Genomic DNA, 262,393 nt, shown 5'->3' with positions numbered 1-262,393 from the left:
AAACTTTTCAATCACAAATTATACTCTTTTTTTTATGGTCAAAGCGTACCTTACAAGATGCGGGGGCTTTAAAGCGGAAACCGGAAATACTACACGTATATATAAGGAGTGACGTCATTATTTACGATTTTAAAATGAATACTATTTTAAACATTTTTTATTTATTTTTGCGTGCGTTTTTGAGATATTTCATCCTACTCCAAAATTTTTAAATATTCACGTGTACATGAAAACATTTTTAAAATTTAATTCTTGGTTGGGCTGGTATTCCTCATTGCTTATTTTTATATTTTTTTTGCAACACAACAGGCCAGGAGGCCCAATTACAGTGGTGAATTACATCACAGAACACCCAGGCTTGAGATTTTTTTTTGTTCTCAGCGGAAATCGAACCCGGAACCTTCCGTGTGTGAATCAAGCGTCTTGACCACTACACCACGGAAGCCGATTTAAGATTAAGAATATTTTGAGTTTGTCCAAAGTAGACAAGAGCTGGATTTAACCCCCCCCCAGAAGTTATCAATATTAATATATCACGACAAAGATGAAGAACATTTTATAGAAGGCAATATGGAAGTCTAGCGTTTACATAATTTACGATCTGTCCTTAGATAGTGTTAAGTACTGAATTTAATAATGAATAAAACCGTAAATATTCCGTTCCTACCCAAGTCCTTTCTATTTCATATTCTTGTTCTTCTACCGTCCTGTGAGCAAGTCACATGTGAAAAGTTGTCTCTCTGAAAATTCTTTATCATATTCTGCGTCAGCATATTTTGTACAAAGTGAAGTTTAGTGTTTTATTTATTTTTATTTATAAATCATATAACACAAAGTATTTTACAAGTATAATACGTTGAATTACATTCCCAGGAGTTACAACAACTCAATTCGGGATATAAATAATATTAACATTTAAAAAAAATAACACATATTGAGAACAACAAAGAAACAAAGCAAGTTTAGCACCTTTATAACTAAATTAGCACAACAATATATACGCCAAAAACTTTTTCTTACAGAAGCAGAATAAATATATAAAAATAGCGCGTTTAAGAATTAAAAAAGTTGTGAATCTACCAAGGGAGATAAGGTCATTAACATCACATGCCATGCAGATGATGCAGCCATAGTGATGATGAGAACATATCCATCTCAAATAGGTGCGAAGGTTTTCACGGTCACAGTTATCAATATGTTTATTTTTTTGGGTGATACCGTGTGTGTTGGTTTTTTATCGACGTTTCGGCTACCATTGCAGGAGCCATCTTCAGGGTAAACTGAGTGACTCAGTTTACCATCTCAGTTAGTAAACATCTGGATGCCTAAGAAATGTCGTATAGTACAATGAACACATGATTATTGTTAACATAATTCGGATACACAAAACGTGTGTCAGTATTTAATATGTTCATGTAATTTTAATTTTAATTTTAATTTTAATTTTAATTTTAATTTTAATTTTAATTTTAATTTTAATTTTAATTTTAATTTTAATTTTAATTTTAATTTTAATTTTAATTTTAATTTTAATTTTAATTTTAATTTTAATTTTAATTTTAATTTTAATTTTAATTTTAATTTTAATTTTAATTTTAATTTTAATTTTAATTTTAATTTTAATTTTAATTTTAATTTTAATTTTAATTTTAATTTTAATTTTAATTTTAATTTTAATTTTAATTTTAATTTTAATTTTAATTTTAATTTTAATTTTAATTTTAATTTTAATTTTAATTTTAATTTTAATTTTAAATTAGGTTTTTTAACCTAAATTATAAAGTTAAAAATCATCTACACGATCCCGGTATTTGTGCTACAGCAATAGTGAAGTGCTCCATATAAGAAACAATCTGAAGAATTTTAAAAGTGAGTAACAATTTCCACACAGTCCACTTAATTCTAATTCCCTCTGTTATCAGTGTACAATACCTGAAAGGCTGACCATTCAGTTGGTTTGTGATCACTTTACACATTCTGGACGCAGGGGCATAAAAACCAAAATTGCTCTGAGGGGTAAAAATGTAGGGTCTTTTTTCTTTCAACTTGAAGCGCGTCAGCGACGCGCGGAACACTGCTTTTTATTTTTGTCGCAACAAAAAATATAATCCAGTAAACGATGAATGACTGGGGAACTTTCATTTTATTAAGATAAATGAGTAACACGATGAATTATTTTACTCTATTGTCTTTTGTGGGTTGAGGTAAGGTAGGTACGTGAAACGACCTCTAAATTAGAGACCTCGTTCTAAAAACATGAAATGTCTAAAATTTCGCAAAATGGTGTTATTGGATGTTATTATTCTCTGTCTATGTCCATACAACCGTTCTTTCCATTTCATAAAAATTCAACTTTTCCGTCCATCCAATTGTTTCAGGAAGCTAGACTTTTGAAGCTATGAGAAATCTGTTGCCAGCAATGTTTAAAATATGTATTTATGCCCGAACATTTATAACCTAAAAATTTTAATAGATGTAGTCAAAGATTGAATAGTTTACTTGCATGCATTTCATAAGGGCACTTTGAAAGAGATTAATTATTTGAATTTGTTTTGATTAAAATTTTTGTTGAAATTATGGTTAGAAAAATCTGATTTAAATATTTTATTTTTTAATGAATGGCATATACCTTTTAACAAAACAAATGTGTTTTAGCACTTATTTTTTATATCTATCGTATTCTTCTAAGGCCTCGATTACAATGGGAAGTTAACAGAGTTATCTTCGACGGTCCATAAAGAAAAACAGATTTGTACAAAAATGAGTATATTTGAATGAACATTTAAAGCATCTTCGTCGGTTATCTATAATTGGACATTTTCAAAAGAAAAAAATGTACGCATATTCTGTTTTTCATACAGAAAACTTAATTTTACTTTGTAGATAAAATTGATGCCCATTGTAAAATGCAAAAGAAAAAAAAATGGTAAATAAAAAAATGCATATTTTTAAAAATCGTAGGTAACTCAAATTCGCTGTTGAAATATTGTGTTTTATGAGAACAGCTTTGAGGAAGTTAAGTAGTTTTTTTTAATCGGTTAATAGACTATTAAACTAAGCCAATTATTTTTTGAAGACCTTTATACAGGGTGTTTTTTAAACCCTGTCACATCTGAACTGCAGAAGTAAGCAACCATTTGCTTTTTTTGATATTTTATTTTTTAAAATTTTATTCGTTCTAAAAATTTATTTTAATGTGCCAATATGTCTTCTTGCTCATACTTATCATATTGGTTTCGGATGTGACAGGGTTTAATGAACACCCTGTATATTGTACTATCAGCCCTATGATTTTTTTAATTTTCTGTTTATGAAATTACTTCGCGTGCGACGTTTCAAGTTCTCTTTCCCTTCTTCTCGGTCAGTTCTGCTGATTGGTCAGTTGAATTAACGTAAAACGGAAGTCTATCACAACTCTCTAAACATCGGTTGATTTATAAAAACTTGTGGCGTAGTTCAAAGCAGTTTTTTTTAAACCATTTTTCATACGTTTTCAAAAATCTTTGCCGTACAATTTATGCCCCGATTTTAACCTCGCGAGAGGAAACATTTTTTATATCCAATTTCCCGTAGATATGAATATCCCTATTGTTCACATCAACTTGTACGAATGAACAAAAAATATCCGTTAATTAGTATTTCTACCGTAGGGTGGCGCCACTATCTCTCTCATTGTTTGACAGATTAATTTTAAAGTTTAAAGCTGTCTTGGAAAATCTTTTACGTAGGTTATAGAAGTGTTTATTGAAAATATTTACGAACCTAAATACGAAGAGTTTAACTACTATGTAAGTTTTTGAAAAACCACTAATTTTTTTCAACTGTTCATACCAATTTTTGTTCAGTTTTGTTTTATTTGCACTTAAAACCACACAATTGTCTAAGAACATCAAATGTCACACTAACATATTTTTCCTCTTTAAATATTTACGAAACACTTTCCTGAAAAAATGTTGGTTTGTGACGTTCGAGGCTTATAAAACAAGCTCTTCAATATAGATGTATCATTATGAGAATCGCGCTGTGAAGCTGATATTAAACTTAATTTCTTCCTCAACAATGTTTTCAGTTTATTTATTTATTTATTTATTAATGAAATCATACAGTTTATTTATATAAAACAAGGAACAAATTAACAATTTTAAAAAGTAAGACCAATTACAGATTTCACACTAATGAATGCAGAAGGAGAGGGGGAAAATAATTTTATTCTAAAAAAGTAAAAATAAAAATATTACATAAAAAGTTCATAAAAAGGAGAATACATTGTAAAGCTACTTTACTTTCCTCCCTCTCTCTCTGCTTCCATGAACATTTCAATTTAATTGTAAAAAAAAATCACAACTAACAATAAATTATTCGATGCAGGTAGTAGATGTAGGTAAGTATAAATTAAGAGTTGAAATCAAATGATTAAAATTAAAAGTAAAACCCACGGACTGGATTTTAACTCCTGATTAAGCGTAATGTTACAAAAATTTACAACATTTTTGTGAAATAATTTAGCTAGATAAATCTCATTCAGGTCAATAAAGTTATTTTGAGATGCTATGCTTGAAGGAGCATTTTGATGAATAGGCATTTAAACTTAGAGTTATAACCTAACAGAGTTGCCCATACGGAGAAAAACCATTTTATGATTATTGACCACGAAGTAAGCTACAGATTACAGCAATACAACGGTCTGTAGGTACTTTGGTTGGGAATTGCAAGCGCAAACCGAAACCGTCCATTACACATTTATTGTTAAACTAGAAACCAAATGGAAAATTTGGATCGCTTTTGTTCTATGCAATAGAAGACTTCTCCAGAGAATTATTACTTTTAGCATTTGAACCATAGAATTATGAATGGGCCAGAAACCGCATACGCGCATTAAACTAAGGCGACTAAACTACTCGTAAATGAGTAGTTTTACAAAATACAACAGGGATGGAGAATACCTCAAATAAGGGAATATAAAAGTCTAGGTATTTATCCATATTTCTTCAATTCTTCCATTTGTTGATTTTAGTTAAGTTAAAGAGCTGAAACCATTATTGTTGTGAAGAGATTCATCTGACTGAATTATTTCACATACTAGTCAACGCCTGAAAACAATTTTCCTATTTTTAAACTTCTTCTTGGACCAGTTGGTTTCATTACAATATTTGAGTTTGTCCAAATGTTTGTAAAAAAAAAAAACAAAAATTCATCCGGCTGAACCAAATCACCTACTAGGCAACGCCTGAAAACAATTTCACAATTTTTATACTTCTTCTTGTACCAGGTAGTAATTCAACAATGTTTGATTATGTCCAAATCCTTGCAGCCTGGCTGGATTTCCTCCCTAGGGAGTTGTTCATATTTAAATTTATTTCAACAGAGAGGGAAAACATTTTTGAGAAGGGAATATGGAAGTCTAGGCATTCACAGGGCTTATGACCTGTCATTGGCTGGTTTAAGTGGCCACTTTACACACTGTGTAACATTCACCATTCTGCCCATGTTTGAACATCCACATTTCCTCAACTCTTCCATCTGTTGACTTTTGTGAAGTAAAAGAGCTGAAACCTTTATCACGTGGGTGAGATTCATGACAGGTCATAAGCCCTGTAAATGCCTAGACTTCCATATTCCCTTCTCAAAAATGTTTTCCCTCTCTGTTGAAATAAATTTAAATATGAACAACATCGGACTGTGTTTAAAAAATCCTCCACTTTTGCTGCGCGCATACGTGATGTCGCCACGTAATGTTGCCAGATCGCGAAAAATATAGTCATAACACAAATGTAAAATAATTGTTTTTAAAAAAAAGCAATTGGTAATTTCTCTAGAATTTTATAGTACACGCGGAAACATTAATTAACGCAACATAATAGATAAGTAAAGAGATAAAGGAGATTTTAGAGAATAAAATATATAATATTATTGTTTTCAAAAACATTTTTCATTTTGTGGTATTTATTTATTTGTTTATAAATTTGTATAAACCACTTAATTTTTTTTAAAATTACACTTCGACCGGTTTCGTGGTTACTACCTCATCGTCAGGAATTTAGCTAACTTATAATTACACGCGTTGCTATTTATATAATAAAATATTGTATGAAAGAGACATAATAAATAATCAATTAAATTTAACTTCGAGTCCTCTTTTGAAACAATTCTCTTTATGATTTATTTTATCTTCTTTCTCTCTCTTTCTTTCAATTTTCTGTCTCTTTCATACAATATTTTAATATATAAATAGCAACGCGTGTAATTATAAGTTGGTTAAATTCCTGACGATGAGGTAGTAACCTCGAAACCGGTCGAAGTGTAATAAAAAAAAATTAAAGGGGTTTATACAAATATAAACAAATAAGTGTAGAATATATAAGCCTACCGGGCTATCATCGACTGGTTTAAGCCTTCCTATATTTGAACGTCTATATTCCTCTAATTCTTCCATCTGTTGATGTTTGTAATGTTTTAAAGATGTTTTTACAATGGCAATACAATAATGCCAATTATATGAATGGACAACAATCCAATATCTGTAATAGTACTAATATTCTATCCGAGTACAGCCGAACGTTATCCGACACATCCCGACTGCAGGTTTCGGCTGAGCCCAAGTTTCGGCCAATTTTTGCCCGAAAACGAAAGTTCGGTCTGTCAATAAAACTTTGTCAACAATATTATCATCATCATCATCGTTCCCTTCCCGCACCTAATGGTGCATAGGGCACTGCATTGGAACACCAATCGCAGCGTATTTGGATAGTTTTTGTTACATGAAGATAATATGATCAATCTTACGCTTTAGGTACCAGTCCAGGGACTATGAAATATTCTAGTGTGAAGTCATCCTTTTAAATAAATATTTCACATCAACCATGTCGGGAATCGAACCCCAGACCTCTTGCATGGCAGGCTAACGCGCTGACCATTACACCACGTTACAATATTATATATATGTTTAAATCTTTGTAGACAAATTTTGGATTTTTCCCTGACGGGATTGACGTTTGATATTTTTTTAACTTAAACAAGCCAAAAATGATGGCTTCCATCTCGATTGAAAAAATATATGAAACTGTCAGAAAAATCTCAGTGAAAAATATTTTTTCTTTTATGAGATTTTAAAATGAATTTTTCTACTCGGTTTTCTGCCAACAACAGGCCATAAACCATGTAAATGCCTAGACTTATATTTTTTTCTAAATTGTTCTCCATCGTGTTACGTAATGTCAGACAGACTATGTTTAATGTTTAATGTTTAGTATGAAACTTACGCTTATCAGTTCATGGTTTACCTCTTCGTTCTCATTCTCAAAGCACTCTCTTAATACCCATACACAATTCCTCTTTCTTCTCTAACTCATATAGTGTCCATGCGGCTCGACTGTGGAATCATCTCCCATCCACCATCAAAATTGTTACTGCATTATCTCTGTTTAAATCACGTCTGAAGAAACATCTCCTTTCTCTTCCTTAATCTCTCCTCCTTTCCTTTTTCCTCTTTCCTCTTTCCTCTTTTTTTCCTTTTTCCCATTGAGTAATAGTTTTGATTTAAGGTAATTTATAAACAAATAAGTTTATTTCTATTTTTATACATTTTTAACTTTTTATTATTTTTTTTTTCTATTGAATATGTTCTGTAACTTGAATTATAGAGATAAAAGTTTTATTTTATTGGTTGGTTGGAAGAAATTGCCATTTGGCAATAAGCCCGCCAATGTACAAATAACATTATGTACAAAAAGTTAAATAAATAAAATAAAAAAAATAAAACTTAGAGATGAGGAACTGGATCTTGTTGATACTTCTGTATTCTTAGGTTTAGGCATAACATTAGATTCTATGCTTTAATGGGGTCCACATACAGCTGGTTCATCAAACAGACTTAGTTCGGCTGCATACGCTGTTAAGAAGATTAGGCATCGTACTGATGAAGCTACAGCTAGGCTAGTTTATTTCAGAGTTAGTGCGCAGATATTAATTCTGTTTTTGTGCTGAAGAAGAGGGTTTTTCGAGCAACATATTCGTACAATAAGAACCCTGGAAAGACACTTGGAGATAAGATCAAAGGTATTAACATATTGACGGTCACGTGTCAATATATTTACGAAAATCTAATGTGCATTCACAACGATAATGATGATTAAGTGGAACAGAGATTCCCATAAGTTCAACACAAGAAATAAAGATGAACTAGCTGTGCGTATTACGTAAAACTAATTTTGGAACTAACACCCACTACGACGAAGGAAAGGTAATGTTCTCAGGAGGCTGCTGAACAATTTATTTGTGTAATCAGCTCTCAGCTCGGTGGTCCCACCTGGATCGAAGCTTGTACTGCGTGTATCAGTGTCCAATGAGACGTGGTGTGATGTGTCGCTGACCCGAGGTCGACGCTCCCCAATTTATAAATACTTTTTATTTCTAAAGGTTAAATTTTTAATTATTTTTTCCCGACAAAGAATTGTGGCTACCTGTGTTGCACCTTGGCACAGTTAAATCAAAGGAAAACCTATTTTTCTTGAATTTGGTAAAAGAGCGACTTTTTTATCTTTAAAATCTTGTATTTTAGATTTATTTTTTAAAATTTCCTCTACTGTATTTAAACAAAATTCTTTAAATACTAAATTAAATAAGTACATTGTTGGCATTTTAGTTATAACTTTAATACGATTTTTTTTTGTAAAATTAACAAAGTATATAAATTTGATTTATAGCATCCTCTCCCTCCTACAATTCCCTAGAGTAAAATCGATTGTATTATGGCAAAATATTTTCAGGATAAAATATATCTAAATATCTAAAATGTCTAAGCCTAATAAATATGCAAATAAGTGTTCTAATATTTTTTACCATTGCAGCAACTTGTGATTTCCTTTTCATGTTTTCGTCTATTACAATACTAATCATTTTATCTGTTTATATCGTTTAATTAGTATAAGTATACGAGTATGGTTAGTTTTAAATGACAGAATAATTAGTTTTATTATGTTTTATTATATTAAAATTAGAAAGATAGCATTAACTATTCATTGAAAATGGCAAATAAATACCAGATAGCAATTTCAAAATTAAATGGTGACTATTCAAAGAGCTTTATTTTCCAAATTCTGCAGTACTTTAACAACGTCAAAATGCTTTTTTTCTTCTGCTATACCAAGAGCCGTTTTTCCCCATAATACTGATTTCTCATTGATTATTTTGGTAATGGTATAATGGTTTATTTTCGAGTATTCTAAAATGACATTTGCAATTTCGCTTAAATTTTTCAATGCGCAAATGTGTAAAATTGTACAACCATCGAGTGAAAATGCGTCTATGTCTGCTCCCAGTGAAAGCAACTTTTTAACCATTGCTGTGTGTCCGATTTCTAATGCGATATGTAAAATAGTTTTATCATTTTCATCTGTAGCATTTACATCAAATCCATTTTCAATCATCTTCACTGTTTTATCCAAATCTCCATTTCTTACTGAATAAATTAATTCAGAATTTTTATCAAAAACGTTTTGATCTTTTTCCGATTTCGGCCTTTTCGATTTTAAATGCGCGTAGTATAAGTGGTTTTGTTCAACGGTTTCTTCAAAAATGTCATCGAGAACAGAAAATCTGGCTAAAACGACTTGATTCCACTCTATCGCTTTTATTTCTTTAATGTGTTTTCGAGTTGTATTGGTTTCTTCGTGTTTTGTTCCTTGGGTATAGAGCTGTACTGCAAAAACTTTTTGTTAAAGTTTTATAGCCAGATCCAGATGATTATAAGATTTTAAAACTTTTGCTAAATTTGTTAAAGTCCTTAATATATGGGGATTCAAAATTCCTTTCAAATCTTTTGTGTTTGCATACATTTGCAATATATTGTCAGTTTTGCCTTCCCGTAAAAGTACGTTTTCTTTCAAAAGTTGTTTTGTTTGTGTAATTTCATTATTAGTATTCGGCATAATTTCTAGTACATTAAGGGCCTCTTTATATTGTTTTGCAGCAATAAAAGCTTGTACTAATAGAAATTCTGTCTCTATTTTGTCAGTGTCTGTTGCGTCGAGACTTTTATTTTGATCTTCGTACAATTTTTCTAAAATTTCAATTGCTTCTTGATTCATGTTTTTCATGAGCATCACTTTGACAATTAAAGTTCTAGTTTCAAAAGTAAACTTAGAGTGTTTTCCAAATGATTTATTTTGCACTCTTAAAACCCAATTTAAAACTTTTGATGCTACATCATGCATCGATTGAGCAATTTTTAACTTGACATTTAACATGAGGATATCTAGAGATCCTGGGTTATCTTCTCCTAAAATATTACACCGTTCAAAGAATACTTTTTCTAATTCACAAGTAGCCTTTTCAAAATCTTTATTTTCAATTAGACTAAGCAATTTTTCTAACCCGTTCTCTTGTAACATTTGCTTAAGAGCATCTGTCTTACTGAAATTGTTTTCCATGGCAACAATAACAATTGATTTCCCATCTTTATTGTGTGTATTCATAATGGCTTTTACCGTGTTTTTATCGGGCATATTTTTGATATCTTCAACTACCGTAGAATCTCTAGATTGGACTTTTGCAAAACAAATGTCTATCAGTTGCAGCAGCTCTATAATTTCTTTATTTGTAGCTAAGTTAAGAGGTGTTTTTAATTCTGAATTTTCTGCATTGTATATGGCACCATTCATTAAAAGGGTTTTTGAAATATTTAAATGTGAAAAATATGACGTTAAATGTAGAGGTGAATTTTTCAAAATGTCTTCAGGACTATGGTTTACTTTATGTTTTAGTAAAATATTACAAACTCTTTCATTATTATTGCGCCCAGCATAGTGTAAAAGTGACATCTGATTATCATCTATAGCATTGACTGCTGCACCTCCTTCAATTAATGAAATGATAGTAAACACTTCAGTGCTATTTTTGACAGCTTCAAACAATTCCTCAGTTAACTTTAATTGATTTATTATATCCGCATTACTGGTGCATTCCTCTGGCTTTTTGTTGAGTTTATCTTTCGGGTTATATATACATCCAGAGTTTAGAAGTTCCCTCACAATATCAGCCAACCCACCATTGGCAGCATAATGTATTGGTAACTGTCCATTTTGATCCACACAGTTGATATTCAAACCATTTTCTAGTAAATACTCAATTTTGTTTCCTCTCTGAGCCGCATAATGAAGAAGAGTTCTGCTACCTGCATCCGTTATTGTTTTATCAATCCCTTTATTTATAAAGTAATCTACAATATTAGAATACCCGCAAAGGGCTGCAACGTGAATGGGAATACCACCAGCTTCATTCGGAATGTTAGTTTCTGCTCCTGATTCTACTAAAAATTTTGTGGCTTCAATGTTTCCTACAAGGACAGATAAATTAAGAAGATTGTTTTTGTTTATTTCTGGGAAAGCTTCTATTAACATTTCCAGAATTTTCTGTTTCGAAAGCGTGATTGCCATTTCTGCAGGTGACTTTGCATCAGGATAATTGGCATGTTTTACTCCATTGTCTATTAATGTCTTGACCACTTGGCAATTACTGCCAGACACAGCTAATTGCAATACATCTCCATGATCATTTTCAATATTTGCATTGATATTTGCTCCACTTGTTATAAGGAGATCTACAAAATCACTATTACCCCTCATGGATGCCAGATGGAGAGGTGTCATTTTCTGATGATTTACCGCTTCAATGTTTACACCTTTCTTTATCAACGCTTTTCCAGCATTCCAGTTACCTCCGACTACAGCTATGTGGAGATAACTGTTTCCCTCATTGTCGGTTGCTAACAAATCTGTATTTTTATTACCGAGTAAAATCTTTGTGCAACTCTTCTGACCGGCAAAAATAGAGACTCTCAAAATTTCCCCATTGTTAGCATTTACATCAGCACCTTTCCGTATTAAAGCCATTGCTATTTCTTTATAATTGAATCTGACAGCTGTAAGAAGTGCAGAAGATCCATTTGTTTTAACTTTGTTGACATCTGCCTTATTGTCAAGTAGTATGTATATGGTTTTGATGTGATTTTCCATGGATGCCAAGTGTAAACATGTTTCTCCAGTTAGTGATTGCGCATCAACATCAGCTCCACGTTTGATTAAATACTCCACTACATCGTAATGACCCTTTCGTGCCGCATTTTGTAGAGGTGTGTAATTGGTATGACCCCTCGAATCTATCACGGCACCTCTCTCAATCAATTCTTTGACTACTTCAAGGTGTCCATTCCTTGCAGCTAAAGTCAATGGTTTATTTGTGAGTTGATCACATTTTTCGATAAGAGCTCCTTTATCTAATAAAGCTCGAACTATTTCAATTTTACCATTTTCACAAGCCAAGTGTAAAGGAGTGTACGGAGCATCACTCAATGCTTCCGCATTCAGAGTATTCATAATAACTTTAAATTGATTAAGGAAATGGAAAATGTCTCCCTGTGAAGAATGGTCATTCTTAGTTGTTGCACCACAATTTGTGTTAAAATCTTCATAAATGTCAACAAAAGCGCCCTTTTCCAAAAGAAATTTGACTGTTTCAACGTGGTTAAAGAAAGAAGCAAAGTGAAGTGGCATTAGTTTATTCTTACTCGGGGAGTTAATTTTTGCCTTGGCACTGAGTAAAATATTGCATATAGACATGTTCCCTTCACGCGCACTTAGATGCAATGGTGTCAAGAAATCGGTGTCTTTTGCATTCGGGTCACTTCCAGCAGCCAGAAGAGTAATTATAACAGATTCCTTACTGTAAATAGCTGCCAAGTGAAGTGGTGTACGCCGTAGTGTATCCATTGATTCAAGTTCTACTGTCTTACTGCTAAGCAGGCATTTCACGACATCATTATGCCCAAACATAGCGCTAGTATGTAGTGCTGTGAGGTTATTCTCATCTTTACAGTTTAATCCGATATCTTCATGAGTAAGAAGTTTAGCGATTTCGATATGATCATTTCTAGCAGCACTGATTAAAGGAGTCGCTCCATTTTCATTTGTCACCATAATATCTGCTCCATTTTGAATCAAAATTTTTACAATGTTAGTTTCACCAGCAGCAGCAGCTTTGTGAAGAGCAGTGTATCCTTTTATATCTGTGTCTCTGACAGAAGAGCCATTCTGCAGAAGAATTTCAACAATTCCAACATGTCCATGAGATGCTGCAATATGCAAAGCTGTTGAATTTGAAGCAGTTTTTAAATTTACACGTGCTCCATATCTTAAAAGAACTTTGACTGTTTCTTCAGATCCACTTTGTGCTGCCATGTGGAGAGGTCTCTGTTTCAAACAGTTTTTTGCATTGACGTAGGCTTTTCTCGATAATAGACTTTCTACATGTTCCGAATCACCATTTTTAGCAGCTAAATGCAAGGGTGTCTCACCGTAAATGTCTGTAACGTCCATATTAATATTTCGTTTTAGGATGTCAATAATACTTTTGCTATTATTCCTTACAGCGTAATGCAATGAAGTACTGCCTCTGTTGTCCTGTACATTGTAGTTTGCTCCTAAGTTTATCAACATTTTTACAGTGCTAGTGTGATTATTCAAAACAGCAAGATGTAAAGGAGTTCTACTAAACGCATCCAAATCTTCGATACCTAATCCTCGTTCTATCAAGTATTTTACGTGCATAGTATTTCCATATAATGCGGCAACATGTAGAGCTGTCTGACCATTTGCATCCCTTTCATTAGGTACTAAGCTTTCTTTAAATACTTCAATTAGGACTTCAACATTGTTTACTTGTGCTGCATGGTGTAGAAGTGTCATACTATTTGCACGACTCCGGTATTCAAAGTTGGTTTTAAGGATACTTAAAACTTCCATGTTTTCATTTTTCAATTCTTCGATTAACTGTTTTTGTGCTTGGATTATATGTAAACCAGCGTTAGGTTTATTGATTGCCTTTTCAGATGTATCGTGAATGTTTAGTTCCTTCTCTACTTTATTTTCAACAATAAACATAGCATTAGAAAGAGTACACACGAAAGAATCCTGTAGTAACAGGTCTACCAATGGACTTCCGTGTGCTATGTAATTGCGCAGATTCCGTGCAACTATAAGTGGAATTTTATCATCCATAAAAAGGACATTTCCAGCTAAGCATTTAGATTCCTCCATATCAGTCATAATATCTAGGACTAACATCTCAATCTGCATTCTACTCTTATCACATTGGATAAGTTCACTCAATGGCTGTTTTAAAACATCGCGCAGCTCGAGTATTTTTTTTTCTGTATCGCGTTCATCAACTAGTGGTTTTTTATTCTTTTTTTGTTTTTTTGGCATTTCTCCATGTAGCTGGTCTCCAAATTCATCAATCCACATGATCGCCGTTTTATCAAAATGCGACATCTGTTTTATTTTTAAAATATTGCGTAAAAACTCTATATTCATTTCTGGAGTAATTTTTGGCACAACGGATTTGTACAAACTATTAAGTAAATCTACCAGCTTTTCAATTTCATTAACTTCCGTTGGATCTAATTTTGGGGACAGCTTATTCAAAATCGCCTCAGATACAACTTTAGGTTTGGTAATAATTTGAAGAAATTCTTCTTTTGGCAGCTGAAAGAGGGTATTGATCATCTCACACCCCATCCACAACCCCTCGTTAATATTACTGAGAACTTTTTCGGACTTCTTAATCATATCCGTGATGTTTGCAATCAAATTATTTTGATGTTCTGATTTGTCTTTGATATTGTTCTTTATAACGTCTAACACTTCCATAATCTCGTCTTGTTCTTCTGTTTGTAGATCCATGTTTCTCATTGGGGTTACTTCGTGTAAACTTACATGTTGAAAAAAATCTAATAATTCACTCGTATCGTGGGTTTTATCATTTAATTTTATAAGAAAGCTTCTTATAAAGCTGAGTTTATCGTACAAGAGTATCTCTGATATCATCTGAGCAATTTTCTTTATATCATTTTGAATATTACTGTACATTAATTGATTTTTGTCAGATAAAAAGTTCATGTGCGACATCGAATCCCGCACCTCTGTTAAAATTCGTTTCGTTTCCGGATGTGCCGGGTTGATCAGTCGCTCCATTGTAGCTTCTGATAGATTTGGAGATTCCAAAGTATATTTCATTTGTTCTCCGATTATTTGAAGAGCTCTCTTGATGACGAGTTGTCCTTTTCTTTCTTCGCTATTTACTAAAAGTGCAATATCAATGGATTGTTTCATTTTGTTCAATGCATAAACATCTCTTATCATCCTAAAATCAGTAAAGAAATCGTGAAGTGATGGATAACATTTGATTATTGCTGCAACTGCATCATTCCGTGAAGGCTTAGTAGATTTTTCACGCTCATAAATAAAATCACCAACACCGTTACGACGAATGTCTCTTAATAAATCTTCTAAACATATTTCAAAGTGTTGCAAAAATCCTATAATTTTTCTCTGACTTAAAATAGAGAGGTAATACAAGTTAACATCGCAGCGGGTGCATTGGCTGGAAATAAAAGAAACCAAGCAAAACTCCATTTCTTCCCAAGGAATCCGTCCGATCGTCAGTTTTAATTGTCTCTTCAACAAGTTGATATCTTTAGCTACAAATTGAGCTAAGTGAAGAAAACTATCGCCCAATGGCTCAGAATATGTTTTATTAATGTTTTCTAGCAAAATCTCGATCCTCTGTACAATGTTGTGTGAAGAAATATCAGATGGTAAAATTTCAGTATAGAAGCGTCGCTCAACAAGTATTTTTTGGATCGAAAAATGCATTTCTTTCGGAAGTGGGATGTTGTTAAGGCGTACATTTTCATATGCATCTTCCAGGCAGGAATGTAGAGGGCAAAACTTGACAACCAGGTTTAGTATATTTACATTACAGCTAGTAATAGCTAGTTGCGAAAGAACTTTCTAGCCTACGTCATCAAGTACAAATACCGACTACTTTATCCTTGGTGCTCCGTCGCCAATAGTGTTGCCACTTGCCACTCTTACTCCCAAGCCCCTGGTGACCCTTGTGTCAAACGCCCTTCGGTAGTGCTTTCCCGACATAGAAACTAATACTAATAGTTCCTGATGACTTCCATTTTCAGTTTTCAGAGACACCAGGTGGAGGCCCGATGCAAAAGCCTGGGTGAAGGTCTACGCAACATCCCACCGGTGATAGGTAATAAAGAACTCACACGAGAGGTTACTAATTCATACATGGTCAAAATAGTGAAGGCAATTCGTAAAATAAACCAAAGTAGTAGTTTTTTTATTTGTTAATTGACTACTAAAGTAAGCCAGAACTATTTTTTTAAACTTTTATGTATGGAAAATATTTTGAGTTTGTCCAAATTTTTGTAGACAAGGACTCAATTCAACTCCCGGGGCAGCTGTTAATATTAACATATTACAACAGAGTTAAAGAACATTTAATTGAAGGTAATATAGAAGTCTAGGCATCTACAGGGCTTATGACCTGTCATTGGCTGGTTTGAGTGGCCATTTTACACACTGTGTAACATTCACCATTCTGTCCATATTTGAACATCTATATCGTTTCCAGGAAGTTGATTCCAGTCCTTGTCTACAAAAATTTGGACAAACTCAAAATATTTTTGATAAATCCACCTGGTCCATGAAAAGTAAAGAAATTGAAAAAAAATCAATTTCAGGCGTTGCCTAGTATGTAGGTGAAATAATTTAATTAGATGAATCTCACCCGCATAAATAAAGGCTTCAGCTCTAACTTCACAGAAATCAACAGATAAACGAATTGAAGGAATATAGATGCTCGAATATGGGCAGAATGGTGAATGTTACACAGTGTGTAAAGTGGCCACTTGAACCAGCCAATGACAGGTCATAAGCCCTGTAGATGCCTAGACTTCTATATTACCTTCTCTTAAATGTTCTTTAACTCTGTTGTAATTTGTTGATTTTATGTAATGTTTTATCTCAAGCTTCCGCTTCTTCTCGGTCAGGTCTGCTGATTGGTGCATTGCGGTAAGTAAACCAGAAATCTTTCACAGCTCTCTATATTAGTTTTATATCACCCATCGATGGGAGGAGTGCTCTCCCGAAACTGTAGTAGTGTTCTTGAAAAATATTAAAATTGTGTAACACTAATAACAAAGTTTTATTTTCATAATTTCATTTAACGTAGTTTGTTTTTATTAATTTTTAAATTTTTTTTGTACATTTTCAAGAAACTTTTTTGTACAATTTAATGCTTTTATTTTTACCACGCATAAGAAAATATTTTTTGTTTTTCAATTTCTCATAGGGCTGAAGTTCCTCATTGGATACGAAAAAAAAAATTAGCAGGTAATTCGGTATGTACCTATGTTTATGTTTTTTTTTATCAACATGTAATCTGGTTTTATTGCTCCTTTTTATAAAATTTCAGATGTTCACAAATTGAAATTTTTTTCAAAGGTATTTTCTATACTGATTGTAAGAACTTGTTCTATATAATCTCTGTTGTGAAGTACAAAACAACACAATACATACATTTATAATAGACATAAAAGACGAGTGATACTTTAATCGACAAATTTGGAATATGTCACTGGATATTCCAAATTTGTGGATTAAAGTATCACTCGCATTGATTTAGTGTATTAATAAATCAATGATCACTCGTCTTTCATTTCTATAATAAATGACAATGAACTTCCATTAAGAATTTTCACTTATAAACATAAATGTTTTCAATAAACACATTATTTTAGAATTATGTAAATGGATCAAAAAATATTTAAAGAGGTATCTGGATTTCTGTCTCTGTTTTAATATTTTATCCAAACTAATGCTAACATATGCTATTTAAATATAAATATTTAAACTAGTTTAAAAAATGTAAATAGTTACAATAACAGTTAAATGACATACCTTTAATTATGTTTAGAACACACTACAAAGAAGTTCTTTGTATGCATGACAAATTGTCAACATCATTGATTGTTTATATATGTATGATGAATCATTTTCTGCAACTCTTAAGAGGAGAGTCTTAATAATAAAATCATAACCACTAAACAAACACAAAACAAGATGTTGATGTATTTAAATTTAATATTATAAAGTATCATCATTAGAGAGGTTGCAACGTTATATAAAAAAAATATTATGTCATTTTTCTAAGTTCCTCACCCTTGACAGAATTTTCTTCCAGAACCCTTCGCGTCACTTTCATTATCAGTGCATTAATTCACTTCTCGTTTTTGTGCTGGATGATGAAGCGGATAGGCGTGTAGGTATTGGTTCGTGTGAGTTGGTTTTCTGTATACCATGTACCCATGACTGCCATTTGATTTTCTTTACTTCGTTTACTTTCTTTACTTTACATCCAACAATGGAAGTGAGTAATTATTATGTAATTCCACTGTGAACTAAATTAAGGCAATAAATGAATTGTCGGCCCCGTAGTGTAATGATCACCATGTTTGTCTACCATGTAAGAGGTCTCGGGTTCGATTCCCGATACGTAATATTTATTTTGAAGGGTGTTTTACATTAGAATATTTCAAAGTCCCTGGACTGGTACCTGAAACGTAAGACTGATCATCTTCTTACCTTCATGTAACTAAAATAATCAAGGAACGCTGGTCTACCGATACAGTGTCTTATGCACCATTTGGTGATGATGAATGAATTTATATGATCTAAAAAATATTCAATTCTTTCATCAAATGTGGCCGGACTGCTAATATGTCGTCTACATGGTCTCAGCCACACTTTGGGTATCAAAGTTGCCGTGTTTAGTACTGTTTCTTCAAATTTCTCAATTTCTCAATGCTATTATTGAAAAAAGTGGAGAACCCATGGCGACACCATCTATGTATTCAAGTTTCTCTTTGAAATGTTCACATACTACCTACTAGAACATTAAAACATATTTTTTTCTATGCAACACATAGTTTACCTTGAATGTGGCTTCCGCAACAGGAGCCAAAACGTAGGATTGAATCCAGCCTACACCGTATCACTAGAAAAAGCTTTTTTTGATTAGTGTACTATTGATAGTTCATGCAAAATTTCGATATAAAATATCAATTTGCCATTCTTGAATATGCCTGTTAATGTGAAATCGGTTGACGGTCAATAAATAAAAGTGAACAAATAATGATAAACTAACCACAAAATAACACAAGGTCACATCAAAGACGATGACATCTCGCTGACTAAAGTGACTGACATACAAAATCACAACACTACCACATACAAAGAGTCAAAACTAGAACAGACCAATATCCCGACTTATGAAAAATTGATATATCGTGGATAGAATGGATTCCCTCACAATATCAAAATAATGACTACACAGAAATTAAAAAAAGAACTAAAAAACCTGTTAACAACCAACAAACTTACCTGATGATTTACAATAATTATAAACCGTAAGGTTTCTTGTGATTTTTTTATTTTTAAATAGCCGTTCCCATGGTATAATGGCTAAAACGCTTGCTTCACACACAAATGATTCCGGGCTCTATTACCATATCACAATAAATGAATTGCGACTTTTCTCAAGCCTGGATGTTTTATGCTGGAATTCACCACTGTAATTGAGCCTCCTGACTAGTTGTGATACAAAACAATTTGGTTTATCAAGTTTATTTAAAAAAAGTCATACTTATTAAAACAGTACGATAGTTTTTATCTTAAAAAAAAAATACAGTTTCATATTTTATAATTACCTTATTTTTAAGAGTAGGAATTCATTTTTGAGAGGTTTTAAAAACCCTATACCGATACCCGAGTGATTCGCTCTTCAAAGAATTTCAAGTGCTGGATATTCGTCAACAGTATATATTGAGATCAATAGAGGTCACACATCTCAACAGGGAAAAATACGCAAGGGTTTGTCATGTTCATAATACTAGACACTCCAATAAGGATCTGATTCTACAGAGAGGAGTTAATACTTTTTTGGCTCAAAGGCAGCAATATTATATAGGCCCGAGGGTATCTTTTATCAGATTCATGGAAATGTGGTGGGATTGCCAGGCTGAGGAAGGTGTTGACTGCATTTTAAATCCATATTGGTCAGTGGAAGTCAGAGAAATTGTTGTCAGATGTAGAAGGACGTAAGCTGGTTTCTTGTTTTACTAGTAATGACTTAGGACTTACGATATAGAGATTTTGGTATTATTTATGTTTTCTCTGGATATTTATTGTTTACTTTTAAGACTAAAAAAGTATACATAGTGATAAAACTGTAATTACTTTTTAATATTATTATAAAAAACATAATTTACTGCCTTAGAGCGGGGAATCTATCCCTAGTTAGGCAGTTTGGATGAACCAACATCAAAAAGAAAAAATATATATGTTTACTTTTACTACTTAATTAATTTGTTGTATAAATAATTACTTGTAAATTGTTGTAATAAATATGTAAAAAAATTTTTTTTTTAATAATTAGAAAATACTTAAAATGAGAGTTTTCATTAATTTTGTATTAATTAATGCCGATTTTTGGATGTGCGTATTTGAATTGAATGATTCATAATAGACTCCTATCTTAAAATTATAACTTATAGATAAGATAGGATAACACACCTTTATTTCGAAGTTCTTATCTATACTCGTATTAATTTGAATTGCTTGCTATTTAAATATGTTTTCACTTAAAAGGCTAAATATAATTCCTTTATATAAAAACTATGGAGAATGGAACATAAAAAATACCTTTAAAATAACTTATCTCTAGCATCTATTTTTGTGTTTTCTTTTTACATACCCACCACACCTACATGGGTATGATTTTTATTATATTTTTATGTAGGTTTAAAAAAATTTAGCAAAACTCAAAATATTGTTAAAATATTTCAGTTTTATTGCACACAACAGTATTAGAGTTAAATAAAAATAAAATTATCTGCGTTTATTTATGTTTTAAATGCCCTAAATGGCCGATTACATTTTGAAAATATTGAAGTAAACAATACAAAATAAAGAAATCATCATCATCATCCCCTTTCTGCACCTAATGGTGCATAGGGCACTGGATTGGCACACCAATCGCACCGTATCTTGGTCGTTTTTTTGTTACATGAAGGTAAGATGATCAGTCTTCCGCTTCAGGTACCAGTCCAGGGACTATGAAATATTTTTAGTGTAAAAACACCCTTTTCAATAAATATTTCAAATCAACCATGTAGGGAATCGAACCCGAGACCTTTTGCATGGTAGGCAAACGCGCTGACCATAACACCACAAGGCCGACAAATAAACAAATACAAAAGGAAAAAACATATATTCATAAAACCAAAAAAGCAGTAATGTGCTTGAATACATAATGATTAAATTACTTGAAAAATTATTCAACCAGATTAATGGTTTTATTTTATTATAATGGAAGATTGTAAAGTTAGGTTCTGTGTCAAAATTCTATAAACAATCTAACATGTTTATTTAATACATATCCTATAAATATTCAAAATGAATTATAAATGTATTCAATAAATACAGTTTAAATTAATTTAAAAAATAAACAATAATCTCTTGATATAAATAATGAATTTTTTAAAATAAATACTAACTCACCAATTCATCAATACTAAATTAAATTCTCACACTTAAAAAAGTATACAATTTCTTTATCGTTGATTGCTGCTTCCTTTCTTGCAGAATCATAGCATGAACTACAAATATTTGAATATTCTTTTTGTTTAAATAATATTAAATAAAAAATATAAGATGTAAAGAGTAGTGTTCTAATATATATACAACAATCATATGTCCACACATAAATTACTGTTCTTATAGAAGAAGAATAGTCTTTTTTTATGTAATGAAGGATAAATTTAAAAAATACCAATTCTTCAAAATAAGGCAATGAGGATTATACTGAAAAGAAATATCTATTCTAATGTTGAAAGAATTCACAAAGAAATTGGCTTGCTCCACAGTAAAGCAGCAAATCAAATGTAATGTAGCAATTTTTATGCATAAAATAATTAAGGGGATGAATAAAATAAAAACAATAATAAAATTTAACCAACAATGTCATACATATGAAACAAGGGATAAAAAAAGATAATATTACCAATAAGGAGAAAAACAGAATCTCAAAACTCATTGTACAAGGGGTTGAAGCTGTACAATGAGTTACCTGAAGAAATAAAGGAGATTGAAAAGATCGAAATATTTAAAATTAATTTGAAAATATATGTTATTGAGAATAAAGGAAGACCGAGAAAGACATGGCATGACCAAATCCAACAAATACTTAAAGATGGACATGTCAAAAGTTGGAATAATCGGCGCGCGTGCATGAGAAGATGTATGAATGTAGAGGAAGCGAGATCTGTATGCAAAGATAAAGTGTTGTGACGTTTTATCCTCTCTGCCTACCCTTACGGAGAAACGGCGTGATGGTTTGTTTGTTTGTTATTGAGAAATTTTGATAAAAAAATTTTGATGTTATTAAAAGTTTATATTAGTTCTTAAGATATTATGAACTAACTTAATAAAGCATAAATAAATAAATACCTTTTTTTTTTCTTTAAAATAAAATAAAAACTAACTAGGAAATAATTGCACACACACAATAGGCTGCTCGTGTTCACGGTATTATAATAAAACAACATGCAAAAGTGTGTCTGCTATTAGAATCGCGGCGCCTACTGTCGTCTGGTATCGGCCAAACTGGGAATCCCACGCCGGCACCAACCGGCGTGATTGTAAATCGGCGTAAATCGAACCAGTACAAAACGACGTTTACCTGTATTAGATTGGATAAAATTGATTAAAATAATTTTAATAAGAGTTCCGGGCATTTCTGAAACCACTAGCTTTGTATTATTTTGTTTAGGGTGGTGGCGGGGATGGGGAGTGACCAATAATATAAAACAACTGCTTAAACATCACATTTATTGAGTTTCAACATTTATAATTACAAAGTTTACCAACAACAATATCAATAAGATAAAACATTTTATATTTAGTCATACAAACAAACATAACAAATATTATCCAAAGGTTATTATTTTTAAATTGTTCAGAATTAATTATTTTAACGAGAAAAATACTCTTTTTTTGATCATTATTAATAAAGGACACAAGAACAGAATTAGTTATGGAAGACATTGGAAGATGCTTTTGACAAAAATATTTTTTTTAAGTCTACATAAACATATTTTGGATGTTTGTAACTACTTTATGGATCATTCCTTATATGAGTATACAGGTTGTTCTTCAAACCCTGTCACATCCGTCACCAAAATGATCAGTATGGGCAAGAAGACATATTAGCATATTAAAAAAATATTTAGGATAAAGAAAGTTTTTAAAAAGAAAATATTAAAAAAAACAAATGGTTGCTTACTTCTGCAGGGGAGAAGTGAGGGGTGCGCGGCGCAGTATCAGACTCCCTCCTCCCCCTCCTCGTTTCTGCCTCTAAGCAACTATTTGCCTTTTTTGATATTTTATTTTTTTAAAGTTTATTCGTTCTAAAAAATGATTTTATTGTGCCAATATGTCTTCTTGCTCATACTGATCATCATGGTTTCGGATGTGACGGGTTTAATGAATATTTTTTAGAACTGAAAAACATTGTTTTATGAGCCATTTTATTAGTCTCCCTCTCCGGGGTTATTTAACAACTAAATATGTTTACGTACTACCTACGTAGTATACAAAAGAAACAGTGAACAGATTAGTGGATATCGATAAGAATAGGAGAGGGGGTAATTGTGCTTGTGGTGGGGGAGGGGGTATTTGTGTTTAAGATAGGTAAGAAATATTACATTTAAATAATAAAACTAATTAACTAAGTAATTTCGAAATTTTACAAACAAAAAAAGCCATTAAATAAAATTTATATACATATAATCAATTAAGCTGAAAAATATTTTGAGTTTGTCCAAATGTTTGTAGACAAGGACTGGATTCAACTCCCTGGGGAGCTGTTAATATCAACATATTACAACATAGACGAAGAACATTTTAAAGAAGGAAGAATGTTAATAAATCCACCTGGTCCATGAAGAAGTATAGAAATTGAAAACATTTTTTTTTCAGGCGTGTATGTAGGTGAAATAATTCAATTAGATAAATCTCACCCGCATAAATAAAGGTTTCAGCTCTTTGACTTCACAAACATCAACAGATGAAAGAATTGAAGGAATATAGATGCTCAAATATGGGCAGAATGGTGAATGCTACACAGTGTGTAAAGTGGCTGCTTAAACCAGCCATGACAGGTCATAAGCCCTGTGGATGCCTAGACTTCTATATTCCCTTCTCTGAAAATTCTCCGTCTCTGTTGTAGTGTTTGAATAGGCAAGAAATATTACATTTAAATAATAAAACTAATAAACTAAAACTAAAAAAAGCTGTCAAACTAAATTTAAATATAATCAATTAAACTAAAGTCAAAGAGTTATTTTCAATATTTTTCTTATAAAGTCTGACCCTACCTTAAACACAATTACCCTGTGTTTAGTTGTTAAATAACCCTGAAGACCCTAACAAATAACAAATAAAATGGTTCATAAAACAAAGTTACTTTATTTCTCAAAAATATTATGCACATTTCTTCTACGTCGGTCCCTCAATGCTGAGGATCGTGACCATCATGAACATTTCTGAATAGTCTGTTCCACTCCAGTCTGTCCTCAGTATGTACATAGGTTAAGAAACTGCCAATATGGTTCAGAAAATAGTACAAGATGTTACTTGCTGTTTTACGCCAGGCTGTTTCTGGGATTGAAATTGTAGCATGCACAATACATAGATGTTTTCAGCGTCATGTTTCAGGTTTCAGGTTTCTCAAATAACATGGATAGTCAACCTTATTGAAAATCAGAATTTTCAGAAAAGAAAGGCGAGCGTGAAGTGAAACAAATAAAGCCGAGGATAAATAAAGTAACACAAGTAACAACATATTAATACGTGTTGGCGGTAAATAATAATTACTTGGTTCAAATATTTGTTAAAAGGTTTGCTAATATTTCTGAATTTGACCACAGATATTTGTTTATTACACTTTGAGACCCAATTTGTGTATTACACAGCACACTTCATTAGATCAAATCTTTTCTGACATATTTTTATGGTCTTCGTTTTTCGAGTGAGAATGAAATAAACATTTACAATCAAATTGAGTATTGAAACATTTCGATGGCTCGGTTCCATACAGAGATAACTAGAAATGGCTTGTTTTAAGTAATGTCTGACCAAAGTTTTGACAGACCTAAATTGATTTGTAACAAATAATTATTTACATCACATTAATATATTGATGTAAAATATATACACAATGGTTTCTAGTTTTAGGATTAAGAGTGTTATACAAATTATCACAACGTTTTAATTAGTTATGGAGCTGACAGATTGTTAAGATCATTTATTTTCATATGAAAGCATTTGTCATTTATGAGAAAATCAATAGATTTTAAGAGTTACACCTTTGTAGAATCGAAAAATGATGTTTTTTTTATTTAAAAAAAAAAAAATTGAATAGTATAACTTAAAACATATATTTTTTAGTCATCCCTCAATGGAACCGAGCTATCGATTTGTTCTAGCAACAACAGAGATTCTGAGGTGATATAACATAAAAATGTATGTATCTAAACACGGGCAGTTGTACAAAGTATTAAACTGTGAAGTTATAGTGTTGTAACACTATAACTATATATATTTAAATAGTGTTGTAATATGCTGTAGCATTAAATTATTTTATGTAAAACATATAAACATATCTTGTCCACATCTTGTTTCTTAGATTACTAAAAGTTGCAAATATTAAAGTCTTGTTTGATTATTATATTATTCATTGCCGCGTTCTGTCTTATTTATTTTTATTAATAAATACATCAGCAGCTATTAAGCCGGTGCGTGTATATCAAGTGCACATGGTTATTAAGCATTATAAATTGATGTGTGCATCTAGGCGGTTTTGAACCCATTGACTGAACTAGCACCAACCAGTTTCTCAGGGAGGCCATTCCATTTCTCCACAACTCGGTATGTCAGGAAGTTCTTCCTGGGGTTGGATGAGAAGGAGGCAGTGTTTAGTTTCAATGAATGACCTCTGAGATGGTGGTTTTCATTCATAGTGAACATTAATTTCAACTTGGGTACATTATATTGCCCAGTTAAGATTTTGAATGTTATTATTGTAAACATTATTAAAATATTTTAATTAACTTAACACAAAACATCTAACAATAAAATAGGATATTTGCTGTTAAAATATTAGCTGTCTTTTATAAGTTTTAACATTAAAAATACAATTTTAAAATATTTTTATATTTATGTACATCATAATTATGTATCTACCAATATTTTTACAGAAAATATACATTTATTTCTAAAATACAGTAAAAATTCAACTATCTGGATTAATGAGTAACAGATTGTCCTGCTTTTGAAATAATACAGCGAATTGGAATTACATTGAAAACTTACTTAAACATGTCCAAGTAAACTTAATTGCACAATTGAATTCAAATTAAAAACTTCTCTCTTATTTTTCATTTCCTGATAACGATCTGAATACTTGTCAATCTGGATGACTGAAGTTCGGATAAACGTTCGGATAGAGTTCTACTGTAATATTCCGACAACTGTAAAAGTGAACGGCAAGATTGAGAATATGTAATGTTATTGTATTTAAACATTTTATATAATATTTATGCACTAATATTAATGTTTGCGTTTACAATGTAAAATTAGCCTACCTATTTTAAAAGATTATATAAACAAGAAATAGCTTGATTATTAACTCTCGTGTGGCTGTGGTGTACATGAGTCTACAAAATAATTAAGAGTGGATACATCCCTCTTATTTTTTATTTATTTTGCTATGACAGGGCCTATATTATATTATATTTTTATAAATTATGAAAAAGGAATTGTTTAACAGTCTCTATGTTATTTTTTCAAATGTCTGAACTTCAGAATATTTCATCTTTTGCTTGAGGTAACACAATGTTACAGAACCGCGCACAAATGATTTTTATAGCACAGCCTTTATAGAGTTAACAAATTGTTAATAATATATTATGCCTTATCAATAGAGTATAGTTACATAATATTATCTAAAAAAGTAATATCATTATAATATTGTCTTATCATACCTTTATGTTCTATCAGGTTTTCTCCGAGTTTAATAAATATTGATTTAAAGCTTTGAATGTGCAAGATTCTTCTTTTTTCCTTACCCTTATTTGAATTGAATGGTGCTTAGTCCACCAATTATGAGGGTTGATTGAAATGCTCCTCCACCCCTGACCTATTTCGAAGTGACTTCGATCATTTCTACAGCTTCCTGGCAGAACTCATCTTCATCTACACACCACCGCCCATGCTTCAGCGCACGAGGCGTTAGTATCCAATGGCTGCTATTCACTAAGCTGGGTTTGAATTGGTTGAACACCCCCCATATTCGCCTGATCTAGTCCCCAGTGACTACCGGCCAGCGTTGCCAATCCTACCGATTTTTCAGTAGATCTACAGATTTTGGGTGAAATCTACCGATCTACTGAATTTTAAACATTTCCATGGAATTTTGTTTTTTAGTATTTATTTGTCCTCAATACTGCCCATATTCCACCCATAAATGAATAAACCAAATACTCACTTTTTTCTGTTTGCTGAGAAAGCTACTTTTTTGCCATCTGTTTATTATTATGAATACTACTTATTCTTCGGTAATACATAATACATACGTTGATTAGCCAATCAACGTATGTATTATGTATTACCGAAAATAACCGGGAATCACTATTTACCTATTGGTTAGCCAACCAATAGGTAAATAGTGATTCCCGGTTATTTTCAATGGTAATGATGAAAGAGTTTCATTTCTCTTCATAATTTCTATTTTATTAAATGGAATGTCAGCAGATCATCTAGTATTATAATGAAAAGTTTTTGTCACCTGCAACTATTTTCTGCTCATATTTAGTAACCTATTTCAGCAATTAGTAGTTATTATTTTACGGTTAAGTTTAAAATTACGATAAACATAAATTATTGTGATTTCACTGGAAATCGAATCCGGAACTCTCCATTAGTCCAAGGAGGCCGCCATTTGGTTAGATTTTAAAAAAATACACTTGCATGTTTAGTGAATATTTTAATGAAAAAAGGTAGGGAAATTTAATACATTCCCTTCCCCCCACCACCCCACCACGCCCCTGGACCATGAATCTGAGGTATCTCTACATGAGGGAGTATGGTAGTTATCCGTGGCTCTATCCCACTGGGTTCCTCTTGGGTATGCTTGGGACCAATAGTTTGCAACTTAAGGGATGGGTCTACACTGACCCATTTTTTCAGACTGTTAAGGGGTTTCATCGATAACTCGGTCATTTTAGAGAGTATCAATTTTTATGTTCCTGATGGCTATCTCCGACAGCGTCAGCACAGACTGTTTTACCTCCCGGTTTCCAGAACTAACCTGCCTCTGGTCATGCCGATTGGAAGAGCAGTCAAGCAGCTGAACATGATCACTTTGGAGATCGACACCTTTCACATTAGTGAAACTATGTTTAAGAGGCAAATACTCTTGCTATTAGAGAGTATTATACCTTAATAATGTCGAACCATTGCTCAAGGATTCTTGGTTTGATACAAAGTTCCAATTTAACGTCTTAAATCCTTTTTTATTTGTTATGTTACTTTGTTAATAAATAATTTGAATTTGAATCTACCGAAACCCACCGATTTATTTTTTTGTATCTACCGATTTTCTCATAATGGAGGTTGACAACTCTGCTACCGGCTATTCCCAAAACTCGAGGAACTTTTACGGGGGAATAAATCTTTGGATGACAATGAGGTCATGTGCTGTGGTAGATGAGAGAAATGACAAAGGGAGGCCTGCGTCAAAAAATATGGTACAATATTTTTTTCTCATCCAATTCAAAATAGGTCAGGGATGGAGCATTTTAATCAACACCTGTACAGTGCAATCTACCCTAGGAGACAAATAATGGTTTTAGGAGTATAGAATTAAATAAATTAATAAGAAATACACTAAAAAAAATTAAGGACGAGAGGTAGGATTCAAAGTGCAAGAAAGGATTGATGATAAAGCATAAAAATATCAGAACTGTAAATTACTAAAATTATTCATTTTTTTAATATATTTCCAAATTGATGGTTTAAAATAAGTTCACAAAGAAAGAATTATGAAAGTATAGTAAGGATTCAGTTCAGTCACTTAAGCTTATATTAACATGGGTCAGAACATGGTGCAAGATCTTGCTCAAGATCCTGTGCAGTTTCTTGGAAAATAGAGCCAAATTTTGGGCCATTTTATTTGCTGTTTCATATTTGAAGCAGGCACTTTCTGGGATTGAAAATTGCTTGTACATATACGCATACGCAGTACATAGATGAGTTTGGCGCCATGACAGATAATGGGCAGTTTCACAGTTGACTAAATAAGCTATCTTATGGACAATGCACGACGTGACTACTGCCAACTAACAGTATATTATCATGGGATCAACAATCAACACCAGGTTTCTAAGATAACGTGGATCGTGAACCTTATCGAAAATCAGCATGTTCGGAAATGGAAGGCAAATTGAAAGTGAAACAAATAAGACTGCAAATACACGTTGTCAGTTAACAGTTCACAGGCGTGCACGGGATGCACGCGCAGATCTTGGTTCAAATATTTGTTGAAAAATAGGACAATTCTACCTCAATTCCAAGAAAAACTTATTTTCCAGCTGGGGAGTTTTAGACAGGAATAAATTGCCAAGCCTAGTTGTCCATTATATTTCGGTCAAATAGTTAAAAAATCATTTGGATGCTTTTTTGAAGGAAAAGGAACGCAGACAATAAGCAGTACACGAGATATAGACACATTAGCAAAGACCGCCTGCCTATAACAAATAATAATAATAAAAAAGAATTCTGAATTGGACCACAGATTTCACCCAATTTGTGTATTACAGACAATATTCATTAGGTCAAATCTTGAATAAGATCTTGTACCATTTTCTGACTCATGTTGTCGATATTATTTATGCTATAACGGAGTTAAATACACAAATCTGAGAGTATTTCTCTTAAAATTACACATTGCAATGAAAGCAACTAAATATCTAGTTATAATACTTATATATAATAATTATTATGATTCTTCTCAAAAATCATCGATCAAGGTATTTTTTCCTTTAAGGACTTACATTACATACTTAAAAGCTTAAAATAAAATTTGGTTGAGATATAATACCATTTTCTATAGTAAATAATTGTCATGGGGTTGTCATATTGAATCCAAGACTCCCCCTGTGAGCTTGGTTGCATATTCTCCTAGAACCTGAAACAATATTAAAACATTCAAATGAAGGAACGTGGTGGAAATTTACTGTAATGTTATACAAATTAGTATGATAAAATGGCAGGTTTATACTTTAATCCACTGTCTTAAGAGGATTTGCAGTACCAGACAATTTTTATGAATAGGTATTTTAACATTGCTTTTCTATCACTTCCTCGCGAATGCCTCACCGATAATGAGCGAAAAAGACAACTGCACGTCGGACTGACTATGCCTAACTAAAATCAACATATCATTGTCCCATTTTCCGCACCTCAAAACTGAAATGATTTTGTTTTTTATGAAATTAAAATTTTCTGTGTCGGTACCTTTTAGTTTTTCGAAAATAGTAAACATTTTTGAAGAGCAAAAAATTCAAAATGTGATTTTTTACATAAATATACAGTTTGATAAATGAATAAAAACTTAATTTCAACCTTTCAATATTTGTTTAAATGTATGAAGTTTAGGACATATTTTACAAAGGAAAAGACGCGTTTTTAATAAATAGTGTGGTTTTTTCTTATAGATCAAGATGCGAACAATACATAACATTTGTTTTTTTTTTTTGCACATATGGATAAATCAATTCTTTAATGTTTGCTCCTCATTTGTACGTTCGAAGATGGCAGATAAAACTGGGCACTTTTAAGGGTTTACGTATGGCCGTAGCTCCCATAAGAAATGATTAATAAAAAAAAAAGTATAATTTGAAAAAAAATCCGGTATAAGGACAGATGCAATCATTGAATTCTAGAGTTTTAATATTATAAATTATTTCATGAACATTGCCATTTATTTTATTAAAAAAAGTAATACAACTAAGTACATTGAAGCTAATGAAATCTGAAAAGTCTTCGTCTTTCTTATAATTTAACCTTATAATTTTTTTCTTCAGGCCTAATAGCTACGATTGACTGGTTGGCCACCACCGTGGCTTTGATAAATAAGGAAAATCAGGGATTTAAAAAAAATGTTTATTTATAGACTATCAAACTTAATATATATATATTTTAATGTATTGTAATTATCATCACTATGATTTTCTTAAAATTTTTCATAAAGTGAAGTCACGAGTACAAGTCAGTGAGATTTCCCAATTATTTCACAATTAAATGCTCTTATTTCTACTGGGCAATTTTTTTTAAATTTCATATCCAATTTCCCATAGCACTGAACTTCCTCACTGAGCTCTATTCCTACCCAGACATAAAATAATAATAAGCAGAATTACATATTTTAAATACGTACCTTATAAATAAATATATATTGATCTTTAGTTTGGACGCTGTTAGCTCGATCCCTTCTGATTCTATACACAGTCTTTGGTACATCGACGGTTCTGACCATCTCAAAATCTCTAATCCCGATATCGCAAGCGATCACAGCTCCCGTTCTCCCAGTTCCCGGACTGCAGTGAACTACAAGCGGTCCCCCGCGCTTCTGACTATCGTAGGTCAGAGTTCCATTCAATACGTTGCCATTTTTAGACTTTTCACCTCTTTGGACATTGTAAATATTCACTTCGCTGTCCTCGTTGGAATTGCTTTCCTCGGGTTCGTGATTGGGAGCCATAGATCCGTTGTGGGTAACGAGTGAATCCTGACCGTCTTCATCATATTCTTTCGCATTTTGCGACGCTTTCAGATAGCTCCGAGCTTCTATTAAGAACGCTATGATGGAATGACTTTCGTCTGGAACTCCTTTAGCCGGCCAGAAATACCACATGTGGGTGACCTCTCTCCATGTCCTTGTTACGAGACATTTGAGCTGCAGCTGTGAAATGATGTATTTATCACGTATTTCTCGTTTCTTAACTGTAATTTTAAAGTCTCCAAAAACTCTCCGGCTGTCTGACACTTCCGATGGTGGGATGTATTCAAAGCACTTTTCCTGTAATAAAAATTCACAATACTTATCTTACATAAATGGAAATAAAAATATATCCCTATATAAGGCAAACCCTTATACATGATTATTTTTCCAATAAAATTGTCCCTACGTTACAATATTTTTGCTTACATTAAAACATTATTATTAACCGATTAAAAAAAGAGTGGAGTTCAAACTGTCAGTGAGTCACATCTTGCTGGAGGATGTGATTCTTTAAAATACTGCGAACGCCTAGTTGCATTCTACCGGCAACACTACTGACTAGTTCTACTCGTTAGCGTCCACGTCGCAAACCCTGGGCAATGAGATCACACTCGTAACAGTGTGATCATAGCAGATAACGAGAGGATGAAAGGCGAGTTTTTGGCGCCTCAAAACCTAAATCAACCAGCTAAGAGAAGGTAGCCCCGACCGAAAATCCACCAGAGAAGGCAACGGGAAACCACTCTGGTCATCTTTTCCCAGGAATCACTACAGCGAGTACATCAATAAGCAGTCGTCCTGGCTGCAAAATGTAAAATTAGCGCAGGACAGATACATATGCTTTTGCTGTAGTGATCGCCAACGTCGGGGCGACCCGGCAAGGCACCAGAAGAAGAAAAAAGAAGTATTTGTTGTTCTTATTATTTATTCAATTAGGCAAGGCACTAGAAGAAGAAAAAATAAGTATTTGTCATTCTTATTATTTATTCAATTATTTCCATTTTGGGGCTTGCCTAAACGGGATCCTACTTTCGTGGGCCTCCATTTATATTTCATGCGCCCCTAATTTGTTTTTTCACTGACAAGAACCTCTTGCAGGTTTTTTATATGGGAGTTGTTTTATTGCTTGCTTATAATAAACAAGGTTAATATTTCAAAAGTGGATTTTTCTGCAATTAAATTTCTTTAAATTTATCTAAACTGTTGGGATCAGGAGGAATACTAATGTGGGCCAATCAGAAACTTCTCAGCATTTGCTCATGTGGAGAGGAAACCACTTAAAACTCCTCAGGAGAAGCCGGCCTGTTGGCAGTAGTCAACAGGCCTTCGGTTCCACTAGAGGAGTGTTCGGTATTTTGTTCCCTACTTTAGTTTATTTTACCAATTGCTTGCACTATATTGACCATGTATGATTTAAAGAACTCATATGAGAGGTAGTATCATACACCTCTTGCAGGTTAGTGTTGACCCCTGGGAGTCGATATAGACCACTTTGGGAATTACTGATTTAGAAGAATGATTTTTAGTGTTTAGCGTATAGGATAAACTGAAATTATTGAATACCTCAAAAAGTGTTTCATATTTGGCATATAGGCATTAGATTATACAGAACGAAGGGGAATTTCACAGAGAATCATATTCTGTAAAAAAAGCATTACAAAATTGGCTTTTAGGATAGTTCAGAATTGAATAGACAATGTGTAGTAATGTATGTATATTTAAAAGCGGTGAGAGAATAATGTGCCACAGAAAATTCCCTGAGTCAAGTGGCACTTCTAACAGGCATTTCCATCGGCAGATTAATATGGTACATCAGTGTGGAAAACTTTACAGGAAAGATAAGGAAAGATCTACACTGTATAATTCTTATGACACTGCCCTGGAGTGATAAATTCACAAGAGTGAGTGGTTGATGCAAATGAAAAAAAGAAAATTAAAATATAATTTCACTTACCACACCATTTTCCATAAACTCTGTCAGCATCAAGATAACTCTGGAATTTTGTTCCCAAATCATTCTCCAGAAATCGTTGACAGTAGAGCCCATCGGAGCCTGACAGGCGATGTAATAATTCTTTATACTCTTCGGACCCTAAACACAAAGATGTTAATAAAAAATCATTAAAAAAACCAAAATCAGGATAACTCTTATCTCTATGTAGCTCAAAACGGTTATTTCATATATTATTACTATTAATTTTTATGGAATTTACATTTTTTGTTTTTTATAGTTTCCCTCTCTAAACACCAGGGTTTTGCTCCTTTAGTGAATAAAATAAACATAATTTTTCAGAGCCATACCACAAACGTGAATATTTTTATAATTTACTTTTAAAATATTTTAATGAAGTATTTGGAAAATCGCATTATTTAATGGAAAACAAATTACACTTATTTGACCAACGAAGCGATACGCACCAAACGCGGATCAAGGAAGCGGCTAGGTAAGCCAAGGGGTAGGGGTTTGAGAAAGGGAAGCAAGTCCGAGACATTAAGGATTGACTCCAATTTAAAATGAAAATAAATACTGGTTTTCATAAAAAGAGCTTTTTTTTTTAAAAAAAGGAATAATCCTCTGTAGCAGTCTGGCCCTGATCTAAAACATTTTAAAATAAAAATAATTAAATGAAGTATTTTAGTTTACACTAATTTAAGAAAAATAATGGACCATGGTTAAAAGAAATATGAAAGACCAATGGAAAATCAGTATAAATTATTGAAAGTTCATACAGTAGACACTATTTATTAAATTAATTATATTATACAAAATTACAAAGAAGAAAAAATAAACTAATTTGAGATGAATAAATCACCAGATACCATAATAATATCGAAATTCCTCCACACAGGTCATGGTCAAAACAATTTTGTTTTCAAAGGAATAAAAAATTACAAAAATCTCTCCAATGAACTAAAAACAATTAAAATTAATATATCACTAAATAAATTCAGAGTAAAACAGCATTCTATTTTAATCAGTATGACTGTATTATTATTTTCTGTTTTTCTTTTTATTTCACATATTATTTAATTTTTTTCTCATGTATATTCGAAATTAAGGACATATTTATGCATAGAAAATTATTATAAAAAAAGTAGAAAGACTCAATGGTATATAGTAGACTTTGTGGGAGTGGAAGCGGGAGAGAGGTGTTTATAATTGAATTTGATTCAGTGATCATTTGAAAGAAGACAACGTGTTGTCCTTTTCCCCTTCTCTATGATTACCGAATGGAGCTTCTCGCTACTACCCGTGGCCCTGTTATAGGTCCTGTCGGATATACAGATCTGGTGGCTTCTAAAAAGAATTTCAAGGCTTTTAAAAAGTTTTGTAATCATTTCGGCGAATTGATCATGTCCAATCAATTTAATCCCAGTCAGTGAAAAATTCACTTCCCTCTCTTCTTAATCCAATGAAGTACATATTATGAACTTCTGGATCACTTTCTTTCAGCACAAAGATGCTAAGGCTACCAGATTTCAGAGAGTTCCTTCGGGCAGCTTTTCTCGTTTGACAACGAGAAAATTTTCCGTGTATGTGAGCACCGCCAAGGAGACTTATGTCCTCAGATGCGGTGTGCGGTATGTGGTGGGAAAGCTGTTATCAAAGAAGTCAAGACTGGTATGTTTGTTGGCAGACCTAAGAATTCTGGGCATAGGGGAATGAAAACCATAGTTAGTTCTATGGTTATCGGTATGAAAGAGTAAGTTTTTTCTGAGGTTTCTAGTTGGGAAATTTTTTATTTTACTGAGCTCAGTAGTTTAGTCATTTATATGTCAAGCATTGTATTAAAAAAAATAATTAACATGTCAGATACTAAAGATTTTTCATGTGTCAATACAAATCACTCCTTAGACGTTACTAAAAAGTAATGTTGTCACTTTTACTGACAACTGTCATTCTAATAAAGCTATATTTTAAGGAATATTGGTAACTTCAAAATTTGAAGTCTCGAACTGAAGACTTGTGACTTTAGTGGTTAACTAACCACTAAAAACACATCTTTGTATCCTCCTCCATGAGCATTCATAAGCATGTATTAATACAAATAGTCGCTTTGAGCGGTTAACTCGATGATTCTAATTTTCCTAGTAGCGGTTGCAGTAATTACCCAGCGAGAATATACTAACCCGAACGTAATTCGCATTGATATAGTCAGAAGTTTCATCTCCCGGCAAGTGTTTCAGGGAAACTCTGGTTTCCGGAAGCGGAATCACATTGGAGAAGCGGTTCTTGGATTCGCAGCCGGAGGGAATCTCATCAGCTCGAACTGTGATGACCGGGATCTCATTGAACTCGCTGACGATGGACTCTTGGTCGAGAGAGAAGTTGGCCAGCGCTGCAAACTGCATTGGATGGGATGTCGCACCCTGAGGGAAGAAAATACCCACTAAAAAAATATGCAATATAAAGAAAATAATTAATCATGGCAAAGACAACGTAACATAAATGATTGTGGGTGGTTTTTAGGTAAACAAATTCCCTTGGGAGAAAATCCAGCCAGTCTGCAATCTGCAAACTCCCCTAGAAGAAAATCCAGCCAGTCTGCAATCATTTGGACATTGAAAACATTGTTGAAATAAATTTACATAAGTTATGATTCCAACACTAAGAAACACGATTTCATTTAGAGTTTACAAGCTTATTTTCTCCTTTATGTGCTGAATTTTCATAAACATCTACAGTGCGTTTGAAAGTTTAATAAGCATATGTTATTATAATAATGTTTGAGTATGTCCAAATGCTTGCAGACTGGCCGAATCCTCCCTAGAGAGTTATTCATAAGTAAATCAATTGTAACAGAGAGGAAAAACATAATTGAAAAGGGAATATACAGGGCTAAATTAGCAGTTCATAATGGAGTTCTGGTACCAACCCTAATGTATGGAAGCGAAGCATGGAGTTGGAAAAAAAGGGACGAAAGTAGACTGAATGCTGTTGAAATGCGATCCCTCAGGCGAATGTGCGGAAAAACAATGTATGATAGGTGCCCTAATGTCGAAATTAGAGCAGAATGCAAGGCTGAGTTAAGCATTATCGACAAAATTAAGAAAGGTCTTTTGCGATGGTTCGGTCATGTGGAGCGAATGAACGATGAAAGAACGGCTAAAAAGATTTATGATGCGAATGTGTCTGGTTGTAGAAGTCGAGGAAGGCCGAGAAAAACATGGCATGATCAAGTACAACAAATTCTTGAAAGTGGTCATGTGAAAAGTCGGAATAATCGACGTGCGTGCATGAGAAGATGTATGAATGTGAAGGAAGCAAAGGAAGTGTGCCAGGACAGAGTGGTGTGGCGTTCTATCCTCTCTGCCTACCCCTCTGGGGAAATGGCGTGATGGTTAGTTAGTTAGTTAGTTATATACAGGGCTTATGTAGGCAATTACATTGGAATATCTAGGCATTTACAAGACTTATGACCTGACATTGGCTGATTTAAGTGGCCACTTTACAAAGTAGACAGGTCGTAAGCCCTGTAAATGCCTAGACTTCGATATTCCCTTCTCAATAATGCTTTCCCTCTCTGTTGCAATGGATTTAAATATGTTATTATGTTTGTACCTACCTATTGGTGAAACAAGCAACTTTTGATGGTGTTAGTAGGCACACTAGAATGATTCATGTTACGCACACATAAATGAGGTGTTATTAAAAATCTGAAAGAAATATGACAGGCGCCGTGGTGCAGTTGGTAAGATGGCTAACTGTGAAACTGATATCGCAGGTTCGATTCCCGTCAGTTGCAAGAAAAAAATCCAAGAAATGTTTTTTTCTCAACCGATCTGGGTATTGTGGTGTATTTTTCATTACCTCATTCCATATCCCCTCTATCCCACCTGCTGACAAGCCTCTAAATAGAGGCTTAGCGGGTCATTCCTTAAAAAAAAGGACTGTGTGTAATTTTAATTTTTTAAAAAGTATTTTAGGACATACACCGCAAGACAAATAAATTTACGAGTTCTCAAAAAAAACTAAAATTGACATATAATGAATCATTCTTGATATTTAATTAGTTTTTTTTATATTGTTTGACATATGTGATGACTACTCGTTATTTCAAGGTTAAAATAAAAAATCTTACTCATGAATTGTACTTAGAAATTGCCATTAAATATCAGGTATCAGATTACCCGAACCTTAGAGACCCATAACGGTTCATTTATGGTCGAGTGTTTGTGATGGAATAATAAAAGACATGTTATTTTTTAATTCATATTTAAGAAGTAGGTTCTTATCGCTTTATTTTAAATTAAAGTATTTTACATTTAAACATATTTATAACATTTAAAAATATTTAGTACTTAGTGAATTCACCTTTATTTTTTATAACATGTAAAATTCTATTATTTAGAGAAGCGTAAAGCGAATCTAAAATTTCTGATGTTATTTCTTCTTCCCAAACTTGAATTAAGTTTTTTTTTAATTCCTCAATGTTTTTTGATTTTTTTTTCCCGACTTTTCTTTTCATAATCGCCCATAAATTTTCTATCGGGTTCAAATCAGGGCTATTCCCGGGCCACGTCAACGATTTTAAGCCAATTTTCTCCTTGAATTCATTGATCTATAAAAAAACAATAAATTATTTATCATGTGGTCACAAAATGCATTTAAAAATATATATATTTGTACTCACAGTGCGGGCTCTATGGCACGGCGCAGAATCGTCCTGAAAAATTGGGTCCGCGGTATACTGCGTAATGTCCTCGATTGTTGGAATAATATGTTTTTTTAACACTTTTTTGTACTGAATGGCATTCATCGTACCCTGTACAAAATTTAGAGGTCCTAAACCGTATGCTGTCATGCACCCCCAAATCATCACGTAGGGTGAATGTTTAACGGTTCGAGTGACGCACGACGGATGATATCTTTCCCCACGTTTTCGTCGAACTATCTTTCTGCCGTCTGGACCAAAAAGGTTGAATTTTGATTCATCAGAGAAAACAACATTTTGCCAATCCTCCAAGGTCCAATTCTGGTGCTCTTTCGCCCAATCCAGTCTAGCCTTCTTCATTTTGTCCGTGAGTAATGGTTTCTTTGCGGGACTCCGTGCTTGGAAACCATGCTCCAACAGCCGCCTGGACACTGTTTTTACTGAAAATGTTGATGTGCTGGTAGACTGCACCTCTGCGTGTATTTCAGGTGCCGTTAAAAATCGATCGCGCATAACAATTTTTTTTATTAAGCGATCATCTCGGGCAGATGTCACGCGCCCCCGTCCGCTTCCTTTTTTCCGTTCTATGGATCCAGTTTCTTGGATTTTTTTAAATAAAAACCTCACTGCACCTTCTGAATACCCAACTCGACGAGATATTTCACAATTAGATATGTTTTCTTGCGACAATGTGATTATTTTGGATTTTATCGCAATCGACATTTGCTTTGCACTTTCCATGATTGTTGTGTTATGTTCACTCAAACGCGGGTAAGACAAGACTGTTGAGACATTTTAAAATGTAAATATTGTAGAAAGGTGACACATAGTGTCCTTAATTTATTAAACAAAAGAAAGAGGTATCGATAAAGGATTTCTTAGAAAAAGGGTTCAGTAAAGTCAAGGGGCGCGGTAGCAGGTAAACTCGTAATTTTTTTTGTCTTGCGGTGTACATACAGTATTTACTGATTTAGATTACATGACACATTTTAAAAGAATCTGTTGCCAAAATATTTTCTAATCTTCTAATAACTATAACAAAAACAAAATCGAGGAAAGAACCCCACACCACTTTCTCATTGCATGCAGGTCTCGCTTCACCTACATTCATACATCTGTTCATGTACGAATGCCGATTATTCAGACTTTTGATTTTGCATCAGGTCTCAGTGAATGTACTTTAGATTTAATAACATTTAGTAAACACTTTGTCAGCCTAGTGGTGTAGCGGTCCGCGCGTTAGCCTACCATACAAGAGGGCTCGGGTTCGATTCCCAAAATGGTTGACATGAAATATTGATTTAAAAAGGTGTATATACACTAGAATATTTCATAATCCCTGGACTACACTCCGTAACAAGTAACTGAATCGCCCTCCGGTAGTCCATAAAAGCAGCGTCGAATGTATTTGTTTATTTGATTAACTTTTGATGATAACAAGATGTCTTCAACTACACTCGCTTGGTTTACTGTACTTTTAATTAATAATATTCATGTTTACATTGATAAATTGTCATAGTCACGACGTACTAAGTAAGGAATCTAATTTCAATGTGTCCTCCTGAAACCAATGTATTGGGTTATACAGTGTATCTTTACATTAAATGGAAGAGATATTAATAACTTCAGCTGATAAAGGTAACATTTCGATAAATTGCAAGATATATCTAAACAGTATCTAACTGTATTGTATCATTCGAATGCAACCTTCTTAGATCTTAAAGATATGATCCTTTAACCAAGAGACACCTGCTTTTTTAGATATAAAATATAAATTTGAACAATATTACGTAAACGCATTAAGACAACAAATTGTTCGGGTGTAAAAGTAGATGACCACCGAAAAAGATGTAATAAATAACTCTTGTGTAAAAGAAATAGGAATGCAATACACATTGGTAAAAATGTGTTTGGTCAAGATACAAAAGATGGCAATCGTATTTATTTATTGACGGACTTATGCAGTCCATTCTAACATTGGTAAATACGATTTCTTATAATAAATACAGGTACTCCATTTCTCCGTAAGTTTAGTCTCCCCTCTCGAGGCCAATCATCCATGCTACTTTTCTTAGCAAGCGATGTTGCACCAATTTGATATGATTTATCCGGCCTGCATAGAAGGGAGACCAGATCACGGAGGCATATTCTAAAAGAAGACGAACGGCCGTTTTCACACATGCCACGCAAATCCACCCGGCCCAGTAACTTTACCGCGTTTATCCTGCAAACGCATACAAAATGTGTTACCTTTTCAAGTAAGCAATATAGTGTTTTAACTGTAACATATTAGTGAAGTCACTAAATGTCCTGCTTACAAAAATAACATTGAATATAATCAGGAATTGCGATAGTTTTCAATAGAACAAAAGGCAAAAAGGGTTTGGAACGAGGTTGGCACACAACAAGCGTATGACTGATCATCTTACCTTCATGTAACAAAAATGATCAAGATACACCGCGATTGGTGTACCAATGCAGTGCTCTATGCACTATTAGGTGCGGACAATGATTTTGACGATTCGCCCCTGCTATCATATTTAGTTTTTACAAAAGAATGCGAATTTCACCTCAAATTATACATTCTTGTAAACAGTCTTTCTCGGTTTATCTTTATTTTCTGCATCCATCAACATTTAAATGGTAAATCATTTACTCCGTCTTTTCACTGCCCCCCTTTCTTGATTTTGCTGAGTGATAATGATTGTCTCATCTTTGCATTAATGCTTTCAAAATTGCAGATTGAATTCTCACCGATTCGTCGTACGCCGGGTTCCCGTAGGAGCGTTTGGAAGGGCGGCGAGCTTTGCGTCGAGTGGAGCCGGTCACAGACACATTGTCCAGACTGTACGAGTCCAGGGAGACGGGAGTGCATCGTTGGCCATACCCCCCACCGCTGCGCCTTCCTCGCGCCACAACCTGGAAAAGACAGAATTGTTATGTACTCACATAGTACGTAATTGAAATTACGTTCTCCACAGGATGTAATATACAATATACCCAGAGTTCTGATGCATTTGACACTTAACCATCTAGTAAATCCCCCTGGGACCAATATTAACATCTTACGCAATACAGAAATCATGTATTTTTAATTAAAAGGGTCGTTTATAGTATGCACCTGAAAACCATATGCTTCCAGTGCGTGAGAAATATAATTTTGCGTGAATCTCAAGATATTGCATGGGGAGAATATATGTACCTATTTTTTGTATCAAACCTACCCCTCCATAGGACTAAAACTTGCACTATATAAATCCATACGCAGTCCTTTAAGAAAGAATTATAAATGTAATCTCTTATGGTTACTACGTCGATCCGATGTGATACTTAGTTTTAATTAAGTTTTAAAAAGTAACAGTATAATGGCTTTTTGTAATGTCTTTTAAATAATAAAATTAATATGGAACATCTTTGTGTCTTGTCGAATGATCTGTTGGACTTCGAATAATCATTATCTGTGCGCTACTTCATCGGCACATAACATAATAACAAATTTATTTTGCAAAAATTAAAAAAATAAGTTATTAGCACATAACAATTTTAACCTGAGAGTAAAAAGTGACGGGTGATTAAAGTCAAAACCTCTCGTCCAAGTGGTTTAATTCCACACACAGAACTGTATTCTTCATCCGCCTGGACACAAAATTACCGGATAGTGAAATTAGAGAAAAAAACATGTGTCCCGGCAGATGAAAATTACAAATCTTTGATTTCTGGCAGGGTGGATGTAAAATATTTATATTAAAGGTTGTTTAAGATGCAATATGTAATTATTCCTGGAATGGTACCTACCTGAAGCGTAGGACATCGACCTAAAATATTCCTTTATCCTCCTATTAATATAAATTATAAACATCGAGAATGGATCACTTCATAAGGGTTTGCTGGAGTAATTTCTGAATAAGAACCAGCTCTCAATAAATCAAAATAATTTATTATTCAAATATTGGGATTTGTGATGTAAACAAATGAATACCTATACGAGTATACTCCAACTTAGTTATAACAAGCCAAAATTAATAGAACAATGTTTTGAGTATGTCAAAATGTTTGCAGACAGACTAAATTTCCTTCCTAGGGAGTTATTTAGATCTAAAATTGATGCAACAGTAAGTGTCCTCGGCACGGGTAACCCCAGTGAGGTCACATTATTTTTATTATTAATTATAAGAGAAAAATATGAATAAATAAAAATAAAAAATATTTTCGAGAAGAGAATATGGAAGTCAAGGCATTTACAGGGCTTATGACCTGTCATTGGAAAATCAAATAAATAAATTTTAAAAATAAAAAATAATAAGTATCGGAATAGAAGCTGAAATTCGGATTCGGTTTCGGCTGAAAATCTTTTTTTGGTTAGTCGCTAGTTGATGTACTAATGAAGCGCCCTATGCACCATTAGGTGAGAAAAATGATTGATACAACAACAACAAACCATTACGCTATTTCCCAGTAAAGGGAGGCAGAGAGGATAGAACGCCACATCAATCTATCTTTGCAAACAGATCTCGCTTCCTTTACATTCATACATCTTCTCATGCACGCGCGCCGATTATTCCGACTTTTGACATGTGCATCTTCAAGTATTTTTTGGATTTGGTCATGCCATGTCTCTCTCGGTCTCCCTCTATTTCCGCATCCATCAACATTCGCATCGTAAATATTCTCAGCCGTTCTTTCGCTGTCCATTTGCTTTACACGTCCAAACCAGCGCAGGGCTCCTTTCTTGATTTTGTCGATAACGCTTATCTCAGTCTTAAGCTAGGGTTTCCTAGGACAGCGGTGCCCGTATCTTAACGGCCGTAGTGAACGGTGATGCGGTGGACAGCCGTCGTAACAGTGACTAGAAAATGATTTTCTAGGAAAACGGTGTTAAATGGTGTTGATAACACCGATTTCCTAGGAAACCACTCTCTAGTCCCCGTTACAACTGCTGTATACCGCATCACCGTTCACTACGGCCGTTAAGATACGGGCACCGCTGTCCTAGGAAACCCTAGCTTTACATAATGTACAGATCTCGACATTTGCGCATCTATCGTACATAGTTTCACCACACATTCGCCTGAGAGATCGCATTTCGACAGCATTCAGCCTACTTTCATTCCTGTTTTTCCAAGTCCATACTTTGCTCCTATACATCAGGGTCGGGACCAGGACTCCATTGGGAACCGCTAATATTGAAAAATATAAAAGGATTTTGTAAATAAATGCAATTATGTTCCGATTAACCAAACTTTAGTTTAGAACTGATTTTGACCTGTAAAAACAAAGGCAAAATATCAGAGAGTAATATTTTTAAAACCATTTTATTTTCTTGAGTCCAATAACCACATTTTCCTGTACTTTTTATTTGCTGTGTTTGCATTTTGAACAAAACATGCGTTTCATAATTTAAAATGGAACAAGTCAAACATTGATCCTTTTCTCTTGCTAATCATATCCAATTCTGTAATACGAAGCTCAAAAATATGCAATACATAAAGAATAATTATCTAAATGTCTTTGGCCACACAGACACAGGGCCGCAGTCCGCATCAGAATAACTGCCATTGTTTGGCCTAATGGAACCTAACCTTTTGGAGCTGGTGGACACAAAATAAAAAATAATTTACTTTATTAATAATGAGGAACTTCAGCCCTACGGGAAATTGTATACAAAAAATGTTTTCTTACGCGGGGTAAAAATTAGAGCATTAAATTGTACCACAAAATTTCTTGAAAATGCACAGAAAAAATAATAAAAAATACTTTGATAAAAACGCACTACTTTAAATGACGTCACTGGTTCATGTGAATCAACCTATGATCTGAGAGCTATGGAAGATTTCTGGTCTGCTTGTCGCTTCTGGACCAATAGAAAGAGCTGAATGAGAATAAGCGGAAATGAACCTCTGACGTTACACGCGGAGTTATTTCAGAAATACAAAACTTTGAAAAATCGTAGCGCCGATAATACGATATATAAAAAAAAAAAAAAAAAATTTTTTACTTAGTTTAACAGTCTATTAACAAATAAAAAATTTAAAAAAAAACACTGAACTTCCTCATTACAATATTAAAGTTTGTCCAAATGTTCATAGACAAAATACTGGATTTCACCCCCTCGGGGGTCATTAAGATTAACAAATTACAACAGGGATGGAGAATACCTTAAATAAGGGAATATGGAAGTCAAGGCATTTACAGGGCTTATGACCTGTCATTGGCTGGTTTAAGTGGCCACTTTACACACTGTGTAACATTCACCATTTTGCCTATGTTTGAACATCCATATTTCTTCAATTCTTCCATCTGTTGATTTTGAACCTGACGCCTGAAAACAATTTTTGGTTTCATTACAATGTGAAATCCAGTATTTTGTCTATGAACATTTGGACAAACTCAAATATTGTAATGAAACCATCTGGTCCAAGAAGAAGTTTAAAAATTGAAAAATTGTTTTCAGGCGTTGCCTAGTATGTGAAATAATTCAGTCAGATGAATCTCTTCACAACAATAAAGGTTTCAGCTCTTTAACTTCACTAAAAACAACAGATGGAAGAATTGAAGAAATATGGATGTTCAAACATAGGCAAAATGGTGAATGTTACACAGTGTGTAAAGTGGCCACTTAAACCAGCCATTTTTTATTTAGAAATTAAGATCTAAATACAGGTAAACGTCGTTTTGCGCCGGTTCGATTTACGCCGATTTACAATTGAACGTAGTTATGCAGAAAGCAGCCAGCCATAGAAAAGTGAAACTGAGATAATAGCACATTTGTGAATATAGTGAATAATCAAGTCTTTAACAGTTGGAATGTTTTTGACTTTGACAAATGATAAACAATGTGTATATAGATTTTTTTAAATATAATACACAAGAATCTAAATACGTATTTAATAGTTTTAATATTTTTTAAGTACCGTAAGATTTTTCTAGTGCTGCGGATGTTTTCTTCAAATTGAAAAATGTCGTTTTTGTGATCTGCACCATGTTCAAAAGACGATTACAGTTTTTGTATGAAAGCGGCCTGGCTGTTCTTAGCAGAATTTAGAATTGACCTCACTGCACCCGACAACACAAATATCTCATTTTTTCTAATTCAATTGAACGTAGTTATACAGAAAGCAGCCATAAAACAGTGAAACTGAGATAATAGCCATTTTGTGAAAATAGTGAAATATTAAATCTACACAATAGTTGGAACGTTTTTACTTTAACAAACGATAAACAATGAATACGTAAGTTTTTTTTATATATTATAAACAAAAATCTTATTATGTATTGGACCAGTTTAAAGATTTTTAAAGCACCATAAGATTTTTCTAGTTTTGTGGGTGTTTTCTGCAAATTATTAATTGCCGTTTTTGTGATCGACACCTTTTTCCGAAGGTGATTAATACAGTTTTTTTGTATGAACGCGGTCTGGCTGTCTTTAGCAAAACATAGAATCGACCTTACTGCACCCGATAACACCAATATCTCATTTTTCCAAAATTGTGGACTGGCTGCTTTCTGCATAACTACGTTCAATTACGTCAGTTGGTGCCGGCGTGGGATTCCCCGGTTCTGCCCACACCAGGGCCCCGATTACAATGGGATTTTAATAAATATTATATTATCTTCAATTTTATGTACAATTTAAAATTAAGTTTTATGAATGAAAAGCGGAATATGCATACAATTTTGTCTTCTTATCGTGTTCAATTATAGGTTACCGACGAAGATACTTTAAATGTTCATGCAAATATACTCATTTTCGTACACAAATGTCGGTTTTTCTTCAAGACAATCGAAAATAACTCTGTTAACTTCCCACTGTAATCGGGGCCCAGACGACAGTAGGCGCCGCGATTCTAATAGAATACACACTTTTACACGTTGTTTTATTCTATTACCGTGTACGCAAGCAGCCTACTATGAGTGTGCAATTGTTTCCGAGTTAGTTTTCGTTTTGTTTTTAAGAAAAATAAAAAGGTATGATTTTATTTTTAATTTATAAAATTAAAAGAATATTAAAATATTTGTAGTTTATGCTATGATTCTGCAAAAAAGTAAGCAACAATCAAGGCAAATGAAATTGGATGCAACAATGTTTGATTATGTCCAAATGCTTGCAGACTGGCTGGATTTCCTCCCAGGGAGTTGTTCTTATTAAAATTTATTTCAACAGAGAGGGAAAATGTTTTTGAGAAGGGAATATGGAAGTTTTACTTCACAAAAGTCAGCAGATGTAAGAGTTGAGGAAATGTGGATGCTTAAACATGGGCAGAATGGTGAATGTTACACAGTGTGTAAAGTGGCTGCTTAAACCAGCCATGACAGGTCATAAGCCCTGTGGATGCCTAGACTTCCATATTCCCTTCTCAAAAACATTTTCCCTCTCTGTTGAAAGAAATTGGATGCTTTTAAAAAAAAGTGTGAGAATTCAATTAAGTGCCATCAAATTAGTGAGTTAGTATTTATTATAAAAAAAAACATTATTTATATCAGGAGTTTATTAGTTATTTTGTAAACGAATTTAAACTGTATATATTAAATACATTTAAAATTTATTTTGAATATATAAGGGATATGTGTTAAATAAACATGTTAGATTGTTCTTAGAATTTCGACACGGAATCTAACCGTATATCTTGCATTATATTGGTGTTCATTTTACGCCGATTTTCTTTACGCCGGTGTCTCTCAGAACAGAACCCCGGCGTAAAACAACGTTTACCACCAAACGTGACAATTTTGCCCAGTTTTACCAAACTTTTACAACATCATAGAATTTTTGTATGGGACTACTCCTATCCATTTTGTTGAATGGTGATAGTAATTATTCTGAGGTGGGGTGTAGAATTATTTATGCACTTTTCGAAGGCAAAACAACATCAATGATCCTATTATTTAAACATAAACAGCATTTTTCGCCCAAAAAGTAGTAATAAACCGTATGATAAAGATGATAAAACCTAAAATAACAGTTAATAACCAAGTGGGCAAAATTGTCAACAAGTCCAGACTTATGATGAATGTCTCAAAATCTGTTGATTCATCAACCAAGTAGGCATCAGATTCTGTTGTGCCCGTATCGCTATGACAAGTTTTTCAATGTTCTCCTTTGCTTACACCTTAGTGTAGGTATCTTTTGATCCTGATGGCAAAGAAAAATCGGATGGATTGTAATCCAATTGCTGTGTGGTATAAACATTTTTGATGAAAACACTAGCTAAGAAATCTTAGACAATTTTGCCCACTTAAATATCTATTGTGTTTATTCATACTACTTTGTTCATAATACTTTCTATGGCGTTGTTATTATTTATGCAATGAAATATGTAAAACTTACTTGCCTCGTTTCAACACAAACTCCGCAAAAACAAAAGTTTTGACACTATTTATAAATATACAAAAACAGACCTTCAAGTTTAACTTCAAATTTCAAAAATTTATTTACTTCATTTACTGAAACTGGCGATACATTAAATATTTAGTTTTGCCATGGAACTATCTAAATGTACTTACTCAATGTAATTCTAATGATACGCGTAATTTTTCCTACTGTAATACATGAGGATTTCGGCAGTGGGCAAAATTATCATGTTTGACGGTACCTATACTCCCTAGGAAGGAAATCCAGCCTGTCAAAAACATTTGGACCTACTCAAAACACTGTTGATTTGCCTCTGGTGTAATGGTCAGTACGTTTGCGTACCATGCGAGAGGCCTCGGGTTCGATTCCCGACATGGTTGACTTGAAATATTTATTTAGAAAGACGTTTTAACACTAGAATATTTCATAGTCCCTGGGCTGACGTAAGTAAGCGTAAGACTGATTGTCTTACTTTATTTAACAAAAACGATCGAGATACGCTGCGATTTGTGTACCGGTTCAGTGCCCTATGCACCGTTTGGTGCAGAAAGAGAATGACAATGATGTTATATCGCGGGGCAGTTACCGTATTTTTTGGACCTGAATTCGGATTTAATCTAAAATTTAACCAAAAATTGAGGTGCAAATTATCTTCTATATGTATGAAATTTTACGTCTTTAACCTAGTCGCGTTTTTTCAGTACTAAATCAAGCATTACAAATATTATTTTTGAAGATTCTCTATTTGGAAACTAATATTTCTATTGTGTGTTTTATAATATAAATAATATAGGTATCCATAAATGAAATATAAACATAATTGAGGGTACTATTTGCAAACCCGGCAACATCCATCTTTCTTTATTTTGAGGAAATCGCAATAAACTGATACAATACTTGACTTCAAATTTTTTTTAAACTTCAATTTTTTATCATAATCAGTAAATATTTTACACGTAAGCAGTGATGATATAAGCATTATTGTGTCAAGAAACAGTAGTGAAATAATACATTTAAATTATACATTCCAACTTTACAATACTCAAGTAGAGGTTGCCATGTTTGCAACAAATCCGACAATTTAAAAGTCAAGTTCTTAATAGTATATATAGTTATAGTATTTTGTTTATTATTTATTTATTCATATTTTTCGCCTACAAACTATAATTACTAATAAAAATAATGTGACCTCACTGGGGTTTCCCGTGCCGAGGACACTTAACAATATACTTTTTTGAAATTATATTTGAGAATAAACAAAGAGGACTAACTTGAAAAACAAAGATAATTAACAAATATTCAGACAGTTTTAAAAACAAGGTATTTATGTACATCTATATTATTTATATTACAAAACACACAATAAAAATATCAAAAACCTAACATAAGCTATACACTTGTGGAGCAGTTGATTCAATATTGGTATGGGCGAATGAGACAATCTATTTTACTTCTACCTAGCTTCACTTTCCATTTTTTTATAACCTTTTTAAGCGTTTTCTCGTTACTAATTTTGTTTTAATAGGTAGTGGAAGTAGGTTATAGATTTTAATTGAATAATACTCAAAATCCTTTTGTCCGAAAGTGGTATTAGTTTGTATTTGTTTAAGTTGTCTATGTGTTGAGGATCTAGTGATTAAATTATTTGTATGTGATGTATTGTAGGGGTTATGTCTTTCATTTGAGTAAGAGTAGTTTTTGAATCTATAAGTGAGTATTGTTTTAGCGTATAATTGTTTTGGTGTCATAAGTTGTGAATTATGGAATATTTCAGTAGATGTCTGTATCGGGACTCGGAGTATTATATTAATTATGGATTTATGTGCAACAAATACACTATTTAGAACTGTGTCACTCGCACCACCCCAACCGATTATACCGTACTCCAAAATTGATTGGCACAATGCAAAATAAATCTTTAAAAGTTCCTGTACATTAATTATATTTCGAATTGTTTTGAATATATACGTTAGTCTCTTAAGTTTCTTAGTAATATTTTCAATATGCTGTTTCCACTTTAAATTTATATCAATAATATCTCCTAAGTATTTGACATTGTCTGTCCTATCCAATATTGGGCAATTACAATGAGCACTTTGAAGACAATTATTATTATGTAGTTTGATGTTAAAATATCTATACATCTTTGCAATATCTCGCAGCAGTCTCTTGCAATGGTCTCTTCCCTTAGACAAAATCCAGACTTGTACACTCATTCTAAAAATGTCTTTCGTTTTGGAAAACTTAATATGTTACTCACACTCACAACAAGATAAATTCCTCTGAGCAAATGTCGTTCGTGTTTTTGTAATTAAATAATTCAAATTACAAGAAAACCTCGTACGAGCATTCTGCTGGGATCTACTCTTGTAGCCGCATGGCCAGAAACGTGTCACACCTTCATGAATTGGAACAATGTCTCAGATGGGAAAGTGGGGGGACATCGCATCATCACTCTTAGTATTAATTTTTGTACGTTTATTAGGGGTTCATGATAGACGCCGTGCAACCTCCCCAGCCCACTACACCGTTGGTTGCCACTGACTGGAAAAGAGCGAAATACACATAGAAATGGGGCATAAGTTTTCTTTCGAGCCGATAATCTTAGAACGACCGAAGAGTCACCAAACTCGATTGGTAAAATAAGCGATAGAGATTTACAAACATTCTGACAATATAAACAGAGATGATGGGATGCGATGAACATCATCCTAGTAGCCAGTTATAAAGGAATCACATATGAGCAAACAGCATGTGTTTGCCACATGTGCCACTATGACTACCCAAAATCTACGAAAGCTACCCTTCGGATATTTTTATCTGTTTTGCTATCCATAGTGTTGAAACGGTGCTTTATCAGTTTAGTTTTTTTTATTGTTTACTTTTTAGCATGAACACTTTCGCTGTCCATTCGCTCTACATGTCCAAACCAACGCAGCACCCCTTTCTTAATTCTGTCAATAATGCATGTCTCAGCCTTACACACTTCACGGATCTCGACATTTGTGCACCTATCATACATCGTTTTACCACACATTCGCCTGAGGGATCGCATTTCGACAGCATTCAACCTACTTTCATCATTATTTTTCCAATTCCATACTTCGCTCCCATACATTAGAGTTGGAACTAGAACTCCGTTGTGAACTGCTAGTTTAGCCTCCTGCGATAAACATTTGTTTGCCAAAGTAGATTTTAGTGCACCGTTCACCCTGTTCCCGGCACTCACCCTCCTTTCAATATCTTTATCGGCCTTTCCGTCCCTAGTAAACATACTTCCCAGGTACACAAATTCTTCTACCTGATTCAGAATATCTCCGTTCACGCTGATCTCACATTTAGTTATATTTTCATCCCTTTCAAAAACCATCACTTTCGATTTATCAACATTCATAAGCAAATCGCTTTTCTTGCATACCTCGTAGACTTTTGTTACTAAGAATTGAAGGTCTTCTTTGCTGCTAGCAAGAAGCACGGCATCATCCGCATACAGAAGACAGTTAACAGTTATACCATTCATTTTTACAACTATCAAATATCTAAAATTAGTAAATGGGGTGTAGAATTCCAACCGCCCATATGCTCAGTAGCTGCAATACTTGTTGCAATCTAACTTGTATTTTTATAAATTTGTTTTTTATTTAATTTTTTGAAATATCACTAAAACTCTAAAGTTCATTGTCAAATAAAAAATGTAAATAGGGGCTAGATTTCTTACTGTCCATGCGCTATGTAGCTGCAAGACGTGCTGTTATATATCATAATCACCTTTTATTATGAACACTTTAAACATTTAGTATTATGCTCAATGTTTGTTTTGTAAATTTATTGATAATTTTAAGTTGCTAGAATTTCGCGAGCATTGGACGATTCCATGCACTTTGTAGCTGCAAGACGATTATTAATCTAGCTTTAATAGGTAAATGTTATCAACTATCAAATACCTGAATTTAGTAAATGGGGTCTAGAATTCCAACCGTCCATGCGCTCAGTAGCTGCATGACTTGTTGTTATCTAACTTCTATTTATATAGATTTGTTTATTATTTCATTTTTAAAAATATCACTCAAACTCTTAACTTCATTGTCAAATAAAAAAAAAAGTGAATAAAAGTTAGATTTCTTATTGTCCGTACGCTCTGTAGCTGCAAGACGTGCTGGGATATTTATTTATTGTACAGCGCCCTCGGGGTGATTTTCACAAAAATGGCGCTATATAAAAAAACTTATTGTGCTTATAAATTCCTTAAAGTGCTTAAATTGCTTATAAAGTCCACCAGGAATGTTTACTAACTACAACAATTAAGTTTTCGGCTCCCTGACTTCACTAAAATCAACAAACGAAAGAATTGAAGAAATATGGATGTTTAAACATAGGGAAAATCTTGTAAATTGTTAATAGGAATGTTTTAAAAGTAAATCTCTTGTATTCATAATACAAATATTATCAATACGTATATTAATTTAATTTAAAATGCATCATGAAAAGGTTAAAAATCTTCGTTATTTTTTTATTATATAATACATGCACATAGGCTTTGAAATTCCACCATCAAAGGTACAATTGTTATGATTCAGAAAGATCAGTTTTTGTGTTTTTATTTCTATTAAGGAGTGGATTGCCACCGTACTTTCTATTTATTTACATGCATGGATTTGAAAAGATCACGATATTTATAAAAAGTTATACCAGATATATACCAAAAAGTCATAAAATTTAACTAATTTTCATTAAATTTAACTCTATTTCTTTTACTGTCTCGCTGTGTGGTTGGACATTTATATAAATGGTTCCCATATTCCTGTCTCAAGAATGTTTTCCCTATGTTGCAATAATAAATGCAATGACGAAGTTCTGTGGTTAAACAAAAGTTTATTTGTTAATAGACTATTAAACTAAGCCAAATATTTTTTTTCAATTTTTATATATCGTATTATCAGCGCTACGGTTTTTCAGAGTTTTGTATTTCTGAAATAAATCCGCGTGTGACGTCAGAGGTTCTCATCCGCTTATTCTCGATCAGTTCTGCCCATTGCTCCATTCACTGCAAGCAAACCGGAAATCTTCCATAATTCTCTCGGTTGGTTCATATGAACCAGTTACGTCGTTCAAAGTAGGCTTTTTATAATTTTTTCGTACATTTTCAGGAAACTTTTCAGTACAATTTAATGCTCCAATTTTTACCGCGCGCAAGAAAACATTTATTGTATCCTATTCCCCGTAGGGCTGAAGTTCCTCATTGAATGAATATTCAATCCATAAACTTGTAAAACATAGTATTATATTGATTATAATAATTGACAGTTTTTACCCTTTGTTTTTCCGTATAAGAAAGTGAAATTAATAATATTAGAGTTAGTCACCCCAATAAAATATTTTCTCACATCACATACAACAGACCAGTACACACCTAACCAATTAAAGATAACTTAATTGCGTTAATAAAAACAATGCCAAGATTGCGGACCATTAGTAAAGGAGTATTGTTTTGTTGACAGATTTTGGGACAAAATGCTTGACACGTGTAGAGGGATGTTCAGTCAAATGCTTTTTTAAAAATGAATATTTTATTTTAATTTTATTGGCATATACGGCAAATTGCCTTTTACAAAACTATAAAAGGATGAAGATATTTGGGGAATATAAACATATTGCAGCAGAGACGAAGAACATTTAAGAGAAGATAGTATTTAACGAAATTGAGTTAAGTATACATGAGTTCTGAGAAAGCCTTTATTTATAACTTCTAATGAAAAAATGTATTTTTAAAATTGTTTAACGGGTTCTTTAAACGATTTTTTTCTACCATTTTTGTCATTATTTATGCCTATTTAGTAAAAAAAACTTTAAAGCCTTATAATTATTTCGAGCCATTTATTTCTTTTCACTGGATTTTGGGAAATGTAAATTGTAATATTAACTCACGTTTGTTACATTTTTGAAAAGTATTCATATCGGTGCATCCCTGTAACTAAACACAGCTTCTCAATTGCACCGCTAGGCATAGTTTGACGTTTACAAAAGTGTGTTTAAATAATTTTATTTATTTATTTATGCTTTATTAAGTTAATGTAAACCTTAAAAACTGCAAGATTGAGTCATTTTCTGTGAGTAAATTAAAAATGGTAATACAAAAACCAATTTCATTTTTTACCATTTAAAAACAATTTAAACCATTTTTAAAAATGTAAGAATATCCGACCACATTTTAGAAAGTTTTACTTAATTAAATTTTCCAGATTTTTGTGAAATTATGAAGACTTATTTTTTTATTTTCAACGTTTTTTGTATAAATATTTTTAACAGTCTAAATCAGGTAATAAAATATAGAAAATATTATGAATTCTGTACATAAAATACAATTTCAAAGTATTGGTAATCTAGCAAATAATTGCACTGCTGTACAAAAAAAGAACTGTTTTTTTATACATATGAAACAAGGGATAAAAAAAGATAGGATTACCAATGAGGAGAAAAACAGAATCTCAAAACTCATTGTACAAGGGGTTGAAGCTGTACAATGAGTTACCTGAAGAAATAAAGGAGAATGAAAAGATTGAAATATTTTTAAGAAATAAGAAATATCTCAAACACGGATGCAGCAAAATTGTCATGGCTGGGCAAAATTGTCATGTTTGACGGTACTCAAAATATTGTAAAAATTAAACAACTCATTTCTTCAACTTCTCTCTAATTAATTTATGAAAAGATGAGCGACAAATTAAAAATGGCAGGTTGAATGTATTCCTCACTTACGTTTTAATCTGATATTGTCACAGGATACAAAGAGCCTCTATACTCAGTAAGTATAAAATGCAGTACAATCCCCTCCTCATTACAGTTACGTTGCGTGGTTTTAAGAGAATACTCATTGCATTAAATCAGCGAATTTCAAATTAACTAAATAATAAATTCTAAATTTAATAACTAAACATTTAAATAATTACAAATAGTTGAGTGATCACAGATAGAAACAATAATAAATAAATAAATGACAAATACAATAATGTAAATTTTTAATGATTTTAAAAGTAATCCTAAATCCTAAATTACCCTTACAAATTTTTAAGAGTTTTTTGTTCTTAAAGAAGATTTTTTGTTTTATTAATAATTATGTAAGTGATTTGAATATTTTTATTTTTTAATAAAATTGTTGCTAGGTAGTTGTATATGAGTACTATGTTTTATTTTAACGGTATAATTTAATAATTTAACAATAATTAAATTTAAATCAATTTTTCAAGATTATGTCACTCTGATTATTATTTTAATTTTTTTCCTCCTTATTTTAAAATGTTATTTTATTAAAATTAAAAAAAAAATATTCAGGAAACATACAGCACGATTATAAAGTTTTATAATATACAAAGTTAGTCTTAACTCTGATGGACCAGTGAAGTTCCCATATGGTATTATCATTGTATCTAAGGTTATCAATTAACTATTTGATTTTTTTCAAGTACAAAAAAGAAAGGAAAAAAACAAATAAAAGCATGTAGTTTAAAAATTAAAATCAAATAAGTTATTTTAAATTTTGTAGTTAGTATTTACATAAATGGAAATAATATTTAAAAAGAAGAAAAAGAAACAGAAAAAAAGTTGAATTTATATTATTTAGAATCGGGTTGTGGTCCTGTGGCTAGCGTCTCGGATTCATGGACCAAAGGTCCGTGGTTCGAATCTCTATTTACCACAACACGATTCTATTTTCTAATAGTGAGTTATTTACAACTCGTTGAAAATGGCCCTCAAAATAAAATATTTGGGTAAATCATAAAAACGCAAATATTTCTTTTTAAACAAATGACTTTTTTGCACATTTTATTTTTAATTTAAAATATATGTTTATGAATTATAATTGTTTTTTGATTAATAATCATTTAATTTTATTCACATCAGAAACAATAAAATAATATTTTTAATTCATTTATACTTTGGTACATATACTTGTTCACTAATGTGGTTATTTATTGAAATTGTTTTTTTTTTTTTAATGTAGTTTTTTAAATTTTTAATAAAAAAATATGAAAAGTATTTTAATGTATTCGATCCACATTATATATATATTTTTAAAATTAATTTGATAAAAAAGAAAGAAACGTAATTACGTTATTAAATTTTAATGTCATTGTAACACCGAAGCCAATTGCGGGAATCCCATTAAGGATAATACTATATTTTTATTGTTGGCAGTCCTTGTGATTCCTGGCGAGTATTCCCCTATACCGGGACTGTCCGGATTCCAGATCAGATATGATCCCGGGCCAATCCAATGGAGAAATAAATTCCACAAAATGACCCAACAGAAGCAACAAGTGAGTTTTTCCTTCTAACTGTCGTTATTGTATTTTAATAAGTTGCAAAGCTAAGAAATACTATTTTCAAATGTGGTTGCAGAGTTTTATTGTGTTAAAAGTATTAAAAAGAATCGCAAGGACTTGTGCTGAATATGAAAAGTCGGTGTTTTTAGATAAAGTAAATCAAGAAATTCCATTAGAAGCAGTGAGGATCAAACGAAATTTAGCAGTGACACGAATCATTCCTCTGGAGCTTCGACGCAATGTATTCAGCTCGGAACACCAGCTCTGGACACCGGCTCGGAACATCGGCTCGGAACACTGAGCTGAAGAATACGAAGGTAAGAAAATTCTATTTGGAAAATTAATTCATTCTTAATTATGATTTGAAACATAGCGTATTTACAAATTTGATTAATTTACACTCGAATATTATAACTGATGTCTGTGCGCGTTTATTTTTTTGGGTATTGCAAGGTATTCTAAAGATAGAAACAAATTTATTACATACCCGATTTAATTGAGACTTTTAAAACATTTCCATTCGATTACAAAAATCATTACTATTTTGAAAGGTAAAAAGATGCTGTGATAATAATCGACTCTAATTTTGTTCATTTATTAATTCACAAATAACAGATTTTTTTTTTTATTGAGTCGCAAGACCTAACTATAAAAATAAAGTCCCGTTTTGTGTTGAGGCGAATAATATAACTTGAATATATCAAAACATTTAAGTTTGTAAGTGAAAATTCTTGATGGAAGTTCATTGTAATTTATTATATAAATAAACTTACATATAACTTTGAATTATGTATCCTTACCTCTGTTCTGTATAAATACATTTAACTTTTTAATAAAGATACCAGTCTCGAAGATGTCGCGAAAGCGATGAAACCGGTCACTGGATATTCCAAATTTGTGGATTAAAGTATCACTCGTGTTTTATTTATATAATAAATTGAATATATCATTTCAATATTTGTATGAAATTTTTGATTGGATTCAGTTATCTAGAACTTTGCTGGCTAAATTTCATAAAATAACTTTTTTATCGAGTAGTAAGTAAATTTGAGTTTACTACATCAACAACATGTCGGCCTCAAGGTGTAATGGTCAGCGCGTTTGTCTGCCATGCAAGAGGTCTCGGGTCCGATTCCCGACATGATTGATATGAAATATTTATTTAAAAGGATGTTATCACGTTAGAATATTTCATAGTCCCTGGACTGGTACCTGAAGCGTGAGACTGATTTACCTTTATGTAACTAAATTGATTGTGATATGCTGCGATTGGTGTAACAATCCAGTGCCCTATGCACCATTAGGTGCGGAAAGGCAATGACGATGATCGACAAGCATTGTCGAATCATCATTCTGCTATCGATGGCCAGGGCCGCTATTATGAACAGCTATCTTCGGTATATACTGAGACGGTAAAAACTAATATCGATATTTATGTATGAAAGTGTGTAAATTTGTATGAAAATTCTAATTATCTTCGTCGGTAACCGGTAATTGAACATGTGTAGAAATTTTTTTTTACTCATGTTTATACAGAAAACTTAATTTTACTCAATTGAAGATAAATGTTATCTTCCTATTGTAACCGGGGCCCTGGTGACGAATTAAAAAATGTATTTTTAATTATAAATAATATTTATAACAATTTATAGTGGCTGTGATGCGAAACCCACTATGGAGCATGTCATTTTGTGGAAAATTATCTACTAATTGTACTTATGATTTCAGAAGTTTGATGTACTCCCGATTTCTTTTTGCAAAATACCGACAATTAACCTAGATATATATTTGAAGTTAAACATAAAATATTATGCTAGGTTAATTGTAGTATTATGCAACAAACAATCCAGATGAAAGCGGCGGAGACCTCCACCGACCAGAGAGAAAAGAAGAAAAATGCACGTGAAGTTTTCGGTGTAATGGGCATAATATTGTATATTTGTATAAACATTATGCTCCTTACATTGAAGATTTTGCGATGCATATCATCACTGAAAACCTGAGGAATTGAGAAGAATTCACAAGACTCCAGAAGAATTCACAAGAAGAGTTATTTAAAACTCGTTGAAAATGGCCCTCAAAATTAAATATTTGGGTAAATCGTAAGAATGCAAATATTTCTTTAAAAAAAAAAAATCTAAAACATTGTTTTCAATTTCTTGAATATCAAAAAAATCATATTGCAAACCTAAACCTTCTCCTTATGAATAAGGAATATTTAAAAAAAATCTTCACAATATAGATACAGGTGGTCAGGTTCTACCTAAATGAATTCTTTCGTTTATTCCTTTAATCATTAATAAATTAAATAACCCTTCTTCTGAAAGTATAATAAAATATTATTTAATTCAATCTATTTCTTTTGCAGTCAGTATTTTTTGACATAGTTGAATCTTACTGATTAATAATGTTTATAGTATTTCAATGATTCAGTTATCGAAGGTCAATACACCTAATGTGATTTGTTATTTCCTCTGGGAATTCTGCACCCTGCCATATGGGTTTACTTTCATTTGAATCACTAAATAGTACTTTATATTATAACAATTGACGAAATTAAAGTTATTTACAGAATCACAAAGTTAATGCTTTAAATAATTTAAGTGTTGTTTAGCACATAGATTTTAAATATTGACTGAGTATATGTACATTTTATAGCAGCATAGTAAAGTTATTGTTCTAAATTAATAAATAAATAAAGACACATACCAGAAGTACGATGAGCAGCAGGAGAGCGACGACCCCGATAACACTGATGGTGATGGCTGCCACGGTTCCGGTGCTGTCATCACTGTCGAACTTCCCCATCCCTTCACTGTATGCGGTGGTGGTCTCCGTCGGAGGAGGTTCCATCGGATCCCGAACTACTTCAGAATGGCTCGGTATTATCACTTCTATATTAGTCGGTTCTGTTGCAATCTCGGCTTGACTATCGTTTCTACCCAAATTTGGAATTTCGTTATCCGAACCATTAAATTCCGAATCAACTTCTGCGCTTTCATTATCCGGTTTATTGACTTTGCTATTATCGGAAATATCTCTCATGTCGATATTGGCATCAGATGTGTCTTGCCAATCGTCTGAATTATCCGGGGAACTCGCAGAATTTTTGGTTTTATTATCTTCTTCTGGAGTAGCTATGTTGTGTTTGGGTTCTCTGTTTTCCGAAGGAGTTGTCACGGAGATCGTAGAACTTTCTGTATTTGAAACGCTATTTGCGGCGAAATTTGTGGTTTGAGAGAATGTTGTTGTTGAAATATCGCCTATATTGGCGTTAGTCGAACCAAAGTATATCGTGGAGGCAGCTTCAATGTCTTGAGAAGTGTTCTTAATATCCGCAGTTGTAACGTCGAGGGAATGTGAATTTTCTGTTTGCACTTTAGGTGTTGTATCCACAGTGACAATAGTACTAAAACTAAAATCATCCAAGTCATCGTTGGTTGTTGTCTTAAAAATATTTTGGTCAGTCATAAAACTAGGCAAGCCATAGCCTAGGGTGCTTGTAGCAACTTCATTTAAAGACTCAATTGTTGTGGATTGGTGAACTTCGTCTACTTCTTTGTTGAGATGCTTCTTCGGTATCCTATCAGTACTACTATCCTTTGATGTGCCAACAGTCATCAGCGATCCAGTATTATCCTCATCGTCCGATGTCGAAATCTCCATCGTCGATGTCATAATGTCATCCATCGAATCTTTATTGGATGTGGTGCTTTTAGATATATCGGTTGTGCTGAAGATAGTGGAGTCATCCGATTCTTCCGAAGAGAATTTTAATAATTCCGGCAAAGGTACATTGCGCATTGTTGTAATTTGGGAATTGATTTCATTTTTGGGAGAGTCGGTATGGAGATCACCGGAGTCTGTAGTAAAGTTTTCGGTGCTATCGTCGCTTGACTCCTCACCACCTGTGGGCCCATAATAATCCAGAGGCATGAAGTTGATGGAAGTGGAATCGGGTAAAATATCGTAAATGGGAGTTGTTATATCACTTGGTAATTTAGTTATTGATTCGTGCGATGAATACCCGTGATCGCTATCGGGAATAATTTCTTTCACTTTATTGGTATTATTTTTTACGCTGGTGTTCCCCTCTTTAGCAGTATTTAATTTACCGGAGTTGACTGACTGTGTTGCCATTTCATTATTTGATTCTGATGATTTAGGTGCTGAGGGGCGTGGATATTTTTCATACACAGGCTGTGAGTTGGATGGCAGGGAGTGAACTTCTGAAAATGAAATGAAGAGATTTTGTATTACAAACATCAGCTCTGATCTCTTTAGGCGACTCTTAAAAAAGGTAACCTCAAAAAACTTTTACTAGTTAATACGTATCGGTGGTGGAAAGCCAAAAGTTTCTAAGTGACCTGTACAGAAGAGCCAATTAATTAGATTTTTTTAAATGAAAAAATTACATTTTTCATTAAATTATGTAGGAATCATGCTAAAGTCAGTTCATTATTACGAGAATTTCCAAATAAACAAACCAGCCACGAGATACCCGACAAAGAATAGCCTATTTCACACATATCATCTTAATCTAAATGGGACGGTAAAATTATAGTGGATAGACATTTATTAGATTCGCTAGTACCTATTTAAATTTGATAATATTTATATTTTTAATTTTTTTTATAAAACTTCTTACTTAATGACTTTAATAAAAACGCCTCGATAAATATATTATTAAAAAAAAAAGAAATATTACCGTTCTTATATTTCAATTTTGGTGACCATTTTCAACGAGTTGTAAATAACTCATTGTTAAAAAATGGAAATCAAGTTGGGGTAGACATGGGTTCGAAACTCGGACCTCTGATCCGTGAGTCCGCAACAAATCCACAGGACCGCCACCCGATTCAAATAATAAAGTAAAATTTTGCAAAAGAGATTTCAATGATAATTTTATTAAAATTTATTTTAACATATTTCAATTTAACGAGTACTCTCAGGTAAAAATCCTGCAAAAGGAAATCGACTGGTGATTAGTTGGTCTCATGGTGTACTAGTTATTGCGTTTGCCAAGCATTAAAGAAATAAATAATTGTAAAACAATAAATATTGATCCACCGTATTGAATTTTACTCGTATCATGATATATGTAGATTTTTGCCGTGGTGTGAAATGAGCCAAACATGCGATATTACGCAGTGGGCTCGTGGTTTGCACGTGCACAGCGGTCGAGTCTCCGAGAATGTACGGTAAAATAATAGGTATAATATACAGGGGGCCGAAGAAGTGACATTCAAAAGTAACGTTAATGGAAGCTATAAAAATTTTGACCTAAAATGCAGAATTTAAGTTCGAGCGAATCAGACTTCAACTTAAAATTTAAAATCTGAAAAGGCAATTCCTTAGTTTTTGAGTGGCTTTAAAAACTGCGCTAGACTCTAAGCTTTTGTAATAATACAAAAAAAAATTACTTGACTATTATTTGCTGGAATCAGTCATCAAAGATACTGAGGTAGAAAATTTCTTAATCATTCTCACCTTGTGTTTACTGCTACTCGTGTCGCCATTTTATCTCTGACAGTTTCTATCATAATTATCCTCAGGAATTTTCCACCTCAATATCTTTGAAGACTGATTTCAGCGAATAATATCGAATAGAATATCTAATGGGAATGAACAAGTAGAAATGCTCACCTGAACTTTTATCTATTTTTTGCAAACCGTCTCCTGTTTTGATAAAATTATCAGTTTGAGGAGATGCTTGAGACTCCATGAAAGATGAATTCTTTCCTTTCAAAGTTGGCGTATCTCTCAGTGTAATAAGCGCCCAGGCAGTTGGGGGTATGGTGTACTGAGGATCGTTCTCCTTAACACTCGAGTTCGTAGTGTTCAAGTCACCAGGAAATGATCCCCTCTTTCGGAGGGTTGGAATAGAATTATCCCTCACCGACTTAGTGTAGTCTATAACTCTGGATGAACTATTGGCTTCTTGCAATATGGGATCAATATTGGATGCTACAGTGGTAAGGGTCGTGCGCCTTCTTGTGAACGGAAACATTTTCACAACTTCCGGAGCCTTAGTTGTTGTTATATCTCCGATCTTAGACGTTGGAACTGTTGTATTTCGTAAATTTCTATTGGTTTTTAAAGATATTCGTACTCTCGGTTTAGGTGTAGTTTGAGCTCTCATCCTTACCGTTGTAAGAAATTCTTTTCGCGTCCCATTTGTTTTAAAATGATCGATACGTCTTGAAATAATTTCGCTACCCACAATTTTGGATACTTTATTACTCGCTGTAGCATTGAGTTTATCCATTTTATTTGAAACCGAAGGTGGTGCTGTTATAATCTCATCTTGAGATGCATTTTGCGGTGTAGGATATACTATTTTTGTGAGTGGAGATGTTATTTCGTAAGATTCAGTAGATACCATTGACATTTCATAGAATACATTGGTACCATTAAAGTCCGCATAATCCATGTGAGAGTTTGACGGATCTTTTGTATCCGACATGATGATCTGTTGCGTATTTTTATACATAACTTTCGTATTATTGTCTGGCGCTTGTGCCAGGAGGTCCTCAAAATTAACATTGTCAACTTCCATACTCGACGTGTTTGCATCGAGATCCGGCGCGTCCTGTATAGTTTTAGCATTTTTAGCGTACTCTGCATCGGCGTCGGCTAAGTTCTGTTTGATGCTATCCGATACCTCTTTGAATTTTCTGTCGAAATAGTCGAATGAGGGCGTAGTAAGGGACATGGATGACTTGGAGGGGCGATAGTCGTAATCTGGGGATGTCATATAAGGGTCAGATCCCACGCTAACAAAATAGTCTGAAACGTTTTCCGGAACAATAAAATGTTCAATTTCTGGAGACACCGAATGAGAATATACATTGTTGATGTCATGGAACTCGTCCGATGTGTATTTGTCAATGTTGAAACTGAAGTCCATGGATTTACTGCTTTCAGCCCTATTTCCACTTTTTGGTTTTGTAGTAGTTTCTATACTATTCTGCCTCTCTCTCACTCCTGGTTTTACTGTCGAGAACCTTTCCCGCAGTGTTATTGGAACTTCCGTTAATACATTAGATTTGTCTGAAGCGTCTTCTCTCAACCTAGAGATATTCCTCCTTGTGTACCGTGTAGATTCTAGACTGTTCAATTTGATCTTCTTTACGTCATTCGGTTTTTGAGTTGTGGTAACTTTTTCCTTAAATTTATGTATGATGGGTGACACCGTTGTGACATTAACGCTAGATTTGTTTGAAGCCTCTTCCTTAAGCCTGGTGCTATTTCTCCTCGCGTACTTGGTCGGTTCGACATATTTGTGCTTTTCTTTTATCGATTCGATAACTTTACTCGTCGTAGCTCTCGTAGGCGCATCTGTTGTCACATTGACGTCGGTGATATCTGAGCTATCCGAGATTATTTTAGTAATATTTCTTCTCATTAGAGGTATTTTTGGTTTAAAAGGAGTTCTAGTTGTAAAATATTTAACTGATCCCCTGAAACTAATTTTGCTTCCACTCGGCGTTGTTGACACAAGTTCGGGGTCATTATTTCTAATAGTGCTAGTATTATTAACTAAAATAGAAGTGGGTGTAAAAGATTCTGCTATATTTGTAATGTTTTTTCTTTGGAAAATGATTGTATTGTTTCTTGGGATGAAACGAAATGTGTTATTAGTTTTATCCTGGAATTGGACATTTGAAGTGATGGTGGCGTTTTGTTCATTTCTCTCGACCAACTCGTTGGATTTCAGATTTGGAAAGCCGTAACAGACTTGCAAGCAGCAGAAGACTGCCAACACCACTGCGGCCCCTGCAATAAAAAAACTAAATATTAAAACATAATAATAACACACCTGTGTAGCCAATGTTTTGTTCGCTGCATATTTATATTCAGGTTGATTTGATGTCACGAGATGTTGCCATATTTTTACGTTTATTTACATTTTGTGTTTATCTTGAATAAAGGTTTTTTTTTAAAAACACCTTTGGTGCCTTGAGCTATAGGGCTAAAAAGAGGATAGCTTAAACCCACAGAGCAAAATGTAACTTTTTTGTACATAAATAATAACACAAAATAACCGGGTTGTGGTCCCGTGATAGTAATGTGGACTCACAGGCCGAAGGTCCGAGGTTCAAATCCCATTTTTCCAGCACAAGCTATTTACGACTTTAAGGAAATGGTCTGTAAATTTAAATATTAAAGTAAATAATAAGAACTCTGGTATTTCTCCTTAAAAACTACAAAATGGTTGAATTGTATATAAAGAATGTTGAATACAATACATCAATTAACTTGGCAATGAAAATTTGCTTTATTATTGCGTTTTCCAACAAAACTGCAAAGAATCATATCTATGCAAGTATTGAGCATATGGATAAGATGTTAAAACTACTTATATCACAGCAATCAAACTGCCTGCAATCCTTATTTATTTCACTTAATCTGTTGTGTTTTGATTTTCAGATTTCGACACCTTCTGTGATGGTTAGGATCTGTCTCCTCAACTTCTGCCAAGAAATCTTTGGTTTCTCCGACACTTCGAACAAACAACTAGATGTTATGCAAAGTGTAAATAAACTTCAAGTATCCAGATTTACTAGACTTTCTAACACAACTTTTACGCTCGTAGCACACCTCCGCTGCGAAATACGAGTAGAGAAACCGCCGGATGAATTCCGCTGTCGAACGTCACTTGAGTCAGTTGAGTCGAAGCAATCAGAGCGAAATGTCGTCGTTATTAGAGTCATGAGCCCGGAGAGTTTTAAAGATTTACATAACCTTTTGAAGCCACATATTATAAAACAAAATAGAAGGTTAAGCCTTTAATAGGTCTATTTCTGACCTCTTTAGTTAATTTTTCTGTAAAATCGACGTCCATTTTGAGAAAAAGCTGTAGTTTTGCTTTTTGTTTTTGTTGACTTTCTCAAACAAGTGCGAAAACAAAGCGGCTCTGCAACAAAATGGCGGCCGGAGCGCGGAAGTGTGAATGGCGTCGGAGTAGATCGACGAAACCGCGCTGGGAAAGAGATAGAATTATAGTCAAATCTATGCGTTAGAACAGGCAGTTGTTCCGCTTCTCCTACATACGGACAAAACAAGGCGAAATTACTGCGGTTCCGTTGTTATGGTTTAGCAGCGGAGGTTTGCTATGGACGTCAGGCAACTTGGTTCTGCTGCAAAAAGTAATTTGCGGTGCATTCAAATGTTTAATTACCACGTGTCAATGTGTAAGTACCTGTCGGTGAACCGAGTAAACATACAAATTTCATTTGTGTTTGTAAGCACACTAGAATATTTCATTTTAAAATGTTCCGTCACTACTACATTAACAAAGGGTTATAATTTGAATACAATGCAACAGAGGGCCTCCTAAGTCAACTGCGTAAGGATTGACAAAATGTAGATTAATTCATTTTACTCTTATTTTTGTCACTGATGGTAAGTATTTCAAAGTGCAGTTTAAATAATTCAATATCCAGATTCAGTTTTTTTTTTGCTTGTAAAATATGTTATTGATATTTCCAAAACATACAGAATTCAAGACAGAAATGCTAAATTAATTACATAATCTCCAATTCTCTACCTATTTTAGGGAGATTATTATTAATTATATAGTAAATAGGTGAAGCTTTTGAATATTCACTTATTGAACTATTTGCAACTGTATCAATATATTTGTTTTTAGTTTAGTTGCATTATTGTAATGTATATTATGTACTATTTTTTATCAGTATCAGTCAGGTTAGGCTTGGCTTATATACCTGTAACCGTGTACAACCTTAAATTGAAATAAAAGAAAAGGAAGTATTTGTTGGAAAGAATTTGTTTTTATTGTCTTCGAATGAATGAAAATAAACATTTATTATTTGAAAACGATATCTGACAAAAAATATCCTCCTTGACAAGCAGTTCCAAATTGTCTGTGGGTCCAATTTTTAGACACTTTTTCCACCATATTTGGCTTCCGAAATGGTGTGTATATTAAGGCTCGTGTCATTTGTTCGTTAGAATAGATCGAATCAATCTAAGATCGGTTCCAAAAGTTGGAGTCAATTGGTTCTTTCACTTAGTACTGTACGAGGTGCGTTCAGAAAATAATGGGAATTTTTAAATTTCGTGGGTTCGGAGAGTCCGATTGTCAATTTTCTTTTTTATTATGTTGGTTTACGTGCCCCTGAAGTATGCTAAAATTTTCAGCTGTACTCATTTGTCGGCTTCGTGGCGTAATGGTCAGGACGTTTGCCTACATGGTTGATAGGAAATATTTATTCAAAAGGGTGTTTTCACACCAGAATATTTCATAGTCCGTGGACTGGTACCTCAGGCGTAAGACTGGTCATCTTACCTTCATGTAACAAAAATGATCAAGATACGCTGTGATTGGTGTACCAATGCAGTGCCCTATGCACCATTAGGTGCGGAAAGGGAATTATGATTACGATATAATATTCATTGTTTACTTTGTCTGTGGCAGCCGCTAAGGTTAGAGCTTGGCGATTTTCATTTGTAAAAAATGGATGGTGAGTCTGCTATGCAGAGTAAAACAAAAGTTTACGAGTGGTATAAGCGTTTCCAAGATGGCCCGGACGCCTCAGCATATCAACAACCGATGAAAACGTGGAAAAAGTTAGTGAAATTGTTATGAACGATCGCTGGGTCACAATCAGAGAAATCGCTGATGATGTTGGCATATCGACTGGCTCATGCTATGAATTTTTTTCAAATGTTTTGGATATGAAACGCCCGGATTTGTGGAAAAACAATTCATGGCTTTTGCACCACGATAATGCATCTGCTCACACTTCATTGCTAGTTCCTAAATTTTTGGCCAAAAACAATATTGTAACGATGCCCCAGCCTCCATATTTGCCAGACATGGTTCCCTGTGACTTTTCCTGTTTCCAAAAATAAAGAGAAGGGCCGTCGTTTTCCAAGCATAGATGACATTAATTAAAAGCGCATCGCTGAAAGCTACAGGCCATCCCAAAAATCGAGTTTAAGAAGTGTTTTGAGAATTGGATAAAGCGCTGGCACAAGTGCATACTATCTAATAGGGACTATTTTGAAGGCAACAATATTAATGTAGACTAATAAATGTATTTTTTTTTTAAATTAAAATTTCCGTTGTTTTCTAAAAGCATTCGTATATGCAAAGATTGAATCGCTGACGGCGCAGGCGTTATGCTAAAAGGCTGGACCGATTTTATTCTTACTTAGATCCGATCATGAGCAACGACAGAAAAGTGATTCCCGATCATTGGCTCTTAGTAGCGAAGAAGCTTATTTGCTATACATGCATAACATATTATTTCTATGAAGTTAGACCCTTTTTACAGCTGGCCGTTCTAAATACTCATATTATACTTTTTGTCTCGCTTCAATGAATTTGTTTTCTTATCGCTGTCTCGCTTTTCGAGTTTCACTTGATCTCGATAGTCATTCATTTTGAGAATCCAATCTTTTCATATGAATGACTCGATCATACAATATTTGTAAATGATAGAATCACAAAGATTCGATCGTTCACGAAATCACAAGCCTAGTGTGTTATATTGACATCCGATGCTTTACAAGTTGTCGCTTTGTTTTTATAGACAATCAACTTAACATAGCCCCATAGGAAGTAATCTGATGGTGTCAAACTGTAGGATCATGGAGGTTTATTTGCCGGACCATTTCTTGAAATAATGATGCCAAACTTTTCATGCAGTTTCATGGTTTCATAAACGTAGGGTTAACTGAAAACTGATTTCAAAAGTAAATTTCTACATCCTGCAAAGTCGCTCGAATGTTAGGTGTTTCAACATTGAAGGGGTATGGTAGTTATCCGTGGCTCTATCCCACTGGGTTCCTCTTGGGTATGCTTGGGACCAATAGTTTACAACTTAGAAGGGATGGGTCTACAATGACCCATTTTTTCAGACTGTTAAGGGGTTTCATCGATAACTCAGCCATTTTAGAGAGTATTAATTTTTATGTTCCTGATGGCTATCTCCGACAGCGTCAGCACAGACTGTTTTACCTCCCGGTTTCCAGAACCAACCTGTCTCTGGTCATGCCGATTGGAAGAGCAGTCAAGCAGCTGAACATTATCACTTTGGAGATCGACATCTTTCACATTAGTGAAACTATGTTTAAGAGGCAAATACTCTTGCTATTAGAGAGTATTATACCTTAATAATGTCGAACCATTGCTCAAGGGTTCTTGGTTTGATATAAAGTTCCAATTTAACGTCTTAAATCCTTTGTTATTTGTTATGTTACTTTGTGAATAAATACATTTGAATTTGAAAATATTGTTACAGAGCACAAATTTTATTTTATGAGTAAAAATGCATCGTGTGGCACTGAATTGTATTGAAAATAATGTATTAAGTATTCGAAATAATAAATAGATTTACCTTTTTTAATTCTTACGGGTGACTCCATCATAAAATCATCTCGAGCTCAATATCCCAGTCACTGGAACTATCTGGAAATAAACAAATCCAATCTTCAGTATTGTCATTAAGTTTATTAAAATCGAATTAAAATAATGGAATGTAACAGTCTACGAGTACTATAATAAATAAGCACTGAGTTAGCATGCTCTACATACACAACTCGTTTTAAACATGACTAGGTTCTTAGTTCAATTCCTGACTGGGTCAACACAAAGAGAAAATCACCAAATCTGATGGTACATAGGTAGGGTTAGAGTTGCCCTATTTGGCTTGGGTCTCATCGGGAGGTCCCGGGTTCGGGAGATGTAGAAACAAAAAAGCAATTTTGAAATAAATTATTAAAAATAGAACGTAACTATTTTGTGATTCTATGCAAAGATTTTACTTTTTTGAACAGTTTTTTTTGTCCATTGTTGTATCTGTAGAACTCTTAAAAGATTTTTTTATCGGTCCACTATAGTAGGACCAATTTAATAGGTCACATTTGACATTTGTCGGCTTTAGCTTCATAGTGAGGTGACCTGCCTTAAAACACCGATTAAAGTAAATGAATCGATTCGGACTTCAAACATAATATATGTGAATTGAATTCAGTTACTATGAAAAAGTGCATATAGGAACTGTAATTTTATTTTAAAAATCAGAAGTCGAATCCCTGTCCCATTATTATTGTCTATTGTAAATTTAAGGAGCAAAATAACATAAGTACATAATTTAACAAAATTATCAACATTCGATTTTTCTGGGTAACATCCACTGGCGGCTCCTGACCGAAAACATTGGCAGTGCATTTCTTTACATTTTGTCAATCATCAAATCAAACTTCAAATCTGCGCATGCGTTGGCAATGCCCGGAATATGTATATTATCTTCTCCCTCTAACGCACAATTCATCGGTATGAAGCATTGTCTGTATCGCTCAAATGACGATTTTAGGAGATATGATATATTTCCTACATATTCGGGGTAAAATATTGTGCAAAACAGAATATGCACTGGGATTGCGCATACGTAGACAAGATGAGAAAATCGACCGCTAGAGTCGATTTCTCTAGATCTTTTGGCGCTAGTATTAAATATTATGGAGTTCACGTGTGTAATATTGCAACGAATCTCTGTTTCTTTCTACCTACTTATAACATATTTTTACTATCAATAAAATGACTAATTTATTTACACAAATTTTTACTTGGCAGTGCACTGCACTTATGCACATACTAAGGAACCGCCTCTGGTAACATCTCTAGTGTTTAAAAAGAAAAAGGGTTCACTGATGCAACATTGTAACGACGTTTAGAACAAGAAAAAGTTTATTATGTTTAGAATGGTTTATTAGCGAAAGTAAATCGTAAAATTACCTTCTTTTGTCATTACAGTAAATATGTAATCGTAATTGAAAAAAGTTAAGCAATTGTGCAGTTCTAAATTCGAAAAAATAAATAATATTTTATTACCGCCCTTACAAGGTTATTTTGTTAAATTTTGATGAAGTGTCAAATGTGACCTATTAAATTGGCCTTACTGTAGGCTGGCATCACTGATAATTCTAAATAAAATATGCTAATGAAATCAAGGAATCCCAAAAATACAAAATTAAAAAAAAAAAAAAATGACAAATTCTCTTCTTTTCCTCATCCGCTCCTAAGTGGAGCATGTGGGCAGGAATTGCAAATAAATAAATTGTGACTTGGCAACACTTAAACCGAGGAAGGGGGATGATGATAGCCAATCAGGGTGATGGATATCCACCGTGTTGCCTGGACTGGAGTCCAGGAAAACGACCGTTGGCGTCCTTCACTTCCTTCCCGGATCGACACGATCGCGGATCGTTATTTTATATCACCGCCTTTAAGAACTGTTAATAAAACTTCTAACATAACCTCAGTCTTTGATTGCAACCACACGATGACTTTTACAAAATACTTGCATGATTTCAACAATTGACAAAAATAAATCTACTTTTTTTCCACGGAATCTCTCGACTTCTACTCTAGCGAGGCAAGTTCAGCCTCTATGAAGTTCTTTATGTACGCAAATTGCTGAAGGCATTTGCCACCCAATCTGCCTGTTTGTAGTCTGTACGGGCGTGGAAGATTTTTGTTAGTCAACAGCGTTGCTTCAATGTGCAAGTTTAAGTTGGGACATTACAAGAGGGCTCGATAACATCGGGGCGGATGGCAAACCTTAAGAAAGGGGACAATAGATTTACACAGATCGCAGTAACATGAGGAGCTTATATACTACTGGGCCCTATTTTTCAGGAAAAGCATGACTGGTGAAGCAATAGACACAAAATTTTCATTTTTCATTATTCCACATTGGCCGAGCCCGGTGGTGCTTTGATGCTTAGAGCACTGCATTGGCACTCCAGTCAAAGACAGGATTTCACCCCCTTAATAAGGTTGAAATATTACAACAGAAATTGAGAACAATCAAGTGAGGAAAACAAGGAATTATAGGCATCAACAGAACTTGTGGCTTGTCGTTGGCTGGTTTAAGTGGCCACTTTACACACTGTAAAATTTACCAATCTGCCTATGTTTGAACACCTGTATTTCTTCGATTCTTTCGAAATATTGCAGTGAAAATTCTGATAAATTCTTCACATTGAGTTCTACGGGAATAAAACCCAGGACCCCAAGTCAACTTCTCTTTTTGTTCTACCATCCCAGGTGATCTTGCTTTCAAGGTACATAAAATTTTTCGCGTTTTTCAGAGTTGCTCCTAACATTACTACATTTATTTTCTGCTCATTATGGGTCACATTAGCGGGTTATTCTTTTAAAAACAGCGTACTGAAACGACTCAAATAATTTGTCCGGGCGAGAGAATAAAACAACTTTGTGTGGGTAATTAAACCGGAATCCTTGATGAGTGTTTTCGACTCTAATTATTATTCATAATAAGTTAAAAAAGTAACTATTATAGATTAAGAAAAAAAAAAATAAAGGCCAATAGTTATTACAGCATAAATTGTTATTCCTAAAAATCAAAAAGATTATTTTTTCCTCTTTCTTCTAAAAATCCTGTCAAAGAATATCGAGTGGAGGTAAGTCCGCATTGCAGTCTAGTGGTAGGCGCGTTCGTCTACCTTGCTTGAGGTCCCGGGTTTGAATCCTGGCAAGGTAGCATTAAATATAGATCTGTATGTGAAAGGTAAACTTCAGTATATTAAAAAACACAAAGTTTAAGGAGAGACAAATTGGTGATTTTTCATACTTAAAACATCTTGTATTTTTCAATTAGAGGCTTTAAAGTAAAATTATTTTCTAAAATATATTGATACATTATAAAAATACATATTTTTAAAATCTTTGGGAGTACTGCATGTTTTCATATTGTCGTTAACCTCGAATTTGTGTGGAGTTCCAATAAAAATATAGAAAATATCTTTGTTATTACAGAAACTAGGAGTTAATGCTATTTATCATGTAATAGAGGAGGAAAAATTTGGTTTCAATGATGAATGAATTGAAGAAATATAGATGTTCAAATATGGGCAGAATGGTGAATGTTACACAGTGTGTAAAGTGGCCACTTAAATCAGCCAATGACGGGTCATAAGCCCTGTAGATGCCTAGACTTTTATATTACCTTCTCTAAAATGTTCTTCATCTCTGTTGTAATACGTTGATGTAATAACTTATATTTACATCACTGGCGTCTCCTGACCGAAAACATTGGCAGTGCATTTCTTTACATTTTATCAAATTGTATGTTAAGTTTTATAATATAATAATATGATAGGTCTGATGGGATAAATGAGCAATAGTATGACAGCCCGCGCATCGGAACCAGAAACGCTAAATGCGCCCAACATAATGCGCACGTTATTTGTAACTAAATTCTCACTAATATCATGTCATTACGCATGTTCAAAGTGACATTACAAACGAACTTCAAATCTGCGCATGCGTTGGCAGTGCCCGGAATGTGTGTATTATCTTCTCCCTCTAACGTACAATTCATCGGTATGAAGCATTGTCTGTCTCGCTCAAATGACGATTTTAGGAGATATGGTATATTTCATACAAATTCAGGGTAAAGGATTGTGCAAAACAGAATATGCACTGGGATGATTGCGCATGCGTAGAGAAGATGAAAAAATCGACAGCTAGAGTCGATTTCGCAAGATCTTTTGGCGCTAGTATTGAATATTATGATGTTTGATTTTTTATTCTATTTATTTCTAAAATTTCGAATCTATCTAACTTTGGACTTTTATGTCCTACATGTTTCAATAATTTGTCTGGCTCTGTTTCATTGAAATATTGCATATTGTATCTCTTTCAACTTATTTTTAAATGTACCTACACTTAAGATAATTTCTAGTTTTATATAAATTATCCTTACACTGTATAATGTTTACCAGTCTGAAGATGCCCATTAGAGGGTGAAAGCGCTTATTGGTCAAACAAATAAGTGGAAGTGTACCAAGTATTTTTGATTAATAACTTATATGTAAATAAATAATTAATCAAGAATTGTCAATAAATAATTTAGCAATATTTTCGGTTTGTCCAAATTTTTATAGACAAGGACTGGATTCAACTCCCCGGGGAGCTGTTAATATTAACATATTACAACAAAGGAATATAGATGTTCAAATATGGGCAGAAAGGTGAATGTTACACAGTGTGTAAAGTGGCCACTTAAACCAGCCAATGACAGGTCATAAGCCCTGTAGATGCCTAGACTTATATATTACCTTCTCCAAAATGTTCTTCATCTTTAAGCGGCCACTTTGCAGTGTGTAACATTCACCATTCTGCCCATGTTTAAATGTCCACATTTCCTCAACGCTTCCATCGGTTGAATTTTGTGAAGTAAAATAGCTGAAACCTTTATTATGTGGGTGAGATTCATCAGGCTGAACCATTCCACTTACTAGATAACGCCTGAAAACAATTTTCCAAATTTTTCACTTCTTATACCTGTTAGTTAAATCAATAATGTTTTGAGTATGTCAAAATTTTTGTAGACAGGCTGAATTTGTTGCAACAGAGAGGGAAAACATTTCTGAGAAGGGAATATGGAAGTCTAGGCGCCTTACTGGCCTTATGACCTGTCATTGGCTAGTTTGTTTTTCCTCTCTGCTGTAACATATTTCAAACTAAATAACTCCCTAGGAGGAAATCCATCCTGTCTACAAACATTTGAACATATTCAAAACATTGTTGAGGCGGACTTAATTGGCTTCTAAATGCGGCGTATTTAAATGTCTACAATAATTTGTAGATAATATCTCCCGCCTACATTAGGTAAGTACTAGAGAGAATCCATTAAGAGTAAGCGTCATGGAGTGCAGTTATCTCTGTCACGCTTGTTGAACAGCCTACCGAGATCTGGAGACGGATTATAGAGCGTTGTCCTGCTTCTAACAGGTCAGCGGTTCTCTGCTTAGACCTGTATCATACGGATCAGAAACTGATCAGATTTTGACTAAAAAACAATATGTTGTGCAACACACAAATTGGTTTAAATTTTGTATGCGGATACGTCATTTTAGATCGCGTTTTTTTTATTAGCCTACACCGTAGGACTTGTTTGTGTTTTTGACCTTGGCGCCGCCATCTTGAAAACATCTGGCAAAATCGCGTCTAAAACAGCGAGTCCAAACAAATTGAGTTAAAATGAGATAAACTTTTTTTGTGCTTTGTATCCCGGAGCCGTGTAAATACGTGATTATATAACCACGCGTTGTGTCCCGGGCCGTGTTTTCACGTGGTTCACCGGCAGTCTATAAAAGTGCATTTTATTGACATCTAGTGGCTATTATTAGTACTTTTTCGCTGCTGGTAAACCACGTGAAAACACGGGACCGGGACATAACGCCCGGTTATTATAATCACACGGCTCCGGGATGAAAAGCACAAAAAAAGAGTGAGGCCCTGTATATGTGCGAACATTACAATGTGGCTCTCCATAAAGGCCAATGTTGGCAAACTATCATACAATGGCTTATTAAATTGTTTTAAATAAATATGAGAAGTTTCAATTGATTCAACCCAATGTTTTCATAATTATGGCACTTTAAAAAACCCTTCACAAAGCATGAAATTGCACAAAAATGGGCCGGGCCCAGGGTAAATTTTATGTGTATTCGGCCGGTACCAAAGTGTCAAGATGAAACGCGGTCGGACTTTTCTTCATAGAGACGTATTCCCGAATTTTCTCCCTGGATTTTGGCGCTAGACCATTGGCGTGTGTGTCTCCATCGTTTTGTTTTTTTTTTTTTAAATATATTCTTATGGGAGCTAGGATCGTTTAAAAACCCATAAAAGCGCCCAGTTTTATACGCCGTCTTCGGACGTGCGCTACATAAGTATGGTGAATAATTTTGGAAAACGAAAAAAGTAACGACACAGAAAATTTTATTATGATACTCTTTCTCAAAAAATAAAATTAAATCGTTTCAGTTTTGGGGTGCGGAAAATATGACAACAAAATGTCGATTTTAGTTCTATTATAGGCATAATCAGCCAACGTGCAGTTGTCTGTTTTGCACAGTATCGGGGAGGCGTTTGCGAGAGAGTGACGGAAAAATAATGTTCAAATATCTTAAGATCTATCCTCTAAAGATGATGGAATTCAACAAGAATACGTCTATCCAACCGTATTCTGTTTCAATATTTCATACGGAATGTGTGGGAAACCAATGTATGACAGGGTTACGGATGATGAAATCAGGCGAGAGTGTAAATCAAAAGAGAGTCAAGTATAATTGATAAGATTAAGAACGGGTCTCTGAGATGGTTTGGCCATGTAGAACGAATGGACGACGAAAGAATGGTAAAACAAGTATACGAGTATACGGCGAAAATGAACGGTAACATGAGACGAGGACGACCAAGGAAGACGTGGCATGATCAGATAAACCAAAATCTTACGTCTGGTCTTGTCAAAAGTTGACAGAACCGAAGGGCATGTATGACAAGATGTTTGAATGTGGAAGAAGCTAGGAATGTATGGAATGTGGTTGCGTACAGAGAATGAAAAAGTCGCTGTTTTTGAAGATCAGCGGTTTACAAAAAAATACATTTGTTTATAGACTATCAAACTAAGCCGAATATTTTAATTTTTACAAATGGTTTTTCAATTTTTTGTAATTTTAAAAACTACACCACCCGTGACGTCATGAGTTCAAGTCGGTGAGTTTTCCTGACATTTGAAAATAAACTTTAAAATACGCTATTTTTGTATTGCTTCTATTTTAAAATTAGCTGCAAGATATCTTGCACAGAGTTCTATTTAGATTAGAATTCTGACTAATTTCTTGTTTAGTTCTGGGTATTATAAAAAAAAATTCAATAAAACACACATACGTTCGATGTTTTGAGTTAATCAATGTTTTTTTCTGTTCCGTGTAATCGACCTTTTAATTTTGGTACCAGCCGCCAGCTACCAGCCAAAAGTACAGTTATTGCAAATTTGAATTGCGGAGGAGTGTGGTAGATTTGCGGTTACATCATCATTTCTCCATCCGCACCCAGCAGCGCATAGGGCACTCGGCGAATGAAGAGTATTTACAGACTATCTACATGCCTAAAATCTGTTTATTATTACAAGAATTTCCAAATAAACAAACCAGCCGCGTCCGACGGAGAATAGCCTATTTCACACATATCATCTTAATCTAAACAGCACGGTAAAATCAAAGTGGATTGACCTTTATTTGATTCGTTTGTACCTATTTAAAAATGATAATATTTATGTTTTTCCATAGTCAATGATTTTGATAAAAATATCTAGAAAAAGGCCACGGTTATTATATAAAATTAAAAAAAAAAAATATTAGTGTTCTAAAAATTTAACAATGTTTTGAGTATGTCCAAATGCTTGCAGACTGGCTGGATTTTCTCCCTAGGGCGTTGTTCATATTTAAATTTGTTGCAACAGAGAGGGAAAACAGGCAGAATGGTGAATGATACACTGTGTTTAAAGTTGCCACTTAAACCAGTCAATAACAGGTCATAAGCCCTGTAGATGCCTAGACTTCTATATTACCTTCTCCAAAATGTTTTTCATCTCTGTTGTAATGTATTGATGTTAACAGCTCCCCAGGCAGTTGAATCCAGTCCTTGTCTGCAAAAGTTTGGACAAACTCAAAATATTGTTGACAAATTCACCGGTCCATGAAGAAGTTATCAATTATAATGAGTTATCAATTATAATGCCTAAATATTTTATGCTAATTTTTTCAGCGATTTGAAGGCAATTATCATTATGAAACTGATATCCTTCATTGTATTTTGTAATGTAGATACAAATATTTATAGGAAGTATAACTTGTTCTTTCAATGTTAAAGTGATGTCATATATTTTTTCAGTATTTAGAGACAAAATATTGACATCGAATCATCATTTTAATTTATTAATATCCATATTTAATTTTAAATTTACTTCGTCCCATGAAGATCCTCTTGTTATGAGTAAGGTAAAAATATTATTAACACATATTATAAATAAAATAGGTCCAATTACTGTTCCTTGAGGTACCCCAAAAGCTGAAGAGATTATTTTATTACTAAAAGTGTCATCAAGTTTCACTATCTGTTGACGTTCTCTTAATTAACTTTAAAACCAAGATAAAACATTTCCGCAAATACCAATTTGAATTAATTTACTAATTAGTTTGTCATGAGATATACTATCAAAAGCTTTTCAAGTCAATAAAAATACCTATCACCATTGTCGAGACTTTTACAAATGAGCGAAGTTAATTTTATTTGTTAATAGGCTATTAAACTAAGCTAAAATATTTTTTATTTTATTTTCATGTATTGTATTATCAAGGCTACGATTTTTTTAAAGTTTTGTGTTTCTGAAATTACTCCGCGATGCAGCAAACTTCCGTAATCATCACCAAAGTACTTTTGAAACGATCCAAATTTTTACCGGACACGGAGCTATGAGAAGTTATCTATATAGGTTTAAATTAAGGAATGATGACTATTGTCCATGCGATGATATTTCTTCACAGAGTATCGAACATCTGTTATTTCAGTGCCCATTTTTCAGTTTACAACGCCATAATCTTGAAGCAGAATGCAGGAAAGATGGAATATCCTTAACAGATATCCACACTGTAGTTAAAAGTAGTTATCACGCGCCATTGTTCTTGAACTTTGCAACAATGGTGATTGGACTCATAAAGGTAACAAACCAAAATCAGTGATCGAACATCCCATTTCCAAGACAAACAAAAACGATTTTTTTCCGAGTACCTTAGCCTTGTACATGACACTAAATATAGGGGTCCAATATATATATATATATATATATATATATAAAATTTTAAAAATACTCCGCGTGTGACGTCTCAAGTTCTCTTCTCTAGAAGAATCTCAATAGTTCTGTGGATTGGTCTGTTGACATACCGTTAACCGGAAATATTGTACAACTCTTTTATCATTGGTTGATTCATATGAACTAGTGACGTCGTTCACAATAGTTCGTTTTTATCATAATATTTTTTTCTTACATTTTTAAGAATCTTTTTGCCGAACAATTTAATGCTCTAATTTTTACCGCGCTTAAGAACACATTTTTCATATCCAATTTCCCGTAGGGCCAAACTTCCTTATTTGTGTAAGATAATTTACATTAATTTAAATCACCTACATTTTAAAATAAATAATTACTACTAAGTGTTTCGACTGACCAAATAAATTAGAATATTATTCATATTTTTTTACGTTCTCTTTTAATTTATTTGTTGTTTTCTCCCAGAATCAGAACAATTATCAATACATAATTAAAATAATTAAAACTAAAGCCTACTTAATTATAAATATAATTAAATTAATTGGAAACATTACGCAGCGAAAAGAAAAATAAATCATTACTTCGAATGCATTTAGCCCTTGCAGGGCCGCGATTACAATGAGAATTTAAGGACGTCATATCTTCACCATGACGGTATAGTTGAAGACAAATTCTACCGAGCGATTACGAAGATACACTACCGACCCTCTACCTTCAAGTTTGGCCACTTAAACCAGCCAATGACAGATCATACGCCCTTGACTTCTTAATTCCTTTCTCTAGAATTTTCTCCGTCCCTGTTGAGATATATTAAAGTCACTATATGAAATGCTTTGAAATAAATAAGAAATGTAACGCATATGCAGTTTGTCAACTTTTTTCTTACAGCATATAAACATTACTCTTTTAAAGTTATTTCATGTAAACACTTATGTTAACTGTACTTCATAGTCCTTACGCTCTTATACATTCACGGTTTTTCAGGGCCAGACCGTGAAACTTTAGAGAAACATTCCACTTGGCAAGCTTTAAAAAAAAATCCTAATATTTTTTTTTCAAAGTCATTAAAAAAAAAATTGTTATCTCAAAATTTAGTAAATCCTTAATTTCTCAGACAAGCAGTCCCTCAACAAACCCCTACTCCTCTTCTACCCAGCCGCTTCCCTTGTCCGCGTCTGGTGCGCATCGCTTCGTTCGTCAACTACGTTTTTGTTGCATTTGGAAGGGGTTTGCGGAAGGGAGCCAGTCCGAGAAATGAAAGATTTACTCCATTTTGAGATCTTTAAAAAAAAAAAAGACTTTTTGGAAAAAAATTGTTAAGATTTTTTTTAAAGCTTACCACGAGGAATGTTCCTCTGAAGTTTCGCGGTCTGACCCTGAAAAACCGTGTATACCTCCGTAAAAATTTCATCGCTAATCAGTTCACGGTTTACCTCTTCGTTCTAATTCTCAAAGCACCCTTTTAATACATGCGACTCGCTTGTAGAATCATCTCCTATCAAAGATGTCTCCACATAATTTTTATTTAAATCACGTTAAAAAAAAAAATCTCTTCTCTCTTCCTTAACCTATCTTTCCTTTTTATTCCTTTTCCCATTGAGTACTAGTATTGATTTAAGGAAATTTATATACAAATATTGTTACTTATATTTTTGTGTATCTAAATTATTTTCTACTGAAAACGCATTATTTATTTTATTTTATTTGGGAAACCAACAGCTCTACATACATATTTATAGTAAACAAACAGATATAGTGTATAAACTCAGAACCAATAACAGATTTGAGCAAAGTTAGTAAAGAAAATAACAATACTTAATATTATAAAAATACATATAAGTTTATACATATGAAAATGTTATTTTCATGTATATATTTTTAAACTTATAATATTAGAAATCAAACACTGATTTGAGTCTACTGAACACTTTATTTTATTTTTACAAATACACAAAATATAAAAACTAAAATTTCGTGACAATTGTTTCGCCTTGTTAGGGCATTTTCAAACGAAAGAATAAAAAAAAACATTCGTTTGAAAATGCCCTAACAAGGCGAAACAATTGTCACGAAATTTTTGTTTTTATATTTTGTGTATTTTTAAAAATAAAATAAAGTGTTCAGTAGACTCAAATCAGTGTTTGATTTCTAATATTATAAGTTTAAATATGGAGTTCTACAAAATAAACACCAAATCAATAAATATATATATATTTAGTTAAGAACAGTTAGTTATTGTAAATTGGGCGGAATCAGGACAAGGATGCTTGAAGAGAGGATAAGGAGGGGAAGGGAGATGTACATATTTATTATTATAATGTCTACTAAGTTACATTCATCATCATTTTTAGTGTAAATTTTCAATCTAACAGAGTGATGTTTGAGTAGTCTATGTTTTTTAATTTTGTCTTGCACACTGAAAAAGTTCTACGAAAAAAAACATTTTGAACATACGATGTTTTACTTATTGGTAGATGAAACAGATGGTACCGTCTACAAATCCTGGCTGGAACATGTATTGTTATTAAGCTAAGTAATTCTGCACAATCAACTATTCCTGTCATAATTTTGAGAAGCAGTAGTTGGTCCGCACACACTCTGATTGTAGAGAAGTGATTCCATGGTAGGCGGAGGCAGCGAGAGTTAATACATAAGAAACACCGGTTTTGCATTTTAGGTAAGTACTTTATAATGTTGTTCTGAATATTTTCTATTCGTGTTGTGTATATGGAATGCTGAAACTTAAATTTTATGAATAACACTTGTATTTTATTGTTTGATTGGAAAAAAATTGGCAGTAAGTATAGTACAACTAAAATACGTACAAACAATTAAATAAATTTAAAAAAATGCTTTTTGTATACAACTTAACTACCAGTTCAATAAATAATAACTTTTAGGTATAACATTTATAATATAATTATATTTTTTGTCTATTTCAATGTGAAAACTTAAAAAAACAATGCCTTTAGTTTCCTCTCGATTTCTTTACCGGAAGTTTCAGTTGCAATAACTACCGGATATCCCCCCTCCCCCTTTGGGAGGTAGGTACCTACCTATAATTACGATGCAACACGGAAGATGCATTCTAAATACCAAATGAAATTATTTCTCGAATGCACTTATCTGATGCACGCTCATACAAAGTATTTTGTGAAACTAGTGACTTTTATGTGAGTGTAAGAAAAGTAAAGAAAATCTCTTTCCCACAATATTTGTTTATTTATTTTAAAGAAACAAACAGTCGACAATGATATAATAACATTTAAAAAATACGGTTTAAAGACAGACCAGCGAAGTTTCTAAATAAGAATAATACACATTAAATTGTGGTACAACAAAAGGATGTGTATTTGTATGAGAGTAAGTGTAGGTGTGTGTTTATGTGTATAAGTGTGGGAGTAAGTGTTCAGGAGTGTGAATCATTAAATAGAAAGTGGGATCGTATCGCAGCCAGAAATAATAAGTCGTAATTTATTTTAAAATAAATTAAGGGGTATGTAAAATATATCAATAGATGAAAAAAAAACATTATAGTTAGAGCAAGAACGAAAGAGGAAAGAGTGTTGCGCATAGGTAGTGCTACAGACTGGCAGATGGAATAAATACTTATTTCTTGTTACGCGAAAGGGGACATTAAGATTAATTTTAGAGAGTAGGTTAAAAGAGTCTACTTTATTATTTAATAATTTATGTAAGTAGCATATTTGAGATACAGTGCGTCATTTTCAAGGGTAAAAAATCCATTTTGTTTGGCAGATTGGCTGTAAGTACAAAGCGTTTTATTGTTTTTATAATCTAGGTATTTTAACAATATGGATATTTATATATTTATTTTACCGTTCTTTCGTCATCCATTCGATCTACATCGTTTCATGGCCAAATCATCATTTCTGAATCTCATCAATGATGAAGCTCAGTGTTTTAAAAATATTATTATTCTTTACTAGGCTTTCAAACACAGCCAAAAATAAAATTTAAAAAATATGTATCGTATTAACATCGCTATGATTTTTACTACTCGTTATTGGTATGCTAAAACGTTTTAAAATCTGTCAGAAATGAGCCAAGAGCTTTCCCCGTGACGTCACGAATTATCGTCGGTGAGTTGTGCTGACATTTAAAAGTATAGCCCCGTAGCTGTTAAAATACACAAAACGTTAAAAAATGGCTACCCGGAAACTGAAAATTTATCACAATAAGCTATTCATAAAGTTGTTAATTTTTTTAAACTCATTTTCGATTTGATTGACTACCAAACTAAGCAAAATGAAAAAAAAATTACGGAGCGTACAAAAATCGCTATGATTATTTACAGTTATGTAATTTTGAAATAACACAGCTTGTGAGGTCACGATTTGAAGTCGGCGAGTTGTTCTGACATTTAAAAGCAAAACCCCGTAGCTGTCAAAACACACTATATGTTGAAAAACATGGCTACCCGGAAACCGTAAGTCTATCACTGCACATAATACCGCTATAATTGATCGGTTATTGTTCAGAAGAATCTGTGACGTCACACTTCCCATCTTTACAAGAACAACGTGACGTAAAGACTTGACTGAATAACTTCATAATATATTCGATGTAATATAGGATAGAATTCATTAGTTAATTATACCTTGATAAAGAAGCTTGTGTAACTTCGAATCCGGTCCGAGTTAATAAGCTAGTGGCATGATAAATAATAAATAAATAAAAAAATATATCAGTTTTGGATTTTCCATATTTACACCGGTGAAATTAAAATATGTGATTACGCAGCAGGATTAGTATTTAATATTAGGTGATCACGGATGTTCCATTGTGATCGCGACTACGGTAAACAACCACGGGGAGAAATTGTTATCACGTCGCTTATTAGCACGTCAATAGTTATTTGTGATTGAGCTGCGCTGACAAGCCGGTTTCGCGGTTTAGTGGGCTTCATTATTTTTCCTGTTAATTTATATGCTTTTTTTGAAAAATGTATGCAAATCAAAACACGTAGTACTTTATATAATTGGTACACATATTATTTATATTTTTATTTATTTAATTGCTTTATATTGTTTTTTATTATACATTATACTATTTTTTTTTCTTTTATTCAGGAAACATACAGTACAGTTACAAATATTAATATTTTACACAAATAGACTTAATTCTAATGGACCAGTGAAGTTTCCATATTATAAAGCAATTATATGTAAGGTTAATTATGAAAGAAAAAAAAAGAGAAGGAAAAAGAAAAACATAAATGAAAGTTGTTTAAAAATTAAAATTTAAGTGAAAAAAAGATATTTAGATATTTTTATAGACTATTTTATTTTTGTTTAAGTAACATGTATTCTTGGCAAATATATATACTTTATATTTGTATAATAACGATTTTTAATTTCTTAGATTTGATTAGCTAGGCATTTATAATTAAGTAGTTTTAGTTTTTATTTTTATAGGACTACTTGTTTCATTTTTTTTCATTTAATTTATTTTTGCACCACTACAGGCCAGTAGGCCCAATTACAGTGGTGAATTACATCACAGAACACCCAGGCTTGAGAAGAATTCATTTTGATTTTTGTGTTCTCACCGGGAATCGAACCTGGAACCTTCCGAGCGTGAGTCAAGCGTCTTGAACACTACACCACGGAGGCCGCCATGCTCTAAAGATAAAAAATTTCCATCTTAGAACAGGCTGGGCCATGTTAGATGGAGACTATCATAATCAGAAAACACTCCGTTTTCATTTTACATTAATTAGTTTTATATAGATTTATGGATCATACACATCGTGGTTTGACATTCATAAAGGAGTGAAGCAGGGATGTGTTATGTCACCATGGCTGTTCAACGTGTATATCGATAACAGCATGAAAGAACTGAAAGGCTTAAGAATGGGAGCAAAAATGGGTGATTTAAAAGTCAATTGTCTTTTGTATGCTGACGATGCTGTACTCCTTGCTAATAACAAAGAGGAACTGCAATTCTTGGTAACAAAGGTCTACGATGTATGCAAGAGAAGCGATTTGCTGATGAATGTCAATAAATCGAATGTGATGGTTTTTGAAAGAAATGAAAGTATGACTAAATGTAAAATCACTGTGAATGGAGTTATACTAAAACAAGTAGAAGAATTTGTGTATCTGGGAAGTATGTTCACTAGGGATGGAATGACTGAGAAAGATATTGAAAGAAGGGTGAGTGCCGGGAACAGAGTAAACGGTGCACTTAAAACGACCTTGGCAAATAAATGCTTGTCACAAGAGGCAAAATTGGCAGTTCACAACGGAGTCCTGGTCCCATCCCTGATGTATGGGAGCGAAGTATGGACTTGGAAAAACAGGGATGAAAGTAGGCTGAATGCTGTTGAAATGCGATCTCTCAGGCGAATGTGTGGTAAAACTATGTACGATAGATGCACAAATGTTGAGATCCGTACATTATGTAAGACTGAGACAAGCATTATCGACATAATCAAGAAAGGAGCTCTGCGCTGGTTTGGACATGTAGAACGAATGGACAGCGAGAGAACGGCTAAGAATATTTACAATGCGAATGTTGATGGATGCAGAAATAGAGGAAGACCGAGAAAGACATGGCATGACCAAATCCAACAAATACTTAAAGATGGACATATCAAAAGTCGGAATAATCGGCGCGCGTGCATGAGAAGATGTATGAATGTAGAGGAAGCGAGATCTGTATGCAAAGATAGAGTGTTGGGGCGTTCTATCCTCTCTGCCTACCCTTACGGGGAAACGGCGTGATGGTTTGTTTGTTTGTTTGTTTTGTTTGTATATAGATTCCCTGTCATTAAGTATGTATACTAATTTTTTGCAATAAATTTATAAAAAAAAAAAATAATAAATACATTCTTAAATAATAAAAAAAATTAAAAACGCATGAATTTTCCTTATTGATTACAATGATAAGTTCAGTTTTGTGGTGTGCAATTGATATTGTACCGGTCATGTCGGCTGATTATATATGAAATATTTAACACAATACCTGCATTCAAACATGATTCAAACTATTCTTCTCGTGCTGCGCGTGAAAGAATGTGCTTAGATTATATTATTATAATAATATATGCACGATGGGGTTCCTTATACATTGATCATTTATTATTTATAAACCGGTCGTAGAAACTATTTATGTGTTAAAAATACAGAAAAAACTAGCCTCTCGCGTCTGAATGCGGAAGTTCACTTGTTATTTTTTGATTATTATTTGTTAATAGACCATCAAACTAAGCCAAAAATTGAAAAATTATATTTAATGTATCATATTATCAGCGATAAGATTTTTTAAAGATTCGTGAATTTGAAATCACTCCGCCTGTGACGTCACAAGTTCTCTTTTGTGAGTAGTCCTGATTTGTCAGTTGGAAGCCAACTGACTAATCATCAGTAACCGGAAATACATCACAACACTGTATCATTGTTTGATTTCGGAGAACTAGTGACGTCGTTCAAAGTAGTTGATTTCTATTATTTTTATAATGCATTTTCAAAAACTTCGTAGTAGATACTAATTAAAATTAAGTAATTAAATGATCTTATTTGTACCGCGCGTAAGAAAACATTTTTAAATTTAAATTAATTCAGTCAGATAAATCTCACTCATATTAATAAAGGTTTTAGCTCTTTTACTTCAGAAAACTCAACAGACGAGTTTAAGAATTGTGGATGTAGTCTATTAAAGATATATTTTTTATCTAAATTGGTTGTAACAGAGAGGAAAAAAAAATGAGAAGGGAATATGGAAGTCTAGGCATTTATAGGGCTTACGACCTGTCATTGGCTGGTTTAAGTGGCCACTTCACACACTGTGTAACATCACCATTTCGCCTATTTTGAATTAATTAACTGATAAAAGAAGAAGTAAAAAAATTGGACTTGAAAAATCGTTTTCAGGCGTTGCCTAGTAGATTAATTAATCTTTCCGGACGAATTTCACCCGCACGATAAAGGTTTCAGCTCTTTTACTTCACAAAGGTCGACAGATGGAAGAGTTGAGGAAATGTGGAGGCTTAAACATACGCAGAATGGTGAATGTTACACAATGTGCAAAGTGGCCACTTCAACCAGCCAATGACAGGTCATGAGCCCTGTAAATACCTAGACTTCCATATTCCCTTCACATTTTTTTTCCTTTTCATCGCAATAAATTTTAATGTAATGCCATATTTTACGCGCTTGTAAGTATTTCTGTTGTAAACTCTTAAAAGGCTATAGGCGTGTCGAGTTACATCAAACAAAAGATGGAATATTCTAAAGTTCATAATTTTAAAAAAAAGCAGAGATACTGTTTAATAATTCCTTTTACATAATATATATAAATGATAATATAATTTAGGCCTGTTAAAGAAAAATAAATTGAAAATCAAAATATGCCAGCGTGCACTCCCACTCACTACCAATAACAGACTGATTGAACGATTGAGAAAAACATACACGACTGATGTTTTCCTTGTCTTGTGCATGGTACAAATATAAATCTATCGTGCTGTCTAGATGCTGTTGTATCTTTCACACAAACACCAGCTACAGAACAGCGTCCCTGTCTTCCTTGTTATACGTTATATTCTCGCATTTTTCTCATACAGTTTAACAGATTTTTCGTCGTATTGGCGTCACTTTTACTTATATAATTATTTTTCGCATAGCAAAGATAAATATTTTTTGTATTATAATCCTGCATATTTGTACAAATTTTATATTTCAAGTCCGGTGCGAAAATGTCCATTTGAAAATTACAAAAAAAACAACTTCATCAAAAAAAAAGATGTGGTTTTAGGAGCAAACTTGGAAATCTTCACCAAAAATGGAAAATGAATTATTAATGCAAAAATAAACATTAAATAAAAACCTACCTACTCAAATAATAGCGTAATTCAAAACCGTATCTAAATCTTGCAAAAAGAGATTTTAATTATGCTACTTGACACCGCAAACTTAGCATTCTCCATTGAGTTGGTGATGCATAATTAGAAATCTCACAATTTTTTTTTCAAAGTTTTTCGCAAATATTTATTTATTTATTTTAAAGAAACAAACAGTCGACAATGATATAATAACATATAAAACAATACGGTTTAAAGACAGACCAGCGAAGTTTCTAAATAAGAATAATACATATTAAATTGTGGTACAACAAAAGGGTGTGTTTATGTGTATTATGAGGTGTGTATTATGAGATGTGTATTATGTATGAGAGTAAGTGTAGAGGTGTGTTTATATTGTAATTGTGTGGGAGTAAGTGTTCAGGTGTGTGTAGTATGAGCATCATTAAATAGCAAGTGGGAACGTATCGCAGCCAGAAAGAAGGAGTCTTAATTTATTTTTAAATAAATTAAGGGGCATATAAAATGTATCAATAGACGAAAAAAAGCATTATAATTAGAGCAAGAACGATAGAGGAAAGAGTGTTGTGCATAGTTAGTGCTACAGACTGGCAGATGGAATAAATACTTGTTTCTTGTCACGCAAAGGGGACATTAAGATTAATTTTGGAGAGTAGATTAAAAGAGTCTACTTTATTATTCAATAATTTATGTAAATATTCAGACATAGTGCGTCTATTTTCAAGGGTAAAAAAATCCATGTTGTTTGACAGATTGGCTGTAAGTACAAAGCGTTTTATTGTTTTTATAATCTAAGTATTTAAAAAATTTCGTTGAACAATTTTAATATTTTCTAAGTTTATTTTATTTTCTTAATTCAAAATTATATTATTTTAAATATTAATGAACTCATTAAGGCTTTTTAGGCTATGCCCGTGTCAAGCCATAATAAATAACAATAAAAATACATAGTAAAATTGATTATATTAAATTATAATGACATGTGATGCAATATAATAATAATCTAGAAACAAAAGGTATAAGTAATAAATAATAAAATTCCAAAGAATACAATCCAAAAAAGATAATTATAAATACTTTTTAAAATGTATATTATACAAATTAAGATTCACACATAATCAAATATACAAAATAATGGTATTATTAATATCAGAAAAATAAAAGTAAAATATAGTAGTATTAAAAAAAATTAAATAAGAGTATCATTGAAATCAACAGAAAAAGAATGTATAAAAAAAACATGATTGAAATGATAATTGAGATATTTGTTGTGTATGCAGATAATTGGTAGAATTCCATATTTAATTTTGTAATGTATCCAAAATAAAACAAGTTTATTGGATTGTAATTCTAATTTATTTTTTATAAAATATACAAGGGTATATTGTGACGCGTTTCGTCTTGCTATGACATTTTCAACCAAAATATTCCTCTAATATACTCAGTATACCCTAATTGAATTTTAATTACTCTACTTATTTTGGCTTGTATAGAAATCCACAAACATAAAATAGCAATTATTTTTAGTATATAAGGAAACTTTGTAAATATTTAAGTTAGTTTGTTTGAAAATGTCCTAACAAGACGAAACGCGTCACAATATACCCTTTGTATCTTCTTCTTCTTCTTCTTATGGTTCCTCTCCCCGATGGAGGTTGGAAATCATCATTGCGGTTCTTACTTTATTGGCAGCTGCCCTGAACAAGGACTGAGTGCTGCAATGGAACCAGTCGCGCAAGTTTTTAAGCCAAGAGATGCGCCTTCTACCTGCACTGCGTCTCCCTTCAATCTTTCCCTGTAGAATGACTTGTAAAATTTTATATTTTTCGCCTCTCATCACATGCCCAAAGTACTCAAGTTTTCTTTTCTTTATAGTCTTCAGTACCTCTTTATCTTTTTCCATCCGCAGGAGAACATCATCGTTTCGGACTCTATCCACCCAGGAGATTTTTAATATCCTCCTGTAGCACCACATTTCAATTTTATAAAAAATAAAGTAGAATTGCAATCCAATAAACTTGTTTTATTTTGGATACATTACCAAATTGAGATATGTTTTCTAGAAACTCACTCAATACAATAGAAAGAAATGTAAGAAATAGGAGTAATAAATAATATGCCAAATAATAGTACGTACTAAATTAAATAATACAAAAATACATAATGAAAAAAAATAAAAATATCAAGGTATATAAAAAGCAAATTAAAGTAAAAAAAGGTTTGTTACGTATTATATCTCAGTAACTAAGAAATTTCTAAGCTTGCGTCTATTACCCTCATATATCAAGTCTTGTATCGTATGTAGACTCGTCTTACATCACAGTCACACAATAGTTAACAGCATTCAGAAACATTACTGTTTTTTAAACATACCAATGTAGAATTCTAATCACATGGTTGCATCTCTTTTTGCAACCACGATTTATCGAGGCTTCGCAATGTTAGTCAATTCGTATTCCTTGCCAATCCAACGCAATGGATTTACATTTTTTACATTCTACATAGTTTGACATTGCGCATACTGTTTAATTGTTACGTAGCTGATTAATGAATCAATTCCAATCACTAACCCACGACGCGCCGCATCGTATTTCGCGTAGAACAATCTTGTCCTTCAAATCTTCGAAGAATACAGATTACCTATAATGACAGTTTTAGTGACATCGACATATTACATTTTTAATACCATATTTTTATCAGATCTGTTGGGGACATTTTAAATTTATCTCCTGCTTGACTTTTAACTTTTAATTTGATTTTTAATTTTATCTTTCAATTTTTAAAATTCAACTCTTAATTTATACTTATTCATATATATCTACTACCTGCATATAATAAATTATTGTTGGTTGTGAATTTTTACAAAGAAATTGAAATGTTCACGGAAGCAGAGAGAGAGGGAGGAAAGTAGAGTTGGAGCTATACAATGTCTTCTCACTTTTATGTACTTTTTATTTAATATTCATATTTTTACTTTTTTAGAATTCAATTATATATTTTTCCCCTCTCCTCCTGCATTCATAATAAATTAGTGTGAAATCTGTAATTGGTCTTACTTTTTAAAATTGTTCTTTTGTACCTTGTTTTTTATATAAATACTGTATGATTTCCTTAATAAATAAATAATAAATACATAAATAAATGTAGCTTGATTAAAGTGACAGCTGTCAAACTAATGTCACTAGTGATGGGAAATTACTGATCATTGATCAAATCGATTTTATCAGTTTCCTCATGCAACGTGAAACTCTGTTTCCGAAAATCCATATAAAAACAAGCCTATTATAGTGTGTTTGAGACAATTATTCACCAAAGAATAAGACATTTATACTTTTTTCATGAACAACATCTCATGAATTATTTTTTTATTCGATCAATTTGTCCTATCTTTAACATTTTTGCAAAATGATGTAACCTTGTGAGAACGTCGTTAATAATTAGGTTTATTTGAGTTTTTTTGTTGTTTTAAAGCTGATTTTATACATTTATAGTGATTAATATGTCAAGAATTGTATTAAAAAAATTAATTAACATGCCAGATACGAATGATTTTTCGTGTGTCAATATAAATCACTCCTTAGACGTTACTACAACACGTTACGTTATGTCATCACTTTTGCTGACAACTGTCATTCTAATCAAGCTATCTTTTAAGGACAATAGGTGGACTAAACTCATACTTTTTTTTCAGAATTGCTTGGAAAGATGCACAGGAGCTGGCAGCCGACAGAGATGCCTGGAGGATCTTCTTTATAATTTTTTTTTTAAATATATTTTTTTTGTTTTTTTTTACAATTTACATAAAAGGTAAAACAGAGTATTAAAAAAATAAAGGATAATTACATAGCAATGAAATACATATTGACAGTAAAAATCGTAAACAAAAAATCCCACAAAGGCATGGCCTGTTCGTGGGTATACAAAATGTGTGGCAATCTCTTAATACCCATACACAATTCCTCTTTCTTCTCTAACTCATATAGTGTCCATGCGGCTCGACTGTAGAATCATCTCCCATCCACCATCAAATATGTTACTACATTATCTCTGTTTAAATCACGTCTGAAGAAACATCTCCTTTCTCTTCCTTAATCTCTCCTCCTTTCCTTTTTCCTCTTTCCGCTTTTTTCCTTTTCCCCATTGAGTAATAGTTTTGATTTAAGGTAATTTATAAACAAATACGTTTATTTCTATTTTTATATATTTTTCACTTTTTAATCTTTTTTTTCTTTTCTATTGAATATGTTCTGTAACTTGAATTATAAAAATAAAACTTTTATTTTATTGGTTGGTTGGAAGAAATTGCCATTTGGCAATAAGCCCGCCAATGTACAAATAACATTATGTACAAAAAGTTAAATAAATAAATAAAAATGTTTATGAATTTTTGCTCCTATAATAAACAGACAGTTAAAATATTTTTGTGTTATATAAGAAAGAGAAAAGAAAATATTCTGTAAAAGATTATAAGGTACTTTTTTTATAGTAATTAAAAAAGGAAAAAAAAAATAGGACTTATTATTAAAGGGCAACAAAATATATCATAGAAAAAAAGAGTTAATATCTTTAGTTTGAATTTCTTTGACACCATATGCTCCAACTAGGGAACGGACGTGGAATGATGATGATGAGATAAGCATTATCGAAAAAATCAAAGCGCCCTTGGGGTATTTTATTACGAAAATGGCACTTATTATGGCAGTTATTCTAAATAATAATATTGATGATAACATTCTGGATTGAGTCATCTCTGTGAATTTCATATTTTAGGTTACCTCACGCTGTACATGATTGGCCGAGTCATTTCTAATATCATTTGTTCTGAAGATGGAAACCAAACAGTGTTGCCTAACCAAACTATTTGCATTTTGCATAACGGAGATTCTATCAAGTTTAAATTAATGATTGCGAAACCCTACGTTTGGGTCTGATAAACATGGTAACACAAATCGAAAAATATGTATTAATATTGAAAGCATTGATATGCGGTGGCTGAGAATTACGATGAATAGGTATTTAAACATTTTAGTCACTCTCTCGCAAATGCCCCCGTGATACTGTGCAAACACTGCACGCCGGACTGACGAAAAAACCGACGTATCGTAATCCCGCTTTCCGAACCCTAAATCTGAACCGATTCGAGACAAAATCCAAACTTGTACAAATCAAATGGCTTTTGTTTTTGAGAACTTAATATGTTCATCCAGGATATGGAACACTCTTGGGGCCACAAAATCGGGTTGCGGTCTCGTGGCTAGTGTTGCGGACTCACGGATCAGAGGTCTGAGGTTCGAACCCCACTCTACCCCAACTTGATTTCCATTTTCCAATAGTGAGTTATTTACAACTCGTTGAAAATGGCCACCAAAATTGAAATATTTGGGTAATTTAAAAAAAAGCAAATATTTCTTTTACCATTATAAAAATTTCCATGAGCAAAAAAATGTGTATATAACAGGAAAATATCACGTTTTTTTAAAAATTATCAAATAATAAAAAAAAAACATTTTGAATTCTGCGAAAACGGTCATTGCATTGGCCACGCCCCTGATACGTCACGATTCATGTTAATTTAGAACTTTGTTTGATCCAATGTTTGAGAATGTCCAAATGCTTGCAGACTGGCTGGATTTTCTTCCTAGGGAGTTGTTCATATTTAAATTTATTTCAACAGAGAGGGAAAACGTTTTTGAGAGGGGAATATGGAAGTCTAGGCATTTACAGGGCTTATGACCTGTCATTGGCTGGTTTAAGTGGCCACTTTACACACTGTGTAACATTCACCATTCTGCCCATGTTTGAACATCCACATTTCCTCAACTCTACCATCTGTTGACTTTTGTGAAGTAAATGCCTAGACTTCCATATTCCCCTCTCAAAAACGTTTTCCCTCTCTGTTTAAATAAATTTAAATTTGTTTAAACCGTTTAAATTTTTGTAGAACATCGTAACGAATCTTTACGTAACAATGCCAAACATGTCGCGTTTTTCTAAGGATTTTTTTTTTTGTAATTTCATTTTTAAAAGTTATATATGAAAACATTTCTCCACAATATCCATATTTCTCACCCACACGATAAAGATTTCAGCATTTTTCTAAAAAATGTTTTCCTTCTCTGTTGCTACAAATTTTGTTCTAATATTAGCACTAATCATTTATTTTTTATATCTATCGTATTCTTCCAGTAGCCTTTATTTAAATTGAAAATAAAATGTAAACTTACACTCAGGTTTCAGCTCTATTACTTCACAAAAGTCAACAGATGGAAGAGTTAAGGAAATGTGGATGTTTAAACATGAGCAGAATAGTGAATGTTACACAGTGTGTAAAGTGGCCACTCAAACCAGCCAATGACAGGTCATAAGCCCTGTAAATGCCTAGACTTCCATATTCCCTTCTCAAAAATGTTTTCCCTCTCTGTTGAAATTAATTTAAATGTGAACAACTCCCTAGGGAGGAAATCCAGCCAGTCTGCAAGCATTTGGACATTCTCAAACATTGTTGAATATATAGTTCTTTAAAAATAAAATTTGAACGGTAAGTTCTAGGTTTTTTTTAATAAAATTTTAGCTATGGTTTTTTGGGCAGTTAAAAGTGGTTCAATTATAGGCGGAATGGTGAATGTTACACAGCAGAAGATACCACTTATGAGAAATATCAGCCTACGAAAGTTGTGGTGATGTGGAAATCACAAACATTAGGCAAAATGGTAAGTATATAATAAATGCCAATCTTGATGACCTTGAAATCCAGCCTTGTCTTCAAACATTTGGACATACTGAAACATATTGTTGATCTTACTCGACGACCTAGCTCAACAATCTGTTATCTGTTGAATATAACAGAGACGAGTCTCGCGTCATAACAATTAAGTTCCTCACAATGGAATTAATTACTTCCCAAGGTTTGAACCAGTGACCTGCGTGTCGACACGACCACGCCCACCGTTTATCATTTTCCCACAATATCTGTCAGAATGCAGAACGTCACATAACTCTTGAAGACTCGAGGGAAAAACAATCAAGCCACGTTTTTATCTATACCTAATATTATCAATCTATTCAACCTAAGTCCTGTCATTATACACAATGGTGACACTTATTCAAGCGTCAATTTTTTCCATGAATTCTTCCAGTATTAGCTTTCATTTGTAATGTCAGCGATTCTTAATTTCTCTGTAATTTGACCCCGGTTAGTTCAGAGCAAGTAATACAAATTAACGAAGACGAAAAGTTCGAAAGTCGTGTAGTAAAGTTCGAAAGATCTGTTGACTTTTTTTAATGATCAGCCATTTTATGCAAGTGTCCGGTCTAAAATGAAATGAAAAAATACTGTCTCTCCCGAGCTTTCCGATTTATAATGACAAAGAAGTTCATTGTTCAAACTATGCTAATTTAAAAAATAATTTTCAAGTATCGTATTATCATCGCTACGAATTTTTAAAGCAATGTAATTTTTTAATTACTCCACCCATGACGCCACGAGTTGTCTTTGATGAGGTGTGCTGCCATTTAAAAGTAGAACCCCGTAGTTGTCAAAATACATTAAACGTAGAAAAAACTGCTATCCGGAAACTAAAAATCTATCACTACACATAACAACGCTATAATTGATTGCATATTGTTCACAAGAACTTATGACGTTTCAAAGTATCTATTTTTTAATAAAACTAATTAAATGAATTTTTTCATAAATTTCGTGGAATTTCTCAATACAATTCAATTATGTAATTTTTACTGCATGTAAGAAAATATTTTCATATCTTATTTCCCGTAAAACTGAACTTCCTTTACTGAAATTTATTTTGGTGATTTTTACACAAACCTTCAAGGTAGTCATATTATTTAACATGGAAAATCATGAAGTTAGTGCTTCAAATATTAATTTTATAAATACATTTTTTTACTCTGATTTTATAGAAAGAAACTTATATTGATGTCTAATAAACTGCTTATAAGTAAAAAGTGTCGGCCTCGCGGTGTAGTGGTCAGCGCGTTTGCCTACCATGGAAGAGGTCTCGAGAGACTGGTCATCTTACCTTCATGTAACAAAAATTATCAAGATAAGCAGCGATCGGTGCATCTGTGGGGTTCATAGTCCATGATCGATGACACACACGTGTTAAACATTTTTACCTGAAATTATAGCGCAACGACCGATGAAGCAAGTCATCGTTTTCTATAGAATCCAATACAACAATTTATGCAACTCTAACAGTATTGCACAGAAAGACGAGAGTATAATCCTGCAGTACATTAACATCGTCCCTATCATGGAGAAATTAACAACAAAGGAACTCGGCTAATAAAGATATCACAAGGTGCAGTCAACGCCCAGTTTAATTCAGCATCAGGCAGTTAAGCCAGTCCGAAGACTCAGCTCAACGCAATCACTCAGTTCTAGCATAAAGTTCAAATGCAGTTACTTCAACTCCTGTCTCCTGTCCATCTCTAACTGGGGTAGGAGCTACACCAACCTCAGCCACTATAATCCTTTTCCACACCCAGTGGTGCATAGGGCACTGCATTGGTATGATGAAGTAAATGAATAAATGTATGTTTTGTTCGCTTTTCTCATGTATCCACATACAAATATAAAATATTTGATTCGTAAGAAGTTTGTTTACATACTTTGTCTCACGCTCGATTTCATATTATGTATACACGACTATTGTTGTGACAAACCGGAGTGTTCTGGTTTCCTTCAGTATAATTAGTTAGATAATAATTGTATAATAAAAACAAAAGTTGTGTGCCATATGGAAGTCTTAAAGCCGTATTCCCACACTACCTTTGTTAAAAAAGAAACTATTAAATATTGTGAACGGAGATATTCTGAATCGGGTAGAAAACGACTGAAGTTTTAATTTCGGCCAGATATTTTCCGAAGCTTCGGCTCAGCAGAAACCTGCGGTAAAGACGTATCGGATTACATCATTAGCATTCGCACGCGTCCGACCGAATTTCGAATTCAAATTTTCCCACCACCAATTTTTGATATTTTTTTACCAGCAGGCTTTTGAAAGATGTTTTTTTAAATATTTTTTTACGGAAGTATTCTAAACATACTTAGTTATTAATATTAAAAATGTAGCACAATAAGGAACTTCAGCTCTACGGGAAATTGGATACAATCTTTTTTTCTGTTTTCTGTTGAGCCAATCAAAGTTTTTGCTTTTTTTACAATTGCTTTTCACATTAATGTTATTAATATCATTAAATGCGTTTTTAAAAGTGGTATCTATCAAATCATGGAGTTTCGTACTAATTATCACCAAGAAAATACATTGATGACTAGTGTACAGTAAAATAATGAAGGAGAATACATTATTAACTAATTTGAAGTAAAATAACGAAAGTAAATCATTACTAACAGAAGTCAAATTAAATGCAAATTATTGCAAGAGCCTGGAGCCTATGGGAACGCCTAAAAAAATCTAATAACGAAATTCTCCAAGCCACTGCAGAGTGGATCCAATCACCGTTGTTCAAGCGATGGCGCGATATGTTAAGACCACCATAAGTGCTGCAATATAAAATTTTATTTTATGTTTATATTTATGTTTATTGTTATATTTATGTTTATTGTTATATTTATGTTTATTGTTATATTTATGTTTATTGTTATATTTATGTTTATTGTTATATTTTTGTTTATATTTATATTTATGTTCATGTTTATATGTTCATATGGTAGAATTGGCTCTGCACTTTATAGCCATTTTACTGGAATAAAAATTTAAATAAATAAATAAATAATAATAATTGTAGTAAAATAATGAATAAGAATACATTATTGAACAATTTGTAATGCATTACTGACATAGTCAAATTATATACAAATTATTGTAGTAAAATGATAAATGAGAATACATTATTGAACAATTTGTAGTAAAATAATGAAAAATCATACATTATTAACTTATATTTAGTAAAATTATGAAGAAGAATTCATTACTGTCTATTTTGTGTAAAATTATGAATGAAAATACAGTATTGACTAATTTGTAGTAAAATAATAAAAAGGAATACATTATTGACTAATATTTAGTAAAATAATGAAGGAGAATACATTATTGACTAGTTTTTAGTAAAATAATGTAGGAGAATACATTATTGACTAATTTGTAGTAAAATGATGAAGAATATATACTTGACTAATGTATGGTGAAATAATAAAGAAGAATACACAATTGACTAATTTTTAGTATTGGAGAATACATTATTTACTGTTTTTTCTAATTGTTTTATGTGGTTCCTCTTATTCTCTTCATTTGGTAAAAAAAACTGACACAACTTACATCGGATGTGTCTGTAAAAGCCAATGAATAGTGAATCTTTGTGTATTTTTAAAATTCTTTTTCTCGCGGTATCAAATTAGTATTCACGAAACACGATGTGCCTTGTACATTCAGCAATCGAGACTGTCTCCTCACGTAGATCATAGTCATTGGAAAATAGCATTCAAAGTATGGCCATTGTGTATTTTCGTGCTGTAAGACACGCTGTGAATGTATATGAGACACGTCACACGTCCGGCATCATAAGAATCACACTCTACGAAAATATTCACAAAACCACCCACAGAAATTCTCATGGTGGATTCAAATAAAAAGTTTGGTTAGGAGGAAAGGCGGTCTGACTTTTCTTCATGAAAACGTATTTTCTCCGTGGATTATAGCGCTAGAGCAGTGATTTTTTTACGCACTTTAAATATTTATCAGTGGCCACTTAAACCAGCCAATTACAGGCCATAAAGCTCGGGTTTCCTAGGACAGCGGTGCCCGTATTTTAACGGCCAACATTAATGCGGTTGACAGCCGTCGTAACGGTGACTAGAGAGTGGTTTCCTATAAAAATGGTGTTGATAACACCGTTAAAAAATAAAACCACTCTCTAGTCACCACTACGACGGCTGTCCACCGCATCACCGTTCACTACGGCCGTTAAGATACGGGCACCGCTGTCCTAGGAAACCCTAGCTTTAGCCCTGTAAACCATGAATAAGCCATAAGCCATGAATACAAATGTCACACAAATACAATTACTAAACTTCTTTTCTTTTATATTATGTGTCATTATATTTAAAGTTAATTTTTTTAATTGGCTTTAGTATTGTTAAGATTTTTCTAATTATTTTGTTTATGTAATAGCTGTAAAAATCCCAAATAAAATAAAATAAAATAAAATAAACGCCTAGACTCCCATATTTCTTTCTCCAAAATGGTTTCCCTCTCTGTTGTAACAAATTTAAATACGCTTGTATTTATTTATTTATTTATTGTGGATAACTTATATAGCGCCATTTTCGTAATAAAATACCTCAAGGGCGCTTTACATGGTGACTCTATTGTTAAGTTAATTTAATTGAAGCTTTTAAATTTGTAATTTAATTAAAATAATTTATTTTGTTGTCACGTGCTACGGATTTATTCAAATGATTTAGAGAACAATGGGTTTTAAGTTTTTTCCGAAACATCACTTCACTTTCACAGCCTCGCACCTCTGCTGGGAGAGCATTCCATGCCATAGGGCCTGCGACCGCAAATGCGCGTTCACCAAATTTAGTGCGCTGTTTGCGTAGAGGTATAATAACTTTTCCTCTCGCCGTAGACGCAGCTGATCTAAGCGTGAGACGCCTGTCAGCTAGTTCATCTGGCATGCACAGTTCCCTTAGATATTCCGGAGCCGAGTTGTGCAGTGACTTATACATAAGCCAACGTAATGTTTCATATAGGAATATTTTCTAATATCCTACATAGTGATAACTCGAAAGCACTGATTTTAGAGTTGTGTCACTTTAGAAATATATTTGCGATATGTTTATTTTAAAACGAAAAGTAAAATTCGTTGAGATATACATATTTCAAGATGAGATATTATCAAATAATGAAAAATTTTAACAAACCAGTTTATTGAGTATTAACATTGAAATCGAAAACTAGAAACTGGTTTTAATATTTGTCTAAAAAACGTCTTCTAAACAAGTTTTATATGAACATGAATATTCCATGTATTATACCAGCGGTTCCTAAAAGGTGTTCCGCGGAACCCTGGGGTTCCGTGGAAGGGACACAGGGGTTCTGATTGTGAAGGTGTATTGTCGTAGAAAACAGGCAGTCGACGGCGAAAAAAATGTATTCTTTACATTTTTTTATTTGATCTTTTTGATTTTTTTCATTTATTATTATATTTTACTTTTTTTTTATAATATACACAAGAGGTAAAACAAAGTATTAAAAATAAAGAATAATTACATAGCAATGAAATACATATTAACAAAAAATCCCACATAGGCATGGCCTGTTCGTGGGTATACAAGAAATGTTTATGAATTTTTTGATTCTATAATAAATAGACAGGTACCTATAATATTTTTTTTAAATAAATATTTTTTTATTTTATTGTAATTAAAAAGGGAAATATTTTTTTTAAAAACATAAAAATATTCCTTATCATCAAGTCGAAGAGATAAGGAACATTCCTCTACATACCCGAAACCGTTGTAAAGACCGTGAGTCTTCCTATCGGTTTCTCTCATACAAAAAACTTTTTTTTCTGTCAATAAACGAGTTACTCTTTAAAAAAAAAATATTTCAGATATCCCGATTTTTATTGAATTTAACTCTACTCCATTCACTGAGAGTTTGGCTAATAATATAGAGGGCCTTTGTCTGATATTGTCATTCATTCTCAAGACCACATTGCATACATGAATGGTAGAAAAATATGTATTTACTTGTATCACAATAGCCTATGTCCACTATTGTAATTTAATAACGTCAGATTAGACTATGATTATCATTATTTAAATTTTTCTTCCATATAAGTCACTAAAATATAAATCATATAATCACGCAAGAGGCACCGCTTATTTTAAGGTTATTAACTTCATTAATTTAATAAATATATTAAATTAATTGATATATTTTGTTGCCCTTTAATAATAAGGAATATTTTTATGTTTTTTTATATTTCCTTTTTAATTACTATAAAAAAATTACATTACTTTTACAGAATATTTTATTTTCTCTTTCATAAGAAAGTAAAGTTACACACAAATATTATAACAGTCTTTTTATTATAGGAGCAAAAATTCATTAACATTTTCTTGTATATCTTGGATTTTTCGTTTACTATTTTAACTATTAATTTCATTGCTATGTAATTATCCTTTATTTTTTTAATACTCTGTTTTACCTCTTATGTATATCGTAAAAAAACAAAAAAAAATAATTTAAAAAAATATTGAAAAAAATCAAGACACATTGAAAGGATTGTTAGTAGGTGGTTACTACGTTTGATAATTTTAACACCGGGGGGGTATCAACACTACTCCTCTTTGGTGGGAAAAGACAGCACAAAATATTAGAACAATAAGATGCCATGTGTCTTAAAAACATCACTTTTGTCAATTTCCTTTTTTATTATCGAGATGGATTTCAACCAAAAAAGTAAATCAATTAGTTTTCCAAAGCCGAAAAATTGGCAACCGCTGTATTAGACTACAGTATTTATGACATGTAAATTAACGTAGTGACGAAAAAAATCCCAGAATAAAGACTCAAATTTTCCCGTATTGGAGTTGCGTCCATTTTCACACTTTGCATCCCGGAGCCGTGTTAACACGTGATTATATAACCATGCGTTGTGTCCCGGTCCCGTGTGGTTTTACACTATGACAGTTTTGTGGTGTGGTCAACCTTACTCACTGAGGCATCAGGACCCGGTCCAACGTTCGCGCGGTAGATGTCATACGCATTAACTCTCGATGTAGATGATACTTAATTACAAAAAAAAAGTTAAACTGTCACGATGAATTACCCTGCCCGCAAGTTCCGGGAAGATAACGTCATCCCGCGCGAGTCAAGTCCCTCCTATAACGTTCCCCCCGATAACGTGGTACCTATCTCAACGTTATAGAGGGGATTACTGTACATTCCTTTTAAGCTACAAAACTTGACCAGTAGACCATAGAACCGAACGATAGTGAAAATCTATTTTCTAGGTCAGTTTAAATTTATGAATAGAGTCTATTGTATTCGTGCTGTTAATTTCTTCACAGAGGACAATGGTTTAACACAGGCAACATTGATTAACGAAATGTAATTTTAAATAATTTTATACAAGTTACAGAAATAGGAAACACTTGATTAATTTGATTCGTGTTATTTATTGTAATTTTTAATAGAATTCCATCGTAATAGGGAAATATCACATACTACGAATACCGATTAAAATATGTGAAATGGATTTAGATTAATTAATTGTATTTCCGAAATCAATATGGATATTGTCGAGAAATGTTTTCATACATAAATGTAAAACAGAAATTTGTGGAGACCAGAGACCAGAGAGTGAGAGATGAGGATGTGTTGTTGTCTATGGCCGCAGTGCCCAATGGACCTATAAAAGGGCGTGTAACACGTCACTCGCCCTTCTCTGTCTTCACCAGTATTCAAATGCACTTATATATAAGTATTATTTGTTTAATCTCTGTATTTTCGTGAGTAATAAACCAAAAATTGTAAGTGACTTAAATTATTTTATTTATTTATTCCTTGAGGTTAAATCCATTGAATCATATGTTTTACATGAACTAACAAGTAGATATAATAATATACCTCTACAAATTCAATAAAAATACGTTCGTAGAAATACGCGACGTGTTTAGCCTTGGTTGTTGTGACGTCAGGAACAAATAAATATGAATCGTGACGTATTAGGGGCGTGACCGAAGTAATAACCGTTTTTGCGGGAATTCAAAATTACAAATTTAAAAAGTTTATTAAATCTCTTATGCTACAAATAATTACCAAAAATTTTTTTTTTACTGGACTATACTAGTATTCCATAGACCTTTATTACTTTAAAAATGTTTTAAAAAAAGTGATATTTCCGTATTCTAAAATAATTGCTTTTTTTTATATTTTTTACTTAATAAATTACAAGTGTACATTTATTACACTTTAATTATATCATAACATTTATAATTCTATAAATATTTTTATGCTGTTTCTCTCAATAAAAATACAAGCTCTTGTGCTTGGACATTAACTGACTCAATTAGTAGATATAAGAAGTATTTTGTAAAATAAAAATATATTTATTAAACATAATATTTGTATATATATGATTCTTCTGTAGGAGTGATATCACTGAACTCCTCCTAAGCGGCTTAACCGATTTACGTGCAGTTTTCAGGAAAATATAGACCTTTGCGCTGTGCGTGTTCGTAGATATTAAAATCTTTAATCTAATATGTAAAAAATAATTAAGGAGCATAAATGTCTTATTCATCGATCTACCAGGGTTTCATTCGAGGAGAATGCATTTACAAAAAAATGGAAAGTTGTTGTTTTTTTTTGTGTGTAAAAAAATTTTGTTTCCAAATAGCATTTGTTTTTTAAGACCTCAATCAGATTCTTTCCTTAAAATCCTTATAATTTCTACCCATTTATTTCTTTTTCCTGGATTTTTGGTAATAATAAAATAATATTAAATTCAATACATTGAAAAAAATCGTATTCCTACATAAGTACACCCCTCTGTTGGTGAGAAGACCGGAGTTTGACGTTTGCAAAAAAATGCCATATGTGAAAACATATTTATTTTATGTTTTGGAATTCAACCATAAACAAGTACCTAGGTACTAGGTACCTACCTTAATTCAGTATTTGAATAAAAAAAAAATAGTTTTTGAATTTAATCACAAACAAGTACCTAGGTACCTACTTATCAATGAAAAGTATTTTTCCTAGGTAATAGCAGGCAAGCCAACGTTCGGGCAGAACAACGTCTGTCGGGTCCGCTAGTTACATATATATCACATCTTCGTCTGCAATATATTTATTTTACAAATGAAAAAAAATATTCATACATAGTATAAAGTTTAGTTTAAGCTGCTATGTGATTAACAATCTATTTAAAAAAGCAATGTTCGTATGTGTGCCCTCGATAGACCAAAAAACTACGGGACCGATTTACGCGTGGTTTTTTGCACATTGCTGAGCTTTGTTTTGAGTATTTTTATAGCTCCTTAAATCTTTAATTTGATTTTTTTTTAAATAAATTTTTTAATATTTATTATTTACTAATAAAAATAAATTTTCAGTCCATTTCCTAAAAGTCGTAAAAAACTTGTGCTGGAAAATGGGAATCGAATTGTGTTAGGGTGGGATTTGAACCTCGGACCTTTGATCCGGGACCACACGTGGGTTCAAAAAATATTTATTACTTTATTAAGTGCTTAAATGTCTACTCAGATAAAAATCGAAAAAGGTTCTGTAATGGTCACTCAATTATGTTCATGATATAATCATATCAACATTTTGAATCGGTCAACTATATTTTGAAAATCCCTCTCCTCCTTTCTATTTTCTCATCCCTTATTGCCCTTTTCTTCTCTTGTCTTATGTAAAAAAAAATATATCTTTACTGTGTAACATGTTCTCTCATTATATTTTACTATACTATCACAACACTTTACTATTTTTTATATTTTACATTTTTATATAACAACTGTTTTTTTGTTCTAAATGTAAAAATAGAACAAACGACTGTAGCAAAAAAAAGAAGCGTATTTTTATTTTGTGATAATAAAATTTGGCATAAACAGTTACAAAATGATTGCCGGTTTAATAAAATTTTAATAATATTCTATAATGATTAACAATCGATAAATTAGTGTTTAAAAAATATGTATTACCTTATCTGTTATTTTAATCGTCAGCCTCGCTGGAAAATCTTGTAGACAGCAGTTTAAATCTGTAACGAGAAATTAGAACATAAACTCAATTGAACTATATTAACCTTATAAAATAACATCATACACTGTTTTGTCTGACCTCCATGGTAATAATGTAAAGTTTATACATAACATTTGTAATGAGTGGCATTAGTAAATAGAACGATGCCCCCTTCCGTAAAAAAATACGCCACCATTATTTTAGCTTTTTCTATGACATTAGACCCTTCTACTTATTTTAACGTCAAATTACTAAGCGCTTAATTCCTAACGAACTTTAAAATTAATTATAATCTTTATATATATAATTCCTCTGTATGTGTGATGGCACCGAACTTCTTCTAAACGACTTAACCGATTTACGTGCGGTTTTCAGCGAAACGTAGACCTTTGCGCTGTGCATGTTCGTAGATATTAAAAAAAGTTAGAAGCATAAATCGTTTTTTAATCAACCTACCAGGGGTGCATTCGACGAGAATGCATAATTTACAAAAAAAAAATGGAAGGATTTTGTTTTTTTGTCCATAAAAAAGTTTGTTTTTGAATGTTATTAAACAACATTCGCTTTTTATGGATCTTAATCAGATTCTTTCCTTACATATCTCATAATTTATTCCCATTTATTTTTTGAAAAAAAAATACATTTTGAAAAATTACATTCATGAATAAAGTGCTCCCCTGTTGGTGAGAACAGCTGAGTTTGACATTTGCAAAAAGAATGTTCAACCATAAACCTACCTAAATTCAATATTTGAATATATATTATTATTTTTTGGGTTTGGAATCAATCATCAACAAATACCTAGGTACCTTCTTATCAATGAAAAGTCTTTTTCCTAGGTAATAGCAGGCAAGCCAACTTTCGGGCAGGACAACGTCTGTCGGGTCCGCTAGTTTTTAATATATTTTCTTTTTCGTATTTAAAAAAAAAGGTTATTTTTTATCGATATTACTGATCTTTCCGGCTGTTAAATTCATTGTTTTTATAAATGTGGGTAATATTACATAAGTTAGTATTAATATAAATCTCCACCAACAAGCCACAGAAAGTGGCTTGGTGGGATTTTAGTTACTTGTAAAAATAAATATTTTAAAAAAAGGAAATATTTGCGTTCTTATTATTTACCCAAATATTTCGATTTTTAGGGCCATTTTTAACGAGTTGTAAATAACTTACTATTAGAAAATGTGAATCAAGTTGGGGTAGAGTGGGGTTCGAACCTCGGACCTCTGATCCGTGAATCTGCAACACTAGCTACGGGACCACAACCCGATTCAATTAAATTAAATTTAAATGTTAAAAGCGTAAAGATGTATATTCATGTAAAAAAAGAAGATAATTTTGGTTGTAAATATTCCATTTCTAACAATACCTTATTTATATGCTTTTTATCTTTGTACCGGTAGATACTATCAGAAAAAGCAATACAATATTTTGTAAATAAAATATTGGTTAAGACTTTCACGGCATTACTTATAAACCTGGTATAAAGTTACGCTCAGGCATAGTGGTAAAATGAGGATAGAAAAACCATTCTTATTCTACCACTATAATATATAATATACTATAATATATAATCCGTATTCTACCACTGTGCCCTGGCGTAACTTTGTACCAAGTTTATGAGTAATGAAAACAATTGTTGAAATTCCATTTGTCGATGCGTTTTGAAGCTGCAAGACTTTTTGTGGTGTTATCTATCATATTATGTAAATGTTATCAACTATCAAATATCTAAATTTAGTAAATGGGGTCTAGAATTTCAACCGTCCATGCGCTCAGTAGCTGCAAGACTTGTTGTTATCTAACTTCTAATTTTATAAATTTGCTTTTTATTTCGTTTTTAAAATATCACTTAAACTCTAAACTTCATTGTCAAATAAAAATGTAAATAGGGGAAAGATTTCTTATTGTCCATGCGCTCTGTAGCTGCAAGACGTTCTGTTATCTAGCTCATATATATCATAATTGTAATATATCATAATTGGAGACGAGAAACTAGAATCCCAACCGTCCATGCGCTCTGTAGCTGCAAGACGTGTTGGGATATTTATTTATTGTACTGCGCTCTTGAGGTGATTTTCACGAAAATGGCGCTATATAAATTATCCAAACATTATTATTATTAATGCCCTTTCAGTTTTTCAATACGAGGAAAGATCATGAAATATTCCATATTCGGTAAATCTCCGATGCGTTTTTAATGACGAACATTATTTAAGGTGCGTACAAATATTTTAAATTCCATCTTCAACTATTTTTTGTGTCGTTTTATAAGGACGCAGAATATGCTTATAGAAAATTTCCAATCTATTTTGGTATAAAAATTTATTAAAGACAATACTTTATTGTACAATATACCAATACACTCGCAGTAAAAAATTAGTAGCGTTTTTTTATTGTCCTTGGTTGACAGAGGATAATTATAATCATTAGAATCCAAAATGGCGTTAGTATTAATTTACATATTAAATGTTATATTTACACATCCATTATATGACGAGATCAGAATATTGATTAATATATTGCATACATCCTTAAACTTTTGTTAAACAAAACGTGGTAAGGCTGTAGTCTGATAAAAAAGTAAGGAAGTCGTACGATTTCGCCATTTTAAAACGCTTTTCTGTCAAAACCGTGGCATTAAAAATAAAAAAAAACATTAGTTAAATACAATCGTTTTCCATGGTATTTCTGAGTATCTGTGTGAAATTCATCGGAAATAATTCAGCCAGATTATTCTCACTACATCAAAAAAGGTTTCAACTGGTTTACTTCTCAAATGTCAGTAAATGGAGTCGAGGAAATGTGGATGTTTAAACATACGCTGAATGGTGAATGGTACAGTGTGTTAACCAGCCAATGACAGTTCATAAGCCCAGTAAGTGCCTAGACTTCTACATTTCCTTCTCAAAAATGTTTTCTTTTTCTGTTAGAATAAATTTTATGGCTAAACTATAGTGAAGTTCAGTGTTTTAAAAAATATATATATTTGATAATAGACTATCAAATTAAGCCAAAAAAAAATAATTTTTTTAATTTAGTGATTTTGAAAGTACTCCGCCTGTGACGTCACAAGTTCTCTTCGTTTCCCGGAAACCGGAAATCTACCACACCACTCATTGGTTGATTTCGGAGAACTAGTGGCGTCATTCATTACGTACAATTAAATACTCTAATTTTTAAAAGCACAAATCTGAGGCTGGTATAATTGATCAAGAAAGGGTCACTGAGATGGATTAGTAATGTAGAACGAATGGATGACGAAAGAATGGTAAAACAGATATATATGGCGAGAATGCAATGCTTCCGGCATGCTAAACTATATTTTTGAAAATAAACAAGCCCCGGTATGGTTAAAAAGACAAGTCTATGAATCATACTGCCGGTGACGACATACGGACTAGAAACCATATCTTGATACAGAAAAGTAGTCAGGAAATAAAATGCTCGCAACGATACATGAAACGACAGATGCTTGGTGTATGTCCAAGAAACAGAATAAAAAATGAAGAAATTAGGCGCTGAACCGGCGTCGTAGATATTAACAAAATTAAAACGGCAGTGGGTTGGCGAGGCAAAATGATGGCAGGTGTATACCCAGAATAATAATGTGGAGACCATGGGCAAACAAAAAAAGTGTCGGAAGGCCACAAAAAGATGGGTAGATGACATTGCCTCGATAGCCGGTAAAACATGGATGATAAAAGCGGTTGATAGGAGGGAATGGAGACGTTTGGAAGCGGATTTTTTCCAGCAGTCGAGAGAACAAGGCTGAAGAAGAAGATAGCGAGAATTAATAGTAACATAAGACGAAGACGACCAAGAGAGACGTGGTATGATCAGATTAACTAAAATCTAAGGTCTGGTTATGTCACAACAAGCACACTACGTGAATGTGGGAGAAGCTAAAAAATGTATGTCAGGATAGACGTGTGTGGCGATCCATCCTCTTCGCTAACCCTACGGGGAAATGGTGTGATGGTAGTTGTGGTAAGAAAACGTTTTTTTATATCCAATTTTTCGTGACACTGAACTTCCATATTGCGTAAATTATCCGTCACAGGCAGGCTGATCCAATAAAGGATAGGAATCTTTGTTGCTGACATTATTCCAAATTGAATAATTGGAATACTAACTTGAGACGAACACGGGCACATTACAATCATCAGATGACTACACTTCCTCTGCACATAGCTTAGGTAACAGTGTTGGCATAGCTGCGTTGCCAACCTCTATCAAGTTGTCAAGTGAAAATTGGTAGATCCATTATCAACCCAAGTGTCTTGGACGGGGGAGGTGGTCAATGTTACCAGCCTCAATATTCTAGATTTGTTGTTCACTCAAAAGCTATGAACGGGGGTAGGAATAATTTTATGGGGGTAGCAGCTAATTTTGTTTTAAAAATTAACAATTGTTCAAAATTTCATGGATAAAACTATTTCTATATTGCAATTTTATTTCATTGGGTACATTATGTAAGGCCGAGATAAGCATTATCGACAAAATCAAGAACGGAGCTCTGCGCTGGTTTGGACACGTAGAGCGAATGAACAGCGAAAGAACGGCTAAAAATATTTGCAATGCGAATGTTGATGGATGCAGAAATAGAGGAAGAACGAGAAAGATATGGCATGACGGCATGACCAAATCCAACAAATACTTTGTTTGTTTGAGGAAATATAACATCGGTAGAATTAGGAAGTTCTGTGTTTTTTTATTATTTGTTAATAGACAATTCAACTAAGCCAAAAATACATTAATAAAAAATTACGTGTCGTATTGGAAATTTGGAAATTACTTCGCGTGTGACATCAGGGGTTCTCTTCTCCTTCTCGATGAGTTGTGCTGATTCAACAGTTGACTTACCGTAAACCGGAAATACATCAAAACTCTCTTATGATTCGGAAGAACTAGTGACGTCATGCAAAGTAGTTAATTTTTTTTAAATCATTTTTTTTTTAATAATTTTTTTCATACATTTTCAAGAAACTTCGCCGTTCCATTTAATGCTCTAATTTTTACAGAGCGTAAGAATACATTTTTTATATCAAATTTTCTGTAGGGCTGAACTTCCCTATTCCAGTCAAATTCAGTAGATCGGTAGTTTCCTTCAAAATCGATAAATCTACCGAAAAATCGGTAGGGTTGACAACGCTGCAACAAAGGTAGTTAGATTGGCATCGTGAATCAATAAATAATTTATTTTAAAATGTTTTTTAGGCGCGGTATACAAATCAACGGACCAATCGGCAGAACTGACCGAGAAGAAGCGGAAGAGAACTTGATACGTCACACGCTGAGTAATTTCAGAAATACAAAACGGTAAAATATATCCATTCTCGTAGACCCCCATTTACATCTCATGGACCTCTAATTTTTAATATCACCGCAATAGACCCCCTGCAGGTCGTAATAGGCCCCGGGGGTCGATATAGACCATTTCGGGAATGACTGCTGTAGATGGATTAAAAAGTTCTGTAATAGTGATCCAGAACAGGCAGACGAAGTGTCGGCGCGCCTCAGGCAAGGCGGTCTGATGACATGACGGGTTGCAGAAGTGGTTGAATGCGGGTCGCTCAGGATATGGATATGTGGGGATTTAAGGGGGAGGCCTATGTTTGCCATTGGACACAAGAGGACTGAAACAAATGTACTATTTAAAATAATAAGGATAACATAGATTAATTCTTGTCTTTTGCACAGACTCATATTACATAACAGGAGTTGAAATAATAATAATTAAAAAAACAACCTTTATGCGATCGATAAAAAAAATACAGTTAAACGAAAATTCTAAATTATAATTAAGCATACGGATTAGCATTTTACATGCTTTGATAATTAATTTTGCATGCTTAATAAACTACGTGAAAATATAAATAATTTTAATCAGTACTAGGTGTGTAAGATTGCATAATACATGTCTCTTAGCGATCGCTTTTAATTAAGTTATCTCCGCTTTATCTGATTTGTTATGACGTTTTGTCTTCTCAAAATTAGATGCTTTATAAAAATCTAATACAGGAAATTATGAAATATCGATTGCTTAAATTATTATGAATCGAATCGCGAATCGAGACTGGAAATATTGCGATGAACAAAACCTTAATCAATTTGTGTTATTTGATAGGATTTATTGATACCATTTTTCTCTAATACGCGGAAACGAAATATTGCGGCTGTTAAGACCAGAGATATTGAATTATTCAGTTGTATATCTGAGTTCTACGCTTTAATTGTGATCTAAGAGTTTACTAATTCAAAACAATTAGCAGTTACAAAAATACCGTTTCATCGTAATGGATTTTTATTACTATACGCAGGTGTTAATTGATTAGGCTAAATTACAAAGAGATTGTTTCATTTTAACTTACTGAAAATATTTAGACATTGTTAGAAGGAAACATCTGAGAACATCAGAAATTAAAACATTGCGACCTATCGTAGGAGGTTGGATACCTAACGAAGACAATATATAGGGCATTGTGAGATGGAGCAGGTATAGAAGACGATTCTGGAGAGACCGTGTAGAGACGATGGATGTAGCGAGAAGCGAGGATTCCCAAGATCGCGATGCAAGAGACTCCGGAGAGTCGTCTACCACCAGGATGACCACCAAAGAGATGGAAAAAAGTTGGATGTCTGCATCACAGAACCAAGATTGATATCCTGTCTGAACAGAACGCAAGATCCATAGAAAGGAGAAGAAATTAAACTTTTTTTAAACGTGTTTGTTCGATTGAATATTTAAGAAATTTTATGGACATGCTCTTAAGAGGATACGCGGAGGATAGTTTGATTATTTTTTTTTTGACACAAAATCGAAGTTTTGTTTTTCTAATTGTTTTTTTCAGAAAGAGTATCAGAATACATTTTTTTTCCGTTCCCTCTTTTTTCGCGTTTTAAAAAATATATATACCATAAGACAGCAGATAAAACTTGGCGCTCGTAAGGGTTTTCGAAACAATTTTAAAATATCCCTGTTCTGTGCTATAATCCAGGGTGAAAATATGGAAATACGTGTTTTTTTGTAAAGAAAAGCAAGACAGCGCTTCCTCTGTTATTATTATTATTATGGATAACTCTATACTATCTTAAGGGCAATTTACAAAGAGACTTTATAAAATTTGGAAAAAAAAAAACTTAAAATGTATAATTTAAGTAAAACTTTTTTTAAAACAATTTATTTTGTCATCACATGCTACGTTTTTATTCAAATGATGGGTTGAAAGGTGGGTTTTAACTTTTAAGAACATTACTTAACTCTCACAGTTTCACTCCTCTGCCGTTTTGAAAATGCGCACATATTTTTTAATTTACCTGAATTTATAAAAAAAAAAACAATAAGTTGTTCGTAGTAGAATTGCAAAATGTTTTGACCTTACAAAATAGTTTCACTAGATTACACCATTGCGCAAATCTGTCCAATTCAATTCACATCTTGTGATGAGGTAGATTGAAAAACAGGTTGTTAAGTAACTAGGCAGACAGTAAAGAACTAAAAAATCTTTAAAAACAAGTGATTAATAATAATAATAATAATAATAATTTTCCTTCCCATCCCCTCTCCTCTCTTCATAGTAAAGTGTTATTTTTTTTTATATATATATATATTTTTGTTAATCTTTGCTTTTAATTTTTGTATAAAATTGTAAGATTCAATATGTCAATGTATTTATATTTTTCTCAAACTGAACGGTTTGGGTAGGTAGGAAGAAATTGCCTTAAGGCAATATGCCCGCCCTTATATGTATATTTATTGTATATGTATATAAAGTGTCAAATAAATAAATAAATGTTTGGATAATTTATATAGTGCCATTTTTGTGAAAATCACCTCAAGGGCGCTGTACAACAAATAAATATCCCAACACGTCTTGCAGCTACAGAGCGCATAAACGGTTGAGATTCTAGTTCCTCGTCTCCAATTATGATATATATGAGCTAGATAACAGCACGTCTTGCAGCTACAGAGCGCATGGACAATAAGAAATCTAGCCCCTATTTACATTTTTATTTGACAATGAAGTTAAGAGTTTAAGTGATATTTTAAAAACAAAATAAAAAGCAAATTTATAAAATTAGAAGTTAGATAACAACAAGTCTCGCAGCTACTGAGCGCATGGACGGTTGAAATTCTAGACCCCATTTACTAAATTTAGATATTTGACAACATTTACATAATATGATAGATAACATCACAAAAAGTCTTGCAGCTTCAAAACGCATCGACAAATGGAATTTCAACAACTGTGTAACATTCACGATTCTGCCCATGTTTAAACATTCACATTGCCTCAACTCTTCCATCTGTTGACTTTTGTGAAGCAAAAGAGCTGAAACCTCTATCACTCAAACCAGCCAATGGCAGGTCATAAGTTTATAATATTAGAAATCAAACACACATTTGAGTCAACAGAACACTTTATTTTATTTTTATTTATTCTTTATTAAATTTTTGTTTTTATATTTTTTATGTGTTCAGTAGACTCAAATCAGTATTTGATTTCTAATCTTTAGAAACCACTCATGAAAACTTCTCTCACTTAAAGTGTAAAATAACAAATAAAATAACAATAAAATTCCTCGGTTAACTTTTATTATTTTGTTCGACTGATACATGTTTCAAAAATAAAAAGGTTTTTTTAAATTATTGTTTTTGGGAGTCAAAAATTAAGTTACTTTTTTTTATTTTAGGGACAGATAATATAAGATAGTTACAACTATTACATTAATTCTAGCCACCTTCAAGAATCGCCTGAAACATTATAATATCAGAATCTTGAACTCCCTAAATTTTTCTGTTTTTATTTAAATATATATTTTTATCTCTTTTTTTTCATGGTTCCTCTTTCTCTCTCCTTCCAAACTCATTATCTGATTCAACATTACTCATCATTTTACATGTATAACAAAATGTACGTTAAGAAAAAAGTTAATATGTACAAGCCTTATCTCCCAATTTAAAAAAAGCTGTTAGTTTTAATTAATCAGGTTATTTTTATTTTATGTATGTATTTTTTGGTATATATGAATGTTTTTTTAGTACAAAATTTCGACCAACTCTTCTTTTGACCAGTCTGTTTTTTGGTTGGCTGGAATATATTGCTTTTAGCAATAAGTCCGCAAAGTACTTATTCTTTGTACTTAAAGTTTTAAATAAATAAATTTTAGTTTGCAAAACAGTTCATTTTTATGTTAGGAATGCTTGTTATTGGACAGCGCCCTAGAGGGGATTTTCCACTAAAATGGCGCTTTAAAAATTATCCGCAATAAATAAAATTAGGATTAAACAATATTTATTAGCTAAGGTGAGGAAATTTACTAGCCAACCTTTCCCCTTCTCTATGATTACCGAATGAAGCTTCTCGCTACTATCCGTGGCCCTGTTATAGGTCCTGTCGGATATACAGATCTGGTGGCTTCCAAAAATAATTTCAAGGCTTTTAAAAAGTTTTGTAATCATTTCGGCGAATTGATCATGTCCGATCAATTTAATCCCAGTCAGTGAAGAATTCGCTTCCCTCTTTTCTCAATCCAATGAAGTACATATTATGTACTTCTGGATTACTTTCTTTCAGCACAAATATGCTAAGGCTACTAGATTTCAGAGAGCTCCTTCGGGCAGCTTTTCTCGTTTGACAATGAGCAAATTTTCCGTGTATGTGGGCACCGCCAGTAGCTCAATCACAAATAACTATCGACGTGCTTAAAAACATGCTAAGCATTTGAGCGATCACAATGAACAATAATGAACACGCTTAAGTTATCGCAGTCATAAGTCAACGCGTGTGTAATCTCTAGATCAACGCTCGGGTCGTTCGTTTTTTGTTTTCCTCGTAAATAAATACAGTTTATTGGCGAAAAATCGGTGTTTACTATAAAAAATAATATAATATATTGCATTTGCAAAATAGTAAGGAGTATCTAATACAAAAAACTGAAAAATAAATTACAATTATTATGGAGTCTGCTTTTCTTGACATTTGGCTTGCCAGCCGCCGGCTGAATGCAATGAATAGCATGATAAATAATAAATAAATAAAAATAGCAGTTTTGGAATATTTTCCATATTTACACCGGTGAAATTCAAATATATGATTGCGCAGCAGGATTATACGTTGCGAAACTGAAATATTTTGACATTTAATGTAAGGTGTTCGCGGATGTTACATTGTGATCGCGAATACGATAAACAACCATGGTGAGAAATTGTTATCGCGTCGCTTTTTAGCATGTCGATAGTTATTTGTGATTGAGCTACAGGGAGACTTATGTCCTCAAATGCGGTGTGCGGTATGTGGCGGGCAACCTAAGGTGAGGAAAGAACACAATATAGACAGTGTTTTACCACCTGTAGGTCGCGACCCCCTGGGGAGACTTTTATTTTATTTAAATAAGTTTCGGTTTCATTCAAAATTAGAACAGAAGCTGAAATTCGGTTACGTATTCGGCTGAAAATATTGTTTCGGTCGGTCACTATAAGACAGTAAAAAATAGGTTTTATGACATGGGAAATAAATATTTGATTATTTATTTACGGTTCCATAAACATTTTACATAATTACAATAAAACCGGTGAAAAAAAATACAACAAAAAATACCATAATATTAAAAAAAGAACAAAAACATCGAGAAAAGTATACAATGGTAAACAGTATGAAGAAATTTTATTTTTATTTTTAAAAAGACAATTATTTAAACAATTTATAAATTAAATATGTATATACAAAACTATTATTAGACATACACACACATAAGACCTTTTGGTCCTTAATATTTTTATTTATTTTTTAACATGTTTTAGTAATTACCTAATGGTATATTTTCCTCGGTATATATCAATTTCAATTTATTTATTTTATAAACGTTTATGTACATTACAAAATATTTCAATGCACACATACACGAAAAAATTAATACTAAAATTTAAATATACAAAAATGGTAAAATAAAAATACCCAGCAATTATAAAGAAAGAATGCTATCCTCTCTGAACTTTTTTTCAGTAATATGAAAGATGTCAATATCCGAAGAGATACGGTTGAATAAAGTTTAATATATGTAGAGCCGGGTTGTGGTCCTGTGGCTAGCGTTTCGGACTCGCGGATCAAAGATCCGTGGTTCGAATCCCACTCTACCCCAACTTGATTTCCATTTTCTAATAGTGAGTTATTTTAACTCGTTGAAAATGGCCCTTGAAATTAAATATTTAGGTAATATTCATAAGAATGCAAATATTCCTTTTAGAAAAAAAAAATATTTATACAAATAAATGCGTTTATGGGTTTCAAGATTAAAATAAAATAAATAAATAAATATATAAAAAATAATAATAAAATATTTTTTATTTTTTTTAATACATAAATACCAGTACAAGAAAAGAATAATTAAAAAGTATGTAGGTATCTAATAGTTGTACATTAATTTGTTCACTTAATAATTATGATCAGAAATCAAAGTAAGTAATAGAATGTACATATTAAAATATTATGTCCCTGTTAATACTTTACGAATTATTTATTTATCTCTCTCTGAATCAATTATACGATACGCCATAACTTCCTGGGGGTTATCAAGTGAAACTAATATTAATTTTATTCAAACCTTGCAAAATTCTACGATCAAATTGCTACTACATAAAGATGTATACCGCCAGAGACACAATATTTCAATATCATTTATGTATAAATCTGTAAATAAATTATCTGTTAGGGCTCTACTTTGGTACAAATTAATTTGTCAGCATGCGTCGCACTCCGAGTATAAACTCAAGTTGGTACATGATTACAACACCAGGTTTACTAGTATGGAAGGGCTAGCTGTTTTGATGGTTTTTAATTTTTCAAAATGTAATCTGTAATTGTTTTTCAAGTAAAATTATTGTTAATGTAGGTTAAGTGTAAATAATCAATGTAATTTATAAGAACCTGCTGACGAGTTGTATGTATGCAACTCAGCAGGACTTTAATTTAAGAATATTTTGTAAATATTTTTGAAAAATAAATAAAAAAAATAAAAAAAATAAACTGAATAGGTATAGTATTTTCCATATATTTTCCGACATTAATAGCTTAATTTAAAACTATCTTTTACGGTATTTTCCATCGGGAAATATTTTCCCTAACTGCAATATTTATTGCGTGTGTATAATTTGAATAGGTACAGCATTAAGAATGATTTTAGATTGTGTAATGTGAACTTTAAGTCAATTTCATGGTAAATTTTAAATAAAAAATCAACTTGACTGACTAAAAACTAATATCTTTAATCTAAGCAACAAAAGTTTTATAATATTCCGGGTTTTAATAACAAATTGAAGCTGTCCGTTACCTCTGTACAACTCCTATTGAATATTTTCACAGTTAAAGTTTAAACCCACACACGGGGAATGAAAAAACACAGTTTAATTATGACTGGCGAATTACTAGATACACTTTTACAGCGCTATAAACCGACTGTGTCCGTTTGAGTGAGGATTTTCTGACACAAAAAATGCTACGCTGCAAGCGATTGTGATCCGTCGGTACAAGGCACAACCTTTGGTTTTGTTATTATTTTGTTTTGCGCTGCCTCACTTTCACTTCTTATTCTGCTGAAGAGTGAACTACTACTCAGAACTCATTATACTTCATTTGTTTAAAAGGTACACTCAAATAATTTTATTTAAATATAGTAAACTGGGGTTTCCTCTTTCGACATTCCATTAATACGGGCTTGCCCAATGAGAGATAAATGTAAATAGTTGAGAATTAAAATTTAATTGTTCAAAAAGATTAGATTAAGATTTCAGACATCAAATATAACTTTTAATATTGCAACAAAGGCATTTTTTTGTCTTAGAGAAAAAAAAATATTTCGTAAATCTGTAGATTTTTTTATCTTCTTTCTTGTGTCGATTGTTTGGTTGCCAAATAGCTCGAATTATTTAAAAATTCACGAGGCCCCATAATCTAACAAGGTTAAAGTAGGTTATGGGTTTATGGTATAATAATTAATTTTCAAAATTATTTTATTTATTAATTGGCAGGTAAAAGCATGAACCAGTGCACTATGAAGCCGACTAATCTCCACTCGATTTCTTTTAGCAAAGTTTTCACCCGCGAGTAGAAACTAAAAAAATAAAACAAAATAATAATGCAATAAATAAGTATCCATCCACTCAAATTTTACCGCACCGGGTGGATTACGATGAAACATATGAAATGATCCTTTTAGTGTCAAAGCGTTGCTTTTTAAACTATATTGAAACATTCAGTTACTTTTTCGGGTGTCCCACAAGGCTGTACCCTGGGTCCATTGTTGTTCTGTATTTTCATTAATAATCTAAAAAATGTAATTTTAAACTCGGGTTTTTTGCTATTTGTGGATGATTTAAATCTTTTCTTAAAAGTGACAACTTTCGACGATTTTCATCTTCCGCAATATTTTTTTAAATATCAAAAACATCTTCGTTAGTTTGTGGTATGACATTTTAGGCATATTTATTTATAAATTTGTTTGAACCACTGTAACTTTTGAGTTTTACGTCAACCGGTTTTAAGGTAACTTCCTCATAATCGGTTCAAGTCTTAGTGATGAGGAAGTAGCCTGGAAACTTGACAGGCGCCGTGGCGCAGTTGGCAAGACAGCTAACTGTAAAATAGGCGTCGCGGGTTCGATTCCCGCCAGTTGCAAAAAAAAATCCAAGAAAGATTTTTTCTCAGTTGGTCTGGGTGTTGTGGTATATTTTTCATAACTTCCTTCCATATCTTATTTCCGACCTGCTGAAAAGTCGCTAAAGAAGATGCTTAGCGGGTTATTTCTTTAAAAAAAAAAATGGTCCACGTATAACTCAAATCATTTTTTTGTTAGTAAAAATATTAATCACATTACAAATTCGAACACGTTTTAAAACTACCGAAATGCAAAAGGTTTACACTCCGCGGAACTGATTCCGTTGAGCGCCTGGCTAATATTATTATTATAATTATTTTATTGACTATATATATATATATATATATCTGTCTTTTACAAATATTTATAATATTAACATATAACATTTATTTTTTTTCAAAAACATGAATATTAAAAACAAGATTTTAAAAAAAAAATCACACCAAAAATTATACAAGACTTATATTTAAAAAAATAACCTAATAATCATACAGCATATTCAGGAGAAAGTTTAAATAATAAAACATTCTACAGTAAAACAAGAAGAAAAACATAAGTACTGTTTCACACAGCTAGGCAAAGTGAACAAAAAATTGTATATGAAACGCATGAATAAATAAATATAATTACCATTCACCATCTTTGAAAAAGTTCAAAAGGTTTGTTCTATAGGAACAATACCCTACACTAAATATATCAGATACGTGGGAATAACTATTGCCGAGTTCATGAAATCTATTTAATACTGCATTACAAGTATACACTGTCCGTGAATTATTGCTACAAAACGGTGGCACCTGTCTAGTCATTCTTCCAGGCACCCTGAAGTTGATGAGAGATAACAGTTCAGGGCAATCCCATATTGAATTTACAATGTTGAATAAATTTAAAAGACGAAAACAATGACTCATTAAAACAATGCTACCAATTTATTACAAAACAAAGAGCAACTTACGCCCTTAGATGCTTATTGCATATTATAAAATTTAATTGGATTGATTTTCTTACTTAAATACGAAATGACAGCCGGTTTAGCGCAAAAAATTGTCTTTTTCGAAAACTTCAAGCTCTGGTTGAGTAATCCAAAAGGGAAATTTTTAGACCCCTTTCATTTCGAAATTCGGAAAAAAATATATCGGCTCACCCTACTGCACATGTTTCGCGGATGTAGTACAGTACATATTGCTCAGACCTCAGACCTGATTGCTCTAGCGCTCCAGCCTCCAGCCTCTAGCCTCTAACGGTAAAAGTACACGAAACGCGGATATTGTCTGTTGCCTTATTTTTCGGATTCGCCATCTTCTATTTATAGTAAACTACGTAAAATTAGATGGAAAATCAGATTCGTTTGCGTGTAAAGGCGAGACGCGGAGCAGCTAGCCATTAAAATTATTTTTTTTCATAAAGAAAAACACAGAAATTTCATTAAACATTACAAAAATCAACATTGAAAGCATCCACCACATACCCGAATCCGTTTTAAAGACTAAATGTATAGAATTAAGAAAAGTCCAGAAACCGCATACGCACATCAAACAGAAGGCGACTCAACTACTCATAAATGAGTAGGTTTACGTTTTGCTTCATTAGTTTCTTTGTAGACGTCGCTCAGTACGCAGCTCCTGATTTGAATTCAACTATGCCGAGTTGTGTCCTTTTAAAGTTTAGAAATACTGCTAGGATCTTAAAGGAACCGGGTGCAATCACATTCCATGTGTAATTAACAAACGAATGTTTAAGTAGCAAATGAATTACTTAAAAATTGAATTATTTTTCCAGATTTTCCAGATTCCTGTCAGATTGTCGAAGAAATAAAATAGAAATTTCGTTAGTGTTGCCAGGGTAGAATTTTTTTTACCCGAATTTGCTTATTTAATACAAAAACTAGTGAAAATTAGACCTCGGATTAAACAACGCCGTGGGGGACATTTGAACGACATTATCTTTAAAACATGAAATATTATTTAGCATGATATAGAAATACCCGTTTTGGGTCAAATAAATTCGTTTTATATTTTAAGTTTAAAGTTCATAAATTCAATTACTCTTATTAAATGACCCTTTATTTATCTAATCTGCTGTGTCAATCAATGTTTTCGCGTGCACAATAAAATTTTAGAGAAATTAACAGATAGCTTTTTTTTACCTTACATTTGTGTTATGATAAATTTTTTTCCCATCAAGCAACATTACCCGGCGACTTAACGTATGCGCGCGGCGTAAGCGTGTCTAAGTAGGGGAATTATTGGACACTGTCCGATGTATTCAAATATGATTCTACGACTATTCTTAATTCTATGACTAAATGTATTTCTTCGGATTCACTCATACAAGCAATAATTTATTTATTTTCATTGCGAATGATTATATTTCATTCTTTGCTAACCAAATTCAGTAAGAAAAAGCGTGAACAAATATTTACATTTACAACTTTCAATGTACCTTTCACTGTCGCTCTAAAACCCCCCCTCATCGTCTACAAGGGGATGTATAAATAAAATAAATAAATAAATCCTTCACCCATTTCAAACCACTTTATGCCGACAGTAATAGGAAACGTTAGTTACTAGTCTCTGGATCACCAGATCGCCCCCAAAAACTTAACAAAAATCAACAGTTGGAATAATTTAGCAAATATGGATGTTCAAACAGAGGCAAAATGCCGACTGGTAGACCACTAAAACCCGCCAGTGACATGAGCCCTTTAACTTTCATATTCCCTATTCTTAAATGGTCACCATCTTTATTGTAATATGAAAATATCAATAACTTTAGGTATCATCATTATTCCCTTTCCGCACGTAATGGTGCATAGGGCACTGCATTGGTACACCAATCGTAGCATATCTTGATCATTTTTGTTACATGAAGGTAAAAATGATCAGTCTCACGCTTCAGGTACCATTCAAGGGACTATGAAATATTTTAAGTGTAAAAACACCCTTTTAAATTAATACTTCATATCAATCATGTCGGGAATCGAACCCGAGACTTCTTGAATGGTAGGCAAACGCGGTGACCATTACACCACGAGACCGACAACTCTAGGTATAGGGAGCTTAATCTATTTATTTTTTTGTGCATATTGAAAATGGTTTATTGGCGGGTTTATTGCCAAATGGCAATTTCTTCCAACCAACCAATAAAATAAAATTTTTATTTACATAATCAAAGCAACGAAACATATTCAACAGGTTTTTTTTTCGAAAAAGCTATGAATATACAAAAATAGAAATAACTGTATTTGTATATAAATTACTTTAAATCAATACTACTACTCGATGGGAAAAATTAATACAGAGGAAAGAGGAAAGGAGGAGAGAATCTAGTCCTTGTCTACAAAAATTTAGACAAACTTAAGATATTGTTAATCAAACAAGCTGGTTCAATATAAAGTAATTGAAAATTATTTTTAGGCATTGCCAAGTATATGGGTGAAATAATTCAGTCAGATAAACGTCTCGCATCATAAAGGTTTCAGCTCTGCAACGTCACAAAATACAACAGGTGGAAGAATTCCAAATGTTACACAGTGTGTAAAGTGGCCACTCAAACCAGCCAATGACAAGTCCTAAGCCCTGTCAATCCCCAGACTTCCAATTTATCATTCTCTAAAATGTTTTCTATCTATGTTGTAAGTTGTAATATGTTAATTTTATAAATAAGTTTTAAATTGAAGTTCCACCTTTTTTGATTTTAACATTTATTTATATATCCGTTATTACAGGTTTAGCTAACGGGCCTTGCAGTTTTAGCTTATGGGGATTCATTTACTGGGACAGCAATTCGCTAAATTTTTACATACGAAAATCACACTGATTTAGCGTTGAATACTATGATAATAAGGCTCAAATTCCTGTGCGGTATAAGGACGGACGCAATCATTCAATTCTAGAGTATTTATATCATATATATACATAATATATTAATTTAATTTTGATAATTTACATTGCTAGTTTTATTTAAATGTGTATTTTTTTAGTATTTACATGATACTAGACGTGTTTTACTAATGAATTTATTTTTATAATAATTCAATTTTGATCACATACACTGTTAGTTTTATTACAATATTTGAGTGTGTTCAAATGTTTGTAGACAAAAGACAGGATTTCGCCACCTCGGGAACCATTAAGATTGATAAGATTATTCGTTAGTCATTATTCAATCAGATGAATCTCTTCACAACAATAAAGGTTTTAGTTCTTTAACTTCACTTAAATCAACAGATGGAAGAATTGAAGAAAAATGGATGTTCAAACATAGGTAAAATGGTGAATATTATACCGTGTGTAAAGTGGCCACTTAATGGTTTAAGGTTGGCTGGTGCCAATGACGGGTCATAAGCCCTGTAAATGCATAGACTTTCATTTTATCTTATTAAGGTATTCTCCATCCCTGTTGTAATTTGTTATTGCTAGTTTTGTGTATTTTATTCGTGTTTATTTTAATTTTTTTAAATTGCACTACAACAAGCCAGGAGGCCCAATAACAGTGGTGAATTACATCACAGAACACTCAGGCTTGAGAAAAATCACATTTTATTTTTTGTATTCTCACCGGGAATCGAACCCGGAACCTTTCGTGTGTGAGTCAAGCGTCTTGACCACTACACCACGGAGGCCGTTTACATGTGTACACAAGAAGTGTTTTGTTTACATTCATTTAATTTCAATATTAATCATTTACATTGTTAACAAATTACCACAGGGATGGAGAATACCTTAAAGAATTTGAATACCGATAAAAGCAATATGTGAAATAGATTTAGAAAAATTAATTGTATTTTAAGGTATTCTCCATCCCTGATGTAATTTGTTAATCCTAACGGGGGGGTAAAATCCAGTCTTTTGTCTACAAACATTTGGACAAACTCAAATATTGTAATTTACATTGTTAATGTAATTTAAATGTGTATTTTACAAGTGTTCACGTGCAATTGATGAAAAAAAGTAACTGTCTTTTTTTATTTTTGGAATATTTCTCTGTTTTATTTATGTGTAAACCAAATAAATAAATAAATAATGGTAAAGCCTATTAAATGAAGATTGCAACTGCTAAAATCTGATTATCTGACGCAACATACAATATTTTATTCGAATAAGACTGTTGCTTACGTATACTTTTTTAATATAAATTACGTTTTAAAGTGTTACGTGATTAGATCTGTCTGATTGTAGGCGTTGAAATAATGTTTTTTTTTATTTATCAAACATTCCACAGTATTGAACCAGAACCGCCCACATTGACATACAACATCGTGCCGATAATACGATAGTTGAAAATTAATAATAATACAATATCATGCTAAAACTACTGACTATAGAATGACTCATTACAAATCATGGGTAGCCAAAAGTGGTTTAAACTATTTATCAAGAAAAAAATCAATACTTCTGCAGAATTGCCAAACTGTTTCAATAGGAAGATATCACATAATATGAATAAAGATAAAAATAATATGTGAAATAGATTGAGAAATTTTTTTTGTATTTTCAAAATTAATATGGATATACAGGGTGCTTTTTAAACCCTGTCACATCCGAAACCACGATGATCAGTATGAGCAAGAAGGCATATTGGCACATTAAAATAAATTTTTAGAACGAATAGAATTAACAAATATATCTATATATTTTTTTATTTTTTTTATTTATGAAACATACAGTACAGTTACATAGTTTTATATTTTACACAGTTAGACTGAATTCTAAAGCTAGGGTTTCCTAGGACAGCGGTGCCCGTATCTTTACGGCCGTAGTGAACGGTGATACGGTGGACAGCCCTCGTAGAGGTGGCTAGAGAGTGGTTTTATTTTTTAACGGTGTTATCAACACCGTTTTCCTAGGAAACAACTCTCTAGTCACCGTTACGACGGCTGTCCACCGCATCACCGTTCACTACGGCCGTAAAGATACGGGCACCGCTGTCCTGGAAACCCTAGCTTAATGGACCAGTGAATCCATATTATAAAGTAATTATATGTAAAGTTATTAATTAAAGTACAAAAAAGAGAAGGAAAATAAACATACATAGAAATTGTTTAAAAATTAAAATTGAAGTGAAAAAATGAAGAAATTTTTGAAAAGGTAATTAAAAGTTAAGAATTAAAATAAAGAATGAAAAACATGCTAAGATGTAAAAATAATAATAATATATAAAAAAACAAATGGTTGCTTACTTCTGCAGGGTTGAAACGAGGAGGGTGGAGGGGGGGTCTGATACACCGCCAAACGTGCGTTTTCGCCCTCTTCACTTCTCCCCTGCAGAAGTAAGCAATTATTAGTTTTTTATGTTTTATTTTTTTAAATTTCATTCATTCTAAACATTTATTTTAATGTGCCAATATGTCTTCTTGCTCATACTGATCATCGTGGTTTCGTATGTGAAAGGGTTTTAAGAACACCCTGTAAACTGTGAAGAAAAGTTTTCATGCATATTTTTTTTTGTGAAATCGTTAAAAAATATGTCTCAACAAAAACTCGACATGTTTGGCCTTAACAAATGTGATGTCAATATTCGTGACGATGTTATATTTAAATTTAAACGGTCACAAACAAAGTTCGAAATTTGTGACGTATTAGGGGCGTGAGATGCCATGAACCGTTTTCGTGGGGATTCAAAATTAAAAATTTAAACATATTTTTTATGACACATTCGGACAAACTCAAAATATTGTAATATTTTGAGAATATGTTTAAAAAGTCAAGGGAATTTTGTAACGAAAAACTCCCTTAGAGACAGGAAAAATATCCATGTCCAAATATTGTTCAACATAGAGGTAGCCCTTCCAACAGGCATAACCATTGGCGGGTTGGTCCTGTATATTGGAATGTGGAACAGAAATCTCGAAAATCCAGAGATAAGCCAAGCACAATCCCGGATTTTTTGGGGCTTGAAAACGGCCCGGATCCCGGGACTGTAGTCTCTAATTGTAGCGTATATGGATTGTTTTTATAAAATGCATTTTTTCAGCAAATCAATATTTCATGTCCACTCTGACATGGATCAAACCCAAAACCTCGAGCGTGGTACGCAAGTGCGCTAATTACTACGCTACCATGATGACTTATCTCCACTCGATTACCTTCTGCAGGATTTTTACCTGAGGTTGTCCATCGTGTCGAAAACACTCGTTCATTTAACATATTACAACAGAGATAAAGAACATTTAAGAGACGTTAATATAGAAGTCTAGGCATCTACAGAGCTTATGACCTGTCAATGACTGGTTTAAGTGGCCACTTTACACACTGCGTAACATTCACCATTCAGCCCATATTTGAACATCTATATTCCTTCAATTCTTTCATCCGTTGATGTTTGTGAAGTTAAAGGGCTGAAACCTTTATTTATGCGGGTGAGATTCATCTATAGCTCTCGGCTTCTCGACAGCCTGAAAAACTGAGCAGAAATTGTCTAATTTAAATGTTCTGCCTGTTAATTCTTTATCAACTTCAATAGGAACCAATGCCGCTCTCACTTTGCCGTCGAGCAGGCTACCACCCGTAAAGATTCTCATTTCATTGGGAGCATAAGGAGGTATATCTTTGTCAAGTAAAAGAACACTTTCGGGAATTCTTTCACACGGGTAAGGTAAATCAAAATAGTTTACTAAAAAGGTGGTACTAATTAGTGGTAGTGCTCTATGCACCATCGTGAGCTGATAAGGACGATAATGTTAATGTTTATGTTTCTTCATGTAACTGTTGTAATTGGCTTAGGCCGTATGTATTTAATAAATAAATAAATAAATAATGATAATTACAGTTTCAAAACTTTTTACTTTTATTATGATCGTGTTTTTTGCATCGCTTACATCTGCGTATCAATTAGCCATGGATAATGTTATTGTTATCGTGCAGTACGGTGTATAATAGATTCAGAATGTAATCATTGAATGTGCTTCCGGCTATGTAAGATGTACGGGGGCCTTGCCGGGCGATCCGTGGCAAATTGGCCGTTGGATAATTCAACCAGTTGGATGTCCAACACAGTCGCAACGCCGGCGCAGCAGGTGGAAATTGATAGATAAAAGAGACAGAAACCTTTTTTAAAAAGCAATTCAAGAAGTCTAGGCATGGCTTCGATGAGGAAAATCCATCTCAGCTGCTCACACAGAACAAGATCTTCAAAACGAAAACAATGTTGTGTTCACTTTTAATTTCTTTGTGACGCGGGGGACATCTTTAGAACATGGCCCGGCAGCGGTCCCCGTTATAGTTTTTATAAAATGTTTATACATATGTAAAGGAAATGTATTCCCTTTCATTTTGAATGTTACAGCGTTTCGCGTTGTCGATAAAGCAGTGTTTCACAGTTATACGGTAAAACAGATAAAACCAAGATGGCGATGTTACGTCAGATTTTTACATGGCCGAAGTGAATAAAGAATAAAGATTGTTTGAATAAATCGTAAAAGCAAATGGGAAAGAGGTACTTAATAAACTTAAATGTCGTTTCTTTGTTTTCACAGGTAAGATGGTTGATAAAAATATGTTAACTAAGTTCGTTTTGTGATATAAAACTGATAAAATAAATCTTTGTTTTCACAGAGCAACATAAGTATTTTATTAGTTAATCAATTGAAAGGAATCAATATTATACATGTAATTCAAATACATCAAATTATTGATTTTACATCTGTTTTTATTATATATATTCAAATATAACTTAAATTCTAATTTGAACTATTTTATCATATAATTAGGATAGTCGAGAAGGAGCGTAGAATCATATTTGAATACATCGATTGTGTCCAATAATTCCCACACTATGCCTTACTTTCGCCGCGAGCATTCGTGAAGTCGCCGGGTAATGTTGCTTGATGGGAAAAAAAATAATCATGACACAAATGTAAGGTAAAAAAAAAAGCAATCTGTTAATTTCTCTAAAATTTTATTGTGCACGCGGAAATATTGTTTGACACAACATAATAAATGAGTAAAGGGTCATTTAATAAGAGTAATTGAATTAATGAACTTTAAACATTAAATATAAAACAAATTTTATTTGACATAAAACGAATATTTTTTTATGATGTTAAATAATATTTTATGTTTTAAAGATAATGTCGTTCAAATGTCCCCCACGGCGTTGTTTAATCCGAGGTCTAATTTTCATCAGTTCTTTCATTAGATAAGCAAAGAAGGGTAAAAAAAATTACTACCCTGGCAAAACTAACGAAATTTCCATTTTGTTTCTTCGACAATCTGACAGATGGAAAAATAATTCAATTTTTAAGTAATGCATTTGCTACTTAAACATTCGTTTGTTAATTACACATAAAATGTTATGCCATTCTGTTTCTTTCAAGATCCTAGCAGTATTCTACACTCCTAGCAGTATCCTACACTTTAAAAGGACACGCGGGACACTTTAAAAGGAACGACGTCTACAAAAAAACTAATGGCTCAAAACGTAAACCTACTCATTTATGAGTAGTTTAGTCGCCGTCTGTGTGATGTGCGTATGCGGTTTCTGGACTATTCTTAATTCTATGGGTTTAATTAATATTTAAAGCATTAACTTTGTGGTCGAACATTTTACTAAATGTTGTTAAATATTTGTACATAACCACATGACGTCTTTTCCATGTCTACCGGATTTGAGTGCATGTTGGTTTAATTGGTGTCCTGGCGTAACCGTTAGACATCGAAAAGTCGGTAAGTGATTATATACGAAAATTATATAACATTTAGCAAACTCTTTTATTCCCATAATTATATGAAATCATGATCCACGACCCCCGCTTGGACTTATATATAACATAAACATTCATTCTCCCACTAGTTTGACAATGTCGGTCATGACAAAACCCGGCACTGGTAAAAATTATAAATATAAGTGGAATAACACTATATACGTATTTTTATTACTATAATTATTAATTCTCATTTTAAAAATTCTGGTATTTTTTTTTTTTATAAACGAGTATACAGTCCCGTTTAACCGAATTTCCGGATCAACCGAACACCAAAATACTATTTGTATCCCCTTATTCTACATATTTATTTGTTTCACAGTTTTCAACTGTACAGAGGTTCATTGTAAATTCGAACAAAAAAAATTCAGGTTTCTGGGACCCAAAATAATCAATATGTTACCCGAACATTACAAAACCATGACTCAAATTCAATTAAATAAATTTGTAATAAAATGGTTACTGGATTTAGGTAGAGATAAATCGGAAGATTTATCAAAAAACATTCTAAAACAATAAATGGTATATTTATTGTATAACTTTATAATAAATTGACTGGTAGGTAGTCATGTTATTGTTTATTTTTGCATAAAAATGTCTGCCTTAAAACAGGTTGTACATAGTTAGGCAGACTAGACATAATCCAGAGAAATCTATTACCTAAGTATGTATGCAGCAGATAAAGAAATTGTAATTTTTGTTTATAAACCATGATTTATTCCATTATTATTATTATTATTGTAGTGTAATGGTCAGTGCGTTTACCAACCATGCAAGAGGTCTCGATTTCGATTCCTGAATGGTTGATATCAAATATTATTTAAACGAGCTTTTTTACAGTAAAATGTTTCATAGTCCCTGCACTGGTACCTGAGCCGTGAGACTGATCATCGTACCTTCATGTAATATATGGTGCATAAGGTACTGCATTGGGACACCAATCGCGGCGTATCTTCATAGTTTTTGTTACATGAAGGTAAGATAATCAGTCTTACGCTTCAGGTGCCAGTCCAGGGACTATGAAATATCGTATCGTAAAACACATTTTTAAATAAATATTTCATGTCGACCATTTTGGGAATCGAACCCGAGACCTCTTGCATGGTAGGCATACGCACTGACCACTAAACCACGACGCGGACAATACCAAATGATAAAAATAAAATTATGAAATCTGATACATTGTAATTTATTCACTGCTGTGATTATTTTTGTATTACAATTTTTGCAAAAGGTCGTTGACGAGAAAAAATAATTATTTATTTATTGCTACAAATATTACAAAAAAATAATAATAACGTATCCTTTACTCTATGAGGCCAAGAGCCTAGTGTTGAGTTAGGATAATGAAACATAATGAAAAGTGGAAGCATATATACATTATTAAATAATAGCAAAATTTAAAATTATTACATAAACATGTATTTTAATAAGCATCTGGACAACACGCATAATAGTATATAAATCTACGCTGTATTTAGCAGCAGCCTCCTGCAATGGTATCTTCTTTTAGACAAAATCCAAACTTGTACACTCTTTTTATCGGGTCATGGTAAATTTAATTTAAAAAAAATGTTTTTAATATCGTTGACTTCCCTTCGTGCTGCTGCGGATATCCTAACCAATCTTCTGAACACATCCTGTGGTCTTGTCCCTTTCCCCTTCTCTACGATTACCGAATGGACCTTCTCGCTACTATCCGTGGCCCCGTTATAGGTCCTGTCGGATATACAGATCAGGTGGCTTCCAAAAAGAATTTCGAGGCTTTTAAAAAGTTTTGTAATCATTTCGGCGAATCGAGCATGTCCAATCAATTTAATCCCAGTCGGTGAAGAATTCGCTTCCCTCTTTTCTCAATCCAATGAAGTACATATTAGATGGATATCATGACAATTGATCAAATAATCAAATTCAATGTTGCTAATGAAATAAACAAAATTATTAAAGGAATAGTTCCGAGATATTTTCAAAATAAACTAAAAAATAATGAGTTCTTTCATAGAAACTATGCTACAAGAGGATCTAAAAATGTAAGACTAGAAAAGAAATCAAAAGCAATGTCCCAGAACTGCCTTATGTACAAGGGAATACAATTATTCGAGAAAATGCCAGAAAGCATAAAAAATGAAATAAATGTAAATATATTTAAAATCAAATATAAAAAGTATATATGTGAAAAATATTAGGTAATATATAGTGTAAATAGTGAATATAATTAATGAAAATGTACATATGAAACAGTGAATATTATAAATTAGGATATTAATTGTATAATAGTGATAAATAATGTTAGAATAAGTATAGATGGAAATATTGTGTTGTAAATATATATTAGACTATGTTAATCATAGAACTAAATAAAATAAATAATAAAATAAATAATAATAATGACAATAATATTATGTACTTCTGGATTACTTTCTTTCAGCACAAAGATGCTAAGGCTACCAGATTTCAGAGAGCTCTTTCCGGCAGCTTTTCTCGTTTGACAACTAGCAAATTTTCCGTGTATGTAGGCACCACCAAGGAGACTTATGTCCTCAGATGCGGTGTGCGGTATGTGGTGGGCAAGCTGTACACTCTTTTTGAAAATGGCTTTCGTTTTAGAGAACTTCATATGTTCATCCAGGACATTGAACACTCGTGGGGCCACAAATGAGGAATTCCTCTGAGCAAAAGTCGTACGGGTTTTTGGTATGAAATGATTCAAAAAACCTTGTACGAGCATTCTGCTGGTATCTACTCTTGTAACCGCATGGCCAGTAATGTGTCAGACTCTTTTTTAAAATAATTTCAATACCAGTCTTTGAATCGTTGATGAATAAATAAATAAATATATCTCGTGATTCCTTTCTTTAGACTTTAGAGTATCTACAATTTGCTCACTCGTGATTAAGTTACTATTCCATAGCCTTGACTTTTTGGCAATCAATGTCTGCGTACATAATTGGAGTATTGGAGATTAACTTTTATTTAGTACACTTCTTCGTTGTTTCTTATATTATAACTATCAGTTGTGGGTTAGCTAATGTTAGACAAATGGACTTATGCGGTATTATTGGTTTATTATTTCTTCAAGGCGAGATAAAAAACAGTTCCGCTTGTTATTGTACATATGTATTCAAAACGATAGTAACCGGTAATCCTTCGGGTTGAAGTTCTGTGTACTATAATAATATTAGTGATGGATAATTAATAAGCGTTCGCATCTTGTATTTCTTTTCAAAAACAAAAAAAAAAATTGCCGCAGCCACATTCATGTTGAATTTATTATCTTTAAATTATTGTAACAAATTTTAGTTCAATACTTGATCTTTATTGAGATCCCAGATACCTAAGTTAAGCCTAAATTTGAAATGGCGTAATCTGCCGGTCTAAAAGTATTTATATTTTAGTTACATAAAACTTTTAAGTATTTACATATTTTTCAATAGAAAAACCTTTTAAAAAAATATTGTTTTTAGCTAATTTTTGTTTTTTTTAAAAATTATTTTGCGATCAAAAAAACCGTTCGTTTTAAAATAGTAAAATCGTATGATTTCCTAATTTTGTGCGCGTTTTACCAGACTAAAGCCTTAAAGCTTTTAGGCTGTGTCTGTGTTAAGCCACAATAATTGACAATAAAAAATACATATTAAAATTCAAACAAACAAAATATCACGCCGTTTCCCCGTAGGGGTAAGCAGAGAGGATAGAATGCCATATCACACTATCTTTGTATACATACCTCGCTTCCTCTACATTCATACATCTTCTCATGCACGCACGCTGATTATTCCTACTTTTGACATGTCCCTCTTCCAGTATTTGATGAACTTGATTGTGCCATGTCTTTCTGGTCTTCCTCGTTTTCTGCATCCATCAACATTCGCATCGTAGATCCCTTTAGCCGTTCTTTCGCTGTCCATTCGCTCTACATGTCCAAACCAACGCAGCACCCCTTTCTTGATTCTGTCGATAATGCATATCTCAGACTTACACAGTTCACGGATCTCGAAATTTGTGAACCTATCAAACATCAATTCAATTAATTCAATTATAATACCACGTTATGCAATAGAATAACAATGGAGGAAAACAAAGTATAAATAATAAATAAATAAATTCCAAAGAAGATAACATAAAAAAACAATTAGATAAAAATATAAATTAAACAAATTTAATTACATGCATAATTATATACTAAAATAATAGTATCATTGATATCAATAGAAAATAATACAAAAACATAATCAAAATTATAATTGGGATATGGTTTCTATAAACTCACTCTATACTATAGTAAGAAATAAGACTAATAAGTAATATGCCTAATAACAACAGTGAGTACTTAATTAAAAAATACAAAAACAAATAATGAAAAAATATGAAAATACTAAGAAATTTAATAAGCAAATAAAAGTATGAAATGAAAGCAGATTGGTCAATGTTCGCTAATCTCGAACATTAAAAACATTGCAATATAAAACGTTGTTTTTTTTTTCCAATACGATATATGGTATTTACAAAAATAAATGAAAAAACCACATTATAATCAAACCACAAAAAATATTTGAAAAATAAAAAAACTTTTATGCTATCATAATAATAATATTGAGATTTTGTAGAGAAGTAGCTATTTCACACAACCAAACGGGTAACCACAGAGAACGCTTTTATAGCGCGTATTTAGGTAATAAATACGCGCCGTGAAAGCGTTTTCCACTGCCGCGAGAGGATTCAGAATAGCAGCCAAGGAGTAATTTTTTAGAACTAATTGCTTCAAAATAGCTAAACTACTCAAAAATGTTCAAATAATGATTTCCTTTTCCTCAAACACGGTCGACATAAATAAATTAATTTAGTGGCTTTGATTACATAAAATGTTCGCAGCAATGAATATTAGGAATCCACCGAAGCTACAATTCGGTATCCGGCTGGATATTTAAGGTCTATCCTGTATCCGGCCGAATATTAAGCTAGTATCTGATATCCGGCCCAATAATAAAATGAGCCCAGATAGGCCGGATACGAAGTAGTTACCGGATATTCTTTTCATCTCTTACTATAAGCTTCTTAGCCACTACATCACAACCTGCGTGGTGTAGTGGTTAAGACGTTGACTCGCACAGAAGGTTCCGGGATCGATTATCGGTGAGAACACAAAAAAAAATATATGTTTCTCAAGCCTGGGTGTCCTCTTCACCACTGAGCTCCTGGCCTGTTGTGTGTAATTTTTAATTTTTTTATTATATTTATTTATTCAATGCCAGGCAAACGCAATAACCAGCATACCCTGAGGTCGACAAGTCTCTATTCGGTTTTTTTGAGGATTTTTAACTGAGAGTTTCTGAATCAATTTTAAATAAATATAATACTTGTCAATCCAACCTAATTTTACCGTGCCGAGTGGATTCGGACGATCCATCTGAAATGGGCGATAGTAAATGTTTCTATTTTTAAACACATCTACATGCATGAAAAATGCATGTTTGGTTAAGTAACCAACTTAATACTCAGTACCGTACCACAGTTAACCTAAGCATTTAGTTATTTCACAAATTTTGTTTCTTCGCTGTGGTGTTAAGCCAACTAGAGCAAAAACAATAATGGCGAATAGAAAGACGTGTGTTATATAACATTCAACAAATAGGTTATATTCTATTGAACAAAAGGCCTTTATTTTTGTCGTGTCAGTCATTTTGACAAAACGTAATATGTATATCTACGTACATTATGCATGGGTACTTTTGTTTTTAGTAAAAGGTAGGTATTTGGTGTCTATGTGCGGAAGTATTATGAAACTGATAAAATGACATAAACATATCTGTAACTTAAACCTGAAAGGCTAGAAGTCACATTCTTTAATGTAATATTTTTATTTTTATTTTATCAATTTTTCACGCCCATATGGCTTTTACATACATGGAAGTCATATAAAACATGAGTATATAAACAACATAAAATTTTAAAAATACAATATAAAGCAATAAAATATAGAACAGTGTTTAGAAGTTAAGTTGGTATAAAAAAAAGAACATGAGTATATAAACAACATAAATTTTAAAAAATACGATCAAAATCAAAGATAGAATCAGTGTTAAAAAGTATAGTATAGTAAAATAAAAAGATGAGTGCATTAACAACATAAATTTAAAAAAATACAATATAAAGATATAAAATAAAGAACTGTGTTTAGAAGTTTAGTTGGTTTAAAAAAAAAAAAATGATAACAATAAAAATATTTAAAAATCAAAAATAAGCTAAAGAAATGCAGTTAAAGGCTTAAAGCAGCTAGGTACATAATGTTATAAAATACAATATAAACAGAATATTAGGTGATGTAATAACTTATATTTACTTATAAGTTATTTATTTTTAAAATACTTGGTACACTTCCACTTATTAATTTTGAACAATTAAATAAGTGGAAGAGTACCAAGTATTTTTAAAATTAATAACTTATATGTAAATAACAACAGTATATATTGAGGTCAGTAGCGGTCACACATCTCAACAGGAAAAAATACGCAAGGGTTTGTCATGTTCATAATACTAGACACTCCAATAAGGATCTGATTCTACGGAGAGGAGTCAATACTTTTTTGGCTCAAAGGCAGCAATATTATATAGGCCCGAGGGTATATAACCTTATCCCAGTTTCGTGGAAATGTGGTGGGATTGCCAGGCTGAGGAAGGTGTTGACTGCATTCTTAGTCCATATTGGTCGGAGGGAGTCAGAGAATTTGTTGTCCGATGTAGAAGGACGTAAGCTGCTTGTTTTACTAGTAATGACTTAGGACTTAGGATATAGAGATTTTGGTATAGCATTATGATAAAACTGTAAATACTTTTAAATATCATTATAAAATACATAATTTACTGCCTTAGAACGTGGAAGCTATCCCTAGTTAGGCAGTTTAGATGAACCAACAGCAAAAATAAAAAATATGTATGTTTACTTTTACTACTGAATTTATTTGTTGTATAAATAATTACTTGTATATTGCTGTAATAAATATGTAAAAAAAAATATATATATATAAGTTATTACATCATTACAATGGAATTCCATCAAGAATTGTCAATAAATAATTTAAATTAAAAAAGAATATTAGATTCTATTTAATATGGAACATTTACATTGATATTTAAAATTTACAAGACTGAATGTCAATTTGTTGATTTGTTCATATATTCAGATTATGAATGTCATTTTGTTCATAATGTCATTTTGTTCACATATTTAGATTATATTAATGCTAAAACCATCGGAGTCTTCCGGTATACCACTACTGAAATAGCTTGTTCTGTTCAACAACACCAGTAGTGCAGTAATAATACTCTGCTGGTATTAAAGCAGTGGATATTCTACAATTTTTATACTAAACTACCTCTGCCGCAGCGAGGGATTTTGTACAAGATTTAGTCTAATTGTCACAATCAACCATACTTAACCATTGTGTCATTTCTTTTGCCATTAATTTCACTATTTTACTTTGCTTTTTTTCACGTACTGTTTACTTTCAATAACTGTTTTATAGCTATTAATATTACGTCATTCAATTTATATTTACCTGTTATTTTCATAAATAATAAATGTTATAATTAATGACACGTAATTTAATGGTTTCGCCTAAAGAAAGTTTTGTAAATACATTGTTTTGAATTCAATATTCTACAGGACTTGTTATACTAAAGTCCGAGGAGGAATTAGGGCGCGGGCCGGGCGGTTATAAAAAAAACATTTAAGTTTATTTGATAGTCCATACTTAAAATGTTTTTTTCTTAAATATTCTTATCAAAAACTTATCAATAAAAAAAAACAGCAATAAATAGTGTTTTTACTTCGAGAGATACATTTGAAATAGTTTTACAACTTCAAACCGCTCTTCTGAACAATTTACCAAATGTGAGTACCAGCATTTCAGCTTCAAGGTACAGATATGTCCAGAATGTGTAGATCAGTAAATTCATCACACGACTTAGAATTTTTTGGGATAAATCTTCCGGCTTTTCGTAGATCTCTTCGCGACTAAACAGTGTGGGATGAAGTTGGATCGGCATGGTTTAGCTCAAAGTTTTTGGTCTTTCGTTTTTTTTAATATATTGTATACTGTTATTGTTTTGCCCTTGTTTGTCTTTGCTAAATAGTTTTATGTTCTTTTTGTCCAGTTTCTTGCATTTATGTTTCTTCATGTAACTGTTGTAATTGGCTTAGGTCGTATATATATAATAAATAAATAAATAAATATATCCATTCGTACGACCCTTACTAATATTATTATAAATTGCGAAAGTGTGTTTGTTTGTTTGTGTTTCCTTCACGTCTCAATGGAGCGACTTATTGACAGTAGAGAATTTCGGCTTAGTGTAATAGTCTATTTACAAATAAAAAACAAATATAAAAAACACTACAGTTCCTCCATTGCGAGCGCAAACCGAAAGCGCCCGTTACGCGTTTGTTGTTAAATAAAAAACTTATTTATAGATGGTGCTTTTATATTTTTTTTATTGAAACATGGCATTTGTACGTTTATTTTCAATGTAAATTTTACAAAGCTTGGTTTGCGGAAACTTAACACTAAATTGATCGTAACAAATACAATATAATTAAGATCCTTTTCATAAAATGGTGTACAAAATAAAAAATAAGATTAGTTATTTTTTGTTTGTATCAGACCTCATTTCCTCTTAACAAAATATAATATACTAGCGGTCCGACAGACGTTGTCCTGCCCGAACGTTGGCAAAATACTTTTCATTGATAAGTAGGTACCTAGATACTTGTTTCTGATTAAATTCCAAAATAAAAACTGTTAATATTCAAATATTGAATTCAAGTAGGTACCCTTTTTTTTTTTTCTTTATTAGGGCCTACTACCAAAACTTGATAACATCGGCCAAAAACAAGTTACATTTATAAACATAAGAAAAACATAAACAGACAGGAATAACAATATACATACAAACAAAAGACAAGAAAAATATAAGTACAAGTATTTGTTTATGGTTGAATTCCAAAACATAAAATACATATTTTTTTCAAATATGGCATTCTTTTTGCAAACGTCAAACTCCGGTCTTCTCACGAACAGAGGGGTGTACTTAAGTAGGAATACGATTGTTAAACATGTATTGAATTTAATATTATTTTAGTATTACCAAAAATCCAGGAAAAAGAAATAAATGGGTCGAAATTATAGGAAATTTAAGAAAAGAATCTGATTGAGATTCACAAAAAACGAATGCTGTTTGTAAACATTCAAAAACAAACTTTTTTTATACCCAAAAAACCAACATCTTTCCATTTTTTTGTAAATTCATTCTTCTCGAATGCAACCCTGGTAGATCGATGAATAAAACATTTATGATTCTTACATCTCTTTTGCATATTCGATTGAAGATTTTAATATCTACGAACACGCACAGCGCAAAGATCTATGTTTCTCTGAAAACCGCACGTAAATCGGTTAAGCCGTTTAGAAGGAGTTCAGTGACATCACATGTACAGAGGAATTATACACCACGGACGCCGCCAATGTTCATTATCTTAGATAAGTTATTATTATTATTGTAGTTGGATAATTTATGTACAGCTTTTTTTGGTGAAAATCACCTCAAGGGCGCTGTACAGCAAATAAATTATCCAGCACGTCTTGCAGCCACAGAGCGCATGGACGGTAAGTAATCTAGACCCCTTTTACATAATGTTTTATTTTGACGATGAAGTTTAGTGTTTAAATGATATTAAAATAAATTTAAAAAACTCATTTTTAAAACTAAGATTTATATTAAAACAAGTCTTGCAGCTACTGAGCGCATGGACCGTTAAATTCTAGGCCCCATTAAAAAAAGTATTTTATGGTTGGTAACATTTTCAATTCTAGCAACATAAAATTATATCATTAAATTTACGAAAAATAAACATTGGGCAGAGTAGATAATTTGTCAAGTGTTTATGCTAAAAAGTAAACAATACATGAATAAAGCACAGTTTTAACATTATGACAAAATAATGAAAGATATCCGAAGGGTAGCTTTTATAGGTTGTGGGTATCATGGTTACTGCCGGACATGTAGCTAACTGATTCCTGGAAGATGGTAGATGCAAATATGTGCAATTACCGAGGGATGGTGTGTATTGTTCCAATGACTTGTAACAGTGTCCATTTTGTTTTGAATTGTTTCGTTTTATGATGGGTACACAACATTTGCGCTCAATTTATGTAAAAGGCATGTAAAATAAATAAATTACTCACCTATTATGATGATAAAATAAGATGTCACCAGTTATCACAATTAGTTATTTTTGAACATGTTTAACATTCGAGAAAAAACAAATGACGACTGATGCGATCGAAACTGAAATCAAAACTGACCAAAAATAGCAGATTTCTACAGCTCAATAAACCAAATAATTACTCATATTAACACCTGTTATTAAACTAGAAGACATGTGGCCAGCGTTACTAAATGCACTAAAAATATAAACCATTTTAAATTGAATGTAGAATTTCTCGCTGTATTAAGAATAATCGAAAAGATCTACCGAGTTGTGTAGAAAGCAAACAGTTTTACTTTTCATTGCAAGTAGGTTGTATTTTAATCAATTTTAAAATAGTAATTTTGTCGAAACATTTCTCTAAAGAAGTCGAGTAAAAGTGTTAACGGCTCATAAAGTGATAGTCATTGGGTTATTATAATAAATCACATAGTAGAAATTGTTCAGCATATCAAATAGAATATCGTCTACGTATGCGACATACGAAAAAAAAAACAAATTATATGTAAATGAAAAAAACTGTTTTTCTAAAGCTCAAATTTTGCAATCATTTATTTATTATGTTTCTTATGTAGGTATTATATAAATTACTAGTGGACCCGACAGACGCTGTCTTGCCCGAACGTTGGCTTGCCTGCTATTGCATTGGAAAAATACTTTTTGTTGATAAGTAGGTACTTGTTTATGATTGAATTGCAAATCTAAAAATTATTAATATTTGCATATTGAATTTAAGTAGGTACCAAGGTACTAGGGAGGCCATTTAAACAAGATAGTATAAAATAGTTAAAAAGCAATAATAAAATAACCATTACATATTATAAACATATATATATTATGGTTTTAAGACAACAATAGTAGGTGCTCATAAATGCAACTAAAACAAGATACAAAAATAAAATTAAATAAATCAAAACATAAAAAATAAAGCAATTAAAATATTCAAATTAAGATTAAAAAACATATAAATAAAAAGGAGAAGGAAAAAGAAAAAAAGAATTTAATTTAACAAACATTAAAAAAACAATAAAGTTATACATATTTAATAAATCAGTATGGAAAACGGAGTTAAAAGGATTTGTTAATTAAAAAATTCTGTCAGAAACAGTTTTTCTTCCAACCGCTTTCGTAATAAAAACAATTTTATTTCTACTACGTACCCCTATTTATTTATTTTTAAAAGAGAAATACCCGAGTTCTTATTATTTACTCAAATATTTAAATTTCCTAAAAGTCGTAAATAATTTGTGCTGGAAAATGGAAATCGAGTTGTTGGGGTAGAGTGGAGCTGAACCAGGGACCTTTGGTCGGCGAGTCCACAATACTACCACGGGACCACAACCCTTAGTCCTTAAATTAATCGGAAGACCGATTAGATGTATTAAAAGTAGATGTTGTACATGTGTAAGTATACCATATGCATTAACAACACACATAATTTTCATTTATTTACATAATTAGCAGTCTCTTGGCGCCATAAAACTCCGCTAATTATAATAGATCAAAGATCAGATACTGAAAGCAGAAAATAACAGACCCAATTAAAATTAGGAACTAGGTTATCCTATTAAAACAGCAAAATCATATAAGTATTTGTTAAACATTTACATAATATTAAAATTGACTATTATTAAACTGATTCTGCCTTTAGTTAAAAATGTAATAGCAAAATTAATTATACGGACAGAATGATCAGCAACAGACTCGTGTACACTGCAGCCAATAAAATCCCATGTGTAGCTCAATCACAAATAGCTATCGATGTGCTTAAAAACATGCCAATCATTTGAGCAATCACAGTAAACAATAATGAACATTGTTTGATTATGTCCAAATGCTTGCAGACTGCCCGGATTTCCTCCTTAGGGAGATGTTCATATTTAAATTTATTTCAACAGAGAGGGAAAACATATTTGAGAAGGGAATATGGAAGTCTAGGCATTTACAGGGCTTATGACCTGTCATTGGCTGCTTTAAGTGGCCACTTTACACACTGTGTAACATACCTGGTAAAAGAGTAGTATAAAAATTGGAAAATTGTTTTCAGGCGTTGCCTAGTAGGTGATTTGGTTCAGCCGGATGAATCTCACCCACGTGATAAAGGTTTCAGCTCTTTTACTTCACAAAAGTCAACAGATGGAAGCGTTGAGGAAATGTGGATATTTAAACATGGGCAGAATGGTGAATGTTACACAGTGTGTAAAGTGGCCACAATACCAAGAGATCTTAATAACACTCAAGGGAGGAGATTTAGCCTGTCTACAAGCATTTAGGCACACTCAAAACATTGTTGATAAAACATACCGTCTTTTAATATATTTAAAATTGAAATGATCATCAAATTTAAATTTAACAACAATATTTTGAGTTTGTACAAATTTTTGTAGACAAGGACTGGATTCAACTCCCTGGGAAGCTGTTAACATTAACATATTACAACAGAGATGAACATTTTAGAGAAGGTAATATAGAATTCTAGGGATCTATACAGGGCTTATGATCTATTATTGGCTGGTTTAATCTAAGTGTAATTTACATTTCATTCAGATAAATTTAATTAGCATGTTTTGAAAATTATCCTTGTAATATTTTATAGTATTTATACATAAAATATATATTTAAATTTATTAAATGAAAAAAATATTAATGCAAGTAAACAATTATTAATGGCATCATGCAACTGATTTTTAAAATGACTAATACGAATAACGGATTAGTATTTGTGACTGCAAAATGTGGAATGTTTAAAAAAACAATGGAATTAACTATGTATAGTTATGCTAGGTCGTAAATATTTTTTCAAGTAACCTTTTTCTTAAACCGGGTATAGTTATTTTTGGTATGACAAAATCTAATAAGTAAGGCCCCTTATAAATAAGCCACCGATATCTGTCATAATCATAATATGTAGAAATCAATTACGTAGAAAAAACATAATTATAAGAAATGTTTTGAAATAGAAAAACAATATTATAAAAGATTATAAACTTTTTTCTTGCAGCAATAATATTTTTTGCTATTCATACAAGTTGTTTGTTATTTACATTTACGTATCTGATATTTCAAGTGTTGTCCTGATATTTTTGTATTTTTATTATAATTAATAAAATATATAATACATAAACAAGATACTATACACCCGGAAGTTACATTAAATAAACTCATTTGGGACGGTACATTAAAAAAAAACATTTTACTGACAATATAAAATATCACTAAGATAGATCGGATCTTGTCTTGAGGTAGTAATTTTTATTTTTTTTGTCCTAGCTTTAATTTTATTTAGTTGTATTTTATTTTATTAGTGCCTGTATTTATTATAAGAAATTGTATTTACCATTGTTAGAATGGACTGCATAAGTCCGTCAAATAAATAAATAAATAATCAGTAAATTCATCTGCTTCTGAGTGCTTATAACCTTTGGCGTTGGCATTGATCAGTAAAATGTTTATAGACCGATAATATCAGAGATAATGACAACACTAAGTGCGTAAAAGATAAACTATTCTGAAGTCCGCATATGCAGCTCATGATATTAGCATAATTATTTATACATGTACTAACACACTAATCTAATTATTCATACATAGCTACACATTTCAACACGGGGACACCTACATATATTATTAGAATCCAACAAATGTAATAAATAATTAAGATACGCTGCAATCTGCAATTGGTATACCAATGCAGTGCCCTTTACACAATTACGTGTAAATAAGAGGAGAATGGTGACGAAACTTTGTTTATTCATACAAATACATATACACGGTTTTTCAGGGCCAGACCGCGAAATTTTAGAAGAACATTCCTCATGGTAAGCTTTAAAAAAAATCCAAATTTTTTTTTTACAAAAAGGCATTAAAAAAAATAAAAAAATTGTAATCATAAAATATAGTAAATCCTTAAACTCTCGGACTAGCAGTCCCTCCACAAAGCCCTACCCAGCCGCTTCCCTTGTCCGCGTCTGGTGCGTATCGCTTTGTAGGTCAAATACGTTTTTATCGCATTTTTTTTGTCGGAGAGGGGTAAGAGTTGCGGAAGGGATGCTAGTCCGAGAAATTAAAGATTTACTAATTTTTTAAATACTTTATGGAATTTTTTTGCTAGGATTTTTTTAAAGCTTACCATGAAGAATGTTCTCTGAAGTTTCGCGGTCTGGCCCTGAAAAATCGTGTATATGTATTTATATCAATAAATAAATATGAAAATGTAAAAATAAAAAAAATTGAAACGTCACAAGTTCTTGAGAATTAGCAGATCAAATACAGTGTTGTTGTGTTGAGATAAATTTCCGGTTTCCGGGTAGGCATTTTTTAAAAACATTTATTGTATTTTGACGCTGAGGGCTCTACTTTTAAACGTCAAACGTAAACAATTCACCGGCGACAAATCGTGACGTCACGGGCGGAGTAAATTCAAAATTATACAACTTAAAATCATAGCGATGATAATACAATACATTTTTTTTTAAATGGCCTTGTCTATTAACATTTTTTTTTGTCAATTGTCAATAAATAATATAAATTTATTCTCTGTCCAGACTAGAGATGAAAGGCGATAAATTACCGCGGTATTTTACGGGAATTTTACAAAATTTTGGTAAAATACGGTATTTTACGATAATTTTCGGTAAAAAACGAATATGACGTACCAATTTCATTTTTTCGAAGATATAACAAATACGAGTAGCTTTGTTTTAGAACACGTTACATGACAGTGAAAACCAGGTTTAGATCCATCGGGTGGTTGGTCGCCACTTTCAATCCCGACAAAATTTACTAATTATTCAAGGAAAGTTCTTATTGATAAACGAAAACTCTTATTGATAAACAACACAAATAATTAATAACTCGAATAATTTCTCCCTAATACCAAGCAAACGTAGCCGCGGGTAAAAGTAAGTCAATTCATAAATATACAAATATCAGTAGAAACGCTTCGTACTAACAGTAAATCAAAATGACCCAAAAGCGCTAATTCAAGAAATTAATCTAATTTTTAAATTGATTAATATAATATTTTTACAGAGTAATTCAATGTATTTATTCGTGAAAGTTATTTATATGCCTGTATTTGTTTTAATCGACCGGCCTTATAAACAATAAGTGGGTCTCGAAACACACATTCATACATATTGAATGTTTTCTATTGAGATAAATATGCAAGATGATGCTACATATTTTGGACATAGATGGATTATAAAAATCATGTTGTGCTTTATAATTGTTTACAAATTAATTAAATAAATCTTTGATTACAAGGCATCGTAATGAGGCTAAACGTTCTAGACAGAATGAGGAGCATGATTGCAATGGCCATGGTTGGAATAAAAAAAAATGTTTTAAAAGTGTGTATTTGTGATATCTTTATAGATATAATTCTTCTGTACGTGTAATGTCACTGAACTCCTTCTAAACGGCTTAACCGATTTACGTGCGGTTTTCAGACAAATATAGACCTTTGCGCTGTGCGTGTTTGTAAATATTAAAATCTCCAATCTAATGTGTAAAAAAGAAGTAAAGAGCATAAATGTTTTATTCATCGATCTACCAGGGTTGCATTCGAGGAGAATGCATTGACAAAAAATGGACATATTTTGTTTTTTTTTTTGTAAAAAGACTTTTTTTTTTAATGTTTACAAACAGCATTTGTTTTTTGTGGATCTAAATCAGATTCTTTCCTTAAATTCCCTATAATTTCCATCCATTTATTTATTTTTACTGGATTTTTGGTAATACTTTAAATTCAATACATTTTTAAAAATCGTATTCCCACATAAGTACACCCCCTTTGTTGGTGAGAAGACCGGAGTTTGACGTTTGCAAAAAGAATGCTATATTTGAAAAAATATTTATTTTATGTTTTGGAATTCAACCATAAACCAGTACCTACTTAAATTTAATATTTAAATATTTTCAATTTTTAGTTTTGGAATTCAATCACAAACAAGTACAGGTACCTACTTATCAATAAAAAGTATTTTTCCAAGGCAAGCCAACGTTCGGGCAGGACAGCGTCTGTCGGGTCAGCTAGTTTACTATACATAATTTAAATTGATAAAATTTGTATTTTTCTTATATAGAAAAATAAATATTATTTACCTAATTACACTGTTTCGAAATAACTACTCAGACTAGAAACAAGTATCATCATCATCATTCCCATTTCTGCACCTAATGGTGCATAGGGCACTGCATTGGTACACCAATCGCAGCGTATCTTCATTTTGGTTACATGAAGGTAAGATAATCAGTCTCACGCTTCAGGTACCAGTCCAGGGACTATGAAATATTTTAAGTGTAAAAAACCTTTTAAAATAAATATTTAGTATCAACCATGTCGAGAATCGAACCTTTTGCATGGTAGGCAAACGCGCTGACCATTACACTACGACGCCGAAAAATAAAAAAGAGTATGGAAAAATTTCAAAAAAAGAGTATGGAAAGTCAGTTTTCAGATTTTTTTATTTTTTTTATTTATTAAAATTCATAAACAAAAGTAAAAAATATCTAGTCCTGCAAAACTAATCATAAATAAATGTTTAGGCTCGTTTTTAATACGAATGAAAAAAACAGGAAATTATCACAAAGAACCAAGTAAATACAAATAATAAAACTATACCAAGAATTAAAAAAAAATTTCCAGTTTTTTTTTTTAAAAAAAGGAGAAATGATAATTTGAAAACTTTGATGCTTTCGTTTTTGATTCGATAAGTGATGATATAAAATGACTCGCCCGTAGGCTGTATTAAATGCTGCAGCGAGACATATTTTCGGAATCTCTAAGTTCAGTCATATCACTCCACTACTTCGGGAATTACATTGGCTACGTTTTCCACAGAGGGTGAAATACAAACTCTGCTGGCTTATGTATAAATCACTGCACAATTCTGCTCCGGAATATCTAAAAGAACTATGCATTCCAGATGAACTAGCTGACAGGCGTCTTACACTTAGATCAGCTACGTCCACGACGAGAGAAAACGTTATTATACCTCTACGCAAACAGCGCACTAAATTCAGTGAACGCGCATTTGCGGTTGCCGGTCCTATGGCATGAAATGCTTTCCCAGCAGGGGTGCGAAGCTGTGAGAGTGAAGTGATGTTTCGGAAAAAGCTTTAAACCCACTTGTTCTTTAAATCATTTGAATAAATCCGTAGCATGTGATAACAAAATAAATTGTTTTGATTAAATTACAAATTTAAAAGCTTTAATTAAATTTATTTATCTATAGAATCACTATGTAAAGCGCCCTTAAGGTATTATATTACGAAAATGGTGATATATAAGTTTTCCATAATAATCCATCATAATAAATTATGTTCTTTTCCACCTGATGAATATAATATATGATCGATTTTATTTTGATTTTATTAAAAATATTTTGAAGTCATATGATACTTAGTGGATTTTTTTTTTTTTTTTTTTAAATCAGCGATTTGATTAAACCAATCCTCAAAGTCCATAGATAAATATTCATTACGTGAATCATTCATGTGGACTATAGTATTGTCAGAAATATATCTAATGCTCGTAATGTTTTATTTTATCCATTAAGATGGCAATAATTAATTTATTCCATTTCTAATGCATTTATGTCGATTCCGTTCTTATGATATTTGAACGTGTCAGAGAGGAGTTTTTTTTACTACGATACAATTTCTTACGGCTATAAAATCAAAATAACTTTCATTATTCGAATGCTGTAAAAATCACTCTGACTTTTTTTTTTTGCTTACCAACACCATTGAAGTATAATTTATTTTATTTATTTATTAAAAGAAAACAACAGCCATTACAATAAAAAAAAAAATACAAATAAAACAAAATTATAGTCCAATTATAGTTTTCAATACATTACTAAATACAATGTCAAAAAAAAGAAGAATACAAGCGTACATTGAAATAGCCTCTCCGCATCATTTCACACGTAAAAAAAAAAAAAAAATATTACAATAATAATGTTTTTTTGTTTACTCGGACTTAAAAATCCTTTCGCCGGCGGATCCATACGGAGTAATACGGAGCTATCAGTCCTCCCTTCTTTCTTCTTTCAAACAAAAGAAAATAATAACAATATTAAAGTGTACAAAAAAATATTAGGCAGGTATAGCTAGATTAAATTATAGTTATTATTAATTAGGGTTCCAGCATTTTCTTTAAACTTGTTTAAAGTAAGGAAACATATATCTATTTCAGCAAAAAACGTGTTATAATTATTTACAATTCTGGGCAAAGATGCATTCTTATTATTCTTGCTTGAAACATCAACATGAAATAATTGTTACAGCCGAGTTATACGTTGAGGGATACGAATTTTAATTTTCTCAAGCAGTTGAGGGCAATCTAAATTGTTATTGCATATTTTGTAAAGGAAAACGGTATCATTAATGATTCTTCTAGATTGTAAGGTATCGATATACAGAGTGTTCTTTAAACACTGTCACATCCGAAACCACGATGATTAGTATGGGCAAGAAGACATATTAGCATATTAAAAAAAATATTTAAAACAAAGAAAATTTTTGAAAATAAAATATTTAAAAAAACAAATGGTTGCTTACTTCTGCAGGGGAGAAGTGAGGGGAGCGCGGCGCAGTATCAGACTCCCCCCTTTCCCCCTCCTCGTTTCACCCCTGCAGAAGTAAGCAACCATTTGTTTTGTTTAATATATTTTTTTTTAAAATTTATTCGTTCTAAAAAAAAATTTTATGTGCCAATATGTCTTCTTTCTCATACTGATCATCGTAGTTTTGGATGTGACAGGGTTTAAAGAACACCCTGTATATACCATTGTAATATACCAGAGGCGCGTAGAACAAAATTTATATACATCGTACTGTGTCCAAAAGTCCCCCCTCTACCGGACATCCCACCTGCCGCCATGCGTGAAGTGGCCGCGTAATGTTGCCAGACCGTGAACAATATACACAAATATAAGATAATGATGTGTTATGTTACGTTATATTTTACAACATAAATATTTTACTGACTGGACTAACTGACCTACACTTAAATAATACCTACCGTAAACATATTTTTTTGCCTAAAGCTGTTATAATTTTTCTTTGTGGTTCTAATCTCACGTTAGGATTTCGTTTTTCTTTTAAAAATATAGCTGGGCACCTGAAAAGCGATCAAGTATTTTTTGATTCATTATTTTGTAAGAAACGTGTAAATTGTTTTACTTAATCGTGCCATCAGAACACTTAGCGCAAGCTTTAAACCCAATGCCCACTCCAAAATCCAAGTAGGTCATTCGTGACACAAGGTAAAAAGGACTCTGCAGCACTCAACTTTAAACTAACACCCGCCAGTACAAAGTTACAACGTCCCAATCGCCCAGTCGAAGTTAACTCAAATTGTAATGACCGCGCGTCGGTTTCGTTTGATTGAAAACCTTTCGAAGTGTTGTGGGAAATTCGGAATTATAACTGACAGCTAGGGTTTAATAAAATAATAACGTTTGGGCCCTCGTGACCTCGATCCCTCTATATTGAGACTCCCTGTGATGATCATAAGGAATGGCAATAGGTTAACACTGTTAACACCAAATTATTGATGAGGTCAGAGGTTTCAAACCGTTTAAAAACAAAAATAAATATTAGTACGTATACGCATGAAGTTGTTATTTGTTTATTTATTTATACTTTTACATTGTCTGTATTCTTTTTTTATACATAATGATGTTCCCTCACTGGGGTGTCCCGTGCCGAGGGAAACATTTTACAAAATGTGAAACATGCCTAAGATTAACTATTTAACAAAATTAACATAATAATAACAATAAAAAAAACCTAATTAATTAAATTAACCTAATTATAATTAAGATAGTAAACAATAAAAAACTAAAATATTCATAAAAAACATAACCAATTTATATAGACCAATAGAGAAAATTTCATAAACAGTGCACACATTTTACCTATTTGGCTTGATCCACTCATCGATCCGTGCGCAACCCACCTCCACTATCCATTTCTTAATAGTAATTTTATATTGTGAGAACTTACTTATTGTCCTTATGGATAATGGAAGTAGATTGTACACTTTAACCGAGTAGTAGGCCAATCGTCTTTGACCGAAGGTTGTATTTTTTAATTTTTAAAAAAAATTAATAATAATAGTTTTTTTAGGAGAATATGCGACGATGCCAAAAAAATTTGATGAAGAGGTATTTTTTTCTGTAACTGTCTCGCAAATGCTTCCCGGAATCAAGGCGAAAAAGAAGAAAAAATCGACGTTCCGCTGTCCCGTTTTCTGGACCCAAAATTGAAACTTTTTTTTTTCAACTATTTCTCAAACAAAATAACATATTTTCATAATCTAATCAGTGCATGTTTGTCCTAATCAGTGGATGTGTTTATTAAAATGCATGTCGTGTTGGTTTTATATTTTAGTGCAACAACTTTGGTGAAGGTGTATGGTGGGTTTTGCATGTTGGTTTAATTGGTGTCCTGACGAAGAGACGGGTACGTCTCGAAAACGGTAGACATAGAAAAGTCGGTAAATGGTTACATACCAATATTTAATAATATTTAGTCAAACGATATTTTAATTTTTTAAGAAATAGTATCAGATTGAAATTTTCTAAATTTTTATTTTATTTTTATTATTTATCATATTTGGATACTGAACGTCTGAATAAGGCAAATAAAACTGGGAGCTTTTGTGAATTTTTCTAAAGTCATAATTCCACGTCAATCCAGCGCCCCTTAGTTCCGCCGAATAAAGGCGAAAGATCGTCATCGACGGCCTTCGAGGATGAGCGTGAGCCCGCAGGTTTAAAGAAGAGCCAACTTGGGTTTAGGTTTTCCCGAGGCATACGCAGCACGCGTCCAAGCCAGATCCGCCAACGCATCTTCAAGATGCTCGTTATAGGAGGCTGCTGCGTCCGTTCTCGGACTTCAATGTTAGTTATAAAATCGAACCACCTTGTACCTAATATTCTCTTCAAGCACCCATATAGGAGTACTGGCATTATACAAGAGTTGAGTAATCAGAATTTCGTTTTGACCGAGTACAGACTAGAGTTCCAGACAACGCGCATCATGTTAAAAATTGCTCCAGCAATTCCTAGGCAGGTTGGTAGCTCTTTGTGCATGCTTCCACCCTCAGTTATGTCAAGTATTTAAAACTGTTAATTTTCTCGATCCTCTGTCCATTATTATAAAGCGGTTGATCAGGGTCTGGACAGGATTATTGCACATAATCTGAGTCTTTTGGTATTAATATTAAAACCCAGACGAGTAGAGTTTTCCTTCAGTTTGTCAACAATTTCCTGAAAATCACCGACAGACTTTTCACAAAGAACTGCATCGTTTGCATACTCTAAGTCGCACAACTTAAGGGGTAGTATTATACATGGTCAATATAGTAATTGGTAAAATAAACCAAAGTAGGGAAGAAAATGCCGAACACTCCTCTAGTGGAACGGAAGGCCTGTTGACTACTGCTACCTTGTACTACAGGCCGGCTTCTCCTGAAGAGTTTTGAGTGGTTTCCTCTCCACATGAGCAAATGCTGAGAAGTTCCTGATTGGCCCACATTAATATATCCCTCCTAATGCCAACAGTTTAGATAAATTTAAAGAAATTTAATTGCAGAAAAATCCACTTTTGAAATATTAACCTTATATATTATAAGCAAGGTAAATAATAAAGCAACTCCCATATAAAAAAAAAAACTTTAGGGGGAGTTCACTTCTATGCCTCGAAAAGGTGGTATTGATTTGCATAAGATAAAATCCATCAATATAAAGAATAAGAAGGGTACGAGGACGCAGCCTTGCCTCACTCCAGTGGAGACCCCGAACCGATCAGTCAAAAAGCTGACGATTTTCACACGACAATTGCTGTCTATGTGGAGCGCTTTTATAACAGCGAAATTATCTTTAGAAGTGATTGTCTTCTGAAATACTTCGGATTTCTGACATAATGTTTATAGTTTGTGTTATAACAGCATTTAAAATTATATTGTAGTTTTGGTATGCAGCAATATATTTAATGTTTTTTTGAAATTATCTAGGAATTTAAAATATACTAACGTATTAAATAATCCGAATCTCTAGCGAAGCCGAACGCGAGACCTTTATGTAACAATATCACACATATCATCGGCTTTATGTATAAGTATATGATATTCAATTTAAATTCACTATTATTATGTTGTGTTGATAACAAGATTTATGTAAAAAGTAATACAAATACTGTTTCGTCTCCTTATTCGAGTGGATGAATAAAGTTAAATTTATTTTGGCTCGATGTCATTAAAATTATGTAAATCTAAACTAACAAATATTTTGCGCATTGTGAAAAACAGGACACAGAGCGTAGCAGTAATGATTAAGTACATATTATGTATATCTGTGCATAAAAAATGTTGATAAACGAAAACTAATTAAAGCATTTGTAACTTCTAGATTGTCTTGAGAAATTTGTTGTTTATTTTAATATTTTGATTTATTTTTTAATGCACATGGCTTCTAAACCACTAAAGACCACAATTAAAATAATTTTCACTTATAATTACATAAAGACAAACGAAATATATCAATTTTACCGTTGTCATTACCTAGCCGGTATTCAAATGAAAAGTTTGTTAAGTGCGCACTCTTAGCTTGCTTTTTACCCTATTATCATTACAAAGTACAGAAAAAGCAGAAAAAAAGTAAAATTATTAAATTATTATTATTTAAGAGAAAAACAAAAGGATTTAAAGAGGGTAAACCTATATATATATCCCAGGGAACAGCCAAATGTGAACCAAGTGTTTTTACAGTTATTTACTAGGAAAAAGACAATAGATCCTGTTTACTGCACAACAAAATAAAACAGGGACGAGTTTGAGTTTGACTATCGTCTATTGTCTTGTTAACCTTAATAATAAGTTAAAAAATGCTATCTTTGTTTACTTTTTTATATTTTACTTTTTGTGCTGTTACATGTTTACTTAATTGCCATACTTACTAGTTCTTTGCTCAATGTATTATTATTGCGTTTCTTAAAATTATTTTTTATTATTAACTTTTTAAAATCATTCTTATGTTGTTGAAGTTCCATTTGTCGATGCGTTTTGAAGCTGCAAGACTTTTTGTGATGTTAGCTATCATATTATTTTTATCACATTATGTAAATGTTATCAACTATCAAATATCTAAATATAGTAAATGGGGTCTAGAACTTCAACCGTGCATGCGCTCTGTAGCTGCAAGACGTGTTGGGATATTTATTTACTGACTCAATAACTACTGGATCAATTTACATGCGATCTTTCAAAAATAGTCTAATTTATGTGAATTAGGTTTGTAAATAATAATATCTTTAATACGTTCATTAGAAAAAAAGTTAGGAGCGAATTCGTGTTTTTCATGGAATTTCCAGGGTTTCATTCGACTAAAATGCATAAATTTAAAAATTCTGAGGATGTTGATTTTTGTGTATTAAAAAAGTTTGTATTTTAACGTTTACAAACGTCAATTGGTTTTAATGGATACTGAATTGATTCATTTCCTTACAATTTTTTAATTTCGAAATATTTACTTATTTTTAATGGATTTTTAGAAATGCTGAAATAATTTTAACTGACATTTGATACATTTAAAAAAAACAAATTCTGCGCAGAAATTGACATTTGCAAAAAGAGTTCTATATTTGAAAATTAATTATTTTATGTTTTGGAATTCAACCATATACGAGTACCTAGGTACCTAATTAAATTCAATATTTAAATGTTAATAATTTTTAGTTTTTGAATTCAATCATAAACAAGTACCAAGGTACCTACTTATCAATGAAAAGTCTTTTTCCTATAAACAAGTACCAAGGTACCTACTTATCAATGAAAAGTCTTTTTCCTATTATCCGAACCGTTTTTGCACACTTTCACGACACAATCAGGCATTTTACTTTGCATTTATTTTGGTTTCGAATAAAATGTCAAGGTCACGGCAAAATCCGGCTGGCGGTTAAATAATGACTAAATTCGCGTTGAGCATGAGTTGAGTGTCATAATTTTAGAACGCTCAGGGTAAAACGCGGTCTAACTTTTCTTCATTTAGACGTGTTTCCGTATTTTCTCCATGGATTATGGCACTAGAGTAGTGATTTTTGCATGATTTTGATTTGAGCACGACGAGGCGTTTTAGCTAATCACATAATGAGATAAAACGAAAAACTAACATTTATTACGAATATGCTAATAGCTCAAAAAAGTCCAAAATAAATAACGTGTGTCCTTATTTACGAAAAAACGTAGCGCAGGTAAGCCAACGTCCGGGCAGGACAACGTCTTTCGGGTCTGCAAGTGTATAATAAATAAAATGTCTCAGCTCTGCATACTGGGCACACATCAGCCAGAGAGATCTATGTTAATTTTGACAACATTCAGCTTTCTTTCTTCCCTGTTTTCCCAATACCACTTCCGTACATTAGAGTCGGGATCAGGACTCTATTGTGAACTAGTAATTTTGCCTTTTTTGAAGCACCGGCTCAACCGAAACCTGCGGTCGGGATGTGTCGGATTACGTGTATAACGAACCCAGAAAGCGCTAAAAAGAAATTAATTTACTGATTAATTTTGTGCCTTTTATTTCATTGTGTATTTTTTTAATGGACTCATAAGGTTTAACCATAACATTGACGTGACTTATAAATTATTTAAATAAGCTGATTTCATATAAATTTTATATTCAAAGCACTATGTAACTTTGTGGTTATTTATTATAATAAAATAAATAAAACAACTTTGTTTTTAACTACTATTTTTTTTATTTGACGTCTACGTGCCGTCGCCATAAGACACCGTATTAAAAGTTCTTCATGTTAAAAATAAAACTATACAACTTGGCAATCTTAAAAATAAAAAAAGCGGTTTGTAATAATATAAGAATAATAAACAACAAAAAGAATATTTCCATTAGTCCACTCTTGTCTAGTTTTAAAAATCGTATCATTAATTCGTAGTAATTTGGAATTTGTATGTGTCGTCTGGTCACCACATTACATAACTCACATTAATTAAATTAAATCTGTGCAAAAAAAATCTTCATAACCTAACATTTAAATGTATTCTTGACAGAACCCTTCAGTCTCATGATCGGCGCCAAGAAAATTTTGGTCTAGATTAGTTGGAACTTAGGAGACAAATTATAGACTTGATGTATCTTTATGAAATAATTCATTGTAATGTTGATTCTGCATTTTGTTAGCAATTGAGATCATACACTACATTTTATCTTCCAACCTTCAATAATAATATGGCTCACTTTAATGCATTATCACGTATGTTAAGATTATATAATTATGTAGAAAGTAATGCTGATATTGATATCTTTAACGATACATGAAATAATTATTAGAGAACTGTAATGCAACGTATTAAATCAAATAGCTCCTTATGTTATTTAGGTAAAATAATTGTAGTAAACTGTTAGTACAATTTAGTTTCATAACTTTCATAATATTAAAAGAATTGAATTCAGCTAGTCAATTTTTGGAAGAAATTATATATATAAACTTGTTTTTACTTATTTGCACATGTTTTTTTTTAGTTTTATTTATTTTTAAAAATAGGTAACATACATAATTGTATTTTTGTTCCCGCAAAGTCGAAGCTTGTCTGCGGGTTACATGACATTTTTTATTTATTTATAAAAGGTAAGTACATACTTTAATAATACATGAAGAATAAAATATATTTATGTGCACACTTAAGTTTCAATTTTTTGACTATTTTTTTTAACGAATTTAAGTTTTTTTTCTTCACAATTTTCAGCTTGTATTAAATTATACAGTTTTGGTACTACACTCCCCATTGTTCTATCTCCATATATGTGTTCACATATAACTGATGAACAATATCTGAACATAACATATTGTAATTATAATACCAATTTCGTATGTATAGTTTATTGTTTGTGAACCACAAAAAATAAAATATAATAAAGTATCTTCACACATCCCATCCAAAATGACAAAAATATTTGACTAATTAGCTCCATATTATGTATCGATGCATTATTTAGAAATCACTGAAAAATTGAATAGGATATAATTCATTACTTAAGTATACCTTGATAAATAAGCTTGTGTAGCTTTGAAATCGGTCGGTGGAAAAAAAAATAGTGGTTAAAAACAAAGTTGTTTTATTTATTTTATTGAGCTGATTTCGGATTCGGCTGAAAACCTTGTTTTACTAATTATAATTTACAAATTTCGTTGACTGCTGCTGGCTCAATCGGCTGCTGCCCCCGAGAATAGTATCTAACGATTATATCGTGATTGCGCTAAAGGTCTCCTAACAGAAAGTCACTTCCATTGTATTACCTAATTGGCCATGTGCCTATTATTGCACTACCGGTAACCCAGCACTCGCTGCAGGCTGCAAACTCAACGAGAGAAACGAGAAATACGAGCATTATCATAGGCAGAATGGTTCATTTATTTATTTATTTAGAATACAAACGGATGTACATCTTAAAGTATTATAAATAGAATTTATGAAAAATGTATTGGATATAAAAATAGTAGTAAACATAACAAACAAACAAACAAATAGAATATCCTCTTAAAGTACACCGCCAACACATGTTTCAATCATTTGCCTCACTCTGTTCCATTGCAATATTGCGTATTGTATATTTTTCAACTTATTTTTAAATGAACCTACACTTAAGAAAATATTTAGTTTTATATAAATTATCCATACACTGTATAATATTCACCAGTCTGAAGATGTCCATTAGATGGTGAAAGCGCTAATTGGTCAGAATAAATAAGTTGAAGTGTACCAAGTATTTTATTCGAGTAGAATATAAAAATTTCTTGATGTTTTTCCAACGTAAACTGAAGGAAAAATTGAAATAAATGAATTGTAAAAAAAATTGCACTTCGTAAATTGCATTTAAATTGAATTTCTTTTTTCAAAAAAAATTATCTTATTTTTTGTTTTGTACATCATTTTGTAAAAAAGACCTTAATTTTATTGAATTGGTATTTGTTACATTCAATATAGTGTAAAGTTTCCGCAAACCAAGTTTTGTAAAATTTCCATTGAAAATAAACGTAAAAATGGCATTTTTCAATAAAAAATTATAAAAGCGCCATCTATGAATAATTAGTTTCATATTTTCGTTCAGAATCACCTTCATACAGTTTTCCACTATTATCCAAATATTACAAAAATCTGCGTAGCGTTCACATTTCACAAATTTTACAAGCAGCAAAATCGTATCAATTGCACAAAAACAGCAATCTTAAATAATTATTTTAAAAATTCTGCGGAATTGTCGTTTTCAAGCAAACCAAAAATTCATGCAATATGTAATATCCTTTTTACGTTTATATGAATATTAACGAGTTTATTTCTATTTTTAGAGTCAGCTAAACGAAATTGCAATGCCATGCAAAACTGCATTATTGGAGAATGCATTGTCATAGAAATAATTATTGACGTTATGTCCGGGTGGCTGATATTCAGCATGATAATTGGCACTATACTGGCTTCTAACCAATAGATCTCTTCGGGGTAGGCGGTGCGTGACTAAATATTTTTTAAGTGAAATTGAAATAATGTGTACAGCGTACATTTAGATTTTGGTTGTTTTGCATATTTACAAGGCACGAAATCAAAGATTGACTTCGGGTATAACATTTGGTATTTTCACCACTATTAGTGCGATCTCTCACACGAATTTGAGGTAAAACTATTATTAAATTATGTATTATTTTATTTAGTACCCACTCTTATTTTTCATATTATTTATTACTCCTACCATAGAGTGAGTTTATGGAAACCATATCTCAATTATCATTTCAATTATGTTTTTATACAAACAAACAAACTAACCATCACGCCGTTTCCCCGTAAGGGTAGGCAGAGAGGATAGAACGCCACAACACTCTATCTTTGCATACAGATCTCGCTTCCTCTACATTCATACATCTTCTCATGCACGCGCGCCGATTATTCCGACTTTTGACATGTCCATCTTTAAGTATTTGTTGGATTTGGTCATGCCATGTCTTTCTCGGTCTTCCTCTATTTCTGCATCCATCAACATTCGCATTGTAAATATTCTTAGCCGTTCTCTCGCTGTCCATTCGTTCTACATGTCCAAACCAGCGCAGAGCTCCTTTCTTGATTTTGTCGATAATGCTTGTCTCAGCCTTACATAATGTACGGATCTCAACATTTGTGCATCTATCGTACATAGTTTTACCACACATTCGCCTGAGAGATCGCATTTCGACAGCATTCAGCCTACTTTCATCCCTGTTTTTCCAAGTCCATTCTTCGCTCCCATACATCAGGGATGGGACCAGGACTCCGTTGTGAACTGCCAATTTTGCCTCTTGTGACAAGCATTTATTTGCCAAGGTCGATTTAAGTGCACCGTTCACTCTGTTCCCGGCACTCACCCTCCTTTCAATATCTTTCTCAGTCATTCCATCCCTAGTGAACATACTTCCCAGATACACGAATTCCTCTACTTGTTTTAGTATAACTCCATTCACAGTGATTTCACATTTAGTCATACTTTCATTTCTTTCGAAAACCATCACAGGTGTTTTCACTCTAGAATATTTCATAGTCCCTGGACTGGTACCTGAAGCGTAAGACTGATCACCTTACCTTCATGTTACAAATTGATCGAGATATGCTGCAATTGGTGTACCAATCTAGTGCCCTCTGCACCATTAGGTACGGAAATGTAATGATGATGATGATTATTTTGTTTATTTGAATATGAATTAATCTAAATTTTTTTTAAATTTTATTATTTATTGCTTATACCTTGTTTTTCTGGATTGTTATTCTATTGCATCACATTTATTATTATTTATAGTTTGTAAAAGTTAAATATGAATGAATAAAAAAAATATAAAAAGTTTCGTATTTTTTTTAATTACTCCGTGACTTTACTACTGTGGTGTCTTAAGTTATCTTCCCTCTCTTAGTGGTGAGTTCTGCCGATTGGCCAGTTGGCTTCGTTAACCTGAAAATTCTCACAATACTATAATTGGTTGATTCCGAACAACACAGACGTCATTCGATGTAGTTCGTTTTTTTCAGGCATTTTTAGAAACTTCACCGTACAATTTAACAATCGAATTTTTAAGAATTTTTATATCCAATTTCCCGTCGCACTGAACTTCCTAATTGATTTGAACGAATTAAAGATTTGACGATTTCGCACATGCCAAACTCCTTGGGCTTGTTACAAAATCGTCTAGTTTATTGTCCAATCGTCTGATCAATTCTAATTTGTATAAAACCACAACGCAATAGCAAATGCAATTGTTTATAGTTTTGTAAAATAAAAAGAGGATAAATAAAATAGTGAACTGCTGGGTGATTCAACGATTTAGCAACATGCGAATTGAATAAGACTGAATTGGACAAAATTACGAAAATACTATTGTGAAGTCGTCTATGTACCTTCCTTCGTGAACCACGATCAAAACATTTTCTTAAAGCATTTATTTATCAACATATCCCTAGGGCACCAAATTGGAGTTTCCAAATAAAGAGTTTCTCGGTCATCTGTTACTTTCATCTGCAAATGCGTAAATTGCAAAGCGTGGCTCTCAAGGACTTCTACCTGAACCTTTTCTTGGAAGATCTGAGTGAAAATTATTTCTGAAAGTTTAATCTTCTTATTCTTCTCGGTTAAGATCGATTAATTTGGTATCAGCTAAAAGCTAACTCCTGAGACTTTGAGTTTCAGCTGTTCTTCCCTCTCCTTGGTGGACTTCTGGGCAGACGGCAAACGGCCGGGATTTCGTGAGCAATGGTAAAAGGGATTTTAGAGCTTTCGACTGACGTAATCTTTCCATAATCTATTTATAATGCAATAGGTATCGTAAATCCGTCTAACTTCTTGACTCTAGATTCTGCCTCTTTTGGGTTTACCTGCGATTGCTTTTAGTACTTTCATCTCTAACGTTCTGAGCAGTTATTTGGTTTATCTATTTAGTTTTTCTACTTGGTTTTTCGTATTTTTTATTTTCTCTATATCTATCCTCGCCTCTGTTGTATACACCATGATTTGGTCTGACACACGTTTTGTATATCTGAATTATGTTTCCAATAATCATGTGTTCATTGTACTATACGACATTTCTTAGGCATCCAGATGTTTACTAACTGAGATGGATATGTCCTCATCATCACTATGGCAGCATCATCTGCATGGCATGTGATGTTAATGACCTTATCTCCCTTAGTAGATTCACTACTTTTTTTTATTCTTAAAAGCGTTTCTTTATATATATTTATTCTGCTTGTGTAAGAAAAGGTTTTAGGCGTATATATTGTTGTTGTACAATTAGTTAGCAATGCATTATTATTGCGTTTTTAAAAATTATTTTTATTATTAACTTTTTAAAATCATTCTTATGTTGTTGAAATTCCATTTGTCGATGCGTTTTGAAGCTGCAAGACTTTTTGTGATGTTAGCTATCATATTATTTTTATCATATTATGTAAATGTTATCAACTATCAAATATCTAAATTTAGTAAATGGGGTCTAGAATTTCAACCGTCAATGCGCTCAGAAGTTACAAGACTTGTTGTTATATAAATTCTAATTTTATAAATTTGATATTTATTTCGTTTTTAAAATATCACTTAAACTCTAAACTTTATTGTTGAATAAAAATGTAAATAGGGGATAGATTTCTTATTATCCATGCGCTCTGTAGCTGCAAGACGTTCTGTTATCTAGCTCATATATATCATAATTGGAGACGAGGAACTAGAGTCCCAACCGTCCATGCGCTCTGTAGCAGCAAGACGTGTTGGGATATTTATTTATTGCACAGCGCCCTTGAGGTGATTTTCACAAAAATGGCGCTATATAAATTATCCAAACATTATTATTATAAAGGTGCTAAACTTGCTTTTTTTCGTTGTTGTTCTCAATATGTGTTATTTTCTAAATGCTAATATTATTTATGTCCCGAATTGAGTTTTTGTAACTCCTGGGAATGTAATTCAACGTATTATACTTGTGAAATACTTTGTGTTATATGATTTATAAATAAAATAAAAAATTAATTTTAAAAAAGTAACTCGGAATTCTTCGTGTAAATCTGTCCCCAAATTTCTTTTCTCTCTTCCCCCGCGATAAGATATATAATTGCACCCAGGTTATATTTTTTTTTCACACACACATTGTATTCTTCAGCCGTCCGGACACAATCGTATTTTAATACATTTACTTACATGTAAACAAGGTATCGGAATGTCCACGGAACAGTTATTAGGGCACATTCCTCATATGACAGAATCAACATTATATGAGTGAAAGTGATTTCTAAAACCGTTTAACCCTTTATTGCCCCAAGATTATTTTTTTTACAACAGGTACGCTTAACAAATAAAAGATGATAAATAAGGCGTTGAATTAATAAAAAAATAATATTAATATTGTTTTCAGCCATACGTTATGAATTAAAAACGAAACAATTGAACGTAGTTATGCAGAAAGCAGCCAGTCCCATTTTGAGAAAATGAGATATTGTTGTTATCGGGTGCAGTAAGGTCAATTCTATGTCCTGCTTATTTTTTTTATTTTTTTTTTAAATTGATAAAAAGAAATATTTGCGTTCTTATGATTTACCCAAATATCGAATTTACCCAAATATTGAATGATTTACCCAAATATGAAATATTGATTTACCCAAATTTTGAGGGCATTTTCAACGAGTTGTAAATAACTCACTATTAGAAAATGGAATCGAGTCGGGGTAGAGTGGGATTCGAACCACGGACTTTTGGTCCGTGAGTCCGAGACACTAGCCACAGGACCACAACCAGATTATAACTGCAAGACCACTTTCATACAAAAAATTGTTTTAATCACCCTTTGAAAATGGTGTCTATCACAAAAACGGCATTTCTCAATTTGCAGAAAACACCCACAGCATTAGAAAAGCGATTTTTTTAAATTATTAAAACAGGTTAAAACATAATTGAATTGTTGTTTGTAATATTAAAAAAAAACATTAAAATATTAATTGTTTATCATTTGTTAAAGTCAAAAACATTCCAACTGTTGTGTAGATTTGTTTATTCACTCTTTTCACAAAGGCGCTATTATCTCAGTTTCACTTTTCTATGACTGGCTGCTTTCTGCATAACCAAGTTGAATTATGTTTATGCATCCATTCTAATACTATCTTATATATTGCGATATTGATACTAGTATCAATATCGCCATTTGTAAATTTTTGATAGTTAATTTTGCCAATTCAAAAAAACTTTTTGAAATACTAAAAAATAAAACATTTATCAGTGTGTAATAAATTAATGTACCTTTCAATACGTTTATGTTATTATCATAGGTGACTTTCGAATTGGTAAACTGATGTTAAAAAAATCTCTCTCCTCTACCCCTCCACTCTATTTCCTTATCCCTAACCTTCTAACAGTGCTCTTCTTCCCCGTAGGGGTAGATAGAGATGATAGAACGCCATATCACTCTGTCTTTGCATACGGACCTTGCTTCCTTTACATTCATACATCTTCTCATGGACGCACGCCGATTATTCCTACTCTTGACATGTCCATCTTCAAGTATTTGTTCGTTAAGATCGTGCCACGTCTTTCTCAGTCTTCCTCGTTTTCTGCATCCATCAACATTCGCATCCCAGATACTTTTAGCCGTTCTTTCGCTGTCCATTCGCTCTGCGTGTCCAAATAAACGCAGCACCCCTTTCACGATTTTGTCGATGAGGCTTGTCTTAGCCTTACATAGTGCACGGATCTCGACATTTGTGCACCTGTCATGCATATTTTTACCACTCATTTATTTAATTTTTATTTTATTTATAAATTTATTGCAAAAAATAATATACTTGCTTAATAACAGGGAATCTATATAAAACCAATTAATGTAAAATGAAAACGGAGTGTTCTCTGTTTATGGTAGTCTCCATCTAACATGGCACAGCCTGTTCTAAGATGGAGATTTTCTATATTTAGAGCATAAGTAGTCCTATACTAATAAAACAATAACACAAAGAAGAAAAACTAAAACTACTTAATTATAAATGCCTAACTAATCAAATGTAAGAAACTAAAAATCGTTATTATACAAATATAAAGTATTTATATGTGCCAAGAATACATGTTACTTAAACATAAATAATATAGTATAATATATAATAAAACAAATATAAAGCAATGAAATACATAAAAATATAAATAATATGTGTACCAATTATATAAAGTACTAGGTTTTTTTATTTACATATATCTTTCCAAAAAATCTCTCGCTACACTATTTATACGTGCAGTTATTTTTATTTTAAAATTTGTTTTACATTTTGAGTCTTTTATATTTGGCAATAAACCATTAAATATTTTTGGAATATTGAAATATTCATACACATTCGCCCGTGAGATCGCATTTCGACATCGTTCAACCTACTTTCAGGATTATCCTTCCGATTCCAAATTTCACTCGATTGTGAACTGCCGGTTTTCAACGGATATTTCAATTCAAATTAAAACACTTTTTTGGTGTACCCGGGGCAGTGAAGTGTTAGTAGCACTTTTATTGAATTAAGACAGAGTGGCATAAATAGCCGGATATTAAACTTTCTATGCAAGTCGTAAGTGACCTCTTCCTTCGCAATAAAAATAAGTTTAATAGGCCCTTTACAGGTCAATGAGCCTTTTCAGCGCCCGATACAAATGTTGCTCATTTAACTTCTCTGCAATATGCACTAACAATCTGTGTTAACGTGTTAAGAGAAAACCAGGCAGTTAATTTTAACTTTTGTAGTTTAGAAACCAAGCGAATAATTATCGGTTAGACAAACTTAAACACAATTTAATTAAACTGTGGTACAAATTATCAACGAACAATTATTTATACTACGAATATCAAGTGTTTATAATTGCTATTTACCAGCCGCGTCAGTTTAAGAGATGTTTCACTTTTAAATAGACCACGAATAATATATTTCATTACTTTATTTATGTGGTTCTACAATTAAAAAGACATCTTCGTGACTTCTTCTTTTCCTAATCCGCATGTGGACATCACCAGAACCTATCGTCAGCAAGCATTTTCGCTTCTTTCCACGTCAATCCAGCGCGCCTTAGTTTTGCCGAATAAAGTCGAAAGATCGTCATCGACAGCCCTCCAGGACGGCGTGAGACCGCAGGTTTACGCTCGATTTAGGAGGCTGCTGCGTCCGTTCTTGGACTTCAATGTTAGTTATAAAATCGAACCATCATCACCATTAACAATAATATAGGATTTATTTATTTATTTTATTTATACTTCCCTTTGTCTCTACCTTGTAGACGATGAGGGGTGGTTTTAGAGCGACAGTGAAAGAGACATTGAAAGTTGTAAATTTAAATATTTGTTCGCGCTTTTCCTTACTAGATTTGATTAGTAAATGATGAAATATAATCAATTCGTAATGAAAAAAAAATGCTTGCTTGTATGAGTGAATCCGAAGAAAGACATTTAGTCTTTAAAACGGACTCGGTATGTGGTGGATGCTTTCAATACCTAATATTCTTCTCAAGAACTTACTCTCAAAACTCAGAAGTTTGGTGTTTTGAGCTTTGGTTAGATGTCAAGATTCGCATGCAAAAAAACATAATCGAGTTATATTGTTATTAAACATTTATTCCGTATTTTTTAATTAAAAAAAAAAAAATTAAAAAAACAATACAGTTTTTTTGGGATTAACATAAATAATTTAGCTCTTTAGATAAAAGCGGAAATGTTTTACATATAATATTAGATTAAACTATGGCTTGCATGCACCAATGTCCCGATTGTGTCGCATTGTTAACTCGAGACAAGATCTGGACTTTTTTGGCGTAAGTCTTTCTAGATTGAAACAATCACTAAGATAATCTAGACCTTGTCTTGAGATATTAATTATTATTGAATTTTCGTCCTAGCTTTAGTTTTATTTAGTTGTCTTTTATCTCAAGTGTACCTGTATATATTATAAAGAAATGTATTTACCCTTGTTAAATGGACTTAATACAAACAAACAAACCATCACTTAGAAGGTTGCAAAAATTCTTACCCATTAGTACTAAATGCACTCTTGTACAAGCATTACTACTACCCATTCTAGATTACGCTGATGTTTCCATGACTGATTTAAGCTGTGAGCAACTCGATAAACTTGAACGACTTCAGAATACATGCATTAGGTACATTTTTGGTCTTAGGAAATATGACCACATTTCTGATTATCGTAGGCAACTGAAATGGCTCAAAATTAGACAGCGGAGAGACTATCACTCCCTCTCACTTCTGTTCAATGTACTTCATAGTCCTAACGCTCCTATATACCTGTGTGAAAAATTTCAACGCTTATCAGTTCATGGTTTACCTCTTCGTTCTCATTCTCAAGGCACTCTCTTAATACCCATACACAATTCCTCTTTCTTCTCTAACTCGTATAGTGTCCATGCGGCTCGACCGTGAAATCATCTCCCATCCACCATCAAAGATGTTACTACATTATCTCTGTTTAAATCACGTCTGAAGAAACATCTCCTTTCTCTTCCTTAATCTCTCCTCCTTTCCTTTTTCCTCTTTCCTCTTTTTTCCTTTTTCCCATTGAGTAATAGTTTCGATTTAAGGTAATTTATAAACAAATACGTTTATTTCTATTTTTATACATCTTTAAATTTTTAATCTTTTTTTTCTATTGAATATGTTCTGTAACTTGAATAATAAAAATAAAACTTTTATTTTATTGGTTGGTTGGAAGAAATTGCCATTTGGCAATAAGCCCGCCAATGTACAAATAACATTATGTACAAAAAGTTAAATAAATAAATAAATAAAAATCACGCCGTTTCCCCGTAAGGGTAGGCAGAGAGGATAGAACGCCACAACACTCTATCTTTGCATACAGATCTCATTCATATTTTTTTTTTTAAAAATCCACTAATCGAATTGAGATTGAACCACAGACCTGCGATCCAGAATCCGCAATTAACCGCTCGAACAAAACTCGGATCGTGCACTTGACCTGAAAGCGCACAAAAACATGTGTAGGTATGTGTTATAAAAGAGTCGAACTTGAAATCTCGTTTAATATGAGCCAAGGTTCCGTTATTACAACAGCCTTTGATCTATTATGGCTGGACCATGTATGTAGCATCCAAAAATGGTCATAGTTGGGCGAAGCTAAACTCAGAACAACACAATTTTAAGTGTGTATGCACATACATGTCCAAATCATTATTCAATTTTAGCGTACAAAATTATATAATACAAAAATAATATTATGACCAGCGTTGCAAACCCTGCCGAGTTTTTGGTAAATCTACCGATTTTGAGAGCAATCAAACGAATTTTATCGATATTTAAACATTTCGTCATTTAATACAATTTCAATCAAAAAATATTTTTTTATTAAATTTAGTTATATTATTAGCATAACCGAATAAAATATTTACATCTATACTTATTCTAATAATATTTATCCCTTGCTGTCCATTTTTTAAATATTTAAACTGCTCTTTTACATTTAAATTTATATAAACATATGTATATTCACTACTTATATATATGTCGACCTTGTGGTGTAATGGTCAGTGCCATGCAAGATGTCTCGGGTTTGATTCCCGACATGGTTGATATGAAATATTTATTTAAAAGGGTGTTTTCACACTAGAATATTTCACAGTCCCTGAACTGGTACCTGAAGCGTAAGACTGATCACCTTACTTCTATGTTACAAAATTGATCGAGGTATGCTGCGATTGGTGTACCAATCCAATGCCCTGTGCATTATTAGGTGCGAAAAGGGAATGATGATGATGATGATGATATATTATTATCTAACACGGTATTTTTAACGTAGAAGAAAAGTTGGTATAAAAAAAGAAAATGAGTGCATAAACAACATTAGTTTCAGTAAAAACAATATAAAGAAATAAAAACAGTATGATTGGTTTATAAACAATATAAAAAATATATTTTTGTAGAAAAGCTGCCTTGAGGACAAAACATGGAATGTTACATAGTGTATAAAGCTATCACTGAAACCAGTAAATTATAGGTTGCAAGCCTTGAAAATGTCTAATATTCCATTTATATTACTTTTTTCTTGCCTCAATTTATACAATAATAAAATTTATGTAAATTTTTTTGAGACACAAATCCTAACTCCATGGAACCAAAATCCTGTGTTGAGTGGGAAGAATATATGTATATCACTTTAACAACATTTATTTATTTAGTTTACAAACAAAGGAAAAATAACTAGAACTCTTTTAAAAAACGTAACAATTAAATGTTAATTAACTTTTTCAACTAGAATCATTAAAATTTATGCATAAGTTAGCCACATATTGTAGGCAAAGAACTAAAGCTTGAAAAAATTGTAATAAACACGGACATAAAAGAAGAATATTAGAACAATATCACAAACAACATTCCACAACGAGACAAGGACAATCGAGACTAATAAATCAGGGACTGAAATTGTACAATAAACTACAAGACAAAACTAAACAAAAGACTCAGACAAACTTTTCAAAGAATGAAAAAATATCTTTATCAGCAACAAAAGTATGAATGAAAAATTATACGTTTTTTTTTTAAATGAATGTAATAATCCGTAAGTGTGAATAGATACAAACAAAACAAACCATTTAATTTTTTTTTTTTTTGCACCACAACAGGCCAGGAGGCCCAGTTACAGTGGTGAATTACATTACAGAACATCCAGGCTCGAGAAAAATCACAATTTTTAATTTTTGTGTTCTCACCGGGAATCGAACCCGGAACCTTCCACGCGGGAGTCAAGCGTCTTGACCACTACACCACGGAGGCCGCTTCCCCGTAAAGGTAGGCAGGGAGAGAGAACGCCACAACACTCTATCTTTGCATACAGATCTCGCTTCCTCTACATTCATACATCTTCTCATGCACGCGCGCCGATTATTCCGACTTTTGACACGTCCATCTTTAAGTATTTGTTGGATTTGGTCATGCCATGTCTTTCTCGGTCTTCCTCTATTTCTGCATCCATCCATCCACATTCGCATTGTAAATATTCTTAGCCGTTCTTTCGCTGTCCGTTCGTCCTACATGTCCAAACCAGTGCAGAGCTTCTGTCTTGATTTTGTCAATAATGCTTGTCTCAGCCTTACATAATATATACTAACATAGTACATAGTTTTACCACATATTCACCTGAGAGATCGCATTTCGACATCATTCAGCCTACTTTCATCCCTGTTTTTCCAAGTCCATACTTCGCTCCCATATAAATAATTTTTTATATGATGAAAATACATAATATACAGAAATATTCAAATAAAAAAAAGACACTACTTATTTTTCACCAATTACATGTAAACTCTGATGAAATACATATTTAAATAAAAGTAACAATGTAAATTATCAAAATTTATTTAAATTAAATTATTGCAAAATGAATTAATTAATAATAAATAAATCTTATACACACATGTTAACAATAATAAAATAAAATTAACAATACAAATTAAATCATTGTAAAAATTCCTAAAATTTCCCAAATAATACGTTCTCCATCTTTGAAAGAGATTTTATGTTTGCCGATTCCAAACGTCCTCGGTCAGTTTTTTGACCTCAGATTTCGTTTTGAACGCGGCGTACCTAAGGCTAAACAGTGTAATTTGTAATTATTCCGTTGTTATCGATTTTATGACGATGTTTAATAATATACATATGCAAGGTAAAGGTCGAATATTCTCGATATCAGTGTAGGGATAAACGCTTGACATTGTTCTTGTACGGTTCGGCGTTCGGCTACCCACGCCACGAATGTCACAAAAGACACTTGATTCGTATGAATTATTCATTTCATTTTATGATTCATAAACGACTGAAAGGTCTTTCTTTTGCATTTGACAAAACGATATACATTTCAAAGAAACTTATTTATTTGTCAATTTTTGTCTGCATTACTTTACGGGTTGTTAAACCTATACTATAAATATAAGGTAGAATAGCATTAAGAATGAAAAGTCAACTTATATTATGATAAAATTATAAATAAACTTATCAATGGAACTTCTTGGTTTAGTTTTACTTTGTATTATTTTGACCAACGAGCGCTCATGCCTAAGTAGGCATCTTCAAGACTGGTGAATTGTTTACAACATTTACAGTTGTTATACTATATTAAATTAAAACAAATTAAAACAATATTAAATTACCACATTTTGAAAACAAAGGGAAAAAAATAGATAAATTAGAATCATTATAAATTAATAGAATTAAACTTAATGCAGTAATAATTAATCAGCGATTGGAATTATCCAACTCTCCTATTCTTAAACGATTAATTTAATATATAACTATGCTACTTTTGATTGAATTATTTACAACATTTAAGTTTGTAAGTGAAAATTCTTGATTCTGAAAATTCTTGTTCATTGTAATTTATTATATAAATAAAACACGAGTGATACTTTAATCCACAAATTTGGAATATCCAGTGACCGGTTTCATCGCTTTCGCGACTTTTTCGAGACTGGTATCTTTATTAAAGAGTTAAATGTATTTATACAGAACAGAGGTAAGGATAGATAATTCAAAGTTATATGTAAGTAAATTAAATAAAGTTATTTTTATCTTAAGGATCATTATCAACAAATTTTCTTTGGGTTAACTAATGAATTGATATAATGCTATTTTATTTAATTTACGTACATATAACTTTGAATTATCTATCTTTACCTCTGTTCTGTATAAATACATTTAACTCTTTAATAAAGATACCAGTCTCGAAGATGTCGCGAAAGCGATGAAACCGGTCACTAGATATTCCAAATTTGTGGATTAAAGTATCACTCGTGTTTTATTTATATAATAAATTAATTATTTACTACTAAAATAATATAATTAACATGAAATTAACTTTCAAAATGAATTACTTCATTCCATAAACAATGTATTATCTAAGAATGAATCTTAAAATATTTCATCATTCACCTATAGGTATGTAAACTTCCCTGTCGAAAATCAAGTATTGTGCTAACTTTATCTGTTAAAATGTGTATTTCCCATTCTGTTGTATTTCGCTATGTGTCCTTTTCCCACCTTTTAAATAATAAAAGCTTAATTCCAATTTCGGTCCAAAACCTCCCAAAAATGAACTGTTTAGCAAACTAGTTGTAAATATTTATGTTATGTCCCCTGTTAAAATACTTATTTGATCTTATCTCCAAAATATGTTAAGAATAGTATAAAAACTGTAAACGTTGTAAACAATTTACCAGTCTTGAAGATGCCTACTTAGGCGAAAGCGCTCGTTGGTCAAAATAATAAAAAGTAAAACTAAACCAAGAAGTTTCATTGATAAGTTTATTTATAATTATATCATAATCATTAACTATGGAGTTTTATCAAGAAATATCAAGAAAAAACATCAATATTATCAACCTATATCGACCGGAATAGGTCCGATTAGACCAGCCATACTCAACTTGCGGCCCGCCAAGCTTTTATGTGTAAACCTAAATACATTTATTATGATTTTAAAAAATCTTATATTCTAAATTTCGTATTTCTTGAGATTTATTCCCTAAAAATGAATCTACCTATATACCTGATAGACAAGTACGCGTGCAAATAATTTTGCTTGTGGCAACACACAGGTGTTTGACAGCTCCAGAGCTAGACGCGTTATGGCGTGATAGTGTTGTGGCTTTATTGTTTTATAATTTGACTACCCATAATGGCGGGAGTGTCTTCAAACCGCAAAAGAAAAATAGCCGACGAAAAGAAATTGTTTCAAGACACACTGAAAGAAGAATATTTCCTTGTTGTCAACAAACATGGTTCAAGTACGTGCTTAAGGCTGTAGTCTGGTAAAACGAACGCAAAATAAGGAAACCATACGATTTTGCCATTTTAAAAGGAATGTTTTTTTTAATCGCGCAACAACATTGATTTATTAATACACTTACACATTAATACACAAATCAATGCGCAAATCAATGCGCAATAATAAAAAAAACATAAATTAAACTAAAACAATTTTTTTTAAAGGTATTTCTGTTAAAAATACTGAAAAGTTTTATGTAACTAAAATATAATTACTTTTAGACCGGCAGATTACGCCATTTCAAATTTAGACTAAACTTGGGTATCTGCGATCTCAATAAAGTAAAGACTAAGTATTGAAATAAAATTTGTTGTAATAATTTAAAGATAATAAATTGAACAGGAAAGTAGCAGAAGTCAAATTTTAATTTATTGATTTTGAAAAGAAATACAAGCATTTTAAATCAGATACATTTTTGTAACATTTTCTTTTATTTCTACTTAAAATTATGCCTTCGGTAATACTTAAAAAAAAAAAGAAATACTTTAGTTGAAACCCTTTTTTATAGAATTGTTTTTTTTTAAAGAAGATAGTTCTGGTTGTAATATTCAATTTAAAACAATATCTCATTGACTTTTTTATAACCTTCAGGCCAACCCTTACCGAAAACAATTAGGGCAGGTCTGAAGGTCATAAAAAAGTCAATAAGATACTGTTTTAGTTTGAATATTACAACCAGAATTATCTTCTTTTTAAAAAAAAAGAGAATAAAATTCTATAAAAAAGGTTTCAACTAAAGTATTTCAATAAATTTTATTTCAACCTAAAAAAATTCCTAAGTATTACTTTTAAAACTGGGAATTATCTGAACCACTAACACCACGCGTATGTTTGTTTGTTTTAAATCCAGCAGTATTTAAAAGTTATGTTTAAAAACATTATTAAGTTCATATTATATTATGTACAAAATAATTTGGTTTTAGTCTCCTGTAAACCGTACTTATTTTTTATGGTTAATTATTTATATTTTTATTGTATTTGTATAAAAATTACAAAATCTTGTTAATATTTCATATCAAGAAATAAAAATTTAACCCATGAAATTTCATTAATATTTTTAATCAATTTATTCAACTATAATTTTTGATAAATTATCAATATGGTCACCCTGCTATAATGTTCATGTTTATAATATAGAAAACATTCAACATTAATTTCTACGATATATAAACTACAAACTAAACATTCCAATACAAAATGTGAATTATGACTATGTATTAACACTGCTTAACCTAACAACACTTTCTGAAAGAAGAACTATTAATGATCTCATTGTACTGAATAAAATTGTAAACTCTCTTTTTGACGCACCAAAAATACTTGAATTGATTAATTTTAGAGTACCTGCTGTCAACACTAGGAGTACTTTATTGTTTCATTGTTCCAGTACGTCTTCCAACCAACAAAACAATTCATTGATACCGAGACTGTATAGGTTAGGTAACACTTATGGAACGGCTGCAGACATTCTGTCCAATTCTTTACTATCTTATAAGTCCACAATATCAAGTTTATTTGTAGCTGCTCGTCAAACTATAAATAAATTATAAAAATATAAATTAAAAAAATACTTACTTTACTTTATTTTTATTACCTTATACTTGTTTTTTATTTTTTACTATTATATAAAATTGCATTGTAGTATTGGCAAATACGCATTTCATATAAATACATATTTTTTTATTGTGATAATATATGCTTGCTTATAATAATAATAATAATGTTTGGATAATTTATATAGCGCCATTTTTGTGAAAATCACCTCAATGGCGCTGGTTTATTAATTCAACTTAAAAATATCTTTCTTGCTTATCGTAACACTTTATTTATTGTTTGCTTTACAGAATTTATTTCATAAGCTTATATCTTTGCATTTTTTGTTTATATGCTTATTGTTTTTTCCTGCATATCTTTGTTATTACTGTTTTTTTTTTTTTTTACTTTGTAAAACTTTTTATTATATCCTTTTTAACTAATTTCTCATATTTTTTCTGTATATTATGCGTTTATTATTTAGTATGTTAGCATGTATTTCATTTTTATTTTTTGTAAATGCCTTTTGGGCGTTAATGAACAAAATAAATAAAAATAAATAAATAACTGTATTCTTCTTCCGGCCGGACACGTACAAGATAAAACAATTATAATTCTTGTAAAATTTAGGTCACATTCATAATTTATTTATATTTCAAATGAACAGTTAATCTGGGCGAGTTTTTTCTAAATTTATACGTTATTAGTAAAAAATGTATAAAATTAGAAAAACTGTTAAGTATGTATGTAGGTAGGTGAAATTTCTAATGTAAATTAATTATAATTTATTATTTCAACAATGACATGTTAATACCACAAACTAAACAAGAATAAATAAGTTCTTGGAGAAATATTATAAATAATTCAGAAATATAGAATGTCTTCAAGTACAGTACTCGTATTCACGAAACTGGGTCTCATTAAATTTACCGAGAGTAATCTTTCGTTACGGCTAGTGGCGGTTGGCTGTCTTATGTGCTATTTATTATTAGCAAATACTCGTACATGTTGCTATTTTGGTTTTATTTCATTAGCATGCGAAATAATTTACATTACTATTTGGCGAAATGCCAATTTTACTAGTGAAAAGCGGATAATATTCAGACTTTTAAAATTTTTACATGATTATTAATTGTAGTCTCGCTGGGAATCGAATCCAAAAGTGTATTGGTTATTACACATGTATAAATTGTTTTTTTATATTTTATAATTTTATTTTTTTTTAAATAAAATAAAATAAATATTTGCGTTCTTATGATTTACCCAAATATGATTTATTCAACGAGTTGTAAATAACTCACTATTAGAAAGTGGAATTAAGTTGGGGTAGAGTGGGATTCGAACCACGGACCTTTGGTCCGTTGGTTTTAATTAAGAAAGATTTATATTTTTATTACAATTATTATGGCGGCCTCCATGGTGTAGTGGTCAAGACGCTTGACTCACAGACGGAAGGTTCCGGGTTCGATTCCCGGTGAGAACACAAAAATTAAATGTGATTTTTCTCAAGCCTGGGTGTTCTGTGATGTAATTCATCGCTGTAATTGGGCCTCCTGGCCTGTTGTGGTGCAAACAAAATATATTATAATTATTTCACAGCTGCGTTAGTAACTAAGTTTTTAGGAGTACCAGAGTTTTATGAGTATTTTAAAAATAAATATTTTCTTGAAAGGCGTTAAAAATATAATATTAAAGAGTTCTATCGCTATTCTATTATTTTTTTAATTTTATTTTACTGTCTTTCTTATATATTTTTTAGTGTACTGTCATTTTCGTCTGGGTATTTCTTAAATAGGTTTCTAGGTATTTATTTGACAACAATGTCTTTATAAGGGCTCTGCAGATTAAACAAACACCTGGCAAGAATGAACCTTTCTGAAACTTCTAGATGTAGGTTCTGCAGCGCTGATGAGGAAAACCTATACCCATTATATGTGAATGGGATGCATTGAATTGCAAAAGAAGCCGCATTCTCTGGGGACCACTAGATAAACCTGAGGGTGTCTGGTGCTCGCCCCCTACCAAATAGCCTGATCTTTTATGGATCTGGGGCTTGGAGAGGGAGATTTAGCAAAATGAGAACTCTAGCCCTCCACATAGTAGCCAGGCTGTTAGACCTGGGCCCGGAGAGCTAATTTACATGGATCCGTCACAATAGATCTTCACAGGTCGCAGAGACGTCAGAAGCCCATACAGCACTGACCCTCATTAAGAGAATAGAACAGAATTTTGTATTTTAAATATATTTTTACTATTCTGTCATTTACACATTTTTTATTGTACTGTCTTTTACGCATTTTTTAACTATACTGTCATTTACACATTTTTTATTGTACTGTATTTTACATATATTTTAACTACACTGTCATTTGCATATTTTTATTGTACTGTCTTTAACATATTTTTTAATTATATACTGTCATTTACACATTTTTTACTGTACTGTTTTTTACATATTTTAAAATATATTGTCATTTACACATTTTTTATTGTACTGTCTTTTACACATTTTTTAACTATACTGTCATTTTCACATTTTTAAACTAAACTGTAATTTACACATTTTTTATTGTACTCTCTTTTACGCATTTTCTAACTACACTGTCATTTGCATATTTTTATTGTACTGCCTTTTACATTTTTTTTAACTATAAACTGTCATTTACACATTTTTTACTGTGCTGTTTTTTTACATATTTTTAACTATACTGTCATTTAGACATTTTTTATTGTACTGTCTTTTACACATTTTTTAACTATACTGTCATTAACACATTTTAAACTAAACTGTCATTTACAGATTTTTTATTGTACTATATTTTACGCATTTTTTAACTAACCTGTCATTTATTTATTTTTTATTGTACTGTCTTTTACGCATTTTTTAACTAACCTGTAATTTATTAATTTTTTATTGTACTGTCTTTTACGCATTTTTTAACTAAACTGTCATTTATACATTTTTTATTGTACTGTCTTTTACGCATTTTTTAACTATACTGTCATTTGCGATTTTTTCTTGTACTGTCTTTTACACATATTTTAACTACACTGTCATTAACATATTTTTTTATTATACTGTCTTTTACACATTTTTAAACTACATTATCATTTTACATATTTTTTGCCATACTGTCTTTTAGACATTCTTAGTATTTTTTACTGCACTGTCTTTTTCATATTTTTATAACCTTTTTATGTATCCTAAAAGTACTTTAACTTCAATATTTCACCAATACTGACGTTTTCACCTTCTGATGTGTACGAGTATCTTCAGACCGGTAAATATTATCTCATATTCTTTCGCTACGCTAAATTAACAATTAAGTGATTAAATTTTACGAATATTTATTATTATTACTAAAATCAGTGTTACCTTTAGCAGTTGCCGTGATGCTAATGCTAATAAATATGCGGAGTGATATACCCGGTGTTAGGTATACGAGTACGTATAATCCTGCACTTAGAGCCGCCAATGGGCAGTGCATGGTGGTGGTGCATATAATCACATAATATCACGAAGAGACCGGTTTATCTCACTTCTAGGAATGTCTCGGACTGCAATGAGTGCATACTGCATACTGCATGCTGTATGCAGTATACTGACTGCTCACTGCAGGCTGCAGGTATAATGTTAATAATGAAAACACAAATATTATAATGCACTAAGACGAGTACTGTGTAGGTATGGCAGTGAATAGAGAGTTGAAAAGAAACACATTTATGTAAATCGTCAGACCATTTATATGAGAAAAAACACATACTATTTTATTTAAATACTTGTTATACAGAAAAACTGCAATTATTCGGATTAATGAGGGCCAGAATTCATTGCTTTTAAATTAGCCATTACAGAAAACATAAGTTTTTTAAATTTAAAGTTAACAAGGGTCAACGAAATACTGTCGAGTAAATATTTTTTTTCTTTTATTATTAGTAGTAAAAAGTATATTGAATATTGAATCAACTACTCCACAAGTGTATAGCTTATGTTAGATTTTTGTTATTTTCATTCTGTGTTTTGTAAAATAAATAATATAAATGTACATAAATACCTTGTTTATAAAAGTGTCTGAATATTTGTTAATTATGTTTGTTTTTTAAGTTAGTCTTCTTTGTTTATTCTCAAATGTAGTTTCAAAAAAGTATATTGTTAAGTGTCCTCGGCACGGGAAACCCCAGTGAGGTCACATTATTTTTATTATTAATTATAGTTTGTGAGCGAAAAATATGAATAAATAAATATAAATAAAAAATTTATATATATTTTTTGGCATTAGCATTGGCCACGTCTCTACTACGTCACGATCCGGTTAAATTTTAAACTTTGTTTGTGGCCGTTTAAATTAAAATAAAACATATTTACTAGCTTCAATGTTTTATTTTGCTGTCGTTGTAGTCTGTTTATGTCATTTTGGTTTTTTGTTCCCCATAGTTGTTGCTTATAACATATATTTTAGATTTGACATAGGCTTCATAAATGAGATTTTTTCCGTTTTCGGAACAAAGTTTTCGATTTTTGAAAAAATACTTGATAATGTTGCTATTTTGCTAATTAAATTATTGATGTGAGCTATCCATGTCAATTGTATGTCTATTTTTGTAAAAATAAACAAACGCAGTACCTACCTATGTAGTTGCGAATTATGTGGGTATGCACTGTTCAGATATTGTAACAACTTCAACATCCTTTGTACCCACAACCACCGTTCATTCCCAACCTCAGTATCCTTTGAACATCCGCTACAATAAGACCTCGAGTCGTGATTCGCGCGTTTATTTTGTTGAACGCGCACCACATTATATACTTTGATTCCACCAACCACCAGTGTTCAGCTCCAGATCAGGGGCCTTTCCTAGTGCAATTGACCAGTCGGACCACCGCAATTCCTTCAAGAACGAACCAGGTTAGTGGCATCTATTCCTAATCCATCTCATTCGTTGGGGTTGTGACCGATTGACACTGCATACCGCATATCGAGGATATTCACTTATTTTATTAAAATACAGTCCACTCTGCTAAATAATATCGTAGAAGCTCTAGGGCTTCGCCCCCGCAATTTCTCGCCCGGCATCCGCGTGGGAATTTTTTTCCCCCCATCTATGGGTACGTTTTAGTGTCACTAATTAAAAAATATTTTACTCTATCAATGATTTTTATTTATAAAAGAACCACTGGTTAGAGCACTGTAAACAGTACAGGTAGCCAATTATCTGTAGGTACTTTTGCATGCAAATGATACAATTAGAAAATTGTAATGATCAAATTTTCTGTCTTGTATGAATATAGAATGCGTAGCTAGCTTTCCAATTTTGTGTTTTAAGCTGCAATATAAAATTAATAAGATTCAATTGAATCGCAAAACCAATTTTATGATGGGCCAGTGGGCGCTCATAACAACATAGTGAAAACAGAGAGGCGACAAAAAAGAAATCTGGGATAGACGAAACAAATTTAATATCTTGCGAAATGTACCTTAAACTAATTATTTATTATTTGCCTTGGAATTAAGGCTATACTAAAAACTCTGTCTGTGTAAAAAGGTGCTTGCTTGTATTTAAAGAGTCATCATTCCATGTCCGCTTCCTACTTAGAGCGTATGTTGTCCACGAATATCCTCCTAGCATCTCTGTCGGCTGCTAGCCCCTGTGCATCTTCCCACGTCAGGTTCGCGTCCCGTAGTTCTGACATGAACTGCCGACGAACAGTCAACAGTGGACGTCCAGGACGTCGAGAACCTTGTAAAGTAGGCAAGCGTGGTTAAGAGTCTCTTGATGACAGTTGTCACCGGAGTTTTCTGCGTCCGTTCTCTTATTTCATTCTGCACAAAGTCAAACCACCGCACACCCAAGATTCTTCTGAGACACCTATTCTCGAAACTCAGTATTTTGCTGTTTTGGGCCCTGGTGAGGTGCCACGATTCGTATCCGTAGAGGAGAATAGGTGTTATGCAGGCGTTATATAGGCGGTATTTGGTTTTCACTGAGTAAATATCTAATCTCCAAACCGTGTATAGAAGCGATTATGCGCAGCTTACCATTATATTTGACTAACTATAATAATCTTTTATGGTAACTTTATTTACAGAAAAACACATAAATAATTAACATTTGATTTGATTCATTTCCACCGTTTGTAGTTTTATCCTAATATAAATATAAATTTTAATAAAGCGCGCCCAGCGCCTGTGGTGAGCCAAGAAACTAGCCGATTATTCCAGCTTATTTTTTCATAAAAAAAAGTATACTATATTTTGAATGTATTAACCCCAGGTCGGGTTTTTTCTCCTAGATTAAACTTGTAGATTACACAAATTATTTGAAGATTCTTGATTTGGAAAACAGTATTTTAAACATTATTTCTCAAGGACTATTTTTCTTTGAGATGGTACTTTTGACATAAGACCATAATTACTTCCATGCGTCATATTGCAGGACATATAGCGCTCCGCGCGGCCGTTTTCAGCACTATACGTTACTAGAACAATTCGGCCAGTTGACATTTCAATTGAATACCTAATATCGACTGAATTCATAGTGGTATTTTTTTTTAATGAATTATATACTAAAGTAATAGATAATATATCTATTTAATATAATATATCACTAAGTTACATCGTTGGAGTTAATTTCATGGATGAGAGTTGTTGTATCACACAGAACTACAGAGAAATATCAATTTATAGTATATATTACTTACATTATATTATGTACCTCCTTTGTAGGTACAAATATATTTTTTTTATAGCTTACCTGTAAATAAAATCACCATTCGCCACTGTACTCCCAGGTATTTGAAGGGTACGGGATTAAAAATTACAAACGGCGAGTGTATGTAAGCATGCCATATTTCGCTGAATAATATAACATGGGGTAAACTCCCATGAAATCAAAATGCATGAAATCACCACACCACACTCGTTTGCCACACTTGCTCGAACAGCGACCATATTTTCTTCACTACGAGCACTTCGAAGTTGTGACAAATTCAGTCTCCAACTTTTGAAATATGCAACGGGGGGAGTTTAGAAGGCGCAGAATGACAATCATATTTTGCATGGAATGCTGTTTGAGTAGCAACAAAACTTCTTGAATTTGGATAGAATATTTGGACAATTTTCAAACGCTGGGGCAAGGTGAAATGTCAAACCTTACTGAAGACAACTGGCAGCAGATGTCAAATTAATTTTTTTTCCATACATATATTTACATATTCATAATTTTCATTACAAAAATACACTTTGAAAAAATGCTTACAAATACTTCAGCGTCTGAGCGTAGGCCATTCGAATTTAATAATTTATATGTTTATAGTATATAAATATGGTATGACATAACCATGAAAAGAAAAACAAGATTTACAAATGCTGCTATTACAAAAACAGGATTTATTTGCATTATATATTTTATTTTTAATTTTATTTATTTTTTGAAAAAAGGTGTCTATCTTTTCCATCCATGCTAATCCAAGACCTCAAACCTACCTTAAACTGTATAAGAGATGAAATGTTTTGTAATTCCTTGGGTAGGAGATTGAAGAATCTTGGACCAACATGTAAAGAGTGCCTCTGTGCGAACTTAGTTATGCATCCTGGAACTGACAGTACACTATCGGATCTATTGCTAATCTGATTTAAATTATTGCTAAATAATTTCCTATTTATGTGATTTTATTTTAGGCACTGAGATAAATATAATTTTCTAAAACTAAGGAGTCCACTCTCTACGCATAGTTCATTACTAGGTAATATGTTTTTTGTGCATGATCATAATTATACTTTTCTGTGCAATTTCTATATAGCCGCCATGAGCTATAAAAATCCTATCGTCCATATTGGTAAACCCTATACTATGGAAGAAGTGTGTTGTGGGATTTGCATGTTAGTGTAATTAGTCTCCTAGTAAAGAAACGGGTACCTTTAAAAACCAGGAGACAGAAAACTCGATGAGTAGACACAACTATTTACAGACATTTTTATTTTATTTTTTGCTGTCTGAATATTCATAGAAGCGATCAACGTCCCGGAAATATGAATCAGAACAACAATTATTGATGATTTTGTGGTTTGGTATGCGAATATAAATATAAATACTTTCATATATACACAGTACAAAGTTGTCATTTTTGTAAAGCGCTTACATACGAGGAAATACAAAGTGTTGACATAACATTTTTAAATGTTTGAACGGGACCAATTTAAGATTATATAAATTTTGTAATTATGAAAAAATATCATCATCAAACCATATCTGCGTCTGATGGTGCATAGGGAAATGCATTGGAAAAGTCTCTGTAGTGTATCTCGATCATGTATTACAAAAAGGAAAGAAGTAAAAATTTTGTATAATTAATTTTTAATATAATTTAAAATTCATATCTTTAATTTATACGTCACACTAACCTTGATTCACCTGACATAAAATTGTGAATACGAAAACTTTTCAATGAAAAAAAAAGCGTTGCGCGCGCATCTACAATAACACAAGGTGTTAAGTAAATAACAGCATTTATCGATGTTCTTCCTGGCCAATTACCTTTCTTTCACATCCTTCCCTTGACCTATTCTTATGGTACCTACCTGACATCAAGATATAAGAAATTCAAAATTAGAAGATTCGGATTTAGAACAAAATATTATTGACAGTACATTACATTGCATAAAAAAGTTCTCGGATTCGTCGCGCGTCGTGGTAAACATCGTTACATTTCATAGCGCATTTCGTCATCCAGTGCCCAAAATTTAAGAACATTCACATCATATCAAAGGTAGGTGTCCATTCCATGTTCCTATCCTTTATTCAAATACTAGTCCGCCTTTTCGTTAACACAAGATGCTAGAGGCAAATAGTCTCGGTGACAAAAATCTCAGTCATCGGGGCTCTTGGTTGCACACCGTACACTGGGCTGGTGTATATTCCGTGATAAAAGTGATTAAACTCGAACGCGAAATATCATTAGTTTTCCATTCGAATAGAGGAAACATTCTCAAGTGGAAACAAATCTTTTTAGAAAATATACGCGAGGAATCTATCTACATTCATCTTAAGTGAGATACTCTCCGCCTCCGCAGTGCAGTGGTTAACGAACTGCCTTTTCATGCATGAGGGATCGGGTTAATACACTTTAATATGCTTGTGCCGTACCGCACAGGGCCGCGATTACAAACGCTATCTTTATCGGTACATATTGAGACGGTATAAAGTAAAATCGATATTTATGTACAAAAATGTGTATTTTTGTATGAAAATTTAAAGTATCTTGGTCGGTGATTTGTAATTGAACATGTTAAGAAAAAAATGTTTAAATATTATATTTTTTACACAGAAAACTTAATTTTACTTAGTAAATAAAATTTAAGATTCATTTTAACTTTCTTTTGGAATATGTGCCCAGTAGCTCAATCACAAATAATTATCGACGTGCTGAAAACATCCAAAGCATTTGAGCGATCACAATGAACAATAATGAACATGCTTAAGTTATTGCAGTCATAAGTGAACGCGTGTGTAATCTCTAAGTCAATGCTCGTGTCGGTTTGTTTTTTATTTTCCTCGTAAATAAATACAGTTCATTGGTGAAAAATCGACGTTTACTATAAAAAATAATACAATATATTGCATTTGCAAAATAGTAAGGAGTATCTAATACAAACAAGTGAAGATTAATTTACAATTACTACGCCGACTGCTTTTCTTGACATTTGGTTTGCCAACCGCCGGCTAAATGCAATAAATACCATGATAAATAATAAATAATAAATAAAAATAGCAGTTTCGGAATATTTTCCATATTTACACCGGTGGAATTTAAATATGTAATTGCGTAGCAGGATTATACGTCGCGAAACGTACATATTTTGACATTTAATATTCGGTGTTTGCGGATGTTCCATTGTGATTGCAAATACGATAGGTTGAGAAATTGTTAGCACGTCGCTTATTAGCACGTCGATAATTATTTGTGATTGAGCTACAGGTGCGTCACCTGAAACGTCAGACTATTCTGCCGCGCAGAGCCTAAACCCCCAAAACACACATTTTGTTGTTTTTGAGTTCAGTTTTTGAGCTCAGTAATCAGCATTTAATTAGCTATATCTCTTTTTTCGCTACGACAACTGAAGGGTTGAAAATAAATACGTACCCATGCAGTAACATCAAGTTGTTAGCACATAAATGATTAAAATACTAACTAAAATGCGTTTTTTTTAAAAATAATTTTAGCTTGATAATGATGAATATATTTTTGTGAAAAACTCCTAAAGTTTAAAAAAAAAATTACACAAGTTTTGATTCAAAGTGCTTATACTCAAAAGAAGTAGGCATCTGTTATGAGTTTTCTCCGAAAACCAAGTAAAACGCAGTGATCCTTATGAAATACTCCATTTTAGGCTGTAATAATACTGAAAGTAGTTTTTTTTACTGTATCAAGTTTAATACTGCATTTTAACTACTCGTAATTTTAAGCAACCTTTTGTAGTAACTGAGGAGATTTTGAAAAACTTTATTTTTCTTTTTAATGATTTAAATGACACGCTTTTTTTCTCAAAATAATTCGTCATCATCAATCGCCTTATAATCAAATTGAAAAAAAAGTCCGACGTCGCACTAAATTAATATTAGTACCTTGAGCATATTTTTTTTCTTATTATTATTATTATTTATAAAAAAAATAATATTAAAAAAAAACGCGAAAGCACCCTAATACATCAAACATTCAATTGTGTTAATTTTAGCCATAATATATAAAACAAAGATACATCTAGCAATAGAAAAGCATTGCCGGGTTTAACTTGTATGAAATAAAAACAAACATACAAAAAATGTAACCAACAGACAAGGCTCGGTTTTTCCGGGGGCAAAAAAATATTTGTATGGTAGTTTTAAAATAAATTATGTGTAATATGTAGTTTATTTGTTTATTGATTATTACGCTTACAAATATTTATTAATATTACAATGCCAACAATCCTAAAAATATATCGTCGTGGCCGTAGAACAACAACGAATGTGCGAAAAATTCGACATTGACATTTGAAAAAAATAAATAATAAGTATAACCCAAGTATCAAAGGATATACTTTTATACCATGCGCGGTCCATAGATCGGATGAAACTAATGCTTCCCTAAAAATTTTACTTCTAAACGATCAGTCCCTATTTTTTTAATATTATAAAATCAGTTGTAAGTTAACTAATCTTTTAAGTAACTACAACATTGTTCTTTTTTTAGTTTGTTGTAAATCGTAGCGATCTGACAGGTCCGATGTTCATTCATTAATAACTTTTTTTAAATTGAGACAAACCCACGCACAACCTTTCGCCTGCGCAGTTATGCGCTAACTGAAGTAAAATTCAGTATGTACTGTTTTATTCTGGAGTAAGGCACTGCGTAAGTCTGTTGGTTTCTATAAGGAGGTCGCCCAGTACTGAACTCACAAGCTCTGTGGAAGCAGTTCTAACAAACCAATCCATGTTTGTTTTTCATATATCGTGACTATTTTATAACAAATTTACCACTTACATCGGTTAATACGCTGACTGTAAAATATAACCCTTCTATGCTGAAATTATAGCATATAATGGCTTTTTACATTATTTCAGAGTACTTAACCAAATATTATTTTATGGCGTAGAAACGTGGACAATTAAAGCACGTGAGCAGGAGACAATAGATGCTTTCGAGATGTGGTGTTGGCGTCGAATGCTAAGAATACCATGGACAGCCAGAAGAACACAAATGTCTCTATACTGGAGAAACTCAACGTAAAAGTTCGCCTATCGGCCATATGCTGCCAACGTATTCTGCAGTTCTTCGGACACATAGCTAGACGTGACCCAGAAAATCTGGAGAAAATAATAATCACAGGCAGTGTGCCAGGACGAAGAGGCAGAGCTGCAGCACCATGGATCGACCAGGTGAAAACAACGTCACGGGCGACCCTATATGGAGCTGTGGGGGCGCAGAGCCGTGAAGGGTGAAGACGCTTTGTCAATGGAATGGCTGGTGAGAGTACCAACGATCACGACCCTCAGAACTGATGAACTTCAAAAACAAGAAACCCAAATTTCTGTGTTGTTGGTAGGCACATATATATAACAAATGGCTGCTTCCCTTATCAAAAACCTCACAGCACAGCCCTGTTTTGTACTTTCAAAAAATTAAACCACTCGATGATATTTGTTCCTTTCTTATAAATTAATGCACAAGTTTAATTTTTGTATAACCTACATGGATAACTAGTTAGTTTAAAATCCATGGTCCGCTAAAGACATCCATCTTGTACGCAATAAACTCCGAAAGTTTCCTACCGGAGATTCTCCGTAGAACATATATGGAATATGTGCATAATTAATTTAATCATTAATTATAATATGAAGGCGTTGACCAAATGATCCACTTTTAAAACAAAAGGTTCTTTTGGAAGTTTGTGGTCAATGGACAGGTGGTTTTGTGGTCCAAATTAGGTCATTTCACCTGAAGAATTTCCTACAATTTCTAATTTACGAAACAAAAATACATACAAGTAACCACCGTTTAGAGAACAAAAGATGGAAAATGAAAAAAGAAATATGTACAAAAAAGTCATTTTCTATTCACAGTAATTATACAAGTACTTGTACAGAATGTACGTAATGATAAAATATTTTTTTAAAGATTTGACAATACAATAAGCAATAGAAAATAATTGTACATTTTACAAAATGAAAAAAGCTTTTTTGTATATTTTTTACTATTGACAAGCCATCACAATTTAAAAATTGTTTGACGAATGAATGTATTGTCATTATTTCTATTTCGATTTTTTCAAATAACATAATACAGTAGAACTCCGTTTATCCGAACTCCATTCATCTGGATTGCTAATATCAAGATCGTCATCAGGTAATTTGATTTTTTTTAAACCGTGCAGTTAATTTTACTGGGCACTTTTAAGTCATTTTTAAAAAGCGAAAAAATATGGCACTCATTTATCCGGATAATTAGCGTTTTATTTTTTTGTTTTTTTGTATTTCATTGATAAAAAAAAAGAAATATGAAGAATTACAAAGTCAGTGCATTTAATAAATACATATTATTATCGAGTATTTGAAGAAAATGAAGAGAAAATAAATAAACAATGTTTTTAGTAGGTCCAAATGTTTGTAGATGGGCTGGATATACTCTTTAGGGGGTTATGAAGTTCTAAATTTGTTGTGACAGATTGGGGGCGCAATTTCGAGAAGGGAATTGTGACCTGTCAATAGCTGGTTTAAGTGGCAATGACAGTTCATAAGTCCTGTAAATTGCCTAGATTTCTATATTCCCTTACCAAATATGTTTTCTCGTTCTGTTGCAACAAATATAGATCTTAATAACTCCCCGGAGAGTAAATCTGGTCTGTCTACAAACATTTGAAAATACTTAAAGCCGTAACTGCCATATATTCAGTAGCTACTCTCAGATTGAAGCTAAACCGGCAGTGCGCAACAGAGTTTTAGTCCCAACGCTCATGTGTGTCAAAATGCGATCTCTGAGACAAACGTGTGGGAAATCAACGTATGACAGGGTTACGAATGAGGAAATCAGGCGAGAGTGTAAATCTGAGTCAGGTATAATTGAAAAGATTAAGAAGGGGTGTCTGAGATGGTAGTGGTAGTAGGTGGTGGTTTTGTATTGTAGAACGAATGAATGATGAAAGAATAGTAAAACCTGTATATATGGGGAGAACAAACGGTAGCAGTAGGACGGCCAAGGAAGACGTGGCATGATCAGGTATACCAAAATCTTGAGCCCGGTCATGTCAAAAGCAGACAGAACCGAAGGGCATGTATAAGATGCGATTAGACAGCGGAGAGACTATCACTCCCTCTAACTTCTGTTCAATGTACTTCATAGTCCTAACGCTCCTATATACCTGTGTGAAAAATTTCAACGCTTATCAGTTCATGGTTTACCTCTTCGTTCTCATTCTCAAGGCACTCTCTTGATACCCATACACAATTCCTCTTTCTTCTCTAACTCATATAGTGTCCATGCGGCTCGACTGTGGAATCATCTCCCATCCACCATCAAAGATGTTACTACATTATCTCTGTTTAAATCACGTCTGAAGAAACATCTCCTTTCTCTTCCTTAATCTCTCCTCCTTTCCTTTTTCCTCTTTCCGCTTTTTTCCCTTTTCCCATTGAGTAATAGTTTTGATTTAAGGTAATTTATAAACAAATACGTTTATTTCTATTTTTATATATTTTTCACTTTTTAATCTTTTTTTTTTTCTATTGAATATGTTCTGTAACTTGAATTATAAAAATAAAACTTTTATTTTATTGGTTGGTTGGAAGAAATTGCCATTTGGCAATAAGCCCGCCAATGTACAAATAGCATTATGTACAAAAAGTTAAATAAATAAGATGCATGAATGTGGCAGAAGCTAGGAATGTATGCCAGGAAAGACGTATGAGTAGTACTCTCAGGTAAAAATCCTGCAAAATGATGTTTGATTTATTTTTCGTTATTAAATTATGAATTTTTATTACAAAACTAATCGTTACGCAATGACCTCGCATGGAGAAACCTCCACCGTGGAAGATGTAAGCATGTTATAGCGACGGAAGATGGCCTTCCTAATTATACATTTTTTATCATCATCAGCAGCAGCCCGTGCCAGTCCATTACTAAATGAAGGTCATTTTTGAATAAATTTTTAGTCCACCACACTTGGAATCGGTCAAATGTTGTTATTTAGGTCTTTGTAACATTGAGAAAATATCACCCGAAAAAGATGGATGGTTCACAACGCAGTAATTACAACAGGTAGTTTGATAGTAATGATAATTATTCAAAAAAAATAAAAACACAGTAAATGGTTCGAGCTAATACGAATTATTGTTATATATTTTTCACTATTGAGAGACCCAAGTGAATGGCTATTCGATCAGGAGTTTACATATGAATAAAATGTATACAAATATATGGAAATAATGCTTTAAAAAGACTATGTGCCTATTATGTACATATATGACATGGTTATTTACAATTTGATTTTCATTTCAATTACTTTTATTATATCCATCTAGAATAATTTTTTTCTTTTTTACTATGTAAAGTTTCACTTTTTATTTTGCATGGCAGTATGCTTCTTATTGTTTCTAAATGTATACAAAAAATCATTGTTTATCTTTTAAATTTTTACGCACTATGTTTGTACTTAACTGTATATTTTTTGTAAATGCCCCTTGGGCGTATTGTAAAATTAAATAAATAAATAAATATCTATTTTTTAATAATTTTATTTTGCCTTATTATTGAGATATCGTGTATTTTTATTTTATTTATTTTATTATTAAAAATAAATCTCGTTCCTTATAATTACGTTAGAAGTATTTATTATTATAATTATGCAAATAGAGTTATCATATGTTTTTGTGTAAACCGATAAGCCAAATTGGTTTTGTGAGTCTTGTATTTTTTTTTTAATATGTATTTATTGTATATGTATGTATATTTTATTGTTTATTCTATTTATTTCGAATACAAACAGATGTACAGGTTAAATAAATATAAATAAAAACTACATAAAATATATACATAGTAGGGCCTGCCATCCAATTATATGGATTTACTCAATTATACTGCAATTAAGCGACAACGGCTTAAAGTTTAAAGTATAAAAGTAATAAATATACTTTATTTTTAAATAAGATAAATATTGAAAAACAAGGAGATAGTGGGAAGGAAAAGATGGAAATTGATGAGGAGTGGTGAAGGATGATTTAAGGAAAGTAGGAGTGGAAAATCGCATTTGATTTAATGATTAAGAGCAGGAAAAGAGACAAAAGTATACATGTAACTAATGTTGTTATTGTATTAAAATATTAACATATTGCAACAGAGATGAAGAACATTTAAGAGAAGGTAATATAGAAGTCTAGGCATCTACAGGGCTTATGACCTGTCAATGGCTGGTTTAAGTGGCCACTTTACACACTGTAATATTCACCATTCTGCCTATATTTGAACATCTATATTCCTTCAATTCTTTCATCTGTTGATGTTTGTGAAGTTAAAGAGCTGAAACCTTTATTTATGCGAGTGAGATTCATCTAATTGAATTATTTCACCTGCATACTAGGCAACGCCTGAAAATGTTATTTCTTTCAATTTCTATACTTCTTCATGGACCAGGTAATTTATCAACAATATTTTGATTTTGTTTGATTCGTTTGTTTGAGAACTTTATAAGTATTTTTATTATTATAATTAAAATGCAGTTCCACCAAGAAATGTCAGTAGAAAAACTCAATCTATTAAAATGTCTTTTTCGTTAGTAAATTTGCCTGCGTATATTTATTTATTTATTTATAAATATAACTAACGGCCGTAGCCAATTTGTAAAAAAATAAAGTTAAATACAAAGTTATATAATGTAAAGAAAATATAGTTAATTGCTATGGTTAAACTCAGTAAAAGTAATGCATAGTAAAAAAAAGAATAAAAGATTAACACTAAAAGAGTCAAGTATAGAAGAAACGTAGCAAAAAAGGGATTCATTTTAGGTTTGTAAATCTTACATAGGCACACATTGTTAGGCACACAAATTCAGCAAAAATAAAAATAAATAGACATTTATATGAGTATATTATGCAAACAGACTGAATCTCCGGTTCGTCGGCTATTGTTCGAATGAATTTTATAAACTACTCAATTATAGGTATACAGGTTTTGGCAAAATGAATTACATATATCTTGAGTCTAGACGGTATTTTGGAAGGTAAATAATTGTTATATCCCAGATCCTGATAACGCGTGACGCACGGTTCTACCTTTGGAAGGATAATAGCTCCAGGTATGTATCTCCGAATTCCGGATACGTCAGTCCTTTCAACAAGAAGAAGCAGGACCAATGGTTGAATAATCTTTGTTAATTTTACGATTTTTCAGGGCCACTCAGAGGAACATTTTTTATGATGCACTTTATCACAATATTTTTTTTTGGAAAATCGCATTTTTAAATTATTTTATTTTATTTTATTAAAAACGTATTTGATCAACGGAACGATATGCACTGAACGCAGACGAGAGAAGCCGTTGAGTTGGGGAGGGGTAAGGGTTTGTGAAAGGGGCGTTAGTCCAAAACGTAAAATTAAATTATTACTAATGAAATCTATTGCCAGCAATGTCTAAAATATGTTTTTATGCGCTAACATTTATTTCCTAAAAAATTTAATAAATCTAGTCAAAGATTGAGTAGTTTACTTGGAATCCCTTATTGTAAATCCAGACTCGGCCAAAGACACTCATTTTTCGTAGATCCAAAACTGTTCAATGCATTTCATATGGACAGTATGATAGAGATTGATCATTTGAATATATTTAGATTTGAATTTTTGTTGAAATTATGGATAAAAAAAAACGGATTTAAATACCTTATTTTTTTCATATATAGAATAAATTTTTAGTATAGTTTTCTATCAGCACTCATTTACCCCCACACACACACACAACCCATGCCTTTGTGGGATTTTTTTTTGTGTTCATTTAATAGTTATTTTTTGTATTTGTAACTAACGTACCTATATACCTATTGTAATGCAAAAAAGAAATTATAATAAATAAAAAAAAGGCTTATAAAATGTTAGGTTTTTTAATGCGAATGTCTAACGACTTCAAAAGCATTGAAACATCAACATTGCTATATAATACATATATGAGAAGTCAGTTAGAATACGCTTCAATTATATGGAATCCCCAATATAAAATAAATTTAAACAACCTAGAAAGGATACAGAAAAAAATTAGAAATTTAATAAAATAATCATTTTATTGTACGCCAATGCAATTCAAACTCTGGAGTACGGAAGAGTGACTGCAGATCAATTATTCCCATTTAAACTTGTGAGCAACGTTATAGAGTGCCCTTTACTTGCAAGTTCTTTAGAATAGCTTCTACCCAACAGGACAAGACTCCAAACAACATTCAATTTGCCGATACCTAGGACTAACTCAAGGATAAATTTTATTTATTTATGTACATACATAAGTTCATTGTACATTATTTGCGACATAAGTCCCAACTCCATGGGACTAAAAGCCCTGTGTTTAGATGGGACTAGCAATTAGTTGACACAGACACACGAGTATATCACTACAATGATTTTTTTCTTTAGAGCATATCAGGCGGCCTCCGTGGTATAGTGGTCAAGACGCTTGACTCACGCACGGAAGGTTCCGGGTTCGATTCCCGGTGAGAACACAAAAATTAAAATGTGATTTTTCTCAAGCCTGGGTGCTCTGTGATGAAATTCACCACTGTAATTAGGCCCCCTGGCCTGTTGTGGTGCAAAAAAAAAATGTAAAAAAAATATTATAATACCGATTTTTCCGGTCACGCAGACATTTTTCATCTCTGCCATACGAAATAATATAGAAGATTCCTTGTAGACGGTATGCCTGTTAAGTTATACGATGTCAGTAATTATGTATGTTCATTATTATATTGTGTAACTTCTACAATTTTTTTATATGGGTGTTTTTTTTCTTCTAATTCTTTAAATTCATTTTATTTACTTTATTATTATGATGATATACATACACAAACATGTATTTTTATTTTATTTTCAATTTCTAAATTCCGAATATTTCTTAATTTTTAAATTAATTCATTTTAATACCTATAATGTACTCAATAAACAGCTTACATCACTGTGGAAAAATTATATTGACTGTTTTTACAATTATAATATCTACATATTCTTATTTTCTGTATGCAATAAATGTAAAATCTGCTGTTTTTTTTCCCTAATAAATAAATAAAGGATTTTAACATTTATATCAAATTTTATCAACAAGGTGAAGTTTTCTGACGGAAAAATATGTTATGCGCACATTTTTTTTAACATGTTCAATTACAGATTACCGACGAAGTTACTTTGAATTTTCATTCAAATATACACACTTTCGTACATAAATATCGATATTAGTTTATACCGTCTCAGTATATACCGATGGAGATAGCCGTTCATAATCGCGGCCCTGGTTTGTCTCGAGTCTCAAGAGGTTGAAGTTAACACGATGACATGTATTGTATGTAAGTATCTGAGTATGACTGCGATAATACAATATATTGTATGGGACTAAATTACGGTCAGACGTGTGCGTGTGGCGTTTTGTTCTGTATGCCGAACCTCGCGCCTCGCTTACAGATGAAGTATTAAGTAATATATTATTATGTTATAAATACTTAATTAAATTTTGTTCGCTTTTGTAAAATATCTAAAGCCTAGTTAAAGAGTATTTTTATTTATGTTCCTTATAACTACCTCAGACATAGACAACTTAAGCTGTTTTATCTTCCTGCTTGCAGAACCAGCCCTACGATGGTAATGCCACTAGGAAAAGCAATGTCTTTACTCAAGCATATCTTCGGTTATCGACATCTTTCGTCTTACTGAAAGAAAGTTCAGAGAAGATAGCTTCCTTTTACTCTAAAATACCCATATACAGAGAGAAAACTTAAGGTGAGGAAAGTACATTCTAATCTCATATGCAAAGAATAACCCGAAGGTGAAGACAATAGAATGTACTTTCCTCACCTTAAGGTTTGTCTCTACATACGGGTATAAATACTGGCTATTTTTCTTTTATCATTTTATCACATTTAAAATGTATCGCAATTTTTTTTCGTGTTATGTATGCCTTGAATATATTGTTGTTAAGTACATAAACGTATTAAATTAATAAATTGAAATAAAAACGAGATCGTTTTAGAGAAGGTAATATTTATGGAAGTCTAGTCATTTACAGGGCTTATGACCTATTATTGGCTAGTTTGATAACCACTTTATACACAGTGTAGCATTCACATTTCCTCAACTCTTCCATCTGTTAACTTTTGTAAAGTAAACGAGTTGAAACCTTTATTGGTGTGAGTGATTTATCTGGCGGAATTATTTCAGCTACCAGGCCAACGCCTGAAAAAACTTTCACGCCAGTTAATTGAATTAACTATATTATTTTTATACATTAGTATAATAATTATATTACTATTTTTTGTCAAACAAATTTATTTATTTATTTATTCGAGATGTAAATTAAAAATTTAATGAAGGTAATATGTACATAACATTCATGAACGAAAAATCTAATAAATAATATTTCCCATATTCCACTCCTGTCTTATTTTAAAAGCGCAAATGATCGAATTTCAACTCCCCTCACACGCCACTCCGTACTTCCACAAACACAAAATGCTACTTAACATATTGATTTGACTTATCACCTACATTTGCATTATATTAGATTAGATTTGATAATAAGCAAAATCTGTCTAAATTATAAAAAGGATAGTATTCATAGTGATACAATTTAGTGATAGGCACTATCTAAATTATAAAAAGAAATCAACAATGTTTTGAGTATGTCCAAATGTTTACAGACAGGCTGGATTTCCTCCCTAGGAAGTTATCCATATCCAAATTTGTTGCAACAGAGGGAAAACATTTCTGAGAAGGGATTATGGAAGTAAAGGCATTTACGGAATTTATGACTAGTCATAGGCTAGTTTAATTGGCCACTTTGCACACTGCGTAACATTCACCATTCTGCCTATGTTAAAACATCTACATTTCCTCAACTCTTTTACAAAAGTCAGCAAATGGAACTGGTCATTAGCCCAGTAAACTATTTAACTTTCATATTCCCTTCTCAAAAGGTTTTACCTCTCTGTTGCAAAAAATTTATATCTAAATTTATTTGAAAAGTAACTCTCCTCTCTTCCTATTATAGTGTTAATTTTTTATTTTGTTAATCTTTGTTTTTAATTTTTGTATAAAATTGTAAGATTCAATATGTCCATGTATTTTTAATTTTCTCAAACTGAACGGTTTGGGTAGGTAGGAAGAAATTGCCTTAAGGCAATATGCCCGCCCTTATATGTATATATATATTGTATATGTATATAAAGTGTTAAATAAATAATTCAATAAATAAAAGTTAGTAATAACGTTTAAAAAAATATAAAAGTAGATTGTAAGAGAAAAAAAAACATGTATCATTTATAAAAATAAATAAAAAAGAAAATAACTCACTAGGGAGGAAATCCAGCCTGTTTGCAAACATTTGGACGTACTCAAAACATTGTTGAATCTACTAACTGGTAAAAGATGAAGTATTAAAATTGGAAAATTGTTTTCAGGCGTTGCCTAGTAGGTGATTTGGGTAAGCCGGATGTATTTCACCCGCATGAAAAAGGTTTCAGATCCTTTACTTCACAAAAGTCGACAGATGGAAGAGTTGAGGGAATGCGGATGTTTTAACATGGGCAGAAAAGTAAATGTCACACAGTGTGTAAAGTGGCCACTTAAACCATCCATGTGTTCAATATTTTGGAAAAGCGCATTAAGCTCTCAAGGACAAAAACTATTTTCAAGAAAGTCGTTAAGGACTGGATTTTCCTTAGTGGGAGGGATTTGAGTAGGAAACTCCTTGATGATTTTCGGAATGTTTGAGTTTACTGTTTACTATATTAATGTGCCATATATATGTGTATTAAAAAAAAAAAAAAAAATTGTTTCTGATCCTATATTTGTGGTGATATACTCATGTGTCTGTGTCAACTAATTGCTAGTCCCATGGAGTTGGGACTTATGTCTCAAATAATGTACAATAAACTTATGCATGTAAATAAATAAATGACAGGTCATAAGTACTGTTAATGCTTAGACTTCCATACTCCCTTCTCGAAGTGTTTTACCTCTCTGTTACAACAAATTTAGATGTTTTACTTATCGGTACATGAAACAGGTGGTATTATGAAGAAGCGTGATAAACAATAAAATCAAACGCTCTGTAATATTTATGCTTATTAATTTTTTTACTATAAATATTTTATTGTAATACGTAAATAAAAAATGTGAGCTGTTTATGGACATACAGAATGTTATAAATAAATAACTTACCAATAAAATGCGCTGTTTGTTTATACTTCAATGTTATAATCTTGGACAATATTGAACGTTACGATCACTTCACAGTTTATTACGCAAAAAACACCAAATAAGATATTCAACTTTTAAATTAAATAACAAAGGCAACAACGAAATATTAAATCCGAATTCTTCGCATCTATGTAAATGTAAACAATAAACTTTATAATGTTGCTTCTATCGAGGGTCTTGGTTACTCACAATGTTAATAATGCATAATTACGTTGAATCACTACTGTCTTTTTACAAAAAAAGATGATAAAACAGTCCGAAACCACATTTATTTACAATTTCACGTAAATACACGCTCGTAACTATTGAACAGCCGCGCCAGCGTGACGTCCCACCAACAACACGGAACCGACTCGACTGAAGTTGTCAACAAAACAGAACGCTAAACAATACCGGTATTGGCTGCAATCTCGAGAAATCGTAGGCCACTCGCCTCTCGTTCTAAATAAATTCAAACAAAGCAAGTGGCGGCGGCATTTTGGCGGAACTAATTATTTGAATATTTGACAGGACGATATCGAGCCATGTTCGCCAAAACATCGTAGCGAACTCTAAAATTAATATTAAATGTTGGTCTTAAATTTTATGGAGATAATTAACCTTGATTATGTTCGTTTAGGTACCCTACTCTAAATAACAGTACTTACAATGTCTTAATCGTGCAATTTTATAATACATACAATAAAAATAATACATATACACGTATAATTTTTATATTTGTAATAATGTATTTTTTAAATTATTATTATGTGCATTAAGATATACATTTTGAGGGCACTGCAGATTGAAAAAAATACCTTACTAGAATGAACCTTTCCGAAACTTTTAGATGTAGGTTCTGCAGTGCATACTGCAGTGCATATGAAGAAACACCTATACACATTCTGTGTAAATGTGATGCTTTACATAATAAAAGGAGCCTAATCCTCGGGGGACCACTGGTTAAACCTGAGGATGTAAAAGAGCTCGCCCCACCTAATAGCCCGATATTTTACGGATCTGGGCTTGGAGAGGGAGATTTAGCAAGATGTAAACTCTCGCCTTCCACACAGTAGCCTAGCTTTTTATAGACTTGGGCTTGGAGGGCGAGAACTATTCACGGGGACCCGTCACAATAGATCTTCACAGGTCGCAATGACGTCAGTAGCTTGCATAGCACTGACCCACACCACTAAGAATAAGAATAATAAATATAGTGAAGCTGCTAGGAATATTTTCTCACAGTTATACACGTCAAGTTCTTATTTTTTTTTTCGTAATGCAAAAGTGTACTTTATTTTATTGCCAGTAAACGCCGAAGAGACGGGTACGTCTCGAAACTGGTAGACTTAGAATAGTCGGTTAGTGATCATGCACAAATACTTAATAACCGTAAATACTTATTTTCTTTGTTTATTTTAAATCATAAGGTAAAACATTACATACTAGAATAATAACATTCTGTAAAAATATACAGTTAATTTATAAATAGTTTAACATATATCTCAGCGGCATATACGGCATATGCATTTTGAGAGGTTTACAAGATAGCGAAAACTAAGCTTGATATTTTTTAAGAAGCTTTGCTTTTTACTATTTGATTTGTTTTTTTATGAATGAGGAAGTTTGGTATTTTTTTTATTTATTAATTGACTATTAAACAATTTTTTTACGTAAACAAGTCGTTCTGGTTTTTCCACACGTTTTTCATCAGATTCTTAGATGAACTTGTTTACGAATTTTTACTCAGTTCATTATTTTTTATCTTATGGCTTTATAAACCTCAACTAAATATATTTGTATATATATCTCGAGAAGAGCTATATGATATTATAAAAATTAAATAAGAGTACAGGTAAACGTCACTTTATGCCGGGGTTTTGTTTCGAAAGACGCCGGCGTAAAAAAAATCGGCGTAAAATGAACACAAATATAATGGAAGAAATAAGGTTAGGTTCCCTGTCAAAATTCTAAGAACAATCTTACATGTTTATTTAACACATTTTCGATATATATTCAAAATGATTTATAAATGTATTTAATAAATACAGTTTAAATTCGTTTACAAAATAAATAATATTCTCTTGATTCAAATAATGTTTTTTTTTAATAATAAATACTAACTCACTAGTTCGTCGGTACTAAATTAAATTCTTACACTTTTTTGAAAAAAAACTCCGATTTCACTTGCTTTGATTGTTGCTTCCCTTCTTGCTAAATCATAGTATAAACTACAAATATTAGAATATTTTTTTATTTTAATAATAATAAAAGAAAATATATAATCATACCTTTTAATTTGTTTTAAAAACAAAACGAAAACTAACTCGGAAACAATTACCTACACACATAATAGGTTGCTCGCGTACACGGTAATAGAATAAAACAACGTGTAAAAGTGTGTCTGCTATTAGAATCGCGGCGCCTTCTGTCGTCTGGTGTCGGCCAAACGCCGGCACCAACTGACGTAATTGTAAATCGGCGTAAATCAAAACGCGCAAAACGACGTTTACCCGTTCTTCAAGATTTACTAAAGAAAAAAAAGAAACAGTTATCGTCCGAAGCGCGAGAGTTGCTTATACTCCCAAATTTTGTATATACAATAAAGTTGTGGAGAAGAAGCAAGGAAAGATGATAATAACATATTATTAAATAAATGCAAATTATGAAATGGAGACAAGTGTTGATTTTGATTCAACAGAGAGTTAATAAAAATGTATATAAATATTTAAAACGATATAATTATAACGTTATATAAAAACAACTACAAATATTTCTTTTGTGTTTACATTTGCTGCCCATTTTTACGTCAGAACCTTAAAAATTATAAAATTTACATTTGAAACATATTTTTAGTAATAAACCGTCGAAAAATATATTTTATCGTGTTATGTGAATTTGGGCCCACAGTGCGTGGGTTACAGCGTTTTTCCGATCATGGCTCGATATGGCGCAGCGTGCTAAGATGGCTTTCTTCACAATGCTTAGGACCAATTTTTTGGTTTTATTACATTTTAAAATGCCAAATTTACGCTTTGTGGCGCGGAAGCTTAATTGCCGTAATGATGGTTTATGACGTGTCGCTTATAAATGAGAATTAAATCTACGTTCTGCTTCGGGGATACTTTAAATTTGTATTAATTTATTATTTGGTGCAAACTTGTTTCCCGCCTTTTACTTTTTCATACACATTTATTACATTCATAAGTAATTACACTAAAAATTGTGCTCAAAGTTATAATTTTATTTATTTATTTACATTTAAAAATGATTGTCTGTGTCCGGACGGAGGAAGCATACAGTTTTGTTTGTGAAGTAGAACAAGAATTCTGGACGAGTGTTTTCGAAGCGATGACTAGGGGAAACCTGGGCCGCGATTATGAACGGCTATCGTAAAAACTAATATCGATATTTATGTACGAAAGTGTGCATATTTGTATAAAAATTCAAAGTATCATCGTCAGTAATCGGTATTTGAACATGTTTAGAAAAAAAAAATGGAAACATATTCTAATTTTTATCCAGAAAACTTAATTTTACTTTGTAGATAAAATTGAAATTTTAACTTCCCATCAGAATACGTACCCAGGGGTGGTATTTGGGATCTTCTCTACCCCCTAGAGCAGAGGTTCCCAATTCCGTGCCCGCGGGCGCCATCGTGAACGATTCGTATGTCCCCGCCACTGTCCCCGCGACAGAGACAGAATTTTTTCATTTTTTCATAAATATTAATTAAAATGTGAATTATTTTTATTAAATTTTTAGTTTTTTTGTAAAAGAAATATTTGCGTTCTTATAATTTACGCAAATATTTAATTTCGATGGCCATTTTCAACAAGTTGAAAATAACTCACTATTAGAAAATGGGAATCAAGTTGGGATAAAGTGGGATTCGAACCGCGGACCTTTGATCCGTGAGTCCGAGACACTAGCCACGGGACTACAGCCCGATTTGTTAGAGTTTGAATTTTTTTGAGTGCCTAGGTTTATTAAATACGTTCGGATGTTTGCGATATTGTATGTATGAGTGGTTCCTTTGCTGACAGTACGTGTTGCAACTTGCTGCACTCTTCACCCTGGTCTAGAACGGGGGGTGCTATTGCTATAGGAGTACTATTAGTGTACGAACGCCACGAACTGAGCCGAGCCTGAGCATTTCCCACATATGAAGAAAATGCTAGGTTACAATAAGTTAAGCGGGTCGTTATTTTTTAAGCCTCTTCAAGTGTTAAAAAAAACAGTTTAAAGAGAGATTTTTGCAGTTTACACATATCGAGCCAATTGTTTCCTTCTGTAACAATCCTCTTATTTGCCAAATATTTTGCAGCTCAATTCATCAACCATGTCGGGAATCGAGCCTGACACCTCTTACATGGTAAGTAAACGCGTTGACCATTACACCACAAGGCCGACAACACAATTAAAGTGACCACAAAATCAATCTGTCGCTCACTTTTTGTTTTATTTTATAAATTATAATAAACTTCCTACAAGAAATTTCACTAAGTAATTTAAATTATTCTAGTTCCGAAAATAAGTTGAAAATAGAATACAGACTTCCTGTTCATTGGACCAATGGCAGCGTAGATAATCCATGGAATTAATTGAACGGTAAATTTCGCATAAATAAAAGAGAAATATCACTAACTTAGATTTTATCAAGTAACTTAATAAACCATAAATAAAATAAATAATAATGAAAATGAAAGTAGAATGTTTTCAAGAGATGGAAGAGTAGAAAAAGATGTTGAAAGGAGAGCGAATGCAGGGAACAAAATGAACGGAGCACAGTAATTGGTAATAAGAATATGTCAATCGAAGCTAAACTGGCTGTGCACAACGGAGTTTTAGTCCTAAAACACTTATGTATGGAAGTGAAATATGGAACTGGCAGAGGAAGGATGAAAGCCGAGTGAACGCGGTTGAAATGCGATCTCTCAGACGAATGTGTGGGAAATCAATGTATGACAGGGTTACGAATGATGAAATCAGGCGAAAGTGTAAATCTGAGTCAACCATAATTGATAAGATTAAGAAAGGGTATCTGAGATGGTTTGGTCACGTAGAACGAATGGACGACGAAAGAATGGTAAAACAAGTTTATACGGTGAAAATGAACGGTAACGTGAGACGAGGACGACCAAGGAAGACGTGGCATGGTCAGATGAACCAAAATCTTAAGTCTGGTCATGTCAAAAGCAGACAGAACCAAAGGGCATGTATGGCAAGATGTATAAATGTGGAAGAAGCTAGGAATGTATGCCAGGATAGACGTATGAGTAGTACTCTCAGGTAAAAATCGGAATTTGTTTGGCCCCAGCGTTTGTTAGGGGAATGTCTTAAAATATTTTTTTATTTGTAATTTTGAATCCCTGCAAAAACGGTCATTCTATTGTCACTAATACGTCACGATTCATGTTTATTTGTTCCTGGCCATTGAAATTAGTTTAGAACACGAAGCTTAACGTCACAACAACCAAGGCCGAACACAACATAAACAAAGACGACGGGCCGACTGCGACACGGTACAAATTACTAGTATTTAGACACATCCTTTTTTTCCACAAAACACTCAGTTTACCCTGAAGATGGCTCCTGCAATGGTAGCCGATACGTCGGAACAAATCCAATACACACGGTATCACTAAAAAAAGACTCAAATTGTAAAGGCCAAACATGTCGCGTTTTTGTATGTATGAAAACATTTCTCCACAATATCCATATTGATTTTGAAAATACAATTAATTATTCTAAATCCATTTAATTTATTTTGATCGGTATTCAACAGTATGAAGGATGTCGGATAGTTACTCAGTAAAAACCAAATGCCGCCTATATAACGCCTGCATAACACATATTCTCTTCTATGGATGAAGCTTACAATTGAGTTCTCTAATTTTTACAGCGTGAAAGAAAACATTTTTTATAACAATTTTTCGTAGTACTGAACTTCCTCGTTTTAATGTTTCAAGTTCAGAAAATAAGTTTAAAATATAATATATACTTCCTGGGCCCTGATCACAATGGGAACTTAACATTTATCTACAAAGTAAAATTAAATTTTCTGTTTGAAAAGCAGAATACGCATAGTTTTTTTTAATTTTAAACATGTTTAATTATAGGTAACCGATAAATATACTTTAAATCGGTTCAGAAGGGACCATCTGTTTTTTTGTCTATGTTTTAGTTTTCAAAAGTTTTGATTAATATTTCAGTAAATACACCCAGCAAAAAAATCAGCGTCATTAAGAATGGTAATTTATTATTAAAAAGCAACACTAAAATATTTTTGTTTGTGGATTAAAGTCTTGAAATTGAGACGTATTTCAGCTCTCCTGAACAATTTGAAAATTACAGATAGTTCCTTCTGCCATCTGACTACCGAAATGTTCATGCAAATATACTCATTTTCGTACACAAATATCGTTTTATCTTTTAGACCGAATCATCAAAATCATTCCATGTCCGCTCCCCAGTTGGAGCATATGGTGTCCACACTGTCCACGAAGATCCTTCAGCCATATCTGTCGGCTGCCAGCTCCTGTGCATCCTCCCAAATCATGTTCGCGTTCCGTAGATCTGACATGAACTGCCGACGAACAATCAAAAGTGGACGTTCAGGACGTCGAGAACCTGATGCCTTGTAAGGTAGGCAAGCGCGGTAAAGGCTCTCGGGAGGCGTCCAAGCCGTATCGCCTCCGCTTGATGACAGTTGTCAACGGAGTTTGCTGCGTCCGTTCTTTTATTACTTCATTCCTAACAAAGCCAAACCACCGCACACCCAAGATTCTTCTGAGACACCTATTCTCAAAACTCAGTATTTTGCTGTTTTGAGTCCTAGTGAGGTGCCACGATTCGCATCCATAGAAGAGAATATGTGTTATGCAGGCGTTATATAGGCGGCATTTGGTTTTCACTAGTAAATATCCGACAGCCTACATACTGTTGAATAGCGCTTCTGCTAATCCTAGCTGCACTCCCAGTTCTTTTCAATAGCTGCCATCTTTATAGACAGTCGAAGATAACTCTGTTATTGATTGATTTGGTGTTTATTTTGTACAACTCCATATATAAACATATAATATAAAAAATCAAACACTGATTCGAGTCAACTGAACACTTTATTTTATTTTTACAAATATAAAAACAAAAAAATTGTGACAATTGTTTGGCCTCGTTAGGGTATTTTCAAACGAATATAAATAACAATATTTCTAGTTCGTCCGAATTTTTGTAGACAAGGACTGGATTCAACTCCCTGGGAGGCTGTTTATATTAACAAATTACAACAGAGATGAAGAACTTTTTAGAGAAGGCAATATAGAAGTCCAGGCATCTACAGGGCTTATGATCCGCCATTGGCTGGTTTAAGGTGTAACATTCACCATTCTGCCCATATTTGAACATCTACATTCCTTCGATTCTTTCATCTGTTGATGTTTGTGAAGTTAAAGAGCTGAAACCTTTATTTATGTTGGTGAGATTCATATGATTGAATTATTTTCAATTTTTATACTCCTTCATGGACCATGGTTGAGAATAACTTTGTCAATTTTCCCATGTAATCAGGGCCCTGGTCGTTAGACCAGCGTAAATAGGATTCCGTGTATTGGACTGAACGGTAAATTTCGTCTAAAAAGTATGAAAATCGAATGAAATCGTTTTCAATAGTCGGAAAAATAAAACAAGATGGCGCGGCGTCCTCTCCGTTCCGCTGGGCAGTCAATCGGAACTCGGAATGCAGATAACACTGATGCAACCTTAGAACTAGGAATGTGATGTTTCTAAAATGTGCACCGTCGTGTTTAGTAATGGTTTGTTTTCTTCTCGGGTTCGCGTTTTGAGTTTTTCCTAGAGTTGCGTGAAATTTGATCCACTCCGATAGCGTTGCCTCACAACAGATAGGTAATCACTCCGCAATTCATTAGCACAACTACCTATATCTGCTGCGTGCTGATTTATTACTAACTGGATATTTTATGTATCCATATATTTTCTGTATCCTTGTTGAACTACCAAATAAAATAAAATAAAATTTAATTTACTTTACAGATGAATGAACATTTTTGTAGATTTGTTTTTATTTATTTTATTTAGTTCTATGATTAACATAGTCTAATACATATTTACAACACAATATTTACATCTATACTTATTCTCACATTATTTATCACTATTATACACTAAATATCCTAATTTATAATATTTACTATTTCATATGTACATTTTCATTAATTATATTCACTATTCACATTATATATTACCTAATATTTTTCACATATATACTTTTTACATTTAATTTTAAATATATTTACATTTATTTCATTTTTTATGCTTTCTGGCATTTCCTCAAATAATTGTATTCCCTTGTACATCAGGCTGTTCTGGGACATTGCTTTTGATTTCTTTTCCTATAAAAAATTAAACATTCGCTACTGCTGCTCTCAGGAAAAAATCCTGAAAAGGAAATCGAGTGAGGATACGGCGGCCTCGTAATGCAGTGGTTGGTACATTCGCCTTCCTTGCTTGAGGTCTCAGGTTTGATGTCTAGCAATCATCATCATCATTCAATGTCCGCTCCCTAGTTGGAGCATATGGTGTCGACAAAGAGTCTCCATGAATCTCTATCGGCTGCTAGCTTCTGTGCCTCCTCCCAAGTCATGTTCACGTCCCGCAGTCTGACGATCAGTCAGCAGGGGACGTCCAGGACGTCGAGAACCTTATGCCTTGTAAAGTAGACAAGCGTGGTTAAGGCTCTAAGCAGCTCAATCACAAAAAACTATCGACGTGCTTAAAAACACGCTAAGCATTTGAGCGATCACAATGAACATGCTTAAGTAATCGCAGTCATAAGTCAACGTGTGTGAAATCTCTAAGTCAACGCTCGTGTCGGATTGTTTTTTGTTTTCCTAGTAAATAAATCGGCGTTTACTTAAAAAATAATACATTATATTGCATTTGCAAAATAGTAAGAAGTATCTAATACAAAAAAGTGAAAATAAATTCCAATTACTATGGCGACTTCTTTTCTTGACATTCAGCTTGCCAACCGCCGGCTAAATGCAATGAATAGCGTGATAAATAATAAATAAATAAATAAAAATAACAGCTTTGGAATATTTTCCATATTTACACCGGTGAAATTCAAATATGTGATTGCGCAGCAGGATTATACGTCGCGAAACGTAAATATTTTGACATTTAATATTAGGTGTTCACAGATGTTCCATTGTGATCGCGAATACAATAAACAACCATGGTGAAAAATTGTTATCACGTCGCTTATTGGCACGTCGATAGTTATTTGTGATTAAGATGAAGGAGGCATCCGCAATGTATGGCCCAGCGAACCGTATCGCCTTCGTGTGATGACAGGTGTCACCGGAGTTAGCTGCGTCCATTCTCTTAATAAAATGATTCCTGGGAAAGCCGAGGTGAAATATTTGTTTTAAGAGGAAACACGGAGAAGTTTTTCTGTATACAAACCTATTCCCACATTTCTCCCCTGGATTATAAAATATACAAATATCGGTTTTTGAAAAATTTACATTCCATCTTTTTGTCTTTGTTTCATCCATCCATTCATTCTATCATTCCATCTTTTTTTTTTCCATATTCTTGCCCGTTTTTATTCCTCTGTTATTTTTGACGCTTCGTTGATTGAGGTCGTCCAATTTGGAAATTATAAATTGTATTCTGTAATAAAACTATCGATATGTAACACAATAATGGTATTAGAAAACGATTCTATTATGGTGAAGTGGATTCGTAAAAATCGTACAGCGAAAGTGAATCAGTTATTGATTTAGCGAATCGAAGTAAAATATTGCTTTAGGTTCCTCGACCTCTTCTTTAAAAGAAGTTCAGTGGTTTTTATTTTTTTTAAATACTTTTTAATAAACTATTAAAATGCTATTCTGAATCGACTTCACGTACTCGGCAATAACTATTCTGACGTTGCTAATATATTAAACATAAAGTATAGTTTATATAAATCAACCTACTTCCTCTGCAAAAACGTCGTGAAATAGCGGATATAATTTATTTACTTAAAATTGCCTCTGGTTCAATTGACTGTCCTGAACTACTTTGCAAACTTTCTATCAATAATGTTCCTTCCAAAGTTTTAAGAAATAACCCTCTTCTTCACATACCTCTTGTTTCATCTAATTATAGGCAAAATTCATATTTATGGCGAACTTTTAATAATTTTAATGTAATAAATAAATTATTTAACATAGATTTATTTGAAAATAATCTTAATAACGTGCGGCGTTTGCTTTCGAAATAACTCGTAGTATTTTTTCTTTTCTTTTAAAGTTACATTTAATTACTGTTCATTTTATGTTCGAGAATCTTTTTTAATTTACTGTGATGCTACTTGTGAAAACCTGTAATTGGCTTATTTGTTATTTGTTTTGTTATATAAATATGAGATAATTATAGCTGTTGGTTATCCAAATAAATAAAATAAAAATAAAATAAATAAATAAACTCTTTTTAATTAAATAGGTGCGAAGGTTTTTTAATTATTTCAAATATGGTGAACTGTAACTTACATTTGTCAAGCTATCTATAGTTATGTACGCATATTATATTTTTTAAATTTTAATTGCTTTGTCTTTACTTTTTTTCTAGTTTTTGTATATTTTAGTGAACATATATAATATGTTTTTTGTATTCTTATTTATAACTTGAAAAAAAAAAGTTTTTTTCTCTTAAATTTAGATTTTGTATTTTTTTATATTTTTGTTCAATTTAATTATGATTAAAGACATACCTGTCCTTTTTTTAAAAAATAACTTAAAAATAAAAAATATTTTTCGTACTTTTATATTTTTATATTCCTTTTAATGATTTTTTTTTATTCCTAATGATGAATTTTTATTTTTTTTACACAATATGTTAGAGTATTCATTGAATGAAACCATTGTGATATAATATGTACATATAAACTTTTTACATTATGTAAGGCTGAGACAAGCATTATCGACAAAATCAAGAAAGGAGTTCTGCGCTGGTTTGGACATGTAGAACGAATGGACAGCGAAAGAACGGCTAAGAATATTTACAATGCGAATGTTGATGGATGCAGAAATAGAGGAAGACTGAGAGATGGCAAAACCAAATCCAAAAAATACTTGATAATGGTCATGTCAAAAGTCGGAATAATCGGCGCGCTTGCATGAGAAGATGTATGAATGCAGAGAAAGCGAGATCTGTATGCAAAGATAGAGTGATGTGGCGGTCTATCCTCTCTGCCTACCCTTACGGGTAAACGGCGTGATGGTTTGTTGTTGTGTTGTTGTTATAAACTTTTTATGCTTTTTTTTCCTCTTTTATCTACTGTATTGAAGTGTTTTTTTCTGCACAATATGTATTTTTTGTAAAGTAAAAGGCACTACGTGGCCGTGTATTTTAATAAATAAATAAGTAAAATTAACAAAAAAAATATCAGCGATATGATTTTTTAATGTTTTGTATTTCTGAAAATACTCCGCGAGTAACGTCTCAAGTTCTCTTCCGCTTTTTTCTCGGTCAGTTCTGCAGATTAGCCCGTTGATGGTAAGTAAATTCTTATCGTTGGTTGATTGATGTGAACTAGTGACGTCATTAAAAGAAGTTTATTTTTAATTAAACAATTTTCAACATTTTTTTCGTACATTTTCATGAAGCTTCTCCGAATTTTTAACACATTTTGTTTGGTCACATTACCTTTCGAGCTTTGTACACTGATAACAAGGAATGGAGGAATGTTGTGGACTGTATAGAAATTGTACTCATTTTTAAATTCTTTCGTTTGTTTCTTTTATGAAGCAATTCACTTTTACTATTGCACGGATACCGGTATCGTGTGGATGTTGATGAGATGTATATTTTAGGCCGTTTATGTTACACTAGTTGCACTTTGTTAGACTTATGCAGATGCAAGTATTTGAGGGGAGGGTATTAGAAGCAAACTTAGAGATCTCCACCAAAAACGGAAAATTAGTTATTGATGATAAACTATTGATAAAAACCTAAATAATAGCGAGATTCAAAACCGTCTCTAAATCTTGCAAAAACAGATTTCAATTATACTAGGGTCAAAGCATCAATCATTGAACGTGGTTCAGCTTGTAGTGAAATCCACATTAAAGGTACAAATTTCATTATTTAAGCGTACAAAATAAAAGAAAACAATAAAAAACACATAAATTGTTCTAAGTACTTCGACTTTTTTATTGAAATACGAGTATTACAATTATAATTAATATTACTCTAAAAAATAGCAAAATCAACAGTGAATGACCACTACTACCCCAGTAAAAATAATACTCAGATTTAGTTACATCATAACATTATAAAACACCCTAACACACTAGAATATGGATATATTCATAAGAATTGCATAAGAAATTGCATCAAATAAAACACTTACCACACTTTTCATAATTCTTTACAATCTTATAAGTCCACAATATCAAGTTTATTTGTAGCTGCTCGTCAAACTATTATTGACAATTCAATTTCATAAATTGAAAAAAATACTTACTTGTTTATTTTTATTACCTTATACTTGTTTTTTTTATTTTTTACTATTATATCAAACTGCACTGTAGTATTGGCAAATACGCATTTCATAGATACATATTTTTATTTCTTATTTTTCGTGATAATATATGCTTGCTTGTTTATTAATTTAACTTAAAAATGTCTTTCTTGCTTACCGTAACACTTTATTTATTGTTTGCCTTACAGAATTTATTTCATAAGCTTATTTCTTTGCATTTTTTGTTTATATGCTTACTGTTTTTCTTGCATGCCTTTGTTATATTGTTTTTTTTTTAAAACTTTTAATCATACTCTTTTTAACTAATTTCACAATTTTTTTCTGTATATTCTGTTTATTATTTAGTATGTTAGCATGTATTTCATTTTTTGTAAATGCCTTTTGGGCGTTAATGGACAAAATAAATCAAATACATAAATAAATAATTAATATTACTCTAAAAAAATAGCAGAACCACCAGTGAATGACCACTACCCCCAGTAAAAATAATACTCAGATTTATATTATAAAACACCCTAACACATTAGTATATGGATATATTCAAAGAATTGCATAAAAAATAGCATCAAATAAAACACTAACGACACCTTTCCTTATAAAAACACTATCAATCTCAGAACAATAACGGGAAGACGCACTATTACCTTTTGACAACTCGCAGTTCAAAACTGATAGATTTGTTTCTCAGCAAAAGATGTGTCCGCCTACTGCTTTTGTCATAGTTTCTAGTGTTGAAAGTTTTTGACTGGACACATTTAGCAATTTTTATTATATAGGTATTATTAACCAATTGTCATTTACTGGGGGGTGGTCATTTACTGGTGCTTTGACCCTACTTGCCACCGCAAACTTAGCATTCTCTATTGAGTGAAGCATAATTAGAAATCTCACAATTCTTTTATTGTAGTTTTTCGCAAATACCCCAGTAACTTCTTCAATGGAGATTTCTAAGTTTGATTTTAAAACCCTCATATGATAACGATTTATCAGAGCAACACTTTTCACAGCTTGCTCACAGGACGGTAGGACAACAACAATTTGAATTAGGTTGGTAGGATTGGAATATTTAGACTTTATGAGTTGCGAGTATAAAAAAAAATCAAATTCAGTACCTACTTTTTGTATCCAATTCCCCGTAGGCCTGAAGTTCCTCATTTATGCACCATTAGATGCCTACTTAAAATTATATAACTGGATTTTTATATCGTGAACTTAATAGTGGCGTATCTGAGAGGTTCGAATCCTGCTTTTCCGCAACTTGATACTTATTTTCTAAACACCTTGCAAAAGAAATTGAGTGGAGATCAGATAGCCTTATTTGCGTTTGCCTACCATTAAATCAATAGACTTCACACTTTAGCCAATAAGTACCGAGACATTGGTGACTCATTGCATGTTAAGTTCAGGACGGCCCTTCTCCTGTATTTCATGGGTAGGAGAAGCTAGTACCTATTAGTTCTCGAAAACAACGAAGTAACACCATTCTGCCCATATTTGAATATCTATATTCCTTAAATTCTTTCATCTGTTGATGTTTGTGAAGTTAAAGAGCTGAAACCTTTATTTATGCGGGTGAGATTCATCTAATTTAATTATTTCGCCCACATACTAGGCAACGCCTGAAAATGTTATTTTTTCAATTTCTATACTTCTTCATGGACCAGGTGGATTTATCAACAATTATTTTTTGTGTTCCCTTCGGGGATTGAACCCGGAACCCGAAACCACTACATCACGGAGGGCACCGGAATATGTAAAGGGTACTGTTGGCCGTTTATTTCCACAAAATAAAATAAGTAGATAAGAATAATAGTAAAATTAGCGAAAAAATACATTTATTACGCACTCAGTAACCTCACTTACCCTTTAAATATCGTAACGGTTGACTTACTTTTGTTCGTCGGCGGTTCGCTCAACAAGCATACATCAGGCTGGCAATATGTGTGTATAAAAATTAATAAATATCGATACTTGTCTTCAATGGAAAAGGCGGAATAAAGAATGAGGAAAAGTGGAGACATTAAGAAAGAAGAGAAATGAGATTCTTCGGACGCGAGTTAAACAGAGCAATACTAGTTTTATAGTGTAACATTTTGAATAATTAACCAATCTTTTTCATTTTAAACAGGCCACCGTAATTTTTTGTCAAATTGAAGATTTTCTTAAGCAAGACGACGCAATTCGCAAGATGTCCTATGTCATTATTTTCTCGATCTTTCTGCTTCAGTAAATCAGAATCTACTCATGAAGTATTACAAATCAAATTCGATCATTCTCAGCTGAAAATGAACGGATTGCTCCGTAGCGGTGATCGTATTTATTGCGCGATGATTTTTCAAATTTACCGGTAATTATATGCTACGTTGATGACACGATGACGCTACGAAACGGAGCATTATGAAATGATTTATTTGCAATTAACGGAGAAGTCAGTGTCTTGCTTGATCGGTTCGATATTAGAAAAAGTATTTGACACAATAATTACTCTATTATTTAATATGTTATTACTTTATAGTTATTACAGAGTTCTGCGCAAAAAAAATAAGAAAAAATAAATTTAAAATTATTACGTAACGGAAATAAAACAATTTCAGATTTAAACCGGGTGTTTCCATGAAAATTCAACATGAATTTGGAAAAAAAAACATTTAAAGGTAACTAATTATAGTATTAAAAGTAATGTTCCTTGTATGAAGATTCCTAAGGTGACATTCCATTATTAAGTAACGGCTCAGATTTGTGAATCATAGCCGTAAATATTTTTATAAAATTACTAGTAAGTTAATTAAGTTTTCCGTAGCATCCGTCGCATTTTGTTAAAAAATATGATTTGCTAATTGAATATTAATACAACGATGTTTGAGTATGTTCAAATGCTTGCAAACTGGCTGGATTTCCACCCTAGGGAGTTATTCATATCTAAATTTATTGCAACAGAGAGGAAAAACATTATTGAGAAGGGAATATGGAAGTAAAGGCATTTACAGGGCTTATGACCTGTCATTGGCTGGTTTAAGTGGCCACTTTACACACTGTGTAACATTAATGTATTTTAATTTTATAAACTCATTACTTAAAAAATAGATGTAATAAAAAAAACATGTTTTACTACATAATGTCACTTCATACATTCAAAGTTTGAATGAGGTATCATTCAATATTAGATGTGGCTGTTTTCAGCAAAAGGCATATATTAGGCTGTGAGGTTTAAAAAAACACAAAAATTCCTTAACACATGATAAAATTGTTTTTAAAGTCATTATAACAAATGAATTAAGTGATTTTTTACAATTAAGTACGCTAATATAGATATAAATTTACATTTTTACTATGTTTTTACTACATTTTTCCTATGTTTTAACTACCTATTTTCTTATGTTTTTACTCCATTTATTACTACGTTTTTACTTCATTTTTTACTATGTTTTTACTACATTTTTGCTATGTTTACACTACATTTTTTACTATGTTTTTATTCCATTTTTTACCATGTTTTTAACTTTCTAATAAAACAATAACATAAAAAAGAAAAACCAAAACTACTTAATTATAAATGCCTAGCTAATCAAATGTAAGAAACTAAAAATCGTTATTATACAAATATAAAGTATATAAATGTGCCAAGAATACATGTTACTTAAACATAAATAATATAGTTTAATATATAATAAAACAAATATAAAGCAATGAAATACATAAAAACATAAATAATATGTGTACCAATTATATAAAGTGCTAAGTTTATTGATTTACATATATTTTTCAAAAAAATCTCTCGCTACATATGTGCAGTTATTTTTATTTTAAAATTTGTTTTACATTTTGAGTCTTTTATATTTGGCAATAAATCATTAAATATTTTTGGAGCAATTACATTGTATTGCTTTTTACCAAAGGCGGTTGATATGTATGTATTATTATGTATCCCCATATATTTTCTAATAATATGTAATGATTTTAATTTTTATTATTTTATTTTTCTTTCTCTTCTTAATTCATTTTTATTTTTTGCTCCTTTTTTGTGTAAAATACATTTCTGTCTTCATATTTAAAAATGCACTTCTGTTATTTCCACTTTCATACTAATATGTAAAGATGATATTTTTGATATTTTTCTTTTTCTTCTAAAAATCATATATATATATGTTTTTGCTACTTCTGTGTAAAATACATGTCTGTCTTTATTTGTATATATGTATGTAAAACACGTTAAAGCCTAAACGGCGTTTAAATAAATAAATAAAATAAGATATGAGGTAAGGTTCCGTTCTCTTGATATAAATAATGATTTTTTATAATAAATAAAATAACTCACCAGTTCGTCGGTACTAAATTGAATCTAATTTCACCTGTTTTGATTGTTGCTTCCCTTCTTGCTTAATCATAGCATAAACTACAAATATTAGAATATTTTAATAATAATAAATAAACATATATAATCATGCCTTTTTATTTTTTTAAAAACAAAACGAAAACTAACTCGGAAACAATTTCATACACACAATAGGCTGCTCGCGTATACGGTAATAGAATAAAACAACGTGTAAAAGTGTGTCTTTTATTAGAATCGCGGCGCCTACTGTCGTCTGGTGTCGGCCGAACGGGGAATTCCACGCCGGCACCCACCGGCGTGGATTGTAAATCGGCGTAAATCGAACCGGCGCAAAACGACGTTTACCCGTACTGGGTATTGTTTATTTTCAAAAATGTATTTTAGCTTGCCTAAAGCAAGATTGATTTTCAATGGCTCATTAAAATTAATTGTGACGCGTGACGTAAACGAATATTATTTGTGGTGGAATAGCAACAGAACAAAAACTGAATATGTGAAATTAACATAAAAGGTATACTGAAAAAATGTGTTTGAAAATACGCGGAAAACAATAGTGCTAGCGTGTATGCCATTAAACTTGTTCATTTTTTAGTCGTGGAAGTTTTATTATCGTTTTGTGTGTCGCTAACGATAAAACATGTTTGCACAAAAAATACGCCTGGGAAATAAATTTTCCCGCAAACAGCGTAACACTTTGTTATAATGAATGTTTAAAAATACGTTTTTTTTTTTCCGTGAAAATTTATGACTATTGGTTTATTTCCTTGACACGTGGAGCAAATGAGGAAGTTCAGTGCTACGGGAAAATGGGTATGTAAAAATATTTCTTACGCGCGGTAAAAAAACCAGACCTTCAATCGGAATGGGTTGATATTTTTGAATTTGGCTAAGCTTGATAGTCTATTAAAAAATAATGGTAAAAAAACCACTGAACTTTTAAATTGTGAAGTACAATTGAACGCAGTTATTCAGAAAGCAGCCAAGTCCACAATTAAAAAAAAATGAGAAACTGGTGTTATCGGGAGCATCTGCAAGACTTTTTGTGATGTTAGCTATCATATTATATAAATCATATTTTGTTAATGTTTTCAACTATCAAACATCTAAATTTAGAAAATGAGGTCTAGAATTTCAACCGTCCATGCGCTCAGTAACTGCAAGACTTTTTTTAATTTAACTTCTATTTTTATAAATTTGTTTTTAATTTCGTTTTTAAAAATACCACCTAGCACTTTGTATCCCGGAGCCGTGTAACCACGCGTTGTGTCCCGGTCCCGTGTTTTCACGTGGTTTACCAGCTGTCTAAAAAAGTGCACTTTATTGACATCTTGGGACTTTTATTAGTACTTTTTCGCTTCTGGTAAATCTCGTGAAAACACGGGACCGAGACACAACGCGTGGTTATTATAGTCACGTGTTTACACGGCTCCGGGATACAAAGCACAAAAAAAGGAGTCAGACTCTGAATATGAGCGAACATCGCAATATGGCTAAACTATCATACAAAAATAACTAGTTAAATTGTTTCAAATAAATTTTATTAAATTGTAAATTGTTAATAGTAATTGTAAATTGGGCAGGATTAGGACAAGGATGCTTGAAGAGAGGATAAGGAGAGGAAGGGAGATGTACATATGCATTATTATAATGTCTAACTAAGTTACATAATGCATTTTTAGTGTAAATTTTAAATCTGGCAGAGTGATGTTTGTGTAGTCTATGTTTTTAAATTTTGTATTGTACACTGAAAAAGTCCTACGAAAAAAAGCATTTTTAACATACGATGTTTTACTTATTGGTACATGAAACAGATGGTACCGTCTGCAAATCCTGGCTGGCACATGTATTGTTATTAAGCTATGTAGTTCTGCACAGTCAACTATTCCTGTCATAATTTTGTGGAGCAGTAGTTGGTCCGCACACACTCTTTGGCCATATTGTAGAGAAGTGATTCCATGGTAGGTGGAGGCAGCGAGAGTTGAGTTGATAAAACAAAATACATAACATTTAAAATTAATAATAAAACTATATGTAATCCAAATCTTTCCTTAACTATTCACAGCTGTAATTATAATAACCAAATTCCGAATATTGAATGTATTTGTAAATCGTTGGACAGAGTAGATTCAATTAAATATTTGGGAATATATATAGATGGGAATTTAAGATGGACTGATCAAATTGATCATATTAAAGATAAATTGAAAAAGCAAATTTACTTTTTAAAACTATAAGAAATATATAATAATAGTCTAAAAGAACTTGTAAAAATATATTACGCAACAACTCAATCAGTTTTGGAATATGGGATAATTGGATGGGAATGTGCAAATGACACTCTGATCAAGCAAATAATAATTGCACAAAAAGCTTTAATAAAAATTATCTTAAAAGTCCCAATCAGAACTAGTTCCCTCGGTATATTTGAAAATCGTAATGTAAAATCTATTAAACAACTTTATATAAAAGCTTTGTTACTTTACGCACGTAAACATTATTCTCTACCTTCCGTTACAAATGCAAGAGTTACTAGATACTCCTCCTGAAAAAAAATCAATACACCCTTTGGTCAAAGAGGATTGGCCTACTACTCGGTTAAAGTGTACAATCTACTTCCATTATCCACAAGGACAATTAGTAAGTAATCACAGTACAAAATTGCTATTAAGAAATGGATAGTGGAGGTGGGTTGCACACGGATCGATGAGTGGATCAAGCCAAATAGGTAAAATGTGAGTACTGTTTATGAAATTTGTTCCATTGGTCTATATAAATTGGTTATATTTTTTATGATTATTTTGTTTTTAACTATTTATTATGTTGATGATAATTAGGTTAATTGGATTAATTACGTATTTTTATTGTTATTATTATGTTAACTTTTTTAAATAGCTAATCTTAGGCATGTTTCACATTTTGTAAAATGTTTCCCTCGGCACGGGACACCCCAGTGAGGGAACATTATTGTGTATAAAAAAAGAATACAAACAATGTAAAAGTATAAATAAAGTATAAATAAATAAACAAGAAATACCGGTTGTGTATTTTAGGTACTTTATACATTTGTTCTTAATACTTTTATCTCAGTTTCACTTATCTATGGCTGTCTGCTTTCTGCATAATTACGTTTAATTGATATTAACATAAAAATGGCATTTTTATAATCCGAAACGCCAAATAATTTTATAATAGGCAAGTATTTGTTTTTACTCAATTGATCGTTTGAACGACAAAACTTTATAATAGACATTATGGGTAACTGAGATCAATAACAGATGCCAGGATATTATATTACTATAGGGCGTATTCAATAAATATTTGCAGATAAAACATTATTTTTGTATAACGGTAAGTATTAATCATCTATTAATTAACTCTATTGTTCATTGTTTAGATTAAAATTTAGAAAAAAAACCTAATTTTTACAGTAGCTGTAGACAAAGACCGTGTCCAGGCGGATAAAGAATGCAGTTGTGTTTGTAAAATAGAACCAGAACCGGACGAGCGTTTTTGGCACGATGGCTACCAGGTAAAAATCCTGGAAAAGGAAGTCGAGAGGAAATTAGTCTGCTTCGTCGTGTAATGGTCGACGCGTTCGGCTATAATTGTTGAGCTCCTGTAGCTCAATCACAAATAACTATCGACGTGCTAATAAGCGACGTGATAACAATTTCTCATCATGGTTGTTTATCGTATTCACGATCACAACACAACATCGGTGAATACCTACCTAATATTGAATGTCAAAATATTTACGTTTCGCGACTTATAATCCTGCTGGGCAATCACATATTTGAATTTCACCGGTGTAAATATGGAAAATATTCCAAAGCTGCTATTTTTATTTATTTATTTATTATTTATAATGCTATTTATTGCATTTCGCCGGCGGGTGGCAAGCCAAATGTCAAGAAAAGCAGTCGCCATAGCAATTGTAATTTAATTTTCACTTTTTTGTATTAGATACTACTTACTTTTTTGCAAATGCAATATATTGTATTATTTTTCATAGTAAACGCCGATTTTTCCGCCGTATTTATTTTCGAGGAAAACAAAAAACAAACCGACAAGAGCGTTGACGTAGAGATTACACGCGTTGACTTATGACTGCGATAACAAGCATATTCATTATTGTTCATTGTGATCGCTCAAATGCTTAGCATGTTTTTAAGCACGTCGATAGTTATTTGTGATTGAGCTACTTTTTTTTTTTTTTTTTTAGAAAAAAGAAATATTTGCGTTCTTATGATTTACCCAAATATTTAATTTTGAGGGCCATTTTCAACGAGTTGTAAATAACTCACTATTAGAAAATGGGAATCAAGTTGGGGTAAATTGGGATTCGAACCACAGACCTTTGGTCTGTGAGTCCGAGACACTAGCCACAGGACCACAACCCGATACTTGTTTCGATCCCTGGACTAGCATCTGAAGCGTAAGACGTATCGTCTTACCTTCACGCAACAGATGATTGAAATACGCTGTATTATTTGTGTACCAATGCAGTGCTCTATGCACCGTTGAGTGCGGTAAGGGAAATGCTGATGATGAAGTAGACATTGTAGACCATAGGTCCTTAAACTTATTGCGCCCACCGCCCACTTTCAGAATGAAAAAAATTGTAGAGTCCCCTAAAAAGCTGAAAACAAAGCATTTTTTGTGCCTTTTGAAAGCCTTTTTTTATCAGCCTATGCCTCCTTAAACCGTCTCAACGCTCCCCAATTTTCTCTGGGCCTTCTACCGCCCCCCTGAAGGCCTTCAGCGCCCACAAGAGGGCGTTATCGCCCACTTTGAGAAAGACAGGCGTAGACAAATATTAGAACAAAGAAAAATTGCTCATCATTGATGAATTGGTATAGAATAGATTGCTATAATATTTATATGGAATTGAACCTGGTTGCGGTCTCGTGGTAGTGCGGCGGGATCACAGATAAGAGGTTCAAACCCCACTGTGTCTCAATTTGATTCCCGTTTTCAGTAAGTGACGTATTTACAACATAGTGAATGAAGGCGTTGTCGCAATTTTTTAAATATGTCCTATTTCACACATATAAAAGTTTCATATACAGCCCTTTCCCATAAAGCTAACTTTATTTCTGTATACTTCCGGCTTGCCGACCCTTCATATACTGAGCCTACTCCTAGTACAAGCAGAAATTGCCAGAGTGTTTTTTGTGCCATTATGTTAAATATGAAATGTATGTATAAATTAATAAATAAATAAAATAAATAAACTACACCATCAAAAACTAACAGAAAAACGATTTTGACAGTGTATGAAAGTGTTAGGAAGTTCAGCCCTATGGGAAATTTGATATAAAAAATGTTTTCTTACTTGCGGTAAAAATTAGAGCATTAAATTCTGTACCTCAGAGGCAGACAGATGCAAATCCAGAATTTGATGAAATGACATTTCAATTTTCGTATCCAGTTTATGATTGTGTCCTTTGCTCTTGAAGGAATGTAAGTCTTATAATGAAAGAACCAATGTATTAAGATACTGAAAATACAAATGAATGTTCTGAATTAGAAATCACTTAGAGAAAGTAGATTCTTTAGCCCACTGTTGAACATTTGACGTTTGGATTTGCATCCGTCTGCCTCTGAGTTACAGAATTGTAAGGCAAAGTTTCTTTAAAATGTATGAAAAAATTTATAAAAATGAACTTCTTTAAATGACGTCACAAGTTATAACTACAAGATTTCCGGTTTCCGGTTTACCCAATCAGGACAACTCACACAAGATAACTAGTTTAATTGGTGTCCTGACGGAGAGACAGGTAAGTCTCGTAACCGGTGGACACAGAAAAGTCGGCAAGTGGTCAAACACAAGTATTCAACAACATTTAGTGGAATCTTTAACCACAAACTTAATGCTTTAAATATTAATAATAATTCTTCTAAATTCTCACTTCCTAAACTCACTAACCATTTTATTACACATTTATTCAATGTAATAAAATAATCATAATCTTGTCTGTAATCAAATCAGTACGCTAACAGTCACACCACGAGGCGTACTAAATAGATGTGTTTTTCTATAAAGCCAAAACAAATCGATACTTGTCTGATACATTTCTAAATCGCGTTAATAGTCCACAGTGGAGATTGCAAAGAGATGTGGTTTTTTCATGATGTCATCACCGTGCATTGTCAAATAACTGCCGGGTAGTAATAACATTTCACAGGCGATTAGTTACGTTCGAGGAGAAATAAAACATTGGAATAATGACATCTTTTTATTACATCTACAGTACAGTTTAGATCACAAGGCGGGCAGATCACTCTTAATACTTCTGCGTTTTTGTACTTTGTACGCAAACTTTAAACTAGTCACAATTATTGTGTCATCGTAGATGGAATGTTGCAACAAACTATATAAAGAAAGATATAACTATAATCTTAAAAAGAACAAAATAATGGCTGGACCATGAACTAATTACATAAGAAAATTTCATTAGTTAAAATAATCAAAGTATTATTCAATTTTCCTGCTCTGTAAGCCAATAGGAAAATGAATCCGAGAGTCTCAATATTTATTTTCTTATTTTAGCTATAACAACAAAAACACACAGCGAATTGGTCGTTAGTATAAATTTATTAGCTATGTAAAGTAATATTTGCACTATTTTTTTACGAGATTCTATTAAAGAATATCGAATAACATTTGATAAACACCTAAAAACACAATATGAACATCAAATTCAGTTTTGTGGTCAATACTGATGAAATAATATGATAAAGTTGTAAAGTTAGTTATAAAATAAATAGGTGTGGGAAAAATCATAGGTATATTTTCAACATGTAAAATGTTTGTTTTATGCGTTTGCAATTTTATTACGAAAACATAAAACAAACGCTAACAAATATTTCTTATCTAATTCAAAATTACTCCAATGTTTAAATCGTCTCTAAAAACTATACCTATCTAAAAAGTTAGTTAAAAAAACATCAAAATAAAGAGTATTCTCAAAAAGCCACTTTACTTACATATTTTTAAACTAATGTACTAATTATGAAGCTCTGTTTTTCAATGATGGCTAATATCATATGCATTAAGAAAACAAATTAATGAATAATTGATTGTTAAACACTGCAAATAATTTCTATAAAATGAAGTAAACATGTAATTCTCATTAGACATCTTCAAAAGCTACTAAAGGAATGACATGTGACCCCAATTTTTAGGCAGTCAGCGTAGAAGTGACATAACCTACAAATAGACATAAATGAACTTAACCATTAGAAGGGGTCTTTTACCGTGTGTTTTATGAACTAGAAGTGGTTGAACTCACCCTTTCCCATTCTTCAAAAGATAGCACTGCTCACGCATTGCTAGTTTAAACACCCTATAGCTACATGGCTAAAATTTGAACGTTTCTCATTATTATCTCAGTTTCCGAACGTTTCTGGGTTTCGGCACTTTTGCACTGACCGCCTTTCTGTTATAAATAAGAATTTATTTCATTACGAGAATCTTCTTTCTTTCAGTGTAAGTAATTTTGTATTTTATTTTGTATCAACAATAATCATTGTGCACATGGAGACGAGTTTTATTTTGCAGTAAAGATGCCAGATTTTGAAATGCATATTATTTTAAAACAATCTGCTAATAATGCCTGGTACAATGCACTAAATTCTGCATGTTACATAAATATTTCGAGAGTAAAATAAACTATACTAAATTCAACCAATTTTTGTATATAAGAAAATTTATTAAGTACTAAAAAACATATTCTGAAACACCATTGAAAAACACATTAAAAATAATAATAGCCTCACTTTTAACAACAACTGTGAGTTGCAAACTTCGGTTTTTGAACACAAACATTCTAAAATGAATTTCAGCTGCCTTAAACTAAATAATTACTTTTAAAATTACACTTTTCAAGTTTATAATTAATAAAACATTGTTTAAATAGCATTAGCTAGAAATTAAATAATTAATTTAACAATAAATTCAAATATCTTTCATCCGAGAAACTAATATTTTGTGATGTTTGTAAATACTTTTATAAGTGAATAAAAATAATATTATACTGCATGTAATTTAACTCAAAAATCAGCTCAAAACACTAAAAAATGAATTAATATAAAATATTATGTTAAGATATGACCACATTCGTTTCAAAATAAATATTAAAAATTACGCTATCCTTCACTGAGAAATCAGTTGTAGATTTATGTCCATAATTTGAACTAAATATAATACAATTAGCTAAAAAGCATAGATAAAGTGATTAAAAATAACATTTTGCAAAGGATTTCAGGTTAAACATGGTTTTATATTACATATTTGTGAACATGGGTGGAAATTAGATTCTAAAATACTGAAAACTGCAACATCGATGTGTTATTTCTTCTAAAAGTAATTTGTTTTACAATAACTAATTAGGCGAAGGGTACATATCTATTAAGTCCTACCATTGTTACCATTGAAATGAAGTTTGTTGATTATCATAATGATTTAAAACTGTTTAATGATTCTGAAATATAATTTATGTAGGTATGACTCTTAAAATCTTGTTTATAATCCTTAGATAAAATGTTGATTGGTTTTTAAAGATTATGAGTTTTGGAGGCAAAATATTATGTTCATAAATATACTAATGTTTTTTTTGTTATCTGTTTTACACCATATTTGTTTTATAATTATTACAATTTGTGATTAATGTTGTAACACACAGGATGCCAACTATAAACTGATAGCAACAATGATTGTAGGTTGTATATATTGCAAACTGCATTTTTTTGTCGTTATTTTCAGAAAGCGCAATAAATCGTTTTCTCTTAACACGAGTATCTGTAAGGCAAGAGCCCCGGTTTTAGCTGCTTGCAACTTTGGAAGTCCATAAATAAGACATTGAAAACATCTTGAATTATTTTCCCATGGTAAAATACCTGTGAACCATTGTGTATTTTGAAGTGTCAGGTACAAAATACCGAGTTGTAATTTTGCCTCTATGACATTTTACCTAATGCTAAACCGAAAAATGTACACAGTGATTCAGTTTTACATATCCGGAAAAATGTGTTTTTCAAGATTTGAAAATCATCATTTTTGTCTTAGAGTAAAATTAGGTAGATACAGTCAATTCATTTCTTAGAAGGCCAATTAATCTATTTTTATGCAGGTACAACAAAAAAGACGATAATATATTAATAGTTTTAGTTAGGTAGCAATACATTATGACTTCAAATGTTAATTGTGCCATACATTCATTTTACTATTATTTTGTATTGCCAGGCAAGTAAACAATTTAGTCATATTTATAGTTATAATCGCAGTTGACGCATGTTGTGATGATGTTCCAAGTTAAGATCTAATATTTCAAAAGATAACTAAAGAGCATGAGAGTAAAAATGGTAATTTTGTTATTTTAGACCAGCTATTTTGGCGCACTAAGTACAGAAGGGTAAGTGACATAGTTTTACTGCAAACTGATATTACAAAAGAGAGTTTAAAATTAAACACCAGATTTTTCTCAAGGACACAAAGCCAGCACTATAAAAAGCAATTGAGTGGTTAGCCAAATCTAGCAATTGAGTGGATAAAGCTTGAAAGGTAATGAGCTGACCAAACACCCCCTTTTTGTACTGGCTTTGTGTTTCATATAACACGGTTTCACATAAGGCGGCATTTTAGAGTTTTAGAAAGGTTACCTGTACATGGCAAAAAAATATCTCGAAAGTCAATATAATATGCATGCGTGCATGAGAGAATGCATCGATGCAGGTTAGTGAAGCCTGCATGCAGAATGCAATGGTGCTCCACTCTCTGCCTGCCCCTATAGTGAAGATAGTGTGTTGGTTAGTTGTTAAATATTTACAGAATCAGACATTTTAATTTTTATGCTGAGCAGTTATTCAAAACCATATGTTAATATGGTGCCATTGAAACGTTCTTTTCTTGTTGCGGTGCAAACTGGGTTGTGGTCCTGTGGCTAGTGGCTAGTGATTGAAAATTGATCCAAAATGGAAATATTTTAGTAAATCATAAGAAAGCAAATATTTGATTTTATTAAAAAAAAAATGGTCATCCGATCGGTTTTAAACTCGGATACCCCTTCTGTACATAGTGCGTCAACGATAATTCACACCCCCAGAAATACACTATTGTAAGTCTAAATTTGGCTCTTCCGGGGGTGTAAATGTTTTCAAATATATATATGTATATTTATAAATAATTACTGAAGAGTCTTGTTTTTTGTCGGATAGATCGAAAGGTCTGGAAATACATATCTGCATAAATTTATATCACGGGAAAGGAGTTCGGGATTAAGGGTCTAGGAGTAGAAGGTCAGCACCGACGTGTGGTTCCCTCGGACCAGTAGGAAGGGGGGCATCTGGGAGGTGAGGATGTGGAGCCAAGCCATGTAGAGCGGGGCAGAGACCAGGGATCGGCGCGGCATGGGGAGAGTCATGACCACGAGGCTGGATCCCATGGAGTGCTGCTGCAGGAGTTCGCGCAGACGGAGGTAGCGGTACGTCTTGTCCCGTACGGCCAGCAAGTCGGCGTCTGATATTTGGGCTAGAAAAGACAATTAAAACATTTACGAACAACAATTTGGATTTTAAAGATAATCATTATCATCATCCACTTGACACTGCATCGATACCATGCTAATATTTTTATTAATAAAACTGAGCCATATCTAAAATTTGCGTTTTTTTTTTATTTCATGTATTTTTTATTTTTAAAATATTAAATGACATTTGAATTTCCCACAAAATGGGTTTTTGAGTGATCGTAGCGCCATTGTGGTTGGGTATAATGACTTAAACAAACAAACCATCAGGCTGTTTCCCGTGAGGGTTGGCAGAGAGGATAGAAAACCATATCACTACATTTGTAGATCTTCTCATGCACGCGCGCCGATTATTCCAACATATATTTATCAAAGTGAAAGGGGTCTAAAAAGTTGCATTTTGAATCACATTGAACGTAAAAATTATTTAAAAAAATATTCCATACTACTTTTGGCCCTCAACCGAGGTTTGAAGTTTATCACTGTCTGAACATTTTGTTAATTATCTATATTGATAAAATTATTTTGTGTTAGTAAAGAAATAACTTAATCACATTACAAATTCGAATGCGCTTTAAAACTACCGAGATGGAAAAAGTTTACACTCCGCGGAACTAATTCCGTCGAGCGCCTGGCTAATATTGAAGAAAGCAATGGCCTATTAAAACAATGCTACCCATTTATTACAAAACAAAGTGCAACTCACGCCCTTAGATGCTTATTTAATAAGATTTAATGCACATTATAACATTTAATTAGATTGATTTTCTTACTTAAATACGAAATGACAGCCGGTTTACTCCAAAAAATCGACTTTTTCGAAAACTTCAAGCTCTGGTTGAAGGCCAAAAGTAGTATCGAAATATAAAAAAAAAATTTTTTGCATTCTGAGTAATCCAAAAGGCAACTTTTTAGACCCCTTTCATTTCAAAATTCGGAAAAAAAATTATCGGCCACCCTAATGCACACTGATTATAACATGGGTATTTTTTTAATTCGGTCAAGCCATATCTTTCTCAGTTTCTTCATATTTTGCATACGTCTACATTCGCATGATATTTTTTTAGCTGTTCTTTTGCTGTTCATTCGCTCTACATGTCCAAACCAACACTTACCAACTCCTTTCTGCATATTGCACAGATTTCTTTATTGTACATCTATTGTAGATAGTTTTACCGGACATTAGCCAGAGAGATGGTATTGAAATATCGTTCAGCCTACTTTGATACTTGTTTTTCCGATTACATACTTCACATTCATATGTTAGGGTCGGCACTAGGATTCCATTTTGCCTCCGGCGACAAACATTTATTTGCCAAGGTTGAATTCAATTCAGTCAATCCGGCATTCAACGTCCTTTAGTTATCAATTTCCATCCATAATAAACATATTCTTCTACATGTTTCAGTATATCCTATCATTATTATTCATCAATATAAATCACAATTTAATTTACTAACCGCTGTCTGGATCTTCGGGATTTTCTGGGACTTTAAAATCGGCAATCAACTTATCGAAATCTGTGATGGATGTCTCTGAAGGTTTCTTTGTGATATCCGGTATGAGAGTCAGGTCTGAATAGTCAATTCGGAACTTGGCCAAAAGAGATGCCATGCTGAAAATATATGAGTATTAAAATTAATAACATATTGACAAAGCATACGGTGACATGTAGCTCATGATAATGCATATATACAAGTATGAGGAGTTCCTTACTTTCTTTGCTCGAACTCGAGTTCAGCCTGTTTGTTGGCGAGGGTGAATACTCTCAGTTTGCAGTTATTCCAATTTCTTCTTGTGGAGATGATGTATGGTAGAAGAAGAGTCAAACCTACACAAAAAAGATTATTAGAGACAAGCACACTAATTATTTTTTTATTATTTAAAATTTACAGATTTATGTTTATAAAATCTGCAACGAAATTTGGTATAAGGAATGATGACATCACAAAGTGTGATATCATCATTATTAATCCTGCTATGCTCATTTTTAATGTTTGCGATTGGCCAACTAAAAGGCGTGAATAAGAATAAATATAATGCTTGTTCTTATTTATACTCGTAGAGGTAGAGGTAAGTGCTATGCAAACTCCTAAAGTCACTGCGACCTGTGAAGATCTATTGTGACGGGTCCCCGACAGACAAAACTTACTCTTTCATACGGATAACCATAGACTTAACTATGGTTTTCATTCCCCTATGCCCAGAATTCTTAAATCTGCCAACAAACATACCAGTCTTGATTTCTTTGATAACGAGTTGTCTTCTTTCAAACGATCACTGAATCAAATTCAATTATAAACACCTCTCTCCCGCTTCCACTCCCACCAAGTCTACTATATACCATTGTGTCTTTCTACTTTCCATTATAATAATTTTCTTTGTATAAATGCATCCTAAAAATGCCCATTGGGCGTATGTATAAATAAATAAATAATAGTTCTCGCTCTGCAAACCCAGGTCTATAAAGAGTCTGGCTACTGTGTGGAAGGCGAGAGTTCTCATTTTGCTAAATGTCCCCCTCCAAACCCGGCAAATTAGTCGGGTTGTGGTCCCGTGGCTAGTGTCTCGGACTCACAGACCAAAGGTCCGTGGTTCGAATCCCACTCTACCCCAACTTGATTCCATTTTCTAATAGTGAGTTATTTACAACTCGTTGAGAATGGCCCTCAAAATTAAATATTTGGGTAAATCATAAGAACGCAAATATTTCTTTTTTAAAAAAAAAAAAAAAAAAAAACCCAGGTCCGTTAAATATTGAGATATTAATTAGGGAACGAGCCTTTTAATAGCCTCAGGTTTAACCAGTGGTCCCCTGAGAATGGACGAAATGGAGAAAGAACGGCTTATTTTATGATGTAAAGCATCACATTCACATGGAATGTGTATAGGTGTTTCCTATCTGCTCTGCAGAATCTAATTACAAGAATTTTAACACATAGGTGTACAAAGAAGAAAAATTGTAAGAAGAAAGATAAAAAAATAATTTCAATATTTTTCTCACTGCCTAACCTGGAGTAAGATAATATTATAAAATGTGTTAAATTTTAAAACCATTTTCAATGATTTTTTGTCATTCTTTTGTTTGTATAATTGTTTAACATATTGCAATTTTTGTTATTCTGTGAATGCTATGTGATTTAAACACTGAGAACAAAAAAAAGTATGAATTGCTGGCTGCTGCAAATCTTTTTCTGATTTTTGCTGGATCCTCATTTTTCTGTTAGACTTTACCTAGGTAGGTGAACTACCCGACTCAAACAGAGTAATTATCTTTATTTTGGTCACTGCCTTTTACTCTGTGCGATGGATTTCTGCTATGTCATCATTTGTTTTAAAAAAGAATTAACAGTCTAAAATTATTGTCATTAAATCTAATCAATCTAGGAAATAAGTTTAACTCTTAAAAGACTGTGGTAAATAATTCATTTGCGCACGGTTATGTAACATCGTGTTACCACAAGCAAAAGACGGAATGTTCTAAAATTCAGACAATTGAAAAAATAAAAACGTGGAGACATACTGTTTAATAATTCATTTTCCGTGATTTATAATAATAAACATATAGTTAAGCCCTGTTAAAGCAAAATAAATTTAAAATGATAAATACGCCGCTTATTTTACATGTCTATGAATCAGTTTCACACAAACACTGGCCACAAAACCGCATCTCTGTCTTCCTTGTTATGAGTTCTATCTTCGTGATCTTTCTTATGCAGATTTATTGCTGTATTAGCGGACATTAATTTTTCATATTTTTGTATTAAAATCCAGCATAGTCATATAAATTTTACTTTCCAAATCCGGTGTGAAAATGTCCATTTGAAGATTACAAAAAATTCAGCTTCAACAATTAAAAAAATAAGAGAGAAATATCAAGTCTTGTATCGTATGTAGACTAGTGCGACATCACAGCCACACAAGAGTTAAAAATACTTTAGTTCATTTTGTCAACTGTCGTCACTTTTCCACTGGCATCATAAATGTTAAATTGGTCCTGCATTCGAGAGGAACAAATAGTCTGTGTTGCCTAGTTCTTAAGTAGTTACATGCTGAATATAATTATATAGGGTAGATATCCCGAGAAAATCTCCATTCCTTACCTCCATCGTCGTAGAGCCACCAGACGTCGATGGTGGCATCTGCGCCATGCTTCCTCTGGAAGTAGGTGAGGCTGGTCAGCGTGGCCTTGGGCAGCTCTCCCCCTCCCGTCCCCTTGTACTGCGACCAGCGCCTCTCCTGCCCTCCCCCGCCCCCGCCCCCTCCGCCGCCCATCGCCCCCACTACAGCGTTCATCATATCTGCCATCTTGGAGGAATTCTTTCTGTAAATGTTATTCATGACACTTTTTATTTAAAAAAATACAATTCATGGCATTAAGAAGCTCGTACCAATATCATTTCAGCGCCGGATCTAGGATCGTCACTTACTGAAAAGGAACAAGAATGCTCGTGTTTGTAAATGAATACAAGCATATTATTCGCCCCTCCCTTATGACCTAGTGTCTGGTTCTTCATGCCAACTGAACCTATGGTAGGTCCAGCTCTATACCTATTCACAGTTCGTTCTTCACCAATTTATTCACAATTCAATAGTCTTCACTATGGACTCTTTTCCCATCCACTATCGCTTCTATTTTCAGATCACACACTGTTCCCCTACACTTTTTGATTTCTTTCTACTCATTGAAGACTGGCATGAAGTTATTTTATTATTTACATTTCTTGTTTATTATTTTTTATCCGAATTCATTAGTTTGAATTATGTCATGCATTATTTATTTATTTGACAATTGTATCATTAATGGGTGAATTCTGACTTGACTTGCATTTGAATGGCTTCTGGGTGTGTAAAACAGTGCATGAGATCTCGCTCTAGTATAATTATTGGGAACATACAAGCTCATCTCTTTCAGTATATTTGGATTATATATACTTCCAAAAATCAGCTTGTAGAAATGTTTCCCAAGAAAAATTTGAGGACTAGATTCGAGAGAGTTGCAATATATTGTAATAAATCAATCACCGTATAATATGTTGTAATATTATACAGTGATTCTCTTTCAAATATCAGGTAAAGTATGTGTCATATAACTTAGCACTTTTTATTACATTGAAAAGCTATTCATATAGTAACACACAATATTCATATAGTGATAATTCATAAGACCTTGTCAAGAGAGGTAACAATATACACAATAGATATAGTTAAGGTAAGGTATCAATGATAGCAGGACACCAAATGCCAAACACTCTTCAAGTGGATCCGCAAGGTTTGTTGACAAACAACAAAGTATGCCTTTTCCTGGCGAGTTTTCTGTGGTTTTGTTGTCATAAGAGCAAATGCGGAGACACTCCTAAAGCAGGCTACTGCCGAAACATCAAACATGATCCTTACATATTACAAACTTTAAAACATTATAAAGTTGTTCTTTAAAATTGATTTTTTTTAATAAACAAATAAGTGTCCCTTTATTTAAACCTTGTACATTATTAGCAAAGTTAAAATTAATACATTCCATATTAAAAAAAAAAAAAAACAACACTTCAGTGCAGTATCTTATACATCATTGAATGAGGATGAGTGTCAGAATATACTATGTAAAAATAAAGAAATATTTGATATAATTTTTACAAACATCACATAATTTTTGCCTTTGAGCCCGGGTTCAAAGTTATGTGGTTAGTAACCATGGCCGACTATTTTCAGCGAGTAATTTCTTTAATATTTTGAAGAAATGGAGATGAAGTCTCACATAATAATCAGGAAGTTCAGTGGTTTTGTTATTTTTTTTTTTTTTCATTTTTTTGACTATTAAACTAAGCCAAAAAAAAATATTTAATTTTTTTGTATCGTATTATCAGTGATACGATTTTTTGAAGTTTTGTATTTCTAAAATTACTCCATCTGTGACGTCTCAAGTTCTCTTCCGCTTCTTCTCGGTCAGTTCAGACAATTGGTTGGTTAACGGTAAGTAAACCGGAAATATTCCACAACTCTCTTATCATTGGTTGATTCATATGAACTAGTGATGTCGTTCAAAGTGGTTACTAGTGATGTCGTTCAAAGTGGTTAATTTTTATAAAAATATTTTTTTTGTACATTTTAAAGAAACTCTACCGTATAATTAGATGCTCTAATTTTTACCGCACGCAAGAAATATTTTTTGCATCCAATTTCCCGTGGGGCTATGAACTTACCCATTGGTTTCTGTAGAAGTATTATGCGCCGTGGATTTGTTAGAAGTATTGGGAGTGTCATCCGCATTGGGATCATCAGACACAGCATTGGCTCTCGGGAGAGCAGGAGAGGCAGGAGTAGACATGTCGGAAACGCTACTTGCTGAAATATAACAAGAAATTCAATAATCGTAAGAATTATAATAAATAAAAGAGCAACAATAGTCTAATCTGAAATTATAACAAAAATTGAGCGCAAAATTAAGCACTAAGCATGTGTATTGTTTAGTGCGCTACGTGTTATTTTTTAATGATGTTTCTGTTTTGTATACTATTATTGTGGTTCTACGTTGTTTAATTCGACCCAACTCAACACAAGTCTTTGGTCCCATGGAGTTGGGCCTTGTATCACATTAAACGTAAATCAAATTCAATTATCAAAAAATAAATAAATTGTGGTTTCTGATAACTTTAAAGTGGTTCAACTCAAAGCCAGTTGCATTAACAACCTTCTAACTTAGGTTTGTTGGATATATTTCGATATGAAGGTTCAAACATATGGAGAATAATGACATTATTCGAACTGGCCAATTACTGGTTGCAACCGTTGTAAATACTGTTCTTGAGTACCAAATTTCCAAATTCTTGAGTACCAAATATTATGAGGATCCAAGTCCCAAATCCATGGTTATAAAGTCCTGTGTTGAGTTGGAATGAATGGAGTACTAGTATAACAAAACATATTTAAAAAATAAATAGTGATTGCAAATTATTTTGTATAATTATAGTAATTTTGTTTTTCATTACATTAATCGTGACATATTGGATCAAATGTAGAGCCGAGACTACAATTACAAAAAAATCTTAAAGTGCCAGAAATGCATATGAGAACATTAATATGCACATGTGAGGAGAAAAAAGCCATCTCCCTCACATTATATTATATTACAACGCAGATCGACAGCTGGGGATCGACCTCGCAGGAGGCTAATCCTTCTTAAAATAAGTCAAAGGATGAACACAAACCTTGTGAGATTTGCGTGTAGTTTTGTCCAGCAACAAGACTCTCGTTGGAGTCTCGATGCGCAGCCATTGACTTGCTCAGAGATTGGTCTTTCATTGTGTCATTGACGTCGATGGATTGTTCTCCATCCTCTAAGATGTGGCTGTAATTCAGACCGTCCTGTAGTCGCAATATCACGATGGCCATGTGAACATCCAATGCTTTGCTGCAAAAGAAAAAATAACACTTATTTTAACAAAAAAACTTTTTAGTAACCTATTTTTAAATAATAATTATGGTAAAAAGAGCCAATGAAGTTTGCTGAAAACGTTTAAAAGTACAGTTTTTCTTTATCATCTTATATCTACTTTAGTTTTAATTTTTTAGGAAATTTTTATCTTTTAAAGTTATCTCTACATTGTTATATTAAAATTAAATATGTTTTGTTTTATATGGTAGAATTGGCTCTACGCTATTTAGCCATTTTACTGGAATAAAATTATTAATATTTTATTATCTGCACCCATGTTGTGTAAGGCAGTGCATTTGAAAATAAATGAAGGCAATATAATTAATTTTACGCTTAAAATATTACATTTAAAAACAAATGACAAAATTAATATTTCACGCTGAATTTCCTGGAAATCGAAATCAGGACATCAAGTATGGTTGGCAACCGTATTAACAGCTAAACTACGAGGCAGACTAACCGACACTCGATTATCTTTTTAGGATTTTAGCTATCTAGTCAAAAACACTTGTTCATGATTAGCTATTTCACACACATAACTGTATTCCTCAATCTGTCCAAACACTGGAATCGTTTTGGTTTATATGTGGAGCTACCCACAGAGACTATATTCATGAAATACGCTCTCTTCCTCTTTTCTGCTCCTGTCTTGTTTACCTAGCTCCCGAAATAACAATCGTATTCATCGGGTCGCTGCAGTACAAGAGCCCTCCTGATTTAAATTTTAATGTTCCAATAATAAATCTCTACAGAGAAGCCATGCCTTTCATTACAGTCCACAGCTACAGCATAAAATTATTTTTTCAAATATATTACTTACAAACTAACATAACATAAATAAAATTTTCACAGTGAGGGTAGAGTGGGTGTGGCTACAGGAGTAAAGAGGAGAGGGGATTTGTGTGTGGATTTAGGGAGAGTGAACATATTTAAAATAGGACTATTACTAAAATTTATTTGATTATTAATAATATTAAAATTTTTATTTACAGCCTTTCTAATCTCCAATATTTCAAAATAATCAAGTCCATATCCTTCTTTATTTGTATGTAAAATTTCGATGCCATCTTCAAAGTTGAATGAGTGACTATTTGTTAGGATATGTTCAGCAAACTCCGAAAAATTATTGTTTTTAAGACATCTCATATGTTCATTAACTCTAGTTTTAAAAGTATGTGATGTTTTTCCTGTATAAAATGACTTTCAGTCATGGCACATAAACTTGTAAAAGCCTGAGCCCTTTTAGTTTACTTCCTATATTATTGGTTGTGTAAAATGCTGGTTTTATGTCATTCGGTAAATCTTTTAAAATTTTATTTGAATAATTGATAATGTATAAAAATCTTCTTCTAGTGTTGCCGAAACTAGTTGGTTGTCAAATTATAAAAATATAAGTGGTAAATAAAAACAAAGTGATTTTATTTTAATATATTAAATGATAATGTTCCACAAAGTAAGTGCTTCAAACATAAATTACATACAATTTAGTTACATTTATTACAGTTGTTATTACATTATATATCAGTTTCATAGAATTAAGAATAGTCCAGAAGGAGCGTAGAATCATATTTGAATACATCGGACTGTGTCCAATAATTCCACTACTTAGACACACTTTCGCCGCGCGCATACTTAAAGTCACCGAGTAATATTGCCAGATCGCAAAGAATATAACCATAACACAAATGTAAGGTAAAAAAAAACAATTTGTTAATTTTTCTAAAATTTTATTGTGCACCGGAAACATTGATTGACACAACAGAGTAGATAAGTAAAGGGTCATCTAATAAGAGTAATTGAATTAATTAACTTTGAACTTAAAATATAAAACAAATGTTATTTTACATAAAACGGATATTTTTATATCATGTTAAATAATATTTTAATCCTGTTACACGTGTGCAAAATTTTAAATCCGTTTTGTCAATAAACATCAATTTCACCTCGTAAAATTTTATTATTAAGTGATAAAGAACATGTCAAGTGTCAAAAACCATCAATTAACCAGTAAAACCCGATTTAATAAAAGCTTTTAAAGTGTCCTAGTACAGATAAAAAATATATTTTGCTAATTGGCGCAATACTCTAATATTACTGCTCTGAGGTATCATATGACATTCAAGATGGCGGTATGGTTACAAGTGATAAGTGATTTACTATGAATCGTCTTTGTTCGCGTTATCTTCATAAATCAAGGGACTGTAATGTTTATTTTAGTGCCCCAAAATGTTATTTGAACAGTTTAGGTCTTCTCAAGTTTGATTATTAATTTTTAAGTGCCTTATTCATTATACAATCATAAAAATAAATATTCAATCAAAAGCAGCTGCGGGAATGGTTTGATAAGAAATTACAAGACCGTCGCCCCCAGAAGGTTAAAGATAATGTAGGCCAAATGTCCACCACGGCGTTGTTTAATCCGAGGTTCAATTTTCATTATTTCTCTTATTACATGAGCAAAGTAGGGTAAAAATTTTTACTACCCTGGCAACACTAACGAAATTTCCATTTTGTTTCTTCGACAATCTGACAGATGGAAAAATAATTCAATTTTTAAGTAATGCATTTGTGACAAACACATTCATTTGATAATTACACATGAAATGTGATTGCATTCTGTTTCTTTAAGATCCTAGAAGTATTTCTACACTTTAAGAAGACACAACACGACATGCTTAAATTCAAATCAGGAGTTGCGTACTGAGCGACGTCTACAAAGAAACTAATGGGTCAAAATGTAAACCTACTCATTTATGAGTCGCCTTCTGTTTGATGTGCGTATGCGGTTTCTGGACTATCCTTAATTCTATGGTCAGTTTAGTATTTTGTTAGTAATATAAGAAGGAACCTTAACATTTAATACTTACTGCAAAATGTCAACATAATCGGTAAGTTCTTCTTTAGGGCATTTGTTCCAATCAGATTTAAAACCCATTAAAAGTATATTTGGTTTTAGTTTACCGACACCAGTGGCCTGAAATATAAAAAAATAATAAGTTGATCAACAGAGGAAAGTCTCTTTACATAGAAAAAATTGTACTAGTCTTGCAAGTTGTGCAACATTTTTCTCTTCCATAGATGAAATATATTTTTCTTCATGTTTATGTTCATTTTGGCAACCGATCTTACCTGGATCAAAGCATTGGCACCGGCTTGGAAAGAAACATCATCTACCAGAGAATAGAAAGCCTTCACTTTATGTTTGGTAAACCACTGATATGCCTTGTTGTTCAGAGAAGAACGCATTTTGTTGTTGATTTGACCCTGTGGAAACAAACAGAATTAATGTGAATTGTAAGCAAAGGCATTTAAATCAAGGATATTGGTATTAAAACAGTTCATATATTTTTTTATTTCGACGGCTTACGCCTTTAACAAAGTATAAAATAATATTGAAAAACAATTATAATAAAACAAAACACCTGAACACAGTATAAAACATATAGATACATGAAATAAAATCAGCAGAAAATAAGAAAATAATAAAGAAAAATTAAATAAGAAATTATAACACAGGTATGCAGCAAATTAACAATAAATAAAGGGTTTAAATGAAAAAGTATTGAAGTAAAAGAGGCGATGTATCATAGCATAAACAGTAAAACAAGTATAACACTTATTTTTATAATTTAGAAAAGAAGTGATTCAAAAGTAATGATTTTAATTGGTATAAAGATTAATTAAAAAAGTCTAAGTTTCCATGTTTGTTGGCTAACATGTGGAACCGTGGAATAGGTGAGTATTTGGCATAGTTTGAACTATGCAAATCAACAGCAAAAGAAGTATTTTGTCTCGTCCCACGCTGTCTCACGAAAAAATTCAAACAATTTAAAAGTTCGGGACTGTCAAGAACATTAATTAATAACTTGAAAAGCAGCACTAAATTTGTAATTTCCCTTCTAATATTAATTTTAACTACTTCATCAAACATTTCATCATTCATAACCATTCAGGGTTCACTACATGTTTCGTAGAAAAAACTTACATGTTTATGTACTGGTAGTTGATAGCAAAATGACACTGAATATACCTACTCTCAACTGCGACACCATACATAAACACATTATTTTTTCTACACAACGCATAGTTTAGCCTGAAGATGGCTCCTGCAACAAAAGGATTACCCAAAAAGATGATACATATTTATAACAGTAAACGTAGAAATCTGAGGGGGTCAAAGTCTAGTGATAGATGACACCCAAATGCCAAATTATTTTACCTAAAATTTAGAGCAATGACCTAAGAAGCAACTCAGCATTTTCTTACAATACAAAATATTCTGCAAGATCAACAGTACTGCAAATAAGATGTCATGAAGAAAAGAGACATGAAAAACAAAGGAACTCGGCCTATAAAAGAAACCACAGGGCATGGTAATATCAGTCAGCTCAACGTAGTGATTCCAGTTCAGCCAGTCAATCAGTTCGACTCATCATCGCCGTTACTCTCAAGCTTCACAAGAAAGTGCTGTATCTTATTTGACATGCAATAAATACGCATTAAACCTCAAACATAGTTTCTTCTGTCAATCTCCAACTCGGGTAGGAGCTCCAACCCCAAAAACTACTAAAAGCGTATAAATGTACACACCTATTTAAAAGTTAAGGTTTCCTTGGTTTGCATGGTAATATCTGACCCTAATGTACAAAAATATTACACAATTTCATTGTATAATCTACACACGCAACTAGTTTTTCATTTTTAATCCCTACCTTGATGATGTGTCCGCAGAGCATGAGCGAAAGGTTTTTGGTGAGCAGATAGGTGAAGTGCACGAGGGGAGGACGGGCCCCCGGCATGCCCGTCAGAACCAGGACCTGGGGCCGGTAGTTCTTCACATGCTCTGTAACGCTGTTCAGCTGCTGCACCGACAACAGCGCCTGCTTGTAGGTCTGCGCTTGGGTCGTCGAACCCCAGTTCACATCTAAAGAGGAAGAGACAGACAGGTTTACTTTTATTAAACTTAGCATTTATAAATATTTAACAAGATGGATAACTTTCTGAGAAGGGGAAATTGAAGTCTAAGCATAGCCTGGTTTATACCCTTTATGAGCTAGTTATTTTATTTTCTATTTTGCTTATCTATATTTCTTAAATTAATCCATCTGTTATGATTTTTGAATGGGTGAATCCTAAAAAATCATGTCCTCAATTTTAAAAAACCTAAGAATACTTTTTATAATGTTATTTAAAAAAAATATATAATCGAGTTATAAAGTTACAAAACCTGCTTTGGAGGCTTTTTCTGTATACATATCAGCTGGGAAAGAACACAGTGAATCATCTTGTAACAATATGGAAATGTCTCGACATTAGAAATGGTTGGTCAGATAGCTGGGGTTCAGTGTCTTCCATTATGCCTCAGAGACATGGACACAGAGCCAGGAAGAGTGAGATTATTGATACATTTTAAATGTGGTGTTGGAGACAAATGCTGCAAGTACATTGGTCAGAGCACAGAAGCAACGAGTCGAAACTAAGTGAACTCGACTTTTCTACCTGTTTATCCACACAATGTGAGCAGCGCACCCTTTTTACTTTGGGCACATTGTGAGAGCATGGCCAGACAGCCCGGAGTGACAAATCATGCTTGGAATAGTTGATGGTAGACGAGGAATGGAATGTTTAGAAATGAGATTGTCAGATATAATCAAGAGAGTCACAGATGCCACACTATATTAGTTTACAAGAATGGCAAACTCTCCAACTCCAACTGTCCTCCACCATCATCTTCCAATTTACTACCTGGAGAAGCTGCGCTGCATCCTTTCTCACTTCCTTTAACTCTTCCCACTAATCTCCTTTCCTCAAGGTGTCTACTTATTAGTCTTTAGGGATGCGTGAATCAGGCATTCGCTGTACATGTCCGGCTCATCTTAATTTAAGCAGTTTCAGATGTGCCAAGATGCTTGGGGCCTGGTATATGCTGTACAGGTCATAGTTAGACCAAATGCGCCACAGATTATCTTCTCTCACTGGTCCGCAGACTGTTTAAAATATTTTCCTTTCGATAGTATCCAGCATCTCAGCCATCTTCATAATGATTTGAACACTGACAACAAAGAAAAGTATGTTTTGTTGGTTTCTACTAGATCCTCATTGTTCTTTGTTAGACTGGAACCCATACAGGAGAACTGCTCAACCACTTCAAAGGAGTGGATAGGTTTCTGATCGGTGTCATCATTTTTATCTCATAAACTATTATTATTAATTATTACAAAATACATTTTGTTAAATCCTCTTAATCCAGGGAATAAGTTGAAAAACACCTAAGTCAATTACTTGTAAAGGAAATATTTTACTCATGCAATTGGTCAATTTTTCTTGTAACCATAATGCTCATTCAATGCTCCATGTTCATTTGACTTGTTTTAGCAGTACACGACTTACCAGGTTTCCTGTAGGAGACTATGAGGTAAAGAGCCAGGACTACAGATAAGGTGAGGAGAGCCGTCCACCAAGATATGAGGAACATGACTGCCACACACAGGATGGCACCAAACAGAGACAGCCACATATTGTAGAACTGAAAAAAGATATGTTATTATTTGTGCAACATGTCTTGAAAGAATAAAATCAAAACAACACACATTGTTATGAGTTGAACATCAAAAGTACTTTTTGCTCATGTTTTGGACCATATTAAGCGTCCATTATCCAGATTATTCTATTGATTATTGCCATACAGCAATAGGCGTGATGCTCTACAGAGTTATACATTCAAGAGACTATGTGATACGTCCCTCACAGCATAAATATTTTTTGGAGTATGTTGGATGTTGTCTTCCAAACATTGTTTTATCTCAAAATTTTTTCATATAATTTCAACACGTTGTTGTGGCGTTAGATGTTCCATAAATAACACAACTTATGTTAACATCCAATATTAAAAAATTGTTGCAAATTGTATTCTTTCATCACACCAATTATTGAATTGTATATTAGGCACATTGGTTTTAAATATGTTGTGTTTGACTCGCATGCGAATGAGTGACGTCGACAGTTGCGGGGACCCCAGATAGAATTGATATTGCCACTAAAACTAATTGCCGACCACTGTTTCAGAAGGTGAGATGTGATTTGAAATATTTGAAAAATGTATTATTCTATTTACCCGGAAAGTAGGTCTCCATCCAACTGGTTTGGCTAAGCTGGCGTGGAAAGTACTGAAGTTGATAAGAGTGTAAGCAGCCAGGAAGAAGTTGGAGATGAGAGGAGCAATCAAGTTTAGTTCACCTGAGAAATATAGCAAACATTAATTTTCTATCACAATATCTACTTAAACACAAATAGAAAGTAATGCACATGTATATAATTGATGGCAATCCATCGCTGCGTAGCTGAAATTTGACCACTTTAGAGAAGAGTGATTAAAACGTTTTATTCTTATGTGTAATCCGTAAGATTGTAGATTTTTTTTATGTATTTAGGTAAATCTTACTTTTATTGAAAAAAACATTTTAAATCTCTCTCTTCTTAAGTGATGAAATTTGAGTTACACGGTAATGGGTTGCCGTCAATGATGTATAAGATTTTTGTTTGTTGACGCAGAGAGCTCCTACCTTGGGCGGAGATTTCTTTTTTATATTTATTATGTGCTGTGCTACGGTATAATACAATGAAATAATTACAAAAAAACATAAACTTAACACATCACCAAATACGTACACAACACAATATATAATACAATGTTCCGAACAGGACAACAAGATGTAACGAGAAAGTGTATAACATATCATTTTATTTGTGTTGGTGTTTATTGTTGTGAATATAAAGTGTGGACTGAGGTTTATGGAGAGATATGGATAAAATGTGGTGTGTAGTAGATTTAGAAATTTTTTGTCTTTATTTTTTTTTTCAATGGCTTAGTATTATTATTGTCAATGAGACTCGGTTTCCGTTTATAGCGGAGAGCTGAGCCGTTAAATAAGTCCAAACAGTACATATTCTCAAATTTAAAAAAAATACTTATTGCTCTTCCTAATAGAGAATTCTGAGCTGCTCTGGTTTTGCATTTGTCGTTGCAAAGTAACAAAGCATGTCTAGTGCGGCAAAGGGGAATATTGAAATATATTCCGACCAGCAAATCTGCACAATCAATCGATTATTAGGTACCTTATAAATAAATAATTGATCCGGAATCACGCCCCGTTTCTGAGATGACAGAATGAAACAACACTGCATCGATGTACAGAATTAGTAATGGAGCTCGAAAACTTAACTTTACCTACCGGTGCTCAATGCTTGTATAGAAATTATTTTCAATCGTGTTCTCTTTACTTCCTAGTGGAGAATTGAGGATTTCAGAATCAGATTTTTTGATCAAGCAGCAGATTTCAAATTCTGACCACCTTTCCCACTAGGGCCTTGATTACAATGGGAAGTTAACAGAGTTATCTTCGAATAAAGAAAAATCTATATTTGTGTATGAAAATGAGTATATTGGAATGAACATTTAAACATTTTCATTTAACTTTATACAACATTTTTGTACGCAGTAACTTGGAGTTTGCATCTGTTGTGTGGAGCCCACAATACATAACAAACATAGATAGGATTGAAAATGTTCAATGAAATTTTTTTAAATACCTAGATTATAAAAACAACAAAACACTTTGCACTTACAGCCCAATCTGCTAAACAAAATAGATTTTTTACCCTTGAAAATAGACGCACTATATCTGAATTATGCTATTTATATAAATTATTAAATAATAAAGTACACTTTTTTAACCTACTCTCCAAAATTAATCTTAATGTCCCCCTTCGCATGACAAGAAACAAGTATTTATTCCATCTGCCAGTCTGTAGCACTAACTATGCACAACACTCTATCCTCTATCGTTCTTGCTCTAACTATAATGCTTTTTTCATCTTTTGATATATTTAAGACGCCCCTTAATTTATTTAAAAATAAATTAAGACTGATTCTTTCTGGCTGCGATACGATCCCAATTGCTATTTAATGATGCTCACACTTATACACACCTAAACACTTACTGCCACATACACACAAACACACCTATACACTTACTCTCATACAAATACACACAAACACATCCTTTTGCTGTACCACAATTTAATATGTATGATTTTTATTTAGAAACTTCGCTGGTAAACCGTATCTTTTTTTATGTTATTATATGATTGTCGGCTGTTTGTTTCTGTAAAATAAATAAATAAATAATAAATAATTAATAAATAAAGTACTTTCATTGGAAACCTATAATTGAACATGTTAAAAAATATATTTGTGTTTCTGATCCTATATTTGTGGTGATATACTTGTGTGTCTGTGCCAACAAATTGCTCGTCCCAACTCAACACAGAACTTTTAGTCCCATGGAGTTAGGACTTATATGCCAAATAATGTGTAACAATACTACCTTTATATAAATAAATAAATATTTCAAAGAAAAAAGTGTATGCATATTCTGCTTTTCATACAGAAAACTTCATCTTACTTCTTAAACAAAATTGAAGATAAATGTTAACTTCCCATTGTAATCGGGGCCGAGTGCTCCATAAGCTGTTCACAATGAAGTGTGGAATTGAAGAAATAAGGATGAAAGTCGGCTGAATGCTGAAATGGGATCTCTCAGGCGAATGTGTGATAAAACTATGCATGATAGGTGCAAAAATATCAAGATCTCTGCATTATGTAAGGCTGAGATAAGCGTTATCGATCGACAAAATCAGGACTGGAATTCTGCGTAGGTTTGGAGATGTTGCGTGAATGAACGGCAAAAAAACGGCTAAAAAAACTTGCAATGCAAATGTTGATGGATGCGGAAAATGAGGAAGACCGAAAAAGATATGGCATGACCCAATTCTAAAAATACTTGAAGATGGACATCAAAAGCTGGAATAACAGGGAATGGCATGATGGTTGGTTTTAAAGGGGTATTGCTAGTCTGAGCTTCATTAAAGGAGCATTAAGGACCAGGCACTACCTACTCAGCCGTACTTCTAAGAACACACTGAAAAGATTGGTAGATATTGATTAACAAACCTAATAAAATAGATGCGTAGGTTTTCACGATCACTGTTATCAATATGCATATTTTTTGGATGATCGGGTGATGGTTGGATTCGTTCCAACGTTTCGGCTACCATTGTAGGCGCCATCTTGAGGGCAAACTGTATGTTTTTTGAAACGTTGGAAAAAATCCAACTTAAATATGTATGGTTATGAAAATTTGTAGGTAGTTTTGTAAATAAGTAATTTAAATACAAATGTGCTTACCAATCACAATGAAGCTTATGGCGATAAAAAAGGTAAGAACGTATCCGCGTACTGGTTCATTATTTTTTCCATATCCTTTGGCAAACCAAACTATTCCTGGATACAACTTGTCTTTGCACAGTGCCTAGAAAAGAACAATCACACAATTATATATATTTTTTAAATTGATGGATTCAACACAAAATATATTGGAGTCAAGTATTCAATAAATGGATTGTTACACTGTGATTTTGAACAAAGAGCAAAGTAAACCCTGTTTTAATTTCGTTACATTATCATCATTCTGTGTCCAGGTGGTTGAAAAATACAGTTATGTAATAGAACCAGAACCCTGGATGAGCATTTTTGACTCAATGGTATGGCCAAAGAACACTTCATTATACAATTACTAAAATTTTCAATAAGATTCCTAAGCAGATCTTAGAAGAAAATGTTGACAAACTTTCAAGAAAAAAAAAATTAAATCGCTTGTATGTAACAAGGCTTTCTATTAATTATTGTTTTATGTTAACAATCATATATTTACATTTTGTGTAAAAAACATGCATGCTTTTAGTTATTAATAGTGTTTATATTACTTATTAAATTTATATAATTTCTCTAACTTTTTTCTTTGTAAAGGAAATATATTTTATGATCATGTTTACCTTCTTAAATAAAAGTAAATACAAAAAAAATGGCTGCTCTCAGGTAAAAATCCTGAATAAAAAGTGAAATTTCATATGTGATTTAATTGTAAAAAAAGAATGGGCATCTCCGACATTAGTGGATAGATTATTCCATAATTGAGCAGCTATTTCTGTGAAAGAGTAGGCAAAAAATTAGAGAGGTGAATGGGTTTGAAAGGGTTCTCTCGTTACTAGAACGAAGAGATAGCCCGTTAAGTTACCTGGAAGACTTTGGGAGCTGATACGAGGGAAGCAAGAGCAGATGATAGTGTGGCAGCGAAACATCCCGCGTAGATAAGGGGACCAAATCCTGACACCAGTTCAATAACCTAAAACATAATCATAACAAAATATAAAATCATTATCAAACATACTGCATTTCTTACATAAATTATAATTGATATAATATGTGTGTTACACCAGAGATGGAGAACATTGTGTAAACATTTACAGAGTTTATTATCTGTCATTGGTCAGTTTAAAGATTGCTTTACACCGTGTCTAAAATTCACCATTCTGCCTAGGTTTAAAATGCAGAAACCTTACACCAGATTAATAAACTATTTTGTTATAAAAATTTTGGTTTGAGCAAGCAAGCACGATTTAAAAAAAAACATAATAAACTAGATCATTCCAGTACTAAGTTAAGGCGTGAATATGAATAAATCTAAAATTGAACCAGGTTGTGGTCCTGTCGGTAGTGTCACGGACTCGCGGATCAGAGGTTTGAGGTTTAAACCCCGCTCTACCACAACTTTATTTTATATTTACATTTAATTTTAAATGGCGGCTTACACTGAATTATAAGAAGGTAAATATTTCTTAATGTAAAAAAAAAACAGATGTTGCTTTTTTTACATACATTTTTAAGGTAATCCATTCTAAGAAGGGTGATTTCTGACACTACGGGTAAAATATAATATACATAACATTAGGAATATGATTGAGTAAAAACGAAAGCTGAGAAAACCTAAAAATTTACTTCATTTCGTGACAGGAAGTTTCCTATCTGGTGGATAATTTCAGGATCAAGGATGGAGAGGAGTGATGATGTGTTAATAGGTAACAATTACTTGTCTCAAATTGGACAACCAAAGAATATGTGGTCTGGAGTCTTGCGGTCCAGGGCCGCGATAACAATGGGGAGCTAAGAATGTCATACCTTCGCCATGACGGTATAATTGAAAAATTCTCCCGAGTGATTACAAAGATACACTACCGACCCCTGACATTCAAGTTTTGAATAAGTACATCAGTATGCACAAATGGGTCTAGTACCTAACGGTACACATTTCTACTCATTGAAAGTGACAAAAATTTTGTTCCACCGAGCAGATTTTGCTTTAATTACAATTTATTAATATGCTTTACTCGTTCTGGAGCGGCTAGATTTTAGTGAGGCACTATTTTAATATTTCTCTCTTTCTTGCGGTGCCTTGACAGGCCCCCCCGACGTTGGCGACCACTACAGCGAAAGCATCTCGGTCCTGCGCTACTCTTATATTCCGCAGCCAGGACAACTGCTTATTGGATGTACTCCCGTTGCCTTCTTTGCTGGTTTTGAGGCGCCAGAAACTCGCCTTTCATCCTCTCGTTATCTGCTGCGATCACACCGCTACGAGTGTGATCCCATTGTCCAGGGTTCGCGACGTGGATGCTAATGTGTTGGACTAGTCAGTAGTGTTGCCGGTGGAATGCATCTGGGCGTTTGCAGCATTTTATAGAATCACACCCTCCAGTAAGATGAGACTCACTGCGACCCTACTGGCAGTTCGAACCCCAATTTGAATGTTTACTATTACTATAAAAAACATTATTTTACATTGAACATTCTTTATAGGTTGAAATTATCTCATTTGGTTAAGAACTTATGATGTTTTGGAAATCACACAATCACAAAATCTTGTATCCTGAACATTTTGTTCAATGTGACTCCTGTGATTTATTCTTTAAGGTACAAATACGAAACTGTGAGTTTACGCAAATCCTATTGTCACGCGTTTGCAAAAGGAATAGTCGCATGTGTAGAATGATTATGCAAATATTAATATTAGTACAATGATCACAATCTACGGTAGCATACCCCAGATACATATTTATTCATACAAATATAATTATAAAATAGTCACGGTAAACAGAGTGGCAGATAATGGTTTATTTTTGGAACTGTATCGCAGAATTACATGAATGAAAGCGCATAGAGTAAATATTGCGCCGTGTACTTGAAATTTATTGTTATCTTGACAATTCTTGTTTCTTTCACTGATAACATACTTTTTCATTATTTTTCAATGAGTCACACTCACACGTCACACTATTACAATATTATATGTATACTGAGATTTCTGAAAGTACACAAATAGTAATTCTTTAAACATGTTTTATAACGTTACAAATCTAACTTAGTTTATCCTCTAAGTTTTAAATATAATAAAAATATCTGCATTGACATATTAATACATGGAGTAAAATATTTCTAAAAGTAGTGACACAAAAACAAACCCATACTTAGTTATAAGATTATTTTTTTGAACCAGGCTGCGTTCAACGATCATGCATATGCTACCAAAAGTTGGAGGATACTCATTTTTGATACATAAAAACCAATCAACATTAGTTTTTGGTGGATCCCAATCAGATTCTTTTCATAAATTCTTTATAATTTCGACTAATCTATTTCTTTCACTGGATTATAGGAAATGCAAAAATAATATTAACTCATTTTTATTATATTTTAAAAACGTATTTCTATCAGTGCACCCCTGAAACTAAGAAAAGCTTCGCAATCGTGCCGCTAGCTGTGGTTTGACGTTTACAAAAAATAATATTTACATTTTAATGTTTATTGTTTGAAGCTTTGTTCATCACTCATGAACAAATATTTACCAATGAAAAGTTACACAATCCTTTTTACAATGTTTATTCGAAAAGTTTTTATACTCTTTCATGAAACAAGCGGACGTTTTAGTTTCCAATCTAAACGTCAAACCTGGCTGGAGGTCGAAAAACGATTAAATACGTGTTGGACATGACCGAGCGTTTGGGCATGAGTTAAGTGTTATCATTTTTTAAGGGGTCAGGGCATGTTTATGTGTATTAATATACTTTATACTGTAACATTGTTTGTATTCTTTTTTTAAACAGAATGATGTTCCCTCACTGGGGTGTCCCGTGCCGAGAGTAACATTTTACAAAATGTGAAACATGCCTTAAATTAGTTATTTAACAAAGTTAACATAATAATAATAATAATAAAAAACGTAAAGTGGCCACTTAAACCAGCCAATGACAGGTCATAAGCCATGTAAATGCCTAGACTTCCATATTCCCTTCTCAAAAATGTTTTCCCTCTTTGTTGAAATAAATTTAAATATAAAAAAACATAATTAATCTAATTAACCTAATTATCATTAACATAATAAACAATTTAAACTGAAATAACCATAAAAAAACATAACCAATTTATATAGACCAATAAAACAAATTTCATAAACAGTACACACATTTTACCTATTTGGCTTGGTCCACTCATCGATCCGTGTGCAACCCACCTCCACTATCCACTTATTAATAGCAATTTTATACTGTGATTACTTACTAATTGTCCTTATGGATAATGGACGTAGATTGTACACTTTAACCGAGTAGTAGGCCAAAAGTATATTTAAAATATGAAGTCAATCAAATCAAACCAAGTGCAAATTCCTAAATTATTTTAATTCTTCCACACAAACTTCTGAGTAAATTAAATCAAAATCGAACTCTTGGATAATTAAACATTAAGATATAAATGTATTTAAAAAAATATGTGTGGCTTAGTATTGTTCCCTGAGGAACACCACAGAAAATATTTATCCAGATGATACAACTTACTTGAAAACTGTGATGTAGTCCATAGTGACAGGTCTTGTTGGCGCAGTCAAGGAATGTTCCATTAGCCAGGTCCACTAAGTCACCGGTAGCTTCCCGCGCAACAGTCCAACCAGACATAATGGCCATTATGATGTAAGACAAAGTTGTTACGAAGATGGCTAATAATGTGCCCTTGGGGATGGAGCCTTGCGGATCCTGTAAAAAACAGCTATAAGTCTCCAAATGTTAACACTATTTAGAAGTAAAATTCTACCAACTAAAAGTCCAAGGATCAAGAAACAGATTGCTAGCCTACTCGACCAGTTAGCAGAAGACATGATTTTTCATGTACTTTAGTACTAACATACTGATACTGGTTAATAAAAATAGTGAAATTACATCGGTACTGATGCGCCTAGTGAGGCAAGAAATAAAAAAAAACAATATATTATTCATTAAACTATTTCGGAATGAAGATTTATTATGCATGTTCATCATTATCAAAAGCTCGACAGCCCTGGGGGGGCATGGCTGAATCCAGAAGTCTCCTCGATTCTCGTCTGTCTGCAGCCATTGTTTTTCAGTTTGTTATATTTATTGGGGATGTATCAGTTCTTCCTTCACATTATAGGCCTTTCTGGTCTGCCTGTGGCGCAGTGAGTGTAAGACGTATTATGGAGTTATCGTTGTCCATTTTGATTACGTGACCAGCTCATCTCAAGCATTCTACCTTGATGGAACTGGACCACATTGGGCTCTCCATAGATAGCATATAACTTCTTATTGTATTGACGAGGCCAACCATAATGATCTCTTGAAGGGCCATAGACTATTCAGAGGATCCTTTTCTTAATGCTGCAATGGATCCTTCAATGTACTTTGTCATCACCCAGGTTTTCAAGGCATACGTGAGGACTGGCTTGAAGAGTAAGATTGTTGTGTTATGTATGCATGTTACTGACTCAAAGAGTTTTATATGCTGGTATACAATTTATGTTCCTTAATATGAAAAAATAACATTAGTAACCGTTTATCAGACTTAACTTATGCAGTACTTAACTCGAATGATAAAAGCATAAACAGTGCAACACTCTAAGGGTAAAATAATTATTGTTAAATTGGACGTTCTTACCCTTAAATCTCCAGAGATATTGGCACCTGCAAGGATACCCGTGGCAGCAGGGAAGAAGATGGCAAACACAGAGAAGAAGTCATGATCGACTCCATCATGAACTTTATAGTCGGGACCGAAGTTCTGCTGGACCAGTGTCACTAAAATTAAATGTTTATAAAATCATATAAAGGAAACAAAGATTTTATTTAAAACACAGTTTTTTTACAAAAAGAAGCACAGAACTGTTCCTGGTGAAAGGAGACTATCATCTCATGGAAACAGTCTTGGACGTATATTTGTAAATATCCGACGCGTTATTCGTTCAGGATGTTTCGGAATCCATTCAAAGTGGTATCCGCCCCAGTTATAACCGAAACAAACCAAATTATTTTATAAGACATTTATGGCGTAGCCGAGACACTACAATGACGACGAGAATGTTGAGTGACGTTAGCAGGCGCTACTCAGGGATGATTTAGTGGCGTGACGAAATTGAACAGCGGTAATCAATAACGAGAGCCCGAGTGATTCCGAATTAATAAGGCGTCCGGTTTTTATGACTATGCATGCTAGATTAGTGATTTTGAATTGATGAAAACTCCCGGGTAATGAGAGCCATCAGGTAGTGGTTTGCGGTAGTAAGGAGTGACAGTATAACGCTATAGCTAAGTATTGAATAGAAGGGTATAAAACTTACTGTTAAAGCCAATGAAACCTTTGGCCAATTCAAGGTCAGACTTGGGTCCTATGACTGTGCCGATCATGAAGTCGAAGATGGCCACAAGTAAGATGACCAGCAGACCTTGCTGGGCCTTGGCTTCCCACTCCATTCCAACAACCACCACAACAGTTAGAATGACTATTGTGATGGAGCCAATTATTCTCACATCCTGGAAAATATCAAACAAATTTAATTTAAAAAGAACAACATTGTGGTTCATATTAATTAATTTTTAAGAAGATTAAATGCAGCGTATTTCGATCATCTGTTACGTGGAGGTTAAGTGATTGGTCATATGCTTAATGGCTGGTATTCCAAACGCTCTCGTAAATACACGAGATAAAGTGTTTTCTACGGCCGCGAGAGCGGTTCAGAATAGTACCTAGGGAGCCGGTCCAGGGACAGAGAAACATAAATCCACCTTTAAAACAAAAATTTTTTGCAGATATTGCCAGAAATCGATCATGGGAGCTCAGGCGTTGAAGGCAAATGAGCCACCACTACACTCTAAGACGGACTATCTCCACTTAATATTCTTTTTCAGCGTTTTTACCCGAGAGTGGAAAATATTCATGTTTGATTTTGTTTATTTCTAGTTAAAAAATTACATATTTCAGAGATAAACAATATCCATACAGGTAGAATTTTTTTTACATTGCAATTCAAACCGAGACGAAGAACATTTTAGAGAAGGTAATATAGAAGTCTAGGCATCTACAGGGCTTATGACCTGTCATTGGCTGATTGAGGTGGCCACTTTACACACTGTGTAACATTCACCATTCTGCCCATATTTGAACATCTATATTCCTTCAATTCTTTCATCTGTTAATGTTCGTGAAGTTAAAGAGCTGAAACCTTTATTTATGCGGATGAGATTCATCTAATTGAATTACTTCACCTACATGCTAGGCAACGCCTGAAAATCTTCCAGGGAGTTGAATCCAGTTCTTGTCTACAAAAATTTGGACAAGCTCAAAATATTGTTGATAAATCCACCTGGTCCATGAAGAAGTATAAAAATTGAAAAAATAACATTTACAGGAAAAAGATCAAAAACACATATTCAATAGAAAATAAAATAAAAAGCTGAAGATGTACAAAAATATAAATAACTGTATTTGTATATACAATGGAAAAAAGGAATAAAGAGGAAAAGAATAGATTAAGGAAGAGATAGGAGATGTTTCTTCAGATGTGATTTAAATAGAGATAGTGTACTAACATCTTTGATGTGGATGGGAGATGATTCCACAGTCGAGCCGCATGAACACAATATGAGTTAGAGAAGAAGTGGATGGGTATTAAGAGAGTGCTTTGAGAATTACAACGAAGAGGTAAACCATGAATTGATAACCGTTTAAATTTTCCACAGAGGTATATAGGAGCGTTAGGATTATGAAGTACAGTGAACATAAGTGAGAGGGAGTGTTGCCTTTCCGCTGTAATTTTGAGCCATTTTAGTTGCCACGATAATCAGAAATGTGGTCATATTTACTTTAACCAAAAATATACCTAACGCATGTATTCTGAAGTCTTTCAAATTTATCGAGTTGCTCACAGCTTAAATCAGTCACGGAAACATCAGCGTAATCTAGAATGGGTAGAAGTAATTCTTGTATGAAGCGAGAGGCTAATGAAATCACCGTAACTTAATGATGACTTTTGTTTTTACAAACATTTACCTGAACACCCCCATCGATGATGGACGCACCGAAGGATCTGAGAAGATCTCCCATGGATTCACAGAAGCCCACAACGTACATGGCGCACGCCACTGCATTAGCCATGGAGAAGATGAGGCCAATGGACCCTCCAAACTCGGGGCCCAGAGAACGCGATATCATGTAGTATGTTCCACCTATGAAACATTACATTTTGAAAACAATAATAATGATTTATTTTATTATTAATAAATGTGTTTATTTACTAACGCCCATAAGACTTTTACATAGATATCTGTGGCTTGGATCTAAAGGGGCCAATGTCTGATTCAATATTTTTCTCGCTACTATTTTGTTGAGGGTCAATGGCAGTTAACAACTTGTATATTGAACTATTTTATACCCATATTTATGTTTTGTAATGTTTTTATTTGATTAATATTTGTAATCAAAGATGTCAAAAAGTTCATTATAACGCCACGAAATGTTAAAATTTGTCATTATTATGTAATATTACGATTTACGACATTGGCCCTTATAGATTCAAGCCACAGATATAAGGATATATCGACTGACCTATAGTCAATGATGTAATTTTTTTATCTCTGTATTTCAGGGGCGAATCGTCTAAATAAGCAATTATGCACAGCTTATCATCGTATTTGACTTTCGATAATAATGTTTTATAGTAACCATGATTATGTGAAAATAAATATAATATTTTTTATTTATTATAAATCACCACCACAGTTTACATCTTCCTTTAAAAATCTATAAAGCTTGCAGATTTCAAATATTACTTGAAGAATCTCTATTTGTAAACTAGTATTTCGAACAATATTTCCGAACTACTATTTTTCTTTAAAAATATACCGTTGATATATTATCTATCACATAGGACATGTGGCGTTTACAGTGCCTGTTTTTGGCATTGTTGATTTTAAAAGGAATCGGCCAGTGCTCAGTGTTAACATTTAAATCATAGTGGAAATATCTGCTGACTGACATTGTGGTATTTTTTAATAAACTTTTGCACAAATATTGTATCAAAATAGTATAGAATAAAGCTACATACATGATGTTCATTAAACCTTATTACATCCGAAACCACGATGATCAGTATGAGCTAGAAGTTATACTGGAACATTAAAATAATTTTAATAACGAACATTTAAAAAAAAAAAACAAAAACAAAAAAGCAAATGGTTGCTGACTTCTGCAGAGGTGAATCGAGGAGGGGGAAGGGGGGAGTCTGATACTGCGCCGCGCTCCCCTCACTTCTCTACTGCAGAAGAAGGCAACCATTTGTGTTTTTAAAGATTTTATTTTTAAAAAAATTCTGTGTTCTAAATATTTTTTTAAATATGCTAATATGTCTTCTTGCCCATACTGATCATCGTGGATTCGGATGTGACAGGGTTTAAAGAACACCCTGTATATAGCGTCGTTAATCATAATTGTTGTTTGAGTTGATTTTCACAGAACATATTACATATTATGGACTTATATGTAGGTACAAATTAATGAACATTTTTTGTAGATTACCTATAAAATAAATCACGGCTCGCCACTGCTGTATAATTATTACTGTATAAGATTGATTCAGAAATAAATTTATAGTATCATTATACTCTGTCGACGTCGCTTAGTATGGAACTGCTGATTTAAATTCAACTATGCCGTGTTGTGTCGTTTGCAAGTGTCAAAATACTGCTGGGATTAAAAGGGAATACAGCGGGATCACATTCCGTGCGTAAGAAACAAATTCTCAAGTAATATCATTCAAGAATTCGATTATTTTACCATCTGTCAGATTGTTAAATAAAATTACTTGGACATTTTGTTAGTATTGCCAGGGTAGTTGAATTTTATACCCGGTTTTCTATTAATAAGCCTTAGTGCAATATTAAACGGTATTAATTTACTTCATTATTAAATGATAATGTAATGATTTTTTCACGTTTTCCTAATAGAAGTAGCTGTTTTTTTACAGTCCAGTCAGTAAAGTATTTTTTGTTGTAAAATATTACAGTACATAACACAAAATTATCTCATGTTTGCGTATATTGTTCACGGTCTGGCAACATTACGCGGCCACTTTATGCATGCGTGCAGGCGGAATTTTGGGTAGAGGGGGGACTTTTGGACACAATACGATGTATACAAACTTGGTTTTACGCTCTATCTGGGCCCCGATTACTATGGGAAGTTAAAAGAGTTATCTTCGGCTGTCTATAAAGAAAAACCGATATTTATGGACGAAAATGAGTATATTTGCATAAACATTTAAAGTATTTTCGTCGGTAACCTATAATTGAACATGTTTAGAAGAAAAACTTGTATGCGTATTCTGCTTTTTATACAGAAAACTTCATTTTTCTTTGTAGATAAAATTGAAGATAAATGTTAACTTCCAATTGTAATCGGGGCCCTGGTATATTATCATTCTATGCTGTTAGTTTTTTTACTCTACTACTACGTTTTTGACGGCAATGTCCACGAGACAACGCTCATTTTTGGGAACATCATTTCAAAGTATCATTCTATAAAGCATCATCTCTATTTATTTATTTGTTTATTAATTTATTTATTAATTTATAACTTATTTATTTATTTATTTAAATATTAATTAATTTATTTATTTATTTAAATATTAATTAATTAATTTATTTATTTATTAATTTATTTATTAATTTATTACTCATTTATTTATTTAAATATTAATTAATTAAATTATTTATTTATTTATTTATTTAAAAATTAATTAATTAATTTATTTATTTATTTATTTATTTATTTATTATTTATTTATATATTTATTTATTTAAATACGGCATTTCTGCCATTTACATATATGTGGTATAAAGAGCGCTTAAAAATAAAAATATAAAAAAATCGAGTATGAAATATTAATATACTCGTACTGTACACATTTTAAATTACTTGAAATACATATACATTTTAAAAAAATTATACAATAACAAAATACATTAATCAATCAAATTATAACTATTCCAACCCAATCTCCTGAAGATGATTTGCTCTTTTTGATAAAAATATGTTGGTCACTTTATTTTTTAAGTTAGGCAGAGACAAATTAAATATATCAAAATATGATGCATATTCATTCCCGGTATTCTGTAATCTAACAATAGGTGAGTTAGATTGAGCTACCGTTCGACAATTTTGACAATAAAATATTGTAGATGTTCTGCTTAACCTAGGTGGTACCTACATACAATGAAATCAATTTCAGTAGATCAGGGGTATCAAACATTGGTTTTATTATTTCATGTAAAGTCGTAATATCAATTTAATCATACCACAGTGTTTTTCTATTGTATTTGTCTAATTTCGGCTTTATTTAATATGTATGTGGTTAACCTTTATAAATGGACTATGTCCGTTTATTAAAAATATAAAATAACAATAAAATATAAAAAGGATACACGGATGGCTGGAATTATAATTAGAAAGCGAAAATGCCGGAAATACGGACATGACCACCAGTCGCGAAATAATTTGACGCCATTGTTACATTGTTTTTTGCACATCGAACAAAAACCTTCACTCAGAACTCAGCATTTTGCATCGAAATAAAGTATTGACTGTAAGCATTTATTTATTTGACAATTGTAGCATGCATTACTTTACGGTTTGTTTAGCACATTCCGAAATGATGACTATATACAAGGTACAAGTTAATTAATAGAAAGCAGTAGCTTAATCACAAATAACTATCGACGTGCTAATAAGCGACGTGATAACAATTTATCGCCATGGTTGTTTATCGTATTCGCGATCAAAATGGAACATCAGTGAACACCTAATATAACATGTCAAAATATTTACGTTTCGCGACGTATAATCTTTATTTTCCTCGTAAATAAATACAGTTCACTGGGGAAAAATCGGCGTTTACTATAAAAAATAATATATTGCATTTGCAAAATAGTAAGGAGTATCTAATACAAAAAATTAAAATTAAATTACAATTACTATGGCGACTGCTTTTCTTGACATTTGGCCTGACAACCGCCGGCTACATGCAATTAATAGCGTTTTAATTAATAAATGAATAAATAAAAATATCAGTTTTGGAATATTTTCCATATTTACACCGGTGAAATTCAAATATATGTATGCGCGGCAGGATTATACGTCGCGAAACGTAAATATTTTGACATTTAATATTATTTAGCCACCTTGCCTCATAAAAAACCTTCTATATATTTTTATTTTATTTCAATTATTAATTGACAATTCTTGATGGAACTCCATTGTAATGATGTAATAACTTATATGCAAATATAAGTTATTAATTAAAAAATACTTGGTAAATACTTAAAGTACACCGCCAACACATGTTTCAATGGTTTGTCCTACTCTGTTCCATTGAATTGAAATATTGCGTATTGTATCTTTTTCAACTTATTTTTAAATGTACCTACACTTAAGATAATATTAAGTTTTATATACATTATCCTTTCACCAGTCTGGAGATGCCCATTAGAGGGTGAAATCGCTAATTGGTCCAAGTGTACCAAGTATTTTAAAATTAATAACTTATACAGGATGTTATTTAAACCCTGTCACATCCGAAACCACGATGGTCAGTATGAGCAAGAAGACATATTGGCATATTAAAATAAATGTTTAGAACGAATAAGATTTTAAAAAATAAAATACTAAAAAAAACAAATGGTTGCTAACTTCTGCAGGAGAGAAACGAGGAGGGGGGAGTCTGACACACCGTTATCCACGCGGCCGCGCCCCCCTCGCTTCTCCCCTGCAGAAGTAAGCAACCATTTCTTCTTTTTAATATTCCATTTTTACAAACTTTCTTCGTTCTAAATAATTTTTAAAATATGCCAATATGTCTTCTTGCCCATACTGATCATCGTGGTTTCTAATGTGACAGGGTTTAAAGAACACCCTGCATGTAAATATCAGTTATTACATCATTCTACATATTTCATAAAGTGTCGGAAGAAAAGTTACAAATGGAACTTATTGAAAATTCATGAATAAATTATGTTATGTAGAAAAACCCCCGGAACACAAACATCTGCTTTTTCCTTGGCCTCTAAACTTTCAAGTTGCGATTTCTCAATATGTTTTTTATTGGGTTAGTGCCTTTTGCATAAACAACGACGATATTTTTTACTATCGCAGAACAGAGTTACTTACCCTATTTAGACAGCCAAAGAACTTTATATTATAGCCCTTAAAATATAGCTTGATAAAATGACAGCTGTCAAACTAATTTCATTAGTGATGGGAAATTACTGATCACTGATCAAATCGATTTTATCAGTTATTTCATGCAATCATGAAACTCAGTTTCCGAAAATTGATATAAAAAACGCAAAAACAAGCCTATTATATAGACGAGACGTTTATATTTTTTTCATGAACAACATCAAATGAATTATTTTTTTATTCGAACAATTTACATTGATCAATTTGTCCCATCTCTAACGTTTTTGCAAAATGATGTAACCTTGTAAGAACGTTCTTCATAATTAGGTTTATTTCAGTTTTAAAGCTGATTTTATATATTATGTATGTTTCAAGCATTGAATTAAAAAAAAAAATTAACACGCCAGATACAAACGATTTTTCGTGTGTCAATAAAAATAACTCCTTTGACGTTACTACAAAGTTATGTCGTCACTTTTTCTGACAACTGTCATTCTAATCATGTTACATTTTAAGGACTATAATTTAATATTTTTTTTATATCTACCTATATGTTATAATAAGGAAATTAAAAAATGAATAAAAAATGTATTTACCTCCTTTGATGACGCCATTTGTACTGATCGCCGACATGGAGAGTGCTGTTATTGTGGTTACCACTGTAGTGGTTAGGATGAGGACGATAGCCTGACCTAAAAAATGCATTTGACATGTTAAGGTATTATATTTTTAGTCGGTCCAAATTTTTGTTGACAAGGACTTGGTCTTACCCCCTAGGGAAGTATTTTTATAAATTAAAAAAATATGTATATTTTGAAGTTCAACAAGGATACAATTTGTACGTACACATTGGCATCATTCTTCATATATATCCTCAATTATACAACTCCAGAATCTTTCATAAATTATATAAAATAAGTGTGTAATTTAATTTATTTATTTATTTACTTAAAGGCAGTTTGTTGCACATTATTTGAGACATAAATTTCAACTCCGTGGGACTAAAAGTGCTGTGTTGAGTTGGGACGAGCAATTAGTTGACACAGACACATGAGTATATCCTCACTAATATTATATAAGGCCAGAAACACAACAATAATAATTGAAAAAAACAAATATTTGCTACATTAATGTGGTAAACAGTCAGATAAAACATTCGGAAAATTATCAAGGAGTTTCCCACTCAAATCCCTCCCACAGAGGAAAATCCATTTGAGCAATAATAAAAATTGTGTTAAAGACAAGACATATCGGTTTTAACTCTTAAAAGACTGTGGTAAATAATCCCTTTGCGCGCGGTGATGTAACATCGTGTTACCACTAGTAAAAGACGGAATATTCTAAAGTTCAGACATTTGAATAAAATGGAAAACATGGAGACTACTGTTTAATAACTCCTTTTCCATAATTTATGGGAATAAACATATAATTTAACCCTGTTATAGCAAAATAAATAGAAAATCACTAATACGCCGCTCATGTTACGCGCGTGCGTCCCCCATCATTGTCATTAACCGACTGAAGACTAAATCTGTTTTAGATGACACCCACCGCAGAACAGCGTCTCAGTCTTCCTAGTTATGACTTCTATCTTCGTGCTTTGTCTTGTATAAGGTATCTGTATAGATGTGTTGCTGAATTAGCGGACATTCATGTTTCGCGTAGCAAGGTTAAATATTTTTTGTATTTACATATAGCATAGTGATAAAAATTTTACTTTCCAAATCGGGTGTGAAAACGTCCATTTGAAGATTACAAAAAATACGAATTCATCATTTAAAAAAATAAGAGAGATATATCAAATCTTGTGTCCTATGTCGACTAGTGTGACATCACAGCCACACAAGAGTTAAAGAAAAGAAAAGAGAAAATAAGAAGATATAAGAAGTAATAAAAGGAACGAAAATTAATTTACATACTCAAAAATAACGATTAGACATTTGATTTTAGAAACACAGCAATATTTTTTATGTAATCATTTACTCTAACATAATAAATGTCAAAATCAACTTTTTTTCTATTTTGTTATTTTATTTTATTTTATTTTATTATTTTTTCACGCCCATAAGGCTTTTACATACATGAAAGTTTTTCAAAATATAAGTATATAAACAACATTAAATTAAAAAAATACAATATAAAGCAACAAAAGATAGAACAGTGTTAAAAAGTAAATTTGGTATAAAAATAAAAAGATGAGTGTATTAACAACATAAATTAAAAAAAAAAAAAAAAATATAAAGTAATAAAATATAGAACTGTGTTTAAAAGTTAAGTTGGTTTAAAAAAAAAAATATATAGTCTTAACATTCTTGAAAGAGGGTTAAAATATGCGATATTGTTTGTATAAATTGGAAGTAATACAAATTATACCAAATATAATAAATTGGAATTTTATAATAAAGGTGGAAAACATTTTGGAGAAGAGAATATGGAAGTCTAGGCATTTGAAGGTGTTTTGATCTGTCGTCGGCAGGCTTAAGTGGCCACATAACACACCATATTTTTCCATATTTTTTCAATTCTTCTATCTGTTGATTTTTGTGAAGCCATTGATGTGGGCGCGGCGCGGGTGAGATTCATTTGACTTAATTATTTCTCCGGCCTGAAAATATTTATGTCTTATAATTTCCTCTCTTCACAGTATAGTGCAGATTTTTAGCTTATTTTAGTTTCAAATTTTGTATAAAATTATAAGATTCTAACCTAGAATATGTCGATGTACTTCTTATTTCCTCAAACTGAACGGTTTGGGTAGGTAGGAAGAAGTTGCCTTAAGGCAATATGCCCGCCCTTATATGTATATTATGTATGGGCCATATAATTAGAATATATGACAAAAACCCCATAAAACGCATAACTCTCTGTGCCACAAGGACGACGAAGACCAGGAAGGCCCAAAATACGATGAATGGTCTGCATCAGCGCAGATACGACAATGTCGGAAGAGAGGAACTGGAGAGGAAGGGCAGCAGACCGGCAAGAGTGGAGGAGACTCCTAGTTTCGGCCAAGGCCCACCCAAGGCTGCCGAGCTTAAGCTGATGATGATGTGTATAGTGTATATGCATTTAAAGCGTTAAATAAATAAATATTTTTCAATTTATATATTTTTTCTTGGACCAGTAGGTTTAATCATGATTGAACTAGTCTGAATTTCTTAAGTCTGAATTTTGATATGAATGAAACTTTGCCTAATTTATTACCATACAATTTTATTCAAATTTGTAACGATTTCATTGTTTTATTTTACATTACCTATTAAGGTGATTCTAAACAAAAATTTGAAACTAATTATTCATAGATGTCGTTTTTATATTTTTTTTTATTGTAACAAATACCATAAAAATACAATTTCAGTCTTTTTTACAAAATGGTGTACAAAATAAGTAAAAAATATTTTAAATATTTTCTTGTTTTGTACACCATTTTTTGAAAAGGACTTAAATTATATTTTAATGATATTTGTTACAATAAATATAGTATAAAGTGTCCGCAAACCAAGTTTTGTAAAATTTCCATTAAAAATTAACGTAAAAATGACATTTTTCAATAAAAAATTATAAAAGCGCCATCAATGAATAATTAGTTTCATATTTTCATTTAGAATCACCTTAATATAATCCCCTTTTGTATTTTAATTATGAAAATAGGAAAACTATTCAAACTTACTAAAAGGGGAGAGCTATCCCTAGGTAGGCAGTTTAGATGTGTCACCAGCAAAAAACAAAAAATATGTATGGTTTTACTACTCGTTGAGTTCATTGTATATAATATAACTAATCGCAAATTGCTGTAATAAATATGTAAATGTGAAACCATAAATAATAATAATAATGATGATCATTATTTGAATTTAATTTTAAGTGGTTCTAATTTCGTAATTAATAATACCGATATTATTGTGGATGATTTAAGTATCATAAATATCATGAAATAGGTCAATACTAAATTATGTTGTGCAAATTCGGAGTAAAACATTTATGCGCCGAAATATAGACTACGTTATGCAATCCAAACTATGGCAGGTCGAAGAAACAAACCAAATTTGGAATAATGAAAGTGCATTCAGGTTGAATTCCAAATTGGTGCATGATCTTGGGTGGTTATGGCCACGCATGCCGAATAAATCATCTTAATGTCGAAATAAAAATAGTTCTTTTACAGCTAAATCAACATTCAGGGTATGGCCAGAACACCCGAGTTGAGATGTGAAAAGGCCATGAAAGAACGAAGAAGAACATCCAGTATAGTGTGTTCTAAAAGTGTGCACTTTTTGGTTTTGTGTCTACATATATCTAGTAATAAAAATCACATTTAATTTATTTTTTTTACTTTTAGTATAGTCAACGTTAATCCAAAAATGTTGGTATGAAAAAACCTTATTATGTTTTTTTTTTTTTTTTAATATTTGCGTTCTTATAATTTACCCAAATATCTAATTTTGAGGGCCATTTTCAACGAGTTGTAAATAACTCACTATTAGAAAATGAGAATCAAGTTGGGGTAGAGTGGAATTCGAACCACGGCCCTTCAGCCGTGAGTCCGAGACACTAGCCACGGGACCACAACCCGATCCATAAATATCCGATCGATCAATAAAAGGAAGAAAAAAATAAATAAATTCATAATCAATAATCTTGCGTACTCTTGCAGAACCATGTTGTAAGAGTATGCACGATGTTTCGGCGAGTATACGCATAAGGTATATAACTAGAGAAAGCAATGGCGTTCAAAATATGGTCCCTCAACCTGCGGCTAGTTGGCATATGTTTGATAGAACGGACTTTAGTCTGTTGCGAGCAGTCCCCGGCTACCCTTGAACTTTTATCTCCTCGCAATTACTAAAATGCCTATATGTACGCTAAGATACTGCACAAATCGATCTGGAAAAGCAATGTTCATCGGTAAGTAATTCATTTATTTAATTTAACAATACGCCCAAGGGGCATTTACAAAAAATATACAGGTAAGTACAAACATAGTAAGTAATAATTTAAAAAATAAACAACATTTTTGTATACATGTAGAAAACAATAAAAAGCATACTGCCATGCAAAATATAAAGTTGTCGTGTTTTGCTTGCTAAAGTCGACGTGATATGATGTGACGAAACTCGCTCCCTCCGCTGGTAAGTTCCTTTCCTTTGGGGACGACTTTTTAGCTCGGATTTGTATGGAGTGTCATCTCTACAAATTATATCTCGATGCCAAGTACACAAATTATTTTACTATTTAAGGCATGATACGCATTGAATCCATTTATCTATTATAAGCTCTTTGTAGAATTCGAAACATCCATCTAATCCTGTTATTCGGTTTTTTTTATATTTTGATATTAATCTTAAGCTGGTTCGTGTCTTTTCTCTCTTCTTCTTTTAGTTGAAGTTGCTTTTTTGGTGGACTCGATATTACTTGAGATTTCATGCTGCTTTTGGTGGATTTTTATTTTGTCGAGCGTGGTAAAGATACATGGTCTAAAAACAATTGTGTTCGAGATTGATATATTATTGATTGTCACTTAATTTTTGTGTTTTAAGTTAATTTTTTTATTATTATCATTTTTTATTGTTGTGAACCCTGAGGTCTTAGCACAAAACGGTTTGTATTATACCTAGGGGGTTCAATATCAAGGCATTGAAACAATACTAACAAATTAAGGATTTATGATTTTAGCTCATTTACAACTTTATCTTTATTTTTATTTACCTAACAACTATGGAAAACATTCTTCAAAATAACTACAGTATGAAAATAAATAAAGACAAAACAAAGCTACTGACTGTAGGCCGAATGCAACTCCAGATGAGAGTAGTGATGTCGGGAATACCACTAAAGAACACCAAGGAGTTTCTCTACCTCGGGAGCAAAATAACGTGGGACGGTCGGTCTAAGAGCGAGGTCGACAGCCGTATACATCAAGCTAGACTTGCATTTAATAAAAGGTCCAAAATAATAGGATCAAATAATATAGACCTAAAACTAAAAATACTCCTAATCAAGACCTATGTACGGAGTATCTTGATGTATGGCTGCGAGACATGGTGCCTATCCGAAAGAGATAAACGGAGACTAGAGGCTTTTGAGATGTGGTCCTATAGAAGACTACTAGGAATTTCCTGGAGAGACCACATTACAAATGAGGAGGTTCTCCAAAGAATCGAAGGTGGAAGGCACCTGCTCAGGACCTTGTCCGAAAGGCGAGCGAGATGGATCGGCCATGTAATACGCCAAGAAGGCCTCCCGCATGTCATATTGGAGGGCATGACCGAGGGGACAAATTCTAGGGGACGCCCACGCCGAGAGTACCTGCAGCACAATCACAAATGACTATCGACGTGATAATTAGCGGCGTGATAACAATTTTTCACCGTGGTTGTTTATCGTATGCGCGGTCACAATGAAACATCCGTGAAAGTTATCGATCGGGATTATTGTATTTTTTTAATATTGTCATACTTCAACTTGATGCTTGGCAACACCTAATATTAAATGTCAAAATTCAAAATATTTACGTTTCGCAACGCATAATCAATCACATATTTGAATTTAACCGGTGTAAATATGGAGAATATTCCTAAACTGTAAGTAAGATAATTTAGTTTTATTTTTTTGTTCACAATTTATCATGCTATTTATTTGTTTTGAATCAAATTGAGAAAGCTATTAAACTAAAAAAATGTTGAAGGCGTTTGGCGTTTTGCAACGCGACCGCGATAACTTCAGCGTGTTCATAATTGTTCGTTGTGATCGCTCAAATACTTAGCACGTTTTTTAGCATGTCGATAGTCATTTGTGATTGAGCCCCTGGAGGACCTATTAGAGGACGTGCGCTGCTCATCATATGCTGACTTTAAAAGAGCCGCACAAGACAGGGAGGAATGGAGGAGAAGAATGAAAGTAATTGCTGCCAGCCAATCCCAGGATTGAGACCAGAGAAGAAGTATGTTAAGTACACACAGTAATATAATGAACTACAATATATTAACATCATTTTGAACATTTTTATAAAAGGCGTTTGTGCCGTGTACACGAATAAAATAAATTAAATTAAAATATATTTAAAAATATATTATTTTGATTAAGGCATTTGTGTCGTGTACGCTAATAAAATATATATATTTTTTAAATATTTTGATCACGGCATTTGCGCCGTGTACACTGATGAAAAAAAGTCATTATAAAAGTACAGAAATAAACAAAAATTACATACATACATTATAGATAAAAGGACCATCTCATTATGTTACATCAGTGGGTCTTCTAATTTATTATTTTACTTTACTTTAGTCAACGGAGGGGATAATTTAAGAAATGTGGATGTTTAAACATAAGCGAATGTTATACAGTGTGTACAGTGGCGACTAAACCAGCGATAACAGCTCATAAGCCCGGTAAATGCCTAGACTTCCCTCCTCAAAAAAAAATTTTTTTCCTCTCAGTCAGAATGCAGTCCATTAAAAAATTTGATAACCTCAGCTTTATGTGTGCGTAACAATAAATTTTCATATAAATAATTATAGTATGCTTACTAGCTAAAAACATTTTGACGAACTTCAGTATTGTAATTAACAAAGGGTTATTAAAAATTCTAACACGCTAAATGTGTGTTTTTTTTAATCAAGAGAAAATATTCATAATGCAGCGTAATTTGATGGTATATTACGCGAAGGCAAGGTGGTCCAGTCTTACGTCTCAGGTGCTAGTCCCAGGAGAGTGTACTGAAAAACCACATTTAATAAAAAAAAACACGTTCATTCTGCCAGGAATCGAACTTTGGACCTTAATAATGGTAAGCAAATGGGGAAAGCATTATTATTTATTACAAAAAAAAGTTTTAAAAAATAAATAATAATAAAAAATCCTACATGAAATTAAAACAGAATAAAAAAAATAGTTACACAATTTTTTTTTTAAGTACAAATAAATAAATAAATACATTTTCCATAATGAATAATAGAAATGATTAATTAATCACAATATATAATAATAACACTGATGCAGTAAAACAAGTACTTAGCATAAATATTATTATGGTATAATAAAAGTTATCCTCATAATGTAATTGAGACACATTTTATAAATATATTTCTACAGACATATTGAAACCATTGCATAAATTCTATAAGGTGTTTTGTTTTGATGAGGAAAATAAAATAAATATATAACATCATCATCATCACACCCCTGTCCGCACCCGAGGATGCATAGGACACTGACTTAATAAATTAAACAGTAATAAAATAAGATACAGTGATTACATTTTCTGGATACCATGATTTAAAAAAATTACATATGCGCAAATATGCGTATATTTTATATCAAAACATAGTAATTAATAATTGATAGAATGGTAATATTAGGTAGCAAAATTAAATGGATATTAGTAAAATTTTCATGACGTGAATAATTTATTTATTTATTAATTTACACGCCCTATGGGCTTTTACATATTTTAGAAATTACATTTAAGTGCAGCAGTGAAACATGAGTATGTAAATTTAGTTAAAATTAAAGATAACATAAAGCTAAAAGATACAATAATAAGTAAAAATAAGGAAATGTACCAACATAGGTAAATGGTACATAGAAAAATATTTTAAAAATTTACATATGAAAACATACACGCATACATATACATACATATAAGTTTATACATTATTATAGAGATACATGAGAAAAAAATTGTAAATAAAGAAAAATATTAAGAAATTTTACACAAATTAATTTATAACCTTTTGAATACTTAACCTATATTTATATTAAGACAGACAAAATATATCAATAATGAGAAAAAAATATTATAAAATTGTCGCTGTCGGTTCAGGAGCCGTGACTTACCAATACCAGCTTGTCCCACGACCCAAGAGAGGCGGAGGAAGAGCATCACACCCCAAATGTTGAGGAGACATCGCACCAGCACTCCCTGAATCCATCCGAACTTCAGGGCTCCTTCGGCTGCTAAACCCTTGTCCTGGAGACCGTTGGCAGGTCCTGGCTGAAAGAAACAGAATAATGACTCAAGTTGCAAAACCATCACAATCATTAATTTATTTTAGAAGAAGAACAAAAACCTAAACAATTATAAAGATTGTAGTCTGATAAAAAGGAAGGAAATATGATAATTTTGCAATTTTTATACGCCTGCGGCGTTCATTAAAAATCGCGCAATTAAAAAGTTAATTAATTAGTTAATTTGATAAAAACAATTATTTTCTAATGTAATTTACTGATAAAGATATAAGTTTTATATAACTCAAATACAGTTACTACTTTTCGACGTGCTTTTTAAAAAAAATTATTAAAAATTAGACTAAACTTAAAAAACAATGTTTTGAGTTTATCCAAATGTTTGTAGACAGGATGGATTTCCTCCCTAGGGAGTTATTCAGATTTTAATTTGTTGTAAGAGAGAGGGAAAATATTTTTTTATTTTTTTTTATTTATTTACAATTTTAAAAAACCCGTTAGGGTTACATTAGAAATTTAATATTGTCTAGTCATTTTATGTCTCGTCTAGTCTAGTTAGTTCAGTCATCATGTGCTTTTTCAGATTAATTTTAAATTTGTCTCCAGTAAAAGTTTTCAAGTAGTAAGGTAGGTCGTTGTAGTGTTTAAGTCCATTATGTAGTATTTTTGACTGTCCTGTGTTTGTCTTTGCTTTTTCAATATGATAGTGTTGTCGTTGTCTGGTGTTATATTTGTGTATGTCAGCATTTTTGACTAATATTATGTCGTCGTCTTGTATGTTTCCCAGTGTTATTTTGTGCACAATTTTTAAGGACTCAATTTTAGTCAAGTAGTTTGAAAAGGGAATATGGAAGTCTATGCATTTACAGGGCTTATGAACTGTCATTGGCTGTTTTAAGTGGCCATATAAGATATGTATTTTTTGTTCTGTACACCATTTTGTAAAAAAGGAACTAAATTATATTGTTATGGTATTTGTTACACTAAATATATTGTAAAGTTTTCGCAAACCAAGTTTTGTCAAATTTCCATTTAAAATAAACGTTAAAATTTTTTTCAATAAAAAATGATAAAAGCGCCATCTATGAATAATTAGTTTCATATTTTCGTTTAGAATTATCTTAATTACCATTCACCATCTTTAAAAAGGCTGAATAAGTTTGATCTATAAGAAAAATATCCTGCACTAAATATATGTATGTATCAGTAGCGAATGGTGATTTTATTTACAGGTAAGCTACAAGAAAATATCATATATTTGTACCTACATAGAAGGTACATAATATAATGAAAGTAACATATACTATAAATTGTCATTTTTCTGTCATTCTGTGTGATACAAAAACTCTCATCCATGAAATCAACGCAAACGACGTAACTTCGTAATATAGATGTACAATATTATTCATTACTTTAATACATAACTCATTAAAAAATAAATAAAAAATAGCACTATGAACTCAGTCGATATTAGGTATTAAATTGAAATGCCAACTGGCCGAATTGTCATAGAAAAAATAATAGAGCTAAAAACGGCCGCGTCGAGCGCCATATGTTCTGCAATATGACGCATGAAAGTAATTATGGTCTTACGTCAAAAATACCATCTCAAAGAAAAATAGCCCTTAAGAAATAATGTTTGAAATACTGTTTTCCAAATCGAGAATTTTCAAATAATTTGTGTAATCTGCAAGTTTAAACTACGAGAAAAAAACCCGCACCGGGGTTAAGACATTCAAAATATGCATAGTATACTTATTTGTATGAAAAAATAAGCTGCAATAATCGGCTAGTTTCTTGGCTCATCGCAGGCGCTGGGCGCGTTTTATTTATATCAATATTTATATTAGGATAAAAATACGAACGGTGGAAATGATTTAAAATTACTGGTAATTATTTATTTATTTTTCTGTAAAATAAGTTACAGTAAAACATAATTATGGTTAGTCAAATACAGGGTGTTATTTAAACCCTGTCACATCCAAAACCACGATGATCAGTATGAGCAAGAAGACATTTTGGCACATTGAAATAATTTTTTAGAACAAATAAAATTTAAAAAAATAAAATATTTAAAAAAACAAATGGTTGCTAACTTCTGCTCGCTTCTCACATGCAGAAGTAAGCAACCATTTGTTCTTTTTAATATTTTATTTTTACAAATTTTCTTCGTTCTAAATTTTTTTTTTAATATGCCAATATGTCTTTTTGCCCATACTGATCATCGTAGTGTCGGATGCGACAGGGTTTAAAAAACACTCTGTATAATGGCAAGCTGCGTATAATCGCTTCTATACACGGTTCGCCCCTGGTATGTATTTGTATGAATAAATAAAATAATTGTTTAGAAGGAGATTTTCTGCTGTAATATTTTAGTGTTCCTGGACTGGCACTCGAAGCTTAAAGCTGATCACCTTTCTTTCATATAACGAATGGTCGATATACAATTAAGTGCTTTATACGCCATCAGGTGTACATGGGGTATGATGATGATATGAGAGGGAATGTTAATGTTTTAATTAAGGGAGAATGAGGCCAAAGCGCATTACGAAATCGACAAAGAATTTGAAAATCTCACGACATCATGCAGATGATTACAAATGATTACCCATTGCGTCAAAGGTCAACCGTACGTGTGTTCTCACATAGGGCAGTTCACGGTGCGGAGGAGTACCTAATGACTGATGACGATCAAGACCAAGATCAGGACAATGATTGTGCTCTGAATATCATGCAGAGGTAGAGTCATCAATAAGCTATCCTCCGCGTGAGTCACTCATCAGGGGATCAACACAGTGACCTCACAATAAATACATTAATGCAGGTATCAATCACCCAATTAGCGGGAATGTTGCGCTAATACTTGTACTCTTGAGACTTAATGTTCACTTGGTATAACAAAGATACTACATTTCAAGTATGTTTAATTGTTATAAACAAATATTGAATTTTACACGAAACGGTAATGTTATCTTTTGAATTCCACAATCAAATGTTGTTAAAACGTAGGAAAAATAAAGTTCACCATTTTAAAACGCCATTAAAAAAATGGATTGACATTAGATGAAAACAAGCATTGTTTAAGATATTTCTATAAAACATATTCCTATTTTTTTTTTTATTTATTTACAATTTAAAAAAACCCGTTAGGGTTACATTAAAAATTTAATATTGTCAAGTCACTTTATGTCTCGTCTAGTTTAGTTAGTTCAGTCATCATGTGCCATTTCAGATTGATTTTAAATTTGTCTCCAGTAAAAGTTTTCAAGTAGTAAGGTAGGTTATATATAATTATGTGGTATTTTTGACTGTCCTGTGTTTGTCTTTGCTTTTTCAATATGATAGTGTTGTTGTTGTCTGGTCTTATATTTGTGTATGTCAGCATTTTTGACTAATATTGTGTCGTCGTCTTGTATGTTTCCCAGTGTTATTTTGTGCACAATTTTTAAGGTCTCAATTTTAGTCATGTAGTTTATGTCAAACTGGTGTGTTTTTTTGTACAGTTCAGTCGTAGAGGTCAGGTAGGGTAGGTTGTATGTTAGTTTAAGAATTTTATTTTGTTGTCTTTGTATTCTTGTTATTTCTGTCTTGTTACCAGCTCCTCAGAAGGCGATCATGTAACTCAATTTACTTTTGACATAGGCTTCGTACATCATATTTTTTTTCTTTTCTCGGTATAAAATCTTTAATTTT

At 32.4% G+C, this 262,393-nt stretch overlaps 3 protein-coding genes across 3 annotated transcripts; all 3 read right to left on the bottom strand.

The window, feature by feature from the left end:
- Positions 1–9,626: 9,626 nt before the first annotated feature.
- On the bottom strand, positions 9,627–15,830 carry LOC148282433 (uncharacterized). The gene has a single exon (XM_088225086.1). The coding sequence runs from the start codon at positions 15,705–15,707 to the stop codon at positions 9,714–9,716; it is 5,994 nt and encodes a 1,997-aa protein (XP_088081212.1). The 5' UTR covers positions 15,708–15,830; the 3' UTR covers positions 9,627–9,713.
- A 13,168-nt stretch (positions 15,831–28,998) lies between these two features.
- Positions 28,999–191,800, bottom strand: LOC148282432 (uncharacterized). Its single transcript, XM_088225087.1, has 12 exons — positions 191,402–191,800; positions 163,019–163,075; positions 123,258–123,339; positions 103,378–103,436; positions 68,513–68,583; positions 61,788–63,920; positions 58,851–60,370; positions 41,226–41,390; positions 35,947–36,186; positions 33,770–33,907; positions 31,471–32,112; positions 28,999–30,219 (listed from the first exon to the last, which is right to left on the bottom strand). Exons 5-12 carry the CDS (start codon positions 68,541–68,543, stop codon positions 30,166–30,168), a joined length of 4,923 nt encoding a protein of 1,640 aa, XP_088081213.1. The 5' UTR covers positions 68,544–68,583; positions 103,378–103,436; positions 123,258–123,339; positions 163,019–163,075; positions 191,402–191,800; the 3' UTR covers positions 28,999–30,165.
- A 26,651-nt stretch (positions 191,801–218,451) lies between these two features.
- On the bottom strand, positions 218,452–258,728 carry Ncc69 (sodium chloride cotransporter 69; the record flags this gene model as incomplete). Its single annotated transcript, XM_088225092.1, has 19 exons — positions 218,452–218,836; positions 220,295–220,449; positions 220,551–220,665; positions 222,938–223,158; positions 225,035–225,176; positions 226,040–226,242; positions 229,134–229,240; positions 229,396–229,530; positions 230,979–231,190; positions 232,657–232,792; positions 233,381–233,502; positions 236,513–236,636; positions 237,402–237,509; positions 241,054–241,248; positions 242,165–242,304; positions 242,844–243,036; positions 244,553–244,728; positions 250,330–250,425; positions 258,572–258,728. Coding segments are annotated over 19 exons (2,982 nt in total), but the record flags the coding sequence as incomplete, so codon positions are not given.
- Between the last annotated feature and the right edge of the window lie 3,665 nt (positions 258,729–262,393).

This window comes from Micrasema longulum, unplaced genomic scaffold (genome assembly GCF_059751315.1).
Source record: "Micrasema longulum isolate JH-2025_06_02 unplaced genomic scaffold, ASM5975131v1 h1tg000330l, whole genome shotgun sequence".
In the NCBI taxonomy this organism is placed as follows: domain Eukaryota; kingdom Metazoa; phylum Arthropoda; class Insecta; order Trichoptera; family Brachycentridae; genus Micrasema; species Micrasema longulum.
The sequence above is the reverse complement of the archived record's forward strand: the minus strand, read 5'-3'. Positions and strand labels throughout refer to the sequence as shown.

Coding starts and splice junctions, on each gene's coding strand:
- LOC148282433 (XM_088225086.1), bottom strand. CDS start 15,707: ATGCATTTTTCGATCCAAAAAATACTTGTTGAGCGACGCTTCTATACT.
- LOC148282432 (XM_088225087.1), bottom strand. CDS start 68,543: ATGATGGAGTCACCCGTAAGAATTAAAAAAG. Junction 32,113..33,769: donor AGTTTATGGAAAATGGTGTG/GTAAGTGAAATT, acceptor TTTTTATTACAG/GAAAAGTGCTTTGAATACAT. Junction 30,220..31,470: donor AATATATATTTATTTATAAG/GTACGTATTTAA, acceptor ATATTGTTTCAG/GTTCTAGGAGAATATGCAAC.